This window comes from Diadema antillarum, unplaced genomic scaffold, assembly GCF_040938485.1.
Source record: "Diadema antillarum isolate AM-2024a unplaced genomic scaffold, OU_Dant_1.0 seq00000796_RagTag, whole genome shotgun sequence".
Lineage (NCBI taxonomy): Eukaryota > Metazoa > Echinodermata > Echinoidea > Diadematoida > Diadematidae > Diadema > Diadema antillarum.
In genome coordinates, this window is record NW_027271681.1 from 76,419 (window position 1) to 333,718 (window position 257,300).

General features: G+C 37.9%; 5 protein-coding genes across 7 annotated transcripts; 3 read left to right on the forward strand and 2 right to left on the reverse strand.

Moving 5' to 3' along the window:
- The first annotated feature begins 14,213 nt into the window (after positions 1 to 14,213).
- LOC139739331 (G protein-coupled receptor kinase 3-like) lies at positions 14,214 to 130,911 on the forward strand. Of its 3 annotated transcripts, none has more exons than XM_071649947.1 (21): positions 14,215 to 15,050; positions 15,834 to 15,910; positions 27,554 to 27,627; positions 68,199 to 68,300; positions 73,100 to 73,174; positions 90,189 to 90,250; positions 97,927 to 97,984; positions 99,327 to 99,418; positions 101,226 to 101,322; positions 103,470 to 103,551; positions 107,422 to 107,647; positions 111,049 to 111,156; positions 112,532 to 112,598; positions 116,128 to 116,228; positions 117,733 to 117,799; positions 118,516 to 118,611; positions 118,995 to 119,148; positions 120,226 to 120,371; positions 121,378 to 121,491; positions 122,153 to 122,252; positions 130,853 to 130,911. In XM_071649947.1, the coding sequence occupies exons 1-21, from the start codon at positions 14,938 to 14,940 to the stop codon at positions 130,897 to 130,899; spliced, it is 2,058 nt and encodes a 685-aa protein (XP_071506048.1). In that variant the 5' UTR covers positions 14,215 to 14,937; the 3' UTR covers positions 130,900 to 130,911. The 3 variants fall into 3 exon arrangements, with proteins under 3 accessions (XP_071506047.1, XP_071506048.1, XP_071506049.1); XM_071649948.1 differs by lacking the exon at positions 130,853 to 130,911 and adding an exon at positions 123,641 to 123,760; XM_071649946.1 differs by lacking the exon at positions 130,853 to 130,911 and having other exon boundaries at positions 14,214 to 15,050; positions 122,153 to 122,335.
- A 14,948-nt stretch (positions 130,912 to 145,859) lies between these two features.
- LOC139739333 (SEC14-like protein 2) lies at positions 145,860 to 194,729 on the reverse strand. Its single transcript, XM_071649949.1, has 12 exons — positions 194,661 to 194,729; positions 186,007 to 186,076; positions 185,286 to 185,329; positions 159,187 to 159,249; positions 155,976 to 156,069; positions 154,232 to 154,326; positions 153,165 to 153,260; positions 150,268 to 150,412; positions 148,925 to 149,028; positions 147,554 to 147,702; positions 146,791 to 146,942; positions 145,860 to 146,059 (listed from the first exon to the last, which is right to left on the reverse strand). The coding sequence occupies exons 1-12, from the start codon at positions 194,727 to 194,729 to the stop codon at positions 145,860 to 145,862; spliced, it is 1,281 nt and encodes a 426-aa protein (XP_071506050.1).
- A 1,301-nt stretch (positions 194,730 to 196,030) lies between these two features.
- On the forward strand, positions 196,031 to 215,447 carry LOC139739334 (SEC14-like protein 2). Its single transcript, XM_071649950.1, has 12 exons — positions 196,031 to 196,090; positions 196,967 to 197,036; positions 198,465 to 198,508; positions 199,064 to 199,126; positions 204,400 to 204,493; positions 206,249 to 206,343; positions 208,758 to 208,853; positions 210,281 to 210,425; positions 211,272 to 211,375; positions 212,109 to 212,257; positions 213,470 to 213,621; positions 215,269 to 215,447. The coding sequence occupies exons 1-12, from the start codon at positions 196,031 to 196,033 to the stop codon at positions 215,427 to 215,429; spliced, it is 1,233 nt and encodes a 410-aa protein (XP_071506051.1). The 3' UTR covers positions 215,430 to 215,447.
- A 10,579-nt stretch (positions 215,448 to 226,026) lies between these two features.
- On the forward strand, positions 226,027 to 236,190 carry LOC139739338 (ran-specific GTPase-activating protein-like). The gene is made up of 6 exons (XM_071649954.1): positions 226,027 to 226,099; positions 229,762 to 229,889; positions 230,765 to 230,928; positions 233,151 to 233,279; positions 233,616 to 233,681; positions 235,390 to 236,190. Exons 1-6 carry the CDS (start codon positions 226,088 to 226,090, stop codon positions 235,638 to 235,640), a joined length of 750 nt encoding a protein of 249 aa, XP_071506055.1. The 5' UTR covers positions 226,027 to 226,087; the 3' UTR covers positions 235,641 to 236,190.
- A 5,427-nt stretch (positions 236,191 to 241,617) lies between these two features.
- Positions 241,618 to 252,521, reverse strand: LOC139739339 (NADH-ubiquinone oxidoreductase subunit 8-like). Its single transcript, XM_071649955.1, has 6 exons — positions 252,478 to 252,521; positions 249,077 to 249,139; positions 248,280 to 248,369; positions 246,849 to 247,021; positions 245,539 to 245,667; positions 241,618 to 243,185 (listed from the first exon to the last, which is right to left on the reverse strand). The coding sequence occupies exons 1-6, from the start codon at positions 252,515 to 252,517 to the stop codon at positions 243,054 to 243,056; spliced, it is 627 nt and encodes a 208-aa protein (XP_071506056.1). The 5' UTR covers positions 252,518 to 252,521; the 3' UTR covers positions 241,618 to 243,053.
- Between the last annotated feature and the right edge of the window lie 4,779 nt (positions 252,522 to 257,300).

Genomic DNA, 257,300 nt, shown 5'->3' on the forward strand with positions numbered 1-257,300 from the left:
TCACTAACCTGGATAAGTTAGATATACCCTTTCATCCATCAAATTCTCAGGGTGGATATTTCAGTTCAAATTCTGTCCAGGGTTCCGCAAAGCCAGACTACGAGTTCTTGTCACTCAAAATATCACCCATTTTCCGTACACGTACCCAATGAAACATAGTCCCCTCAAATTCCACCAGAAAAGCTTTCATCTTCCAACCAAAATGCAATTTGTAGAGGAATTCATACTCAATATCTACAGCTATTAAGTTTTTTGCCAAACTACATCATTGATTTTTAATTAATTTTTTTTCTTCATTTATTTTGGTATCTTTGGTACGAATTTGTGAAGGGGTCTGGGATGGTCCATTGTATTTACGGGTGTGAGCCCTACAACAGTATCACAGAAGATAAGAACAATAAACAAACAAACGATATACATTCACATAATCATACATACAGGTAAACAATTGTCAATTTAAATTAAAAAGGTAGGTCTTGAGGTTCTTTTTAAAACCATCAATAGAAGATGCTTGTCGGAGAGATTTTTGCAGGCTATTCCAAAGTTTTGAGCCCATGTATGAAAAAGCATGATCCACCCAATTATGTTTGATTCGAGGTACCTGTAATTTTAGCGAGTTTGAAGAACGGAGATTTCGTGGCGGTTGGTGAAGATGAAGAGTATTTTGAAAGAAAGCAGGGGCAATTTGTGCAGTGTACGGTGAACAAGAAGAAGAATCTTGAAGTTAATACGTTTTTCTACAGGGAGCCAGTGTAGGGACCGAAGTATTGGGATAGTATGCACAGTTTTCTTCGTGAAAGTAAGTAATCTACCGGCACAATTCTGAAGACGTTGCAGTTTACTGAGTTCTTTTTGTGGAAGGCTGCAAAACAGAGAATTGCAGAAATCTAGACGATATATATTATACATATTATCTAATACAACAAATATTTGGTGTGTTTCATGTAGGGTTACAAGAAAATCTATTTTATGCTTTTTCTTTAAATTTATAAGAAAGTGTGGTGTTTTCCTATAACTCAAACGCCTCAGAGTGGCCTCTGTGTTCTTTCTGTGAGAGAATTAACCAAAGACTTTAGATCAGAACGAGTCACTATGAACTTCCAAATGGCGGTTACATTATTTGTAAAATCTATTACGGGACGTAAGTATTTTAATGGATAAAAGTTACCTTTTATCCATTAAGATTTAAATTTAGATGAGTCATAACCATACCCGACTTTGAAGCAAGATATTATGATTATGTTTTCATAAACTGTCACGTTTATTCATTGGATCAGTGGATGCTGTCAGTCGCATACGAAGTCATTGTGACGTCACTTCATTTCACACGTCATCTTTCATGCCTCTACCAGCAACACATTCATTGCATGCTTGTGTCGATACCGTACAGAATCAGTGGTGGATATTACTTTAAACTTAAAACAGTTGGTATATATGCCTCGCCATTTGACGGTTGTAGCTTCCTCGTTGGTCGTATATATAGCGGTTGTTGATTTCATGTTGTTGACACACAGAAAATACAGAAGCTGCTGTTTCGCTGTGAAATCAATTCTGTTCGATCCACACGAACACACGCACAAACTCACATAATTCTAGATTCTGCCACGTAACGTGGCGGCTGCAATGTCTGCGAAGAAAACAGCATAATGGTTGAGAATACGACACAAAAGAGTGTGATAAATCATTCATAGCACCAGTGAATAATCTGCCACAATGTGCACCTTGCTTGAAGAATTTGCGATGCAGATGATGTTTTCCACTTACGCTGCGGTTTGATTTGCAATTGAAATGTTTTTGATATGTGGCCATCGTATTCCAAAGTTCGTGTCCTGGTCAGCTAGATTTGAAAGCAAGACTTGACCGCATCCTCCACATTGTCGTTTCTGAACACCAAAAGAACGGAGACTAATCAGTGTTCCGTATCTTATACGACTTCGTTTTAAACATCGTTGTCGACATTCGTTTTCAGATGAATTCAATTCAATGAACTTCAAATCCGTACTGCAGAGGAGTAAAACTCGTGAACTGGTTGTGCAAACAACTCAGTTTAAAGATTAACTGAACGCCTAGTCTTGTCATTAAAGATGCGACATTGATATGTATTACTGATTCTTCGATGTTTGTGTATCGAATTTTTTTATACACACAAACACAAAAAAGTGCAACTTTGTATGCAGAAAAGATCGTCATCTAAAAAGCGAACGACATTCACTGTCATATTTCATTAAAGAAAAATGACGGACGTAATACTATAACCTGTCTCAAGTCACCCTTCTTCTACATGTTACATGATCATCAACACTTTACTTAATGCTTCCGCTTACACATGTGCCACATCATTTCTCACAATTTCTGTAGTGTCCTTGATTGATTAAATATTAACAACATTGTTTGATATCTGGCAGTGTCGGAATGCATCAGATGTAATATGACGGATGACGTAGTGAAATGTCTCGATCAACCCGCAGAGACCGGCGGAGACGTGACGGAGTGCAGGGTGCAGCCCGCATGGGACTAGAATGATGTATGGTCTATGCCAGCTTGGGCGTGATCATTTCAGGATGACGTCATATTACTGAATGACGTCACAACAAAAATGGGGAGAGAAGGAAATGAAGGAGGAGGGGAGGGGGAGGAGGATGAGACGGGAGAGAGGGAGGGGGAGGGTGGGAGGTATAGACAGGGACTGAAAGAGAGATGGGGTGGGGGATGAAAGAACGATAATCAGGAGCTCTCCACATTCCCTCGATCTTGCCTTTTTGCTCTCTCTCTCTGCTCTCTTGGCGCAGCCCAAGCCAGGCGACGGCAGACATAATATGGCCGTCTCTACACGTCCTCACTTCTCCAGATGACGAGCGAGCGGGACGAAAATGAAATTATCGCTGCCGAAAATCGATGAATGCGCATAATCAAAGGCACTGATTATTTCGTCAAAGCAGGGCCAAAAACTCTGCACCTGAAATATGTCCGTCTTCCAGCACGGAAGAGGTGGGGGGGGGGGGGGGATAGCAATAGCTGTATAACCGTCACAGCAAGGATATACAATCTGATGCTGTTAGTATGAAAGTGGAGGCGAAAATGTTGCAGGGCCGTGGTTCGTGTGGGCAGACATGAAGTACAAGGCCTAATGAAATTGTACAATAAATCATGTGATTCAGAGTTTGGGAGATCAGTCCATATACCACTAAACAATCTCAGACAATATTGTAAGCACCGCGCCTACACTTTCCCATATCACTGTATTAACCTTTTAAAGACCTCCTATTTCCTCTCAGTCTCACCCTGCGATGTCATTTACCGGATGAAGGAAGAGCGGGTTATAATCAAAGACTTGTCTTACTCTCGGATCCTTATCTTGTCCGCATTGTTCGAACAGAATTCAAATATTTTGTGAAAATATCTGTTTTCAAACGATTCGTCTTCCAAGCGAAGATGAGCCTTTATGACGTTCGAGCCACTCCCTCCAGGCTCATCCCACGAGCCCCACACCCACGAGTCATACGCCACATGAGCTCGACACTGCAACTGAGCCCATGAGTCCGACATTAGGCAGACAAGACCCACGAGTCCGACACTTTTATAGGCAAAAATGGCCAATGAGTCTGACACTACGTTTTGTATAGGCAAACAAGGCCTACGAGACCGAAACTTGCGTATAAGACTCGTGGGCCGCTTGTTTGCCTTAGTGTCGAGCTCGTGGGCTGTCTGATTCGTAGGCTGTATGACTCGTGGGCTGTATGACTCGTGGGCTGTATGACTCGTGGTGTCCTATACTCCTGACGTACACCCCTACCTCCTAACCCCATCTCATGATGTTGCAAGAAGCAGAAAGATACTCTACAGCGAGAACTCAAGACATTTTATTCACAGGGCTGCTCTGCATGGACCTGCACAACGACATACTATACATTCAATTAAATTCACTGCAAACTTTAATTCCATTTTTTTTTCTTCGACAGAACATACGAAGTAATAATGGACATGCATTTGAAGGATACACAGGAAGCCAAAATAACGATATGTTCATGTTTATGATCGATAAAAAAGAGACGTTAAGGACACACTTACATCTTCCGCGAAAACAAAAAATGGAGGTATACCCACTTAAAAGACTATGTTACTATGCAATAAGTGGGACCCTAAAAAAAAAGTGGAAAAGAGGGGGGGGGGGACTTATTTTCAAACATTGTCTGCTGGTCTCATTAACTTTTGATTTATCAGATTTTTTTTTCCTCAGCAATTTCAAATTATGGGTTTGACCGGATGGTTTTGTCTTTTTTTTTTTTTGGTTAACCATTTTGCCTGTTATTGTCTCTCTCTCTCTCTCTCTCTCTCTCTCTCTCTCTCTCTCTCTCTTGAAATTCATATTTCTAGGTATGATTTAGTAAATAATTACGATTCGTACTAATGATCATTACTTTTAAATATGTATTTCACTAAGTACAAAATAATCATTGCGTCACCAGTTCTGGCGATCCGTCGACTTAGACTTGAATATATCCCACAAGCCAACGCATATTCATTTCATTTTTATTGCTTCACAACTCATCCGAAATAAATGTGACATAATATAGATGCGAATAGATAAGTGTCTGTAAACCTTGCATGCACGGATCAGCATGCTGATGGGTGCACTGTTTGTCGGGAAAACTACACAAGTATACTAACACTCTGAAAACAACTATATAAATTAAGTTATGCATGCACCACACCCCCTCCAACGTGACAGTGGGATGTATTATTTAGTTGGGAAGTTGGAATTCTCGTTCTGCACAAAAACGGTGTCCTCTGCACGGTATTTGGTTTACAGAAAACCTAAATCGTTCGAAGGCATCTATTTCCCTTTCTATTTTAGCCAAGGTTCAGTCGTAACGCACACGCCAGTAACCGTCGACATGCTGTCAATCATTGAAGTGTTATATAGAAACAACAACAAAAACTTTTTTTAAAAAGGAAATATATTGTGGGTGGGGTGGGGTAGTGAAGAGGTGCCAAGTCGTAGGATATAATGTGTAAATAAAACCTTCATGTTCATGCCCGTATATCTGATTTGTATAGTTTCATTCCGGATCCAGAACCTCCATTATGTATATAAATGTTTGCGGTTAATTAATCGATATAACCACACGTCATAACTCTATTTTTATACAACACGTCATGTAAACACGTCTGTTATGTTACTTCTCATAAAACTTCATCAAATTTCCGACAATGCAGATAATTGTACTCAACACATAATTGCACACAATATACCAAACCCTATCAAGCATCTTTGCTTTAAACACAAATAAAAAGAAAACAATAGATTAAGAAACTTGGGATTTGTGTCAGGACGATTTTTAAGTGAAATACTTCTAACTATGCTGTTTGAGTTGACCGTGATGCGAAAAGTGCAGTCAAGCAGCGTGAATTTAAATTGGGTTATGTTAGACAGTTACTAAGATGTCTGTTCCAGTTTTCATACCTTATAAGAACAGTCTTCTGTAACTTTTAATGTGTAAAAGATGTTCACAAGGCCCGAAGCTTCTTCACACACTTGCTGAAAACATAATCATACATCAGCGGTAAATAAACGATAACTTTATTATACGGATTCAGTAACGACCATGACCGGTGACAACAACCTTGATTATAATTAGCCCCCTCTACTGGCAAATGTAAGACAAGTTGTTGATTTGGTTACGTATACACCGGTACGAAATGCTCTGCTTTTTGATGAATTTTATGTATATAGGCCCGTACTAGAATATTGTTACAGTTTTCGACCGTTTTTTTTTTGTCTTTGTTTTGTCCTTGTGTAAGTCTTTAAGTCTGCCTCAACTTCCGGGGGACAGTTCGAAAATATCTCGTTTCAAAGTGCATGCTAAATGTAATAATATGCACGTCTTTTATCATTTAATTTTAGTTTGCTTCTTTACCTTGAGGGGTGTGTCAGATGCTGTACTCGCAGTTAGCCTATTGACGCATTGATTCTTTGAGCAATGTTGGAACACACAACAGATATTGACAAACACTTTCAAACACACACACACACACATCAACTCTTGAACGTGTTTATATTTGCTGTACTTTCGAATCCATACTTCTTCTTTTTTCAAAGTGGAAAAATAGACAAATTCTTGCTCTCCCTCCTCCTCCTTTCATGTGACTGCAGTCTGAATAAAGTTTTCAGTTAGTGGCCATCGGTTTCTATGTTTCTGTTCTTTATGATTCTATTACCTGTTTGTTTCTTGTGGTTTGATTTAGAACCCGCCATACGTCATTCTTCTCAGCAGGGATTAAGAATCAATGGATGAGAAGGGATCATCGCATTTCTGATGAAATAAACACAGCAATATTCTCAAGGGAATTTCGTGATGTAACAAAAGCTGGCAACAAAATACTAACGCTAAAGATTCTAAATTTAACAAGTGATAAGAGCAGCAGTTCTTAGTATTACCATCAAGCTATATACATTGGATAAGCGTCACGTAAAAAAAAAAATGTCATTGGAAATTGAGGGGATTTTAATTTTAAAAAAGTTTCATAAATCACCTCGAAGCATCTGTGAAACTTTCATAATTTTCTCACAGGCACTGAAACTGAAACATTTCGAAAATTTCTCACAAAATATGAAAGTGACACTTTTAATATGGGGAGGTACTGTTCGAAAGTGAAAATTCAGCTAACATGGCGTTATTTTAGAATGTCGAAGCACCCTTTAAAGTGGTATTATGACGTTACCTGCACAGAAGTCTTTATTTCGTTTCTCCTTATCATTTCTTTAACAAAGTTATACTGTGTTTATTTTCGAATGACTTTTTTTGAATTTCATACTCATTTTAATCAACTCCCTTTCTTATATAGAAAGATTACTTGATCATGACAGAATGCCTCGTGAGCTGAATATGCTTAGAAAAGAATCGCATGACCTAAAAGAGAGATGTTTTTTCATAGGAAATTCAAAATAACATATAACATGGTGACACAGGATGCTTTTATATTATAGCAAACAACAACAACAACACACATTGATAATACCCTTCATTGTGTATAGAAAAGCTCCAAACCCCCTTTTAGAGTTTCTTTCAAAAGAAGAATTCAGCGGTACGTTTAGCCGCGAATAAGCTGATTGTGATGCTAAAATATTATCTTTTTTTTTTACCTTTATCTTTCGAGGAGGTTTCAGAGATTTAACGGGCCATTAAAACATTATCTTCCTGAATGGTGCCAACACACGTCACAAGCGTGGTTAGATATAAAAAAAAGAAAGATAAAGCTCTTACCATAGACAGACGTCATAAAAGAACTTTTTCAAAGGGCTTTATGTGCATTATGGCCACTCATGGTTAGCCCACGAGGCAACGTTTGAAAATATCAAAGATTTCGCTTTTCTCCCTTTTTTATTCCGGATTGCAAAACAGCATGCGCCCACAATACAGTACCTCCTCCAGATATAACCCCCCCCCCCTCCCCCCCCCCCAAAAAAAACAATAACAAACCACTATAGAATGAAACACTCACATCATAATTTATAACATACAAGCATATCAAAGTTTCACTGACAAACAAAACATGACTAACAGATATGATATTTTTTGTGTATGACTGCTCAATAAAGCATGATCTTGCTGATTATTCGGCTGTGTGCGGTCATGTATACACACATCATTATACATTATATATTCAAAATCGGCGAAAACAAACAGGAGAAAATTGTACTGATTGGTTGTGACGACTATTCTGTCGGTTTGGTGTGATTTAGGTATTTCCCTTAAGACAACTAATTGGAAACATTCAAATTAACAAATCTAAACACATGAACACCCCAACCCCCACCCCAACCCCGCCCACAGTTTAATTTCAATGATCACTAATAAACACAATTCGTCGTAGGAAAAAATACCTATACACACATACACACACGCAAATCTTGTATCCACTTCATAACACTTTTGATTATACATGTCATGGTGGCAACGTCACAGTATACACACAACGTACATGAAAATGGTGAAAAAGGCCTGTTAGATTGTCTTGATATACCTGGATATAATTTGATTATAGATTTCATCGGACATGCAGTATTATTTTCAAGACTCCTATAAAACCACCTTATCTCCTCGCTATTTCCCCTACTATATGCACGCTTACACGTCACTTTACTATGACGCATCTTCCAAACTGCATCCACGATATATCGTGGATGCAGTTTGCCTATATAGGCATACTATATGAGCATGCACAGTGATACAATGTATCTCCTTTGTATAATTATTTATGATATAATAATGTTATAACAAACTCACTCTGCCACTGCCATAAATGGTATACTCTCAACTGTCAAATTTGTTTGAATGTAGCAGTCCATATACATATTAACAATCCGCGTTTGTATATAGCATTCAATGGGTTAGCATCATTAATTTTGTCATTTTCAAACTTGCAATGCTTGCACCCGGTTTGTGGCACAACATTGAGACGTGCATGGTTATGAAACGAAAAAAAAAGAAAGAGTGAAATGTGGAAAATCGTTGATGGTTAAAAGGCAAAATAATGTGTAGGCGGACTCGCACTCAGATTCGGATTGCCAAGGTCACACCCATGCATATTAATTTATGTTTGACGTGTGTGTTGGAGAGGAAGATATAACTAACACATTATTTTTATGGGCAATTCTGTGTGAAATTTTGGAAAATAGTAATTCTCTGCATGTTTCGCTGTTGCTGCGGCTGACCTGAAAATTTTGTTTTATGATTATGATCACTTATTGCTGTGCTTTGAGTGCTCGCAGATTGTTGCGGGCATTGTTTCTATTTTAGTATAGGACCTTGCTGAAGGACCGTTCATGCTTATCAAGCTCTTTGACTATATTACAAACTATATTTTGTAATGATGTGTCGTTCATGAATGTATTAAGTGTGGAGCGATGTGGTTCATGAAGGATACATAAAAGATCCCAGATTCATGAAAAGGAGATTCCGGGTTTGAATATAATTATTTCCGAGGTGTATACGTCCTTGGACAAAAACATCCCATACCCGCTCCGTCCCTCTATTCAAAATTTAGGTCCAGGCTTGTAAAATTTTAATGGGTACATATGGCAATCTTAAAAGGATATTGATGGCCCCAAAATCCTCTGCACTGAAGGACAGTGTTTTTCATAAACTATACTCCGCGCATGCAGGTAACACTATTGCCTGCAAATTTTACAGTCACTCGCCTTTGTTCTGATAAGCCATCGCACTTGTAAGTTTTCCATCACTTGTGTTTCAATTAACCTTTACTGTATTTTGCCTATTTGTGCTATCGGGCTCTAAATTACAGCTTTGACCTTACGTTAAAATAAAATATATCAATGTAGTCACTCGTCTTTATCCAGATAAGCCATCGCACTTGTAAGTTTTCCATCACTTGTATTTCATTTAACTTTTATTTTGCCTATACACATTAAGTGCTATCGGGCTCTAAATTGCAGCCTTCACCTTACATTAAAATAAAATGTATCAATGTCAGAACATGCAGTGTCGGCACGCACGCGTATACAGAATCATTTCATGTATTTTGCCTATTTGTGCTATCGGGCTCTAAATTACAGCTTTGACCTTACGTTAAAATAAAATAGGCCTATATCAATGTAGTCACTCGTCTTTGTCCAGATAAGCCATCGCACTTGTAAGTTTTCCATCACTTGTATTTCATTTAACTTTTATTTTGCCTATACACATTAAGTGCTATCGGGCTCTAAATTGCAGCCTTCACCTTACATTAAAATAAAATGTATCAATGTCAGAACATGCAGTGTCGGCACGCACGCGTATACAGAATCATTTCATTCCCAAACACTATATACACTGTTATAATGATTATTGACCAGAGTCAATGCATTATAATGATATAGGCCTATGATTTAAAGCCTTGCTTCTCAACCAATATGCCGCGATGTCTTCCCAAAATAGATTTAAAAAGATTTGAATTCAAACTAGCTGGCCCAAAATAACAGCAGCAACAACACCACTACCAACAAGAACAACAAAACAAAACAAAACAAAACATAAACAAAAACAAAAACAAAATCTGTAGGAGTCAAAGTGGACTTCGGGTTTTAGAAAAGGGTTTGGAAGAGTAGGCTTATACATAAGATTATATTTTGCTATATAATATCTTGACGTATCGAGCTTTGACATAAATCAAATAAAACTGAAATGAAAATGATATTAATATATACACCAACGTTTTGTTTTTGTGAAACCATTGTAAATGTTTATATATCACATCCTCTAACGAATTGTTTGACATCATAACTGATTCAGTCGTAACCAGGATAAACTGACCATGGTTTGTAGTTCGGACAACAACAACGAGACAAAATATAACAAAGAGAGAATGATGGGAAAACAATTACGATATCAAGGATGATGATCGATCGATATTAGTCTATGAACGATCTATTATCGACAGAATGCTGTCGTCGCATATAATAACTGGTATCAGTGTCTGACGTGTGGTATTATACTAATGATGCACAGGATAGAGTGTGTTAGTGAAGGTGCGGCGCGCTCGAGAGTATTGACAATGGTGCGACATGCACGAGGCGCAGCCGAGTGCATGTTTGCAACCGTTGTCAATACTCGAGAGTGAGCCGCACCTTCACTAACGCCACGAAATAATCCTGTGCATCATTAGTTTTATAAAATGGGTCGAAAACTAACAGCATTATTCACGTACCTTTGTGGGTCAATACCAGTCAGCTACATGTAGCACTCGCTCAAAAGTCAAGATGTCCGAAGATGTTCGTCCCAAACATTTACGCACGTCGCACTCGGAAATCCCGCACACTAGATAAGTACTGTAGCTGTACGTACGTATAAGAGTATACGTACGCCACGTACTGTTATGCACAAGAAAGGCCGCCGGCTGTTGTGCGTGGCAGCCCGCGGCCCGAACTACAAGTTGTTTACAGGATTGACAGCGCGTATAGTAGCGCGTGACGCACTTGTAACAACTGATTGAGTGCGCACTGCTAGTGTAAAACATTGTGACGTACGGCAGGCCAGGGAGGTGGAAGAGACTCTTCTTAGTGCTTACCAGAAGAAAATAATGCACGCACACGTGACTCATTTCAGCGCTTCCAATTGGCTACATTCTTGAACCCATTTTATAAATAGTCTTGATTGCTAAACGAATGAAAGCATCTCACCAAAACATCGACATACACAGCACTCTCAGTGGGGACATTATTCCGCTTGTTGTCATGGCGACCACGAATCGAGCCACTCTCGGCAGATATGGCAACAACAACGACAACAAGTAAACGGACGGGCTGTTTAATCGACATGAATTAACTTTCCATTAACCTAATGAGGCATTTGACGAAATAGGAAATAGAACTGGGAAGAAACGAAGCCATGAAGTATGCTGGCTCGGGGATGAGAATCTAAATGACTTTAGGAAAATTAAGGCCATATGGATGCCTACACGAACGTACACTTTGGATCTGGATCACAATACGATGACAATGCAGATGAAAAAAGACACTATTCCTTGATATCCAAGGTTTTTTTTTTTTAAATGTGACGTTATGGAAGGTTTGCTTGTTTGTTTGTTTGTTTATCCTAGTTTTATGCTATCTCCAAAGACTGCGGGGCAAAGTATGTATTTAGGCCATAATGTCTGATAATGGTTTAGTGATAATATTGATGACATAAAAATAATATATAATAGTTGTATACAACGATAATAATTATAATGATAATGTCATCAATTCACACATTTTACATGAGTGAGGTAATGACATCATCAGCTCACTCATTTACGTATTCTTATTGACTGTTCAAGAACTGTTTTGCAAAAGTTAGCGGAACTTCATGCACAATTTTCATCAAATTTGGACCAAGTTTTCACCGTTGTACTTTTCATATATTTTACTCTTTCTTTCCAGACCAATTTGTTAGTGGCCTGGGATTCCCTTTTAAAAAACTAATTTACAAGGTAATTCAAAATATTGATATCGATCAAAGATTGCTTTTCCGGTTACACTTTAATGATAAGCATGGGAGGCCGTGGTGTAAGTGATCTATTAATGGTCTAGAGAGGTGGTTATGAGTTGTGTTCGAGCCTTGCATGTCTGGTGCACTGGTTACATGCAAAGACAGGAAAGACGCCCTCGTTTCGTGCATGTACTCGGCTGGTGTACGATTATTTTTAAGGAAATTTGCCTATGATAGTCTGGTTACTTTAGCAATTAGATATTCAGTTATTGTTCATGAGGAGACTGCAACCTATATCATACATGCTCTCCTTTTTAGCAGTCACCTCGCTCCATTTTCAGTCAACTTTTGAATTCGGTATTTGTCATAAAAGTCAAGACATTATTGAAAACAATGTTTTCCTTGATTACAATGCTGCATTGATTTTGCGTAACTATTATGCAAAATATAATGTTCATATGCAAATACTGTTTGTTGGAAGTAAAATGAATAACATGAAATTAAATGAACAACTATACACGATGACATACCTCTGCGATGACAATGTTGTGTGATGGGGCATAATCATTAAAATTGTGTGGATATATAGGTCCTATAAAATATACTACAAGCTGAGACACGGAATATAAAAGAGATTGTGCTGTTATTATCAGACAGACTTTCAAAACTACTTCAGGAAAGGGATATAGAACTCGGTTTATACTTCCTTTTCTATGACATCAACGATACAATTAATATACTGAGATGGACCCAAATGCGTGTATCCTTTATCATGATCCTAAGCCACATGATAATTATCATAGGGTACCTATGATATACCAATAGTCCTATCATCACATAAGGGAAATGAAACATTTACAATAGGCTCTAATTAGTATACAATGTCAGCGGTGTTTGCGTTATTGGTGTTCATCGTCTAGAATGTTTTACATGGCTGATCGTATCCTACATGCAACTTGTTATGATCAGGGAGCTCACCTCCCTGTTACGATGAAGTAGAAGTACTAGTAATCATAAAATTGATCTTCCGTGCATGTAGTTAAATGTATACGACCACGTTCATGGATTATAAGGAGAACAGTGAATATACATGGCGCCGATATATCGGATCACACGATGTATACTTACATTATTTACTCTGATATATACAATAATATTATGATATAAAAATTCATACATATCATGTGATACTATATTGATATGCTATGTCGTATATACTTTTCTAATGGCCGCCAGATACTGATTTTGAATTAAGGGAAATTCGAAGAGAAATGTTACCGGATGTCAAACGAGGTCATTAAAGGTTCACGGATGCACGGTGTAGAATATGAGAATGACGCCAGTATAGCCATGGTGAATGATGCTGTAATTTGTTGTCTATCCCATACTGTGGCAAACAATCACAATACCATTATCATAATTATATCGAATGCCGGATATACCCTTGTTAAATCATTATTGCGTACTTGAGAAACTATTGTATACTTTTGGGAGAAACCAAACAAAGTCATCAGTATCTGTGTGACCCCCCCCCCCCCCCGAGAGAGGGGAGAGAGAGAGAGAGAGAGAGAGAGGGGGGGGGTAGAAGGATACCCAGATAAGGATAAGGGCGGGGCGTAGATGGGGGAGGGGTTAAAGAGCGCGTGTCATCGGGAATAATAACAAGATGCTTATAGTACTAGTACGTTGGCTCGTCAACCAGCTTGGGAGCGGTTTATAGCGGGACATTGGCACGGATTCCGCGGTTTGATGAATATCATTGAGGCAGGGGTCATGTAAAGGTCTTTGCTTGTTAACATCAACATTAGAGAGTGAGCGTTGCAAGTAAAAGATAACAGAATGTGTCTACCTCAAGCGATACTAAATTCATCGCGAGGTTTATCATGACCAAAGACAGTGAGAGTCTTTGATTTAATGGCGGAATAAATTCATTATCCCCATGCTCAGCTAAATTGTGCTATGGCGATAACCTGCCTTGGTGTAGTGACTCGTGAACATAAATTCGCAGGCAGTGTGCCCTCCAAGTACAAGGATGTATCGGTAATTTGTCAATGATCTGTATTGGCAACAGATGGGATTTAGTTTATGATAAAATACACCCGACACCACCGTTCACCATCGCCGGTTTACGATGTGAACTCGTTGGTCGCCCATAGCAAAGTGCTGTTTGTCGGCAAGGCGAATTTACACTAATTATGCGATGTTTCCAGCACAAATTGGCAGCACACGGGTCGCGCGATTGACGTCACTAGCTGTTGGTAGCCGAGCCCCTTAGCGACACTGACTCGTTCGTCCCGCTCGCTCTGGCCTGCCCGCCCGCTTGTCGCTTGGCTAGATCGCCTCATATTACGAGTGTAACCTGTGTAAATAGCGTCCTCATAATGCAACCTACGTAGGCTGCTAGCAAAACGTCGAGAATACACATGCAGTGTGCGTAAACGGGAACTCTGCACATATGCGCACTATACAGGAATCCCGGCCTCCGCTACGATTTCCACGGGTATCACGGAGAGCGGACGAAGCCATTGATTCCGTAGTGCAAGCTGACAGTACATGTCGGCTATCTTACTGCCTTATTTGCCACAAGGAAGGAACAGACATAGCCATGGCGGTGTGATACAGCTCAATTCGAGATTTCTGCGGCCAACAGTGCACCTTTCCCGGCGTTTGGATCGTATTTTTGGAAATTTCTCACCCTCTTTGCGACCCGTCGGGCTGGCTTCGCAACGCTTGGTACACAACACCGGCTTTCACGTAGTGTGTATTGGAGTGTGTACTCGTTACTAACTTACACGGTATACAGACGGGGCCTTGGACCGTACGTGGGAATAAATTTTGCAGGCTGCGAATAATCGTGAAGATCGAGCAGAAAACCGTGTATTCCCAACATCTCCGACAGCCGTTTCTCCAGTGTTTGTGAATAAGTCTACGCCTTCTACGGAATCGTGCGATAAATTATTCTATCAAGATGGCGGATTTGGAAGCAGTGTTGGCAGATGTTAGCTACCTTATGGCGATGGAGAAGAGTAAATCAACTCCAGCTGCCAGAGCGAGCAAGAAACTCGTTCTTCCCGACCCAAGGTAAACAAATTGTATTCATCATAACACAAAATCAGTCATCGACAATAGGTCACTCCGCTACGGTTACGCGTTTAAAAAGTTCAGGCATTGGGGGAAATAATTTTACAAAAGTCAGTTGCACTACTTTTTGCAGTAATTGAACTCTATTCTAATGTTGATTATATTGAGGGCCGAGGGTCAATATGTCATGGTGTTTTCATTGATATACTGCTCCAGTTGGAAATTAAAGTTCATCTCATTTCATTTTATGAGCATGTCATGTTTGGCCAGCATTACAGCAGTAGACACATGAATATGTTGATGAAAACATATTGTCATTTATAGGCTATTTTCCGAGACAAGAGCTTGATTTGCAAAATTTACTTTTACCATTTCAACATATTAACCCAGTATGAAGTAAAGTAAAGTTTATCCCATGAAATTATTATTTTAGTACCACTATCTAACACTTAGTGAATAGCAAAATATGTTCATCCATGTATTTAACCTTTGATCAGGTTGGCACACCAGCATATTTTGAATAGGTAATTACATCAAGGAAGCTCAGACTCCTTTGGACTCCATTTTACATCAAGTTTTGTTTAAGGATTCTACAATGGAGAGCATTGATTTTAAAATTTTGAATGATATAGATCTACCTTCTGACCAGTCTGAGCTAAATAGCCAGTAGTAATTAGTAATTATTAAAACTTGAGCTCATGTATTCTGTCTCCACTCTCACAAGAACCAGCTCTTAATACCGCTATACTTTGAATCACTGTTTTGACTCTCTCTCTCTTACAGTGTAAGAACAGTGATGTACAAATACCTGGAAGAAAGGAAAGAAATCACATTCGACAAAGTCTTTGGACAAAAGCTTGGTGAGTGTTTAAATAATTTCAGTGAATGAATGTACTGTACACCTTGAAAAAACATACACAAAAAACAAACAAACAAACAAACACATGTATCATCTTCGCAGCACTATCTATACAACAACAACAACAACAACAACACAAATGGCATCCCGGACATGATTTGAATAAACTAATGCCTGGGAATATACTTGAGAATGTAGACGATGCATCCAAGACAAGATGCCATGCCAAATCCAGAGTTAGACTCTTGAATTCAGTTTATAAGTTTTGATTTCACTTCTGCAATACTACTTGCTCTACAAGGAAACATACTCATGTGTATACACCAGGAAGTGTTGATAAGGAATAGTTTTGCTTCAATACTCGGTATTCAAGCCACCAAGGCTATGTACACTTGAAATCACCTGTCTGGCTTGCTCCCTGTCATGCTGTGATTTGCTAGATACATAGCGCAGCTGAATTACTTATATCATCTGTTTTTAAATAAAGTCCTAATGAAAATTGACATAAAGTTTCCTACAAATTACTCTGAAGGAAAGCTGATAATAATGATAGGTGATATCAGTGTCAATTGTTTATTGATTTAAATAGTTGGTGTTTTTTGTTGGCGGACAAAATTAACAAAGAACAAAATCATTTCAAATACTTGTATACTGTCCAGAATATCTTCAGGAGCAGAGATTTAACTTTATATGTACACAGAGATTAAAAGCATTGAAAGTTTACTTGTATTGCATTGAATATTCCCAACATGAAATGCTGCTAAGGAATAAGGACAGTGTTGATACCTGTTCCTGCATAATGATACAAACAGACTGGAGAATGTTGAACTGTTCAATTTTTAATTCAATGGACATATACAGTATATGTCAGAATTGCTGTAAATGTTAGTCATGCCGGTGAAAATGTCTGAACTATACACGTATATTATACAGCTGTTAATAACACATAAGACGTAACAGCAAATATACATGTACATTACCTTGTGATGAACCAGCCATCTTGCAGATTGCTGTGTAATATTGGAGGGCCCTATCAGCAAGCAAAGGCAGTCATGCACTGCATGTACAGTGTGTAATATCAGATGACCCCTTTGCAGTCTTTTCAATATTTGAATTGCTGTTATGTTTGCCTCACATAAATGATGAGCATACACTTTATCTGATGTTGGAATTATTGGTATAATTGAATTGAGGCAATTGTGTATGGAATTGTAATTTTCTAGATATTCCTAGAGAAATGTTGAACTTTTGAACCTTATTGCAATAGTACACTGCACACTTGCCCACAATTATTAAAATGCTGTTTGTGTTTTCTGTAACAGGCCTCCTACTAAAGTTACTGCCCAGTGACTAGATAATGGCAGCTCTTCTAGGTCAATCCCAACATACTGTATGGTTTTGTCAAATGAAGTACCTACTGTATGACATTTTGTTGATAATATTAGTGTGTGTGTTTGTGTGTGTGTGCAACATACATTCAAGTGTGAAAGAATGGCTCATTTTGAAAGTTGATCTAATGCTGTCAAAAACTCCTCTGTGTGATAAGCATTACCACTTCATGCTGAGAAGATAGTGCATACGCATATTATTACCAGCTCAAATTCCACTAGCTACGTATCCTACAACATCACTAGGTTTAATATTCTGTGTAGGCACTACAGAGAATACATAATTTGTGTCACAGGACACCAACAAATCTGACACTTGTTGCCACCTTGGTGATGATGTTGTTCACAATGGTATTCAGCTGACAAACATGCAAAGTACATGTATGTGTATGACCAGGCAATGGTACCTGTAGTTTAGCCTTGTTCATAGACACATGTAGCTCAGTTCAGGTGCTCGGACAGATTGCATCCAAGTTAGCCTGCGATACTTACATTTGATATGTTATCAGATGCAGGCTTGTGCAACAATTCAATAATGGGGAGTCAATACATGCCCATTTTCATGGTTTAAATCTAAAACATGCTGCTTTGAATCATTACCCTTGTCAACCTGTCTGATTAACTTTCACGTTTTCAGAGAGATTTTTCGACAATTCTTTAGGAATGTTCTTTAAACTAATGATTTCAAGTAAAACTTGCTTTAAAATGTGTTTTCCTTTTCTTTATAATCGACATTTTTTACAGTGAGTTAAGTCATGCAAACTCATGATTCGTATCACTATTTAAAAAATATTATGAGATACAGTAATTTTACAGAATTGCTGTTATTTTCCTTGGCATTAGCAGTATTTCAAAACCAATCAGTAGACAGCATTAATTTCACTTATATATACAGTGAAAATCCATTGTATTTCATGGAAATATGCAATGTTCTGAAGTTTCAGTACTTGTTTTGGGGATTTAAGGGGACCAAATGGGTGTCAAATTCTGATCTAGTGTATGTCTTCTGTAAAGCTTAAAAGGATAAAACATATAATTTGTAAGATGCATGTAGAGAGTAGCAACTACAATTTCATGACTTGACATACAATTTATGGGTCCTATTCCTTCTGTCATGAATCAATGATTGATCAGTCTCAACCCAAAGATGTGCCTGTAGATTAACACTTTTCCCCTATATCATTGCTATATTCGACATTTAATACTGACAGTGAGCACTGAGATGACCACTGAATTACTACACTTCTACTTAGAACTTCCCTTGCGTCACACATAGCAACCACTTTACATTACAAGGAAAAGAAAGTGAAGTCAATACTGTGCTCCGGTAATGTGAGATTGGGATTGTATGCCGTCCTTGTTGTATTGTGTCATGTGGAAAGGCTGTTTTCAGTTCTTGTTCAATAAGCACAGGGTGAAAGGACGATACACTCTACAGTGTACAATGCACAGAGGTGGGGAAATTTAGGTCTTCTTCTGATGAAAAAAAAAAAACTACAAGTAAAGTGAACATAAGAGGTATGATCTAAATGATAGAGGTTTGTAACTTATGAACAATTACAGGCATAATACTTTGAGAGCCTGTTGGGTGTGGTGTGCTGTGAGTATGTTAGAGAGAGAGAGAGAAAGAAAGAAAGTCAGCTCCAGTATTTGTTGGTACATATTGTACCTTGTACTTAACCCTATGTTACAGCATGCACACCCTTGCTATTTGTATTTTTATGGTGTTAGATAGAAAGATGTCATTTCCTTGTTTGTTTACAGTGAGAAAGTAAAACGATTATTCACATTTCAAAGAAATTTCTTGCGACATTCAGTTTTCAAGTTATCGTCTCATATATCAATGGACTTCCAGAGCCATCTACAATGTAGCGAGTGTAATGAGAGTGAAAACTTCAATTCTGATTCTGTCAGATTCACGAAAACACATTTGTGCCGACCAGAACCAGTCTGATTAAAACATAAAGTACAAGTTGTAGTATCATTCAACCCCCCTCTGTGAATACATTACTCAAGGACAGTACAGGGACATTAGGACAGTTTTAAGATAATACATGGGGTTGGGAATGGATTCCAGAAGGGTGTGAGTAGAATTGATGTTCTGAGCATGATACCCAAGTGCAAGTATTTATGTGTAGGCTAGGGCAGGTTGCCAATGGACGTCACATAACGTCAAAGCTAGAGGATTTATTGAGTGTACATCCATGTATCCAGGCTCAATTTCTTTCTGAAGGGTGAGAAACTGTATTTGCCTAAAGAGAGGCATAATTATAATGTATTCAAAAGAAAAGCATTGCCTGATTTCCTCTTGGGCTTGATGTATGTACCAAACTAGAGATCACCAAATATAGTAAGTGGCTCTTCATTGCATGCTGTGTAACTCGGCTTCAAGTCAGTGCACTTTTCACCTACAGTGTATTTTTTTTCCTTTCTTTTTGGCAGTGTGGCTTACAAAAAAAAATTATCAGAATGTATTAAAGGTATTATCTTCTGATGGGTCAGTATCACTTATTGCATGCCAAGCAGGATGGTGAATTGGAAGGGAATTGAGTATGATATGGTGGTTGAAATGGACACCCAGTATTGCAAAATGGGTAAAGTTGATATTTGTGTGTGAAGATGTCTGCATGTAGGAATGGTTTTTAAGAGTTTTGATATGATTAATGCTGTCATATAATTTAATATCAAAACACACTTACGTGTAATGTTGATGTCAGATGATTGATTTTTGGGGGTCATCCTTTTATTACAATGCTAAAAAGATAATTACACATTAGATAATGTAATATGCACAGGAATTGCACAACACATTTATTGTGATGTATAAACAATCTATGCTCAGAGCTGTACATAATTGTGCTGTGAAGAAGCAAACCAAGGTCAATAGATAATTTTTTTTTTCTGCTATCTGTTGCATAAGGGAAGTCACTTTCACCTTTGGTATCAAGGCCACGAGCTTGAAATGACGTTAGTTTAGCTCTATCCCATGATAACAGTGACGATTGTAAACAAGAAGGAGGTCCTGTTAGTAAGGAAGTTGTATACAATAGAGATGGCAGTGATCTACCCATACCTATCCATGGAGTTCTCTCTTCCTTCCTTCCTACAGTGATATGTGGTGTTATTATTATTTTTTTTTTTTTAGCTCATCATTGAAATTCAGGATGAACTGTGCACACACTGTCCATTGTATGGCAGGTAAAGCATGATGTCAGTCCCAAACCAGCTCTACACCAAGGCTTGAATCTATCTGAAGTCCGCATAAGTCTATACTTGTCACGACATTGTTGACCATTTTGCCCAGAGCTGACAAAGATTAGAATGGACAGCTCAGGCCCCTATCAGTGGCGGATCCAGAGGGGGATGCAGTGGGTGCGCGCCCCCTCTTTATTTTTTGGTTAAAACAAAAGAAATAAAAAGAAAAATGGGGGGGGGAGGGGAGAGGGGGCACATGCACCCATTTTAATTTTGTAAAGGCACGTCCCCTTAACGGAATTCCTGGATCCGCCCCTACGTGTACCTATTGACTCCAAGTTTTACTCCTCTGGCTTTGCTGCTATTTACGCATGTAGTTACTGCAGCTTGCACAGTTTTGTACCTTTTCAGATGAAAAAAGAAAAAGGATTTCATTACTCACTCAGGCAACCTTGATGTCAAGGTTTGGAGGGATATGGAAGAACACATACTTTGTACATGATAAAATGAGAAGAGACCTGACTCAATGATTTAAGTGAAAATACATTGTATATCATCAAAGCAATGCACTGGTATTTTACCAAATGCAGAGCAAGTGCAGATCTATGCAGTTGCAACTAGGCAGCAGTACTGTAGTCGAGCTGTAGGGCAATGTATGCAGAATACATTTCAGTGACTACATGCACACACACTGCAATTACAAGCAAAAGTTTGGTTTTTTTTTCCATCGAAATAATGTTACAATTCACGTGATTAGATAATTGTTGTTAGAGATGAATATGAAATAAATAAGATGAATTCATGTTTCCCTGACTAGCATTATTATGGGATGGTAGATAATCGTTGACTATTCAGTCTCTATTATTTTGTATGACAAAGCAAAGCAGCATAATAATACAGTATATTTTATTCCCAAAACACCTCCTTACATTATCACAAACCTCCCATTGTTGATTGTTCTGTCATATCAGAGTCTGCTCTGAAATTTTCGGCCATGTTCTGTTAACCGCAAAAGCGTCATATTCGAAAGTGCTGTGTGTTCCGCTTTATACGTTATACAGTTTTGTATTGCAAGGTGTGAAAGGGCATTGAGTTACATGTTTGTTTGCACACCCCCAGATGGGCTGGAGAGAGAACGGGGCTAATTGCCATCCAGCGAGATGATGTCGCACGCTTACATGCCAGCAATGTGTCGCCGAGTAAAGTAGAATGCCATGATGTCAAACAGGATAGGTTTGTGGGATTTTTATGAGAAAAAAAGAAAGAAAGGAAGATGGAAGTCCTACTAGAGATTGTAATGGCAGATCACAAGAAATCTGACATTTTTGCCTAAATTTTGTAAGTGCAACGAGAATGTCAGTGACAAACATTTTATTCCGTTGTGATTTTGATAGTGTGACAGTCTGGCTGGAGACATGTAAAGTTTTGCCATGTCATTTGCTGCATTTTGTTTTGTTTTGTTTGTTTGTTTGTTTGTTTTTTGTGCTCTAGGATGAAAACAACTTGCATGTTGTGAGAGCTTCAGCTCCTGTGATTTTTTTTTTTCCAGATATCAAACAATACTTGCTTGTCGTCTCAAATTACATTAAAAATGTTGAATGTTGGTGTACTGTATATGTACATATGTTTGGTTTTTTTTTATGGTGAATGATATTTTGTGCTCCTGTTAATGTGGGACAGAATAGCTTCATGGAATCGGCATTTGGTAATCAAGTGCAAATCATAACAATAAATCAAATTAGGAGTCAAATTAGAGTCAATCATGTCTACTAAGGGATTACAAACGGTCGTACTTGCAAATATATACATTTTAGCTCTCAATATAATGTATCTATTTCTGACGTGCTCTTCAACATTCAACTCGAGTGCCCCATATTTGGATGCTGAGATTTTCATTTCCTCTCCGTACATGACAGAACTGGATAGCATGATATTAAATAATTCGTCACTCATCTCCTTGTTGTTGTTTTTTTCTTATATTTCTCTCTCTTTCTGTCTACAAGATGAATCCATAGGGCAATGAGAAGCTGTCATTCAAACCACTCAAGCGTGACGTGATGCGAGTTGTGCCCCCACTTCCTAATCATCCAGCATGCATTAGGCCTGATTGGTGGCCAAGGATAATAGTTACAGTCAGCAGAGCAAATTGATCATGCACAAATTACTACCTCGCAATGAAAACAAAGGAAAGGAAAGAAACTGAAAGAGACGAACAGAGAAAGAGAGCTAGAGAGAGAGATGGAGGGTGAGAAAGAGAGGGAGAAAAGTCATGACCACATACCATGCAACTACAAATATCAATGTTTCAAAACATACGGGCCTATCTATTTTCTCTCACAGAAGATTATTGATGATATATGAAAGGAATTATGAATGACACCCCTTCCACAATATTTACTCAAGTAGGACATGCTCTTTTACCCAGGGCAGCCAAAACTTGCTGATATGCAAATGAAATAGATTTTTCCACACCTTCCAATTCTGTGCCTTTTTAAACCCATTGAGGACGAGTCTTGAGTATACTTAGGCAAGTGTCTATGGGAATTGCATGTTGTAGCAAAATCAGCCTGTCCTTAACAGGTTAAATACACTTTAGCCACATTGAGCAAGATCATTGCAAAGCCAGAGATGTCCTGAAATTCAATATCTGATCATTATTTGAAAGATGTATAGTTGATCTTCATTTAGCCGTAATTTCCTATTTTAAAATATAGCATGGAGAGTCTTATCAAATGCATTTCTTTCTTCTTCTTTTTTCCAGTGATGGAGGATTTACACGCCATAAATGTGCTTAATATCACTGTAAAAGATAAAACCTGTATCCTGCATGCAACACAACCCTATGATACTCGAGTTACATTGTACAAGTGGTCTTTGAAATGTATGTTTTTCAGCCTCATCATTATGAAAGCTGATCAAGGAAAGATCATCTTGGCTGTTTTGCGGAGTGTGTAACTGGATATATCACTTTTTCTTTGATATTATACCTTGGTTGAGGGGTGATGAGGGCTGGGGGGGGGGGGGGAGTAGACAGAGAGTACAGAGGAGGGCGAGGTTATGGGAGGGAAAAGAAGACAGGAAGTGACAGAACTGTTGTTGTATGTCTGGTCATGTATGCTTCTGGTACAAATCAGGAAATGAAATTTCAAGTCGAATCAGAAAAATGTGTCTGTCTGTCTGTCTGTCTGTGTGTCAAGGATGACTAGGGCAGGTACCTATGCAAAGCCAGTAATATATGACCGTCTGCAAAGTTTGCGTAAGGTATGGCTCCGCACATAATTTCTGCGTCTGGCAGGAAGGCATGTTGGCTCTGAGGGTAAGACGATAAAACACGCTCGGCTTTCATTGTCGCAGTGTATGCCATGCCTGGCTGTGTTCCTCCGGCCACCCCAATCTGAAATGTTGCGGTAGTGCGGGGGTGGATGGCAGAGAATGCCTGGTGCCTCTAATGCATGTAATTTATGCCACTGTGTATACATACATCTCTGCCAGTTTGTATTTACAGTAGGGCTGCCTGCCGAAGCAGCTAGGTATAAATTATGATGCCCTATTAAAGGTTTCTAATTCTTCCCCCCTTTTTTTAGTACTGTCATTGTTTGAGCTGCATGGAAATATTATCTTTACTGAGTAACAAATTCCAATTTCATTTCTAAACTTCTCATATACCAGAGCTCTTTAATATGTAGGCAGTATACTGTACACAGTAAAGGTCATTATAATGGTATCTAGGTCATACCAGAAAACGAGCAATAGTTTGTAAATGTACTATAAAAAACTATTAAGGGTACAGTATCTCCATTTGTCATTGTGTTATCTTCAGCAGGTATGTGCATGCTGAAAGCAGCATTCTAAATGTCATAGATACTGTGAAGTGATGTACAGTGTATTTTTAACCTGGTAAATCATTATTTCAGTTTCCCATCTGTGGTCCTTTGATAGTTTCTTGGAAACGCGCACATGTCCACTTCAGTATGTGTTAATTGCTTTCATGTTAAACAGAGAGGGCGGGAGAGATGAATGTTCAAACCAAATATAGATCCAAGCTAATGAGATGTCATATATTTAGTAAGTTGAATTATTCGTGAACTAGGAGTTCCAGACAATTTTGCAAGTTGTTAAATTTGTGATTATAGAGTACAGTAATGAGAAATGTAAACAATAACATGCACCTCAAATTCATGTCAGGATCAGAGCTAATGTTTTTGCATGTTTTCAAATTAGCAAATAGCACCCAACTTGCGAAATTTGCAAAAATAAAACCTCATGAAATATTTGAGCTCCTCTCAATAGAATTGAAAGTATCTTGCAAAAAGTAAAAGCTGAATCCTCACCTCACCTCAACCAATACTATACCATCCCTTTTAAACAATAAGGTCATTCTTTATAGCTCTTGAGTATCTAGTTTGAACCTCTTTCACTGACATAAAGAGAGATGTGTACATTTGTCTTTTTGTAAACAGATATTATACTTTGTACCTAATTTCGATGTGCTCTAAATATTGTACTAATCAAGGGTGCACTTTTGATAGCCTGCAAAAGTGTGAGACAGTGGCATCACTTAAAAAGTAATTACATGTTTAAATGTTACTTCAGAGACAAGTAACTTGCTCTTTTCTATTGCATCATATTGGCTCTATTTGTCAATATTTGAATTGCCTTTTTCAAATGTTGACTCAGTGCTACATGTACACTGTACACTTTAGAGCTTGTGTACAGCATGTACCTTACTCCCTGCTGTCAACACATGGCTGTGCAATTGATTCCGAGCAATAAAGTAAACAAATGGGCTGGAAAGGAAATGGTGAAGTTGAATGCTGACGTATATTGTATATGGTTTCAGACCTTCTCACACCGCCCACGACAATTTCTTGTTTTCTTCTCATCATATGCCAGAAAGGATAGCCGAGATTTCAAATTAAAAATACATACTGTATCAAGGTCTATGAGCTATTTTCACCTTTTTGTCTGTACCATAATGATAAAGATAAATATTAACAATACTACCAATGATGATAATAATGATTATCATAATATAACATTAAGAAGGAAAAAACAATAATTATCTTTAGTATTTAATACACATATTTAGTATTACACATATTTAGTATTATACATAAGTGCAAATACTAAATATGTAAGCAATACTCTACTGTGCTCAATCGTGCATAATGTTATTGACCAATCATGAATGCTTTACATATAGGCTACACTCTAAAAAATGAAATGGTAAATTGAAATTCTAAATGTTGCTACTCTTCCAACCTTTTTGTGATATTAAATTTAACATTTAACACAAGGTTGGAAGAGTGACAACATTCAAAATGTTGATTTACAGTTTCATTTTTTAGAGTGTAGGCCCATATAATGCACCATTCTTCATTCATTATGAAGTATAAAAAGCTGTAGTGGAGTTCAGGATTATGATAAGAAGGTTGGTTGGTTGATTGGCCAATGTGTGTTCACCCCCTCCCCCTCCCCCCAAAGGGGGAAAAAAAAGGAAACGAAAGAAAAACAGTCTGCGATGAGGCCTAGGGTTACAGAAGTAGGTCACGGAGAGACAGGTCACTTGTGTGAAACTATGTTCAGTGGCTCAGCTACAGTTGTAGCTCTACCTCAGTTACAACTCATTAGGATGCCAGCATTCACTTTGTGCGCCCGTAACATGCACGAGGTGCGAAGTGTTGAGGTGCTCGGTCACAATATTCAGCTGATGTGCTTACATTTCTTACAATATCATGCTGGTATACAGTGCCTTTAAGAACAAGAAAACATGACTCTTGAACCACTTTGGTCTCACGCCCTCATGGTCCCAGCCCTCTTCCCACACCACTTCCTGTCTCTTCGGAAGCTGTTGATATTTTTCCAGCTATCTTGTTTTTTTTTTTTTTTTTCCACATCTCTCTTCATAGTCTAACTTTACCCCAAGTGTCCAATCATACTGTAATGCTTATCATGCCAGAAGAAGTACACCCTTATGGACTTTGTGTATATTATGCGATGCATGCTCGTGACTTTGGCATGTTGAGAGACCTTAATACAGTAGGCCTGCGACACAACTTATAGATATTCATACGTTAACAGCTAAAACTACCAAACTTGGTTAAACTGAGACAAGAGTAGATAGCAGTTTTATACCTTTGCTTGTATTTTGTCCATTTATGTGCATAGCATTGCTGAAAATCAGCTATTTAAGCTGCAAAAATGGCTTTTACCATGTTGCAATGAAAAAATTTGACATGTTTTTATTCTTTCTTGGTCAGAGAAAGACAAAAAATGGAATAAGTTTATTCATGGTTTCTTGTCGGGAGCAGTTTTACACTATTTAAACTGTGAGCGAGGCTGACCTTTTAATTTATAGAACTTTCACTATGTCCTCTGAGTCTCATACAGGCAGTGAGGGGAAATACACTGTATATTGTGTATCATCTGTTAGTCACGCAAGATATGAAGGACAAAAAAAAAAAAAAAAAAGACCAAAGATCCCCGTCCTGTGAATGTTCGTGTTTAAGATTGTGAAACTGATACAAACTAACGGATACTTATGTGGGTATGGCTGCATGTATCCAGAGCCTGTTAAGTTTGCATTTTGATTCTAGCTGTGATTTGATGTATGATTGATGATGATGTATATGTATGTTTGTTTTTTTTTTATTTTTTTCTGCTGTATTCAATGAAGCATACCTTCAAATTCAAATTGTGTTCATGGGTTCAAATGATAATTGCGTTTATGAGTTCAAATGATGATATTACATGTCCACTTGAAAAAAAAAAAAATGCATAAGGAAAAGCATGGCTTTAGGTACGTGTATCAGTCCATGTATCAAATTCCAACATTAAACTTTATGATTAATGCACAAAGGGACAGAACTTGCGTCAATCATATGTTATCAACCTTTGGCAAGCTATCACCATATCAAGTACAATATTCATAAAACATATATGGGAACATAAATTATTGAATTTGTGTTGAATTTGTGTCACATATTTGGCTTGTGCAATATGTTATTTATTCTTTGACTCTGTATTCAATCTCAATTTGTTTTCTATTTTCCAACACACAGGATACCTATTGTTCAAAGACTACTGTGAGAATTGTGCCGATGTTCAAGTACAGCAACTGCAGTTCTACGAAGCGGTAGGTTGCAAAATTATGAAGTCAGAATTCATGAATGTAGTTTTAGAGCTGGTTCATTGATTATGCATTTTCAAATGTGTAAAAATGTATAGATTTGACAAATAACTTGGGCCAACAGACATCCAGTTGGGAATGCACGCAAACATGTGCATGTGGAAGGTACCTGGTATGCTTATTTTGTACATGTTTTAGTCTGTGGACTAAATTTGTACCATGAATTTGATTTATAGTAGCTTTGTGACTTTGGACCTAAATGTATCTGCTTTCCGTGGTGATCATACCATGTCAAACATTTCTTTTATGTGTTGAACAGGATGTCGCATGATACGTCGCGTTGTGAAGGCACAGTGACATGTATACATGAAGGTTTAGTAATTTGTATCATGTCTACTCTTAAGTGTTGACCCCGCAGTGTCTTATTATTATGTTGGATACCGACGTTTGTGTTTGTTCTGTTTCTAGGAATATGACATAATTTTCAACTATGACTGCAAAAATTCCATTAGCACTGTCGCTTTCAAGGAGGCCATACAGTACAAATGAAGAGCATCATTCAGCACAAATCATGCCAGCTTCTTCTTCACACTTCTTTTCATGAAGAAGTTTGATTTTTTTTTAATTAGCAGAATATGGAGTACAAAGAAAGAAAATTATGTATTATTACATTTCATGGCTAACTTTGAGCAGTGCATTATAATTTATAAATACCACATAATTTTTGTGCAGAGAAAGTTATGACATACCTAACTCACATGTCAAAGATGGCATATTGGGTTATGACAAAATGGCTTATGTACAAGTATGTGTTACTGGGGATACAGTGACAATTGTTGGAAAATACCTTCAATAAAGATTTATAGAGAGCATACACCTATCAAGCTTGCTGGCTGCAGTGGGTGAAGGTAATAAGAGTTTGTTGAATGGTGAATTTAAATCTAGGCCGATTCTTTTGTAAGTTGATACAGAACATTTTTAACGATCTGCTGGTAGCCCAAATATACATCGTCTACGTCTGAAGTGCATTATTGCGCAATGCATATATGGCTGGATGATATCAGATTTTCTTGGACTATGTGTCTGCCATCCATGCCATCACTGGGCCCATTCACATCCTAACATTATCACTTTTGGGACCATGATGCAAAAATCAGTTTTATTTGCGATGGTTCACACAGCAGCAAAACATCAGTATGGTTTGGCTACAAGCAAAGCACCTCAAACCTTCTGATCTGTGGATGCCCAAACAGCCGGAGTTGTGCTTTTGTGTGCAGTTCGCATACACTGCACAAGTCAAATTGTCAGTGTATGTGTTAGGCCTACCTTAGATATCAAAATGGACTGATTTTTGCATCCCATTATAGATTATAAATGATATTTGTGTGCATGTCTGCATTGCAAGAATTGTCCGTTGTACTGTACGAGCTGAAATTTTCGTGGTGGTTTTATTTTCGCGAATTTCAGGAATCGCCTTTGAACTGCGAAAATAACAACATGCGAAAATAACAACACGCGAATAACTAAGTTCAGTTAGACCCTCGCAACAGTGAAATTAACAACACGCGAAAATGTCCTCCAAGTAGCAATTCGCGAAAATATCTGTACGTGAAAATTTCAGCTCGTACAGTATTTCACGCTGCCTCACAGAAATCATTATTATTGTGTTTGTGTGAACAGGCCTAATGTCTGGACCTTAGCAACTGACAGAGGAAGAACAAATACCACCAGCAATGTTTTTCCATCTTTGGCATGTCTTACCACTACTAGTGTGAATTAAGAGATGATATTCCTGATGTGCAAGTCTTGTTAATCTGACTGTTATGATTAATCCAGAGACAGCACTTGCTGTTGGATTTATAATTGGTCCATTTCAGTTGATGCCAATATCTTTGTTGTCTGTGCTGTCCTGATACCCCCACCCCCAGTCATTCCCAGATTTGTTTACACTGAGGGCAGTTTCAGCTGTCAAGGGCCAATTTGTCTACTCCAAATCCAGACTTTCTCTAGTTGGAATTTGACCTCACTTTGACCCCTCAAGAGGACAAGTATCTCCCAGCCGTGGCACACCAGGGGCTTTCACACTTACAAAGAACTTGTCAGTAGACAGGTTCTTTCTGAGCACAGTTCATGCTAATCCATTTATTTCTAATTAGTCTGAATTACTGTTCCCTCTTCTCCCAAAACAAAACAAAAGCAATGAAACATGCCTGCAGAGTTATGCTTGGCCAATGCAGTGGCGGTTTGGAGATGCTGCAGTCAAGTTTTGCTTGTGTCTAGGTATGCATTTGTAATCTGAAAAGTCTGACATTTAGCTTGTGATTGAGGAGGTTTCAGTAGTAGCTAGCTTGACCTTGTATTCACTTCCGTCATTGGAGTGTTTATGTACATTTGCACTCTTGATGTATTAAAAATGTATAGAGAGTGACATATTTGTTTGACAGACCATGAAATTGTGACAAGGCTGTTGTGTGGGAATTACTGGGATGTTATTTGTAGTTATTTTGGGATCAGCAAAACAACTCATTTCTGTGTCCAAGCATTAATTTCCAGTAAACACATCAATGACCAATAAATTTCAGAAATGTGAATTATAATTGAATGTGTCCTTTCAAAAGTGTGAAACCCTCATAGAGTGCAGATCAATGATGCTTCTCAGCATGTACCACCCCCCCCCCCCATTCAGTGAAGACATATCACTTCCAGATTCCTGTAGAAAATAGATTGATAAATGGGGGAAATGAAAACTGATTTAGGTCAGAGGAAAAGAACGACTAAAACCTGAAAGTTAAAGTGGCATGAGGTTCAGGTAGGGCCTGAAAATTTGTGTGTCAATCTGAGACATAAATTTCTACATTGCAAGATAGCGTGGATGTCTGTCAGTGATGTTTCCTGTTTCAAGTACAGGTATTGTCTAACCCATGTGGCATGAGAAATGTGGTGGAACGATGCAATGTTGTAAAAATGTTTGTTTGTTGGATTTCCATCTGAGAAGATGGCTCGATAGCACATATTCAGCTACACTAAGCTGGTCTTCCATGGGATCCAGTTGGATGTGAGGCGGGACCACTTCACCGGGTTTAACACCCTGCTCTTTGCGATGAATGAATGAATGAATGAATGAATGAAGCAGGATCTTTTACATGCATGAGTTGTGACTCTCTCATACATGGGACCTCCATTTTATGTCCTATCCGAGGGACAGAGTGTTTTGCCTGTTGCTAGAGGGAACAGTATGATTACACACAACATTGCTCAGTCCAGACTCGGGTATCGAACCCGGGTCGCTTGTGGATGGTGTGCCGTGACGCAAAAAGTTTCTGCAGACTGTGAAAAAAACCTCATGGTAGTTTTTGATAAAATGTACATGCACCATGGTAGTTCTTATAGTAAAGTTAGCTCTCTGGTGACTATATTCTGGCAAATTTGTTTCAAAGACTTTAGTAGGTAATGTGAAATCCTTGATATTTGCAGAACAGCTACATAATTATTATTCCTTAAATCATGAGCCTAGAAATTTATTGATTGTGCGTGTACAGTATGTATAACCCTTTTACAGAATCAGCAAATTGAAGCAAAAACTTGCAGGAGACTTTGGTGGCTGTCTGACAGCTTGCCTTGATCTGGGGGGCATTTCATGAAGCGTTTTGGTCGGATATTTTTCAGACAAACTGTTACAAGCTACTAAAATCCTTACATCTGAGGGGCATTTCATGAAGCGTTTTGGTCGGATATTTTTCTGACAAACTGTTACAAGCTCTCGAAATCCTTGCATCTGATTGGTTGAGAGCAAATTTGTCCGACAACTTTGTCGGACAAAATGCTTCATGAAATGCCCCCCTGGGGGGCGTTTCATCAACGAGTTCGTCGCAGGTTTTCACCGACAAATTTGCCATCAGCCAATCAGACGCAAGGATTTACACTGACAACTGTTAAAAGCTAATGAAATCCTTGCGTCTGATTGGCTGATAGCAAATTTGTCGGTGAAAACTCAGACGAACTCGTTGATGAAACGCCCCCCTGATTGGCTGAGAGCAAATTTGTCCGACAACTTTGTCGGACAAAATGCTTCATGAAATGCCCCCCAGCTCCTGCATAGTAAGATTTTGGAACACAATCATAACTCTGTAATAAATAAACTGTAAAATGCAAATTTCACTAAAAGTCATACTCAATCCTTGTTTTGACCAAGTATCTCCCAATCCTAATAGTTACATTATATACTGTATATAAACCTGAGAGGTTAGCCTCATGGATGTTATTGACAGGTAGGTTTAGCATGTACCTCGGTTAATCATGGGTTCTCTTCTAATAGCACAAATGTTTTAGTGTGCATATAAACATATAACAGTGGATGTGTATGATAGGAAGTTACTCTTGAAAGAGCAGTGTAGCTTTTCAGCAAAAGCCCCAGTGGTAGTTTTTGATAAAATACACATCACCATTTTTACTTGAAACTGATCTGACGGTGTTGTCTTTCATGTCATGTAAAACGGCGGCAGAGTACAAATGATTTTATATATCAGTGCACTTTGCAAGAACCTGGAAACCTCTCTTGCGGGTCTCTAAAGAGTGACTCAAGAAGATTAGAAACTCGTATCAACAAAATTATATTTGCTCTTCAGTTCTTCAGTACCTCTCTGAGATTGGTGTGCAAATCAGCAGAGTAAACAGATTGAGATCTTAATACTGCTCATGGTAGTCCCCATTTGTTAGAAATAAGTACATGTGTACATGCATGTACCCTTATGGTAGAATTTAAGTTTGCAAATAAAAAGACTCTTGTGTGTACAGGGGGGCACTGTGGCATATGAGACCCCCCCCCCCCCCCCCCCCCCCCCCCCCCCCCCACTCCCAATTGGAGAACCCAAGTTCGAGTCCAGCACAGTGCTTACGTCCTTAGACAATGTTTTTACCCATATCATCTCTCTCTTGATCCAGGTGTATAAATGGGTTCCTGGAAATGCTATAGGGTAATGATAATGGCAGGGCCCTCTAATAGAACAGTGTCCACGCTGAAGAGGCAACTCTGGCTAAAGAAGATGATATCATTATTATCACGTGAACATCATTTCATGCTTCTTGTGTAATGGCAACATGAAGAATTTTTCTTCACGAGAAATTTGAGAGACATTACTAACTCAAAGGATATCAAATTACCCTTTTTTCATTGGCTCAGTCCAGCCTCATACAGTGCTGGCTAAGCCCTAGGGAAACTTTCATTATTATGTTGAATCATGTAAATAGAGACTATGGAATATCACATTATGCTTTGTACATATACATACAGAAATATGTTTTGAGATGATGCAAAGATGTATCAAGTTACAGTTTCAGAGCATTGAGCTGTAGGACATGTGTTATGTCCATTGCAACTACAGGCATTGATATGCCGCTACATCATGGACTTGAATGCTTTTTGTTTGTTCATTTGTTTGTTTGTTTATATGTTTTGATTGGTTTTGTTTTGTTTTGTTTTGTTTTGTTTTGGGTTTTTTTTTTTTTTTTTTTGCTTCACTCAGCAGAAATGTCGGTTTGACTGAACCTTATCAAATAATTTTCTCTTTTATGATTGTATTCCTTTAATGTAAGCTGTAAAAACAAAGATTGTTACGAATCATGGCCTGTGAATCTTGCTTGTGAATAATGAGATTGAAAAAGTAACTGGTACCAGTTAAAAAACAAAGTTTCCTGTTAGTGCCATTCACTTGGATAGGAAACCAGCCAAATGAGCTGCATTTGAAGTGGCTCTGAGCACTTCAGTTTATTATCGTGCTATTTTCAAATTTCTTTCTCTCTTTTTTTAAAATTCCCTTTATGATGTACTCTTGAAAATGGCAGATTCCAAGATCTATTAGAGTCGCTGATATCTGCATTGTTAGTTCTCTGACTAGCTTCAGTTGAAAATTCATAGATTATGGGCTCCTTAACATTCTGTAGGCAAGCACTTGAAATTTAAAAAAAAGTGATTACATGCACAGTGTAAACAGATGTTAAAGGTATTGTTTACCATTGGAAGCGGTGATCTAAAAAATGTTTGAGTTATCACATTTGATGCACAGTGTAGGTCAGTTGTATCACAAAATATTCTACCATATAAATTTTTCACAATAAAGCCTAAAATATAAGGAGATGTCACTGTTTTTCTCAATAAACCATAACTGCAGACGGTTTATTCTAGAAACAATTTTATCATAACTATTGTTCGTTTAACGATACTTAACATTGAAAATACTGATAGTTTTTTTTTACATTGGTTGTTTCTATCCCTGCAACTCATATTTTAGAACTATTTTGAAGCACTAAAGCTGGGTTTTGGTTTTATCTGCAAATGGTAAATAATGCCTTTAACCATGTGCCCAGTGCAAACTGCAGAGATAAGCAGCGTCATCTATTTGCTGTGCAGATTGATGAAATCGTGCCGAATTTATTGCCCCGTTTGTGGTAATTTAGCTCCTGTATTGCTTGGGCAGATAAAGGCAGCCAGCCAGCCAGCCAAAACACCCAGTTTATCTTGAGCGTAAACTTTTGAAGGTCAAGTGTGAGAAATGAAATACAGCCAGTGATGGTGCCTGGCTATTGGCCAGCTAATCACCCGAGACCATGTGAACTTTTAAAGGCACTGATGATGCGAGGTAACTAGTGACATAATGTGCGTTGCACTGAGGTAGTTCCGTGGGAGATGTCTCTTCCACAATGTTTCAACAGAAACTATAGCCCTTTTTACACTTGTGTTTCTTAACCCCGGACTTTCTCTGACCCAGGACTATCGTTAGTCCCGTACCAATTTTTTCAGCTTTTTACACTGGCCAATTAGTCCCGTACTATCTCTTGTCCGGGGCTAAGGAGAAAACTGACGTTTTTACACTCGTATTTCTTAGCCCCGGACTTTCCAAACCACATGAATATTCATGATTACGCTGTGCACTGTACACGTACACGCACGCACCGGCAGCACTTGATTACCTCGTTTCTGATTGGTCAGTGGGGGTCGGACTTCGTCTCCGTCGCTTAGCCCCGGATTATTTTTTCGTTCTGTTTACACTCACTTGCTAGCACCGCAATTGCGGTGCTAACCCTGCTATTTTGCAGGGCCAGATAGTACCGGACTATCGGTGGGGCTAGCCCACTTTGGCAAAAACGAGTGTAAACAGAAAGTGGGCTAAGGATAGTCCCGTACCAACGGTGGGGCTAAGGCCCCCCCTTAGCCCCACCATTGGTACGGGACTAAGCAAAAATTTACAAGTGTAAAAAGCCCTTATGACTTTTCAAACATGTTAGTGCTGTCATAATCATATTGCAGAACATTTCACTGAGGTATGTTTCACTAATCAACTTCAACTGAAGTTGACACATGCATTTTACATTAACCCGTTAAGACTAGTCCCGAGTATACTTGGGCAGGTGTCTATGGGAAATGTGTGTTGTAGCAAAATCAGCCCATCCTCCAGGGGTTAATCTGTAATAATTACCTCTGCTCTATATGATACCATTAATGTACTTTTGTTGTTGTTGTCAGGATGGGGCTTATGACTGTAATGTGTATGTTGTCTGTACCTGTATCCTAAGTATCACTATGGTATCACTATTGTGATATTTTATGAAATCTCTGGCATCCTTTATTCACCATACCCTGCCCAGAGTCAGCCCAGGAGTTTGAGATGAAATGAAGTGTTTCCAAGGAACAATTGGTTTGAGATAGTGATCGAGTGCTCAGTCAAATTCATGTGGACAAGTATTGATTGATGAACAACTTGACATGAACTTCACATCCTGTGCAGTGAAGTTTGGTATGGAATGACCATTCACTGCTGACCTTATTGAACATTACTGTCATGAGTGGGGTGAAATAACACCTATCTTTGATGATGGTCTTGTCAGTCTGGTCATTCACCAGCCAAATCTTGTCTTTTTTTTTCTCCTTTCTCCACTGTTTAGAGGTATTGTTTACCATTGGGAACTGTGATTTAAATTTTTTTTGGAGTTATCACATTTGATGCATATATATGTAGGTCAGTTGTATCACAAAACATCCTACCATTAAAAAAAAAAACAACTTTTGCAACAAAGCCTAAAATACTAGGAGATATCATTATTTTTCTCACTAAACCATAACTGTAGTTGGTTTAGTCTAGACATAATTTTATTATAACTATTGTTCACATTATTAACATTTAAAATACTTAACATTGAATATACTGATTTACTTTTTTACACTGGTTGTTTCTATCCCTCGCTCACATTTCAGAACTATTCTGAAGCACTAAAGCTGGGTTTTTGTTTTGTCTACAAATGGTAAATTATGCCTTTAAGTCTGTTATCACTGCTTTGAAATGGTTAAGAGCTACATCTTTTTGCCCAAACTATATTTTGTATTATCAAAATGCCTATTGGTGTCTTCTCCCTTATAGAAAAAAAAAATCCACTAAAAGTGGATAGAGTCAGAGAAGAAAGTATATGGCTCTTCACTGAGATAATTGAAAGACTTGTCAGAGGAAATTGTAAATTCTAGAAGAGATTTGCATAAAACCCCTAAAAGGAATGGAATCTTTTTGAGTTTACCACCATGACTTATTTGGGAGATCTGAAATTGATGTTTTTTTTTCTTTCTTTTAAAAGTATTTATTCCTCCCCCAAAAGCTAGACCCTGCAGTATTATCAGAAAATAAGGAATTTTCTATTTGAATGGTGTGACGCACATGCTCTGCCAGCTCCAGCGTTGTCCCTAGCAGTACATGAAGGATTTTGTGCAATTTGAATAGTAGGATCAACGCGGATGACGCACGCGGGAGAGATTTGGAGATCTGGAAATATTTCAGATTTCCATTTCTCTGCCCCTGAATGGAGTTCCTTAACGTAAGGGATCGGCAGAAATAGACACCGGTGCAGGTCGAACAGATTGGGAGACTTCGGCGTGTAGAGAAATATATTAAGGAATTCCAGGCATGTGGGAGTTTCGTTACCTGATGAAGTAATATCAATTTGAGCCTAGTGGGTGCCTACTTCATACCATGCTGGTTTCTAAATTTTTGTTCTCTTTTGTTTTTTGTTGTTTTTTTTTTTCCCAGGCAGGGTTTGAAGGATTTTATTAACATCCTCTGGCCTGGGTGAAAAGGGGAAAGGTGGTACAAGGAAGAAGTTTAAGAAATAAAAGCCTCTTACATATTTTGTATTTGTGTTCTTGCCATTAGTTGAAGTTGATTGCAAGGTTTATACTCATGTAATGTTAATGTCTTCGCATGTTTTTTTAGGCAGTGTGACTCATGTGTTTGATGTGTATAAATCAGTAGAGACAGTTTTAAAAGTGCCCACAAAGTGCCAGCTTTTATTATGTAATACAGATGGATGTGATTTCAGCAATATGCTTGCAATTTTATTTTTCCACTCATCTAGTCATAGTGTTGGTGATAATTGTGTAATATGTTCAAATCATCGCAAATCCTATGAGATTTGCTGATGTACATTTACAGACTTCAGATAGTCACTTTGTTGTACTTGTCCTTGGGGGTTTATTCTCCTTTAGAAATTTGTTGTTTGAGCCATCAGAAGTATGGCTTTAGTTCAAAGTTGCAGTATATTAGGAAACCATGCAAGACAAGTCAGTGGAGCCACATACACTACTGTAAGTATTCCATCACATGATAAAGTTGTACAAGGACCAGTCATGTTGATACTTCCTATGTTTATGTACACCAGCATGATGCACTGCTCGCCTGGCAGAAGGGCCCTAAGGCCTGTGCACTCTAAGGCTTGCTAAGGCCCTTCTGACGGGTATTCTACGATTATTGAGCAGTCAGTTTACTATGAAATGTCTCTTTAATGCGCACTGTGTACTCTTCCTGCTTGTGAGGCAATCTGTGAAAAATGCTGAATCCAAAAGCTCTTTCTGTTATCAAACCAAGTCATCATAAGATATTGTCTTCTTTTGAACTGTCATTTAAATGACAAGGAAAGATTCTCAGAATATAAGGTAAAAACATCAGTCAACATTTGCACACAATTATATGATTCATACAGACTATAGTATTATACAGTGACTAAATTATACATGTGTGCATGTCATATGTATGCATATATCACAGTGTACCCGTACTGTACATGGGGTAGGGCCATGGTGGGGTGAGGAAATTTGTAGTAGATTTGATACTCCCCTTTTGCACATAAAGAATAAGCTTAATGTTATGACTCATGAGTGAAAATGAAAATCACAACCTCAATTTGTTCAATTGTCAGAATGGAATATTCACTGAAAAGCAAAACACTCTTGCTTGAAGGAGATAGAACCACTCAGCACTTAAAGAAACTTGTGACAATTTGGGGTTATCTGTATATAGTTCTGCCTCTCCTCATCATGTGTATGGCTTGATCTCAACTATATTTAATGTATTGTATGGTATCTTTTTCCAGTATTTTGTTATTCCAAATCAAAGACAAATTTCCAAGCCTTGAGAAATATGGCTTCGACATGATTAAAGTTGTAAGGAGATTCTAAACTATGTTTAGAATCCTCCATAGAAAGAAATGTGATTGGTTTGAAAGTTTTAGTCATAATTAAGGTTTTATATTAAAGTCTTTCATAAATGTACTGTTTACGTGACTATGTTGTCAGTAAATTTCTCATGCTTAGAATGAATACTGTTTCTTGACTTGCATATTGTTTGAATAACATTGCATTCTAAATCACATCAAAACAATAAGTGTGTTAGTTTGATCTTCTGTCCATGGTGGTATACCATCAAAAGTTGAAAACAACTGCTAAATTATTTGTCAGTGCTGCCAAAAAAGGGTGAATATAAAAGAACTGGGTTTGTAGCTTTATTGAAGCCTTTACCCACAAAGCCAACAATTGGCATCTTTGTCAAGTTTATTTGGTGTGTACATTTATTTGCCTTTGATATAGTGTTTACAAGTACGCAATTGTTTGCATGGCACAGTATTCAGAGGACGTGGACTGTATCAAAAAGAATTAAAATCAGCTGTTGTGGTCACATTCAGTATGTGCTGACATCAGATGATGACAATGTGGTTTCGTGGATGAATGCTCCTGCGTATTTTCATACGTCAAACATCTATCCATTGTGATCGTTTTGAAGACTGGGAGAAATGGAAGGGGGTGGGGGTGGGGAGGGTGGGAGGAGCAGAAGGTATATTGTCCTTCAGTCATTTCTACGCCAATGAGTTAAATGTGCTCAAATTTTACATCCATATCTATGGACACAAAATCAATGTGGCACGCAGAGGGGTAATGTGACATAGCAGAGCAGCTCTGCACATTATCTCTTCACACCCATAAACAATGCCTGTATTACACTCGGGCAAAGCCATAAAATTGGAGAATAGAACCAGAGTATCCAGGGAAAGAACAAGAATGTTTGAGCAGATCTCAAGCATATCATGGCAAACAAAATATGTATGTTCACACAGAAGGAGAAATAAAAAAACAAAAAACAAAACAAAAGCAAAAAAAACAAAAAACAAAAACAAAACCAAAAACAACACCAATCATGGCATAGCAGAATCAGCTTGTATTGTGAACTGGTAAGTGGTAGCAGGTTAAAAACATCATGTAGTGATTAGAATAATTAATTAGAATAATCTCCCATGGTTTTGAAGCTTGCACAGAATACTGTAGATATTATTTTGCTGCATTGCAAGAGCTCCTGATGTATTCAGTTTTACAAACTGTGAATGTCTACTCAAAAGATGTGATTTTAGTTGTAATTGGAAGATGTGTGAAAAAATTTTGAATTTCCTCTGTCTAGAGGTATACATCAATACATGATTTTTAAGAGCCCCTTGATGTTTAAAGATGCAATACAAGAATGAAATACAAGGGTTTATAAAGAAATGTTCTTGTAAGGCTCATGTTGAAGAAAAATGAAAGAATTCAAAAGATATTTTTGAAAGCTCATGTGTAGAGTCGGTCTACACATATTTGTCCATTTACAATGTATGTGCATGTCGACTATTTTGTGAGGGGCTGAGTGTGGGTAGCAAGTATAACATGTTGTTATCGCTGCACTGTATAAACATTGGCAGTTGCCAGGATGACAAATTGGGGAAAACTGTAGAGTGGGTTTTTAGGTAATTGATTGTACTAAAGAGGAGCTTCTTCACACGTCATTATATTTCATTAAAGGTCACCTATAGATATCGGGTACACTATCTAGCAACTCCAGATTTAGTAAAGTGTAGACTGATTACTAGAAGGTGCTAAGTCACATTTTTAGAATAAAATTTTTCTTTCTTTGATTGTGACTCTGATGAAAAATTGTCTATATTTTTACGGTTTGCATGTTTCACAATCAGGGAGTGAATGTATTGAGTTGGTTGATTAAATTTTCAATGTGTTTTTTGTCGCGCATCATGCACATTGCAACAGAATTTTGTTGTGCCAGAAAGACGTTACTTGAGAATGCGAGGAAGGGTATCAAAATCAAAAATGAAGTCCTCATAATCTGTATAGATAATTTGATAGCATTATTCTCAATGCAAGTATTGTCGATTTATATGATAGATTTTCTTTTGATAAAGCTCCATCCTTTATCGATTAATGGTTGTTGGATTGATGTGCTATGAGATGACTTACAGTGTTGCATGTTGTTGCTTAAATAGCATCTTTTCATCATTCTTGGAGATTAAATCCTTGAATTTTCAATTGATGCTTATGATGATTGCGAAATGAATGTTGTGACGTGCGCAAACATACTTGATAAGATTTTAGATCCTTTAATTTGAAGAGAAATCATGCTGATAGATAAGAAATATGTAAGGGTTGTGCATTCAATTTAGTAATAGGATTATTGGTTAAGATTCTGTGGTGAGCTCCCTTTTTATCAAATCTCTTTAAGCAGACCCATTCAGACCAAAGAATTCAGCGATGAGAAACTAGTGATACAACAATTTGAATTGCTGTTTGCGGATTTTGGTGTAATCACTGGTTACCTTGGTAGGGACAGATACCACGTCAGTCATTCCGTCACTGGAGTGTTTCCCCATTACAGCTGTTGACACAGAATCTCGGGGAGAGATAGTGCACGGCCTAGTGAGCAGTCAAACACAACCCAGGGACATTTTTAGAGTCCGGTTTCTGAAACGAACACAGGTGATTAGCCAAAATGCTTGCTTCCAGTGGCCTTTTAATGCCACAAGAAATGGCAAATCCAAAATTGTCTTTTAGATGCCAATCCATCACCCACTAGGGGAGGTGATGCATTGTGTAAAGGTGAATCAACAAGTGCAATATACATGTCTTCCACAATTATCTCCCATTATCTATCACCAAAAGATGATGTCTTCCTCATCATTGCTTTGTTAATATTGAATTAATTTTCTCAAGAAAACCACCAAATTGTTCACATTTAATGTAAGTCATATTTTTTACTTCAAATTAAAGTAATGTTTGACTGAAATCTATTTCTTTCACTATTCCGCAGACAATTGGTACTGTGATTGCTTGAGAACATAGAATTATGATTGTCATCAGATATTGCGCTGTTTATTTGTAGAAACAGTACATGTAGTTGATGCAGTCAGTTCATGATCATGATCTTGTACATCTTGTTTATAGCGATTCATAGGGAAGGATATTGTGCTGTTACGCATGCACACACATACACACACACAATACACAATCACACACACACACACACACACCACACAGAACAGACAAAGACACAGACACATGAATACATACACCCACAGGCTTACCCATAAGCATTAGTAATGGTGCACACACTCATGAAGTCATCGACAAGTCATCGACAAATTGTAAGTAAGAGTACATCAAGCCACCGTTCGACACCATGCCTACGTGCATCTACAGTGTTTATATTGTATTTAATTGGTCAGAGTGCCTGTCAGGGAGGCCACATATCTATTTTCAAATCCTGTCTGCCCATTCTACAGGCAGTTCTCTCTTGAGGTCTTCCCACAGAGGCAGAATGGAATGAGTCCGAAATTGAACAATCAATGCTGCGTTGCCAAGCAACGGAGAAGTATATTAGCCATCCCTGCAGCTACCTCGCTTTGAATGCGCGGCAGCATCGTTGACTCTGCCTCTGTGCGCAGTTATGACTATAATATATGGTTGTTGGAATCGTGCACCTTTTTGACACATTGTCCTTGCGTAATCTCCACTTCTTTTTAAGGAGGCAAAGAACGTGGCTGCTTGATGTTATATGGTGTAATTCCAGTATGATGTAACATACATGTGTGGGAGATATGATGAGCCTGCCCCAAATTTCTTTCTAATCTTTCAGTAGCACTTGTCAAATTCATTCCACTTTCTCGAGCTATTAAAGCATGTCGATAGATTTTCTGTCACATATCAATAATTAAATTCAAGCAGTTTTGACCCACAAATTTTCTGCTACAGGTCATTACCATCACGCTAGGAAAGTGACCCATTTCTTTGATGCATTTTGGAAAGATGCATAGCCATGCATGGGATTTGATTGCAGATATCTGTCTGTCATTCTTTTAAAGGGATCGTGTAGTTTTGGTTGAGACCTAATTTCAGGTTTCTAACATTTTTTGGTGAGATAATGAGAAACTTCTTATGAAATATGAAAGAGCATGTAATTCTATGAGGAATTCAACGTTTATTTGATGAAAATTGGTTTTGAAATGGCTGAGATATCCAAAAAAGAGCAATTCTGATAAAGTGTTGGACCCACACTTTATTACGATCGCTTTGTTTTACTTTGTTTTTGGATGTTTCAGACATTCCAAACCCGATTTTCATCAAATAAACTTTGAATTCCTCTTAAAATGTTATGCTCTGTACTATGTCATAAGTGTTTTCTTGGTATCTCGCAAAAAGTTAAAAGCCCAATTCTCATCTCCACCAATACTGTATCATCCCTTTAACCCTTTGCGTACCTGACCATAGGTATGTGTGTGTAAAATTTCTGCACATTTTGATTCACTGGCACAGAAAGGTTTATCTCTGATTTGTTTCATCTTATTCTTTTTTTTAATTCATCACACCTGGGAAGTATGATCAGACTGATTAAAGGCATAATTTACCATTTGCAGATGAAACAAAAACCCAGCATTAGTGCTTTAAAGTACTTCTAAAACATGAGTTTCAATAGGGATAGAAACAACCACTGTAAAAATTTGAATCGGTAAAATCGATGTTAAGTATTGTTAAACATACAAAATGTGAACAATAGTTATAATATATATGTTTCCAGACTACTCAGTAAACCGTCTACAGTTACGGTTTATTGAAAAAAATACAGATATCTCCTTATATTTAGGCTTTATCGCGAAAAATTTATATGGTAGGATGTTTTGTGGTACAACAGACCTACACATATATGCATTAAATGTCATATCTTGAAAAATTTTTAAATCAATTTTCCCAAAGGTAAACAGGACCTTTAAAATGACCCCCTCTAAGACTAACTCGTGAGGTACGCTTTCTCAACAGAGCACTCAAATGCTCCAAAACTGGCACATTACAGTTCGGTACGCTTTGGTTGGGTTCGCTTTGGTTCACTTTAGAGCGCTTGAATGCACCCTTAGTAACAATGTTAATCATTGCTCAGTGGAATATTGTTCCTGTAGTATCTTCATGATTGTAGTGTGGCATCTTATTACATAGTAGCACATCTCACAAGTGAGCCCACACTGGTAGTCTGGTTTATTGGTGTTGAAAAGGGCACAATATATGCCATGCCCACGGCCGTTAGTGTAAACATCACATAGTTGATGGTGTACCTGTAACCTTTTACCGTGCTGTCTTCAATGTGATTTAAGCTCATTTTCCAAGTACTCTCTCCTCAGATATGACATTCATCCTGTCCTCTTTCATTTCTCATCGCCTGATTTTGACTACATTCATTTCCTGTTCATCACTGTCTGAAGATATTTGCTGGTTTTTGTTTTTAATGTATATTTCTTTTTTTCTAAAACCCTCATAAATCTACTTTCTTCTCATGCCTTTGTCAATTTACCATTCCGGAGTCCAAAAAATATGTCATTTGCTGTATTTTCTTGATCTCTTTTGCGTTTGTTCATCATTTTTATGCCTCCGCCACGAAGTGGTGCCGGAGGCATTATGTTTTCGGGTTGTCCGTCCGTCCGTACGTCCGTCCGCATTCGTTTACGCGATAACTTGAGTAATATTGACTGGAATTTTACCAAACTTGGTCCAAGTATAAAGTATGATAGGGCAATTACTTGTCTAGATTTTGGGTGAAATCGGCCAAAGGTCAAAGGTCAAGGTCAAATCATGAAATTGTATCTGTTTATGCGATAACTCAAGACTGGATCAAGCAAATTTCACCAAACTTTGTCCAAGGATGATGTATGGTGGGACAATTACTTGATTAATTTTTGAGTGAAATCGGACAGAGGTCAAAGGTCAAAGATCAAGGTCAAATCCTAAAATTTATCTTTATTACGTGATAACTCAAAACTGGATGAAGCAGCTTTCACCAAACTTGGTCCAAGGATGATGTATGATACAGCAATTAGTTGAGTAGATTTTAGTGACATTGGCAAGAGGTCAAAGGTCAAAAGGTCAAGGTCAAATGCTAAAAATGTTGCTATTTCCCCATATCCATGCAATGCCCAAAGGTATTTTCTTGAAATTTAGTGTAGACATGTACTACTGCATAAAAATTTTCCAGCGAGAGTTTCATGTCATAAGGTCAAAGGTCAAAAGGTCAAAGATTAGGTGAAAATGTTACAATTTCACTTTTCTCACAAATGGTTCAATGTATCTTCATGGAACTTGGTACATATACATGTACTGACTGGCAAGGATTATCTAGGGAATTTAGGGGTCATGGGTCAATAGTCAGGGGGTCAAAGTTCAAGGTCAAGTCATCAAAATTTTACTATTTCCCTCATATACTAGTATATGCAATGCTTGCATTATTATTTTCAAAACTTAATATACATGTATTACCTAATGGAGATTCTCTTGGAAATTTCCTGCCAGAAGGTCAAAGGTCAAAGGTTAAGGGTCAAGGCCAGGTTTAAATGCAAAAAAAATCTATTTTATACTGTAATTACACTCTTTCTTTATACCTTAAAAATTACTCAATGCATAAACTTATAAAAGGGTCAGTCAGAAGTCAAGTAAAAATCCTCAATTCCCCAATATACATGTGCCTGCACTCTTTAATAGACAATTATAGCAAACGTAGTTCAAGGAAAGTGAACATTCAAGATATTTCTGACAAACCTGTCATTTCAATATTTTGCCAGTTATGTGAAACTTATCCCACATTGTGATGACATTATACTATACACCTATTGGGAGAATCATGCATTATGGCGGAGGCATCAGTCGCCATAGCGACATTTCTAGTTTTTCTTCTAATTTCTTGTTCAGATATGTCATATCCTGGTTATCCCTCTTTCTTCTATTTCCAGCTAGACTGTGCCATTATTCAGTTCTCACTATTGAAAGCAGTCTACGTACGATCTTTTCTGAAGACCTCACTCTAAATGCATGACTATGATTACATTATGTGGCTTGTGATATTTGTAAGATGACTTTTGCCTCTTCCTTATAACATTCTTCCATGATTCAACTTTCACCTGATTTCCTATCTCTTTCATTTCTCTGTCTCCATCTCCCTGTTCATCCTTTCATTAGAAAAAAAACATAATGTCAGACAATAAATATAAAGCCGTAATGCAGCTCTTCTTTTGCGTGCCCGATGTATACCTTTTCAGACCATTGGTTAACTTTCTCTTTTTATGTTTAAAAACAACAACTGTTGATATGTTCTATATGGCAAGCACCTGAAATTGGTCTCTGTAGTTTCTTTTTCCATCTTTGTGGCTACGTTTGCCTTTCAACCATCTCATCATGACATGTCTTAATGTGTGTGTGTGTGTGTGTGTGTGTGTGTGTGTGTGTATGTCTGTGTCTCTGTGTGTCTCTGTGTGTATGTGTGGGTGTGTGTGTGTATAATCTGACTTCGATTCTACATACCTCCGTTCTTTTGTCCTTTCTATCTGTAAAAAAAAAAAAAAAATTCTCAAGCACTATCTCATTCTCCATACCAAGGCTCTTCTGCAGTTATGCTACTGTCTATAATATAATTTTCCAGCTCTTCTCTGTTTTTTTTTTTCTCTTTTTTTTTTCAAATTTTGTTCTGTTGCTTTCTACCTTTCTCCCTTGCTATTCCCATGTCAGATCAGACAGATTCTTCTTTTTCTCCTTCAACCAATCAATCTGCCTCTCTCTATCTCTTTATATGTTCCCTGTGAAATTGCAGACTCCTGTGCGTTTCTCATTTCCTTGTTTTTTATCTCCAGGATGTGCTGTCAATTGCTGTAGCTATAGACAAAAAAAAAGAAAGAAATGCTCACAATACCATTAAATGACTGACTTTCATTTGACAAGTGAGGATTATGTGTGCTGCAAATCTCCTGCCCCACCCACAAGTTGTGTCAATCGTTTCCTGAAATGTCCTGAGACATGTGTCGATGGAATTGAGATGCTGTGCATGTGGGGTGGCGAATCAGTGAAGCAACTGAACGTTAAAGACATGCAGCTATTGCATGTTTTGTTTCAAATGATGCACTTTAAACCAGTAATACAGTCAACAGTAAAGTTTTTATCTTTAATGCAATATTCCAACACGTTGAAATCATTGTGTTATTTGTTGCTGTATCAGATAAGATTGAGTTTCCTTCCTTACTATGGAAGACATCTGAAACTGGACCTTCAATGAGAATCCTGAATTGGGCAAATAATGCCTCTAGTGAAAGGTGAGAACATTCAGATGATTCTGAACATCGAATGGAAAAATAAATAAAAGAGAATGTTATCCCTCATTCTCAGCACCCATACAAGAGTTTTTGTGGCTGAATAAAATTTGATGAAATGACAAGAGTAATAGTACATATTTTAACAGTACTCAGCCTCTATGATGCGTATACATGTGAATCGATGCTGCTGTACTGTCGTATCTATGTTGATTTCTCGAATTCAATGAAACCAAATTGCACCAAAATCACAGGAAATGCTGAATAGCTTATTTCCAAGTGCTCATGTAAATTTGAACCAAATTGGTTATGGGAATCTTGATATCAATAAGAATTGCATGTCATTGCTCAGTACAATTATCTCACTCCTTGTGAACTTTGTCAGAGTGTATTCTACAAGTGACATAATCATTTTTGCTGAATCTTGTTTATAATTTCATGCTCTGGATGATTATTAGTGAAAAAAAATGGAGATATTTGCACAAAATATGAAATTTCGTGTATAAACATACCAAATTTGGTAATTGTCATGACTGTAGTCTTATGCTTGATTACCAAACACATGATTGCAATTGCTATCAGATGAAGATATGGAATTGCAAGAGCAATGCATATCGCCATATATAACAAGTTTTGGGAGTTGGCCATCACTATAGATTTTTAGAGTTCAAGTTGTCATAGAAACGAGTGCATACTGTGTAATGATGATAATAAGCTTACGTGTATCTCAAATGTCCATTTGTGTTTTTTTTTTCTCTCCATTCCTTGCTTCTGCAATGTCATTTTCTGAACATCCGTTCTCTAGCATGCGAATAGTTTGCTTGCAAGAATAGAATGTGTAAATCGCATTCAATAGATGTCATGGCTGCTACATTCTTTTCAAACCAGTATTACTTGTTTCAATTTTGGCACACATTGAAAAGAAATGTTATGTGTGAGACTGTGTTTCAACTGCACTGGTTACTGTTATGGCATTAGCTATGTTTTTAAGGAATGTATCCTTATGTTGGCTACCCTGTAATGCAGCAATTTGAAACTGGAGAATGTCTAAAAATTGAACTCTGAAATATGGCAGGCCATTATAGAGACTGATTCAAGCTAACAAAATGAAGTGAAGACAAAATACATGCATACATGTACTTATACTGTACATGCTGATATTTTTGTGAATGGCAGTTGATTGGACATTTGTGGCGAGTTGTTGATTTTGTGCTTTGTGGTCTTCTCATATCACAGTAATTGCAAAACAAAAACAAAACAAAAATCAGAAATATTCAGACAAAAGTGGGACTTCTCACACAAACTGCTTTATTTAAAACATTGCTTGAAATGACATCAAATCTCTCAGAGAGAAAAAAAAAATACTTATAATCCCAGGATTTTATCAGGGGGCCTTATCGCGTGGCATAGAGGCGCTACTACTGTTAGTCACTTGATATGGCAACGCTAGCATGCTGGCCTGGAACAGTGCGTGCGAGGATGATTCAATTTTCATTCTTGTCATATTTCTGCAATCGCGAGTCAATTCGGGAAATTTGCGAAAACTTACAGTACCTTGTTTTCTACCAATGATGCTGACATCTGTATGTTTTCTAAAAGCTTTGATTCAAAGAATAAAGGGATAGAACTAGTAGGTTTTAGGGATGTTAAAGGGAAGTGATACAGAAATAGGATTTTTATCATCTAGTCCCACAGGAACAAAGTTTCTACTTATAATGTGTGTGTATGAATTGTGTGTTGTGTTTCTTATTACAAGACTAACAGTGTTTAGTGGTCAGTAATGACTTTCATGTGAGGCATTTGTGTTCAAGTAGCTCACAAGACCTCGTCCGGAAGGTAAACAAAAGCACAGCCCTGGCTTGCATAACTACAGCCTAATGAAGCACAAACATCCAGTAGGCAATTAAACTGCTAATTGGTGCACAGTTTTGGAGAGGATGGTACCACTGAGTAGAGGCTAAGTGTAAGGTCCTAGAACATGACTGACATCCCCTTCTTTTCACCTTCCTTTCTCCATCCCTATTCTCCTTCCTTGTTCTCTATTGTACTTGTCCCTCTGCCTTTTCCTCCATTTTCCCTTCCCTCTTTCCCTTTCCTTGCCCTCCTCCCTTGCCCTCCCCCTTCTCCCTTCCCTAGTCCTCCCCCCTCCACTTGTCCCTCCCTCTTCTATCTTCTCTTCCCCTTCTCTACCCCCTTTCCTGCCCCCTTGTTCCTCCCTTTTCTCTCTTCTCGTTCCTATTCCCCTTCCCCTTCCATGCACCCTTATCCATCCATCTTCTTTCTTCTTGTTCCCCAGGGCATTTGGGCACGGTCCTCATACTTTTGTTGCTAAGTTATTTTACTTGCCCAGTGGTGAATTTTAGTTGCCCCAGTATGGCAAGCACTCAAATGGCTTTGTGATACCCAGATTCACTTCCCCGCAGCCTCACGTCAAAGGGAACCTGTAGAAACTAAGAAAACAATGAATCTCTATGAGACAGCAGTTTTGAAGAGTTCTGCTTGAGAATGTCTTGTACTGTAAAAGTGGATATTTTCACACGAGTAATTTTTTTTTTTTTTATGCCTCCGCCACGAAGTGGTGCCGGAGGCATTATGTTTTCGGGTTGTCCGTCCGTCCGTACGTACGTCCGTACGTCCGTACGTCCGTACGTCCGTACGTCCGTACGTCCGTACGTCGGTACGTCCGTCTGCATTCGTTTACGCGATAACTTGAGTAATATTGACTGGAATTTTACCAAACTTGGTCCAAGTATAAAGTATGATAGGGCAATTAGTTGATTAGATTTTGGGTGAATTCGGCTAAAGGTCAAAGGTCAAAGGTCAAGGTCAAATCATGAAATTGTATCCGTTTACGCGATAACTCAAGACTGGATCAAGCAAATTTCACCAAACTTTGTCCAAAAGTGATGTATGATGGGACAATTGTTTGATTAGTTTTTGAGTGAAATTGGACAGAGGTCAAAGGTCAAAGATCAAGGTTAAAGCCTAAAATTTAACTGTTTACGTGATAACTCAAAACTGGATGAAGCAGCTTTCACCAAATTTGGTCCAAGGATGATGTATGATAGGGCAATTAGTTGAGTTGATTTTAGTGACATTGGCAAGAGGTCAAAGGTCAAAAGGTCAAGGTCAAATGCTAAAAATGTTATTTCCCCCATATCCATGCAATGTCCGAAGGTATTTTTTTTTCAAACTTATTGTAGACATGTACTACTGCGTAAAGATTCTCCAGAGAGTTTCATGTCATGAGGTCAAAAGTCAAAAGGTCAAAGGTTAGGTGAGAATGTTACAATTTCACTTTCTTGCAAATGGTTCAATGTATTTTTATGGAACTTGGTACATACGCATGTACTGACTGGCAGGGATTATCTAGGGAATGTAGGGGTCATGGGTCAATAGTCAGGGGTCAAAGGTCAAGGTCAACTCAAAATTTTACTATTTCCCTCATTAACTAGTATTATATGCAATGCTTGCATTATCATTTTCAAAACTTTATATATACATGTATTACCTAATGTAGATTCTCTCAAAGGTCAAAGGTTAAGGGTCAAAGGCCAGGTTTAAATGCAAAAAAAAAATATATTTTATACTGTAATTACACTCTTTCTTCATACCTTGAAAATTACTGAATGTATAAACTTACAAAAGGGTCGGTCAGAAGTCAAGTAAAAATCCTCACTTCCCCAAATGCGTGTACCTGCACTCTTAGATAATTATAGCAAACCTAGTTCAAGGAATGTGAACATTCAAGATATTTCTGACAAACATGACATTTCAATATTTTGTCAATCATCACACATTGTGAAGACATTGTACCATACACCTATTGGGAGAATCATGCATTATGGCGGAGGCATCAGTCGCCATAGCGACATTTCTAGTTTTTTTTGCGCTCAGCCAGGTAAGATGAGTTCACTTGTTTTTAATTGCGTGGAATTAAGACATCCACTACTGGAACATAGATAAATGGGAAGCAAAGATATGCGCATGCTTTTTATTTTCACGCTAGTTTCTGGTAGCGCGAAATGCGCGAACATTTTAACACTGCGAAAATTTCCACTTTCACAGTATATAAAGGTATACACTCATATAGATACTTTTTTATTACTAGTTAGAGGTTTAATTTTCTTTTCATTCCCTTTCAAAAAGAAGCGAGTGTTTTCTCTAGATATTCCTTGCTGTATTAATGCATTCGGTTTTATCATCGACAAGTTGCTTGTAAAATTGGTAAAGGTGATATGAAAATTGTGGAATTCAGTGCAGCTCATGAGGGAAAGAAAGCAAGCGAGAAGAGAGAAAGGAAGAAAAAATTGGTTTCAGATATCTCATTGATTGTATTTTAGACTGAAACCTCACACTCAACCTTACAGCATATATTCTGTGGGGTGGAAAAAAGGGCATTCACTTGCTATAATTTCCCACACATATATTTCTGTGTGGGTGGTTATAGCGGTACCAAGGAAACAAAGGTGTGTGAAATTATGGATACCCCAGATTGACGTCATGGCCTGCCTGAATTCTTTTCCCCCTTACATTCTCCAGTCTTTGGTGAGGCATTATTTTTTTTTTTTCACAGTGTGAATCCGAAAGGTTGATTCTGCTTTTTACGTGTTGCCATGGTTATCAGGCAGTCTATAATAGTCATATAAAATCACATGTGTATGTCATGTGGCTTGTACCTCGTGGATGGTTGGTTTGATTCTATGAGGAGAACATTTTGTTGGGAGCTCTGTTGACAGCTAACACATGCTTTAAATTACAACTAGGAGGCATTATTACAACTGTTATGAAACATGTGTTGCTAGAAGAAAAAAAAAATCTGTACAAATAACTAGCAACTGAAGTCACATCAACGTTACGGACCAACCGTAATCAGACAATTCCCACATCACTGTTGTTGATGTATTCCAAAAAGTACATGGTAGTTTCTATTACACACCTGACGTGCCTTTATGTATTTGAAATTGTTCATGCTGTAACTCATGGTAAGGATTGTGTGCATACTAGCTTCATAGTTTGAAAGATTTGCATTATAATGTATACAATGTGAGAAGAGGAAGGATGCCGTAGAAGCAGATGGACGTGGAAACCTAGCAATGTCCACGGCATCCTTCCTCTTTTTACTTTGTATGATAAAGGACGTACGCGGGAGCTATACGTGTACACTGGTGCTGTACATGGTTGAGACCCCTTCTCATACTCTCTCTCTATATATATAATGTATAGATATGTGAAGAATTGGAATGCATAAAACTGATAAACACCATTTTCAAAGTTTTTAAGTAAGATCATCATCAAGTAGAAAAATCCAATCTTTTATAATGATACTGCACTCATTACATAAGAAAAATATTCTGAAAAATATTATTAGAATTATTACATATGTTGCACCCATTTTCTTTGTTTTTCAGCAGATTCAGTCTCAAATATCTCAAGTTGATGAAAATGAATATATATCGGTTTTGGCATTTAAAGTCTTCATATGTATAAAAGAAATGTGTAAGAGATTCTTGCAGTGGCCCGCATATGGCGAGGGAAGAGGCCTTTTGACTCTTGTGGAGTTTAGAAGAGACTGTAGTGGACGACAAAGCCAGGTAGGTACGTTGTGACAGCTCGCGCCTTAACAAGAACGAAGTGTGCGGACACGCTGGGGATCATGATGTAAGGATGGCACCATGCATCAAATTTAGCCTCTGTGCGTCTGACATAGATACAGGGGACTCTCCACAGGATCCATTAGGGTTTCAAGTGCAGCATCTATTTGGGTGCAAACTTGTCGCTGATTTGCTCCGTGCCCTATTTTTAGGGGCTCGTTTGGGTGTCTCCCTCGCTTTTTCCCTCTCTCCCTCCTTTTCTCTCGAGCTTTTTCTCCTGGCTACCTCTTATACTCTGTCTCTCCCCTCTCTGCCTTCGTTCTATCTCTCCCCCCACCCCCCTCTCTCAATCTCTTCCTCCTCTCCCTATCTCATTCGTTCCCTCGTTCTTTCCTCTCCCGTCTCCCCCATTTGCCTCTTTTACTCCTCCCCCAAACCCTCCTTCTCTCGCTCTTCTTTTCATTTCTCTCTACCTATTTCTCTCCATCCCTCCCTCTCTACCCTCTGCGTATGTACCTCTACATTTTGTAGAAAAATGTATTACCTTTAAGATTGTTCTTCTTATCTACCATACATTGTACAGATTTGCCCCTGCCTATCTTCAAAATACTCTTTATCTTCGTCAATCATCACGAAATCTCCACTCATCTAACTTCACAAATTTTAGAGGTACCTTGGAACAAAAGTTGGGGGATTGTGCTTTCTCATACATGGGTTCAAAACTTTGGAAAAATCTTCCAATATCTCTACAACAAGCAGCTTCTATAGATACTTTCAAAATGAACCTCAAAACCTACCTTTTTAATTTGCATTGACAATTGTGCACGTGTGTGTATTTTTTGTTTGTTTTCTCATTGTTCGCTTGTTCCATCTTCTGTGATACTATTTTCTTTTCTATGAGTATGCTTTTAGGTAGAATGAGTGCTTTATAAAAGTCTATTATTAACAATATTATCTCTCCCTCTCTACATCTCTCTCTTTCCCCCTCTCCATCTTTCTCACTCTTGCTCTTGTATTCTTAAATTTCTTTAGTCCAGTGCCATTCACGAATTTAACAACATGCAAAAATATCAACTCTAATCCCAGCATGAATGTGATGTTGCACTCACATTTCTCTGTTCATTACTCTACTCCATGATCGTGAATTTTTACAACTTGTGAATTTACTGAGAAATCCCAATTTGTGAAAATTAGACTCACTAAATGAATGGTGTGAACAGTTTTGTGTGAAATAGCTACAGCGGAAGATTTTAGCAGTTTTGAGGCAATTGGAGAAATGGTATCAATACAGTAACAACTGCAAAAGTGAATATTTTTGCATGGGTAATTTTTCACCCTTGGCCGGATGAGATGAGTTTCACATGTTTTTAATTTCGCGGAATCAAGACATCAACTACTGGAACATTTATGGCAAGTAAAAATACTCATGTGCTTTTATTTTCGCACTAGTTTCTGGTCGTGCGAAATGTGCGAAAATTTCAACACCACAAAAACTTCCATATTTACACACTAGTCCTTTTATGTCTTGCACCCAACAAGCATTCTGACACTTTGAAATTATGCTATGTCATTGGTTGTATAAGTAATTTGCTGCCATACTGCTTACCGATCACATTTATGGCCTTGTGAACAGCCATTAAACGGAAATCACACAAGCAGTATTAGCCGAGTCCAGGGATTATGGAAATTTTTATTACATAAAGAAGTATGTGTCTATATTGACTGCACTTACACTGTGGATTTGATTTATGCCACCTTTATGAATATGGCCACTGTGTTCATGACTAAATTTCGTTCTTAATTTTGCACTGTCTAATTCCATATCTTATTTCATCAAGAAAGACATAGAGTTATGAAGGATCAACAGTTTAGGTGTTGGGCCAATTAATGGATAGAATTACATTTTATGAAGCAATGATGTGATCCTGCAGTTTCAGTCAGTACAATGTACCTCTAGTGTTATCAAAACTATTTAAAAGATAATATCCAGTGACTTGATACCAGGCTACAACACGTCAGATGTGAATAGCCTTGTAATTGAACTGGCCTTGTGTAATGGCAGGAAGCTGGACTGGAACTTCTTCCTTGTGGGAAGGAGGAGGAGTTCAAAAAGCAGCTATGGCATTAGCATCTCAGCCAAGATGCGTGGCTGCTGTGTGGCTCCCTTATCTGCTTGCCTCTACTGCAGGTCACAATCTCCAAGTGCTGGCTTGTGTGTATAAATCATACTAAAAACTAGTTAAAAAGACATTAACAACAACAGCAGCAGGAACAACATCAATAGAAATGTCATATCATTCATCTAGGGTTGTCAATTATGCAGCAGATATCATTGGGATGGTATAGTTTGGGTTGAGATATGAATTCAGGTTTTAACTTTTTGCAAGATACATGTAATTAGAAACCACTTACAGTATATGATATAATGCCTCTTAGAATTGAATGCTCTTTAGTATTTGATATAAGTGGTTTCTAATTATCTCACAATAAGTTAAAGCCTAAATTCCCATCTCAACAAAAACTGTATCATCGCTTTAATATGTGGAGCAGCTGGAAGTTAATGTGGGTTTTCTGAGCAAGATCATGAAGCAATAACCTTGAAATCCGGCTTCAATTAGATAGTGATTCAGTAGAAGATCTTTATACCATTATGAAATTCCTTGTTCGATGTTTGCTACATACGGTATAACCCTGACAACTGCATGTTTCTATGTGATGAGCTTACATTGCTGGTAAAGTTTCATATTAATGAAACTTCTTGTGAGAAATATGACCTAGTCATACCATGTTAGCACATGTACTCGAACTATTAATTGTAAAATTGTTCTTCAATTTCTTCGCCTCTGTAATTATGTTAGGGTTGAAATTTGCAACATTAGAATCATACTGAACATTTTTGGCTTGCCAGTAACTGACAAAATCATAAAAAATTATGATGTGTTGTAAATTATTATGAAATTACACTCACTTTCACCCAGTAATACTTTATTTGAACTGAAAGGGTGCTGACAGTAAATATACATAGATTGGTATATAGAGCTAATTGCTCTATTTTTTAATTCATCATAGATCTCATTCCAAAAATAAACTTTTTATTTTAAGCCAAAAGTCATTTGAATCAGTTTACAAGAGGATAGATATGAGTTAATTGTGTGCTGGGTCATTTGCTGAGAGCACATTTTGAGTGATTGCATACCTGATTTCTGTAAGTGCATGATTATTCTTCTCTCATATTCATGGTTGTGCTTTGTGATATATATATATATATATATATATATATATATATATATATATATATATATATATATATATATATATATATATATATATATTTCTCTCTCTCTCTCTTAGATCTCAGGCATACATATGAAATGGAAGAAAAACGTGACAAGTTTTAACAAAGAACTTTCATAGTCATTGTTTGTGGTGTAGTGAAGTACTAATTATGAGGTTGAAAATAGCATGACAAAGCATTTTTTTTTCACATTCACTGTTGTCTTAATGACAAGAAAAAAAAATCAGTGTGTCAATCATCAATCTAAAGAAGGATATAGGTAAGGTGTGCTAGATATCTCATTACTTCTCCTGGCTGTGACAGTGACTGACAATCCCCCCCCCCTTTTTTTTAACTTAAAGCTTTTGCATGAGCTCCAAACATATCAGCGAATCTCACTTACATCTGTGGTGTATACAACGTGATAGCCGCGGGATCCTGGACAAATCGGGCAACAGAACAGCAGTATTGTGCCGGAAATAGACGGAGGCGACTAAAATTAGCCGTGGCGGCATCAGTTTTTAGATTCCACTGGAATTTAAGGGTGTTAGGAGGACTTGCAGGACACGATGGGCCGGGGCGTTTACCACAGCACCGGAGAGAATGTCATATGTTTGGGGTTTGTGCAATCCAGATTGATTTATTCCTTGCCCGTGCTAAATTGGGAATGTAAATATGTGTATCTGATATTTGCACCACGTGTGGATATACAGTTGCAGTATTCATGGAACCTGATATTTAAAAATAAAAGCATCTCAGAAGCCAGTGCTGGAGTGAATGTAGAGGTAGATGCGTGTGACACAGCTGGCTGTCTTACAGGGCTGCCGTTTATAGAATGTTTACTTGTGAGTAGGTGGTACAAAAACCTAATGTAGAAAAGATATCTTCAATGTCAACCTACGCTTTCTTGAAATGTATGTGACGCAGAAGTGTCTCGTGATAATACGGCTGACTTCAGCACCTTATGACATCTTGTAAGATGTTGCAATTTTTTTTTCAATTTTTTACCACACTTATTTTAATACCATATGGAGACACATATGCCAAATGCAAATGACAAAGAGTGAAAGTTGTTGTTGTTTTTTTTTAATCCAAGAGAAGAAAAATACACAGTAGTTTCTGTTTTAATTCTTTGGTATATGGCAAATAAAAAAAGTCAATGTTACACAAGTGTACTCTTGCTCTATTAGTCCATATATTATGTTCCATATGTTGGATTTCATTTTGTTCATTGTAAATTTCATTTCCTTTTGCTTAAAAAAAAAAGTGGACCGTCCTTTAATCTGGAAATCACATCACACTATACGACCACTAAAAACACATGCCGACTGTGTGAAGTTTAAGGCAGTATCGCATTTATGTTCTCTATGTGTGTGATATTACACCAAGGTTCCTTGATATGATTGATAGATGAGTAAAATGATATTGCATGTATCACTCAGAGTGCACAGTATGCAGTGCTTGATTGGATGTGCTGTCTGACAGGAATGAATGGGCAATGTAATTTAAAGGACAAGTTCACCTTCATAGACATGTGTGTTGAGTGAATGCAGCAATATTAGTAGAACACATCAGTGAGAGTTTGAGCAAAATCGGACAATCCGTTAAAAAGTTATGAATTTTTGAAGTTTCTGCTCAGTTACGGCTGGATGAAAAGACTACTATAGCTGTGATGTCGCATGAGTACAAAGATATAAAGAAAGAATAAAGAAAATTCAACATATTACCATTTTTCTCGCATAACAAAAGAACACTCGACTTCTCTCTTTCAGAAGGCAGGGGGAATAATATTACCCGGGGGAATAATATTACCCTTAACATACGTCAGTAGCAAGTCGAATGAATGTGCACTTTATTCAAAAAGTAAAGTTTTGTGAAATTCTCTTTTTATTTTCCTTATATAGTTGTACGCATGTGACATCGTACAATGTAGCAGTCTTCTCTTCCAGCAGTGACTGCGCAGATACTTGAAATATTCGTAACTTTTGAACGGATTGTCCAATTTTCCTCAAACTTTCACTGATGTGTTCTACTAACATTGCTGCATTATCTCAATCCTTATGTATATGAAGGTGGACTTGTCCTTTATTAAGTACAAAAGGAATGGATGAATGAAGAATACACCCTGTACAGCTTTTGCTATGTTGTGTGTACAAGTTACAAGTCTTGATATTTTAGGTTGGGGAGGGGGGTGGGGGAAGCTAGGAATATGTGATATTGGAATTCACATATGAGATGATGCAAGAAATTTCCAGTTGGTTAGTTCCTGATCAGAAATTTGCGTTATTGACCCAAACTCTGCCCCTTGGAACAAAATTTATGAGTGTATTTTTGGTAAGGCAGTTCCACAGAAAGTCAATAGTGATGTCCTCGAAATAGAAAGTAATTTAGTGGTATGTCCGATATCACTGTTACACGATCAAAACGAAGCAAAAAAAAAATGCACAAAAAGAGGGGGTGAGGGGGAGAGGGTATATTAATAGAAAATCTGTAGTGATTGAAGTGCTTGAAGAACGCCCCCGCACAATGTTCCTTTCGCGCTTGTGCCCGTCTTTATTTTCTCCCACCCTGCCCAGCCCAGCGTGTGCGAGAGACCACATTGTGAGTGTGTGTGTGGGTTGCTATGTCTATTTGCCCATCCCTTTGAACACCGTAGCGTCATATGGAGCCAGCCACCTGATACCCTCACTCTCCATGCCATCTGAATATGCTACAAAAAAAAAAAAAAGAAGGGAAGAAAAAGATTAACGGTAGTGTCTTTCTGTGCAGCTCGTCCATATTTCCCGAATGCACATGTGCAAGGTAATCAATAGCTCGCCTATTACGTCCGTGCAGTGTTACTCTGCAAATGTTTAAGAAATTAAGAGTATTGATTCAGAGCGACATTTAGACCACCTGAAATTTTTCTCTCCATGAAGGGAATATAGAGCGGTTTGGATGCTTGTTATTGGAATGAATGTAATTTCTTTTTTTCATCGCATATTATAAGAATGCATCATCATATACCAAGAAAGTGGATCTTAATGAAGAGAAAATATAAGCAGGTGTTCAAAGTTTGTCATTTTCCATCCTCACTGTGTGTTATTCTAGTTACAAGGTGATATGATACAATGTATGTTACCTGTAACTCAACTTTTTGTAGATGCTGAAGTGTTTTGTTATTCAAGCATTTAACTGAAAGAAGAACAAGTCCTTGTTCAAAGCATTTAGCTCCATCACAAGACAGGATGTAATTATCTTTAATGCTCACGTGGCTGCTGTAATTTACCAAAAAAAAAAAGTGTGATCATCACCAGAAACAGAGATAATTGCGTAGATGAAGTCAGCAGCAAAGCTCTTATCTTTACATGGTTGATTTTATCAGTAACTAAAATCATGAAATTAAGATTTAGCGACATCCGCACAGGCACATGTCTTGTATGTTTTTGATGGAATGTTGCCATGAGCCATACTTTTTCGACATGATTTCCCCTGCTTCCCTTCAAAGTAAGTAACAAAATACATAGAGTTAAGAAAACTAGAAAAACTGAAAAAGAACACCTCATTAGGTAAGATGGGTAACCTCTCACATCTGTGAGGCCTTTGCATATTGTATACAAAAATCTGAAATCTTAGCCAAAGTGTGCAAACAGAAAATTTGATGTTTTCATTGAACTCCATGCTTGCCCTGCTGATAAAGTGATGTAGAATCATACACAAGACCCAAACTTGTTTGCTGTGATGCTAAGGGGGTGAATTTACATCCACTAGAGTGGTAACTGTACAACCCAATAGGGGAGGGGATGGGGTGGGGAGGCACTGTTTCGGCTGCTGGCCAGAGATTCTTGGCTATAGTTTTAGTCTTTCAGGCAGCTTTTTATGAGAAGAAAGACTTGTTGTTGGTTATGTAACCATTGATAGCAAAATTCTTTCTTATTGAGACTTGAGTTCTCTGCTTCTCCCAAAGCTGGTCTTTAAGTTTGAATGAATTGTAAAAACTGTAGCAGAAATTTTTGCATGCATGAAACTTTCGCGAATCTCATGAGTAGCCAAGATTTGCAAAAGTTTTTGTTTACACAATGGATTGAATGCCACCACCTGGTTTAACAGTAATGACTATTAACATACTGTAAAACACGATATTTTCGCGGCATGAAATTTTCGCGAATGGGAGCTGACGGCCTCATTCGCAGCATGAAATTTTCGTGTGTTGCCTCTAACATTCAATGCATATAGTGTAGACAAGATCTTTAGCGTGCATTTTAATTTTGCAAAACTCGGCTCTTGCAAAATTCGCAAAATTTGAATGCACACGAACATTCCTCGTTTTACAGTATACAATTTTTGTCCTGCAAACCCCCTCCCCCCAGGTTTGTAAGGTTACTGCATTCTAGAATTTAACACAAAATATTTGTGGCATGGAAGTTTTTTTTTTGTGAATTGGAGCCAAAGGCCTTTTTGCGGCATGAATTTTTTGCAAATTGTCGCTGGCATTCAATGCATAATGATGTAGACAAGTACTTTAGCGTGCATTTTAATCTAGAGAATCTGAACTCCTCACAAAATTTGCAAAAATTTCATGTTCATGAAATTTTCTGGTTTTGCAGTATTCATGCAATATCTGAGATCTGTATTGCATTGGATAATGCTGTGTCGCAATAGTTTGTGTAAATAACACCTCGCAAAGTAGCAAGGCATGTTGATTTGCCATGAACATGCACCCTTATTTCTTGTGTATTCCCGGTGATAAAATCTTCTGAGTCCAAGTGAAAAATGACGATCCATTCTTTTAGCAACTCATCATGTGCAAGCTGTAGTATCTTTAAATTTGCTGGGTGTAATTTTGATCTCATATTTGCAAATCACGATGTTTGGTTTTTTAGTACCTTTTGATTAATCGTGACTAGGATGCATTGCGTGCAAAAATATAGAATTCAAAGGAAAAGCAAACAAATTTGCAAGATTTTCAAGTGTGTATTTTTCAACATTACGTGGATGTGTGTAATAACTCTGAGGTAGCATTATCATTTGTCTGTGGGGATATTGTCCTACAAATCATGAGCCCCTGTCAAGCATTCTGCTCTGGCCTGTCTCTGCTTGTGTACACCTATTGTCACATCATTATTGTGTAATTAGTTTTATCACTTTCAGCCTAATTATAATGTCCTGCTGAATTATTGCGTTGTTACCACATCGCAGAGTGGCGTTCAATTAGCCAATTTGTGTTCATATCTACAGTGGATAGCTTCATCGCTTCTATACAGTGAGTGAGTTCAGGGTTTTAGTGTGCTAGACAAGATGCAAGGTGTGGATGCTGGCTTAGTGTCCTTTTTTGTGTGTGTAAGTATGTATATGGATTTCTCTGTGTGTGTGTGTGTGTGTGTGTGTGTCTTGGTTGTTTGTGTGTGTATGTATATTGTGCTAAAAATGTACATTATTGTACATGTATGCTTGTGTGTATGAACAGGTAGCAGAGTAAGAATAGAAGTCAAGGGATGAATGTTTAAAGCAGGATCAAACAGGTGTTCTTTTGTTTAATGTGTGTGTGTGTGTGTGTGTGTGTGTGTGTGTGTGTGTGTGTGTGTGTGTGTGAGTGTGTGTTTGTGAGTACTAATGTACAGTACTATATGTGTGTGTGTGTTTGTGTTTGTGTGTATGTAGCATAGTGAGAGTAGAAAAGGGCAAAGGATGATATGTTTGAAGGAGGACCAAACAGGTGTTCTTTTGTTTATTTGTGTGTGTGTGTTGTGTGTGTGTGTGTGTGTATGCTGATATATGTGTGTGCTTGTTCGTATGTGTGTGTATGTGTGTGCTGATATACCCTATGTGTGTGTTTGTGTGTATATGTGTGTGTGTTTGTGTGTGTGTGTGTGTGTGTGGGAGAGTAAAGACTGAGAGAAGCCGAGTGAGAGAAAGGCATGATATGTTTGAAGCAGTTGAAATAGGGCCAAACAGGTGTTCTTTTGTGTGTCTGTGTGTGTGTGTCCCTCTGTGCGTGTGTGCATCTGTCTGTACTTGTGCCCATAGATCTATCACTGCCTGAAAGTAGAGAGCAATTTAGGAATGCACACTTGCTGACTATGATCAATCAATAATTAAGGACACCCTTTGCTGTCGTCATTCATATTGCACAGCTAGTAGATTGCAGATGGACTAAAAGACCTTGCGAACCTGCTGAAGTCATTTTTTTTCTGCCAGTAAAGCTGATGATTTCTATTAACCCAACCCAGAAAAAAACTATCATAGGCATTTGCCGTGGAAGACTTAAAGGAACTTCATTACTATAACTGAAAGGGAAGGGGGGGGGGGGGGGGGGGGCAGGGTCCACGGAATGAATGTTCTAGTGTAGTAAAATGCCTGATGAAATTTGTCTTTTAGTAAATTTCAGGGATAAATGTCATGGTGTGTGTATCTGGGGGAGGGGAAGAGATATAATTTTGAGGCTAACGTGCTGACTTATTTCAAGTTAAGGATTATCACTCGGGCTATCATCGAGATTAATAGCAACAGCACTAGCACTGAATGAGAAATTGCACAGTGGGAGAAAAATGTGTACACACATTTTTAAGTCCTTGTTTAAAGTTTGACATTAATATATATATACTTTCTGACTTTTTGTTGTTGTACTTGTAAAGACATGTCACAATTACTGAAATCGCCATTGTTTACTTCCTTTTCTAAAATTCATGGATTTTCTTTGTCTTGTTGCTTGGTATTGCTTTTGTCCATTTTGATTTGGATTACTCTTTTTCACAGCCCTCTGCAACTTTCAGGCCAAGAGCCGTATTCTTATGCAAGTCTTATGGTTCAGGCTTCTATATTATAGGAAACAGTGCCGCAGTGCATAGACATACTGTAAAACATGATATATTCGCGGCATGAATTTTTCGCGAATTGGAGCCGACGGCCTATTTTGCAGCATGAAATTTTCGTGAACTGCCACTGGCATTCAATGCATATAGTGTAGACAAGAACTTTCGCGTGCATTTTGATTTCGCGAATCTTGGCGCTCGCGAAATACGCGAAATTAAAATGCATGCCAAAATTCCTCGTTTTACAGTACATGGCTACACTGTGTAATGTTCACAAGTCATACACTCATTAAGACACGTTTATGTACACTACATGACCAAGTTATATGATATTGCAACTGATTGACAAATTACCCTTCATCATCATAAATGATAACAGCGATTATGTAGTGTTTTGTAGTTGTACATGTAGCCATGATAAAAATCGTTAGCATACATACCCGGGTTGGACTCAAACCAATGATCTCCTGATTGCTAGACTGGCATTATAGCCACTGGACTACTGACCTTCTGTCAGAGCTAGTCCTGATCTCTTTAAATGGCAGTTGGTACTATGTATTTATCAAAATTAATGATTTTTGCAGCGAGTACTTTTTATTGCAACTGATTGACAAATTGACCTTCAGTAACGTAAATAACCACAGATTATTACCACTGCTGTATGTCATTAATATGATGTTTGTGTGTGTATACCGTGTATTATTTTTTTTTTTGTATATCCCCAGAGTTATGAAAGTCATACAACATGGACCATATTACAACAAACACTGATCAGTGTCCCCAGTTGCTGAATACTGTAAAACCATACATTTTTGCATGCAGTTTAATTTTGCGAATTTCACAAGAGCTAAGATTAGTGAACTTAGAATGCATGCAAAAGTTCCTGTCTACACTACATGCATTGAATGCCATTGGCAATTCGAAAAAAATTTAATGCAGCGAAAAGGACCGATGGCTCCAATTCACAAAAATTTCATGCTGTGAATATTTCTGGTTTTGCAGTAAGTGCTGGTGGGCACTTCGTGGATGTGAAATAAAACTTGAGATGATCAATTCTTCATACAGTATAAGGATTTCAGGGTGCATGCACAAATTGTGGTGTATATGTAGGTGCACAATCTGCTGTATACATAGAATGTCAAGCTCTTCAGGTTACCCATGATTAGAAAAGCCAGTGGAACACACAGGTCCTTCTGGAAGGGCCTTTACAAGTGTATGTATATTTGTATGTATGTATATATGTATGTATGTATGTATGAGATAGATTCTTCAAGATCTGATTTGTTAAATGTTGTTTGAAAGATACTACTGGAAACTAGTTAAATGACTAAATTAAATGACTTTTCACTCACTCCCTTGTTGCGAAACTGTGTTTGCTTGTGCACAGTCAGATGTGTGACCATTGATGTTGCATTTCATTCAAGAAAATATATAATATATGACATTTATTTATTAAAAGAAATATATAATATCTATGCAAGTGTATTTGATTCAGTCCATCTATTTGTATTTTAAGAGTATGATGCTGCCTTCAGATGTATGTGTATACAACTATATACATCCCCGTAAGCATCAATACTGGCCATGATGAATTATTCAGTTGATAGAAACATTTACAATCAATAATACAATACTTCGGCATCATGGTAAACTGACATTAACTTATTGATGCAAAAGCAGGAAGAAGAGCTCAATCCAGCATACATGCCAGTCTTTTGTCCAAGTAAATCAAAACAATGCATTTCTAGCATCTTCCTTGAGTTACATTCGACTGTTCCCATGGTTTCCTCTTGTTCAGTTTTGGCCAGCCCATTTCCCAGGTACTTATTTCTTTTCCTTTGTAATGAAAAAATATTAGACAAAATGGCACTGTGCCCAGAATCAAGCTTCATTTACGTGATCTTTAGAGGTACTGTCTCTGTGCTCACAGCCACAAAGACAAGAAAAGAGTGAGAAAAAGAAAAAAAGAAGAAGAAATCTTTCTTGCCATTCCCTAGATGGGCAAACGCAATTTACATGGCCGGAGACTCGGGCATGTTATTAGATTGAAGGAAAGAGTTGAAGGCTTGACACAGTGGGGAGTGCTACCATGTTCATTACCTAATGGCCTTCGGGTAGAATTATTCCGGAATGGAGGTTTGGAGGGCGTTTCCCAGGAGAAGGGTTTGCTAATTGTCATGCTCGTGTGACAGGGTCTGTTTTGTTTTGTTTTTTTGTTGTTGCATCCATGGTAAGAGAGTTGGAATCGCACAATGCGGAAAAACTATTTTTGGACTGTGCGCACCACCGAGCACATCTAAAATGAGCCACGCGGGTATTGGTGATTTATTTCAGATCGCCAGTCGTGTCTTAAGGAGAAATAAGGTGTGTGCATTGCGGTCCAAACTTGTTTGCCTCTTGCATAAGGTGGGGAGAGTCTATGGTGGCTGCAAACTTCAAACAACATGTGTTGGCCTGAGCACACACATAATATATGTGTAAACTTCAGCGGTGTGCTTCTAATTCAGATGAAGCTGGGTGGAAGCAACTGTGCCTGCGGCAATTGTTGACTTGACTTGTTGCACAGCTTTATCCAGGCAATTCACAAATGAAAACAGGACATTACTCAAATAACCCTAAAAGAGGAAAAAATCATGATGAGCTGAAGATGAAAGTTCTCTGTTCAGAGACTATACCTGACTTTGATGAAGAACTTGGATCATAATCTGCTACACATGCCCCAGTCCAAGAAAAGGAAGGATGGCTTATAATGTAAACCCGTTGAGGATGGTTTGATTTTGCTACCACACACATTTCTCATAGACACCTGTCAGAGTATACTCGGGACTCGTCTTCAACGGGTTAAGATATGGTTATATGCATGTATGACACATCAATATTTCATATTCTAATACAGCGCAGTCCCATTATAATGAATACAGGTATAACAAAATTTTGTTACAGCGCAGTAAAAATTCTGGACCGAAATTATGAAGTACTGGTACCTAATTTTGTATACCGTACTTTATTTGTTTAGCCGTAACAAAACTTTGATATAACAAAAGAAAACTGCCAGTCCCAAGGACTTCATTGTATGGGAGTCTCCTGTGTCAGGGTTTAGTAAATCACACCTTACTACTGCAAATTGGCAACACAGAATAATTGTATTCTGACACAGAGGTGCTGAATTCTTTAATAGTGAACGATGAAGCCAGATTGTTCTTCAAATAATTTCAGATTGTTTGCCACTGCAAAGGTATTTGTGTCAAAAGCAAAGTCAAACAACCTTCAGAAAAATATTTTAGAATTGTTTTCCAAATGTATACAATCATATAGTCCCAGAAACATGTACCGGTACTAGGAGGGGTAGATTGAGAAAAACATTGAAAATATTAGGAAAGGCAAGATCTGTATTCTATTTTATATTTGTGTTTGAAAACTTTTCCTTTCAACATTTTCAAAGAATAATGCAATATCAAACTTTCACTTTATGGTACATAATCATGATAAATTCAGACAGCGATGTTCAAAGTATGGATCTACATTATTCGATTCAGATATATATTAGGGTTAGTAAACAAATAATAATGATGAATGAAATTCATTTTAATCGATATGTTTCCATGACCATTAATCAGCATTTGAAGCTCACTGAATTGTTTCTTAGGCTATCACCAGAAAAATGAAGACAGTATGAGGTTGGCTTGAAACGTCTCGATGAAATTTGATACTGCCAGTCAATGGAAATGAGTTTAGATGGTTTGGAGGGGTAGGATGTGAGACTTAGCACAATGATGGCCTATATGGGAAGTTAATTAGGCCCAATCAAGCTCTATCAAACAATAGATCAAATGAAGAAAATCAAACCTCTTGAAAGTCTAACTGTTAATGTCATTTTAATAACCGGTAATGTTATAATATTGGCACTGTCATTAGCACTGCCTTAAATGTCACAATTTTGTTTTTAGTTGAGTTTTGAAAAGACTTCAGCCACTTTATCCTCCAAGATATTGGTCCTCGTGAGAATGATATTGTTTTCACTGTTAGTCTGCAGCACATTCTTTTTTTTTTAGAGTGTGAATTGTTACAAAATTATTGGGCTTGTAATGACATATTGCACTTACCAAGTGGTGTTTTACTATAGATTATAAATGGATGTCAGTTTCTCCCCTCCACCCAGGATGTAAGCTTATGAGGCAAATAAATACAACATAATTTCAACTCGAAAATCTGGGTGAGCACATAAGATTTAGCAACACTTTCATTGAGATGATTAAAGCAGTGAGCTAAATCTTGCCAATAGTTGTAGAAGGTTTAAATTGTGTGTGCCATCAATTCTGCCTGTCTATAAAGACATTTCTAACCTGTGTCCATTTTGAATTTCATTTGAGTTCAGTCTCAGTTTCCTGATTATTCAGAAAAATGCACTGAAGAGCTATACCTGACTACTGCCTAATGAATTAGTCCGACGTTTGGTGTCAAATGATAGGCCACACTATCTGTTTAGGAAAGTTCATTGTACTCTGTCACTTTCCATAGCATTCTATAAACTCAAACATCATGACAACTGGCAGTGTAGTTTGGTAGTACCACAGGGTTGTGCTGCGTGTCATGAATCTATCACAATTTTAGTGGCATAGCACCCATCTGCTTAATACATGACTGGCAAGAGATTCCTCATGTACATCTAGCTCAGAAATTCTGTATGAGTCACATGACTCGAGTGGCGAGGTGTACCATTGCAAACTCATCTACAATTCTTGCTCCTTTTTTTGTTTTGTTTTCTATGAAAATTATGTATATGAACCAACCTGACATGCAGGTCTATGAGGTGTGAGATGGCCTGGTAAGAGTGTAGGGTTGCCCAAACGGGAGAAGCGATATTCGCAAGTCATTAATGCTATTCATGGATTCTGTTCTTGAAATGTTGAACCACTGGAAGCCGTGACATATATCAGTAGTCTTGTCGTGGATTAATACATAATGCCACGTTTTGAGAGTCGAGACAACTCTTTCCATTCTGAAAGTGAATTCATTGATTAAGTCGAGATGACGCATCATGAGAAAGCAGTCATAGAAGTATCATAGAAGTGTTTTTTCTTTTCAGAGTAAATTCAAAATCTATCTCCAGTCTAATCTTATCAAGTTATTCTGGTTTATATAGTCCCATGCACATTGATATCTTTCTGCAGATTAAAATGTTGTACTTTATTTTTTTTGTTGTTGTTAAAAGCCAAAAAAAAAGATATATAATGTCTCTTATTCCAGTAACTATGGCAATCATATACCACCATGGTAGTACACTCAGTAGTAAGAGCACTGTACAGGGGGGTGTTTCATCAACGTTTGTCAGCACTGACAACTGTCAGCCGCTGACAATTTCAGCAAAATCCTTGGTTTTGATTGGCTGAGATGCTCTGGTCACTGACTGTTACTATGGTGATTCAAGTTGTCAGCGCTGACAAACGTTGATGAAACACCCCCCAGGTCTGTTGCTGTCAAAATACAAGTGTACATGTATGTCCCTGATAATGGTATCCAGTATCCCAGTTAATTCTTCATTGTAGCAAAGACACCATGTGTCTCCATCTGTCTTTGCTGTGGAATGTTTTCTTTTTTTCCAGCTGGATTCCTGCTGATGTCTCCCTTTTGTTCTCTGTTTCACTTTTAGAAATGAATTTGGTCAAATGACTCTTCTTGATCAATTTAAGCAAAGTATGCTTGAAATGTTAACTTTGAGAAAAATTGCATGACGAAACAAGGTGTGCACTCTCAGTTGTATGAGAGTTTGATGAAACTTTAACTTGACATTTCTGTACTTCATGAAGTATTAAAGTACTGTAAAATCTGAAATTTTCATGTGCATGGAACTTAATTTGCAAGGAGCCATGATTCACAAAAGTGAGATGGCTGCAAAAGGTTTTGTCTATGCAATACAGTGAATGCTTTAATACACCATAATGGTTGGCAATTTGTAAAAGTTTCATACCGCAAAAAAGCCCATCAGCTTTGATTCTCAAAAGTTTCATGCCGCGAGTGTTTCTGGTTTAACAGTATATGTCTGAGATGCCATGTTTACCGTACTATACTGTTGTATGCATATTTTGAACGTTGATGAATGAGTGACAAGATTGGTGATATTTCTATAAAAAAATCAGACACAAACTCATGGACTCTCATTTTCCCTCGTTCCTGCAGATCAAAGACTATGAAAAAAGGGACACCCTCGACGACAGACTAGAAGAGGCGAGGAGAATCTTCGATAACTACATCATGAAAGAGGTCCTATCATGTACACATGTGAGTATACAAAATCTCTACAAGATCTAGGATCTCCTCCAAGAAACAAACAAACTCACACACACACACACACATGCACACGCACACACAAATCGTATGAGGATTCAATGACTGTAGAGAGATGAGAGTAACATGTGATGATACTGTAGTTTGAGGAAAATCACACTATCTAGATGAAATTTATGAAGTTTTTGAAGCCTTCTGTAATGCCAAGTGTTGCACCCTTTGGAATATTGTAACAAATTATGTCAAAGTAACATAAGGATATAATGAATGAGAAGAATGTATCTATATGTATGAGAAGAATTGCACAAATCTTCATGTTTTTACTGGAATGTAAACATTCTCTTGAGCCATTACTGAAGTTTATTGAGGCAAATGTTATTCTCCATGCCTTTTTGATGAGAAAGGCTAAGTGCATTTTCAATGTCCAATAGAAAGGGAAAATTGTTCAATTTCTTTCATAGTTCTTCTTATCACTCAACTTTTGTCACATCATAAATTGTTGTGGAGGTTCTGTATTATGGTTGGCAAGTGGAATGAAACGAACCTGTAAAAATTCATAACTTTTTGACAGGTTGTCTGATTTTACTCAAACTTTCACTGAATGTTTCACAAATCTTTCTGCAATGTGCTGAATCCATACATGTACACCTGTAAGAATCTCTATTAACATTTAAGAATCTGTTTTGTCACTTTCTTCTCTGATTAAGTACAATCCTTGGTAAGCCTTCTCTTTATCTGTAAATTCCCTCCACTGGTGGCTGTGGCTGCAAATATATTTCATAATGAAGAAAACTTTTCAAGCATATGTGCTACGCTACTGTAAAAGTGGACATTTTTTGCAGTGAGGAAATTCACATTTGTGCATTTCATGTGACAGAAACTAGCCCCAAATTAAGGCATGCAATTTTTTTTTTTTTTTGCTGTATGTAAGACTATTTTATGATTTGATTCCATGCAAATAAAGGCATGCAAAAGTCATCTTACCTTGCCAAGTAAAAAAAAAAAAAAAAAAAAAAAAATATCACTTGTGCAAAATTTCCACTTTTACAGTATTCAGGTCTCATTCCCACTTTTACAGTATTCAGGTCTAATTCCTAATCAACTGTGATTGGCATCAGTGGAGGATTTTACTTCTTTTCAAACAAAATGTCTTGTTTGTAGACTTCATTTGGTCAGTGAAAAATAAGTAAATGAGTGAAAAGCTGTGATACTATAAAAGATTGAATACTGAAGTGTTGTATAATGCTTCTTGAAAAGGAAATCCACCCCAAAAAATAAATGAACTTCAAAATAAAGAGAAAAAATTTCCCTACAGAACTATACAAAAATCACACAAATCTTTCTTATTGGTTTCATATACAGAAATGACAAAAATCTCATATTTCAGCTTTATAGATATAAAATTTCTTGTAAAACCACCCAAAATAAACAACAAATGTTAACTCTGTTTATATCTTGGTATGGGAACGTGATTTTACTTGTATTGATAGCTAAAAATAACAATTTTTCAGAATTCCATGTATGACATACATGAAAAATTGGAGGGTATGACATCATCAACTCGCTCATTTGAATGTTCATATGGACTGGTCAAGAAATGTTTCCAAAAATATGTGAAATTTCAAAATGTCATATTTTCCTTTAATATTTCTTATCCGATTTTTGTCATTTTAATATTGGTCTACAGGGAATATCTTTATCTTTCTTTTGAAGTTTATTTGTGGGGTGGATTTCCTCTCTAAGGGGGAAGGTTAGATGGGGTAGAGGTCATCTGATGCCTGAGGAATATCATCACTACTTAGTGTAATGAGATGAAATGGAAGAATCAAGTGGTGATTTGTACATGGAGCTGGAAGGCAGAAAATGGTACCTGCATCACATTTCTGTAAACCTTGCACTTTTTGATGTCGCCAAGTTTACAGAAGGCATGTTGCATCCACTGTGGGTGTACATCATTTTGTGCCTTTAGAAGAAAAATAGACTTTAGTGGAAATGTCATATCTTCACTCACGTCACATTCAGCGCAACGTATGCACCACACCCAGGTGACAATGATGATCAGAGTCGTTCAGTTTTCATCTTCTTAGGTAGACAAATAAAAAGAGAGACAAGGATTGCAAACTTACCAATGGCTATTTGAAAGGACAGCCTTGCCCCGGCTTTCTGTTTGACGTCTTGTCTTCATAAAGCGTGTGTGTGGTGGTGTGTTTGTTTGTTTGGTTTTTTTTTTTTGTATTGCAGTTGAGACCAATTGACATTACGGGGAGAAATATATTTATCTATAGACAAATTTTAAATAATTTGGATTATAAATGCAAGACTTGTGAATTTTTGCATGATATTTGACATGTGTGATCTTCTATGTTTGTCTTACATGAATTTACCCCTCTCAAGTCTCTTCTTGTTTGTGTTTCTTTTTGATTTGCAATGTTTTAGTCAAATAAATTTTGACTCTGTACACACCTAGTAGCATGATAGCATAATTATGTGTATACCTAATATTTGTTGTGAGTTTATTATTGCAGATAAAGAAGATACATTTTCTGTTGAGGTTTGTTTTATAAAATTTTCCTGTGGTCCAAAAAGTTGGTCATACGCTGTAGTCTTGCAGCAACAGTTAATGTTATCAACTCCTATTTAATGTCCTCTTCTCACCTCTATGGAAGCAAGAGTTGATGAAGATTCTCAAAGGAAAAAGGGTGACTTTATAGTTTATAATTCATTTTTCTTTTTCTTCTAGGGGGAGGGGGTACAGGTGTGTTTTAAAGCCAGAGAATGGTGAAGTTTTGAGAATGCAGATTATGATGCAGGGGCTCTAATTTAGAGATTTTTTAATTTCTTTTTTGGACAGGGGTCCGAGATGAGTCATAGATGACATAAGTCTGTATTCATTTGTGCAAGAGAGCATTGAGAAACGCAGAGAATCCATCTTGTTACATTTATCTATGCATGCATATTGTAAAGACTTAATGGTGATGTGTTATTATTAGCTAGATGATGGTTAGTGTGCGGGTCTGTGGTAGCCAGTTAAGACCTGCAACGCCTTCAATCACAACTTCTAAGGAGCCTGCCCACCTTAAATTGCATCGTAGGTTGCATCATGAATGCCCCCGTCCCAACCCCAACCCCCCCCCACTTTCGCACTGTTACAAACCTCCTCACTTTCACACAGTTTACAAAAGTGTGCATCGACTCAACCCATCCACCGAGGTGCCAGTGCATCTTCACAGTGTCAGCCGTGTGAGAGGCCGATGAAAAAACACCTTGTGCATTTACCACTTGCCCCTCTCCCGCTTTCGCTACGTTCCCTATCAAGGCTGTCTTCCATATCCAGTGCGTTAGTGCAGTGACAGCTCTACACAGTGTAGCGCATTGCCATCGAGACGAAAGGGGCCATTTACAGGAACATAACAATGTGCCCACAAGAAAGATATCCCTGGTGCCACAAAGATTCTCTTTCGTACCTGAACGTTCAGGAGCGACTCTTGTGAAAGGGGTCTATTATATAGTACTATTAAATATTTGAGGTTTAGAGTCGTTAAAACGAGAAAGCGTACACTCTCGGTTCTGAAAAATTAATGCTACTCAGGACACAATTGAAGCAAAAAAGTCTGGGAAAAGGCTGAATTTATTATGAAGATGTTGATGGGCTGAAGAGTGGAGGGATGTTAATGGGTGCTAGCAAATGCATACAGCAAACTCCCATCTTACCCCTGGTAGGGTACAGTACATGCGTATAGAAACAAAAGCAATCACACACACACCTCTTTTTCAATCTGTCATATGTTGCCAATGTAGAGATTTGCTGTCATTCTTTTGCCCTGATATGCCACTATCTCTGGGTTGAGTTATACTTTAAACTTGGTGGAAAATGATGAGGGTATTCTCTGTCTGCAGAGGTGTAAAATTATGTTGGTTGAAATCCGAGGTATTTTATAGCCATGCGTTGTGAGAAACCATTTGCTTTTTCCCATGTAAGAGGGTGATTTGACCCCCCCCCCCCAAAAAAAAAAAAAAAAAAAAAAATACAGGGCCATCCTTTTATCTTGTATCGGTCAAAATTTCGGGATCGATAGTGGGTTTATAGAAATATCAGTTGCCTCAGGCTTCTAAAATACTTTAATCAGGTAACTTTCCTTGCCATATCTTCTCAGTTTCCAATAATTTTGTCTGGTGCTTACATTTGATGTTACAGTGTATTGTATATCAAGTGTGAAGTCAAGCTGTGTGAGAAGTCCACATCTTGTGAAGATCTGCATGCTTTCATTAAATGCTGAATGCATTTTCGAGCCACCTTTAAGCCTTAGTGCTGTCAACTGTTATGTTGTTATAATGAATTGTTATTTAAGGCTATGTTTCTGCTCTTAAAACATCCAAAGTATATATTTTATCATACACATATGAATAAAGCTCTTTGTCTCAAGTAGAAGATATTTACTCGTAGGCTCACATGTTGTTTTTCTTTACATGTGGCATTCAAGTATGAAATCAGGAAACTCTGAGGCTGCCACCTGATGATGTTTGGTGTACCGCTGCCAGTGAAATAATTCTTGAATTGGTGGAATCTGGGAGGCATTTCATGAAGGAACTTGTCGGATAAAATATCTGACAAGTCAGTTATATCCGACAAGTTTTGAGAAATTCTTTAGTCTGATTGGCTGATTTCTCTGAACTTGTCGGATATAATTGACTTGTCGGACATTTTATCCGACAAGTTCCTTCATGAAACGCCCCCCTGATCCTTCACATGAAAGATCACCCCCTTCTTCTGTCTTACTTACTTCCCTGTGCAGCAATTCTCCAAGGAGGCAGTAGAAAACGTGAGACAAAAGCTGACGAATCAAGAAGCCAAACCGGACCTCTTTAGCGTAAGTATCTCTGCACCCGACACTCCATGGATCTATGCTATATTCATTTTGTCTCACACATGTGACTGCGATGAAGGATAATCTCGACAGAGAGTTGAAAAAAAGGAAAGACAAAGTGAGACTTGAAATCAAATTGTTGCAAGTATTATTGCCGTTATCATTATTATTATTTTTCTTATTCTTATTTTTATATTTTTTTAACCAGCATTATATTTTTATCATCAGTATTTAGTTTATTGTTACTGGTTTTACTATCATTACCATATTTTTATTATGATCATCAGTATTGTTGTTTTTGTTATTATTGCTTTTTTTGTTGTCATGCGTGTTCAGGCATTTTTTGGGCATTTCCTCAGCTCTGCAGAAAATGTTGCATGTACAGTGAACACATTGGATATGACCACTCCTCTTCCATGGAGGACATGCCATGATAGAGCGTTTGGTTGTCATTTCCCCTGCATCCAATTTTGTTTTTTTGGGCACACTGAATACAGAAAAGCCGAAAAGAGCAAAGTGCATCGGATGGAATCCAGGGCCCCCCATGAATATCGCAACGATGCGCCGTCTCTTTAAAAAGTGAAATATTATACCCGGCATTGTGCTCTAGTTCAATCATCTGTATGTACCGTCAGACCACGGGAAAGCATGCAGCGTATGCTCGAGGAACACTCAACGGCAGACATACACATTTGTGCATATATGTGCATACAGACATACTACGTACACATATGATACGTACAAACAAACAGCTACTCTGGCGGACACACATGCAATATGAATGATTTAATATAAACATGCATAACCCATGCATACGCACTTGTACATGCAAACAGTCAGTCTGCACATCCATTATGAAAATGGAGAAAATTGCCATCATACTTCTAGTACATGTATAAAGACCCCACCCCCCCCCACCCCAAAAAAAAGAAAGGAAAGGAGAAAGCTGTAGACATTGAAGAAAGTCCTGTCACAAAATACACGTATTGACAGATGAATCTACTGAGAGACGGAATTTGATTGTGACGTGGATGAGTAGGGCATTGGTCAAGATAGGCAGGTGATCAGGAAGGGACTGTATTAATTTTGTGTGAGGAAGATTCAATGCGAGGACTGAATAGAGCGTAGACAGATGAAATAATCATCGTCGTCAAGAGTCAGAGATCAATCCTTACACGGATGAGGAGCACAATGCTTTAGATTGACAGGTGACGGGTGAAAACGCTGTATGTGAGTCAAGTAGGTTCAGTGTAGAAAGATTGGTCATAGCGTGTCTTGAAATGGAAGATGGATTGAGAACTGGAGGCATAGGAAGATGGAAGGGAGAAACATTGGGGGGGGGGGCAGGAGGGGGAAGGTAAGGGGGAGGGGGAGAAAGAGTATGCCAGGGGTGCATAAACCAAAATTATTGCATAATGCTCAGATTGTAAAATGATAGCTGCTTTACATACATGGACTATTGCGATTATCTGTATTTCTTATCACTAGCTTAACTCTTTAGTTTAACTCTTTCGATGGTGATGATAATAGTCTAGAATGATTGCTGTCATTATTCTTTCAAATCAGGTCTGTCAATGTTTTTATGCTTATCACTTCATTATCGTTATTGTTGTCTAATGCAAGTTGTGAGGCACTGTATTAAATAGCTAGAACAGCAACTTCTTCATGCTGTACTCTCAAAATCTGGAGTCTGTACTCTGTGAATAATTTGAAATATGGTATAGGAACCCATGTAATGAAGGAGGAAGGAAAAAAATACAAAAAAGGAGACCAGGGCCCTGTTTTATGAAGAGTTAAAATTGAACATATAATTGATTTCAACTGTAAGTTTATGGCAGCCTGTGTGTTAAGGAAATTTAAAATCGATTTTTATCTTTTGATAAAACGGGGTCCAAGTGTGATAACACAGTCATTGTAACGTGCTTGCACATTACTGAGAGCATGAATTCATTCCTACTGGGATGCTCTGACACACTGACATTAACACCCTTACACTAAAACACATTCACACACTCACACACACACAGACTCACACAGGCACATGCTGTCATGCACACATACATGTACAATCACACATACAGTCACACATACATCCGAATACAAACACACACACACACATACACACACATACAGACAGCAAGACAACTGAACATATATGCGTGAGACCTCTCTTCTCTCTCTCTATCCATCTCTCTCTCTCCTTTCTTCTCTCTCCCAACGTGAGAGAACGTCCGCCAAAGTTATTACGTGCATTTGCATAATGCATGCTCAGCTGTATCTCCCTCGCAAACGAAATGGCGTCCCGTGTCTCGAGCACACCCAGCACTGCACGCAGCCGGGAACGCTGAGGAAGCCTTGTGTATCGGGGGTCTAATGTTACATGTTACCCAGTGTCTTCAGCAGCTCCTCCGCTGCTACAGACGAAATACTGACAGTATGTTGCCAATTTGGACGGGGTACAACGAATGAGCAGTAGCCGGTGCACTGTTCCAATAAGCCGATGCACTCAGAAGTGCCGGCTGTGAAGACTTCGTGGCAGTTGGCAACGTTTAATTTCCGCAGTGGGATGGTGAAAGATTTACGGCCCAAATATTGCACGACTGACTGGAATTTTGATTTGCAGGAACAGCGCTAAATGTTATGTACTGTATTGAAAAAAAGTAAAAGAATAGGAGATATTCAATGCTTTTAATCATTATTAAGAACATGTGGGCTTACCATTAGGGAATACTATGAAGCTGAATAATCATAAAAGCTTTCGAAAGGTGCAATGTGCAATTATAAAAGGAAAAAAACAAACAAAGGCCAGGTTTATAGGGTGTGAATAAACATGATTTCTCAACTTAATAACTTTATTTTGATTCTCTGTCAAAAACACAAGCTTGAGAAGAGAGCTTCAGGCCTACACTGTATTTCCATTTCCGTGATGATGTATACTCACATGAGTATATTTGTCATATTCCTCACCATGCATATCAAGAAATATGTGTACCTCGCTTAAACTCAGACTGTAGGTTTGATTTCAAGGGAAGTTTGGCATGATTTTCTACGACTTAACATCTTCATTGTCATTAAAAAAATGTGATGTTAAAGCTATTGATATCCATCACATTAGAAAAAAGGGATGTGGTTGTTAAATCCACCGTTATTTGTAAAATATGGGTCTTGATTGCAGCACACTGATAATATTATTATTATTATTTTTTTTTTTTTTTTTGGGGGGGGGGAGGGGGAATTGACCCCTTAAAAGGGCATTGTACCGGTTTTTTATTTTTTTATATGTTGTTCTTTTAATTCTAAAAGACCCAGCGGTGCAAACAGAATCAAAATTTCATAACGATTTAGTCGTAATTTCATGTTGAAAATGGAAATTTTTTGGCGAGAATTATGCTAATGAGCTGACGAGCCCGGATGTCGTGATGTCACAGGTGCCAAATGTTTCACTGATTACAAGCCCTCGCATCGCGTGCGTTAAATCGTGCCGAGTAGCAGACGACGCTTAGGCCCAATTTAGCTAGCAGGCGGCACTTGTGTACTGTCCTATCCATGCAGCTGTCTCAAATTGCAGCTGAACCAAATCGCACCAAAATTACAGGATATACTTCTAAGCATATTTCAAAATACCGTATTATATTTGAACGAAATCGGTAATCGAGAAGTATCAATATTGACGCCGAATTTCAAGTTGTCACACTAAAAAAACCCTCACACTTCGCGAGAGATCTTGGTAAACGCGATATGCACAATCTAGAACTGAAGTTAGCCGACTAGTGCTGTGCGAACGGGGAATTTACGCGGGAACTAAATTTAAAAATGTCATGATTTTAGCGATTTGTGTGATTTACGAACTTTATTTTTCATTCAACTTAGCTCAAATAATTTATAAATTGATTTCTTGCTCCCGATTACTTGAAAGATTTGTCTCATGATATTAGATGGCTAACTTCAGTCTGTGCGTGCGCAGGCGCTAGGCAAGTAGGGCTAATACGCCGCGATCACTCTTGTTTATTCGTACAGAGCAGATTGTTTTTAGCGACGACAGGAAAGTCGACAACTTCACTTACGCTTCTCATCTTGCGATTTGGTTCCAATTAGCGTGAGCAAGTGGACATGAGTCATAAAATACTTCTTGTGATTTTGGTGCAATTTGGTTGGGTGAATTTTGAGATATCTACATGGATACGGAAGTACTCTAGCACTATGCGTACACCAGCGCTTGGATCGCGAGGCAGTGGCACTGTTTGTATCTACGTGGTCGGGTCGGGCCACTCTTCCGAGGTATGGGTCCTACTATTGTACTAAAACTAGATCTAAATTCTAAGTTAGTCCTTGGTGTTAATACGACCACCATGAGATTTATCTCGACCACAAAAACATTGAAAAGTCATAAAGCAGATACCTTACCTGCAAAATTCAGCACAGAAACAACAGGGCCTGCAGCACAAGGGCCTCTAGCGGCAACGCTTGACCTTGGAGTCTGGACTTTCGTCTGGACTTTCTTCAAGTTCTGGCAGCAGGCCATTCGGGGTATGTATTGCATACGAGACGTTTACGCTGTGCCTATTATTAGCGCTGTGCACGTACAGCTAGCTGTCGACGGAGCGGCGAGTAGAGTCTTCTCCTCGGTCCTTGACTGCTCACTAGTCCTAGTCCTAGTTCTAGTCTAGAGTCTATATGTACTGAGTGCCGTTTTCTTCTAACTAGGCGTAAACCGTGATTGCCGTTGACTATTTTTTGGATTTAGATTTTAAGAATCACTCAGTCCTCATCTTCGTTAGATAGTTTGAACTGTGATGTCGAACCATTGATCGCTCATCATCAATGCATAGTTAGTTCAACGTTACTTTTTTTACAAATAGTTTTCTATGGGCAGCACGTTCGGACAATGATGCCAATTTCATTTTGCATATCTGGAATATTCCCCACAAATTTGGTCTAAATAAAAAGCTTTTGAAGAGATTCCTTTTAAAAATTAATAAATATTGTTTTACATGTTTATTTCAGCTCCATATTGCAATTTTACTAAATAACAGTTTTTGCAGTACTTCGTGTGAGATTTCATCAGTAAATTGACATGTGTAGAACCTTTCTAGTTCGTTTTGCTAAATTCGGAGGTTGGCACCTGTGACGTATGCCAAATTGTGTGGATCGTTCCTTGGCTTGCTCGTTTTCATTTTTTTCAAAAAATCATTACAGGCTTATCCTGGGTTTTAGAATCCTCTCTTTCCAGTTGTAGGCATCAAAAAATGTAGATTAGAATTATCAGACAAGTAGAAAATGTCAGTACAGGTTTCTTTTAAGAAATGTCACTTGATAGTTCATTGTGTTGAAACAGTGCAGGAAAAACAGTGATATATGATTAAGGGAAACATAGGCCATCATGGTTAATGAAGCACATACCAATGAAAGTGAATGGTAAGGTAAAAGCATTATAAAAAAATGTGGTTTCATAAGCCATTATTTGTTCTTTAACTACCAGCTTCCATTATGTATCCTTGATCTACTGTATACGCTATAATTTTCGCGTACATAAATTTTCGCGAATTGCCGATGTCACACATTTTCGCGAGTGGTTAAATTCGCGATTGGGGGACCAGAAAAAAATATGAAGTGGCAAAGAAAGTGTGAATTTTCAACTTACTAGCATATAAGAATGATACTAGTTATACACTGCATGAAAAAGACTTGCTAAACTCTGCGAACTAGATCTAGTAAGTTAGAATTCAACATTTTTGAAGTGGTTAAGTCCATCGCGCTAGATTTCTGACGAGTGGTCCCCTTGCGATAATGGATTGGCTCTCTACAGTATTCGTAAGTAGACATGGACGTGCGTAAACAAGCTTAGCCAGTATGGTCTGTTCGGTAAGCCGTGACATGGTATTCTAGTACTGAAATGTTCGTATCATCAAGGCAAGGGATTCATTTTGGAAGGTAATATTTTCGCGTGTTGACTAAAACCTGACTTCAGTTATCATTCAACAGGTTTCCCTCACATTGTTTGTCATTGACAATTATTGATATGGAAATGTATTGTCATTAAATGAACCTGAGTACAGAAAATAGATTGATTACTATCATTCCATTGCAGTTTAAGCTACAAGAAAAAACAAATCAAAGATGGATTAGATGTGTTCTTTTAATGTATTACATTGCCAGATCATTCTTTAAAGATATCTCTATTTCAGACAAAAACCCAAAAGTCTGTCAGAATTAGAATTAATACTTTAGCACCATCATACAAGTTTACAACAAATTGGTTAGAAAGGCAGGAAGGCCCTAACATCCAACTGATCCCAAATTATGAAATGTTTTCATTTTTTTTTTGTAACTCATTACAGCATATCACTGAATAACAAATCCCCCCTCCTACAGAAAAAACAACAACAAATTTTACATTCTCCATGAAGACCATGCCAAGAAACAATGAATGCATTTGAAATAATGTGGATCGGTATGAGCAATGTAGAGCCATCCATAGTCGATGATATTTTCCATCGACAGAAGCTGTCCATCAAAGGTTGATTCAAAGACAGTGTGAAAAGAATTTTAATCATCACTCTTGTCAGTGGAATGTTATTGATTTCCAGCGATTGAGGACAGCATGAGACATGCCCAGGTGTTAAGGGAAGAATTCTGGTCAGCTGTCTCATGCCTAATTCGATTTCAATTAATGGCTCTGTCCTGCCCTACCTCTGACATTTTAGCTCGTTGCAATCCAAACCTCGGATAGCCTCGTTTGGCCATATTAGCTGGCGTGTAAAAAAGGTTGGATTTCTGCAGCTTTCATTATTTGAACAGCTGTCACAATGTGACCTAAATGTGGAACAACCATTGCAAAGCGGTTTACGCTGTGTTTAAAGGGATGTAATGATCTCATGAGTACGCACCTTGATATTGCATTCAAACAAATCAACCTGTTTAACGCGTAGCCTTTGTAGGGACCAGTTTTTAATACCTGTGTACTGGAAATATTTGATATAGAATCGGACATTTATTCCAGTTTGATGCACATTTCTTCACAAAGGATTCATAGCATTTTTAGCTATAAAGTTCATCTGAGGTTTGTCTCCGGCTTGCCAGACCTAGCAACATGTATTAATGCAAACAAACATCCAATAGTAGAAATAGATTGTGGAGTGGCAGATGATGTGAACAGCCTGGGCTTCTGAAGGCTTGTCACCGAAAATAATGACATACTTTTTATTAAGTGAAACAATCTACTGAACGGTTGCCAAAATTAATCTACTTTAATAATGCTCTCAGAATATTTGCAAAGCCCTATCTCATTATGTCATGAAAGCAAGCATTAATTTTACTTGCTACAAGTGTTACTTGTAGTATGCATAGAAATGATTTCTGGAACATCTATGCAGCATGAGTATCATTTCTTACAATTTCTTTTGGTATTTTTGTATTAGAATTTCATTTAATGTGTCTGCTTGGGAAGTAGTGACTGCATGTAAGCAAGCAACTATTAGACCAACAGCTTTAAAGGGACTGTACAGTACTGGTTGAGGTGAGGGTTCAGGTTTATAACATTTTTTTTTGGTGAGATAATGAGAAACCTCTTATGAAATATGAAAGAGGATTCAACGTTTATTTGATGAAAATTGGCCTTGAAATGACTGAGATATCCAAAAAATGCGATCCTAATAAAATTGACAGGCCACGACTTTTATTGGGATCTCTTTGTTTTTCCGTGTTTTTAGATATCTCAGTCATTTAAAAACCGATTTTCATCAAATAAACTTTCGATTCCCCTAAGAATTGTATGCTCTTTATCATTTCATAGAGTGGTTTCTAAATATCTCGCAAAACATTACAAGCTGAATCCTCACCTCAACCAGTACTGTACAGTCCCTTTAAACCCCCTTGAAAGAGCTAGATATATGTATCCTATACCCTGAAGAAGAGAAGCAAACATATAAACATGTATATGTCTCGAATACTGTAAAAGTGGATATTTTCGCACGACTAATTTTTCCTGTTCGGCCAGGCAAGAAGAGTTTTGCATGTTTTTAATTCCGCGAAATCAAGACATCCACTACTGGAACATGTGGCTCGCAAAAATGTTTGCGTGCTTTTATTTTTGCTTTAGTTTCTGGTTGCGTGAAATGTGTGAAAATTTCAACACTGCAAAAAATTCCCACTTGACGGTAGGCTTGTATAGCAAGTGTGGAATATGTGGAATTATGCCATATTCTTGATGTATTAGTGTGTAGTCAATTGACACTGAGCAAGGAGCTTGTTTTTCTTCAAGATTTTATTGCAAGCTGTAGTCATTGCGGTAACCATGGCAACAGCATGCCAAAAACGAGTCAGCTGCTTGACTTGAACTTGTTTCTGCAGCAACTGCGGATAACGAGACAGCTTGTGCAGAAAGTGGTCATATTACCTACCATTTATTGGTTTAGTCAGTTAATCATTTTTCTATAAAACAGTCTTGTTTCTTACCAAGAAAGACCTGCTCTATAAGAGCAAGGCAGTAATGGCAAACTTATTTTGAAGAACAGTAGTAACACTGATAGAAGCTGCCTTGGATAAAGATGATGTTAGTATCATCATAATTATGATGATAATGTTAATGATTATTGTCATCATCATCAATGTTGCTTTTTCATTATTATTGTTATTATCATTATAATCATAACTATTATTGTTGATATAATTATTGTTAGTAGTAGTAGTAGTAGTAGTAGTAGTAGTAGTAGTAGCAGTGGTAGTAGTGTTATTATCATTACTAATATTATTTTATTACAATTATTGTCACTATCATCATCATTATTATCTAGTCTAGACCATTTGAATTGCTTACAGAATACTCTAAAAGTGAAAATTTTCGCGGTGTTGAAATTTTCGTGCATTTCACGCAATCAGAAACTCGCGCGAAAATAAAAACACGCAAATATTTCTGCTTGCTATATGTTCCTGTAGTTGATGTCTTGATACTGCGGAATTAAAAACACGCAAAACTCTTCTTACCGTGCCGAGCGCGAAAAATTAGTTTTACAGTACTATAACATATGACCTTCTGCTGCTAAAATGAATGTAATATACTTTTTTTCTTTTCAAAACATATTTAAAGTCTTCTTCCAATCGTGTGCTTCTTCCTCCTATCTGTGCTTAGTCATGTGACAACTTTTTCCTCCGCAAGATGCTCGCCTCTGCCACCTTTCATTCGAACAAACAAATCCTACTGATGAAAACAAATTCATGTTTTCCAGCCCAGCTGATGATTTCTGAAGCCAAAAAAGAAGAAGATCTAAGTCACTCTGTCTCGTCTTACTCTCACAAAATACCAGCCCCCCCCCCCCCCCAACTGTTCTACTCAAAAAGGTCACAGGGGTCACACAATTCCCAGGGTAACCCAATTGCTGCAGCTGAGCATTGCAGGTCTTCCAGGGTCTCACACATACATCGATTTGCATGAACCTACACAGTCACACACACACAGCTCACATACACACATGCATGCATGTACACACAATGGACATGTGGCTAGTCATTAAGCAGCATTATAATTGCTTTCTGATTGAAACTTGTAACATCAGCAAATATTTAAAAAAAAGAAGAAGAAATAATCCTAATGAGCAATGTGAAAAGGTACGGGTAATATGGGCTGGATGAAAAAAAAAAAGAAATGCATTTAACAAATACAGAGAAGGAGGGAGGGGAAATTGCATCAAACAAAATATTGTTGCCCTTGGCAACAGAGTAGTAATTAATCTTTCATGCATGAGATGGATCCATCAGGGGCAAGACTGTATAATGCATCAAACTAATTCCTAGTCTGTTAGACCAGCACTCTCGTCCGATTGCTGAATTAGCATACCACTTCATATAGATCTGGTACCTGTGTAGCGATCTAAATATAGATTCTTCAAAAGACATGGTCATGGTCGGGGGGGGGGGGGGGGGGGGGGGGGGGGCAGGGCACCGTCCAATTTCTATGATGTCATATTTGTGCCGATTCAATGATGCAAGTTTGTGCAGGTACGGGAAAGGCAGACTGGTTGCAAATGCAGCTCTGCTGCTTGTAGTAGTAGTAGGGCACTTTAAGAGCATATATGTCCCATCGCAAAGCAGAGATGGATGAAAATCATACGACATTCATGTTGAATCGCTGTATCTCGTAGGCAACGGGCTCGAAGAATCACGTGCACAAGGCATCTTGTACTTGAGAAAAACACTCGTGTACATACATTGAGTGCATGTCAGCTGATTCCACTTTGCTAAATGTCCGTTATTCATCTTCATTGCTCCAATATATCGTGAGCCGTCAGATGTGTGTTCTCTCTCAATATGCCAAGATTCCAGTATTGAAATGCACAGTCATTCTTCAAAGGCATCTATTAAAAAAAAAGGTTTACTATGTACCTAGCAGTATTTATAATTTAATATCAGTTAAGAACAAAATTCCTTTGATGTAGCAATAAACACAAAGCCACTGATCTGACAGTTTTTTCAGAATCATTTTGTAAAAGGCATAAAGATATCCCATACTTGTGGTGCATGTACATGGTTGTATTTCTGTTATGATGATTAAGATTAAAATATGCCAAAAAAAAAAAAATCTGGGTTTATATTACTATGCATGGATTGATACCAACAATAATTTGTTTTATCATCAAACTTCATTGACAACTTTTTAGGCAGATCAACCATGCTGTTAAAAACATATTTGTGAGTTTGAGGATGTGCTTGTTCTTCAGATTTTCTTGACTGTGGAAGCATCCCATGATACAATTGATATTCAGAGTCGCAAGTTAATGTCTTCTGACCCAGATACATCGCTTACAATCCAATGAACGCGCCAGTGCATAATATATACATATATTGTATGTGTGTCTGTGCATATAGGTGTGTGACAGGACACATTACATTAATGCACAATGTAGCAAACCTGCCTCACGCTCATGTGCATGTGCGCAAGTAAATATTCAATTCCTGCTCACATTTGCGGCAGAAAAATTGAAGATGGCGGAAGCAGGCATGCTCAGACATCTCCATCTTCTAGTTAATTAAGCCATCCATTGGGGGTCTCCATTGATTTCCAATCCCGTTTGTCCCTCAATGCTCCAAAAATAATGTGAGTCTGCACTTGTGACTTACAGTGACTTTTGTTGCAATCCAGTGACCCAAAGACTATATTCTGTACCCACATAATCATTTGTGCATTGTGTGGAAATGTTTAATATTGAGAGATCTCTAGCTGTGCATTTCAAGATTTAGTCATATGATGTCATTTTTTAAAATAACATTATTTTTGAGAAAACACATCTGATTACTCTGTAGAGTATGTTATCATGCTCTTGTTTGAAATAGCATAATTTTTTTAGAAAGCAGTTCAGATTACCTTGTACGGTAATGAGTGAATATAGCTGCAAATTGATGCTTTGTATTGGACAGAATTCATGCTGTTTATGGGTCTCATGATCATAGTCTTTGAATTCTTTGCAGTGCAAGTCTTTCAAAGACACTGGTCTTATTGCAGGCATTCTAAGTGTCTCATACTGGCATGTTCAGAAAAACAGCTAAAACACATGTTCTCCCATAACAGTAGTATCGATATCATTTAATTTGATGGTCAGAAAGTTGGAATGCATCGTATTTAACTGAAATATTTGTGAGCTTGTAGCTGCTGAAGAACCCCCCCCCCCCCCACCTGATGAAAATAAAAGGAAAAGTCAAGGGCATCCTATTACCTTTTTCCAATACTTTATGTTCAGTTGTACATTGCCACTCACAAGTAAATTATTATAAAAGTGGTAATTTTCATGATGTGGAAATATTCATGCGTTTTGTGTGACATGAAACTGGTGCCGAAATGGAAACACATTTTTTAATTTGTTGTGTGTAATAGCATTGTATATTTTCATCCTCGGGAATTTAACACACGCAAAATTTGTGTGATACCTGACCTAGCATGTAAAATTACTCAAGCAAAGACATCCACTTTTGCGGTAAGTGGAAGTAAGGCAAAGCTCACAGGAAGGCGAGTCACTACCTCAACACTACCAGGACTCTGCAACTTCACAGATTTTGTTCCACCTTGTCCAACAAAGTAGCAAGTGCAGGACTCTGAAACTCCCCAGTTTGCATGGGCACCTTGTACCAGACAGGAGCTACTGGTATGCGGAACTCTGCAACTCCCCAGAGTCTAAGACCCCGTTTACAGTGCGAGGCTCGGCCGCGGCTCGGCCGCGGCCGAATGCCAAGGATGATCAAGCCCGGATTTGAACCAGTGACCTCCTTGTTGCCAGGCCCAGCGGCCTCCCTCCGTGACTCTCTTGATTGGGTCCCTTCCAACATTGTGGCTGGCTGCATGCATGGACTTCAAAGACAAGTTTCATGATTTTTTTTCCCCCTTAGAGATGACTGTTACTCTTCTTTCTTCCACATCCTGGTGCTGCCGAGGTAACTCCCCGCGCCCCTCAACCATGAAATATTGGATGAAGGAATCAATCACCATGAATCCATTAGGCGTATCTGTGACCCCGGCTGTAATATTTATGATGTCATCTTGATTACCCCCCCCCCCCCCCCCCCCAATCCTCTCCAATTTTCCTTTTCATTCAGGGTCTCTATCTCCACCCCTGCAATCCTCTCCAGTTATTGCCGGGCATTTGAAAATAAACACATGCATGACACGGACAGCTCTGCATTATAATTGCTGGGATTTGCGTGTAAACTGTGATAGTAGCATTGCAGGTTGTCTTCCTCACATGTCAGCTGAGTGGAGAAATTAGGGAGAGATATAGGGCGAGTGAGAACGAGGAACAATCCCCATAGTCAGACACAATGTCGAGATGACATGACGTTTGCCTTGTGTAGCTAGGTAGGCCTATGATACGATAAAGCAAGACATTTTTTTTTTTTTGTGAATTTGAGCCAAGGACCTTTTTCGCTTCATGAAATATTCACAAATTGCCACTGGCATTCAATGCATTAAGTATAGACATGAACATTCGTGTGCATTTAAATTTTGTGAAATGTGACTCCGCGAAATTTGTGAAGTTAAGTGCATGCAAACATTTTGGCTTTACAGTATAATCCAGAACTGTTTTTCATACATATCACCATCATCTTCCTATGATTATTCAAACATAGTATTGCTATTTGAAAGGGGACGGGAAGAGCAAGTTTTTTTTTGATGCATTCAGTAACCTCCCCATTCCTCATTTCCAAGCTGCATGTCTGGTTGCACTCAGTTGTCAAAAGCAATGTTCGGAGAGTATTTAACTGTTGGTTTTTTTTAAAGATATCTCTAAACCATGTGGTGATTGATAAGGAACACAAGTTATTCCCCATTCTGGACATCTTACCATGAATCTAACGAAGCAGGTCATGGAGACGACAACGTTCCTAAAACGAAAAACAGTAACGCCGAGAATGGTTCCAACTGGCACAAGTGCAGCCATCCTTTTTCTTGAAGGGCAGTATGACGTACATGTACTTGGTAACAAGGATACACCGACATACTTTTAACCACACAGTACATCAGTGAGCGGTTCACCTCGTTCCTTCACTTCAGTTACTGTGTTCTCCTTCATGTGACATATCATCAGCTCCGAGGATTTTGACACCTGCTTTCTCTCTCTCTCTCTCTCTCTCTCTCTCTCTCTCTCTCTCCCTCCCTATCTATCTATCTATCTATCTATCTATCTATCTATTTATCTATCTATGTATCTATCTATCTATCTATATCTATCTATCTCTGTATGTATGTATGTATGTATGTATGTATCTATCTATCTATATCTATCTATCTATCTACCTATCTATCTATCTATCTATCTATCTATCTATCTATCTATCTATCTTTCTATCTATTTATATATCTTTCTCATCTATCTATCGATCTATCTATCGATATATCGGTCTATCTACCTATCTATCTACCTATCTATCTACCTACCTGTCTACCTACCTGCCTATCTATCTATATATCTATCTATCTTTCTATTTATCTATCATTATATCTGTATATCTATGTATCTATCTCTATTTATCAATATATTATCTGCGACTGAGAACCAGAAGAGCATTATCACAATTTTGAGGGGTATGAGTTTGATATCACATTGTAGAGCTTGATCTCCTCTACATTATGGTGTCAATTTTAGGTTATTTTCATTTTTGGTAAAATGTTAAAAATCAAAACCACAAGGGCACTATTTTACCCAATATTTGGCCCAGTGCTTGTAAATCTACCCACTTTTGATTAATAATCTTTTTAGTTCATGAAAACTGATTGTTTGGTTTTTATTTATGCTCAAATCTTAGAATGTGATAGGACCCTTCTGGATCTCGGCTGATGATGTGTATCTATCTATATATATGTATCTATCTCTATCCTTCTTTCTCTATCTGTAACCATCACTGTAATGCTGAAGGAATTTCTACAGATAGATTCAGTTTTCTTTAAAACCAAAGATATGCCCTGATGCTGCTACTGCTGAAGTGCCAAGTGTGAACAGGGCTCTGACTTTCCTTCTTTCCTGCTCAGTTTGCCCTTAGTTGTGGTTAGGAGTGGTTCAACTGAGTTTAGCTAATAGATTGAGTTGGCTTTAGAACCAAAGATATCCCTGATGCTGCCCCTGCTCTTGTGCCAAGTGTGAACAGGGCTCTGACTTTCCTTCTTTCCTGCTCAGTTTGCCCTTAGTTGTAGTTAGGAGTGATTCAACTGAGTTAAGCCAATAGATTGAATTGGCTTTAGAACCAAAGATATCCCTGATGCTGCCCCTGCTCTTGTGCCAAGTGTGAACAGGGCTCTGACTTTCCTTCTTTCCTGCTCAGTTTGCCCTTAGTTGTAGTTAGGAGTGGTTCAACTGAGTTAAGCCAATAGATTGAATTGGCTTTAGAACCAAAGATATCCCTGATGCTGCCCCTGCTCTTGTGCCAAGTGTGAACAGGGCTCTGACTTTCCTTCTCAGTTTGCCATGATAGTTAGGAGTGATTTAACTGAGTTTTGCCAATATTTCTCTTGATTTTCAAGGAAGGAGATGAAATATCTTGTTGCTCTCTGCTGGTCATAGATCAGTCCCACTGAACTTGAATACAAATAGGATTATGGAATGACATGTTCCCCATGCAAGTCTTAGCATTATTTGGTGACTTGGCACTGGATTCTTTCACCCACCCGCATCCAACAGCATTGTGTGCGAGTGGACACTCGGATCTCAACTTGTCCACCCAAAATTTGGTGCTCCACCTGACAGTATTCTAGGAGCCACATCCATTTAACTCCTGTGTGTCAACATTTTGCCTGAAACTTTATTCACTGTGCTTAGCTTTATTCCCATATGACATGACCAGTCAGATAAGTACACGCGATGATCAAATTGCCTTGCAGCGTGACCTCGATTACCCTTCCGAGGGACGTGAGGTCAGGGAAATGTCTCCCAAATTCGGCAAGGTACATCCAATGTCAAGAGAATCCCAAATGGAAAGTCTATGGCCATCCAACAGCCAGCATCAACACTCACCTGCTAGAGGAGGTCACAGTTTAAAACAAATAAACAAACAACCGAACAAACAAACATGGGAATACTGTTAACAAGTCTGCCTGGATTATTACCTTGAAGATTCAATGAGATGTTATAAGGCTTCTCAAGTAAGCTGACCACTTTAAAAGTTTATTCCAGTTTTGACACTAGATTTAGTGTCAAGAATGAACTCTGCTTTGGTGTTGAAGTGGTTTCATTAGCACTCTGATGTTTTGAATACCATAACTAAGAGTCGGCAGTAGATGGTATCGATAGAATACAATGCTGACCGAACTGCTGTATATGCCGTACATTTCACAAAGTTGTACTTTTTGCAAATTTTTTGCGTGTTGGATGCTATTTGTGCATTTAACAACACATGAAATTACTAACTCTAACCTTGACACGAATGTGACATGTACATGTACATGTCTCCCTTCATTACTCCCCAAAATGTTTGGAAGTCCCAATTCACAAAAGATTACTGTAAAAGTGGAAATTTTTGCGGTGTTGAAATTTTTGAGCATTTCGTGCAACCAGAAAACTAGCGCAAAAATAAAAGCACGCGAAAATTTTTCGCTTGCCATATGCTCCTGTGCGTGATGTCTTGATTCCACGGATTTTAAAACACGCGAAACTCTTCTCACCCGGCCTAGTGCAAAAAAATTAGTCACGCGAATATATCTACTTTTACAGTAGACTCACTTAATATATGGTGTAAACAGTATATAATTCTGGATCAGAGTAATATGGCCATGTCAGATGGAGACAGAATAAGAATGAAAGAGTATTTGGTGAACAGCAAATACGGTACAGACACTGATTGCAAATTCAGAGATTTTCTAGCTGATGTGACGAAACTCCATTACCCACCATGCAAATTCCCTTCTGAGCCATTTTGACATTTTTTTTTTCTGATTGCTATTATATGTAAAACAACAAATTATGATTATGAAAATGTGGTATATATTCCATTTTGACAGTACTCTGACTGCTACATGTATAAGAACAAATTATGATTATGATAATGTGCTATAGTATGCCATTTCTATATTTTTCTGACTTTTGTATGGAAAATAACAAAATATGATTATGATGATATGGTAAATGGGCCATTTTGACATTTCTCAGACTGCTATAATTATGTAAAATTATGATTGTGATAATGTGATAACTAAACCATTTCAAAATGTCCCTGCTACATGTACAAGACAAATTACGATTGTGATAATGTAAGTGGGTCATTTTAAAAATTCTCTGTTACATGTGAAAAGCAATTTTTGATTTTGATAATGTGGTGAATAGACCATCATCCTTTAAATTTTGTGATTGCTACATGTAAATGGACAGATAATGGACAAATTAGATGGATGTCTGTTTATAGGTGCAAAAACCATACATCATTCGTGTGTATGTGTGTCAAAATGCATCATACACTGATACTGAAAACCCGTTCATTGAAATTGATCGTATACATCCTCACACCTGCTATCACGTTCTTTACCGTTGTCTGTTGTTTCTGCATGCAGGAATACATAACTGAAATCCTCAATTCACTGAAGGGAGAAATATTTCAGAAGTTTTTAGAAAGGTAAGTCGGAGACGGTCTACAGCATGCTGTGAAAGTGAGTGTTGTGTGTTTGTGTGTGTGTGTGTTCACATTAACACACATTGCTGTTGGAGTAAGAAAGGAGAAGCTTTATTATAGAAGCCGTGAGATTTTATTCACACCATGTAATAGCTGTAGCATTTTTTTAAAGGACAGTATTTTACATTTCAGACACAGACCACGAGCAAATTCTTCTGGTGGTTAACATTTATAGGAAGGAGGATGCTGTCCTTATATCGTGGCGGACTGAAATGCAGAATGAGTGACTTTTGGGTTGAAATGATCTGAAGCCATTTCTGTAGGCAGACTTGCAGTAGAAGTAATGGCTACAGCTGTGGTTAGGAGTGCATACACACACACATACACACAAATGCAAACCCATACACATGCACCTGCAGTTGGAGATGTACACAGAGAAGCCAAGGGATGAAAGTCTTGTGTGTATATGTGTGTGTGTGTGTGTGTGTGTGTGTGTGTGTGTGCATGTGTGTATGTGCCTTTGATGCTGATCACATCCTGCTACCATTGCAGAAGATGGGATAGGGTTAGCTATCTTCGGAAGACAGCCCCAGTGTGTGTTGCTGTATATTTATATGTCATGGGCTTGATCCATATGTGTGTGTGTGTGTGTGTGTGTGTGTGTGTGTGTGTGTGTGTGTGTGTGTGTGTGTATGTGTGTGTGAGTGTTATGTGTGTATGTGTGTTGTGTGTGTGACAGAGAGTGGCTGTGGCTATGTGTGGAGATCTGTGTGTTTGGAAAATGCACCCCAGCTGGCAATGCATGCAGAAAACCTTTTTGGAGCAAGGAGGCCGAGAGGAAGATAAATGCAAAGGAGGATGTAGCAATAGTGGGAAGAGAAGGAGACCGAGACAGGTTGATATAAAAGGAGCAGGTTGAAATGGCCTGCCATCTTCAGCCGAGAGTAAGCAGTGTACTACCTATGGTGTGTGAGCAATGTATATGTGCGTGAGTGTGTGTGTGTCTCTCTGGGCTCGGCATACATGTTGCCGGAGTGGAAAAGCCCAAACCATGCTGATCATAATATATTTACATGACCTGTATGGAATACCCATCTCTGGGGCTGCCTATTTGAGGAGCGTGAAATATACAGTGATTAATGCGGTAATTGTGCCAGTTGGTGTAGTGTGCCTTAAGGCATGCTTAGATATAGTAGACCCCCCCCCCCCCCCCATACACACAAATGAACAAGCAAAGTATGATATTTAAGAATAAGAAAATAGAATAGATGATCAGCAATGGTCAGTGTCATTGCGTTTTCAGACTAAGTGATTCAGCATTCAAATTTCACATGTACTTCTATGACATTATTCTATATGAATATTTCAAAAGTACGCAAAAGATTTCAGAAACCTTCTGACTCTCTTCTTATCTACACTTTCTCCGTGTAGAGTCTGGTGGTTGTGTCGAGCGCTGTGAAAATTGATGAATTTAAAGGCCTAAGTGCATTTAATGAAGTAGTGACAAGGTATAAAAAAGATGTTCTACTTTGTATTGCTTTGCTCTCTGACAAATTGTAAGAAGATATATTCCCTCTTGGGCAAATGCAGGTGCATAATGTTCACTGTTTAATGTGCTTCTTTTTTAGTCTGTTAGTGCTGAATTTGTTTTGTTTTGTTTTTTTACAAACCTGGAACTGATGCTTTTGATAGATTAATGGCCTTGATACTACCTTGTAATACACACTAATGAACAGAGTTTAGTTTCCTAAACAGAAAATCTGAACGTGGGTATATGGGAACCTAATATGTGCTCTTGAACTGTAATAGCGAAGATCACTCTTCAAGATTGCAGGCTTTTGAGTATAGATGTGACCTTCGTAGATGAATGTTAACACCTACACAAATGTTTATGATCCTATTTTTCACAGCTTTACTGTACTACTGCCCGTTTTGAGATTGATACTAATCTGTAAAACTCTGGGGGCGTAAGATATCAATTTATTGAGGCAAAGAGCAGTCAAAATCAGGTCATGGTTATTGAGTTAAGCTGAAACAAAAACTGGGCTGTATCAAGAGGTTTATCTATCACAAGTGTGTTTTTGTCTCCGACATCTTTGAGATATTTGTGGAGTGACCTGGTTTTGTGCTCATATTATGTCAACCTTTCCAACAGACTAGTAGGTCTTTTATGTGGACATTGGAACATGTAGCATGTCTTTCCCACTTCTTGTTATTTTGTGGGGGAGGATGGTTTCTAATAGGGCCTACAGGAAAAAGCCACACAAGTTCCTTCCCATATCAGTAGGAAGTATATGGAGGGTGGTTGTCATATATATAGCTGATCATCATACTATTGGTGCAGTCTTCTCAGAGTAGTTATGATGATTTACTTTTATGTGCTTTTTATATTCTTGTTTTCTAAATCCTAAACTTTTCTGATCTTGAGATGTAGGAAAAAATACCAGATTACTGAGGATTGTTACATGCGGCTAAACAGTCACAAATTGGCATGGATCGCTTTCAGTACGTGATTTTTAGTACAGTTTTTCAACCAGAAAATATGATCATATGAAGCATTTCCCATCGATGTGGGGTTTTCATTAAGTAGCTCACTCAAGTGTAATTCAATGCCACTGTGCAGGTAGGACAAATCTCAGTAAGTCTTTTCCCCCAGTGTTTTTTTTTTTTAACAGGTGCACAAATTATTATGCCACCACCAGTTGTAATTTAATTGATAACTTGTTACTGTAAATGCAGTTCTATATGGGTGAAATTGTTTGTTTGGTTTGGATTTATTTCTGCATTTTTCTTCATTTCGATTCAAGATAACATCATGAATAATATTGTTAAACATTTTCAATGCAAAATAACATCATCAATAGTATTTTTCAACATTACGGATGAAAGAATGAACAGTGCAAACATAACTTACAAATCCAATATCAACGATGATAATAACGGCAGATAAAAGGGAATGTTTATATTAGGTGAAGTTTGTAATGATGTCAAATAGTTGGCAGCGATGCATGATTACTAATTTAGAGAGCTGATTTCAGGCATAGAATGTGGCAACGTCAAAGTTCATTTACTAGTTATATTATTTGTTATATTGCTGTTTATCTTTACTTTGAAATCTGTTTCGTAACTTAACTTTCAGGCATAGAATGTGACAACCTCAAAGTTCATTTACTAGTTATATCATTTGTTATGTTACTGTTTGTCTTAAGTTTACTTTGAAATCTATTTCGTAACTTAACTTTCAGGCATAGAATGTGACAACCTCAAAGTTCATTTACTAGTCCTTGTGTCACTGCCATCAACAGAGCTTTTTATTTCCCTTCCAATGAAACTTGTAATGAAGACTAAAAATGATGTCTCTCTCAACAAAGAAAAAAAGAGAATGAAGAGAAATTGGACAGGTTTAAATGCATTATTGAATGCTATGGTATGAAAGAAAACTTGAGTCATACCATCTATTTTATGGTTGCCCAGCCCTGGCCAGCTCGTGGCTCTGTCCACCAGTAGAAGAGGGTATAGGCTGGGTAACTGGACTTACTGGTGTTGGAATTGATGTTTGTGAACCCGAGGAAAGTATAGCCTAGATAATCAGACCCTTTTTGGATGTGGACTGTATACATGACTGCAAGATATGACTCCTCTTATGTTGATACTGGCTGTACTACAGTTAAAAAAAAAGAAGAATTGATACAAGTCAAATTCATCACAATGATTAGCTCAATATTATATCTGTACATTTTGTGCATGGTTTGTGATGTGTCTGCTGTAAATCTAATCAATATCACTCTGATTTTTTTATTTTTTTTTTTACTTGACAAGTGTGTCCTGTAACTAGCATGTGGAAGTGCTGTAGATAACAAAATATCATGCTTAATAAAGTCTAAAAAGAAAAGAAGAAGAAATACTAGAAATAGAAAAACTGGAGTGAGTGGTACCAGTAGATATAGGCCGCGGTTACACCCGCAAAATATTCTGAAGTTTAACTTTGAAAACTCATTGCGAAGTTTGGTCATCCATTCACTCTAGTGGTCAAACTTCTGACAAGTTTCAGTTCTTGATAAGTTCTTGAAGTTTGAGTCACTGGTGCGCATGCGCAACAAAGAAGAAAGTGTGCACAATGTGACAGCTAACGATTGTGATGTAACGGTGCACACTCTTGTATCCCTATGAGCACATGCTTCGGAGGTACTGCCCGCAAACCGGTGGTGTCCTGGTCATGTGACCAACTTTGTGATGTTTCCGCTGCAAATGTTTAGACAGCTCAAACTTCAAGAAGATTTGTGGAGATTAAGGAAATTTCCCAATTTTTGAGCGGGAAGTTTTGTGAGAAGTCTCGTTTGAAGTTTTCAGGAGGTTTGCAGCCACAGTAGCTAAGCTTCAAGATCTTCAACTTTGAAAACTTTAACTTTGCTATGTTTTGCCAGTGTGACCATGGCTATTGGGGGAGGGGGGCTTCTGTATCCTATAGTTTTAACAATTTTGTATGCAATTTATTTTAGATTCTTCTGCTTCCAGAGTAGAGTGTTTTCCTTTGTTTGATCATGGTTTGTCGGCTACCTTTGCCATTTTGATGTTCCCGTTGACCATTAGTTGGCAATGCAAGGGTTTTTCCCTCACTAGGATAATGTGAATATTGTTTACAGATGTGACTTTCTACAGTATTCTGGCTGGAAATTCTTGTTTTGGCTCACAGGTGCAAAAACATTGCCAGCAGGGCTTGACCAAAGGAAATCAATGATTTGCAACTTTCTTTGTCGTTTTCTTGACTCATTTGCAGTTGAATTGTGTAATTTGAATTGATTGCAGGGAGGAAGGAAAAGAAATAGATATCAGGTTTGTGATGAACCAACATGACAAGAAGATATTTACAGGAACTTTCTTATATAAACCACCATCAAATTGTCTTCCTAAGGCATTTTCAAAGATTCATATAATGTAATAAGTCCAACTATTGCAAACAGAAGTCAATATTTGAGCATTACTTTTGTTTTCCTTGATGAGCAATAGCTTCTTGAGGGCTCATGTTTAGATTCGATCCACATTCTGTAGCAAAATAAGGAAAATTTTCAACCAGCTGAAGTTGCTGTAAAGAAAAAAAAAAAAGGTCTGGTAGTCTTGTCTAACACAGGAATGTATGTCGGTTCACTAGAAGTGAGGATTTTCGAGGAAAAGATTTCATTTTATCCACCACCATGACATATCAGAGGAAATCGATGAGAGAGAGAGCTGTTCTGAATCGACCTGGCAAAATAAAGGCACAAAACTTTACACTATATCATTTTGAATTTGATATCTGGAAGAAAACCAACCTCAGAAACGTTAGCCCAAGATAACAAGTGAATAAGTGGTGACATGCTACATGCTGATGGAATAAAAAATCTAGCAAAAACATCGGTACATGTGTTCTTACTGGGTGTTTTACAAGATATAAAAGGACTGAATAATGTGCTTCTGCTAATACATTGAAATGAGTCTGTGGAAACAGACTACACTATAATCCCGACAACTAGGACATGGCCATTTGACATTTTCAGCTGGATCAAACTTTCCACCCTACCCATGCCCTCTTGGTCTTTTGCCCATTTTCTTGTCTTTTTTCTATAACATTTATGTTTTTTAACCAGCTCCTTTTTCCCTTTCCCTCATTTCTTTGGTTCCTTCCTGCCCTTGTTTCTTTCCCTGTCAGTATTTTGGGCCACGGAGGGACGATAATAAGATGTTGGAAGGGAAGATTCAACCATATCGGGAACGTTTCCTGGAATGAAACTGGTGAAGGGGAACCGGAGAGATATGAAAAAGTCTTAATAGTGATGTGTGATGAGTGATAAAGAATGTCTTGACATTGCATGTGTCAGTTTGTAAGTTATATCAAACAGCATCTAGCATGAACCTTAATATAACTTGTCAATCTCAGACCATGTTATCCATTCTTCATCCCACTATACACCGCAAGTTACTTCTTACTGAGAGACCACGAGATATATTTTCCCAGACCTTGTTTATTAAATGGACTATACTTTGTTTTTTGTCAAGCAAGATGTATTTAATGATGTAACATCCTCAGAATATCTGGGGCAGAGTTAGAAAGAAAGTACCTGTCGAGACGTAAAATATGTGGCATTTCTGTGCATCATTGTGCGAGAATGATATGCAAATCATATAGCTGTCTTGTCATTTGGATGAGTTCGTACTGCATCAGATGCTGTCGTCGTACTGCAGGTCTCTCCTCTTGGTACATTCTCTCTCTCTCTCTCTCTCTCTCTCTCTCTCTCTCTCTCGATATGTTCAAATATAAGTGATATCGTGAGAGCTATCAGTCCTAGCCACCTGCTAATGGGAATATTGTGTTTCTCACTTCATTCCTTATCATAAGGCAGCACCTTCTATCCTTGTCCATTTAGAGTGATATATATATATATGTGTGTGTGTGTGTGTGTGTGTGTGTGTATGTATGTGTGTTTGTGTGTATGTGTGTGAATTTTTTTAATGAATACAGAAAAACCTTTCAAATAGAGTGAAGAGTGGTAGTCAGGAAAGGGTATATGGGTAGTGTGTATATGTGTGGGTGTGGTAGTGTGTTATGTGTGTAAATGTATGGCGTATTTATACACAAAATGATATTGTTGTTTTCGTTTCTCCCCTCCGAAAGATATTTTTATTGCTAAGTTATCCATATTCCCTTTGTCAAACTCTACCACCCCCCCCCAAAAGAAAAAGTCATGTTTCTTGTCTTAGAAAGCAGTTAGTTGAATCAGCCCATGTAACTGAAGTTATCCTGGCACATATCATCGGTTGAGAATGATAAGGGCGTTCAGTTGCCACAAACATTATCAGGGTGTTCAGACGCAAAAAATTATACTAGAATGGTATAGCTATACCAAAACGGTATGGCTATATTGATGATGAATTTATATGTCTGAACGCTGACTAATGAAATGATGTATAGCGAAACAATGGTCACAGCATCGTTTCGAACTAGATCTCGATAGCGAATCAGCAGTCCATCATGTCCATTGTGCGTCTGAACGTATGGCGACCATAGAACGGTATAACTGGGCATTTCTTTATCGAGTTTTGGTATAAAGTGACTTGCGTCTGAACAGAGGGTATGGCTTTAGTGGCAACTTAACACCTTATTGTTCTAAACTGATGATACGAGGAGGCCAAGAGGTGCCAAATTGTTGTGTATTACAGTCCCGAAATATGTCATCAGTGCAGTCTGTTTATCCAGAGCTAACAGTAATTTCCATTTGACCAAATCTCCCTCACTAGTTGCTCTTGGTGACTGAGCGACGAGAACAGACAGAAAAAAAGTCGCTGTTCTATTTGGTGACATTTTTATGAGCCATCGCAACTGAATGAATTGCATTCAACTTGACAAAATTGCTCTCTACTGTAATCACTGCCTCACCTCCATCTGTGCTGGTGACGTCAAAATGTCAAATGTTGTCGGTGCCAAAAATAATTTATTTTTCTTTCCCACCATCTTCTCCCCCCCCCCCCCACCCATCTCCTCCTTGCCCACAATCTTACCTGCTGTAATCTAATCTCTCCCCTCTGACTGATCTCTGTCTCCCTTCTCTTTCTATTCCTCATCTCTCTCTCTCCTATTCCTCTTCTTTTTCATTCTTCTCTTCCCCCTCTCCTTTCCCCCCATCTTCTTGTTTGTTTTCTTGCAGTGATAAGTTTACTAGGTTTTGCCAGTGGAAAAATGTAGAACTAAATATAAATGGCATGGTACGTATACACCTCCTTTCTTGTCTTTTCTTTTGATATCTCGGTTGATGTTTACAAAGGGTGCATGGTGGTCAAAGATGTGAAACTAATCACACTCTATAAACCATTCGTGAATTTGCAGTTGGCAGTGATGTACAAGCTTTGTGATATACTTTTGATGATGATTCATGACACAAGTTTATGGCCAGAATGACTGTAACTGAATATCTGGATTATTAGCATATCAACCTGTAACCTCTGAGCAATTGTGCCCTTTGCAAACAGTGTACATTCAAAATGTGGCACACCCAGCTCCTGAAGGGCAATGGGTTAATATTTGCAAAATGCTGTTATGTGTTTGTTGACCTATGACCTTACAAGGTAATACAAAAAGAAAATATATAAAATAAACCAAAAATACTCCTCATTTCATTTGATGATGCATTTGATCTCTAGACCAGGCACATGCCAACTTCAAGAACTTTCTCCAGGGCATCAGATGAGGAAACAGACACTGCGTTTCTTTCTCTCAAAATTAAGATAATGTGTATGACTAACTTCCACAAAGTTCAAAGGTCAGGAAAGTTATGCACTTTTGTATATCACATGCTTTGGGCTTGAGTAGGTTCCAGAGAAAAAAAGATACAATGTAAAAAAATTTTCAGTATTGCAATATTCAGTGGCAAGGAGAGCAAGCATTAATACTTATCAAATTATGTGTAATTGATGATTATTCTGTGAAGGATATCTAATCAGTTCATCAGAGGAATTCTGAAATATTATCTTTAATATTCATTATCTGTCATTCATTAAAGTAATTGTACTGAAACTGAAATGCAGAATGTGTTTTCCGATTGCAAAAGGTTCATGGAACTTCTGAAAGAATTTTTGACATTTGACAATGATAAATTAATGATGAATTTTGCAAAAGAGACAGTTGTCATGTATATGACATTGTATTTACATGTTAGTTATTTGTTTGTATCATCAAGTCTGAATGATTCTTTAATATCTCTACTTATATCAAATTCAGATTTGTTTGGATTTTGTTGATTTATGAATTTGTGAACAATATAATGATATAAATTATGAATTTTTGTTTTACCCAAGACTGAGAATTTATGAGCAATACATACAACTTAACCCGTTGAAGACGAGTCCTTAGTATACTTGGGCAGATGTCTATGGGAAATGCGCGTTGCTGCAAAATCAGCCCGTCCTAAACGGGTTAAAAGTGGAAAATTGCTGTCATTCTCGAGGAAGATTTCTGTTGTGACCCATAAAATGCTCTTGAAATGTTAACTCTTGTCTTACATTCTGTCATGTCAGTCTTACATAACCAGCCTCGCTTTTTGATTCACAGTTGTCAATGAACGACTTCAGTGTACACAGAATAATTGGCAGGGGAGGCTTCGGAGAAGTATACGGGTGCCGCAAGGCTGACACTGGCAAGATGTGAGTATTTGATAGTAGTGCGCTGCCATCACCCCTACCAGTCAAACAGGCTCATCTCTTGCATGTCTTTTTGCCCCCTTTAATGACAATAATAATAGCACCAGGTATTTAGATGCTCTATAGGCAGTTCAACTATATCACAGTGCTTGCAAGAGATATATGTACAAAAACAAATGAAATCATCATATTTTTACAACTGAGGAAGAAGATAAGTTTCAGCATCTTTTTTTTAAAAGTGTGCACTGAACCTCCAGATGTGATAAAGGTATGTATTTGTTCATGCATTTGTTGGGGTGTCTTTGATGCAGAAACATTTTCGAATGAATCCATACAAGGGCCGAAGGATCAGGTAGTTGGAAAGAGCTGATATGAAGGCCAGGAGAGCGTTAGTTGAAAAAGCACATGAATGACAGATCTTAGTAGCTGGTCCTTGGTCTTCCCTGTGTTTATCCTTTAGAAAATGGAGTTCCTTTAACCATCTTAAGACTATCAAAACAATATATCTATATTCACAGTATGTTTACAGGAAGCAAATGGTAGCACAAAGTTAATGAAATTGATGAATGTGTGGCGTACATCTCTTCACCAACCTTCTTTACTACTGCTTTCTCTTCTGGTGCGGCACAATGTTCCTGGTTGATCACATTTTCTGACTATGTACCACTATCACTGTGCTATAGTGATTGCGTCAAATTTTTCCCTCAAGTGCAGTGCACATTGCTCAGGGTAATGAGGTTCTATTTTCCTACCTCTGTGTATGGAAAAACTGCAATGATGTTAAAATATACACTGTAATTATTCAAAACTCTTCTACTGTAATTATTCAAAACTCTTCTGGAACTTTAAACCCTGCTTGTGATTTGTGAGCTACGTAGTTATATGAAATGCAAAGAAAAATGTCTTCACTGTCACTTTATTGGTTGGTGGAAAGGGCTCAAGTCTTGAATGGAAAGTCATGTAGTGCATATCATTATAGAAAATGAATATCTTGTATTTAAAGGACAAGTTCACCTTCATAAACATAAGGATTGAGAGAATGTAGCAATATTAGTAGAACACATCAGTGAAAGTTTGAGGAAAATCGGACAATTCGTTCAAAAGTTATGAATTTTTGAAGTTTTTGTGCAGTAACCGCTGGATGAGAAGACTACTGCAGTGTATGTATAACTTAGATGTCACATGCGTACAACAATATAAGGAAAATATAAAGAGAATTTCACAAAATTCCATCTTTTGAAAAAAGTACACATTCCCCTGACTCGTTACCGACAAATGTTATGGGTAATATTATTCCCCCTGCCTTTTGAAAGAGGCAGGTCAAGTGCTCTTTTATTCTGCGAAAAAAGTGAAAATATGTTGAATTTTCCTTTACATTTTCTTTATACTGTTGTACGCATATGACTCACAAGCTGTAGTAGTCTCCTCATCCAGCGGTTCCAACACAAAAATTTTAAAAATTCATAACTTTTGCATCGATTGTCCAATTTTCCTCAAACTTTCACTGATGTGTTCTACTAATATTGTTGCATTCTCTCAATCCTTATGTTTATGAAGGTGAACTTGTCCTTTAATGAGTATTTTAACCTATCTACAGATATTCTTGTTGACATTTGTTTGCAACTGAATGTAAAATGCTTTCATTTCCATGCATCTTTCTATAAGTATATAAGCATATAAGTATATATAAGTATATAAATGTATAAGTATATAAAATATAAGTATACAAGTATACGAATATATAAGTATATAAGAATGTAAGTATATAAGTATATAACTTAATAACTTGATTATCTGATTTGTGTGCAAGGTATGCAATGAAATGCCTGGACAAGAAGCGGATTAAGATGAAGTCAGGAGAGACGCTAGCCCTGAATGAGAGAATAATGCTCTCCCTCGTCAGTGAGGTGAGTCTGCCTTTTTTCTTTTAGGGTGCGTTTGAGCGCTCAAAAGCGATCCAAAGTGAACCAAGCCAAGGCGAACCGTATCGTGCTGTGCTATATTTGGAGCATTCAAGCACTGTGTTGAGATAGTGTATCCCATGATTTATTTATTTAATTTTTTTTTTTTTTTTGGGGGGGGGTCATGCATTTTGTAGCAAGAGGGTCATTCACCTGGCCCGCTTATACTACTTACAGATGTCCCGAACAAAGAGAATGACCTCTTTGCATTACGATGTATGTGCATGTTATGCGCATTCTTCACACATGAACTTTTGGTATGGTTTTGGTACCCTTTTGGAGCACATGGGGAGGTGGTACACTTTTTGCTTTGTTCAGTGCGGTACGGTACACTTTCAGGAGCGTTCGAGCACTCCTCTGGCGCAGGTATGGTACAGTACAGTTCGCTTTTAGTAGGAGAGCGAATGAATGATTAATTAAGTAATTGGCTTTAAAGGCATTAATAACTGAATAAACAGAGGCATTGTGACTCATATAAACTCTTTCTTTTGTTTTGTGTTCTCTCTCTTCTGTACCTCTCACAGAAGTAGAAAGAAGAGACATTCAATGTACTTTGTTTCCGTGAAGACAAGTAAGGATGTTTCTATCAACTGTCAGCTCCTAAACACTATTAAGCTAACATGATGCATGAATGCCATTTTGTTTGTCCACGGTAGCGTGAAATAGATTGTTTAAATGTGAAGTCAATTATACAAATTTATAACGGCAACAAGTGACAACTACCGAGAGGACAAATTTTAGAGCTTGTCGTGCACAGGTTGGTTGAACTTACATGCCAGTTCCTGCTTCCAAATCTGAATCAATGTGTGTGTGTGTGTGTGTGTGTGTGTGTGTGTGTGTGTGTGTGTATTTCTTTTTATTTTTTATTAGGGGCAAATGTTTCCTTTATTCTTTTCATAAGGACTTTTCATCATTTTCATAGTGCTGCCTGCTTTGACAGGTATAAACTTTCAGACATTTTTTGTTTGCTAAATTTATGTTCTTCGCAATTTCTGTCATAAATGTCATTACCATCTTTTCGAACTACAAAGTTCTGGTGTGACTTGTTTTTGCCTGTTCTTGTGCAAAGGGAAGTATGTATTTCCTTTGGTAAAAGATAACAGATTTATAGTTAAGTTTAATGATCTAATGAAACCTCTCCCTCCCCCATCCCCCACCCCTAATAAAAAGGGTAGAGAACATCGATATTACTGATTTTCTACCAATGCTTAAAATAGATGAGGAATTTATCAATGTACATCATTGGTTGCCATGGTAACTAACATGGTATTCTCCTCCAACCTGTTTTTCTTGTAGTCAGGTACATGTATTAAAGACTGTTGTAGTCTGCAGCCCACGTGAAGTTCAGCACACATGGCCAGATTTATTGATGAGAGCTGTATTCCAGAACACTGCAAATCCGTTTTCCCTTCAGCCGTTCCCTCTTTTGTCTCACTCTTCTACAGTCTCTCTGTCCTTTCCCACATCAAAAAAAAAAAAAACTCCCTGCCCACCCCCCCCCCCCCCCCCCGGAAAAAAAAGAGACCAAAAACTTGAAGGAATATAAAAACTTCCTCGTCATATTCTACTAGCAGGACATCCACAAAATCATGATCATAAATTCATGCCCCCCTTATCGACATGATTTAGAACTGCGAGAGATTTGGACGGAAAGGCACGGTCGTTTCTGGCCTCCCCTGCCGTGCCCACTTTGGATGACGTTTCTTTCCGTGGGCCTTCAAGTGGTGATTTGCGGGGAGAACTATCTGTTTATCTCGTAAGAATGTTAATGTCAGTTTTGACTCTTTCCTTCAAAGGAAGTGACACAAGCATTATCTCTCTTTGAAAACTTCTTCCCATCGTGCCTAAAAATGGATTCTTGGGCATCTGTCGTCTCCATGCTTTTTTCTTTTTCTTTTTTTTTGAGGGGGGGGGAGGGGGCTTTTCTGTGACACAAACAGACTCGTAAAACTTTCCTATGCTTTCTTTAGTGACTTTGTTTTGTGGCATGTGCATTACAGCTCAAAAACAGTGACTACAGAAACGCTTTCTTGTATCCATTGATTTAGAAAAAAAAAAGTATTTAATTGTACTAATTTTTCCCTTCTATGCAGACGGACTGCCCTTTCATCGTGTGCATGACGTATGCATTCCAGACCCCAGACAAACTGTGTTTCATTCTAGACCTCATGAATGGTAAGTACGCTACATCTTCATTGTAGGCGACGGTAAAAACGAGATACTGACCGTTGTTGTTGTTGTTAGTTTTTTTCAAACTAATGTGTAATTAGTATGTGCCCTGAGTAAAATTTGGGTTTAGCGTTAGGTTCAATGACCTTTATTTCCAGCAAACAATACATTATACATTAAAATATTATTGCGATCATTTTGAACATGCTGGGGCACATCTCTTAGTACAGAACTTGTGGCAAGTACACCCTTAACATGAATGAATATAAATCACAGAAATATACAGAATTATAAGAGATTAAGATACAGAAACAGAGCTTGGGACAAGGACAGAGCCAATTATACATACATATTTTCCCTTTCCGCAAATGAGAGAATGCAGTTTCCCACCTTTGAGCAGATATTCCAGGCTTATATTAGCATGTCATTACTATCTCAAATATCAGGAAGCTCTCAAATTTGTTGAAAATAAAGCAAACACAAAGTAGGATCTATGAAGTATTTTTGATGTGTCCAAGTTACCAAAACTTGTCCGAAGAATTTTGATTTTGATGTGAATATTTTGTTTATGACCTTTGTCGAATGGAATGAAGAAGTGAATTTCATTTGGGCAATTTACCAGCTCTCTTTCTGTATAAGGTCTTCACTGGTGTTTTGCAGTGAAGGGCCTTCTGACCTGCAATTTGATATTTAATAGTAATGCAACTTTTATCAGCAATTCTGTGACCCTTCATATCAGGGAAAGTTAGAATAGATGTTAAGTGGTGTGTATGAAATTGATTCTCTTTCATTGTGCTTGAACCAAGCCCAAAGATATCCGATGCATGGTTGATTTAACTGCAGTATCAGTCTCGGTTTCAAATGGACCACAACACTCTCAGCGACTTATAGGATGCACATTGCTCTGCGAGAAAGTCAAAGCAATTTGCGAAAAATCACTGCATTGTTGCGTAATATCAAGCCCATTGACCTGGATAGGACAATAGATGTATTGAGATTCTGAGCCTTGTGCCAAATTAATCACAAAATTGTTTGCCACAGGCCAGAATATGTTTGCGCAATGCTCTTCATGGCTGTGTCATTATAAGGACCTAAAGTGTCAGTCTGTTACCCCCCCCATGTTTCACTGGTCATGTATCTTTCTTGACCAGCTAGACTGACACTTGACCATGTCAGGTTTATGATAGCAAGGACCAAGCTGAGCAGTTGTTTGTCCACCTTCTTGTCCATTTGTCCTGAAAGTCCAAATATTGCCCTCGTGCACCTCCTCAAAAGTGAGCTGTGATGACAGGTTTAACTGACCTCTCAGACTTGACCACTGGCTTGACCACTAGCTGACAACACCTCTCATCATCAGTTGGTGCCATTACCCTTTAGCTTCCTCTTCCTTCAAGGTAGATCTTTGGCAGTGTGAGGTACATGTGAGTGCATTACCCATGACCCTTTAAAGGGCTGGGTGTAGCCATAGCACTTTGCTTGGTATTAGCTAATAACATAGGTTGGTGGGTACTTTAAAATCTGATCTTTTTATTGGCTGCTGTGACTGGGCAATATGTAGACGTCATGTCACTCTGACCCTAACTCCCATAAAATCATGTCAATTTATTTTTTTCTTAAACTTGTATTCATGAGTGAAGACTATGCTCAGAAGTATTAACTATCTGAACATTTTGTGCATGCCATGAAGTCGCATTGAGAACATAGGAAGGTAAAGATCTTAATTTTTCTAGATGCCAAAATGTAACTCCTCTTTCTATTTGCCCGTCTCACATATGAATGTAAATCTCATCTGGAGCGTTGATGATTGAGAATACAGGTTGTAGATGCCAATGTGTAACTTCTCGTACTATTAACCTATCTCACACACATAACTGTAAGTCTGGAATGCTAGTGGTCACGTATATCTACTCATATCGAAAAGAGAAATAACAATGCTACCAAGAATAGATTTGTAAAAGTACATTTTCCTGATTTGATATAAAACACTTTAAAGGGATATACTGTATGTTCATGTTACACAGAAATACAGAAATGTCAAAACACTGTAGTGTACTTTACGAATGAACATTGATGAAGTACCTGCCCTTTTTTCCTGGTGGAATGATGTGTTTTTGATTTGAAGAATATCTTATACATGCATCTCTTTGTGACACCTCGAATGAATCAGAGAACATGATTTTTTGGCCTCAAAAGAGAAGCCCATGAGAGATGTTGGAAGTAAAAACAAACCACAATAACGACAGATTGATGAGTATATGTGTTGAGAGGGACTCATACGGGTCCCAAAGCATATCCAGTAACGCTGGCCCCGCCCTCCCCTCCACCAGTTACAAGCCCGCCAAAACGGACGAGGAGGATTGTGGGGGCGTCAACATTTTGTTGGCGGCCGGACCTCTGGGAGGATTGGCGGTGTAGATGGGGAGTTTGATTTCAACATTGGCAGGGGCTAAACCAACGGGTACAAGTTTTTACCCCCGGGGGTAGCAGCGAATCGAAGAGATTCTTATCGCTGCTTCTTCTGAGTCAGGCTCGGCACAGTGGAAAACAATCCCCCACTAGGAGGTTGAGATGGGTCCTCTTGTTCTCCCGTCCTGCCTCCACGTTTTGTTTTGTAAGATGAGCTCTTCATTGTGGATGGATATTTGGAGAAGGACACAAAAAAATTTCCTTACAAACTTTTGAAAATTGTTGCACATGTGAGCGCTGTGTCTTGCGGCACTAGCCTTTGACTCGAGAGCGGTCCTGATAGCATCTGTGCAATTTTCAGCAGTTATGTGTCGCAGAAATGATTACAGTTCAAAAGGATTTTTGTCCAGGAGAGTTGTTCAACTCAAATCAATTTTTATATAGATTAAATGCTGACTTGTTCTCAACGTGTGCTTTGTACAAGTATTTTGCTGTCTTATTCAAATTTATGAAGTTCTTCTGTCAAGTTTTTTTTTTTTATTGCAACTGATTAGCAAATTGCCCTACATTGACGTAATAAGCACTTGAGTATCGAGTATGTATGCCCATGATTTCTTTTGTCATGGCTACTACTAGAACACTGATCAATTCAGTGCTTATTTACGTCGATGTAGGGCAATTTAATTATTTGCGATATCTCCCAGGGTGGCCTCCATACTTTTCTTCATACCACCATCTTCCATCATGTTTTGTATTTAAGACATAGGAGCCTGGTAGGTAGAGAAACCACTGTGTAGGAGTGACAGATCTGTTTTCTGTACAGCAGTTTTCGCTGCCACTACATTCATCAACCCTGTTTCTATCTTTAACCCTTGTAGAAGTTGTCCTTTAATGTTTATAAATAGATCTCTTCACATGTTTGGGAAAACTCATGTGGAAATGAAAGAAATATGGAGGGTCTATGCTTTTATTTTTTTTTTACCCTACATCACAGTTTCTCATAGGCACCACAGTGGTAGAGGTCTCATGGTCATTGTCGATGTGATGTCACAGCAATTAGAATGATCATCTTTGTATCATTGTCACTATCATCACCACCATCATCATCATCATCACCACCACCACCATCATCATCATTACCACTATCATCATCATCATAATCACTGTCATCATTATCATCATCACCATCATCATTATCATCGTCATCATCATCATTATCGTCATCAATGTCATCACTGTCATCACTGTCATCACTTTCAACCAGTCTACTAATATATCATTGGTGGCATCATCACTCGAACAAGCTCCTATGTACACAGATACAACCAATGCCATTGCTTTCGTCACTATCTACCTGGTACCATTACCATTATCATCACCATCAACACCAGCTGCAAGCAAACAGCAGCAATGAATCAGATGACACTAATGCACCTCCCCACCCCCACCCCATTCTCCCCTGTGCCTCAGGTGGCGACCTCCACTACCACTTGTCCCAGCACGGCGTATTCTCCGAGGAGGAGGTCGGCTTCTACGCCGCCGAGATCATCCTCGGCCTCGAGCACATGCACGTCCGCAACGTGGTCTACCGCGACCTCAAGCCTGCCAACATCCTCCTCGACGAGAACGGCCACGTTCGCATCTCGGATCTCGGGCTCGCCTGCGACTTCTCCGTCAAGAAGCCCCACGCCAGTGTGTAAGTATCAGTGCATTTAATAAAGATGTTTCCTTTACTGTCCTTCCTCGTAAGAACAGTAATAAACTCAATCTGTACAATGTCTGTAAAGGCACACATCATGCACGTGATCAAACTTACGGGAAGCAGCAGTAAAATATACAACTAGAAAAGCACTCTGAGAGTGCAGACCTCCACCAAGCAGCTACTTTCCACCGATGATCTTGCTCTTCCCAAAGAGATTTTTCTCCTCACCACCACTGGGGAAAAGCTCTTTGGGCTCTTCCATAGAGATCAGTGATTTCCACCCATAGGTAAACATGCCCAAAAATCGCCCAATTTCCCAATATAGAAGCCTTTGTTACGTCATAAACCCTCAGCTGCACGGCGCGCCTCGCCCCAGCAGAAACTAGAGCATGTACTTTAGTGCGTGTTTGAAAACCTCAAAATGCGCAGCTTGAACTCCCAAGTTCATTGACCCTACCTGTCAAAATATCAAAAATCCTCCATAAATTCCCAAAAAATTTTCGGATCACTACCAAAATTTAATCATTTGTTACTTGTGTCTTTCTCAACCTTTCCTGTAAGTTTCATCCAAATCCGTTAACTACTTTTTGAGTTATTTTGCACACGGACAAACAAACAAACCAACGGTAACGAAAACATGACCTCCTCCCTTGGCGGAGGTAAATATAAGTACTCTTTCTAGGCAAATAAGTTCTCTTCATTCTTTGATTGTGCTTGTCTGCTTGCTCACGCTTGAAGTATGTATTGCTACCGAACAGTAATTTCAAGAAAATGTGATTTTGCAGACAAATTCATGCTAGCACGCTCGACATATGCAGTCACTTTTTTCTTTCTTTTTTTTTTTTTGCGTTAGTGTGTTTTATGTTGCTTGAACAAAATTCTTGAATACAACACCACTCCACGATGTACTGTGGATAAAAGCTATATATGTGTGTCATAAACAACCAGTGGAGAGGCATGCCACCCTTGCTCTATGAGCAAAAATCCCAAGGCATTTACTAATAGTTCTGCCAGCACCACACCAAACAACATGAATATTATTGTGTGGATGTACAAAGACAAGCCATTATGTCCCTCGTACAACAGCTGCCGCTGTCTCTGTGTAGAATGTACCCACCTTTCACACACACAGCCATGTCAGTTCTGGCAAAGAGGCATCGGTAAATACGCACATACCACATATCTCGGGCGCAGACCGCTGCGGAGACTTTTTAATGTGATGGGTATGCAATGCTTTAATGGGAGGGCAGTAGGGTGTGAATTCTGTGAATTTGTCACACAGTCCGTGCCCCTGTGGTTCAAATTATTTCGCAAATTGCCGGTGCGGCAGTATCCTGAGCCAAAGCCACGCATCGCGGAGATGACATTTATGGCGGCGCTCCCTGGGCCGTTGCAGCCAGGCGAACGCACTCAGTGGTGCAATAAAATCGGGCATTTAAACTCCATATGACCTCAATATGGTGTTTGGTTTCTCTTTCTACCTTCCTTTATACGTCACATGTATGTCTCTCAGGCTGTTATAGTTCTTGCCACAAAGTAGATGCTCTCTCAGGTTGAAAATTCCAGGATAAATCTTTTTTCCTCCCTTTCTTCCATCCCTCTCCAAAAAGAGAAATAGAAAAAAAAGGATGTAAACGTAGATAGAGCATTTGATTACAGCATTACAGTGAGTAGACATCTGTATGTAGGTTTGTTTATATTTCCCTGCAGTCAGTCAGATGAGATCTTCATCATTAAATAGAAGAAAAAAAAAGTGATGATAGTCCGCATAAAGCTGTTTTTGTTGTTCTTTTTGTTTAGCTGGTAGATGGAACGTGACCAGTAGTGAATTGATGGATGTGGTAACATAAGTTTTGAACAGGTTGTGTGATTACTGTTTTACGACATACAACGATAGATCGTCATAACTGATCCTGTTAAACTTTCACTGGATGAAAGATTTTGTCATCCTCCAATGTTGTTGTTGTTTTTTTTGTCTGAAACATCGATCAAGAAATAGTCATCAGGGGGATCCAGGAATTCTATAAAGGGAGGGGCTGCAAAGCAGTTTATATTTCTGATGCCACTTCCCGGTTTAATCAGCTGACAAGCAAAAAAAAAAAAGCCTTATCAGGTATTTTCTCTTACCACTTCTGGGATTAATCAGCTTAGAAAAAAAAAAAGAAAAAAGGAAAAAGAAAGGCTTAAGCGCAAAAGAAAACAAAGTTAATGGGGGCGGGGGGGGCACGCCCAGTGCACCCCCCTTGGATCTGCCACTGGTAATAGAGACCTTTGTCTCCTCCTCATCAATTCGAGAGGGCAAAGTTCATAGTGTAAATGGCAATTTTCGTCTATCTGGAGATGATCTTCAGTTGATATTGGATGCTTCTACCATATTTGGAAATATTGTTTTTGAATTCTAGACAGAAGGGCAGTGGGAGGAGCTCAATGTTTGAAATTTCTGTCAAGTTTGTTTTCTAATTAATCTATATGTTGAACGTAACTGCAAAGTGTACTTAGATGTATTCTGGAAAGAGGGCAAGGCTAAATTTGTGAGTGCATCTTATTTTTTTTTTGTTCTTTCTTTCTTTGCTGTGGAATGCAAGAGCTCTTCTGAGAAGTAAACTCAGACTGAAATTAATCCGCCTCATCAGCAGTAAATGCCACTAACTCTGACGAGTTAATCTAAACCTCCGGTTCCGTTCCATCTCGCCGTGTTTACGTGAAAACAAACTTTGGGAAATTGTAAAATGCAGCAGTGTAGATTAGAAGCAAGGACTCGTTCACTGTGCCTGTGCTGACTGTCTGTCTCTATGCCTGCCACCAACACACTTCTTCTTTGTTTATTTCTTTTGTAATATTCTTTTTATAGACATTTGGTGTGACTAGTTTCCAAAGTTCAGTCATATCTGGTGTTCTGTAGATCATACACCAAGGATGTATCTTTCCCTTGCCATGTTATTGTTTGAGTCCAGTTTCTAGTGTAGTTTTAGGAAACGTATTGTAACTGTAGTTATTGAACTGTGAGGTATGTGTAAGTAATAGACATAGATTTGCATCATATTTGCTGTTATGAATTGTCTCTTAAACTCCAGCTTTCTTTAGCTTATATGTGGTTCTGTTTAATGAATTAACCAGCAATTTTTTTGCATACCTTTATGATTGAGTTTGTTCCTAATGAGGGTGAATCTTGCCCAAACTTGCCTCTCGGGCAATGACAAATGTCTGCAATCTTGATCTGAAGGATGGAAATACATTTAGCAGGATCAGGTAAATGGAATGGCATAGTTCAAGATCCTTGAGGAAAATTGTACATAAGATTTGAAAACATGAATATGTATTTGAATATGCATTTGAATATGCATTTGAATATACTTTGAATATTTGAATATGCATTGTCTGTTGCCCGCCCACAGAGGGACCCACGGCTACATGGCACCGGAAGTACTGTCAAAAGGAACTGCCTACGACTCCAGCGCCGACTGGTTCTCATTAGGATGCATGCTGTTCAAACTTCTCCATGGGTAAGAAGAATCAGAGGGCAGCGGCGAGATTTGAGCATGGGTGGGATCCATTGTGGCTGTAATGACACAAAGACATTCTTAAAAGAGAATGAAACCCAAATATGTATATGTATATATGTGTCTGTTGAGTAAATGCAGCAACATTAGTAGCATACGTCATTGAAAGTTTGAGGAAAATTGAACAATCTGTTCAAAATTTTGAATTTCTAACCCGTTGAGGACAGGCTGATTTTGCTACAACACGCATTACCCATAAACACTTGCCGGAGTATACTTGGGACTCCTCCTCATCGGGTTAAAGTTGTCATCATTATATGTGAAAGAAACCAAAAGAAAAAAGAATCAAGCAGAATTTGATGAGCATTTTTGATGTGACACCTCCAATTTGGAATATTACAGAATTGTAATTTGTTCTTTATTTACCTGCGTGCAGTCAATTGCCATGTGCCTGTTTGGCAAGGTATTAAAACTTGAAGTGAGAGTAAATGAATACTGTGACCATCATATGATCATCAGGTTCTGATTTCTTTCCCTCCCCTCACGTTCTCTCTATCTATCTGTCTGTCTGTCTATCTATCTATCTATCTATCTATCTATCTATCTATCTATCTATCTATCTTTGAGTGTTACACAAAGTTTGATATTGGGTTTTGATTCTCTCTCTCCCTCTAGGTGTTTATCTTGCATAGTTTGTTTATCTATCTATCTATCTCTCTGTGTATTTATCTCTCTCTCTCTCTATCTATATATATATATATATATATATATATATATATATATATATATATATATATATATATATATATATATATATATATATATATATATATATACATACACATATCTCTTTGTCTTGTCTCTGATATGAAATTGTCTTTGAGTATTACACAAAGTTTGATATTGGGTTTTGATTCTCTCTCTCCCTCTAGGTATTTATCTTGCATAGTCTGTTTATCTATCTAACTCTCTGTCTATCTAGCTATTTATCTATCCATCTATCTATTTATCTATCCATCTATCTATCTCTTTAGCTTTCTCTTTCTAGTCATCTATCTATCTATCTATCTATCTATCTCTTTATCTCTCTCTCTCTATCTATCTAGTCATCTATCTATCTATCTATCTATCTATCTATCTATCTCTTTATCTCTCTCTCTCTATCTATCTAGTCATCTATCTATCTATCTATCTATCTATCTCTTTATCTCTCTCTCTCTCTCTATCAAGTCATCTATCTATCTATCTATCTGTCTCTTTATCTGTATCTTTCTCCCCCCCCCCCCCCCCCCCTCCATCCCACCTATGAATTTGTCTTGTAGCACATTGGGCAAACTTGTAATATTTGGTTTTGATCTACTCATCTCATGTTGTGCAGGCACAGTCCATTCAGGCAGCACAAAACGAAGGACAAGCATGAAATCGACAGAATGACCTTAACTATGGTAAGCAAACTGCAGAATTTTTCTTTCTTTCTTTCTCATGGAGACAAGATCTGCGCTCATTTCTCTTTCGTAGCCGGAGCTGCCACTTGCGTTTCGTATATGTGGCAGTGTTGTGTAAGAAGAGAAACATTCGTGGCATGACCTTTTTGCAAAATGGAGCTGGCAGCCTTTTTCGCGGCATGAAACGTACGTGAATTGGCGACTGGCAGTCAATGCATTGTGTAGACAAATTTTTTGTAGGCATGCAACTTTTGTGAGGAGCTAAGATTCACAAATATTAAATGAATGTGAATGTTTTTGTTTGCTTCTGTTCCGCTGTCTTCTCAGATACAAAATGAAACCACATATGCAAATTAAACTTACAACTTACAAGTCTCCCATTGACGTATACAAAAATTTTCATTCATTACACTTGTTAAGAAAGTTTTACATGAAATCACAGAGTACAACTTCCTTACTCCCCATTAAATTTGTGTTATGGTGCAGTAATCCAGCAAGAATGATTATTAGTGAAAAAGGCTTATAGTTGCTAAATCCAATGCTGCACACTTACACTGGTCCGACGGTCCCTGACCAGTAAGAATCACTATCGGAACCAGCAACTTTTTCAGGAAGGAACCAATAAAAGATGGAAAAACTGGACACCTACACTGGTCAGGCAGACAGGTTGGACCAGTAGAAAAAATTGGTTAGTGTGCTAAATCATGATATAAAATGATGATCTTTATTACATCTTTGTACACAAACTGAAGAAGATTTGTGAGTTATTGACATAGTCACCTCAATCAGCTAAATTGTATATTTCCTATGACCAGTATAACTATTTGGTTTCAATTGATTGATTGAGAGCATAGAACTCTCCTTTATTTCTTTCAACATTTACAATATATACAGTTAATGTGGGTGAAACCTTCAAATTTCCAAACTATCTTATTTTCTGTCTACTTTTGACAGACCTGTTTATCAATTTGATTTTACTCTATTATTAAAACTCGACACAAGCTTGACAGGGAGTCATATTTGAACTCTCCTGTTACCATGGTAACTTGTTTGTGTACAATGTCGATGAGAGTTTTAGAGGGGTAAAGAAATGCCACTCACCAGGATGAAATAAAGTGAGGACTGGAATCACTGTGTCTTTAAAGTGGTGTCTTATGTCGGTAACATATCGTTGCTGGGGCGACAAGACCTTGTATCTACAAAATGTCAAATGTTCAGGAGAGCCAAAAAACATGGCGGCCATAGCACTGTGGCGAATGGGATGGCCTTTCCTTTGACATGCCATTGTGGCTTCATTTTTGGAGTAAGACAACTGGGATTTGGACAGAACATCACTTAACCCATTATTTGACCATTAATCCAAAAAACTCATTTTCACCAAAATTGCAGATACAAGGTCTTGTCACCCCAGCGATGATATAACTCCCTCTTATTACATCCCTCTGTGCCTCAGAATGGGTCCCTGAAATGATGTCATGCCACAAATGCTGTAGTTCTTTTGAACAAATTACTACTCCATCATGTTTTCACCATTTTTATGACGAATCGTCGGTCAGCGGTAACTAACCTGCCCAGCTCTCAAGTCACTTCATTAGTGAGACCCCGAAACAAAATGGGAATTCCGTGATCTTGGGTTTCTGCCATGACCTTTCGAATGGCACACACTGGGAAAACCCCTTCATTTTCTCCACTCCAGTACTGCCTGATATTGAACCCTTGAGAAAAAGCAGTTTGCCCACGAGCAATGCCTTTGTCGTGAATCAGGGCTTGAAAGAGATATCTCCCGGTCGTGTGATCAGGATGTAGGCGATGAAACCATCACGCTAGTTTAATCTCTAAGTTTTAGATTACGCTAGAAATGACTTTTGTCCTCCTTCTGGCAAATGACTCCTTTGATTGTATCGAGCTGTAAGGAGAAATTGCGTGGTGCAGTTATGTAACTCATGAGCAGCTACCCAGAGGGTTACTGGCTACAGAGGAGAGGGCACTCCACAGGGGTTAAAGGGGAAATCCACCCCAAAAATAAATAACCTTCAAAAGAAAGAGAAAAATATTTCCAACAGAAGGAGAAATAAGTAAGATATGACATGTTAAAATTTCACCTTTTTTCGGAAAACATTTCTTGACCAGTCCTTATGAATATTCAAATGAGCCAGTTGACGATGTCATGCTCTCACAATATCTTGTTCATTTCATTTATGGAAATAAAAAAATATCATATTTCAGCTGTATGAATATAAAACTTGCCTTAAAACCACCCAAAACAAAAAAGGACAAATGTTAACTCTGATATATCTTGGTATGACAACATGTATTTATTCATATTAGTTAAAAATAACAATTTTTCTGAATTTCATGTATAATATACATGAAAAATTGTGAGGGTATGACATTATCAACTTACTCATTTGAATATTCATATGGCCCTGTCACAAAATGTTTTCCAAACAAATGTGAAATTTCGAAATATCATATCTTCCTTATTTCTTATCCAATTTTTGTCACTTTTTGTATCATTCTGTAGGGCACGTTTTTCTCTTTATTTTGAAGTTTATTTATTTTAGGGTTGGATTACCTCTTCAAGGGGGAAGGTTAGACAAGTTAGAGGCGATCTGATCCCCGAGGAATATCATCGCTGCTTCTAGGGGTTCAGCTGACCTCGGTTGGGCACAGATCCGCAGTCGCTAAGGTCAAAAGTCGCGCTTTGACGGATGTGTAGAGATAGCAAACAAATCAATCATGAATACGCCCACCCATAGGTCGTCAAAATGTCGCCAAGCGTAATAAAACACAGAAGCACACATATACACACACTGACAGACAGACAGACAGACAGATGCACACACACACACACACACACACACACACACACTCACACACGAGGCAAGAGGATATCAAAATCTGTCATCATTAAAGGTGATGGTTAGCAAATGGGAACAAAATTCCTCATGTCTCAAAACTAAATGCCAGCTGTGTTATGGTATTGGCAACATACATTGGCAATGTATGCCTAGATAGAGCAATTGCATTTTGTCATCTCATCAAAGTTTTGTGAAGAAAACTGGAGATGAATTATCTGTTACTGCTATCTTTTGAGAGGCAAGTGTGTAGAATAAATCAACTGTGGACTGGTACACTTTAATATCTTATTTCACATTGAAATGAAATCCTTTCAGCTACTGTATACAGCGAATATTTCACGGGGTTTTTATTTTCGCGAATTTCGCGAGCCAACTGCTATTCGCGGAATTACAAACACGCGAAAATATTGACTCTGATCCTGATATGAATATGACGTACGCGTACACATTTCTCTGTTCAGTAGAGGACTCCACGATCGCGAATTTGACCACTCGCGAAATCGTCGGGAAGTCTCGATTTGCGAAAATTTAGACTCGCGAAATATATGGCGTATACAGTATATTTTGCTATTGCTCTATAAACACACGTTATCATTACTGATTTAAATGAGTGTAGAAAGTGTGTTCATGGTTTTTGGACTCTGTGTATTTCTTCTTCTTTTCTCCAGGATGTTGAGTTCCCTGACAAGATGACCGAGGAGATGCGATCATTACTACAAGGCCTGCTCCAGAGGGAGGTATCCAGTAGACTAGGCTGCCAAGGCAGGGGGTATGTCCTGTATTTACTACTCTCTCTCTCCCCCTCCCATTTGACTGTGTGACCTGGCATCACAAGATGCTGTTCTGCCCTTTTCTCATCACCCCCTTCATCTCTTCCATGTCATAGTTACTGAAGATAAAAAAAAAGAGTCTGTGCTGAACAAAGGGATGATAGCATGTGAAATTAGAATACGTAAACGAAGCAGTCTGTATGAGTGTCCTTTATACCCATCAATTTCTTACAGTTCTGTGCCTTTCTTTCAGTAGTTCCCTTAGAGGGATGGTATAGTATTGGTTGAGGTGAGGACTCAGCTTTTAACTTTTTGCAAGATACTTAGAAATCTCTTTATGAAATGTTAAAAAGCATGCAATTCTAGGAGGAATTTAAAGTTTATTTGATGAAAATCGGTTTTGAAATGGCAATAATGTTAAAAAGCATGCAATTCTAGGAGGAATTTAAAGTTTATTTGATGAAAATCGGTTTTGAAATGGCTGAGATATCCAAACACAAAGTAAAACAAAACAATCCTACTAAATGATTGGTCCCACCTTTTATTAGGATTGCTTTATTTTGGATATCTCAGCCACTTCAAAACCAATTTTCATCAAATAAACTTCAAATTTCTCTTAGAATTGTATGCTCTTCCATAGTTCTTTAGAGATTTCTCATTATCTCAAAAAGATGTTCTGTAAATGTCATGTGTAACATTTAATGAGATTCAGTCCACTTCCATGTTGGATTACACTCTCACATAGAAAAAAAAAAACAACCGAACAAATATCTTTTACTTGCCGACACTTGGTCCCAACATATAGATTTACATCATTTTTGTTTCATAGGTTAGATGTTTTAGTGCTGTCCAAGGTCTTGTGCTACAGTCAAAGGTCATGAAGGGTCAAATGTTTAAACTAGTTTAAACTTCAATGAAATGTGGTGATGATAGAAATGAAATAAACTGAAATGTTGTTTACAGGAAATGTTGCATCTTCTGACCTTCAGGAGAGGATGTGGGGGATGACACTTGTACTCTTCTACTGTAATGTCAGAGAACCAAGTGATGAAATGTTGTTGTGTACTTACCTCTTACTTATTAAATTTCGGTAAGCATTAATTGATGTCATAGTGTCACGAGTGTTTCTCACTTCAAACCTCTTGACCTATTTACGGAGACGGGTCATGCGATAAGAGTCGATCGAGTTGTTTGTGAGAAGATGTGAAGGAAGTAAACAAGCAGCAAGATGCAGAGGCATGGGAGGACCTTGAAACACTTGTCTGAAGACGTCAAGATTAGGATGCAGATTAGAGCTGGGAGATTACAATACAAGCACATGCCCACAAGGTTTCCTGTCTTCTCAAGCTCCAGTTGCGTTATGTAATCATTTTATCGATGGAGTGACAAAACCAACAAAGAGCAAGAATGTCAAATACTTTCCATAGTGAAAAGTTAAATACAAATGTTTGATCCTTGCTTGACCTTTTTCTTCTTTCTTTCTTTCTATTTGATTCACCACAGGGCATTAGAAGTTCGAGAGCATCCCTTCTTCAAGACCACAGACTGGAACCAAGTCTACTACCAGAAGGTAAGGTTGAGTGTATCCCAGAACATCAATGCTGATTGGATGACAGCATGTCTCTCGTCACACCATTGTCACTTCCCATGAGGAAAGAAGAAGTGATTTTGTTCTCTCATCTGCTCACCACAGCCTTCAAAGTTTTCCTGGTTTCGTAGGAGACTCTCTAAACCTTTATGATCTCTTTGCATGTCTTGGCAAGATGATACCGTATTCATCATGTATTTTCCAAATTTGGACTTATACGGCAATTTCGCGAGTGGTTGAATTTGGGATCAAGAACCGCACCAATGGTTGTGATAGTGGTAGTAGTGGTGGTGGTGATGAAGACGATAATTGTAAGATGATAATGAAAATGATGGTCTTTGTGAAGATTAGGGTCATGTTATCTTTGATGGTGATGATGATGGTGGTGATGGTGATGGTAGTGGTGATGGTGATGATGGTGGTGATGGTGATAGATGGTGATGATGATGTTGATGATGGTGATGGAAATTGTGATAGTGATGGTGGTGGTGGTGGTGGTGGTGATGATGATGGTGATGATGATGTTGGTGGTGATGGTGATAGATGGTGATGATGATGGTGATTGTAATGGTGATGGTGATGATGCTAGTGATGGTGATGGTGATGGTGATGTGGATGGTGATGATGATGTTGATTGCCATGGTAACTGTGATAATATCAATGCTAATCACAAAGAATGTCAAATCTACCCCCATCAGGTCCAACCACCTCTCATCCCACCGCGAGGAGAGGTCAACGCTGCTGATGCCTTTGATATCGGATCCTTTGACGAGGATGACGTAAAAGGAATCAAGGTATGGATCTCAGAGTCCATGACACAAATGGAGAGTCAAATAGATCCCATTACAAATCTGTTTCTTTGCAAACAAATTGAGCTAAAGTTTGTCTTTGCAAGCATCTCTCACATTTCCTTATGGTTTTGGTTAGCTTCATGTTATGTAAGAATGCAAGGTGCATCGGTGTCCTAGTTTTATCTGATGTTTACTGGGGCTGTGCTACAAAATTTGAGTGGTTGACATGCATACCAGTCAGAACTTATTATATCAAAGTGTAAAAGATGAGTCAAAGTTTGCTATTCTCAAATTTCATACCTTACCTCATGACTCATTAGTCCTCTATAGAGAGAGAAGCACACAAATAAATGAATGTTTTTTTGACAACCTTGAACTTTGTCCAGCTGTCGGAGGCAGACCAGGAGCTGTACAAGAATTTCCCGGTGACCATCTCAGAGAGGTGGCAGCAGGAGATTGCTGAGACGATATTTGAGACGGTCAACCAGGAGCACGACAAGGTGGAGATGAAGCGGAAGGCCAAGAAGATGGACGAAGGAAGTAAGCCAGCTGAGAGTGTGTATCACTAGCTGCAGTCATGCTGACAAAACCCAAAAGTCCTTGAAGTGTTAAGTATTGTTTACCAGTGGGAGCAGTGATTTAATAAAATGTCGGAGTTATTACATTTGATGCATATGTGTAGGTCAGCTGTATCACAAAACATCCTACCATGTAAAGATTTTGCAATAAAGCCTAAAATATGAGGAGATATCACTATTTTTCTCACTAAAACATAACTGTAGACAGTTTAGTCTAGAAACAGTTTTATTATAACTATTGTTTACATTTTTTAAATTTAACATGATATAGATTACACTGGTAAACTTTTTTGCACTAGTTGTTTCTATCCCTAACTCACATTTTAGTGCTATTTTGAAGCACTAAACCTGGGCTTTTATATCATCTGCAAATGGTAAACAATGCTTCTAACTTTGAGAACTCTTCACTACGTTTGCTCATCCTTTACACTGGCAGCCAAACTTCTCGAAATTTCAGTTCTCAGAGTTGGAATGAAACCTGTCTTGGAGCTTTGATTACCTGAGAAGATTATCATGGAGACTTTACAAGTTACAAATTATCTATGTCTTTATGCATATATGCTAGTTTTGAGGCTGTGCTTTCGTGAAAGCACCGGCAAAGAACATCACTGAATACGCCATATTGTGGGTTTTTATTTTCGTGAATGTCGAGAGTCGGGCGCTATTCACGAAATTAAAGACATGTGAAAGTATTAACTCAGATCCCAACATGAATGCGACATGCACATTTACAGTTCCTTGTTTATTGCTGTACTCTGTGATTGTGTATTTAACCAGTCGCAAAATTATTGAAGTCTCAGTACGGAAAAATTTAGACTTGCTGAATATGGCGTATACAGTATGTAGTGTCTGAATCACTGCACTTTATCAATGCAGCATTGTAAAGAGGGAATCATTAAAAGGGATCAGTGATTTCCTGTGAGTGATATGATGATGATTTTTAAGTCCTTGAATGCTGTAGTCAATTTCAATTGAATGCAATATTCACCGTGGCCTCAATTTCAAGCCATATTGTGTGCTTCTGTCTCCCTGCCCCCAGTCTACGCCTTAGGCAAGGACTGCATCATGCACGGCATCCTACACAGGCTGGGGGGCCCCTTCCTCAACACCTGGCAGAAACGCTACTTCTACCTGTTTCCCAACCGCCTGGAGTGGTCCGGCGATAGCGACAGGGGTCCAAGTCAGGTGGGTTCTCCCCCCTCCCCCCTCCACCCTCCGCCATCCTTGTTTTTAAACTGTTAAACATGACGAATGCAGCTGATGTTTGCCCCAACAATCTGCAATATGGTACAAATGTCTTGATCATGTTAGTTTCGCCATGGATAGGTCATGTTATTATCATGTGACCATATCATCATGTGATTGTGCGGTAGATGGAAATCACAATGTGAGAGTGTCTCGTAAGAAACATGAAAACTGGTGTGGAAGAGCACAAAGTAGGAGGATGTCAGACTTTGATGCATTAACCCTTTGAGGACGGTGTGATTTTGCTACAACACGCAATTCCCATAGACACCTGCCCGAGTATACTTGGGACTCGTCCTCACGGGTTAATGCATGGTGCTGAGCAGTTTTAAGTTTTGAGAGGTGTAGTTGATATCAGATACTTTTACTAAAGAAAATACTCTGTAGCCTCAGTTCAGGAATAGATTGTTTTCTCAGTAGGGTGCATTGGAAGAGAAATATTAAAGACCATATCCACAGTAAAGAACCCCTTCACACGAAAAAAAAATAAATAAATAAATGCAAAACTCTGCCATTCTTTCCTGCTCATCCAAATGACATCATACAAAACCATGCAAGCTCTGTTGAGGCTGGTACGTTGCTGAAAATCAAAAAAAGTTTTGCAATCACCACCTGGCATTGCAACTCTTTGGCCTGAATTCACAAAGGTGGTTTAAACTAAGATCATTGTACAGATTTAGACCGTGGCCTAAAATAGATGTACCTTTGACATGCGCGCATCAATGCACGTCTGTTACTGGACATCTATTGGCATATGCGATCTGACAATCATATTTATGGAGAAGAAATTTGCATAAACCACGGTGTAGATTCAAACTACCTTCGTGAATTCAGGCCTTTCTGTCTCTGTATGTCGATGTGCACCTGACAAAATCTCTCTCATTTTCTGTATGTGTATGTGTGTGTGTGTGTGTGTGTCTGTCTGTCTGTCTGTTTGTGCCAGCAGCAGAATGTGATAGCCCTGGAGGACGTCATGTCAGTGGAGGAGTCGACGATCAAGGGATACAAGAGCATCACTCTGAAGATGAAGGCTGGCAAATCCTGCATTCTCAGGGCAGAGGTGAGAGAGTATTGGAGTGTGACATCATAGCCATTTGTTGCCATGGAAACTGGTTTCTAAGCAACCTCATGCAACCCAAATATCCGCCAACACAACTGTTGCTAAAAGTGCCATTTCCATTCATTCATTCATTTATTTTTCCATCTCCAACAGAACTTGTAAATACATTTTTTTTTCACATAAAATGTTAGTACATATATATGTCAACATTAGAAAATATGATAAATGAAATTTATGGATATGCAAATGATAGGGTGAAAAAGAAAAAGAAAAAGCACAAAGAATATTTGGAAGTTTAGAAAATGTAGGAGATGGGGAGGAATGCTGAAGAAGCAATGCTTGTAGGGTGCATTCCCCCCAAACATAGTAAAACAATTATACATATACTATCATTAATCTTCTACTTTGTACATGAAACTAAATTTACAAAATGAATTACATGAACTACCTGGTTCCAACCCACTGCTCAAAGCCTATATGTAAGGTTATTTTGTATCATATCATATATTGATTTTTATCATCTTTTTATCTACCCACCTGTTAAGTGATCCTGACATAAGTTCGGTCAACCATTTCATCTGTCGAACGATCAATCGATCTATTTATGTCTTGTCTATGTAAACGTCCTCTCTCTCTTTCTTCCCTCCCATTTCTGGTACAGTCCGAGCCAGAGTACGTGCAGTGGTTCAAAGACATTCGTGGCACCTTCGACGAGGCCCAGCGCATGCTGCGGAAGGGCCCCAAGATGTTTGCGACCCAAGGTTCGTCCACTGATATCATGCGACACCACCCCCCACTAGGCCAGCGCAACAGCAATGGCCCACACTAACAACCTCCTCTACCCCCCTCCCCCAAACAGACCATTCCTACCGCCCAGCCCTCCCAGATTCTGACCCCGATCACCCCAATCGAATCATGCATTTGTAATGACTTAACAACTCTTTTTTTTAATCTTTTTTTTTTTCTATTCAAATTTATTTTCGTTATCCCTAGCGAGTATGCATATATGCAATGGCTTAGATGTATTAGCTTAACAAACTGCTGGTGTCTATTTTGGGCACATTTTCTTTTTTTTAAATGCCCAGTTTTACCTTGATCAAGGAGTTGTTCAGGTCTGCTAGTAATGTGGAATATCAAAAGCTTTTAAACTATTTCCAGCTGCTTGTGCTGGTCCAACAATATATTTATATAGATATACATCCCCTGCATGATGGATGAAAGAAGAACTTATCGGTGCCATCTTCTTGACAATAGAAGTACCTCGAGTGTATCAAGTTCAGATTCCAAGAAAATTTGCATGTAAAAAGCAGATTTTGGCCCCAAATTTTTCCCATTAGGCGTTTCCCTTTCCTTTCTCCCACATCCCCATGACATGACCCGCGTTCATCCAGGAAAGCAGGTCAAACCAACCCAAGTGTATAAACCAAAATGGCTTCTTCAGCAGTGACAATTGTTCAAAAAAAGCAAGTAAAAGAACGAAAAAAAAAAAGCGTTCAGTACTGCCGACCCATAAATGGATGCCCTCATAGCATGTATCATGGCAGCTCATTTGACAATGATGTAAAACGGAATTAGAGGAAGTGCAAATCTTGTTTGTGCATATTTTAATGGATTTTTAGTATTTGATTGTAATCAGCTTGTGTTAGGGAAAAAAAAAAACCAGGCAAACAAGGAAATACAGTAGCAAATTGTAAAAAATTTTAAATCAAAGAATATCAGCAAATTTGCATAAAGAAAAAAAAAAAGAAGGTAAAAATCGTCAACCCGGTCTGTTGTTTGATCCAAATCCCTACTCACTCAGTTTATCTGCTGTATAGTAAATTGGAAACTTTCTATACTTGGCTAGAGTGAAATCTTGACAAGATCCTTTCACAAGATAGGGCTGAAGGAAGAAAAAAGACTTATATAATATAATTCTAATAAACTATATAGTGCTGGGCATTAAAGCAATAGCATTGGAAAGGTGGTGCTATATGTACAATGTATGTGTGGTGTGGGCTTTTCAATGCTGCCCTCGGTGTCACTAACTCACATGATACGTCGTATAACCTCCCCCCGAAGTCATTTGGTCGCCGTTTCGTGCCCAGCAAAGGCTCGGGCAAGCTTGAGGTTTATTTTCACAATGACATCTCTCTTTCTTCTTCACCAGACTAACCCACATGAATGCCAGGTGATTGATCTAACATATCCAGCGATAACTCAGCAGGCCAACAGTCCCACCCCTTGACTTTTTTGTATCCACATCATTTCTAAACCTTGAAAACCTAACAGCATTTTGCTCACAAAAAAAAATTTGTAGTGTATGTTATTTTTTTTTTTCGGTTCTATTTTTTTAAATAGAGAAAATGACTCAAAAAATTGAGAAATCACATTTTTGCTGCAAGCGTTTTTGAGAGTACATGTATTTCAAATGTGAATGAACCATCATGTGGCTATTCAGCTTAAATATGTTTTACCTGTGGAATTGAATTTTCCGTATGAACAATAATTTTCACACATGTTTATGATTTATGCAGCCATGGCATTTTGCCTGGTAGAGGGAAAGTAACTGTATACTTAAACCATTTTGACTGTGAGGAAAGAGTTGATCGTGTAGCAAGGTCTCACGACAGCTGAGACTCAAACTTTGATATATCAAGGATGGGCAATTGAATATTTTGATCTGTGTTGTGATCAAAGTCGTAGCACCAACTCTGACTCTTACGAAGTTGGGCTGCTTTATCTCCAGGCAAACGCTATTTATATCTCTGTCTAGAATGACAAACTGAGTATGTTCAAAGATATATGTATGTTTGTACCGACAACATGACTCGTGGAGTGCGAAAACGAACTTTTTACCACAGTACTGCGACTGTATACACTACCTGACTATTAAACATGATGAAACGCTGTCTGTTAGACTTTAGAATCTGAGTAGTAATGGGTAGAGGGTGATATTGTGTTTTTGTATCCATTGAATAGGACCTATTTGTTTCTGATTTTGACATCTGTTCGGACACACAATACGTATGAGGCATGACTTCAGCCCTGAGTTTGATATCATCAAAGCGACGATTCGTCTCAATACATGACCATGTACCCTGGTGTACCAATGTGACACAGAACGCGAAGTGCTAGTTTGCCATATAGCACCTGTTTGCACAGAAAAGACAAAATATACGCTAAGACTCTGACAGAACAAGTCCTAGTGTACCTATATTTATGATTAATATTATTATTATATACCAGTAGTATTTATAGAGCAGAACACACAACTTATCTGATCACTCCAGAAATTTTAGAGAGACTGCCAAATTGTTGTAGGCACACAAGTATATGTACACAGGTTTTTTACGTACCTTGCGCTGCTGTATTGTGAAATTCTCAAGGGTGAATGTCACGTAGCAGCAAGGGGAGATGCGCTATAAAACAGTTGAGATGACCTATGAGCATGTGATGTGTCGGTCTTCAATGGCCAAAGATATAAAACAAACAATGAGGCAGCGTTCCTAGCTTTGACAGATTCCGTTGTACTCTCGTGCTATACATTGAACACATACAAAATCTGCCAGAACTCTTTTAGCGAGTTTTAAGATTTCTTCATATAGGATAGTAGCCATCACTTTGTGAGTTAACTGAACACACTCAAGAGGAGTTATATTATACACTGCTATACTTCATATTTTCATTATGTTTTACAGTGAGTAGCCTTCGGTTTATTTCACTGATTGAATATTAGAACAATGTCAGAGAGAAAAAAAAAAAGACAGAAAAAAGACAAAAAAAAGTGTTTTGTTTCATTTACGAATGTGTTATCAAATTTTCTTGTTTTGTATTAAACTAACCAGTATACAATTGTTAAATTGAAAACATTTACGTCTTTTGTGTGAAATGTAAGCGAGAAAAAAAAATTATTCATTATGGGGAAAAGAATCCTTTTTTGTATTTTTTTAGTCCTGTGCTCTAGATCTGCTTAGTGTGTGTTAAAGGAAGACAGTATGATATATCAACAACCTTTGTACATGCAAAAAACTATTGTAAGTGTGCTACAAATGATTAAAAACAAATAAAAATGATGTGAATGTATGAATTTGAAAAAAAAAAAAAGACAGGTCGACGCAGGTAGTCAATAAAATTATGGAGTTTATTTGCTTTTAAAATGAAAATGGTGACTTGTGCTGTGCACTACGAGCACTCCAATACCTGACTCCATTTGAGTCCAGAGGTTCATGTGAGTAGAGACGAATTTCAGATGTGCATGGCTATGTAGTCTATGTTCTATAATCTTACACAAATCTCACAGCTATGAGGAAATTGTTTTCGATATTGGACATCTGTTTAGAAATTGCACCGTTCAAACTTTTGCTCGTCAGAGCAGCATCAAAGCTGTGGCAGTGTTTTCGTTTTTCAGAAACATCTTCATGATTTTTTTTTTTCTGTTTAGAAACATAGCTGATTAACTGGAGATATTATTCAATTGACATGCTAACAATCAGATTGTATGTTTTTATAGAGAAATGATTAATATCATGTGCATATATTTTTTTCTCCTTTGTTTACATCATTGAACATCAATTCAAGGTTTAAATTGATGGGTTCTAGCGAGAAAAAAAAGAGAAAAGAAGTAGGTATCGTGTGCATTCTTGTAGTCTGTTTGTTTTATGCCATGACCGATTTGCACTATCCAAAACGTTTTTTGGAAATGTATAATGAGAGCACACAGCTTTGAATAATTCCGCAACAGCTGTGTGTGTGTGTATGGGTGTGTGTGTGTAGCTTTTAATGTACAGACAAAAATCAACTAGAGAATTGAATGAAATGTTGTTTATGAAATCATTCACTTGTACATGTATATCAGCAATCGGCACTCTGTCCCGCTTTGTCTTTTAGGCACATTTCTTACCTGAGTAGCCCGCCAGACAATGGGTGGATGTAGTATGCGAAATATGTATCAAAAACACAAGCAAGAAAACAATTTTCCCCTCTCTATCATACCTGTAAACGCTGCTTTGAATTGACATGTGACATATGTGGGGAGAAGAAAACGAAAGCAGCAACAACAACAACAGTGCATATGAAGCAGATGATCTCATATTTTGAAAGGAAAAAATAGTTTGACTGTCTAACTGGAATGCCCGCTTTGAAAACACAACTCATGATTTGGTGTTCACGAAACGGCCATTTTTGTAGGTCTTTGGTTTTGTCACGTCTCATTCTATCCCCCTCTTCTTCTATTATCATTCACTTTAATAGATTCTTGAAAATCCTAAACAATTTGTAGCGGAAACATGGAAGTGTTGTCTTGAAAATTGTGCGTAATTGATGTAACTTTAAGTACTGAAAAAATGCAAATTGTAAAGTCTAACTCTTTCCTATGACTGAAGTATAACAACTATTCTCTAAATGCTAGTAGTTCCATAATTCTTTTTTTTTTCAAAGATATGTATACTATCAGATTGATTAAGGCTTTTCGTTGTTTGTGTACAATGCGTTTACTGTGTGTATGTGAATGAGCAGCTTAGACAATATTACAAATGACATAACTTGTGTAATATCTTTGATTGTTTTTTTATTGGATTGTGATTCTTTTTTTTTTTTAATGACGTTTTCTATGATTTCTAACCAAAGCAATGTGTACCCACAAAGTAAGCAGTATGGGCGAAGTCACGAATATTGCAGTCGATTCAAAATACCTACGGCCGCTTGCGAAGAGCCGACTTGTGAATTACACTCAAAGAAACAGTGAAACAATATTTGAATAGGCTGAGGCTCTGTCCCCCCGTTTTGTGTCGGTATTCACTTTTCAGCACTCCTTCATAGATATCTGTCCAATTTCATAGTTACTTTTTCGTCTTAGCGTAGCCAATGTGTAGACACTGGTTAGCGTGTGAAAAGAGCTCACACACTATTTGAGAAATCTTTATTACGATACCACGTGACGGTGAGTCTGTGAGAGGCAGGGAAACTCACCACAAACCATGATATTTTCTGTGAACACTCACTCTGCAAACACCTCATTGATGCTCTGACACATTTGCTGGTACTCTCTCTCACCCACAAGTCGAGTCTAATATGTGTTGCAAAGTTTTATATCTCTCCGCTGCAAGCCCCCAAAGCCCACAAACGATCCATAAAACCGGGAGCATCCCTCCCCGCCGTGTCCGAGAGGCGCCGTGTACAGCGTTGCATTCTGGGTAAACTGTTGCTGTCAATAATAGTCACATGACTCTTTGTTCGTCTATCTTTTTTTTTCTTTTTTAAATGTGTGTGTGTATGTGCGTGATGCAGTCGATCTTTGATATTCTTTCTTCCTTCATGTTTTCAGTGTGATCTGGATGTATAAAATTGGTAAAATTTCAGTTTCTTTCACCCCCTTAGGCTACCCTTTGCTCCTTTGAACGGTTCATGCTCCCCGCCCCGCCCCCTGTAGTCCACCAGATTGCAAAATTAATTCTATGTATGTATGTATGTAAATGTTTATCGTATATCAGCATAATATAAAGTTTTATGTGTAAGTCTCCCCCAGTCCCTGCATTTTTTTTCCCTGGGCTAAACTAAACATTAGGCTCAGTTATACCCAGTTGCTTCACTCTCCTGTAATCTTGAAGTGAATGCTCTTTGCTGTATATCAACTCCTTTTTTTCCCCCCTATCAATTGTGTAATGCTTCCTTGATGATATTTATTTGTACTCTATCTATTGTTGGTCATTCTATGTTTTGTTTTATGTTGTTTTGTTTTGGTTATTTTTGTTTTGTTTTGTTTTGGGTTTTTTTTTTTTGGCCAAATTTCCTATCTCAAGTTATTGTACGTACATCTCAGTGCTATGAACAACAAATGATATATCAGGCCATCCTATGCAGTGTATTACTGCCAAAAGTCAGTAGTGCAAGCACCCCAACTAATAAAAAAATAAAAAGAAGGAAAATTAAGCAGTCAAAAGTTGAGATTTGATTCCATAGTACTGAAATTGGGAATAGATGGTCATGCCGAGAGATCTATTCAAAAACCTGTGATTGTGGTTTGATTTGCTTAATTGGTTAACATTCCAGTGGGAAAAAAAAAGAATTACAGCCAAAATGTCAAATACAGAGTATAACACAAAACTAGGTCAATATAAAAGCTCTGACATCAAGTTGGACTTTAAACCATGAAACATAATTAGTTCCTGCCCTACACATATCGACACATCCAAAGATGTCAGTCGTTTCGATCCAGTTACATGCCTTCACCCTAATGCTTTTATCTACCCTTATAAATCATACCTTTGGAGGTCCATGTACAGCACAATATGCCAGCAAAATATTGTTGTTGTCTTTTTCACCTGCATGAATGTGTCCCAAGATAATCTCACAAAAATGTTGGTACTCGATGTCTTTCTATATTCTCCAATGCATGAAACAAAGTGCAGCAAAATGCCCCTGTGCCATTTACTTAAAGATTCTTTTTTTTTTTAATGGCATCTCAAAAAATTGTACCTCAGACCTTGTGTTTTGTTTTAATGCTTCATCTCTATCCTTGTGATTACAATCAGTATACAGTCAGTATTCATTTTTCCTTTTTGGTTGTGCTTTTTTTTTGGACAAAAATTAGCATGCAGACTATCTTTAGGCATTATTTATTTATTTGAAGGACAATGTTTTTATTACATATTATAATTTGTTTTAAGAAAGAAAATTATGGCTTATGCTATGAATCCTTGTTTCTTCTCACCAAGGATAAGGCCTTATTTGTAGCACAGTAATATTTTAACCAGAAGATAAGTTAAAATGTGGAAAATGAGTTTAGTAACGTTCTGTAGGAACAGAGAGAGTGCGCTGATTCCAAATTTAACAACAACAACAACAACAACCACAACAACAAAGAAAGAGAGGTACTGCTGATCTGTGTGTTGTGTCTGCTTGAGTGCTGTGCTAGCTAGCTGAGGTCTCAAACCACATGCACCATGTTTCAGACATGGCTGGGAAATCCATTTTTTTTTTAAATCTTAAAGAAAGATGTGATTTCAGCACTCTTGGTTATATTTTGTGAGTGAAACTAATTTATTATTATTTTTTTTTTTTTGTGACCATTCACCTTTTTTTTTCAGTATTATGTGTATGGCCAGTAATGATTCCTTTGTAAATTTTTGTTGTGATGCTGTTCTTTAGTCTTTGCATGCAGTCGTGGAAAAGTGATTTGTAGCATGATTATATACTCACAGTCCAAGTGATTTGTGTGCACATGTTTTACAAAGAGCAAAATAGGAGTAATGCCCTACATGTACATGCTCCATGATATTACTCAGTTGTATGCAAGGTTGTTTAAGTTGTGGGATGTTGTTAGACAGATGTCATATAAAAGCATTACTTCATGATATTCCATGATATGAAGTGGCATTCTCTGCCAATTTATCAATCTCGAGACGTAGAATGAGATTGGGCTGAAAGGAATTAATTTCAAAGTTTAGGACAGTGTGCTCACAGTGACTAGTATAGATGTTAGATAAGCATTGATCTAGGTACAATTGTAGATAAAGCAATATTCTTGGGATACCATGTCTCTCCTGATATCTATTTCTCAAGTTGAAGTGCAAAAGCTTGATAATTTGTGACTCTATGGGGGGGGGGGGGGATTAAAAATCCAATTTTAGACAGCTTAAAACTTTGTTCCCTACTGGGATAACATTGAAAACAATAAATGTTTGGATCAAGACAGTATATTTCTAATGAATAGAAGCAATGGATAATGCCTAAATTTGTGATGATACATCGCAGAATTAATTTGAGAATGCCTGAGGAATGATTCGGCCTCTCCGTCCACCAATTATCAAAGGGGAGTTGAGAGAGAATCTTACCTCTAATCCAGACAGTACCTTCAGCAACCTGTTTCTACACATTGTCAATGGCATTATAAGATGGTAGGCCTGAGGGGGTTAAATGCTGAGAACTTCCACCCCCCCCAAAAAAAAATAAATAAATAAATAAATTAAAAAAAAAAAAAAATATATATATATATATATGTATATATATGTATATGTATATATATATATATATATATATATATATATATATATATATATATATATATATATATATATATATATATATATATATATGTATTGTGAATACTTTAAAATGGGCTGCAAGAAATCTGCAGCAATGATACTTGACAAGCCATCTCCTCACTCAATTTCCTTTTTAATTTGTCCCATCTAAAACAATTTAGTATTTTTTTCTAATTACTAATAATTCAGTGCTGTAGAATTGATGTAATGAGACTGCCTCAATATCATCAAATGTACATTAGGAATTGATGTAGATTTGTTGATCTGTGTATTCTCCAGGTATCTAACTACAGTTTTGCTCTCTCTCTTTATTCTCCCCGTTTCTCTTCCTCCTGCAGCTAGTGGTATGTATTACAAAGGACGAGGAGTAGCCCAGGAGAGCTAGCACTACACCCAGACATTCTACCAATGCCCCGCCCTTCCCCTTTCCCCGCTTCGTTCAAACCTCAACTCCCCATTGGGCATTTTCCAGCCACCCCCGTGCGACCAACATTATATGTCCCGGCCTCGTGAAAGAGAGACCTTTGAAACGCTAACCCCCATCCCCCTCCCCACGCCGAAAGACTTGACACGCCCGAATGGCAGCTCCTGTTGCCATGGCGACACCACTCTGCTTAGTGGGGACTTCTTGTGGGCAGGCAGGAGGAGGATGGAGAACTTGGAGACGGTGATGATGATGATGATGATGCGATTAGAAAAGGACGCAGGGGAGAGTTTGGCAAATAGAGATGGACGCAGCTTCTAGAGAGCAGTGAACTACGCAACAAAGTAACTTGCATCATATGCGAAACGGATGAGTGAGGCTTGGATGACAATAAAAAGATTGAAGCTGAATTCAACCTGCTGGAAACCCGGCAGCTCTATGAGAGAGATATGGGCTCAGCCTCCAAAGGGTCTTAATCTCCCCATACCATACTGATGATTTTTCTAGTTCCTCACCAAGCCGGCATCAACATCTCCCTGCATGGAAGCATCTCATAGTCTTGAGTCGCAGACCTCATTTTCAGCCTAGTTCACCATTTCTGTGTGGACGTACCTAGCCTACACTCATGAGGCAGTGTACAGACTTTGCTAGAATTGATTATCATATACCGTTCTGCATGGTACAAGATTGACAGATACAATTTTTGTTTCTTGCTTTTATTGGCATGTGCATTTCTTTGGTTTCGTAAGTCAGAGTATTATACAAAGAAGAAAACATGGCACCTTTTGTGGAGAAACCCTTTTCAGGTACAAAACCTTGATGCAACATAGAATGTAGAGCTTAAGATTATGTCGAACAGTCCCAGAGGTTTATTTTTTTTCTTTGTTCAACTAGCTCCGTACTACTGTTCAAGAAGGACCGATCCATAGTGTTAGTTCAATATGAAGATGATGACGACAATGATGGTGATGATGATGATGATGATGATGATGGTGATGACGATGATGATGGTGATGATAGAAAGAGGCTAATGCCGAGGATGATGCTGTGTACGACACACAGAGTGATGATAATGATGTTGCCCCGCGATGATGATGATGATTACGATGACATCGCTGCTGCTGCTGATGATGATGATGATGTTGATGAAACGCCATACACTGGAAACAACTGGCAACGAAGACAGTGACAATGTTGATTTCCAAGCCATGCAGGGAACAAATTGCGAAAAGCAGGATCTCAATACTATGCAGAAGCACGCTGTTTTTTGGGCGCTGGCGCCTCTCACCAGTTCAGCTTTATTCTATTTTATTTCGCCTTCGTAGTATTCCTCAAAGTCGAGCCCAAAGATGTAAACTTTCTCTTGTCCAGGCAAACATTTTGGCATGGACTTTGCACCGAAATGACAGTTCTGTTTCATCATGTATTAAAATGAACGAATAGCTTTTCAAAAAAAAAGAAAAAGAAAGAGGGGATGTATGAATAGGTGCAAAGCAATGCTAATATCTGTGCAGTCAAATACATTTTCTCCAATGTTCACTGTTCAATTCTGCACAAAAATGCAATCAGTTGTCAGACATGGTGTAGGAATAATTCAGAATTAAGCAAAGTCAATTCCTGTTATCAGGCTGATGGTGGAGAAATGATGTTTATTAGACTTTTTTTTAAATATTTTTTTTTGAAATACAGAATTAGGCAAAGCATAGTCCAGGCAAGTTTGCTACTTTTTTTGGTCTGATACATACAACCCAGTTAGCCATTCAGGAAGACAACAGCACAATGAATAAGCTGCTGAAATTGAAATAACCCTATCCCTGCATAAACGAGAAAACCTCAAGACAAAGGGAGCATGGATGCTTTGGGTGACCACTACAAAGATTCCAGACATAAAGTTGTCGGACAGATTGCTCTTCTCCGCCACCAGATCATACAACTGGCAACAAGCAAAGATAAAAACCATTACACTTTATTAGCTTTTTCTCAAAATTTATCAATCATGCAGTAGACTCTAGCAGCAGAGATAGATTCAACGTGCATAGCGGAGATGGAATGAAAAGAATGAAAATGTCAGAGAGTCCTCTTCACTTTAACCGTTTGGATGAATCATGTTCCCGTCAAATTTGATTGATTGGCAAGGTGCACCAGGGTGGTGTTATTCCCGTGCAACTTGAATTGGCTTGTTGCCAGTTTTTGCGATAATGTAAATAAAATTACTATCAATCCATTTGTCTGAATGAAATATAATGGAATTTGAAATTAAGGATGGGAGTGAGAGAAAGAGAGAGAGAGGTAGAAAGAGAGGGAGAAAAAGAGAGATGGAGAGAGAGAGAGAGACAGAGGGCAAAAAAAAAAAAATATTAAGATATAATAAGACCAAATTTTTGATTTGGTGTTGCTGCAAATTGTGGTGGGACTTTATCTGTGTTATACTATGGCTTACATTCATTAAACATTTTTGTATGTACACATACAAGTAAGTACTGCACATGAAACATATGTCTTATTAACGCATTTTGATGTAATCAGAAAAAGACCGAAAAAAAAAACAAACCCTAAAATTAGCCTCAAAATATTGATGTGATACAAACAGTGTCGGTATCTATGTGTTTATTAATAACTGTATCCAGGCATTGGAGATTGTACAACAAAATTCAAGTTATAGAGAATAGAGGTCAAATACTAGTAACTGTCTCTTTTCAGTGTCATTCTGTACAATAATGTAATTATTTGAGGCTAGGTGAAGACTTGGGGGAAAAAAGAAGCCCAGATCATTTCAAGGAATTAGAAGTTACAGTTGATTTTTCAGAGAAAATTATCTGAAGTATGATGTATTTAAGCAAGAACAATACCTTAACATCCAAAATTCTCATAATCACAAGATTATCAGCTTTAGCAAATGAAATCAAAGGAAACAATATAAAGAAGTGAACATTCATATTCTCATGCAGACGTTGTCAAGTAAATTTTGGGTATGAATGAATCTGTCAAGACTTATTGTCAACATAATCACAGTTTATATGATAGCATGGATATTTACAATTCATATTTGTTTCTCCTTGACATGATTTTGAAAGAAATCCCCCATTCTGTTTCTTCATTGAGTAATATTTGCTGTATGCAAACAATTGTAACGACAACATCGTTGGTTGAATCATATATTGGTGACTAAATTTGAACAACAAATGATAACATACAAAATGATGATTACAAACTCGCCTTGCTACCTAACCGTTGAGGTTACTTTTCTCACTAGAAAATTCAAAACTTTGTCCAGTTTTTATGTTTTTTCCCATACCATAACCTTGCCTGCAGTATACATGTCATCATTTGTAGTGTGCTCGGTTGTTCTTATAGATTTTTTTTTTTGGTATTTTTTTTTAAATCAAAGACTTCAAACTCTGGAGGATAGAATGATGCTGCGTGTGGATGTTGGCAAAATACATTCATCCTCATAGAAACACTAAAATAAAGTTTCTTCAATAAGTGTATTCTGTTAGGGAGTGTGTGTGTATGTGTGTGTTTGTGTGGGTTTGTGTGTATGTGAGAGACTACAGTATGTGTGTCAGTGTGTGTGGGTGTAAGGTTGTATGTATAGTTTTGCATGTTCGTGGAAGGTTGAAGATTATTAGATCTTCAAATGAAACTTTTATGATAGGAGATATTGTCAAATTTTGTTTTGGGTAGAATTGCAAACTAATTTTTTGTCCAATGGCTTACTGGTGGTGTCTTATTTTAAACTCGTAACTGTCAAGGGAAAAAAAAAGTAAAACACCTGCAAAATCATATTTGATGTGAAATCACCTTGTGCTACTAGTGAATTCATCAATTAATTATGACAAATAACTGATATATTTTCCCCTTATATTTTTGTTTTAGCTGATTGAGCGAATTGTTGCATCATGATTTTAGTCGTCGCGATAGTATTTAGTTGTATTGGGTTTGTTGTCGTTTTTTTCTTTCTTTCTTTCTGTTTTTTTTTTTTTATCCAAAAAGCGTAAATTGATACCAAAGAAAGGGAGATGTTGTGTACAATCACATGAGTTTGTGTATAGCAGTATTTACATTGTCCTGCTTTGCATGTGCCACATAAAAGCCCGAATGGTGACATATCTTGGTCTGCCTGGCATAGATGGGTACGTGACTGCAGCTGTAACTGCCAAACCTCGTATAGACTTTGGGGCACGAACCCAGACAACGAGAAGAAGAATGGTGAAATTCATAGGGCTTTTTGTGGATTATTTGTATGATTGCATGATATTGAAGGTGCCATGTTTTAAACGATTCAAAGCAAGACCAAATTTTCTTACCCGTTTTGTTTCCTTTTCTTTCTTTTTCCCCCTCTGTTTTCAGTATTTTGCTTTTAACTTTTCTTGTGCAGCTATGATTAGAAACGTGTTCTGTTGGTATTTGTTGTTTGGGATTACTTAAATAATTAACAAGTGGTCTAGTTTTCTGATAAGTGATGTACCGTTGAGATTAGCACTCTGACTTGTGGGGGCTGATAGACGCGGACATGGAAAACAGTGGATACTGTGATTATCATATGATATGCCATTGACTTTTAGGGGAATCTGTTTATGTAAATGTCCATTTCTCTCTGTACGGCAAAGAAAGATTTTTTGTTTTGGGGGAAGGTTGCTCCAAGAAGTGGAAAAAAAGGTTACCGTTAATGGAACCCGCTTTGATTTGACGCACCTGCGAATGCAAGCAAACCATTATCAGTACTGTCCCATGCCCAGCAGTCCCTCCCCAAGGGACGATCAAATTGTAGCGCGAGAAATTGTAGTCAAAGCGGAATATTAAAAGGAAACAGGTAGAAGCGTGATCACCTTTAACGCACGGCTGACTCTGGACCGTAAAACCAAGTTTGTATCATACGAAAAACTCTTGTATTTGATATAGTACTTTTTAAAATCCCATATCTGTCTCAATATCTATAGATACTGAGAGAGAGCGAGAAAAAAAAAATTATTTGTACGTGTCTGTGTATAGAATATTTTATAGTAGATTTTTAAAGATACAGATCAAATTATGAGTTCAGGGTGAGAGAGAATCTGAGAGACGGCGAGAGAAAGATTGTGTGGTGATTATTTGTATTTTTCATTTTGGAGGATCAGCAAGCTATATAAGAGAATTGTATATTTTGTTAGAGTTATCTTTTATTTGACATGTGGTAGTTGTTAGCGTCCACTTGCCTCTGATGTACTATTTTATTCGTTCGAATGCACCGAGTGCCATATGTGTTTATATAACTATATATATATATACATATATCTCTCTCATGGAAGTGTATTCCCTGGCAAAGAAAAAAGAAGGAATTAACGGGGGGGGGGGGGGGGGGGGGGGACCCAGCTCAAAATCCACAAGTTGTAGACAGCCTTTTCACAATGGAAAGTCCCTTTTGAAAAAAAAAAAAAACTGCTCATGTTGCATATCAAAAACTGACTCAATATGATTGGTATGCTTTAATAGGTATATACACACATGGGGAGCCCTGCTGTCATATGTTTTACAGGGTGACGTGTGGATAACTTGTGATGTTTCACCCTCAGTCAATATAAGTGAATGTTGCCCAGCAGTGGCTGGTCAATGCAGTGCTAAGAGGATGGTTGAGTACTGGTAGGTGGGTTGTGACGGATGTTGGTTGTACGAGCACTATGGGGGGAAAAAAAAGATTACTCCCAGCTTAAGTCTAGCAGTCTGTGTAGTGCAGGTTTAGCATAAGTAGTGACGATAAATCTTGCCACTTAGCATATTCTCCAGTGCCCAATCCTTCGATTACCGCTAAAGATAGATGGATATTCAGAGGCAATTCAGGAACACTAGAATGTCATTTGGCATTTTGTCAGTTGGATTTTCTGTTAGACAGTGTGTGACACACTGAACATAAGTGGCAGTCGAGTTAATGTTGGTCCATTCATTTACAGGGAATTTCATGAGATACATGGTACAAAGTATGTGTCAGCCGCAGAATTCTCATAAGTTATATTACCTTGGGGTAAGAACTTGGTCTGTGTATGTGTATATTTCTCTCGGTGACTCAATTTGGTTGTTTTTTATATACTTTCTTTTCCTTTTATTTATGCAAATGACTTCTCCTTGTGTGCTATGTCATTGGGGACATACAAACATGCATGTTTTGCTGATAGTGGAGGGGTGGGAAGGGGGATTCTTCTGTTTAGAAAATAGCATCAATGCATCACAATTGGACAAAATATTTTGCTGACGTGTTATTTCCCTGGAGGAATTATTACATCTCGAATGAATTACGGGCATCTTCACACATATTACCGCCCCTTGTACAAAAGCCAGTTATATAAGTTATAGTCAGGTGAGAGGCAGAGTGGTGTTTACACCTTGTCAAATCTTTATGGAGTTACCACCCTCTGCACCTCAGCTGATGACAAATCAGGGTGTAGACGCACTGTAATCATTCTTTAAAGTATTGGTGTCGAGTTCTGAATATGGTACTCGTGACCTTATTGCCATTATATAGCTACTTTCCTCAGCAACTTTCCTTAGAGCAGTCTTTACACCATGTTAAATCGTATGGAGTTGATACCCTCTGCATCTCAAAGTGATGACAAATCAGGCGTAGATGCACTGTAATCATTCGTCTAGTGTCGGTGTAGAGTTCCAAAGATGATACTCATGACCTTATTGCCAATATTTTTCAATTTTCCTTGGAGTCGCGCGATTTATTATTATTTTTTTATAATGTATCATTTGCACAGGAATTCCAAGAAATCCATTTATCAGAACAGAATTTTGCTTTTTTGGCAGGGAAATGAAATGGTATTGCTAATTTCTGGGTAGTTATAGAAACTAATAAAAGCAAAAGAGAAGAAGGCAAAAATGAATGCCCCCATAATGTATCAGGTATTGCAAGGAAGAGAATTCTGGTGCCCTTGTTTATATATAAAAGGTCTTTAACCTTCCAGAAGGTATTCTCTTAGGATCACACCAGTGAGTGAGTGAGAGTGTGTGTGTGTGTGTGTGTGTGTGTGTGTGTGTGTGTGTGTGTGTGTGTGTGTGTGTGCTTGCGTGCGTGCGTGTGTGTGCGTGTGTATGTTTGTGTGTGTGTGAATACATGTGTGTCAATCTGTAAAGCATATAATTTATGTGGTGATGTTCTACTGTACATACGTGGCATTGTAAAGGAATATAACTGGGAATTTGGCACTGATATGTGGAGAAACAAAAGCAGGTGTGGTTGTCAAAGCTGGTGGACGCAGTATGTGTATGTATGCACTTGTAGAGAAATGCGCATGAATTCATTGTGGATATGCTGTAAAAATCCCGCCTTTGGTGAGAGTTTCTGGGCAGGAAATTTAAAAAAAAAATGATAATTTGAAGCCTGATGTTGCGTGATGTCCGCAGAAGGCTGTGTGTGTTGTACATACATGATGAGTCCAAGCCTATGCAGCGAAAAACAAAACGCCCTCCGTGGATCGACTGCCGTAAAGTAGTCCCGTTTCAATTGTTTCATTAGGAGTTCCGGGAGTATGCCCACCACGACAAGAAGATGCACACTTTGTGTCAATGTTGTCGTGAAGTCATGCTTCATGGAAGAATTATGATGCATCTTTCCACTAATCGAGTCGAGATATGAGGAAAGATGTGTGTGCAGGTTGACTCGTTTCATCCCCCCAACCGCAATCCTAATCGTAGGTAGTAAACTCAAATAACGTGGGTGCACATTGCTTTTGATTTTAATTCACAACGATGCCGCATCATACAGTCGTATGACAGTCACACACACTATTGATTTATATTCATAATTTTTCTCTTTCTTTCTTATGTCAATTTTTTGTTTTTTTATTGTCTGAAGATGATATCCCTTATTTCTTTGATGTAGAAGGTATTTGTGGCACTCTATTAATTGTATCAAAAATAAAAAGATGGGAGTAACTTTCAGCTTCACGCAGTATGTCTCCTGAGGTAAACAAAAAAAAAAAAAACAGATCCTGTGTCCAGTTGAGTCCTTATTTGGTGTGAAACTTGTATGTATTGACCGATTCGGGTTCGTTGAGGGCAGCAGACAATTTGTGGCACTGGGCGCAGCCATGAGCTCATTTTGCGGTGTCTTAGCCGACCCCCCCCCTCCTCTCCCCCACCCCCCGGGCAACATGTTTATCGCTCACTTGTAACAAAGGTTCGCGCACTAATCAAGCGTTCGTGCACTCAGTACGACACGCCCATTGGCTAAAACAACCATGCATCGGTTTTTCATTCCGTGCGCTGAAGGGGGTGGGGGAGAGGGGAGGGGGGGTCGGCTAAGACACCGCGTAATGGCGCTGCCCATGCCAAAAATAAACATAGCGCGTCACAGAATCGGTCAATACGCAGAATGTAAAGAATGAATGAAAGAAATGCAGTGAATCTGTAGTATCACAAAGTATATACATACATACATACATACATTCATGTTTGCAAAGTTGTTTGATAACAAGACCCTGAGATTTACATTGTGTTTGCAGTAAAAAAAAAAGGCAGAAAAAAGGGGAAAAAAGACCAGACACACTTCTTTCATGGTTATCAGTACATGTAAGCCCTAAATTGTGCAGTGGCCACATCTATCTTTTAAGTGACAATACACTTCATGAATGAGTGATCACAGAAAAACTGAATCCTCGAATATATGAATGGCCCAAATCCAATTTTAGTCATCACCTTTAGAGATCCCTGCCAATATAGACAATCATTCAATTCACTGTTTAACATTTCAGTTTGAATACCTAACATTTCCATAACTGAAAGTTAAAAAATATATGTAAATATATATATTAGGATGTGATATCATTTTTTTTTCTCTAGTGGTCTTGGGTCTTTCTTACACTGCGGTATTTAAAATACAAATGTAGCACTTGTTAAACACATCTTTCATGGTCATTAAAGGGATGGTACAGTAATTGGTTGAGAAGGGGATTCAGGTTTTTAACTTTTTCCGATGCAAAATAATTATGAACCACTTATATGAAATATTAAAGAGCATATAATTCTACTTGGAATTAAGTTTATTTGATGAAAATTGGTCTTGAAATGGCCGCGATAAAAAAAGCAAAACAAAATGGTCCTAATAGAAGGTGGGTCACACCTTTTATTAGGAACTCTTTTTTTTCGGGTACCTCAGCCATTTCAAAACCAATTTCATCAAACAAACATTTAATTCCTCTTAGAATTATATGTTGTCTAGTATTTGATTTTAATGGTTTCTGATTATTTTGCAAAAAGTTACAACCTAAATTCCCATCTTATCCAAAACTATACCAACACTTTAAATTTGTGTGGCAGTTGGATCATATGACTGTGCAATGTTAAACATGACTGACCAGTTGAATGAATGAAAGAGGCAAGTAGTTGCAGGTAAGACCTGCACGCATCATACACCAATCCATTCCCATTAAAAGTCTAGGATGACAGAAAAAACAATGCAGAAGTACATGGTACCAGGTATTTGTTTATGTGCTGGTTGTAGGTTATCTGTTCGCTATTCTTTCCATTTTTCCACTCTTGTTTCTCCATGTCTAGCTCTCTTCTCTTCTTTTTTTGGTCTCAGACAAACATATCCATTATCTACAGGCATGAAAATCTGTAAAACATGAATAATGACAGCTTCTACGGACATCTTTACCAAAATGCTCAGCCTTTTAATATGTCAATTACATGTTAGAACATGTACACTGTTATTGACAAAATTGGTTAGTACTGACAATAAAGAATAAAAGTCCATCCAGTTACTCTCAAAAAAATATCCTCTCTGTAAAATATCCTCTTTGTACAAATCACAACATTCAAAATTCAGTGGGATACTTTCTCTGCAGTATCCCATCCACAGTGTTTATGTATAATTTGATCTTGCTATTAAACAAGACACTTTTAAACATTTCCACTTGGACCTACATAAATACACCCTGTTATCAAACAGCACTGATAGCTGGACCCAAATCTAGGTTGCAGCACACACTTATGTCACATTGCCGTACAAGCAGCCGAAAATAAGATTTGCATATGATACCCATATCATTACATGTATTTCTGACTATTATGAACTATCCTAAGAAACAAAGAGAGGAATGCTCTACCCTATCAAGTTTGGCCAATGCTGCACAGGCAAAATTTGAATGAATCTTAGTAGCCAAAGCAAAAGGAGAGTTCCATCAATTAATCTGCCAGATTCTCGACCTTTTTGAGTTTCAAGAACATCCCCCTCCCCTTTTATATCAGCAATTCAATTTGCTTGAATTCATGATAGCACATTATCACACAAATTATGCAGCATGACTAGGAAACTCAACAGAACAAGGTTACAGCAAGTTACACAAATATTGTTAAAATCTTACAGTATCAAAATATATCGAAAAAATTTTGCGCTCTCTTTCACTCCACTTCTTTCTTTCTGCTGTCCATGAATTTTTATACGGGCTTACTTTGTTGGCCTACAGTTTAACCATTCCTAGGACCTAGCCCATTGTCACCTCGCTGTAACATAATTATGAGCTTTAACTTGCCTTATCCACATATCCACACTTCTCGTGTGCATCAAGCCTACCACTAAAATGGGGCAGACAAATTCCATACAGTTGAGTATGTGTATTATCCTATTCTTTTCTCATCGAAAACTTTTTTTTATTTTTGGTAGGGTTTTACAGTGAAATACTATCATCAGCGTATACCCAAGTTAAATATTTCTTTCAAGTTTTGTCATTCTGTGTTTTGTACATGTCCATTCCCCCCAGCAGATTTCCCTCATGGTCAAATTTTCATGGTCAGAGGGGTAATTGGATTGCCCCAAACCCTCAAAGCTTTGTGCTTCTACCTAGTATATGGATAAAAGGTACACAGAAGTTGTGGTTGCGCTTTTCAGAGCACCACTAGCACGGCCATTTATGCTTTGATATGTACGTCTTGTACACTAAAATACATTTGTCGTACACGTGGACCAAAAAGGACAGAAAATTACCACTGAACCTGAATCTTTATACAGTAATAAAAACAAATTTCATACGAACTTTAATCTCTGATTTTAAGAAAATTTAACATGGAATTATGATCTTTGGTCATAATCATTTGGTTTCTCACCTGTTGATGTGTACGTGACAGTAAGTGATAAGTACAAGCAACTGTATGAAAATTATATTCAAATCCTCAGCCATCTATAACTGCTGTACACATGAACATACTTCAGTGAGCTCCTTTAAGAAACCACAACATTGCGGGATCAGGCGTGCAGACATTTTTAAATTTGAAAGATTATCTAAAATGGCAAAATGTATAATACACCATTTTGCCAAAGGAATTACAATATTTTCCTATGAGCATATGATTCAGATATTCAGAGTTGTGACACAAAACCGGGAATCCAGATGAATAGAAGTCCATTTCATTTCAGTAAAACATACTGATTATTTATGAATAAATTATCTTTTATCTGTCTCAAAATACAAGCTTACAAGTTAATCCGCACCGGCAAACTTTGTCTGCTTAATCATTTTCAATTTTTGTAGCTTTAAATTATGCAGTAAAAAAAAAGAGAAGAATCTAACAGACTAATTCATTATAAAAAGGGCCTTCCACGGTATAAAAACCCCACTCTAAATACAGGCAAGTCAAATGTCACATTTACCAGATTTCAGATAATATACATAAAATATGACTAAATGTCTTCCCATGTGTTGCACACAAAAACAAAAACAAAAACAAAAACAAAAAGCAACAATTCATCAAAAGAAAAGAAAAGTGGGGTTGTTTTTGTTTTTGTATTTTTCCTCAGGCAAGTTATATACTTTTTCCCCCGTATAAATATACCATGCAAATATTTTGGAAATGGATAAAAAAATTACATCATCATCGGCAGAAACTTACGTAATGACCCCCCCCCCCCCCCCCCCAATCACAGCAAAGAACTCAGAACAAGTATTCCTGCATTTGCATATTGCAGTAGAAAAGGAAAGAAAAAACTCAAGGACTAGTGGAAGAAAATACAATGTCCAGCCATTTGTCAAAATGTTATTACGATCAATTTACAAGATCATTGCTTGGCTATACTACTCACTTGGGAGATGACCTTGGGAATAATAAAGCAAACCTCAATGCATTGTTGCTATTTAGATATATATATACAGTGTATATATATATATATATATATATGTCAGTAAAAGAGAGATTAAAATATACATCATCACTTTCAGCACTAGTATGAATACAAGATTAATATACCCACAACCATCAAACCATAGTTTTACAAAGCAACAACAACAAAAAAGAAAAAAAAAAGTTATAAATACCCAATTCCCCACAAACAACCCTGTGCAGTGTGTTTACATGTGAATACATAATGTGCTATCTTGCTAAAATATACAGATAATATTAACTGACTCTGACAGATAAATTTACTGATACAATTTTATACTGAGTTTCATGAACATGGACATTGCATAGGCAATGAGAGCAGAGATGATCAATTTCCACTGGCCGTTATGTCAGATGGACATAAAATTCAAGCAAATTGCCGAAAACTGAAAAATCAGAGAAGATGAAAAGATGATCAATGAAAATAAAAACCAAATAACGAAAGAACATGCGACTAAATCTACACCCTGTATTTTGGCCTCCGAGGCCCCCCTCGACATTCCGCGCGATGTATCGCTAACGCGAAAAGCTATCGCCGCGACGCTTTGTGACTTTTTTTCTTTCGAGTCTCCCGCATCTTTTGACATCAAATTTGCGATGCCCGGGCGCGTGGTTCTGAAGTTGGGCATGAATATGTACGCGCATGTCAGACCAAAAATTGCTCAAAAACGTGAATTCGTGTACAATTTCAATGCAAACTGTGCTTACAGGCAAATTTCATAAAAGCACGATTATTTTGGGGTTTTATTGATTAAAATCAAGTAATAACATATTTTCTTGTTTGGAACAATGTCGTGGACAAGTTTCATCGAAAAAACAATGAAAAACATAAAGTCGAAAAAACAAAGAAATAAATAAGAAATTCAAAAAAACAATAAAATACTTCAGAAATTTCTTCTGATGGCACAATTTTTTCCTCTTACATTTGCTCAGGACACCAAAAAGAATATTTACATAAAAAATGTGCCCATTTTGAGCTTTATTTGGTGATTTATACCAAATTGTCTGATTTCATGCATCATTCTGCATAAATTAGCATAATTTACGTCATAGACAATGTGTGTGCCAATTTTCGTCGCGATCGTGCGGTCGATGGCCGAGATCTGGAGGGGGGCCTGGGAGGCCCCCTTCCGGCTCTATGATCTACCTAAATAGCCCGGCCTAGTTAGGGTTAAAATAAGATGCAGCATATCAAGTTGAATGCGCAGTGTTTAAATCGTTTTTTGCTCAAACTGTTACAGGAAGCAAGCACTTTTTTTTTCTTTCTTGGCAAACAGAGATGAGAAGATTTAAAGGGAAAGACATGCACCACCGTTTGATCAGACTGACTAAGGGAGTCGCACCTTTGTCATGATCAGGTGACTTTCCAGATTAAAAGAGATCAGAAATTGTGTCGTCTGTATTCTACATGAAGTTCAATACGTGGGCCTACACAAAATGGCTTGCACAAACTTACTAAGATATCATAACAAAGCTGAGACTGTACAATGTGCCTGTATACGTATATTCACTGAAGACATGTTCTTACATCACTGCTCATTGTAAATGTTAACACATAAATGATGATTAATATTCATAAATATGAATAACGGCATATTTGCTTGAGGAGGTAGACTGAGCTCAGTATGCCAGTGAACTAAATATGATGCCTTGTTCAGTAATAAATCTTATGCTACAGTAGAATACTTCTTCACAGGATCAGTTACCATGAAAGCTGAAAGGTAATACCCTAGGCTATATTATTGACATACTAAATATATACTGAATTTTCTTCCTTCAGAAGGGTAGGTCTTTTACAAACTTTCTATTTTGTATGAATACCTGACAAAACATATCTCTCATACAACCCAAGTCTCGTCCCATTTTAAAAGTGATAAAAATGGAGTGTGTTGAGAATGTTACCATGTTCTTGCCTTTCAAAGCAGTGTACTCTTTTATCCCAGTCCCACTTTAATGGCAACAAGACCCCATATCTAAAATATCATGGATTTTCCATGAGAGCGACGACTTTTGTATTTTTGCAACATTTAAAAGAATATATATATCATCATTGTCGACACCAATGACCAAGAAACATTTACATATTACAATGATATGAAACTATGTTTCAAAACTCAAATCAGTATTTTCCATATTCAAAGTATACTAAGGAGATTTCTGAATTTAGGCTATTTCAGATATGAGGTCTTGTCAACCCAGCACTCTATGGAGCTGTAAAATGATACACAACTATTGTCATACTATCATGGAGAAGGAGTGGAATGTACCAGGCATTGAATTTTTTAAAAATGTACATGACGCTTATTGTATGTCTATACATATCAATATAGATACTGTCAACTTGGAAAGACAATTTGGTGATTTTTATGTTTTTCATACCATTCTTATCAATTTGTGGTTTTCAAAAAAGGAATGCAAGAAATTGTTGAGGTGAAAAATACCAATTTCAGTTCCATTATTTTGTATCTTAATGCAAAATCTAAAATGGTAGTCTTTGATTGACAGCTCCTTTCTGGGACATATGAATACAGCATGACATCTTTTCCTGAAATTCGTTCAGAAATTTGTCGTGACTCATCGGGATGAGATAGATTGTAAATATATTCCCGGAAAAAGTTAAGTGATGGAAATGATAAATAGAATTTTTAGAACAACCATTTACATATATGCAAAGACGGTAAATGTCATATCCACCAATACTCTTGGTAGCAAAATAAAGTAAAAAAAAGAAATAAAAATGCAAAATCCGTGATGACAATTGGTTAATGCGATGGCCCATCAGAGGAGGCTCATTCGCTCAGCAAATTCTCGTTGGCTTGGACAAAGTCTCCATCTTCCTCGTCGCCTGCCACACCCTCGGGTGGTTCCTCGCTCTTCGCGGCTTGCACCTCCGCCTCCCCGTCCTCCGACTCCGGCTCGAGCAGCTCGATCCAGTAGCTGAGCTTCTTGCTGCGCGTCCAGCTGTAGCCATTGTCAAACTTGACCACATCTGCTCGTTTGTCCGTCCGTCCAGTTTGTGGCCGTAAGGCGTTGAAGGAGGTTGAAGGAGAAAACGAAAAGGTAAAAATTAGCTCCCAAGAAACAAACAACAGACAAATAGAGCAGAGTAATGCAATATCAGTTTAGTCAAACAGAACAGTTGACATACACATAACAGAGCTTGTATTACAGTTCAATTCTGTAAAGGTAAAAATTTTTGCAGCGTTGAAATTTCTGCGCATTTCGCGCAGCCAGAAACTAGCACGAACATAAATGCATGCAAATATTTTTGCTTGCCGTAATGTTTCTGTGTATGATGTCTTGATTCCGCGGAACTAAAAACACGCGAAACTCTTCTTACCCGGCCAAGCGCGAAAAAATTAGTCGCGCAAAAATATCCACTTTTACAGTATTACTTGTTGCATCGAAAAAATTAGATCTATATGTAATCATACATATATTCTTTTTTTATGTTTGCCTATAAAAAGAGTACATAGTATTATACATGTGTGTGCATATTTGTGCATTTACACACATAAACATATACACACATACATACATTTAAATATATATAGAGAAAGAGAGACAGACAGACAGACAGACAGACAGACAGATGGCGGAAGGGGGTTGGAGAGAAAGAGGTATACATTCAATGATAGATTCATATTTTCAAGTGAAGACCATGACCGCTTGGCTGGCCTTTCTAAATTGAAGTAGAAGCAGAGAACAATTGATTCTTACATGTTCCCGGTTCTTGCAGGTCAATCTGGCCCGTCTCTGGCACCATGTGGCAGTTGTAGTGCTGGGGTTTCATGACGACGATCTTGTTGCCCCCGATGTCGATCCTGTGCACGCCAAACCCGAGGTCGTGGTCCTGGGTGCGGAATTCATAGCTGGCAGGATAGAAGAAGCCACATGGTATTAAATTTTGGTTAAAGAATGTGATGAGATTAGATATGAGCTAGTCTTCGTTCAATGTTCTGAATTTAAAAAAAGTAGTATGATAAATCAAATCCTTAATTTAAATTTAGTTTGTGGACTAAAGCAAGTGCGAAATGGGCACACCTTCCACATGCACATTTCAGAGTCCATTTAATATTAGATGTACATGTATCTTGGTGTATACAAAATGCCATTTGCATTTACACAGTCAAAATTTGCATAATCTATGGACTAGATTTAAACTGGAACCTCACTGGAACCTCGTCCATGGCAAGAAAAATATGACAATGCATCTCATATACAAAATTGTCCTGCTTTTGGAAACTGGTGCACCTGGTTACAGTAAGGTGAAACAGTACCATGTGAAACAATACAATTTTCCATACATATGTTCTTCCCTACCTTATTCTTAATTTTAGCTTGATTCAAGAAAAAACCTTCATATATGTCTGTCTGTGTTTTGAATGTTTGTTGTTGTTGTTGTGTGGTTTTACTGTATTCATCAAGCTTCCTTGAACACTGAGAAGGAATGTTGTTACAGTGATGGAGACATTTCACTTACTTGATGATGCTGTTCTTCTTGGTGACCTGATACGTCAGGTCCAGGGAACCGCCCCTCGAAATCTCCTTCTTCGTCATCTGAGAATTGTCGATGAGAAGGTCGCGACCCGTCAGGTAGAGCTCCTTGGGAACCTTGCCGCCTTGTCTGACCTGTTTGGGGATAAAAAAACAAAAAACAAAACAAAACATGTGATCATTCTTTCCTGTTACTACAAGTAGAGAGAGGGGAAAGTAATCGATGACTACTGATATGCAAGCATTTCTACAATGTTTCATTCATAATCCTTTCAGAAAAATGACCCTTGGGTCTTAATGTCGATAATTTCTTAAAATCTTCACCAGACTGAAACAGTCATTACATTTCATCCAGCCCTTTAATCCATTGATTCCTCATTTATCATTGTACATTACATTAAAATAAGCAGCATGCCACTGCCACATTTCGGAATCTACACCACTGCCATTAACCTATTACTCTCAGTATTGAGGATGATATCTATAAAAATGGAAAGGTAAACTTCTACTTCTGCTATTACCTATTAAATACAACCTCCTACTACAAACACAAATAAATGATGAAGATAACAGTGTAGCAAACAGACAACAGTCACAACTAATAACTACTAAATCTACTACTTCTAAATCTGCTACTAAGTTACTACTACTACTACTACTACTACTACTACTACTACTACTACTACTACTACTACTACTACTACTACTACTACTACTACTTCCACTGATCTTATGACTACAACAACTAATAACAACTCCAAGTTCAGCTACTACTGCTAATGGCAATGACAACAATAACTATAACAATCACTTACACTGTCATTACAATGGTAATCATGATCATTGTCACGCAAAGTACAACAATATACAGGGTGGCCCAGAAAGAACGGAACACCTAAGAACTTTATTTTCACCAATATTGTTGCAAATATGTCATTATTTCGCGTACTATTGGAAAGACCATTCTTTTTCAAACACAGTGACACCAAGTTCTTTAATTTTGGTTACTGTGTTATGATTTTAGGACCATTTTTGTCAACCCTTGCAATTTCCAAAATGTCATCATTTTGCACTCTCAGAGATACCGAAACCAGCGACAATTCGGCTTGTCATAGAACCAGTAGCGTTCACAGTGTGTGGAATGTGGGGCAGACGCACAGAACTCTACTGTGTGTAGAGTTCTGTGGGCGGACGGTAATTGTCACTGAAATTAAAGATCTTGGGTGTTCCATTCTTTCTGGGCCACCCTGTATAACATTTGAAGAGATGATCAATGTTTCTATCAAAGAAGAAAGAGAGACAAAGAGAAGACACAGAGAAGGTTGTGATTGAACATTATTCTCTCTCTCTCACGCACCAGACTCGGACATTTTGGGTCTCCGTCCTCTTCCCTGGTCCCACCCCAGTACCTCGGCAGGACTTCTGGGTCTATCTGCTTCAGCAGCTCGTCAGCAAAGTTGTCTAGCAAGGAATGGATGGAAGAGGGAAAGAATATGTATACAACGGATCTTCATTAAAACTGGATGCATTCATAATCATTCATACTGTATATTTCTGATTTGAAGGACATGTGATAGCACACTAATAGCAGCCATTTAAAGGGGAAAAGGACTTGAAAATTCTCAGGCAAGAATGGATCAAACAGTGTTTCCACACTTTTGACACTATCTACTATCTTAAATGCAAATTGGACGATGCAGTTTGTCAATAATCACTCTAGAACAGGGCAATATGGGCATTTAATCTTAGCCTTTCTACAGGGAAGGTGGGGGATTGATATTGAGTAGGAATAGACTTATCTGGAAGCTTTCAATTTCACTTGATCTAGTGAGCATAAGGAATAGCAACTTATGGGTTACAGCAAAACATGTACACACACAAGCACACACAAACACACACACAGACACAAACACACACCTGTTGAAAGAATTAATGCAGCACTCACAGGCAAAAATGTTGAAATCAGTGAATAGTTGATCAGAAAAGATAAAGCACAATTGTACAAGCACAATATTGAAAACTTGATCAAAATCAGTAAAAAATAGGGAACGTATGTTTTTGTGAAGTTTTGCTATTTTTCTTTTCTCCACAAAGCAATTCTTGGACAGTCAATAAGGATATGCAAATGGGTGAGTTGATGATGTGATATCCTAACAACGTGCTATTTGGTGTGCACATAAAATCTTGAAATTTCCAGTCTGTTTGTTCAAATGCAATTATGCCCAGTCTCAAATTCTAGCGTATATGACTGATCATTATTTTGAAGTTATTCAGCCAGGAAGAATATTATGTTTTACACTTGTACAGCACCAAAATTCTTTTTTTTTTTTTTTAGTGCATGGTCAATGGAAATTGTGATGTGATACCATCATCAACTCATTCATGTGCATATTCATATCAACTGTTTGAGAACTGTTTTGCAAAAATTAGAGAATCTTTAAAATATCATAACTTCCTAAGTCTTCATCAAATTTTGTGATCAAATTTTCACTGTTGTGCTTGTTATATCTTACTCTTTCTTCTCAGATAAAGTTTGCACTGGTCTGGTATTACCCTTTAAAAATCTGTTTAAAAAAATTAAAGAAATGGCTACTTTGACTACTCAACAGCAAAGCGTGTTCACAATCAACTCCACTACTTAAGGGAGAGGAGCTGCCCTGAAAACAAAGTGTTTGTTTTTTGCTGCAAAAGATTTTTCACCTTTACAGAAGACCGTTCTGTTTTTCGTGTGCTCCCCAAGGAAAGGCTTGATGAGAGAATAGAGGAGCGGAAAGAGGCGTGGCGCCCTCACGATGTAGATGCGGTACAGGAGCTCGGGAAAGTGGTGTTCACACATATTCACAATCTGTGCCACAGAAAATTTCAGATGAAAAAAAAAAAAAAGACATGCCATACTTGATGAAGTTTTGGACAGAAACCACCATCATAATGATCTGAAGGAACAGCATTGATCACACACATTGACAAATATCTTACATTGTGGCTATCCATGTACTCAGTAGCCCATTTCAGCATAGCCTTTTGTCAAGGCCCTCTCGCTGTATGATGGCTATAACCGGCAAGTGAAGCGAGCCCAGCTGAGCACGACAGCGCAAAGGCCTTTTGAGATCTGCTTCACACATTATCATTCCTGACACATGAACCCTACTGAATAGTCATATTAATGGGCTCCAGTTGACCAATGGAATGGAGCGCTCCCCACATCCTCCATCTTGGCATTGTCTGCCCCTTCATATGCATCACTGACCACTCGTAGACGTCTGTGGCATGCATTCTCTGTATGCAAATCAGGCTAGGGTAGACAGACACGGAGATTGGTCGACTTTTGCTCCCCAATTTGGGGAGCAAAACTCAGTAACTCAAAGGGCTAACATAAGGATGCGAATCAGATCTCAAAAGGCCCTCCCGCAGTCCACCTCAGCTGAGCTCGCTCCGTCGCCCCATTCACTCACCACCATACAGCACGAGGGTCTTGGGAAAAGGCTAATTTCAGCAGGGAATTTCCTTCCCACCTTTGACACGAATTTAATTCAAACAAGTGTAATGAATATAAAATCAGATGCTAATCCTACAGAAATTACTGAATTGTGTGGGCTCTAATGGTGCAGAAATTAAGTTTGAATGAATGAAATATAAGATACGTAAAGTTAAATAACTGGTGTACATTATACATATTTGGAATGAATGGTATAATGAAAGAATACTTTTGAAGGAGCAGTATCAAAAATTAAAAAGTTTTACTGGTACATTGATATCAAAAAAAAAAAAAAAAAGAAATTCAGCAAAGAAATGCCTGAGAGTTCCTGTACATGGCAGCAAATTCAGAACTAAGGGAGATTTGATACTTTCAAAATTATAAGTTTCTGCTTTAATACTGCTATACCTCCTGTGTGGAATGTTGTCTACAACTTCTACTTTTCTCTGTCTTTTTTTATGTAACAATACTCATTCATAACAATTATTCTTATTTGTTTTTTATTTGTGTTTCTTTCTTTTTATTTCCATTTATTGACTTTTTGAAGAGAAATGCAACTATGATTCATGAACAACAAGGAAAAGTAGAAATTACGCGGTGCGTAATATATGTCCCCGCCGGAAGTAGCATTTTGTAGCAAAATGTGCAATATAGGTAAAAAATCAAGGTCAAAGGTCAAAGAAGTCAAAGGTCAAAATTCTGTGTAAAAGTTTTGAAGCCCTCACCTAGTGCCATCACATAAAGCAAACGGAATCGAAATCGGGTTAGAAATGGCGAAGGAGTAGCATTTTATAGCCAATGTACAATACAGGTCAAAAATCAAGGTCAAAGGTCAAAGAAGGCAAAGGTCAAAATTCTGTGTAAAGTTTTGAAGCCTCACCTAGTGCCATCACATAAAGCAAACGGAATCGAAATCGGGTTACAAATGGCGAAGGAGTAGCATTTTGTAGCCAATGTACAATACAGGTCAAAAATCAAGGTCAAAGGTCAAAGAAGGCAAAGGTCAAAATTCTGTGTAGCAGTTTTGAAGCCCTCACCTAGTGCCATCACATAAAGCAAACGGAATCGAAATCGGGTTAGAAATGGCGAAGGAGTAGCATTTTGTAGCAAAATGTACAATATAGGTCAAAAATCAAGGTCAAAGGTCAAAGAAGGCAAAGGTCAAAATTCTGTGTAGAAGTTTTGAAGCCCTCACCTAGTGCCATCACATAAAGCAAACGGAATCGAAATCGGGTTAGAAATGGCGAAGGAGTAGCATTTTGTAGCAAAATGTACAATATAGGTCAAAAATCAAGGTCAAAGGTCAAAGAAGGCAAAGGTCAAAATTCTGTGTAGAAGTTTTGAAGCCCTCACCTAGTGCCATCACATAAAGCAAACGGAATCGAAATCGGGTTAGAAATGGCGAAGGAGTAGCATTTTGTAGCAAAATGTACAATATAGGTCAAAAATCAAGGTCAAAGGTTAAAGAAGTCAAAGGTCAAAATTCTGTGTACAAGTTTTGAAGCCCTCACCTAGTGCCATCATATAAAGCAAACGGAATCGAAATCGGGTTAGAAATGGCGAAGGAGTAGCATTTTGTAGCAAAATGTACAATATAGGTCAAAGGTCAAGGTCAAAGGTCACAACTGAAATTCTGTGTAGAAGTTTCAAAGCTCCCATGTAGTGCTATCATATAAAGCAATCAGAATCAAAATTGGCTCATAAATGACAGAGAAGTAGCAAATTGAAGATTTTGATCACACACGGACGGACACACGAACACACGGACGGACGGACGGACGGACACACACACGTACGGAGCCCGTTTCATAGTCCCCTGCTCGAACTCGTTCGGCGGGGACAATTATGTTGTATTCATGTCCACCCTGTATTAAAACAGTCGTGCATTATTCCAAGGACTTGGTGTATTTTTGGTGGAAAAACAGTATCTTTACCTTTCCTACAAGTGTACTCATTCCATTCAACTTGAGACACAAAGTATTTTCTATGAAATCTGCATTACTTTCGGCAAAAAAAAATTAAAATTCTGCCATAAAGTAACTGATAGTGTCTGTGATTTTACCGTAACAAAATACTATATGTAAAAATCAAATCCAATCAAAATCTCCTCTTGATGACTTACAGAAATCTGCAGCTGGGTGGCAGGTTTGGACAGATGCTGACGGCCTAGATGCTCAAAATCCATGATGAAGTGAATTCCTTCTACTTTCCTATCCAGCTATTCAAGAACAAAAAAAAAAATATATCATGTATATATAAATCAGAGAAAAACATAAGAAGTAAGGTCCAAGCTCGTAAATGAAAAAAAGAAAACAATTCCATTAGCCTGAATTCCAATATGAACGTAATGCGCTGCATTTTGTGAGACGAAGGCGCAATATAAAAGTCAATGTTCATGAAAATGGTATTTTAACCCGTTGAGGACGGGCTGATTTTGCTTCAACACACATTTCCCATAGACACTTACCCAAGTATACTTGGGACTGGTCCTCAATGGGTTAAAGAAAAATATTGATAAATGACAAGTCTTACATTAGGGATATATATTTGTCCAGTTTGGTGACCAAACAAAACTGGTATATGCATATTTCAATCTAGATGCATGTAAAGCTCTGGACGCTATGCTTTTCCAGAATATTTTGTATTTTCACAAAGTCTTCCTCTTCATCTTCTTGAATGGCATGGTTGGCCTGCTTGTTACGGATTGCAGACTAATAATTGTCACCTGGGGTGAACCAAGCTGGATAGGCTTCTCTGACCTGTGTTTTTACTCATAGTCAAAGCACAGCTATAGCCACTGCAAGAGGTCAAGTTATGTGTATCTGAGTACCTGTTACAGTTTTGAGTCTTTCAGTGTTTTTGCTGTGAAAAGAGCATTTTACTGTCACCGTACAGGACACTTGACATTTCTCTGCCATTCCATGTATATATTTCATCAAGGACAATAAGATTCAATGAAGAAAGAAATATATGAATATATCACAAATATACTAAAAAAATGTATTCATGTACATGTATGTATACATATATATCAAACAACAGTAGGAAATACCCAATACTCTCTCTCTCTCTCTCTCTCTCAGCAATAATTGTTAATCTTATATTCCTCGTAATACTGGATACACATGATCTACAGAACCTCTGCAAAAGACATGATATGTGAGATTTGACTTGGTTTTGTGGTCGTACCTTTTCTGACTGATCCAACATGAGTTGGTAGAGACCTCCAAAGCGCTTGATGTAGAACTTCATCATGTCTGTATTCGTGACTGAATGCAGGAGGCCTAGGAACAAACACGAGTGGAGACAGAATGGCAGATTACGGATTAAAATTTACATTTATTTAATTTCATTTTATATTCATATTTATTTTCAACAAAGTATGTATACAAAATTTATCATGCCAAAAAAGCAACATACATATTTTATATATATTGAAATATGATATAAACACAATATGCTTAGTTAGTCCTGTCAAATAGTTGATCAGTATATATTGTACTCTATAATGCATCAAGTCCTGGGGAAAATTATCATTTTGGCATCATTCTATTGGTGTGACTAAATTTTACAGCATATTGGTGAAGACAAATAGATAGATCTGGTTTAAAGGAACAGCCCACATGATTTATATGATTTTACATTACAAAGTACACAAACTGATTGTGCCACATATACATTTGTGGAATTTATTGCGATCCTTGAGCAGATAAAGTAATACTCTGAAAAGCCCTAAGCATATTACACTGGACAAGGATGATGACGCAGGAGGCCCACATATTCCAGTAATGCTGCAATGTTATTCCCATTACAATACCATTTTGTTAATAAGTTTATCTGTGCATAATTAATGCATGCTTCCTTCACTTGTTTTGCTTCAATGAGCACCCAATCATGCATTCTTAGGTGATGCTACTATGTCATCATCTTTGTTCAATGTGATTTGTTATGAATTTTGCTGAGAAGCAATAGAGCAGTTAATTTCATGTTTGAGCATACATGTGAAAATGTGCTGTGTACAACGATCCATTACGATTAAGACACTGTGTGACTTTGTGTGCCCAATATGAAATGTGAGCCTCTGCTGTAATTGTTGATTAAAATGCCCTGAAAACAATCTTAGTTGATCATCAATACCAACGACCATTAGTAAAGTCATCATCGCATGATACATGCATATCAATGTACGACCATTTTTTTTTCTTCATTTACCTCAAGTCTATTTTTTTTCTTCATTTACCTCAAGTCTACAGAACACTATATACAAACCCACAAGGCACCACTTCATAATGTAATATGTTCTGTTCTATAGAATGGTACTGCAAGTTATCGTACCATGAAAATTAGGCACTTCACACAACAATGTCTTTCTTGGAATTCCATGGACGGAATGGATGTTTCAGTGGTTCACATGAAGTGAGCATGTTGATTACAATGAAGTACTTATCAGATATTCTACACAATGGTAGCAATTTCATGATTTTTAAAAGAAGTACCTGCTTAAAAAGAGAGGGAAAAAAAACATAACAATCACAAAGCCTAACTGTACTATACCACATTAATGAGTTAAGATTAACCTGTTTTATATGGGAACCTGGTGGCCTGTGTATTAAGTCTATGGGCATTTCAGAATTCAGTATGGAACAGTAGGGACAGGTTAATTGCAGCTAGCTTTCCCTATTTTGGCCATACGGCATTCAAAATACAGACAAAGTCAACTGAAAGGACTGAACACCATTGTAAGGTTTAGTTTGTCACAAAAAAAAAAGGAAAGAGAAAACCCTCCATACTTTATCAGAGTCATTTTCTGAGCTTGGGTGTACTGTTCTCATTCTGTCTGGAAAAAAAAAAATAAAACACAGACAGAATATTGTGCAAGTGAAAGAAAACCGAGAGGATATGCAACCCTTCAACCAGCTTAGAGCGTGGTTACCTTTGAAATCGATGAGGCCAAACGGATCAAGAAAGATTGGTCTGCCGTCCTTGCCGAAGCCTATTGTCCCTCCTATTCTGTACTTCTCTAAGACCTGGTGATGTAACAGATGAGAAAACAATGACATAACGGGAGAAAAAAACAACAACCTGTCCCCATTGCATCTGGACCGTGTATCTGGTCTATCAGTGAGTATTAGAGGAAGTTTTTAAACCACTTGTGCTATTTCTGTTTTCTCCAAGGAGCCACAGAAAATGGTTCCACAGCCCATTATGGCCCCGTAATACGGGCATTCTCAGAGTAAAGTGAATACCAGTAGCTACTTGCAGACATACTAGTACATGAAAACACAAGCACAAATGCCTAAGGTCTTCTTACCTCCCTGCTCAAAGCTAGCAGTAGTGGATGTTGTTTATATCACTTCATTTAACAGAAATTACTCCATGTGTGTGTGTGTGTGTGTGTTCACATGCTTTTGTGCATTTGCAACATTTGAAAAACTACACCTAATAAAACATTCTTGAATGAAAAACATTAACAGGCTGGTGAACACTAGAGTGGAATTAAAAGGTAGCAATAACGTTATAATTGTATCATTAAATGTCAGTACTGAAACAAAAGAAAGCTGACAATGGGCATTTAGCAATACTGACATGTGACCTGGATATCACACACTTAAAGGTCCAGTCTACCTTTGGGAGCAGTGATTGGAAAAATGTTCAAGATATCGCCTTTCATACATAATGTGTATCTTCTGTTGTACTACAAAACATCCTTCCATATAAAATTTTTGCAATAAAGCCTAAAATATAAGGAGATGTCAGCATTTTTCTCAATAAACCGTAACAGTAGACTGTTTAGTCTGGAAACATTTTTTATTATAACTATAGTTGACATTTTGCGTATCAAAAATGCTTAACATCGATTTCACTGATTCAAATTTTCAGTGGTTGTTTCTATCCTTAACCCACATTTCAGAACTATTTTAAAGCACTAATGCTGGGTTTTGTTTCAGCTGCAAATGGTATATAATGCCTTTAACACTTCATATTTTCTTGGCAAAAATGGCAAAATGCTATTTCAGTTATTGAGTACCCACAAAATATTCCTTCCTCCTTATGAGAATCAGAAAAGAAGAGGACTGTCTAAAACTAGTAAACATAACATAAAGAGCCATGGCTTCCTATGTGGTAAGAATTTTTCTGTTTTTCTAGTTGTGACAATTTTATTTCCTTTTAGATTCACTTGAAATATATGCCTGAACAAACTGTTTCTGATCACCATCTTTTATTAAAAGCAACTTTCTGTTTGAACAGCATTTCTCCCCCAGAGAGATTTACTTTTAAGCAAGTAATGTAAAAAAAAAAGAAACCAAATGATAGATTTGATATGTACTGCACTGTCGATCAAGCTTTGATATCTTTATTTACCATCATACATAAAAATGAGTAGCTTTTGTTTAACTACAATGCCTCATAGTTTTCAAGGTAAGACACTCAAATGGGGCACCAAATCGGGACATACTATCACAATGTTTGTGTTAATGATTTTTATCAGCTTGGGCTTCACAGGGAATGGAACACTAGTCAAGATTCATCTTGAAGTTTGATGATGAAATATGCAACTGAGAATCATTTCCCTGATTGACAACCGATTGTTAAGTGTGTGAAGTTGAAGCAGCAAGTGAAGAGGAAAAAGAAAAGGAAGGCATGTTTGGTAGCAATGGTAGCTCTTCAGTGAAGATTTCTATGGTATCTTTAAAATGTCAGAGACCCGTTCAAATGCTGCACGACAGAAGGGGCATTCGTTTTATCATTAAGTGTAGGTCTTGATCAAAAGGATTTGGCACCAAATCAAAATTCCTCTTGACCAGAAATGGATAATTATCTCACCTTGACCCAAACTGGACGATCTAGAGTGAATTGACTTTATTGTGACATCACAAAAAAACAAAACTAAATAACTGACCAAACTCTACCACCTGGTTTCCTGTTAGTTCACAATAGTATTACAACAACAACAACAACAAGTATGTTATGGCTATCTAACTTCTGCTCAGATAATGCTAGTTTCCTTTGGGCAATTCTGATTCAATAACATCAGATTTTACAAAGTATCCATGGGCTCTTTAAATTCCTGAAATAACTTCACACCTACATGAATGTCAATTAAAAAACAAAACTCTCTAGATATTAGACCACCTGTAGAGTCACTGCAATATGCCATGTGCAGGAAAAATATCTCTTCTATACATAGAATGCTTAAAATAAGAACAACCATTTTCATTGGCTTTTTACAAAATCCTCACCTCATCCAGTGGTTTCTATGACGACCAATGCACAAGCATGACTCTACTAGTCTACATTCAAGCCTGACCACGTCACAAGATTACTTTAATGTGGAAGTATACTCCCCATATGCAGGTCACTCGGAGGGAGCAGAAGATGCACCCATTAAAAGCCAGGCTGACATTTGCACGACTTTTGGCCACGATTTTGTCGTGGCAAGTCGTGACCAAAATTTTGAACAATTCAAAATTCTCATCCGGACATGGCACGCAGGTCACGACGGGTCTACGCACAGTTCACGCTAGTTTACGACTAGTTTGCGCACTGGCACGACTTGAGTCGTGCCAATGCGTGCCACAGAATCGTGCAAGTGTCAGCCTGGCTTTAATCTATTATGGAAAGCTAAATGTACATCTCGTGGCTTATCAGCCAAGGCAAATTGAGGATCATAGCAGATAGACAAAGTATCCATGAAAAAAAAACAAAGGTATATACATGTAGATGAGCACACAGACATATGGATAGATTAATAGATGGTTATAAATAGGAACACCTTCATGTTCATTACCACATAGACATTTTCAGTCTTGCCCATCACTCTCATTGACCAAGAGTAAAGAAGGCATATGTTATGATTGTTACAGGACAACTACAACCTACACTTTAAAAACGCATCTGACATTGAAAGGACAGCATATATGCTTACTATGCTGGTTGGTTTATACTCCTATAATGTTTTGAAGAAAAAGTCAAACATAATGGAATGTTTTCACATTCACCTGTCAAAGCAGACTTTTACAGTTGTGCATATATTTTTTTTTTTTTTTTTGGTAAGACTAATGAAGTTGTATTGTATTGGTTTACTTGAGAGAGAGCAGAAGAAACAGATAAATCGGGGCATGAAATTGCTCCCGAACGCTTACCTCTGGTGTCTTGAAATCTGACATGATCTGATCCACTTTGTTTTCTGCTCTCCAAATGACATCCTGCATTAAGATGAAAGAAAGGATCGAGTCCTCATGAAGCATTCAAAATCAGTTACCTGTCACTGCAATGATGCTTTAGAAATTACTCATACAATGTCGGCATAAATCTGAATATTTTTACATGATTGTATTCTACCTACTGTAAAGGCCATATATTCAGCTAGTCTAATTTTTCGCGAATCAGGATTTTCTGACAATTTCGCGAGCGGTTAGAATAGAGTACAGCGATGAAGTGAGAAAAGTATGTATTCAAGTCCCAATCATATCAAAGATTAGAGTTAATAATTTGGTGTGTTGTTAAATTTGTGAATGGCACCCAAGTTGCAAAATTCCTGAAAAAAAAAAATCTCGCAAACATGGCATATACAGTGATTTGTACCTCTTGTGATTTCACACATCATTCCAAAGTTTGGCAGCCCATAATGAATTTGGTAAAGCTCCATTTGCAGATTTTTGTTGTTGTTAAGTTTCTCACAGAATTGAACTAGAAATGTCCCTATGGGGACTGATGCCTCCGCCATAATGCATGATTCTCCCAATAGGTGTATAGTACAATGTCTTCACAATGTGTGATGACAGTTTCACATAACTGGCAAAATATTGAAATTACAGGTTTGTCAGAAATATCTTGAATGTTCACTTTCCTTGAACTGGGTTTGCTATAATTGTCTAAGAGTGCAGGTACACATATTTGGGGAATTGAGGATTTTTACTTCACTTCTAACTGACCCTTTTATAAGTTTATACATTGAGTAATTTTCAAGGTATGAAGAAAGAGTGTAATTACAGTACAAAATAGATTTTTTTTTTGCATTTAAACCTGACCTTTGACCCTTAACCTTTGACCTTTGACCTTCGGGCTGGAAATTTCCCGAAGAATCTCCAGTAGGTAATACATGTATATATTCAGTTTTAAAACTAATAATGCAAGCATTGCATATACTACTATATGAGGGAAAGTAAAATTTTGAGGAGTTGACTTTGACCTTTGACCCCTTGACTATTGACCCATGACCCCTAAGTTACCTAGATAATCCCTGTCAGTCAGTACATGCATATGTACCAAGTTCCTTGAAAATACATTGAACCATTTGCGAGAAAAGTGAAATTGTAACATTTTCACCTAACCTTTGACCTTTTGACCTTTGACCTTATGACATGAAACTCTCTCTGGAGAATCTTTACGCAGTAGTACATGTCTACACTAAGTTTCAAGAAAATACCTTCGGGCATTGCATAGATATGGGGGAAATAGCAACATTTTTAGCATTTGACCATGACCTTTTGACCTTTGACCTCTTGCCAAAGTCACTAAAATCTACTCAACTAATTGCCCCATCATACATCATCCTTGGACCAATTTTGGTGAAAGCTGCTTCATCCACTTTTGAGTTATCACGTAAACAGATAAATTTTAGGATTTGACCTTGATCTTTGACCTTTGACCTCTGTCCAATTTCACTAAAAGATTAATCAAGTCATTGTCCCATCATACATCATCCTCGGATGAAGTTTGGTGAAATTGGCTTGATCCAGTCTTGAGTTATCGTGTAAACAAATACAATTTCATGATTTGGCCTTGACCTTTGACCTTTGGCCTTTGCCCAATTTCACCCAAAATCTAATCAAGTAATTGCCCCATCATACTTTATACTTGGACCAAGTTTGGTAAAATTCCAGTCAATATAACTCAAGTTATCGCGTAAACGAATGCGGACGGACGTATGGACGGACGGACGGACAACCCGAAAATATAATGCCTCCGGCACCACTCCGTGGCAGAGGCATAAAAATAAGACTGCTGGTGACATCACAAGCTGTAGTAATCTTCTCATCCAGCGATGACTGAAACTTCAAAAATTCATAACTTATGAACGGATCATCGGATTTTCCTCAAACTTTCTTTGATACGTTCTACTAAAATTGTTGCATTCTCTCAATTCATGTGTGAATTTGTCCTTTAAAGAAACAAACAGTCAAGCCTGCCTAAGTTTACCTAACACAAGCAGGGATCTCGCCAGCGTATATCACCCTTGTCGGCCCCGACAAGTGTGCGGTTTGAAGAAGCAATTGCCGACAAGGGTAAAACTTGCCGACAAGGGTAACACCACGCGTGAACTTGCCGACAAGGGTAACTTGCTTGACGAGCTAAGTTCGGACCAATTTCTCGCCTTTTTCAGTCTTTATTATCTGGCTAGAAAAGAAGCTAGATGTTGAAAGCAGCAGCAGTTTACATAACTTATACAAGTGCAAAAATTTACCCACGCAGTCATCGCACCTATCACAACAACGCGGCTCAACAGAGCGACGTACTAGCTGATACCAGGGAGGTCTCACCTCCCTGCTGATACACACCACATCACACACTTGCTCACTCACATGCACTCTGATTTGGGATCCACACACACATGCACAAGCACCCAGCCGGCCACTTACAGCCGCCTGTGCGTGTACAACGATACAGTGTATTGTGAGAGGGAGAGAGAGGACGGAAAGAGAGGGTTGGAGGCCGAAGGAGGCTGAGGAAGGCTGACACGTGCTCGCTTGTTGTCACGCTTGTTGTCGGGTTACGCAAAAACAAACGATATGAAATGCATGCCCCCCTCCGCCAAAGGTTGTATTTTTTTTTTTTTTTTGGCTGCTTTGGTTTGTTTGTTAGTTTGTCTGCCTGTCTGTCTCTTTTTTCGCAAAATAAGTCAAAATTTGGGAACAGATTAGGATGAAATTTTCAGGAACAGTTGGTTGGTAAAATGGCGCAATGAACAGATGATTAAATTTTGATAGTGAGCAGGATTTATAATACCACCGAAATTCACCGCCAGGATCCAGGATCTTTAGACTTTGTTTCGTATATTTGAAAGGATTCGTATCAATTCTTTAGGAAGCTGGCCATCGGCAATGACGCAAAATTAGATGCGTTCAAAGCATTGCCGCAGAGAGAAAATTAACTCCATTTTTCGTTAAAAAAAGAAAAGAAAAAAGAACTTGCGATGGAGTAAGCAAATGCAAATTGTTATTTAGGTTTTGGTAGTTTCAGTGGGTTATTTTTTTTTCAATCTAAAAAGCCATGCGTTCCATTTTAGCCTTTTCAATTTCTATGGATTTGTAAACGTCATTCGTGAATATTCCATTTTCCTTCTCCGGGCCGAAATTTATAGTAATTCTGTCATGATGGTCTTTCAAGTTCAACGTATACGTAATGCTCCACGTGCTTCTGGCTTGGGTTTGTTAAAAGGTGGGTTAGGGGGCCTTCACGGGCAGAAAATAAATGATGATCATTCATCAATGTTCCCAGTTGGTTTACATGCTATGTACACGCTGTTTACGACCACTGAAGCAAGGTGGCAGTACGCGCGTCATTCTTTATCTGACACCTGGCTTTCGTGGAAATTTCATGGAAATTTCCACAAGCCATGATATCAAGTTTCCCCACTGCTTGAGGTCGTGCTTTTTTTTTTATTCTTCATTACGAACATCAATTTGTTCAACTTGAAAAGTGTAGATAATTTGCTTTGAGGACGTGTTTCTTTCTTCTTCTTCTTTTTTTCATTGCAGCATCGGTAACATTTTGTTTTGTTCATCGTCCCTGCATGGCAGGGGTTCATGGGAGGAGAACGATAGGAATGACTGGGGAGAAAATAAACTGAAAGAAGGAAGCATCTTTTGAGCGAGCTGTCTTTGTTTTTCTCTACACCAGCATCAGTTATCGCCACCAAGATTCATTTTTTTTTTCGTTACTCCGACAGATTAATGATAAAATGATGCTAGATTCTTTATTCTGAAGGTTCGTTAATCCAAAAATGATTAAGAAAAAATGTCCGTTCATTTCACGACGAAATCAGTTTTGTTATTTCGAACGTTCTGCCAGTGAAATTTCGGAATAAAACGACGGCACAAAACAGCGTGTTTTCGTACTCTAAGGGTCTGTTATTCCGACAGAAGTAGTAATGATGAAATAATAAATTGTAGATTCTTTATTCTGAAGGTTCGTTAACCGAAAATTGAATAAAGAAAAATGTCCGTAAATTTCAAAACGAAATCAATACGTCATTTCAAACGTTTTGCCAGTGAAATTTGGGAATAAAACGACTGCCCCAAAACACTCAGTTGCAGTTTTCTTACTCTGAGGGTTCGTTACTCCGACAGATTAACGATAAAATAATGCTAGATTCCCTATTCTGAAGGTTCGTTAATCCAAAAAATGATTAAGGAAAAATGTCCGTTCATTTCACAACGAAATCAGTTTTGTTATTTCGAACGTTTCTGTCAGTGAAATTTCGGAATAAAACGACGGCACAAAACAGCGTGTTTTCGTACTCTATAAGGGTCTGTTATTCCGACAGAAGTAGTAATGATGAAATAATAATAGATTCTTTATTCTGAAGGTTCGTTAACCGAAAATTGAATAAAGAAAAATGTCCGTAAATTTCAAAACGAAATCAGTACGTCATTTCAAACGTTTTGCCAGTGAAATTTGGAATAAAACTGCCCAAAAAACAGTTGCACTTTTCTTACTCTTAGGGTTCGTTACTCCGACAGATAAATGAAAAAATAATGCTATATTCCTTATTCTGAAGGTTCGTTAATCCAAAAATGATTTTAAAAAATGTCCGTTCATTTCACAACGAAATCAGTTTTGTTATTTCGAACGTTTCCGTCAGTGAAATTTCAGAATAAACGACGGCCCCAAAACGGTTACAGTTTTCTTTTACTCTGAAGGTTCGTTACAGCGAAAGAATAACGATATAATACTTTAGATTCTTAATTCTGAACGATCGTTAATCGGAAAACGATAAAGAAGAAATGAAAACGGTTACAGTTTTCTTACCCTCAGGGTTCGTTACTCCGAAAGAATAATGGCAAAATAATACTCTACATTCTTAATTCTGAATGACCGTTAATAGAAAAATTATAAAGGAGAAAATATTCGTTTATATCCAAATGAAATCAGTTTTGTTATTTCGAATGTTCTGCCAGTATAATTTCGGAATACAACAACGGCCCCAAAAGGGTGTTTTCTTATTCTGAAGCAATCACGATGATAGATGATAGATTCCTTTCTGAAGGTTCGTTGATCGGAAAATAAAAAATAAAAAATGTTTGTTAATCTTCGAACGAAATCAGTTTTATTTTGAACATTCATCTGTAGTACCGACCTTTGGTGTTGTTGTTGTTTTCGATTACAAACCCTCGAAGTACTCATGAATCGTTTCATTTTATGATTAAACAAACCTTCGGAATAATGACCATCATTACATTTTTGTATGATATCTCTTTGATGTCACGGCCAAACTACCGCAGTATACCCAGAAAGGAAAGTGCAACCATGTCCCGAAAGTTCTCGATCGCTTCTCGCGCATCTGCATGCAATAGGCCTACCACGTGGTCGAGCAGACGGCGAGAAAGCAACACGGCGCGCGTAGTTGCGATGCAGAGACGGCTAATTATTGCAACAGTGAAACAGGAAAGGCCTAAAAGAAATCGGAACCTCCACCATCGGCACCTACTTCTCTTTCATTTATTATTTAGAAACTGCCGCTAACAAAATGTATGGAGTTTCTGCATTGTGTCTGTGAGAATATGCCCCTCACAACGTTCATTACATCTCCATGAAAATGTCGCATTTAGTGGCATTTTAGCGGCGATTCATCTGTGTTGTATTGAGCATTAGCGAAGGCTTCCGCGCTTCGCGAGGGAGGGGGAACCCCCCTCCCGTACCCACCCCCAGAACAGCGCGCATAAATGCCGACAAGCGTGAAGAAATTCCTGGCGAGAACCCTGACAAGGCCAAAAATTAGTAAAGTCAAAGAAAAAGATTCATAATGGATGGATGTAAAGCATGTGATAATTCTATTGATTATGACAAAATTCATATAAGTGGAAGGATTTTTTTTTGCCAGTCCCTTTGCATTTGACTTGAACCCTGCTTTAACCTGTTGAGGACAAGTCCCAAGTACACTCGGGCAGGTGTCTATGGGAAATGCATGTTGTAGCAAAATCAGCCCGTCCTCAACGGGTTAAAGTTGAGGTTGACTGTGGCGCACATTCCCGCTTTCAACCAGGGCATTTAGTATTGTATTAGAGCTGAATAGGAAACCCTCTCTTTTGTGTTATGGGAATACAACTGTACCTCCTTCCTCTCTTTGTCAGTCCAAGTCTAGCATTTCTTCTTCTTCTCCGGTTCACTGCTGCTTGAAATCAACAACCTCAGCCATTGATAGAATGAAGGCCGGGTGGTGTCTCACAAAGAATTTAAGTTGATCTTTAGATTTTAGATCGAATCAAAAATTATGGCATGCTGCTGTGTGTGTCTTCAATAATATTCCAACTTCCTAATGAAAATGAACATTTTGGAGACTTTTCCATGCGGTCTTTCATATACAAAATAAAAAAATTGACAAAGAATTTTTTTTCAAAGGTTTGATAGTAATTTGAAATTAATTCTGAAAGGGTGATAAAACTAACCTGGGCCCTGTTAATCAAAAGATATAATCGATTTTAAATTTCCTTAACACACAGGCTGCCATAGACTTATGATAGAAATCAACTTTATAATAAATTTTAACTCTTCATAAAACATGGCCCAGGGAAACCAGTGACACACTATAATTAAGATGATCTTAATTTTAACGATCGACTTAAATTCTATGTGAAACACCCTGGTGTAACACTCATGGTTAGAACATGGGGGGGGGGGGGGAAACCAAGGTACAGTTTGGGCAAGATGTCTTTGTGTTTTGCCTCTCAATGTGTTCTCCCCTAACCCCGTCGCGGGGCGCTGTAACACAGTAACAGCGCCCCGAAGCAACCCATGCAATTTTAGGAAGCACTCAAATGCACTGCAACACGTAAACAACTCACCGCTCAAAAGGACACTTGGATTCGCAACGAAAAGCCACATGATATAAAACCATTATTGTTGAACAATAGAAACGACTATGTATTTCTCACCATTACCTCCGAAAACAAGATAAATAGTCATCTTTGAGACCGTCTAGTCGAGATACTGTCCGTTCGCCGTTTTGAACGTATCACGCAAATATACTGATCTGCGCATGCGCAAATGAATATTCATATTTTACGTCATCTGCCATATGTACAATGTTGCTCGTATTTGGTTCTCGGTCTCATTTAATAAAGGACACTTGTACCAATACGATAGGTATCATGGAGTTCAAAGATGCTCTAAGTGAAGTAGAGGAGGATGCAAAAAGAATTAAGTTCAAAGTGGAGCAAATAGAAATTATCAAGAACGCAGTGAAACAGAATGACACCTTCCTAATGTTGCCAACTGAGTTTGGGAAGAGTGCTTGCTTTGGTTTCATCACCAAATCTTGGAAGTTGGATAAAGCAGGGCTGCACACTAACCCATTTTTTTTTTTTTTTTTTTCTGCCGGTCCAACCTGTCTCTGTCGGATCAGTAAATATCCATTTTTCCTCCCCATTTTTGTACTGGTCGGAACAGAAAATTTACTGGTCAACAACAACCTGAAAAGGCATTAACTGGCTTGCAAATTTATTTTCATGTTTTTGTCGACAATAATATTACCTCCCCCCCCCCCAAAAAAAATACATTTTGCAAATAAACATATTGTAAACTCAAGTGCCTTGTTTACGGATCATTTTCTTGAGAAGGAACAAAAAGGAATCATTTGTGAATTGATTTGTTGATACGAAAAGGAAGTAAAAAAAAAGAAAAAAAGAAGGGACTGAAATGCGGCTTTTAACTTTCCCCCGAAAATTTCTTCCCGTATCTTGGCGTTCTTGAAAGTACACTGCAGGGTCGAATTTGTAATGCTTTGTACTCCTATCTCTTCTTCGTGTATAGAACCATTTTAAAAGAATTGAATGTTTGTGAATCAAAGTGTTAAATGATTATGAACAAAATCAGATTGTATAAAATGCGTTTGTGACTTTTTGTCAACATCGGCGCACGTAGAGTAACACGCGTTACTTAAGTTCTGCGCTTTTCACACTTTTGGTGCTCAGCTGGATTGTAATGATTATATGAATTATTTTTGCTGTATAGTATTTTCTGATGCACGTGCCAGAAGGGGTTCTTTATTTTTCTCCCGATAATCTTTTCGCATTTGTGCATGCGCTCTTGAAAGGTATATACGGCAGCATACGGCATCAGGGTCAAATTCACGATTCTTTTTGCGCTTATTTCTAACTCAAATATCAGCGGGATTGTGACGATTTCATGAACTTTACTTCGGATCACTGTACGGATGTAATCTGTTGTGATGAACACACCAGAATTGTTGACAATGCACCCTTTATTTTGCTCCGGTAATCTTTTCGCATTTCGTAAATGCGTCCTCTCGGATTAGAAGAAATGATACGGCCGAATTCATGATTCTTTTTGCACCTCTTGTTCTCCTCAAACTTCAACGGGATTGTGATGATTTCATGAATCATTTCGGCTGTAATTTTTATAATGCACGCGCCAAAAGAGGTTTAAAATGTGTCTTATTTTTCTCCCGAATTTGTGCATGCGGTATGCGTTTTTGAAAGATACACAGCATGCAGGGCCAAATTCACGATCCTTTTTGCGCCTATTGTTTCCTCAAATTTCAACGGGATTGCCATGATTTCATGGATTATTATTCGGCTATAATCTTAATGATTCACGTGCCAAGAGGGGTTGAAAATGTGTTCTTTATTTTTCCCCGATAAAATCTTCGAATTTCGTAAATGCGTTCTTGAAAGATCATAACACGGCCGAATTCATGATCCTGTTTGGGCCTATCAATTTAATATCAGCGGGATTGTGACGATTTCATGAATTCCTACGGCTGTAATCTTTTACTTTGCACACACCAAAAGGGGTTGAAAATGTGTCCTTTTATACTTTTTACCGATATTCTCTCCCACATTTCGTAAATGCGCGTCCTCTCGGATTAGAAGGTATTCACGGCCGAATTTATGATTTGTTTTGCGCCTATATTGTCTCCTCAAACTTTAACGGCATCGCGGTGATTTTATGAATTATTTCGGCTCTAATCTTTTGTGATGCACACACCAGAAGGGTTGAAAAAACATTCTTTATTTTTCTCCCGAAAATCTCTTCGGAATTATTCATGCGTTTTTTGAAAGACAGTATTCAGGGCCGAATTCGATATCCTTCTTGCGCCTATCGTTTCCTCAAATTTCAACGGGATTGCCATGATTTGATATTCGGCTGTAATCTTTATGATGCACCACCAGAAGGGGTTGAAAATGTGTCTTTTATTTTTCCCCCAATAATCTCTTCGCACTATTCGAATATCACGATTTTTTTGCGCCTATTTCTATACCTCAGATATCAGCAGGATTGCGATGATTTCGTGAATTCTTTCGGCTGTAATCTGTTGTGATGCACGCACAAGAAGGATTGAAAGTACATAGTTTTTTTCCCGATAATTTCTTCGCATTTGTGCATGCGTTTTTGATAACCAACATGGCATGCAGGACCGAATTCAAGATCCTTTTCGCGCCTACTGTTTCCGCAAATTTCAACGGGACTGCGATGATTTTATGATTTTATGATTTTTTATTTTTTATTTTTTTCTCGTCACATTTTGTGCATGCGTTCTTGAAAGGTAAACAACAGGACAAATTTTGTTATCCCTTTTGTGCCTATCTTCATTATGAGACCATTCTGAAGGAATGAAATGAAAACAAACGCAATCAGATCTTTATACTGCTGTAATTTTTTCAATTTTTCTAAAAATCTGCACAAGTAAACTCGTTCTATCATGTCATCTGCCACGCTGCTGCAAAGCCGGGATCGGATCATGGGTTAAAAAAAGGCACGAGTGAAATGACCACAGAAATGCGTGCGCCTCTACGAATACATACTCCTTGTCTGATGGCATGACCGCCGATCGCAAGCAAACGAACGATGTAAACGCGTTGGGGAATACCGGCATGCATTTCAGCAGTATTGTACATACACGTATGTATAAGGCTTAAAAGGGTATTGATCAAGCAAGACAACATTAAAAAAAAAAAAAAGCCATGGGGAGCAATGGAATACAATCCCAATGACCATGTGGATGGATCTGAAAGGGTTAATTTCTAGTTTTTCATTAACCAATCCATTATGCCTTTAAGATGAAAGCCAATCTAAAATTTTATCAATTTCACGACAATGATAAAAAAAATCCAGCAGAACAGTGCAAGAATGATAAAAATCGGATAAAAATAAGGAAGTTATGACATTTGAAATTTCAAAAATTTTCAGAAGACACTTCTTGTCCCATTGCTATGAATGAATGAATGAATGAAAATGAATGAATACTCAAGAGTCAATTTTATTTATCTGTATGTCACAGTACATAGAAATTTAGCTTCCAGTTCTTCCAACTTGTTACACACAATAATTATGAAACACACACGCACGCGGACACACACACACACATACACACAATCAAACAGAAAGTGACAAGCCTGACAGAAAAAGAAAGACAGGAAGGATCTCCTCTCATGCGATAGAAGTCTTGGGGGGGGGGAAGGTCTCTCAATAAATAATCAAACAATTCTCAACTATTGGAAATAAACAAAACATGTATGTAACAGAAGTGTATTCAATTCAAATCACAGTAGAAAATGAACATGAAGCAAAAATGAATATGAGTCCCCAAGAAGCAGAGCTTGTGAGTGGAGCCCATTGTGAATGTACAACATTTAATAAAACTATAATGTACAGTGTGAAAGGAAACTTGATCTACATAGATGAGACATCCGGGGCATTTCCTCTGCAGACTGGGGAAAAAAATAAAAAAACAAAACAAAACATACCCTCTATCATGAAAATCACCTATTATTTTCTTAATCCTTCACATCTCCAGATGTTCATTATGTGTGCACTTCCTTTATTGCAAATAAATAATGAACCACACATTCGAAATGCGCTTTAAAAACGAAATAAATAAGTGCCGGTAGGCCCGATAGTAAATCATCGCCCAGCATGCATTCTATTTGTTACGTCTCATGAATATTCATTTCAGTTCTCAGCGAGCCGTCCGGTTTTTTTCCACACGCATACATTGCGTATTACAGTATGTGCTACGTTTTATCCATATTAGCGCATGCGCTGTGTAAGTCATACTACAATACGAAATGCGGTAGGACTATAAAAACCTCGGATAAACTCTTTCACAGGGCTCTCAAAACAGATCATATTGTAAATCGACTTCGCCTGCCGTGATTGTAAGTATCTTATCTAAGAGTAAGGCCACTAATTTCGGTATAAAACCCTCTATTTTGGTCTCTGGTCACGTAAATGCTTAGCCATATCAGGTGCTTCCGTGACAGGATAGGTTTGCTGTGCGACCCCTTTACGGTACGTATTTGTCCGTATGGGGTCGCTGCTGCGGTTAGTTCTCCCCATGTGTCCCAATATGTCCCTTTGTGTCAAGGTGTGTTGTCCCATGCCCAGTGTGATTTGTCAATGTATTCCATGTTGTCCCAGCTGCGTCTCAGCATGTCATCCAGATGTATTCAAAGTTTAATCTTGAGTTCTCCTCCTCCTTACAGTAGCTGCATTCAGACGAAGGCAGTTTTGGTCGGAGTAACTTCGGAGGAAGGGTCGGAGGAAGCTTGGTAGGAGGAAGGTTGGAGGAAAGGTCGGAGGGTGGTCAGAGGAAAGGTCGGAGGAAAGGTCGGAGTAGTGCCCGTCTGAACAAGGTCATGGTAACTTCCTCCGGTCGGGGAACTTACCACGACCTCTTCCTCCGACCAAGATACTCCTGAGTTTTTTTCAGGAGTATCTCGCTACCATGACTAGCCGGTCGGAGTAAATTGCCCGTGCGGACAAGCCCTCAGAGTTTCTATGACCTTACATACCTTACGACCTAAGTAAAACTTCTGAGGGCAAATCACAATGTTAACATTTTACGAGTAGGGCCTACACGTGCGTATGCAGTACAATTCTAACCTAGCCGATCGCGACGAAGAAGCTAGCACTCAGAAATTCTCATCAACAAGAATGGAGAAGACAAATGCCGCTGGTAAAAAACAATCGTATGCTCGTATGCGCTGGCGCTACCACTTCCGGAAGTTACAGCGACCCTCCACGGTGATCCCCACGAAGGCCGTGGTAAATCGGTCGGAGTTTCTTCCCACGACCGTCGTGTGGACACAGGGTCATGGTAAGACTAGAAATACGTCTGAACATGGCTAATGTATGTGTTTTGGTTGGGTATGTTTGATGCAATGAGTGAAAGATACTGCACAGGTTCTGCAATGTGGACAGTATTGTAAAACCAGAAACATTCACAGCATGAAATTTTCACGAAATGGAGCTGACAGCCTTTTTCGCTGCATGAAACTTTCTGCAAATTGTCACTAGCATTCAATGCATTGTGTAGACAAAACCTTTTGCATGCCTTTTACTTTTGCCAATCTTGGCTCCTTGCAAAATTTGCAACAGTTTCATGCTCACATAAATTTTGGGCTTTGCGGTACTGTAAAAGTGGATATTTTTGCGCAACTAATTTTTCGCGTTCGGCCGGCAAAGAAGAGTTTCGCCTGTTTTTAATTCCGCGGAATCAAGACATCAACTACTGGAACACATGGCAAGCAAACATTTTCGCGTGTTTTTTATTTTCGCCCCAGTTTCTGGTTGCGCAAAATGTGCGAAAATTTCAACACCGTAAAGCCACTTTTACAGTATGTTCTTGTGCGATAAGCATGTATACATATGTATGTGCCCTCGCTTGTCAAAAAAAAAACAACAACAACATGATAATGTATTCAAAGTTCAATGTATTTAAAGTATTCAAATATGTCGTTATGATTGTAGATGCATAACCTATGTTTAGCCTGTGTCCTCTGAACAACCATTAACCCATATCAGTATATTGTTGAATTACTTACCGGGAACATATCTTTCCTTGTTCTTCAACTTTTATACGTACAACTACATGTATACAATGTGTGTAATTCTCTTTATATATCCCTCTGCGCCTCAGAATAGGCCAATAGATCGATGGCACATTACAAATGCTGTACTTATCATTATCATAATTTATCATTATCATTATTATTATTGTTATTATTATTATTACTATTATTATCATTATTATTATTATTATTATTATTATCAGTATTATTTTCACTATGAGTGTGAATGTGTAGTAAGCTCACAGAGCATTGCATGGCAGAATGAAGTGATTTGAAAAACTGACGTGTCTGTCTACATTCTCAGTCATAGCATTCAACGGAGGCACAATCTAGTGCACAATGATTTACAAAGAATAAGAGGACATAACAAACATTGTGGCTATTACTGTAGGCCTATGCGCCATATATTTAGCGAGTCTACATATTTGCGAATCAGGACTTCAAGAGGATTTTTCGAGTGGTTGAATTCGTGATCTTGGAGTACAGTATACTGAATGGAGGAATGTACAGTCAAACTCGGATACCTCGAATTCGTCGGGACTGAAGAAAATGGTTCGACGTACGCGAATTTCGAGGTACGCGTACGTCGAATTTTCTTCGACTTATCCGATGTTTATCGATGTTCGACGTTTATTGATGTTCAACATGGTGTCTGTTATAGTGCCTACTGATTGTTTGCATGCTTGTCAACTTGAATTGAATCAACTTTTATATGAATGAATTGAGTGAAAATCGGAAATGAAATCAAAATTTCAGAAATAAAGATTTTGGTGGCCCGATCGCGCCACCAAAAAAAAAAAAAAAAAAAATCAGATGTTTGCCTTTACTTTTGAAAATGAACAGCGGTAACAATCGGCTACGTAAGATGCTAAAATAAATGTCAGGGGTTTGCGTTTAATTGTGGAAATGAATGACGGTAATATTCGACTCGGTATGATACTAAAATAAATGTCGGATGTTTGCTCATACTTTTGGAAATGAATAACGATAAAACTCAGCTCCGTATGGTGCTAAAACTAATGTTAGATATTTGATTTTGCATTCGGAAATGAATAAGGATAACATTCGGCTCCGGATGACGCTGAAATGAATGTCGAATTTTTGCTATGACGTTCGGAAATGAAAAACAATAACATTCAACTCCGTACGATGGTTAAATAAATGTCGGATGTTTCCTTATACTTTCGAAAGTAAATAGGAACAGCATTCGGCTCCGGAAGATGCTAAAATAGATGTCAGATGATCGTTTTTATGTTCGGAAGAAAATAGCAGTAATATTCTGCTCCATCATGTCCATATGATGCTAAAATAACTGTCTGATGTTTGCTTTTAAATTTCGAAATGAATAACAGTAACATTCAGCTGCGTTTAATGGTAAAATTAATGTTTGATGTTTGCTTTGACGTTCGGAAAAGAGTAACAATAATATTCAACTCCTGACAATGATGAAATAAATGCTGGATGTTTGCTTTTACGTTTGAAAGTAAATTGCAATAACATTTAGCTCCGGAAGATGCTAAAATAAATGTCGAATGTTTGCTTTGATGTTCTGAAGTGAATAACAATAATATTCAACTCCGTACGCTGATAAAATAAATGCCGGATGTGTGCTTTTACGTTCGAAAGTAATGTCAATAGCATTCAGCTCCGGAAGATGCTAAAATACGTATGTTGAATGATTGCTTTTACGTTTGGCATGTTTGGAAGTGAACAGCAGTAACATTCTGCCCCATACGATGATAAAAAAAATATTGGATATTTGCTACGGTACATTTCGAAATAAATATCAGTAACATTCAGCTATACGTTTCATGGTCCAAAATGTCTGATGTCTGCCTTGACGTTCAAAAATGAAAAACAGTAACATTCGGCTCCGTGCGATGATAAAATAATTGTCAGATGATTCATTTTACTTTCGGAAGTGGACAGCAGTAACATTCGGCTCCGTTCGATAATGAAATAAATGTCGGATGTTTGAAATGAATAACGGTAATATTCTGCTCCGTACGATGCAAAAATAAATAACAGATTGTTGCTTTAACATTTGGAAATGATTAATGGTATTAATCCGCTCAGTTAGATGCTAAAACAAATAGCGGATGCTTGCTTTCACGTTTGGAAATGGATTAGGATAGTATTCAGCTCCGTAAGATTCTAAAATGAATGTCGGTTGTTTGCTTTTACATTTAAAAATGAATAACGGTAACTTTCGGCTTTTTACAATGCTAAAACAAATGTCGGATGCTAACAAATGTCAGCAAATGCTCCCATTTTCTCATTTCAAACGTAAGTTTTGACCTCAATATAATGGGCATCAACTTTTTAAATAATCTCTACGCCTATTTGTCAAATCTTTAAACACAGAGTAAGATGATTGAATTTTCTATTCATTTGTTTTAGACATGGGAATCTGTATCACTTCAATAATGCTTGATATTAATTTGTCTATGTTTAGTAGGACCGATTTAGTTTTTCTAATGTTTTTCCTGATTTTTTTTTTTTTGTTACCAGATTTTACTTTCGACCACCAGAAAATAAAAATCAATGATATTGGTGGCCCGATAAAACTTAGTGCGGAGCCCTGTGTATTCTATTCTTCATTGTGATATACTACCAGATTTTCATAATCGCATTGCTGGAAAAAAAAAAGTTTCAGTGCTTGCGTTCTCGGGGAAGTAAACTTCGTGAAAGGCAAAAAAAAAATAGTTTAAAAAAAGGCACTACGAGGGAGATTGATGTTTTGACAGTGGAGCGTGATTAATGGCAAAGATATAACTGTCAACGTAAGCAGGTGCGCCCCGACGGCTGAGAAATCTACGCGCACGGTATGACTGTCTCGATCAAAAATCAAAACACAGTGGTTAAAGAAAAGCAAATGATGGGGCAGCGCGTAGTGCTATCGTAAAGCACTCCATTGGCACGGGTGCTATGTGCATACCATGTACGTGTGTTGGTAGGTGTTGGGGATTTTCCTTGTCAGCTGTGTATCGGGTATTTCTTCTTGGGCGCGCGATTGTTCTGGTCTCAGAATATTTACAATCGAGTGTGAAAACATTTGTGACATGTCTTCGCTGTCCACGCGCGCTTAATCGGAGATGCTGAGTGATGTTTGCAATTTCGATTCGAGCAACATGCTGGGAAAAACAATAAGTTAATTAAGATCGGGACATTAGATTTCCCTTCAAGGTAATCGAACTTCGAGTTATCTTTTTTCGAGCTACGCGAATTTTAATACACGGAAACTCCATCGGAACAATCGGGACTTTCATTTTGCCCCCGAGGTAAGTGATATTCGGCTTATCCGACGTCGAGGTATCCGAGTTTGACTGTATGTGTGCACGTCACATTCATGTCGGGATCAGAGTCAATATTCTTGTGTGTCTTTAAATTTGCGAATAGCACCTGACTCGCGAAATTCGCAAAAAACAAAAACCTCGCAAAATATTTGGCATATACAGTACCCTGTACCTCAGTCGATAGCGCTTCATGCAAACTATCCCGCCCACAGAGCTGGCAGTGAGCAGGCTTTTTACAGCAGAAGAATGCAAACTATTTGAGACCATACTGTCCATGGCACATTGTTGGCATCATGACAGATCTGTATGAATCTCTCTCTTCTTTTGTTCTTTTCGCTTCCATAATCATGAATGCAAATATTACATTTCATGCCATGCCACTTCACCACAAAATTCCAATACATGGATATGCAACAATGGGCATTGTGCTATTCATCAATTATAGGTATTTTGTGTTGTTTTGTTTTTCACTCAGTAAGCCCTTTTTCTGTATTATACAAATACAATTCATATAATGTGGAGGCAGGGAGTGGCTTAGAAAGGGACGTGACATTACAAAATATGTGATGTTATATTGCCTACTAATTATGTCATATAACAGAAGGGTGTGTGTATCTTGGAATACCATCAAACGTGACATTTCCCAGCCGGTAAGATACAAACACGCCATCCCCATTACATGAAGTGATTATATACCGGTAGTCAATTCTTGATGAGTACAACATCACGACCAATTCCAGCGAGCTGATGTTGTCAAGATATCATCTAATTTATGAATGAGTCGGTGTCTTATGGTCCATGAATTAAAGGCCATTTGCGTCATCGGCTTTTACGTTCCTACACTTTTTACTGCGTGATCTAATTTTCCCCCGCACTGGATTTTTTTAGCTCAGCGATAGAAGCCTGTAGCAAATCTTGAGCAGATTTCTGAGTTGCCATGGCAATACTATCATAACGGAACAATACAACTACAACAGCAACAATAGATTCACATTCTAGGCTCCTACATCACAAAGCTGCTGAATCCCGAAAGCCTCTGTTAAAACTGTATCATCAAACCATCATGCAAATGATAGGAGAAGATCCTGTGTTCCACTTTGAACTGGTGACTGAAATTTGAAGCTGGAGAATGAAAAGAAGAGAAAGAAGTTTCTTATCCCACAATGCGAGAGTTTTGCCATTTTTTAAACAGTGAGACTTCATGTCCTTAGCACTGGCTAGTGACAAAGGAATTCAATATTAACTTTTGAATGAAGTCTTAGACATGTGAGGATATTGTTTACCCCACATATTTCACAAGTATATTTTCCTAATTGGGATTAGTACGACAACTTTTAAGTAGATAAGAACTACATTGCATGAAATGAGAAAGAAGAATTATCACTTTTTTTAGTTTTTTAGAGTTTCCATGTTTGAAGGCAATTATAGCCCATATTTAACCAGGAGATGTGCTAGTCATGTGATCATTTATACTGCAATTCTGAGCTGCCTGGATGGTGTCAAAACTGCTCAAATTTCTGTGTGATCTTCCCAATCATACATGTATGTTTATGATATGCAATTTTGCTCATATGAAAAACTCAGTCACTACACCTGTGCTGCTATAGTGGGAAAGTTATAGTGATTTCCCACCTTGGAGACAGCACAAAATGCATGCCCTTGTTTTATAGGAAGCAGTATATCTTCATTAGGAGTTAATTTTGTGAATATTTATAATATCAGTCTTGAAAGGAAATGCTATGACCAGAAAAGGGAAGAGCATGCAAGTATCAAGTCGAAAAGAAATGACAACTCTTCTCAAATAGAATTTACCACCATAACAGTCTACCCTCCCCCCCCCCCCCCAAAAAAAAAGAAGAAATAGTCCTCGGTTAGGACTGCTTAGCAGTCTCTGACTTATTTACTATCTACAGATTGAATATTCAATAGCGCGACAGCATGGAACAAGTTTGTACTGTGCATACTAATGCCTACTAAGAGCGCATGTATCACTATCCTTGTACAGTACTCACAAAGCAATGCTTGTTTTGTTATGTTGGATTAGTCTATGGATGAATGCAGCCATTGTCATAATGTGGTTGTAGTTGGCAATGACTGGCACGCCTGCTTATTCAGGGTAAACACATCAAATCTGGGGTATACCATGAAATCTCTGGTTTGCATATGTCACATAAATCAACAATACCGCTGGGGCACATAGAAAGAATGAGCTATTTAATAGCCAGAACAAGGACAAAAATTCCCTAGATGAGCAGCTCACTTCTTGAATGGTTTTCTTCAACAAGCAACTCAGTGTTTTACTATCAACATAAGAAAGAAAAAAACAACCATTTAAAGAAATTATTTTTCTCAAGCGTTTCAATTTTCGGAAACATTTTCATATTTTTCAGTATCTACCACTATAAATGAAATTCTTTGTTGATTCAGGTCTTTTCCTTGCCAATAACTGAATAGAGTGAGTCAAGTGTGAAATTCATGTTTTTATGATAGTCCCCCCCCCCCCCCAAAAAAAAAAAAAAAAAAAAAAAAAATACACCGAAGAATAGGTATACCCTGATCTTACAAGGTATGGGCCAAAATTAACAATATGCAGGAAGGCTGCTTCATGTTAGTCAGCAAATTGGTTACTACTTTAACAGAGTGTGGACAAGTGAGTTCTGAACACACTGGAGAATTGAAAAGAAAATGCCAAATTGCACCCTTGAAAATTACAATAAATGGCAACACAGGAGGCAGTTATTTGATTGATGGCTGAAGCCATTTCTAAACATTGAATTTAGGCACCAAAGAGAAGGAGAAATCTGTGTTTTGTTGGCTCAAATTAACTAAACAAGAAACAAACAAACAAAATCCCTCTTTGCTGAAGAAGCAGTATCACCATGAGTATAAAAAAAGAACAATGGCTGTTCTGCGCACCTCAGTGCTCTGAAGCACTGTAATACATAATCACAGACGTGCTTGAAAGACACCCTGGTATTACAATCCCTTCTGAAAATCGCAAATGCTGGCCTTCCCATTAAATCACATTCACACATCTATTTCCAGCCATTATCACTCTCAGCGCACAAGGTTTTGTCATTCTTAGCTTAACAACAACAAACGAATGGTAACTATCATGACTTAATAATCATGTTTGAGCTTTCTATCCACATTGCAACTATTTGTCACCTTGTTTTACTATCCGCTCGATGTTTTGGTTTTGTTTTTTTAATGGCTGTACCCTATTTTGAGGGTGCAGAATCCAAATCTGGATTGCATATTGATAGAAAAGCTATAGCCGCACAGGTGCAGTGACCAAGTTTTTTTTTCTCTTTTTATATTAGCAAAATTACACATCATAAGGTTATGACTGGGAAGATCACACAGAAATTTTAACAGTTTTGACACCATCCAGGTAGCTCAGAATTGCAGTATAAATGATCACATGACTAGCACATCTCCTGCTTAAATATCCCTCACTGCCTTGAAACACTGGAATTCTAAAATACTTTGAGATTTTTTCTTTTATTTGGACAACAACAAAAAAAACTACTTCTCCCCTCAGACACTACTGGATACTGTATCAGATGATAATGTCGAATGAAAGACAAAATGTTTTCTTCCAGAAAATGCACCCTCAGTGATTGCTTGGACAGAACACATGTAGGCATACATCACCACCTTGGTCACATGATCAAGGCATGAACATGAGTTGCTATTGATAGTGACACCAACACCAATTGCTCTTCAATGAAGACCAATGTATCGAGCAAAGTCACTATCAATTGTAGCAATTTCCAGTACAATGCCCCAAACAGATCTTTTGCTCTTCCCAAAGGGTTCAACGAAAGTACTGTTCCGACACTGATTTAGTCAAAGCAATCCCAATTTACTTTATTTCGCTGTGCATTTTACCATTCTGTCGCTCCTGAGCTGCTGTTTTTACTACGTTAAATTGTCTCTCTTGGAATAAATTTTCTCCTTGAATAGCACAATAATCACATTCCTGCTCTCCAAGGACTACATTTGAATACTGAATCCAGGCATAAATGGTATTAATACAATCGACACGTCAACATTTTCAGTCACTTAGACTTTGAATGCATAACACATAAAAGGTATATCAATATCGCCTCTAACTCTTTCCCAATTCTTCGTTTTTTTCTTTGTGAGTCAAAATGAAGGAGAAAAATTCTTGTAAGCTCAGATAGTATTACCTTCCTTTAGAAAATAATAATAATTTAATCTTTTAAGCCTTCAATGTACATTACATGAACTCCTAACAGGTGCCACATTTCAACCATCACTGATTGAGAACTTGTAAGTCAATGAAATGGAGAGAGTTTCAATGGTCCTTGAAAAGTTTTCTTTAGCCCGTTGAGGACGAGTAAAGAGTATACTCAGACAGGTGTGTATGGGAAATGCGTGTTGTTGCAAAATCAGTCCATCCCTAACGAGTTAAACTAAAAAAATACTGAATATTGTATGGTGTTATGTGTTCTCATTAAAACAGTAATATTAGTCGCAACTGCACAACGCAAATCTGGGGGGTGTTTCATCACGTTAGTCAGTGCTGACAAGTTGTCAGTCTCTGACAATCACCATGGTAACAGTCAGTGACCAGAGCATCTCAGCCAATCAAAACCAAGGATTTTGCTGAAATTGCCAGTGACTGACAACTTGTCAGTGCTGACTAAATTGATGAAACACCCCCCTGAGAAGGTGAGGATGTCATTGTCTCACATGTATGATGAAAATTTATCAGCTACAAGGTATTACGTTGCTACTGGATCTTGTTTTACCAAGAACTTCATTACTAAAATTAGATACTTCTGCATCAATGTCTATCAATTCCTGTCTAAGCATTTGCTATCAAAGTTACTGCTGAACAATAACCATCCCTCAACAAACATAAACTGTATACGCCATATATTTCGGGAGTCTAAATTTTCGCAAACCGGGAATTCCAGATGATTTCGCGAGTCGTTAAATTTGCGATCGTAGAGTCCTGTACTGAACGGAGAAATGTACACGTGTATGTAACATTCACATCGGGATTAGAGTCATATTTTTGCATGCCTTTGATTTTGCGAATAACACCAGACTCGCAAAATTTGTGAAAATAAAAACCTCACAAAATATTCGGCATATCCAGTATCCTAACAGGTGTGTTTGTCATGGAAGACATGCGCAACAAAGTCTTTCGTCCTATTTCACACATTAACAGGGATGTTTATGTCCACTGAAATCCTCTCTCCACCCTCCCCACCACAGACAATGTACAAATGTACATCCATGGAGCTTGTACATTTGTAGCTCAATGGTACACCAAAGCAACTAGAATCGGTCTATGGGTGGAAGAAAATAACAGGATTTTACTCCACAGGCTCATTCAATTTTGTGGTGACGAGTCTGAATTCAGGACTGCAGGCTAATATTTTTGTTTTCTTTCTTTTTTTCTTTCTTCCTTTCCATCTGGTTCATTTCCCTTCCATTCAAGTTTGCCAGGCCAGATTTCAGTTTGGCTCTGTGCCAGGTTGTTGGTTCAACGAAAGAGTTGTCCCATCATGTGGCAAGGGAACTTGGCATCGCAAATACAATAGTACTTTATGCGGTTGAAATGGATAAATATGTGCTCTCACGTTAATTGAATTTCACCTGTTTGTAGCAAAGGAGTGAGAGGGGAGAAAAAAAAAAGGTGCACTTATCGTGCAACTCACTCCTAGTACAGAATTAAGGTTTCCAAACAACTTCCATAAGCGTGGCAGTTGATACACTAAAAGCTGTTTTGATTATGTGGTTAGAAATGTGTTTCTGAAATGCCAAAAGAAAAGTGTGATTGCAAATGCATTTGAACCAAAATGGCATATTTGTAGAGTTGATAAATGCAAAGTCATTTTGAAATGCATCAGATAGCTCTCGGACCAGCCTACACCAACCATGGCCAACTACATTGTACACAGCTGCTCCATGGGTCAAACTGTGCAATGGAAGTGCACAGTGACAAGGTCTTCCAATGGACTGATGAAAGAGTTGATAAACATTACACCTCGAGAAACGAGATCTGAGCGACATTTGCAAACACCTTTTGATAGTGGGTGTTAAATTTTTATGCATTTCAAACATGGAAAAGTTGATAAACACATCCATAGACAACAGTGTTCTAAGGAGAGGGGGTGACAAATGGTAATTTAAATCAATGCCCACTTGAAGTGTGCATTTATGACACTGATATTTCTCCCTCAATCACAACCTTTTCATTTTTTATTTACTAAAGATGTTCTCGATGAAGTTTAGACCTTCCTGTAATGATGTCAGACCCTTTGAATCAAAATGTAACTAAAATGTACAATAGAGGTCAAGGTTCATCACATAGGTAAACTAGATGAGATAATCTTCTTTAATCACTCTCCTCATTTTTATGCACTTTTCTCCCGCTGTGTTCCCAGAACATACATTGTATGCCTTATAATGTGCTCAACATTTAACAATTGACTACTACAAATTATTCTGACGTTCAAAATGGAGGAGTTTTCCACATATACTTTCGTAAATACATTTGTAGTTCATATTTGCACTGGAATTATATCAACATTGAAAGATAAAAGTTGATTACAGTATCATCATAGCATAAATGCTACATTATTTATCCGCAGTTTTCATGATCACCATACTCAATATTCCCATCAATGTTCACATTTACATTTGTACAGGAATGTGCTCTGAAAAGATGATGAAAACAAACTGCACTTTCCATGTCGATAGATCTATTTCAAATATGAAATGAAAATAGGTAACAGGCATGAAGAAAGAATTAGAGGAAAAAAAATTAAAACAGAGAGAGGGAGGGATGGAGGCAAAAAAAAAAATTATGTAGATGGAGACACAGATGTACATGTATGTATGTACATGAATATAGATAGATAGATAGATAGATATATAGATAGTCAGACAGATAGATAGATAGATAGATAGAGACAGATAGATAGTCAGACAGATAGATAGATAGATAGTATAGATAGATAGACAGATAAATAGATAGACAAACAGAAAGATAGATAGATAGATAGATAGATAGACAGACAGATAGATAAATGGATAGGGAGAGAGAAACTGAGCGAAGCTTGTGTAACATTACCCTAATCAAGTAAGCCTTTGGCTGTGTGGGTATTTCTTTCTCTTTTTTTCTTTTCTTCCTTTTTTTTTTTTTTTTTTGATTTGCTACCATAATACTCAACAATCCTCCATGCCCCAATAATTCCAGACCATGGCTTTGTCCAAGGAGGAAATGAAAGCTATGAGTAGGGGTGAAGGGAGGAAAAAAAAAAGTCTTGTCAGATATCACAACTGTGTGACACAAAGACTACAAAACAAGTGTTATGTACAAGGCAGCTTGCCTATTGCTCAACATGATGTGAAGTTCAGTCTGGACAAATGTGAACAGACCCCCTGGTTTCCTGCAGGCTAAACTGTCCCATTATATAAGAACATTCTGTGACAATGAATAGACTACCAGAACTTCAGGTTTTTTGTTGTTGTTGTTGTTGTTGTTGTTGTTGTTGTTGTTGTTGGCAATATAATGACGTCGGATTTGCACTATCAAATCGTCAAATGGTAGCAGAAGGCTGTTTTGACACTGAAGTAATACAGCCTACAATGTTTGGCAAAATTTCCATTTATACATGTAGTTTAATTCTTGACTCTCTCACACTTCACAACCTAAAAAAAAAAAAAAAAAAAAGTTTTCTGGCTTCTTATTCCTTTTTTTTTCTTCTTAAACCAGAAAATGGTACACCAGAAATACATTGTAAAACCAGAAATATTCCCATGCATTTCAATTTCATGAATTTTTCAAGAGCCAAGATTAGCAAAATTAAAATGCATGCAAAAGTTCTTGTCTACATTTTATGAATTGAATGCCAATAGCAATTTGAAGAAAATGTCATGTTGCAAAAATATCTTGCTTTACAGCATATGTACTTGTTTTAATGCAAAGTGTGATTATGCCAATGCAAATGGGCCTCGTATCTATGCTGTCTCTAGAAAAGTATGCTTGATTGAACCAACTCTCACTACATTTGTTTTAAAACATCTCATTTTTAATACCCAAGCACTGTAACATTACATCAGCTACAAATGTGTATCTCTGAAATACCCTAGCCATCTCTCGTTTGTAAATATTTTCATTTGTTAAAGGGTGTGTACAGTTCTGGTCGAGGTGAAGATTTAGCTTTTAACGTTTTGTGAGATATTCAGAAACCACTCTATGAGATGTCAAAGAGCATGCGGTTCTAGGGGTATCAAAAGTTTATTTGATGAAAATCGGTTTTGAAATGGCCGAGATATCCAAAAACAAGGTGAAACAAAGAGATACTAATAAAGTTGGGGCATGTCGCCTTTTATTATTAGCACTTTTTTGGATATCTCAGCCATTTGAAAATGACCAATTTTCATCAAATAAATGTTGAATCCTTCTTGAAATCACATGCTCTTTCATATTTCATAAGAGGCTTTTCATTATCTCACTTAGGAATATTCAAAACATGAATCCCTACCTCAACCAGTACTGTACGGTCCCTTTAAGTTCTGTCTGTTGTCATAAGTTTTGGATAGAAAGCAACTGACAAACAGATTCATCCCAATGCATGTCAACTACTACCATCTATTTTCAACAACGATGTTCTAAAAAAATAGTGAAAATGGCAGCACAGCTCTGACATCGTGCCCAGCATTTTTCAAACTTTATTAAACAGGATTTTTCAACTCCACTGTGACAATGTGTTTTTCAGTGTCCATGCTCAAAACACCTTTCACCATGGATTATTATTTTTTTCTGCATGTGAATATCTCTTTGGCCCGACCGATGCTTTCAAACATTATGCAGTACCCTGGCAAACAATAATGGGGGGGGGGGGGGGGGGGTGGACAGTGAGCCTCATGCTCACCTGAGCATTACTGTCTTACTGTAAACAACCACGGCAGTACACAGATATTATTGTAAATAGCAGACAAGTGGGGTACCAAGCTGAATTCAGTGAACCGAGCTGGAACAGCTATGGTACCATTCATATATAAAATAATTTACTCTTGTCATATCCCATACATCTCTCAAGAAAAATATTTCATTGTTCTCAAAAATCTGTAACTGATAACTCTGTACATAACAACCACAGGATGTACATGCAAAAAAAAAAAAAAAAAAAAAAAAAGGTATCATCAAATTTTAAAACCAAGGTCAGTAAAGCTGAATTTGTGTTGAATACAGATGACAATATTTTGGCATGTTGTCAAATTGGCAAATTATCAGACTACCTACAAATTTCTTCAAAATACAACAACTGCAAAGTAAATGAAATATGAGATAAAGTGCACCACACACTTAGCTCTGGCTGCCATTCTATTGTGTTGCCAAAGAATTCTAAAAACGAGTTAGTTATGGACCCTTTGGGCTTTGCCCCCTGCCAAGGTTAAGTAGGGCTAGCATGAACCTAAATACTCTCTTTCCTATGTGGAAGATTCTTTCCAGATTTTAACCAAGATGAATAACATCTGCATTTTTTTCTGAATGAAGATGAAAATATGAAAATATATATGCCATGATGATCAGCAGTGTGCAACTGAAATCTAAAGCATGTGAACTTTTCTTTTTTCTTTTAAAAATAAAGAAGGAAAACTATTATTTGCAATCCAGTCATTTACATTTTTTTTTTACTAGAGGACATACAAGTTTATGTCGCTTGTCACTTTTACACAAAACACTTACACAATGTATATTCATGCAAACCTGAACTTACGTTAGAAGAGATTTCAAGTTGTATACTTGCTTTTGGATTACACATGTAGTACTATGAATGTGGACAGAACACTTACTTTTCTGAAGAGTCCCTCAGCTTTCTTGATGTCAAACCTTTTGGCTGATGACAGAAAATAATAAAGAAAGAGGAAACATTCGCTCATTATAAAGATTAATGCACCATACAGTATAATAAACAAAATATCATCATTACTAGGGCACTACAGCAAATTGGAAGAAAGTTCTGACTGTCACAATGATGTTGGATAATGTTAAAGGTACCTGAAGATATGCAAACAGGATGAAAAATTTAATCATGGTATAAATTCAGCTAAAACGAATACAAGTTACAAAGAACAAATCTTTTATCATTTTCAGATTTTTTATCAATCTTTCAAGGGGAGACAGTTGCTTGATCGTTCATAATTATAAACTTTTTTATCACTCTTCATGAAGTCACTGTCTACAAAATAGGTGAAAGACAATGTGACCTAAGAAAAAGGCAGGAGTTTACGAATTCAAAATAAAAGGAACATATAATTCATTAAATATTCTTTTTTTATATTATAAAATCTATGATATCAAGGAACATTACTCAACGATTTAAACAGCCCAAACACTCTTTTAAGTCTATTGTACATTGCTTAATTACTCATATGAAAGTTTTCATATGACATATTCTTGCTTTGTACACTCATGTATTTCTATACCTTAATAGTTTTTGTAATTCTTTTAAATATTGTTCAATAAATAATGACATAAAGAATACAAAATAGTTAATCTTCTAGGAAAACATACCTCTGAGAAACCTGCGTAACCAAAAGTCATCGTGGTATGGCTGTATGACATCCGACACTCGCTCCTTAAACTGTCAAACAGAGACATGTGACATAAAAATTAGGCAAATTTAGTGCTTTTCAACCTGTCAATTTCAATTGTCCAGCAATGAAATTTAAAAAGAAGTCCTGACTTTATTCAGCTTTTCTAAATATTATTGGCAGAATTTAAGTGTCAGCACACAACTCAACACTTGGCTCAACTATCATATTCTGCTATCAATTTCGCATACAAATATTTAATCACTGACTTTTATCCCTACTGCCAATTTGAACGGGTGTCATTGTATCACCTTAAACAAGTTTACCAAGCAAAGCTTGTTATCTCTACTTGTTTGCTCCTGGGAAACAATTTACTGCCAGGTTTTACCTCTTCAGAAAAGATAGTATAGCACTGTGGGTTGAATAAAATTGAATTTATATGATCCTGCTGTTGTCACTACACAATTAATTTCATTTCGACCTTGACATAAACATGATCGAGATGTTAAGAATTGTGTGTTAAAAGAGGAAGGGTGGGACCATGATATAAAGGCTACCCGCACGTATACATTCAAAAACAAACACGTAAAGGAACAAAAAAAGAGGATTCTAAATGTGCGACGTTCAGGCTGAATAGACCTGTTTCATAAGCAGCATTAAAGGGGTGATATAGTTTTGGTTGAGATTGGGGGATTCAGATGTCAACTTTTTGCAAGATAATTAGAAACCACTTATGAAATGTGATAAAACATACAATTCTAAGGGGAATTCAAATTTCATTTGATAGAAATTGGAGTGAAAAGTAAAACAAACTGGTCCTACTAAACGGTGGGTCCCACCTTTCATTAACCTCTTTGTTTTTTGGATAAAATTATCTCAGGAGGAAATTTTTAGTTGGCATGAATCTTTCGCAAACAACCAAGATTCATGACAGTAAAACACACACACACACAAATGTTTGTCTACACAATGCACTGAATGCCAGTACACTGTTGCATCACACCATCTTGAATGCCAATTTGCGAAAGTTTCATGCCAAAAAAAAAGGACGTCAGCTCAAATGTGCTTAAATTTCATATCATGAACCTTTCTGGTTGTAGCTCAGACACAATCAAGCATGCAAACATGAAATACTATGGTATCATTGTCACCTCACGCGTGTCCAATCCACACGCAAACCAATGAATGGGCATACATAATGAGAGTTGTCATTTGAATAGAACTACATGTATCACTGAGCACTATCATCATAGATCCATTATTGTGCATCCATTGGACATGGATGTTCGAGACAAACGACATTTCATATGCAGAATTCTGATTCAGTATCCACTTCAGGGTCAAGCTGGAACTTAACATGAATACTGATTACTTTATGGTGTAATAACTTCCAGGAAAGGACATTCTGATTAGTTTTTTTCATTAATTGGGTTGGAGGTACAGCTACCAAAACCCAGCCGAGTTTGTACACTACACCCATAGAGATGAATAATGGCATATGGATATCATGCAATTTACAAGATATAATGTAAAACCAGACATTTAAAGAGGCATGAAACTTCTGGGCATTGAAGCTGACAGTCTTTTACACACATGAAATTTTCATGAATCACTGACTATTACAAAATTACAAGAGTAGCATATGTACCAGTACTCGTTTGTGAAAACAAAAACTTTCGCATGCATTTTACTTTCATGAATCGCGGCTCCTTGCAAAATGATACAGTTGTATGTGAAAGCTTTGTGCATCCAAAGGTTTCCTGTTTTGCAGTAACCCTCACAGGATCCCTAGTTCAATATATTTCAATGCTATTGCACACACAAAAGTGACTATGGGTTTAAAAGATATAAGTTCAAACACAATACAGCATTACAGATGGCTACTCCCTTTGCAAGATACTGGAAAGTAAGATATTTTCGTGGTGGCTTCTTTTCCCCGCATGCAATTTCATGAATTGCTGAGCACTGTAATTCAATAGATACAGTGAAAACAAGAACTTTCACATGCGTTAGAATTTTGCAAATCGTGGCTCTCACAAAATTTGTGAAATTGAAATACATGCAAACACGTTTGGTATTACAGTAGTGTAGAAAATTTGCTTGAATGTGAAAAAAGTGGGGGAAAAAATCTCGACATGTGGGATGACTTGTCGAAGACTATCTAGCAATGTATCACTTGCGTAAATAATCAATTCTGAGTGATACACACCATTAAAACCAAAACAACAAATTATTTCCTTGTCAACAAGGACATGACTAGGAGAGCAAACATCCATCCGTACACACACACACACACACACACACAAACACAGACAAATATGAAACAGAAGTATTAAAGACCCATTTGCCCTTACAAATGAACTTTGACAATGGTATTGCACCTGAAAGCAATGCAGGGCACTCTGATTTACCTCAGGCAGTTTTTGTCTGCTTCGACAAGAACAGGAATAAAAGAAATCTAACAGAATGGACTGCATTCACATAGAAGACAAAATTTCACAAGGCATACCATCTATTCAATTACCATGATGTGTTGGTGTGTTGTAGAGATGGGGGAGGGGCGGAGAAAAGGTCAATATATTTCTGGGGCAATTATATTCACCAAGTGAGCAGCTCAGTTCGGTCAAAGCCTCGCACTACTTCCAAACTTTAACCCGTTGAGGACGGACTGATTTTGCTACAACACGCATTTCCCATAGGCACCTGCCCGAGTATACTCGGGACTTGTCTTCAATGGGTTAATATGTGTGCTCAACCATGGAAATTTCAACACTGCTCAAAAAAAAGAAGAAGATGAAAATAACCACATTCACATGCACAAGATAGCAGGATGACGATCTCACTCCAAATCTCAAGATTTTTTACATGAGTTCACATCACAGTCAGAAATAGTGAGAATGACAATCACGCTCCAAATCTCAAGATTTTTTTGCAAGCATTCACATGGACAGAAAAGCCCATTAATTGTCAATCAATAAATCAATTATCTATTCTTCTTGCGCCTCAAAGTAGCACAGTGATCACGCTTACATAATACTTTTTTAAACATAATTTGTCATTTGTTAGAACGTATGAATTTCTAGCTGTGGTAACATTGGGCAAAGACTTGTCAAAAATTGTCAGATACACCATTCATAAAACACGCTTCTAAATCACAATTATTTCATCTGATATACACTTTGTATTCCTAGCTTTACTAGATACATAGATCATACAATTTATCCGATGATTTTGAAGCAATGAACATGTAACAAACATTGTTAAAGTGCACAAAATAGACAAAAGCTGCCCTAAAAAAGTTATGCACTGGATAGACACCACTGTAAACAACATTGATAATACTTACAGGTTCTCTTCACAAGAAATCATAACCAATTGATATTTCATTGACACATTTTGTGTTGCAAAATCAGACAAAATACGTCTTTCTTTGTCCTACAAGTTCTTTTAAGTCAAACGATAAAAGCTTGACTTTAGAAAAAGAATTAAATGAACATGAAAAATATAATGCGTAATCTATTTACATCCCCGTCATAGGTATGGGATGAATTGAAACATCCTAATTCCCTCTCCTCCCCTTCACCACTCTCTTCCCATTATTTTCCTCCCCTCTCTCTTCCAATTCTTTTCTTCCTCTCTCCCCTTATCCTTTGCTCTCCTTCAATACTTTTCGTCCACTTTCCTACAATTTTTTTTTCCTCTCTTCTCTTTCTACCCTACTCCTACCCTCTCTCCCCTACCCTCCTCCTCCATTGCCCTCCTATCCTTCACTCTCATCATTGTATCTTCCTCCATTCTTTTTCCATCCTCTTCTTGCCCTTTCTCCCATCCTTTACTCTCCTCCAACCCTTCACCTCCACTCTGCTCCCATCCTTTTTCGCCCCTCTCTTCCTCCTACTCCTCCCCTCTTTTCTATCTTCTTCATTCCCTCTCTTCCTTCTCTTCCTCTCCATGTCCTTCACATTATTTTTTCCCTTCTCTTTCCATCCTATTCCTTCATTCTTTCCATCCTCTTCCTCCCCTCTCCTCCCATCCTTTTCTCTCTTCCAACTGTTCACCTCCACTCTGCTCTCATTCTTTTTGTCCATTCTCTTCTCATTCTATCCTCCACTCTTTCCATCCTCCTCACCCCTCTCCTCTTTCTTTCCTCCTCCATGTCCTTCACATTATTTTTCTTTTTCTTCCCATCCTACTCTTTCATTCTCTTTCCAGTATCCTTCACTCTCCTTCTCTTCTCCCCAGCATCCTTCCTATTTTCTGTCTCGCTTCTGTCTTTCCATCCTGCTGACTGCAATCTCTTAGCTTCCATTCTCTTCTCTTCATCATTTTCGTCCTCCACTCTCCCACCCTTAGCCATTCCTTATCATCCCAAGTTCCTCATCTCGATACACACAAGAACATAATAAAAAGAAAATACACAAGTCATAATCACACAGAAAACACACACATTAATTTGCTTTACAGAAGAAACAGAAAAAAAATGCAGATATTTTTGTCTTCTTCTTTCATATTCTCTTCATTCTATTCATTCATAAACATGGCATTAAAAGGTATCAACTTCATTTCACATGAAAATTCATATCTTTAATTAACCCATAGGACGAGTCCCTTTAGTATACTCGGGCCAGTGTCTATTAAAAGGGAAATGCAGGTTGTAGCAAAATCAGTTCACTGGCAACGGATTAAAGGAGACCTCCATATGATATTTTGAACAAAAATTGGTCATACTTGGCAGAACAGAGTTCCAAAATTCATAGTGATAGGGATGAGCAATCAGAATGTTGGCAAGATTTATAAAACAAATCACAGTGAACAAGGACGATGACATAGCAGCTTAACATTGATGAGAATGCTTGAATGGGTGCCCAAGCAAGAGAACAAAAGAAGAAAGCATGCATAAATTCTACACCTATAGGTGAATTTGTTAAGCAAGTGGTACTGTAACAGAACTATAATTGTTACATTACTGGAATGTTTAAAGGGACTGTACAGTACTGGTTGAGGTGGGGATTCATCTTTTGAACATTCCTAAGTGAGATAATGAGAAACCTCTTGTGAAATATGAAAGAGCATGTAATTTTAAGAAGGATTTAACGTTTATTTGATGAAAATTGGTTTTCGAATGGCTGAGATATCCAAAAAAGTGATAATAATAAAAGGCGACAGGCCACGCCTTTTATTAGGATCTCTTTGTTTCACCTTGACTTGTTTTTGGATATCTCAGCCATTTCAAAACCGATTTTCTTCAAATAAACTTTCGATACCCCTTAGAATTGCATGCTCTTTGACATCTCATAGAGTGGTTTCTGAATATCTCGCAAAACGTTAATTTAAGCTAAATCCTCACCTCGACCAGAACTGTGCACACCCTTTAAAGGGACTGTACAGTACTGGTTGAGGTGGGGATTCATGTTTTGAACATTCCTAAGTGAGATAATGAGAAATCTCTTATGAAATATGAAAGAGCATGCAATTTTACGAAGGATTCAACATTTATTTGATGAAAAGTGGTTTTCAAATGGCCCACATATCCAAAAAAGTGATAATAATAAAAGGCGACAGGCCACGCCTTTTATTAGGATCTCTTTGTTTCACCTTGTTTTTGGATATCTCAGCCATTTCAAAACCGATTTTCATCAAATACTTTTGATACCGCTTAGAATTGCATGCTCTTATAGAGTCTCATAGAGACATCTCATAGAGTGGTTTCTGAATATCTAGCAAAATGTTAAAAGCTAAATCCTCACCTCAACCAGAACTGTACATACCCTTTAAGCCTCATATATGTCATCAACCTTGTTCAGTATATGTTTTGGGTTTTACAGAGTACAGCTGAACAATTTGTATTGGTTATCCTGCTCAAAGACCATACTAAATTCCACAGATCTGTACATGAAACAATTGATTAATGTACACACAGTTCTGTACATGTATTACCAAATCTGAAATTATATAAGTATTCTGGAAGCCCCTTTAATGTGAAACCATGAGGTAAGTATAGTATAAATGTAGTACAGAGAGGAGCTCTTTGTGATCCATACTTTACAGTGTGGCATAATTGGGGGGGGGGGATTTCTTTTGTTTAATGCAAGAATGGCCAAGAAAGGGATTAGGTACTGAAATGCCAGGAATGCCACAAAGTCTCTCCTTTTTCCACTAGTTAAATTTTCGGTCACAGATCTGCAACTCTTTTGAATAGCAAACATTATTTGATTTTACAGTCCAGTATCCACAGTATTATGTCTGCATAAAATCGCTCCCTTGCACCACACTGAACATTTCACAATATCATGTACTGTAGTACATCTCTTCAACCTTTTTTTCTTGCATGTTCATACAAAACCAGGGGCGGATCCAGGAATTTCATAAAATGGAGGCACCTTTATAAAATTAATGAGGGGCACAAGTGCCCCCTCCCCATTTTTTTGTTTTTATTTCTTTTGTATTAACACAAAATAAAGAGGGGAGCACACCTGATGCACCCCCCCCCCTTCCCCCCGATCAGCCACTGCACAACAGACTTTTCTGAAAATCTGTTTAGAAATAAATGCAAGGGACCTTGGTGGCTATAGGTCTACATTGCATTAATTTCCCTCAATTTGCTCAACAAGATCACAGAATAAAATGTTACCAGACACATTCACATCTAGCCTCACATTTACTTGTACTCTGTCCTACACTTCATTGCAACATTATGCCCTTACAAAATGGCACAAAGGGTCAAAGGTCACATGTTCTTCTTCCAATCATTTCAATCCATGATTTTCCATTTCAAGAAAAGCAGCCTTCAAATCTGCAGACATCTGAAATTTTGCATCAGTGCAAAGAAAATGATTTTGTAGACTTGCTACTTTCAAAAAATAAAAATCTAAACATTTTTTGCAGTTATTTCAAATCTGAAATAATTTCCTTATTCAACCCTTCAATCCATTTACAGTGTATCTTCCATTGATATCAAATGATGGGGTTCTTCTCAATCAAATAACAAGTACCCTGGTAAGTATGTCAATATCATTTGCAGCACATATCTCACATTGCTTAATGTTTAAACATCACTCCATGTTCAAGTTGAATGAATCAAGAATTCACAAAACAGAGAGGCTTGATCAAAATCACACACATACATAAAGGTTTCCTATGAAGCAGTGATTTTTGTTGCAATCACCCAAAAATGCAAGGTGATGATAACAGCAGACTGTATCTTACAAGCCCCAACCCCCCCCCCAACAGTCGTACTCACAAATGTTGCTCTGATTCTTCTCTTTCATTTACAAACAATGAATATTTAATAACCAGCATTTTCACATCAAATTAAATGTCAATGATGATTTATCTGGATGAGTGTTCATGGCTAAATTGCCAACCAAAATCACGATTTTAGAACACCCTTTAGATACAAACTGGTGACTTAGCAGTTGGGATTTTTTTTAACCTGAAAGCCATACACTTACATACGGTAATTTGATTATATATGGTATGCAGTTGTGAGCATTCTCAATACTTAGCGCAACTGTGAAGGCCAGTGACCGTTAAGTATATTCGTCACCTTCATGTTTATTTTGATTAATAGCTCTCTAGATTTCAATCTATTCAATTTTCCTGTTTGTTAAACTTTCACATCAAGAAAATAAATAAAAATAAAGTTTCTCTGTACATATAAAGATGTCAGGAGTTGTGTGTGAGATTGCAAAATCAATGACAACGCAACGTGCAGTCTCAAACAAGATTTTATCAAGTCTGTCGGTCAATAATCAAGAGGTACAGATTTTAACAACTAATCAACAAGAAGGTCTAAGCAAATGTTGATCGTAATTACTCTGACTAGTAATCAATTCCATTCGAAAAGTCTTCAGCACTCATGCACACAAACAGGGAAGGGTTAAAAAAAGTTTCAAAGCTGAGCTGAGTCTGCACTGTGTGGTAAATTTACACTGTATTGGCATAGCCTAGTGAATGCAGACTATTACAGTAATCAAATTTTAGAAATCCAACTTTACTCGTTAAAGGACAAGTTCACCTTCATAAACATAAGGATTGAGAGAATGCAACAATATTAATAGAACACATCAGTGAAAGTTTGAGGAAAATTGGACAATCGATGCAAAAGTTATGAATTTTTAAAATTTTTGTGTTGGAACCGCTGGATGAGGAGACTACTACAGCTTGTGAGTCATATGCGTACAACAGTATAAAGAAAATGTAAAAGAAAATTCAACATATTTTCACTTTTTTCGCATAATAAAAGAGCTCTTGACTTGCCTCTTTCTAAAGGCAGGGGGAATAATATTGCCCATAACATTTGTCGGTAACGAGTCAGGGGAATGTGCACTTTTTTCAAAAGATGGAATTTTGTGAAATTCTCTTTATATTTTCCTTATATTGTTGTACGCAAGTTATTCATACACAGCAGTAGTCTTCTCATCCAGCGGTTGCTGCACAAAAATTTTAAAAATTCATAACTTTTGAACGGATTGTCTGATTTTCCTCAAACTTTCAATGATGTGTTCTACTAATATTGCTACATTCTCTCAATCCTTATGTTTATAAAGGTGAACTTGTCCTTTAAATAGTATCGCCTTGAGTATCTAATGATCTATGCCAGACGAACGACTGCTGCAAAACCCATGACCATACCTTCAAAAATTGCTCATATTGCTTTGATGTAATTCCAAGCTGTTCCGCTGAAACTGTTGGTGAACTCATGATCGTATGTGCCTCTTATACTTCTGAGTCGGGAAGTCGGGCGTTGAATCAGTCTGCAAGAATCTTCAGTCTATTGAAGGAGGCAGACTTAATCAGAAGAAGAAGAAGAGTGTGGGGGCAAGCTTGAGCAGAATACTGCACTGGCACAGCACAGTGCACAAAACACGGCACGGTGTCTGCAGTGATGTAATCGCGAAGGACTCACTGAGCACCTTTACCCCTGCACGTTACGTCCGTACCTGGGCGTGGGAACAACAGTGATGTGAGTTTTCCTTGCAATAGAGGCACTCAGGCTCAGCCTTTTACTTAGGTTCCAGTCTCATCGGTCCTCGGCACGAACTGATTACACACGTCTATTGATTAACTCCGTACCATAAGATCCATAGACAGTTTCCAAACCTCGGTAATCGGGTTGAATACCAACGGTTACGAGAACAATTGTCCTTGTGCATGTGGAGGAATACGCAACGAGAGAGAGGGAGCGGGCTGATCCTGTCCGAAAAATGATGTGTACGTACCGACCGACCGTAGCAGAGGACGTCGAGACCTGCGTGTTCTCTATCATATCGCAGCCAGTGCCGTATCGCAGCTAGCCCACCGCAGATCATCGAAGCGTGAGACGTATTTACAACTAATTGTCTCAATGTAGTCGTTTTGTTGCTTTCTTCAAAATCCATCCCGCACCGTAGCGTGCGTAATCGCCATTTTCCCGGGAAAAAATACTTGTAAGTCCCTGCGAAACCACTAAGTCCATCGTGTTTACAATGAAGGGAGAGAGTGAAGGCAAGAAGGTATTCAACGCAGTGCAGTGTACACTGATGATATGAGTAGCAATGTGAACGGAGCTAGTTACAGGTCATTCATACAGACAGTGGGAATGAATGGGAATCGCTACTGGATGTGTCTCATAACGTCCGAGGACGACTCCTAATCCTTGTGATATTGTCACTCTTGTCTCTCTAGACCTTCTACTTCGTTAAGAAACTAGACGCTAACTTTCTGATGCCAGAGTGACGTCGCTCTCTAAAATTTAGTGGATGCTACGACATACGTATTATTTCGCTTCGTTGCCCAAGTTAAATTGAACATCATTCTTCGCGCCGCGATTCACAGCAAGCAGTGCAGTTGTTAGAAAGATCCGTCTGTCCGGAGGACTCTTTAATATTTTGCCATTGACGCTGTCCTCCGTGAGGGGATCCGTGAAGCCAGACGCAGTCTCCGCGGAACATTCCCCGACGGACAGATACAGACCGATCTTTCGGTCAATGCAGTTGTGGACAATCAGTGACAGTGGGATGGCCATGGCTAACTGCAGTCACGAGCTTGTATTGTCGGCAAAACACCGGGATCTGCTACTCAAGGTGAAATAGCTTTCTGTCACGAAGTATCTTGACGAAGTAATATAGCGAGTGATGAAGTTAGAGATATGTAATATTTATGTACTGATTCTTGTCAATCTCAACACTGCATCAGCATCAATATCATACAGACCGATCTTTCGGTCAACATCAGCATCAATATAGTCTAGAATACACCATTTTCTCTTTTGAATGGCATAATCTTTGTTGTTAATGCTAGACAGTAATATCCGTCTGTCCGGAGGAGTCTTTAATTTTTCTGACATTATCACTCTCCTCCGTGAAGCCCATTAGGCCAGACGCAGTCTCCGCGGAACATATCACCGCCCCGATGACCAGATATAGACCGATCTTTTGGTCAAAATCTTTGTTACTTTTAGACAATAAAATGAGATGGAGAAACAAAGACTGCAATGGGTTAAGCAAGCCATTCGAAACTGAATGTGTAGCAATTTACAGATGGAGGCATGTATTTACATTACCTGCATGGCTCAGTTTATACCATAAATTGTAGACATCATATTCGGGCAATTGTATTCTGGAATACCAATGCTCTTTAATTTTTCCGGGATCGTGTCATGTTTCTTGTGCTTTGTGTGTCCAAATGTAGACATATTTCAGTCTAACCTGTACCAGGATAACATCCTTTTTGTATACTCTCAAATCAGTACATATGTTTTCATTTCTTTTCCATATGTGACAAATTCTAATACATTCCTCGGATGTGCCTACCCCCCCCCCCTTCCAAATTAATATTCATGGATTTTAGTACTTTGTCTTGATTTCCCTCTCTTAATTACTAGTACCCAACATTATTCAGGCATATGTTATACGTGTAGTTATATTTTTAAACAAATATATGTCTTTTGACTCTTTAAGTTTCGAGAAAGACTCCAGGACGTCCTCCAACCTGAGCACAATGACTACTGGCTCCTCCGATTTCTTCGAGGTAATATTACATTTGTCAATTTTCTCTTGGTTTCAATTTATCTGTGTGTTTGTATGTGTGTGCGTGTGCTCACACACTTGCCAATGGTGGAAAACGAGGACATACACAAGAACTTTACATTTAAACCGAGGACACCCAGCGAACCAAAGACATCCTCGGTTCACAGACCATTCCAGACGGTCTGCTTTTGCATTGAGGGGTACATGTTGTAGGTCCTCAATTAACATTACTGTAATAAGTCCTCGGTTGTATGGTAATATACGAATGAGTCCTTGCTTGACCAGATTTCTACTTACACACAGGTCCTCGGTTATATGGTAAAATTCTTGTTGGTAAAATATGTCCTCGATTTCCACCATAGACGCGTACATGTATGTGTGCATGTGCGCGCGTGTGTGTGTATGTGTTTCATGGGAAATTTCTGCATGCAGTATAAAACACAGGCCAGCAGTAGCATTTGTCAAAATGTACATGTTGGTGGCCTCATGGTAACTGGTAAGGAGCACAGAAAGAGGTACCTAGTTACCTCTATTTCTTTTTTCTTCTTCTTTTTCATTCTTTTATGCTACCCTTGAGCATTTTGTAGTTTTGCAAAGAGGTTTGCAATTAACCCCTTCTTTACTGGAACCTGGTAATACATTATATAGTACCAAGGTCTACCATGTTCCCAAAAATGTAAACAAAACTGTCTGCATTCCTGGCCTAAATTCATGTAAATTTGTGTTATGCTGCCCAGAAAAATGGCTTTGATAAAACAATTAGAGTTTTCTCTACCAATATCTGCTCTCTTCCTATTTGAAAACTGTATGTACATGTATCATTGCCTGATTTACCTTTTTCTAATGAAACGAAGATGTACATATACATATTCAAAGCAATCAAGGCTTACATGTAGCTCAGTAGAGTCTGATTTTCGCTGACCCCATTCAGGTGCCTCTTTCGTGCATAAAAAAAAAAGAGGTTGTGAGCCCATCAGAGCACGCTCTTTTCATACCTTGCACCCAATTGATATTTTCATTGTTCAATAGCACAGGTATTTAGTTGACCGTGGAAAGGGGATGCATGTACAATGTCGGCCTACCTCTTGTGTGCTTTCGCACAGGTGGATTACCAGCCTGTCCACTTGCAAAAAGAATCTCATTTGGGGGCATTGATGGATCTCAGAGAATTGCAGAAGGAATGGGTTAATATGTCACACTAAGTGCTGTCACTCTGAGAGGAGCCAGGAAAAGAAAAGGCTGTCAATTATGAATGTTTCAGTTGTTGCTGCAGTGAATGGAGTTGTGGCTCTACATGGTGATGATTGCTTACATTAGTATAACATGGGCCTCCGATCTACATAGTGTATGTGAATTTGTCTCAATTTTCAGTTTCTTTCTCCCTCTCTATCTATCTATCTATCTATCTATCTGTCTATTTATCTCTCAGCAAGGAACTTCAACTTAAAGAAGTCAGAGAGCATGTTTAGGAAGGTAAGTGGGCTCATGAGCTTTAGAATTGTGCCTTTGTGTCAAAGTTACACGACTAGAACTCATCAGTTTAATTTTTGCATGTTTTTCTTTTTTATGTTGACTTATAAATCCATTTTTCTGCTTATATATATGCCAGTGAACCAGGTTAATTTGATATGCAGACTTTTTTCCTGTTACTTGAAAATAGGCACCGTTTCGATATGCCTGGGGGAAAAAAAATAGTCTACCAGTGTAGATGTCGTCAATAAAACAAGATTGCCATTATCTGTCTGGAATATTATGAAGGATTTTTACGTAAAGTTGATGCAAGCACCAAAGTATTTGCTATGGCAGTGGATTTCTATGAGTTTTGTTGTTGGTTTTTAACATTTACTTTGAATGCAGTGAATAACCTTCAGTGATTTTGCTAAATACTGTCAAACAGATATGCATGTACTTTGCAACTGTCAAAGGACAGTAAGTCAATACTGCATTGAAATATTCAACATTTTGTACCTTTTTTTTTTTGGTAACACTTCAACCCTTCTTATTATCTTCACCAATGTGTTTTGTCAGAATGTACAGTGGAGAGCAGAGAATAAAGTCACTTCAATAGAGCAAGACTTTGAAGAGCCAGAGGTAAGACCTGTATGTGTGCACTGAGGTGGGGACGAGCATTATTTGGTACATACTGTATGCACCATATATTTCGCAAGTCTAAATTTTCGTGAATCGGGAATTCCCGACGATTTCGCGAGTGATTAAATTCGTGATCGTGGAGTCCTGTACTGAACGGGAAACTGTACACACGTACGTCACATTCACATTGGGATCAGAGTCAATATTTTCACGTGCCTTTAATTTTGCGAATAGCATGTGACTCGCAAACTTTGCAAAAATAAAAACCTCGCGAAATATTCGGCGTATACAATATTTGGTACTACATATGTGACTGTGCATCACAAAACCCACAAAAAGTTGCATGATCCAATTTTACGCGAGGACTCAAAATAGGTGATACGGGTCAACCTAGTCAATCTTTGGTTTTTCATATTTTCTTAAAGAGCAATTCTTCTGCTTAATTCTAAAATTTGGGATTATAAATCACATGGGAAATAATGTTTTTGCAGTTTTGTAGAACATTTGTGTAGAATAGTGTGAAAAGGTATGTCTGACCTGAAAGCCGCTTTTATATTTTTTCAAAACCTTTTACACACTCTTTGCTTTCAACTCTAATAATTTGTGAAAGGATAGTGTCACTGAATTGAAAGTTAGTATAAGTCATAAATGGAATGTGCTGATAAAGTGTGCAAAATTTTTGGCTTACATTGAGATGATCTCTTCATTGTGGTTGCTAAGGAGTTTTACATCTTTTTTTAAATCCCAGTCATTGCACAGAGCACAGCATGGTGAGATTGAGCCTTTAAATAGTCCCTAACCTTCAAAGCCTCTGTTCACAATAAACACTTTGTCAGCGTGTCCTTTCTTGTCATTATTTAGATAGGTTAAGGAAGCCTGCTTGTATTGAAACTTAAGAGTCTGCTCTTTCAGAGTCTGCTATAACTAAAATTTCCTGCCTGCTGACTTTTGGTGGTTTTGTGATGCAGGGTTGCATATGTGGTATTATGCTGAAAAAAAAAAAGATGGTATATAAACCAGTAATGTAATGTGACTCACATCTCATGTGATACAGCTCTATTTAAACTAAATGGGCTTGCAAACTTGAAGACTTTGTTCTCTCTGCAGCACGCTGAGACAAGAACGTCTGGATGATATGCTCTTCTCCTTTTCAACTCTTCCAAGATTGCATTGAATCAACTCCTTTCCCCCCCCCCCCCCACCCCCTCCTCCTCGCCTTCCATATTTTGCATACTGATTCCCATAACTCTCCAGATTTCAAGATTCTCCCATGATTAGGACTTTGTACCATTCAAATCTTACACAGGGTTAGATATCAACTTTACTCTGAAATCACCCTAACCCATTACAACTATATTAAGTGCAATCATTCCACACCCTTGATGATACATAGGCTTTAGCAATATATTCATGTTTTCATTATCATATTTTTTCTGCATGAGAGATTATTAGCAAAATATTTGGTTATTAAGGCGTTGCACCTTGCAGGATCCTGCAGGATCCTGATTTTTTGCAGGATCCTAAATGTGAGTTCTAACATCGACGCTAGGTTAAGAGTCTCACAAGAATGATCAAGATACATATGTACCGTAAAGTTCCGTGTATAAGACGCACCCGTGTATAAGACGCACCCCTAATTTCGGACCTAGAATTAAAAAAAAAAAAAAAACACGAAAATGTCCACGCAAATATTGCGTATGTCATACATATTATTTCAGCTCAAAATTTCCCTAGAATGCAGCATGTATTTGCTCTATTTTTCGTTTCCTTTTATATTTTCTTTTAACGGTATTCATCGGACATCAACAAAATATGGAAGACGCAAAATGCGAGACTTGTCTCGGTACTCACTTGCTATTGTTTCGCCTTTCAATCGTGGTACATGTGTCATGCATATCGTACTCATGAGTGTACGGTACGATCTTTGCTGTCATACATAGCAGAGGGTGTCTCGCATATTGACACATGTCAGACTGGAAGGTTCATTACGAAAAATAAGAAAAACATCAACAAGTGTAGCAGAGGGATCATACGGCAAGACGTACGGTGCGTACGGTAATTACACTCATGCACTGTTACCAGTAACATGTGTCTCTTGTACCATGCTTGTATGCACAGTGCTAGCCTTTTGCAAAAGGCAGCTCGCTATAATTTCAGCACACGCACACAGAGAGCAATGGACTTGCACACACAGCGCGCAACGGGCAAGCGCGCTTCGATCCGATCGCTGTGTGCACGCGAGTCCATTGCAAAAGCCTCTCTGCAGCTGCTGCCTTTGCCAAAGGCTTGCTAGCTAGCTACTAGCTACAGTGTACAATTTTGTAGCTATGCTATCCTAGCTGGCCTCGCACTCGTGAAATGAAGAGCAAATGAACGACATGGATATGCATGCATGCTTCACACATCGTTCATATATTTACGGTGACATAGTGTCGATCCTACTCCGTATTTTACAGCTTTTGTCTATGGCCATATTGATACTAGTACATTGATAAGTTTTACGGTATCGGTAATTTAGTAATGATACCTGTACATCGCGTATTCCAGCTACTAGGTTGGCTGTTGGTGGCTTGGTAGACTGACATCGGTAGCATACAGCAGTGCTGTTACAGCTGTTGTCTATGGCCAGATTGATACATCGTTACTGCACAAGGACGATGTAAGTTTATCTCGTATTTGCAGCTTTTGTGTGCGTCCAGATTGAAAGATCGCTCTTTTATCCATAAGTTTTAGTGACTGCTTACCTTCCAAACGTCGATGGGCATACATGGCCCCAAGTTGGCCTTATAAAATTGGGTGTACATGATGGATTTTTTTCCGTGATTCGACTGTACCCGTGTATACGACGCACCCCCGATTTTCAACGTTTTCCGACGAAAAAATAGTGCGTCCTATACACGGAACTTTACGGTACCTACTTAAAAGTGTAACAAACAACGCAGAAATTTTGTATTTATATGGTCTTTGTGACGGGCATCTAATTATTCAGACATCTTGTTAAGATGTGAATTGATTATGACCAGTGACTGCAGCTGCAATAATCATATTGAGCGCTATTATTATTTTTTCACTGATGTACTTTCAGAGGCTTCTTTTTGTCCCCGCCGAACGAGTTCGAGCAGGGACTATGAAACGGGCTCCGTACGTGTGTGTGTCTGTGCGTCCATCCGTGCGTCCGTGTGTGATCAAAATGTTCAATTTGCTACTTCTCTGTCATTTATGAGCCAATTTTGATTCTGTTTGCTTTATATGATAGCACTACATGGGAGCTTTAAAACTTCTACACAGAATTTCAGTTGTGACCTTTGACCTTGACCTTTGACCTATATTGTACATTTTGCTACAAAATGCTACTCCTTCGCCATTTCTAACCCGATTTCGATTCCGTTTGCTTTATGTGATGGCACTAGGTGAGGGCTTCAAAACTTCTACACAGAATTTTGACCTTTGACTTCTTTGACCTTTGACCTTGATTTTTGACCTATATTGTACATTTTGCTACAAAATGCTACTCCTTCGCCATTTCTAACCCGATTTCGATTCCGTTTGCTTTATATGATGGCACTAGTTGAGGGCTTCAAAACTTCTATACAGAATTTTGACCCTTGACTTCTTTGACCTTTGACCTTGATTTTTGACCTATATTGTGCATTTTGCTACAAAATGCTACTCCTTCGCCATTTCTAACCCGATTTTGATTCCGTTTGCTTTATGTGATGGCACTAGGTGAGGGCTTCAAAACTTCTACACAGAATTTTGACCTTTGACTTCTTTGACCTTTGACCTTGATTTTTTACCTATATTGCACATTTTGTTACAAAATGCTACTTCCGGCGGAGACATATATTACGCACCGCGTAATTTCTACTTTTCCTTGTTATTCAATGATTTCATAAAAAAGAATAAAGCATTGATGTAGCTACCTTGTATGTGAGAAATAAGGCAGGATTCCTGGTATTCCATGATACATTTTGCTAAACTATTGACACTCTTGCAAAATAGATTCTTCTATGAGCTGGTTGTAAGCTACAGTCTGTATTTAATGCATTTAATGTGATGTTAGCTTTCAGTCTTTGTATTCCTGATCTGGTAATAAGTGTTCTTCACAGTATTGCCATATATATGCCTGTATATATTTATTCATTTAATTATATTTATTCTATGTCTATTCTCTACATTTCACCATTTTGAACAAGAATTTCACAGATTATCAGATGTAGACCATTATATGATGCTCTCCTTGGCTTGTAAAATTGAATGTCAAAGTTAATCATAGGCACCGCCTGTTAAATCAATCTCATTTGTTATCATAATTACAATGGAGAGATATATATGCAAAGAGCGCATCCCTGCAAAGGATCTTTGCCAGTAGGCGATATGCATAGCATAGTGCATCTGGTAGATGGACCATGAATTTTACAGTTCATTGATTTGATTGAAATCGGGGGATCAAAGGCCAATTTCATTAATTGATAGTCAGTGTACAGCGGAAGTTATTAAAGAATAAAAAAAAAAAAAAACCACACCAAATAATCTACTCCCGTGAAGATAATAATTTTAATTCTATTAAAAGGTATCATACAGTCTTTGTTATCAGATTTCATTTAAAGCTTACTTTTACATATGGTAAAGCTCAGGAAAATTATCAGAGAAATGGGAATGGAATTCCCTGTCTTTGTCATGAGAGAGCTTTTTCACTTTTATCAATTATGTTTGTAGGGGGCCCTTGGTAAACACATTTGGAAGGCAGTTTGATAAATTTTACCTGAGTCTGCTATTTAGGTTTAAAGTTCAATAATTGAATTCGTGGACTGTCATTCTGCCTAACATTAAATAATTGCTAGTATTGTAAACATATTGGTTTCCTAGTATCTGCATCCTTTAACCATTTCATTCAGAAAAATACTAGTGTAAGTCTCTCTGAGGGTTTTAATCTTTGATAGCTTATGTTAATATTGTTTTGTTTTTTAAATAAATAACCGAATACTTTGGGCTGGCTTGTCAGAACTAAAAAGAAAAGATAATCCCTTTGGCATGATGATCCCATTTTGCTTTGATCCTCCATTGTATTGTGTATGCATTATACTCTATTGTAACTTTGTGTAATTCAGTCACCGACTGCAATACGATTGAAATAAAACCATTATTGAATTGATTTCATTTCAATTCAATTCAATTCAATTCAATTCAATTCAATTCAATGCAATGCAATGCAATGCAATTCAATTGAAAGTCACACTGGCTCTGACAGAATGTCTGTTGCATCTATCCAGGTGCTAAAGAAGTATGGAGTCGGAGGATATCTAGGCCCAGCCAAAGATGGCCGTCCTGCATTCCTGGATCCTACAGGAAATGTGGATTTCAAAGGTGAGTGTGAGCAATATTCATCACACATTGTGATGTCGTACCAGGCTCTATTTCTACTAGTCAGTAGTACACTGTTTGGCCCTATTTATGTGTGTAGGATGATCCTCTATGAATATATTTCATAGTCGGTGTAGCGTGAAGATTGAATTCAGTTTGGAATGCCAAACAGTGAATGAAATTACAATCAATATTGTGTTGGTTGTTGGTCAACCTTGAGGGAACGATAGTCATAATTCTTGCATTTGCACTTTTTGCATATATTGATGTTTGGATCATATCTCTTGGTCTATAAGACTACTGAGCTCCCATCATCTCATGGTAATGGTATACATTGGACTGGGCACTTTGCCAAGTATAGTTGGCAATCTTCCGGCCATCTGCATTTAGAAGCAAAGAAAAGAGAGGTGTAAAACTTTATCTCTATCTTTTTTTTTTTTTATGTTCTTCACTGCTCTTGGTTTTGTAATAACACAAAAAATTTCCTCTGAATTTCTTATACTGTTCTATTAGGTAGATACGTGTGTCAATTTCATTATGTCTGTAGTATATGAATGTGTATTAACCGGTTTATTGTTTCATTATGGCTAATAAGCTAAAGTGATATGTTTTAGTCTCTTTGGAGTCAAGTACAATTTTAGGGCATAGCAGTACAAACCTCTGTTATGTACAATCCCTGGTGCCTTTGCTTTAGTGGTTGTGTTTGTATGTTTGTTTGTTTGTTTTTAAGAAAATCATATCATTCTTATCCCTGGTACAACAAGTTTGAAAAGATTACGATGACAATCAAACACATTTTCTGCGTGAAACAATATATATTTTTTGGTAGAGGTAACCATACTCGGTACTTGTTGTCTTTTTTTGTAAACAAGACATTTTTACCACACCTTTCCTGGTGTATAGATGGGAAGAGACTCCAACTCTCCATGTTTGAGGCCATTTTGGCAAAACTTCCCGCTCTCCCACTTGAGGCCTAATTTCTCCCTTTCTAGCTTTGTGTTTACCATTTAAAATTTAGCTTTTTACTCATCCAAGTTTGGTTTTGTCATTTATGTTAAATAATGAGGCTAAGATAGCACCAGAGAGCATCTTTATCCATAGAACTGGACCCCAGCTGCAATGGCCATTGAGCTTCGAGCTTGTGATGTGCCCTACATACACATAATATTGTGCCCATATTCGCACAATCAGTCTCCAGATTGATGGGGGTCCAGGCAGGTGAATCTCTCAAGTTGATGAGATGCTTGGGGGTTGGAGTCTCTGAATGAGTAACTGGTTGGAAGCTGAAAGCTATTGTGTTTGAATTTAGTAGCTCACTGTGGTAGCCTTAACGGAATGCTCCCATTGGAAATGGGAGTGAGAGTACTGCATGCGATGGTTTGAGTAAAATTACCAGGATAGCGTGATGTTGGAAAGTGCTTTGAGTGCCACGATGCAGTGGAAAAGTGATGGAAGAAGAAAACCTGTTATTATCATCATTCTTTAAGACTCAGTCCTTGCTACTTTGCAACCTGTTATAACATGCAATTCTAATGGCATTTTTAAGTGGTGGATGTGAGGGGATCAGAGGGTGAAAAATATGGTATGTCAAATGTGTATCAAGCTCAGTTGTCATATGTTCAAGCTTAGTTTTCAGGAGTGAGATCCAGAGGCAGTGGAACAAGTGATGTTGTGAAACCTGAATACCATTTGTTCATGTTTTCTAACCCTCCCACTTCCCCTCCTCCTCCTTTATCGCCACCGTGCCCCAATCATCAGGTCTGCTTCATTCCGTCCCAACGTCCGACATGGTCAAGCTGTACATCAAGACACTGGAGAGGCTTCAGAATGCTGTCATACAGCAGACGGAAAAGGTGAGGTGCTGGTGGAACAGATCCTCTACTGGGGAGTTGGAACTCCATTAAAGGAGATCTCTGGGCTCTGTTTAATGAAGAGTTACAATTGATTATATGTGTAGTTGGTTTCTGTCATAAGTCTATGGCAGCCTGTGCGGTAAGGGAATTTATAATTGACTATACACTTGTATCTGTTGATAAAACGGGGCCCTCGATGATTTTCAGACTTTCATGATTAAACAACTATAAATCAGTTACTGTATCCGCCGAATATTTCGTGAGGTTTCTATTTTCGCGAATTTTGCAAGTCAGGTGCTATTCGCGAAATTAAAGACACGTGAAAATATTGACTCTGATCCCGATGTGAATGTGACGTACGCATTTACACTTCCTCCATTCAGTACAGGACTCCACGATCGCGAATTTAACCACTCGCAAAATCATCGGGAATATATACTGGGTACAGAGTTTCAAAATTCATTTTGAGTGGGATAAAGAATAACAATGTCTTCAAAATTTATAACAAATCACAATGAACAAAGTTGATGACATGGCAGATTCACCATAAGAATACATGCATCAATTCTACACAGGTGAAGTTGTAAAGCAAGCGGTATTGTAATGGAATTATATTGCTACATTTCTGAAATACATGATGTATGTGAGCCTCCCATGTCATCATCCTTGTTCTGTGTGATTTGTTTGGGGTTTTTCATAGTATTGGTTTCGCTGCTCAAGGACTACAATAAATTCCACAAATCTATACATGGAGCTGTCGATTCATGTACTACATGATACGCAATTATGAAAATTGTCTGGACTTCTCCTTTAGCATCAGAAATATGTGGTTCCACCCCCTCCCCTCCACCATCTTGTCTTGATCCAAGGGTCAAGTGGGATGTAGATTTTGCCCACCATAGTCTGATGGATGGTCTCTAGGCTGTGGGTCATCTAATCGTCTGTCTCCCTACTGTAATCATTTCACATCAACAAGCTTGAATAGGAGAGGATATGTGCACAACCACTCTACCAAATCGAGGTCTAAAGTGCATAATTGTAGAGCAAAGAAAACATGCACAGAGACACACACACATATCCGCATGTCAGCAAGTGCTGTCATGTTGCTCTCTTTCTTTCATCCACTTTCCATATGGCATCATTTATACTTGAAGAAATGGATATGAAAGCAGAGTTTAATTCTTTGAGGACAAGTTCACCTTAATATACATGTATATGTGTAGGTTGAGTGAATGCAACAATATTGGTAGAACACATTGGTGAAGTTTGAGGGAAATCGGACAATCGATGCAAAAGTTGCATTTACACTCAGTCCACAAAATTTATATTCACCCATTGAGGACGGGCTGATACTGCTATGACACACATTTTCCATAAACACCTGCCCGAGTATACTCGGGACTCGTCTTCAACAGGTTAAGGTGAACTTGTCATTTAAAAGTGTCAGAGACGGAGAGACAGAAATAAGACAAAAGAGGAAAGAGGCGAAAAGTACATATTGAGAGTGCCCTAAACATCCAAGTGCGCGTATTTGTTATGTATGCTCATCCTAAACAGTCGGTAGTTGTAAAGAATCTACTTTTGTAGTTTGCTGTGATGTTAATTTATCTTGATACTCTCATAGAGTTGTAGTTTGTATCATTTCGTAGCTGAGTGATATGCCCAGTTTGCACAGAGCTCTCTTCCACTAGAATCAAAATCACCTCATATTCTTGTTATTTCCTTAACCTGTTGAGGACGAGCTGATTTTGCTACAACACATACTTCCCATAGGCACCTGCCCAAGTATACTTGGGACTAGTCTTCAACAGGTTAGAGTCACTGGCTCTGACAGTAATCTATGAAGGAAAATTTTGATTTTCTTGTTTGGGTAAACTATGGTTTACTGTAAAAGGAGGAATTTTTGCATATTTGAGGCAACATGAAAGTAGCACAACCTGAAAGCTAGTGATTTTTTTGGCTTGTGGCATTTAATAGTAGTTAATTTTTTGATTCCATGGAATTAAAAACATGCAAAATTCATCGTTACCCAGCTGAGCGTGAAAAGTTAAGCATGAGAAAATTTCCCTTGTAATGTCATCACTTAAAAAAACTTACATTCTAAATGACAGCTATCATGTTGTATTCTTGACTGTGTATATGCCTATCAAATCAATGGTTTCTTATTCCACCAACATACTTTTTACTGCCCGAGGTGTGTAACAATATCTTATCCAGGACATAAGAAAGTGCTATTGTTAATTTCCTAAATTGGCATTGTCAGAGGATATACATTTAAAGAAGACAGCACCACTTGTTCTTGTGTGCACTAATGGTTGTTACTGAAATTAAAAACCTTTGAACATGCATCCAAAAAATGAAGTTACACTCTCTCTCTCTTTTTTCTTTTTTTTTTTTTTGGTGCCTTTCTGCAGCTGAACAGACAAATTGATGGAATCTACTACATTGTTGATCTGGAGAACCTGGGCCAACACCACCTATGGAAACCTGGAGTGCACCTCTTTACCAGTGTGAGTTTATGGATGGAAAATTGTATCATGGTTCTTTTTGTGTGTGTGTTTATCTTAGATCTTCACTCATTCTAGTTGAGAGGAGAAATGCAATTATTTTGACCATGGACAAAGTTGTATGAGGAGGTCATGCGCATGTGAAAGGGTCAATGTATCTGTGATGGTCACTTCTAATTTATGAGGTATTTGGACCCAAAATTGTGGGATCATGATTTGATTTGAGACCAGACGTTACTTGATATCTTTGAGTTCAGTAAGCCTTGCCTATTTCAGCTGCCCCTGCCCAGCTACCCACCCCCCACCTTGGGCTTTCTTAAAAGCTGAGAGTTAACCTGGTTGAGCCTGGCTTCACTTTAAGCTGCAGGTGCTCCAGAGAAAGCCCTGCCTAGTATAAGGGGCGTGCCTACTATCATTGATGCATTCCCTGTGGAGGGGTACAGGCTACAGATAGGAGAGCAAAATGAGAACAATTCGTATTTCAATGACCCTGACAAACTCTAATGTATCCAGACATATTTTTCTAGCAGTGCATGTTAACTGACTAATCAAAAGATTGAGTGTTCCCTCATTCTATTCTCCTCACCATCTTCAAGTCAATAGTTTCTAGGGCATCTTAGTCATGTCACAATACTGTATGAACTGACAGGAAATGTAACCAGCTCTTCAGCATGAGTATAGATAGCCTTTCTGACACGGATGAGTTCAAAAGAGTTTCTTCAATGCAGGGAGCTGATATTTCTTTAACATCCTCTGACTACTCCTTACTTCTTTTGCACTTCAGGTAGACTGTTGAACATTCAGTTCAGTTCAATGCAATTCAGATTTTATTTCCAGTATCACATAAATTCTTTCAAATCCAATACTGTATACGCCAAATATTTCGCGAGGTTTTTATTTTCGCGAATTTCGCGAGTCAGGTGCTATTCGCGAAATTAAAGACACGCGAAAATATTGACTCTGATCCTGATGTGAATGTGACATACGCGTGTACATTTCTTCGTTCAGTACAGGACTCCATGATCACGAATTTGACCACTAGCGAAATCGTCGGGAATTCCCGATTCACGAAAATTTAGACTCGCGAAATATATGGCTTATACAGTAATTACCAGAAGTCGATGCAATAAAGATATTTGAACATGCATTTGAAAGCAGAAAAGAAAGATAAGCAAGTGCATTACATATATTACACCATTTGATAAAACCATTATGTTATTGGAAAAGAGAGACCCACGTAGGAGGCAAGCTTGTAGAGATATGGGCCACTTACTACAGAACTATTGTAGGATGGTAGTTGTGCTGCCTTTCTATTTCTTGCCTGTCCTTTACCCAAACTTAAACAAAGGTAATAACAGTACATTGTTGGATTGATGCAACAATTTTGAATGAGACAAGATTAATATCTAAAACTTTGTTATAATCTGCAGGTGACACAACTGTGTGAGCAGCACTACCCTGAGCTTCTCCATAGAATCATCGTCGTCAGAGCTCCCCGGTTATTTCCTCTGGCGTACTCGATAGTCAGGCCCTTCCTCAGTGAGGAGACACGGAACAAGATTACCGTCCTCAAGAGTAGGTCATTTTGATTACCGACAGTTTGTCATTTTCAGTTGCAGGTTGATACCACATCATTGGTGAAGAAAGGAATTTTGAATTCTTCATCATTATAATAGTTGTAATGATAATAATATGGTCTTGTTTACGTAGTATAGCCTCTTCAGTTCTTTCCTAGAGCCCTGCCATTGTTATTAGTATTATTATTCCAGCATCGCCAGGTACCCATTTTTATACCTGGGTAACACTTCGCGTAAAAATGTCTTGCCTGAGGAAGTAAGCACTTGGCAGGACCTAAACTCGGGACCTCCATTCCTGAGTTATGAGTCGTATTCACATACCAGTAATGATCATGCTATTTGAAGGGCACACATTAAATACATGCCTTTCTTGGTTCTTATTATAAAGGGAATAGTAATGTTTTATCTGGCACTCTGAATCCACCAAGATTTTTTTTTCACTTATTTCATCCCATAATTTGACAGTTCTGTCTGCTTGAGGCTTATATCTTGTCCTCAAATTAAGTATAGAGTGCCATACAGTTGTAAAAAGTAGAAATAATTTTGACTAGATATATTCATAAAGTTAATTGCTGTCAGATATCGTCAGTGAGTGGATCAGATTTCTTATCCAGCAGGATTTAGTTTTACTTTCTTCTTGCCATTACATAAAGGGATATTACAGCCATTTTTTGCAAAGAAGTCTCACAGTGCACACCGATAATCTATTGAGCAATGTATATTCATGTTTTTTCTCACTTATTTCTCTTATTTATTTATGATACCTTTTGCCAGACTTTTTTTTTAATGCCAGCAGAATCCAAGCCAAATCATTCAAAGAAAATATTGTTGCACCTGTTAACAGATAACTTTGCTGATGAGCTTCTGAAGGTCATTGATGCTGACATGCTGCCCAAGTATTGGGGCGGGAACATGATCGAAGATGGGGACCCTATGTGCCCAGGAACTGTGAGTTGCTTTCTGTGTGCCCGTATATGTGCATGTATTGGTGTACACACACATATTTGTATTAATATTTTGGATAAAAAATGTATCCGTTAGTGATTGGTTGAAAGAGCATCATGTGATTGTATGTATTTCCAACTGTTTCAGAATGTTGGCGTATTGTGTGACACTCCATGGCATACTATTTGGAAAATGATTATATGCCTTTTTTGTGACAACATTTTTCCAAATAGTACACTATTTGTGAAATGATGTCACAGCTATACTTGTGAAAAGCAATCAATCCCCTCCCCCCAAATCAGCAGCTGCAAATTGAATGCCTGCTGATCGAAAATTTGAATGCCTGCCATGAGCAACTCATGCGGGGTCACAGCTGCTATGTTTTCCAATTTCCAATCACTGGCTTTTTGGGCAGAAGAGCACCAGCTTTCGATAGGACATAAATCTGTAAACAAATTCAGTTGTCTGCGTGATAGGAAGACATTGACGTCCATTAATAGGCAATTTGGTCACACACTCAAACCCAAACAAATCAAATATGGGAATTGTATTTCCTGAGTCAAATAGTTCCATCTTCAACTCGGGCAATACAATTCTAGTTCAGGCAATAAATGTTGTATCCCCCTCAAGGCCAGTTTTTATTACCGATATATTATCACAGTCTACAATATCATCCAGTACATGCCAACTGCACGTACTGATATCACTAAATGATGATATATATATCTGCCTTTAGATAAAACTTGGAGGAAAAGTGCCAAAGGAGTACTACTCAACAGGTCGCCATCTTTCCATCGACGCATCACAGATGACGACTAAAGAGATAGCGCGAGGAGGAACGCTACAACTCTCATACAGGACCACACAGTGCAATAGTGTTCTCAGGTATGCTTGGAGAAGAGATCGTCTCTAAGATTTATGAATAGATAGAATGAACGGTTGACAGCAAATTGAGTGAATATTGGTTCTCAGGGGGGGGGGGGGGTCTGTCACAACTGCTTAAATGTGATGCAATTTGAATTGCTTGTGATTGAGCCACTCTACGCATAATCTGTTTCAGGCTTTGAAGTTCTGCTATTTTATGTATAAAAGGTGGAAGAGCCATTTTGAATCAATGCTTGACCAAATTCATTGTCAGGAATCATACTGAACTTCAGATTGCTTGTTAGTATTTACTGATTTAATTTGTTGATGACACTCTTGGATTGTCTGAAATTAAAAGATGATTTTAAAGGGTGTGTACAGTTCTGGTTGAGGTGAGGATTTAGCTTTTAACGTTTTGCAAGATATTCAGAAACCACTCTATGAGATGTCAAAGAGCATGCAATTCTAGGGGGTATCAAAAGTTCATTTGATGAAAATCGGTTTTGAAATGGCTGAGATATCCAAAAACAAAGTGAAACAAAGAGATCCTAATAAAAGGCGTGGATTGTCGCCTTTTATTATTATCACTTTTTTGGATATCTCAGCCATTTGAAAATCAATTCTCATCAAATAAATGTTGAATCCTTCTTAAAATTACATGCTCTTTCATATTTCATAAGAGGTTTCTCATTATCTCAATTAGGAATGTTCAAAACATGAATCCCCACCTCAACCATTACTGTACAGTCCCTTTAATGGCAACAAAGGGATGAGTTTAACAAATGCTCAATAGGTTGACGCATTGTAGTATTTGTACTCTGATATTAGGACTTCAGGATCATTTTTTTTTTTAATTCAGGTTAAGCCTTGCTTCAAATCTTATAAGATTTATAGATGTTCATGTAAATTATTACAAGCATCATTACTATGTATGAATTTGACACTTTCTTTAAAATGTTCGGTTAGCTAGGCTGTAATGGGTGATACACTGAATACCAGTAGCTATTTTAATGGAATGAGATTCTCATTTCCCCTCTCATGCCCAACAGTGTTATGTTAGTTTGCTGTGGTCATCTTTCTTTCACATATTCTTCCATGAATCAATATGTTCAGATGCATCTGCTCCTTGTTGCCTGATTTGCAGGTGTTTAGTGCTCCATCTTATTTTTTTTTAACTCCTTCTCTTTCTATCTCTCTCTATCTCTCTCTCTCTCCCGAAAATCTTCCCCAAAGGTATGAATTTCGAACGGAGCATCATGATCTGGCGTTTGGGGTGAAGAGAGTTGGGGAAGATGGGAGCAAAGCAGCCATCGTGAAGACGCAGCGGTACAGCTGCCATCTCGTCCCGGAGACGGGAGAGCTCATTTTGGAGGAGCCTGGCACATGTGAGTGAGGGGGAAACCTCTAATGCTTTGGTGTGATGGCTTTGGTTGGGGGGCGGGGGATTCTCCCTATCCCATATAGCTCTCCAAATCTGAACACGTGTGGCACTCTAATTTTTTTACTTTTCATTCTTGGGACATAAACTTCTGGTTATGAATGCGCGATGTGTAAATGTACACTTTTATGCACATTGAACGCCAAATTACTAGCTAGTATTCATAGATCATATCAAATTCTGTCTTATAATCTCGCAAATAATAGAGTTATTTTCTAATCTGTAACTTTACATTTGATAAATGAGATTCTTCTGAGAAGCGGCCCAATGCTGGGCCGATGATGCCAAATGATGAAATCATGGAAAATATCCATAGATGAAGGACGTGACGTGGGTGAAGTTCCCAACAGACAAAGTTCAGCGGAGAACGTGGAAAAATCTGCTTCGCAGGAAAGACCACTTTGACCTTAAGTCAAACTCAGGTATTTGTTCGAGACATTTCCAGAAAGGAATGTATGATCAAAAATCCTACACTACGTAAGATCTTTGGCACGATTTTTCAGAACCACAAATCCGGAAGTATACGTCCCAAAAGATCAGATATCGGTATCGCGAGGTGATATCGCTACATAGCGGCCATATGCGATAGGGAGAATTCAAGGAGGAGAGAGACCTAAAATTTATGTCATTGCTGCTGATGTCAAAAGCAGTGATGGCACACATCATAAGAAACTTTAAAAAGTTGATATGTTCCATATGATTATTATTATATGGTAATGACAATGTTTTTATGATACTTTCAAAATGTATACTGTAGTATGTTGAGTAAGCTTGTTGACAACTTTGACAAATATTTTGATTTAACAATCGTTGCTATATTGTAACTGAAAAACAGAGTGAGCAAAGTGACAGAAAAGTAATGGTGATGAATATGTTTGGCAGTGATGGCTGTCATGCTATCATTGCACCAAAAAGCAGGTTGTTTTCATCATTATTTAAGTTCTATGCAACACAAATATAGTTTGATGGTTTTAGATGGAAAACAGAAATCAGGCAAAAAAAAAGAGAGAAAATGTGTCCACATCACCCTACAGGAATAATCCCCTCTCTTCCTCACCCAAAGGAAGGCACAACATGTCACATTATAACTTCCATTTTAAAAGAGTGAATAGATTAGGATGTGATATCAAGTTGTGGTTTTAAAATTCCCCCATGAAATGGCAGTCAAGTTTAGAGAAAATCAGACAATCCATTCAAAAGTTATGAATTGTTGAAGTATCTGTGCAGTCACTGCTGGATGAGAAGAATACTACATTGTATGATGTCACATGCATAGAACCATGAAAAGAAAATATAAAGAGCAATTCACAAAATTTTCCTTTTTGAAAAAAAAGTACACATTTATTCGACTCGTTAGTGATGTATGTTAAGGGTAATATTATTCCCCCTGCCTTCTGAAAGAGAGAAGTCAAGTGCTCTTATATTATGCGAGAAAAGTGAAAATATGTTGAATATTCTTTATATTGTTTTTATATCCTTGTACACATGTGACACTGATGTGTTCCACTAATATTGCTGCATTCTCTAAATCCATATGTCTATTAAGGTGTACTGGTCCTTTAAGCCTGAGATTTGTTGTTTCTCTTTTTTGCAGATGTGGTCAAGATGGACAACAGCTACAGCTGGGCACGCAGCAAGAAGCTGAGCTACTGGATCGAGCTGATGGAGCCTGATGTCGAGGGAGGGAACCAGGGGGACAACGATGAGGAGGATGACGATGAAGAAGACGAATTTGTGGCTGCATCGGAGGGATGAACTATTTCACCTTTGCTATTAAAGGGAAGGTAAACCCAAAGAGCAATGTGGATTGAGTGAAAGCAGCAACATTAGTAGAACACATCAGTGAAAGTTTGAGGAAAATCGGACAATCGATGCAAAAGTTATGAATTTTTAAAGTTTTGGTGTTGGAACCGCTGGATGAGGAGACTACTAGAGGATATGACATATGAGTGGACAACAATACAAAGAAAATATAAAGGAAATTCAACAAAAATTCACTTTTCTAGAATTATGAAAGAGCAGTGGACCAACCGCTTTCAGAAAGCAGGGGGAATAATTGCTACCCTTAACATATGTCAATATCAAGTTGATGGAATTTGTAATTTTCATGAAAAATGGATTTTTGTAGTATTTTCTTTATATTTTCTTGGTATTGTTGTCCACTCATACGTCATAACCTCTAGTAGTCTCCTCATCCAGCGGTTCCAACACCAAAACTTTAAAAATTCATAACTTATGCATCGATTGTCCGATTTTCTTCAAACTTTCACTGATGTGTTCTACTAATGTTGCTGCTTTCACTCAATCCACATTGTTCTTGGGGTTTATCTTCCCTTTAAAGAAGACCTCTGTAACGATTTCAGGGAAAATGAATTCAAGTAAGAACAGTTGGTGCTCTTGGTCTCTGATGACATTCTATTCAAAGCCTGCTGGATTTATCTTCTTTGAAAAGATTCTGTTTATAAGCTGGATTGATATATAGATACAAATCAAACTAAAAGATGGGTAATGTGTGCTCAAGAGGTACAAGTTTTACAAGTTTTACGAATTGAAATTGAATGGAAGAGGTAGACTCGAGTGTGCTTTTAAAGTGTGTGTACAGTGGACTCCCATTATAACCAAGTCCTCGGGACCAGCAGTTTTCTTTCATCATATCGAAATTTCGTTGTAACCGAACAAATAAACAATAAAAATACATGGAGTGGATAATGTTGTGGCGTGAATTTTTTACTTAGTTGTTACCGGAATGTTGGTATAACATGTTTGTTATAATGGGAGTGCACTGTACTGACTTTTTATTCTAGAGAAGTTAGTATTGTGTGTCTTGATGGGATAATCTCTAGCAGAATGATTCTAATATACATTTTCAATAAGCAGCATTATTCAAGCAAGTATCTTTCATCGTGCATTGTTTTCTTTAGTGTTGGGTATATTTTGTTTCTGAAATATTAACCCACTGATGACTAATCCTTAGCATACTTGGGCATGTGTCTTTGGGAAGTGTGTGTCATGATAAAGTCTGCTTGTCCTCAACGGGTTAATGGCGTGATGTTCTAAAATGTCATGGAATGTCTTACATGCTATGCGCAAAACATCTGTGTTTGTAACTAATGTGAACAATCAATTAATTTATTATGTTTTTACGCTTACTTCCTAGAGGTTTCCGGAGGCAATATGTTTGTAAGTTGTCAATCAGTCTGTCCGTCCGTTGTAAATTTCGTAAGCATGATCCAAGAAAAATCACCAAAAAGATTTTCCTTGTGTCTTGTCCAGATATGCTACATGATATGTAGGTTTTGGTGTTTCCTTTTTTTTTAATTCCCTGAAGGTCAAAGGTCTCAGAACTTTGCTGAAAAAATGGTGTTCTTCAGCTGTAACTTCTTTCAAGAAGTCTGTTGGTGGTAAAACTTTTGAAGGAGTGGTAGAAATAAAGACAATTCGTCCCATGTCATAATAGTTTTGAAAAGTCATGGTCAAACATCATTCTGGTTTTGCAATAGAGAAAAAAGCTGTAATTTCAAGTGTTGGTTTTACTTAGCAATCTCCAGTGGTGATGTACGGTTGACAGATAATAGTAGTAATATTGACAATTGTTCACATGAATGTCATAGTTGTGATAGGACAAAATTTGTGGTCAAAGATCATATATAAACGTTATTCTATCACCCTGAATTCAGCTAGGATTGTCCAGTGGCAATATACTATGGGAGGAAGGATAGAGATTATGAATGAATTGCCTGAAATGATGCATGATAGTGAATGGTCAAGGTTTAGAGGTCACCAAAAAAGTGATTTGCTGGCTGGTCCAGTTGTCACTTGTCTAATTACTGTAAAAGTGGAAATTTTCGCGGTGTTTAAATTTTCGCGCATTTCGCGCAACCAGAAACTAGCGCGAAAATAAAAGCACACGAATATTTTTGCTTGCCAAATGTGCCTGTTCGTGATGTCTTCATTCCGCGGAATTAAAAACACGCGAAACTCTTCCGACCCGGCCAAGCGCGAAAAATTAGTCACGCGAAAATATCCACTTTTACAGTATGCTATCAAATTGAATTTGGTGAACGCATGGGCGCAAAATCCTATTGCACTTGCTGTGCATCCTAATTATGCAATCTCCACATTATTTTGAATGGATTTAAAGTTTTTTGATGTAAATGTCCTTTTTTTTAAAGAGCCCATGTGCAATGTCTATATATTCCCCTAGATGTATACTGGGGTGCATTCATGTATGGATGCACTATGTACATGTACGTGTGTGCTTATCGTTTTTCTTTCGTGCTCTTTCTGCATTATCTCTGGGTATACAACTAAGACAGTGTTCATGTTTTTCAGTGAATGAGAAAAGTGCCTCATTGTTTTGTCCGGCAATATACGTAGATAATGTCCATATTTGGATTTTTTTTCTTCCTTTTTTTAAAAAGAAAAATAGAATTCATGTTTTGTAGTCCAGGCTTGACACCAGTAAGGACTTTGTCAAAGAAAAAAAAAATGATAAAGTTCTTGTGTTCTCACAAGTGCTAAGCACAAAATTTTATACATCACCTAATACCTTCATTGTTTGTCTGTTTATTTCAGTGTATTTATGTGTATTTTTTTTCTTATGTATGTATTGATCCAACAAAATACACTGTATATCCAACATCCATTTTAATGTTGCCTTGAATATTTCATGCCATACTACTTCTGCATCTTCTTAAAAGAGTAATACTGAATGTCTCGTGATTATAAAAATATATTGGATTGTTCAGGTAAATGAGAATCATACAATGTCCTGTTGTTATATTGATCATGGTTGTAATGAAATTTCGATTCAGTGAAGTAAAAATGCAGGACCCAAAATTATTATCTATTTATTTTTATGTATTTCATTTGTTTATCTATCGTGAAATTTTAATATAATGGGGGAAAAAATACTGGTTTGGAGGATTTTGTTATACATCTATGTGAGTCACCTGTACTTGGTTTATTATATTGATGTAAAAAAAAAAAATGTATTTCCATTTTTTCTCTCTCTTCGCATTGATTGGAGGTGAAAGGTGAATTATGACATAGAAAAAAGAAAGAAAGAAGGATATTTATGTTTTTGATTTGCAGTTCCAAAGTTTTGCTATCTTAAAGGTGATTTACAATATGTTTGCCCTTCTGGCAGTCATTATCATAGAGGTAGTCAGTGAATTGCTGTACCTGGAGGCTGTGATAAGAGCTTCTGTGTTTCTATGGTAATATGCCTCTATGGATTATCAGTGGCAGCCCAAATGAGAGATCGATGTACTGTATATGCCATATATTTTGCAGGGTTCTTATTTTCAAGAATTTTGTGATGTGGGTGCTATTTGCGAATTCTACAACATGCAAAAATGTTAACTTTGATCTGGACATGAATGCAACATTTATGTGTACTGTTCTCTGTCCATTACTGTATTTTATGATCACAAAATCAACCGCTCACAAAATTGTGGAAAATTATTCTTGCTGAGTATATGGCATATTATATACAGTATCCCATTTGTCATCTTACCCCACTGAGAGATAGAAGTATGGGAAGCCAAATGGTTAAAGGGTAATGTGAAAAGACAATTGCATTAAGATTTCAAAGATGGCTAAGGGGGTGTTGCAAGAAAGTCGAGTTGCAATCTATTGCAGGGTTTGCAGTAGATTTTGGGGAGTTGCATTTAATTGCAACTTTCTTGCAACTCCCCCTAAGACTTCACACACATGTGAACATAAGCCAAAGAAAATCTTTCTGAATGTCAATTTAGAACCATCAGATGGGTATTGCAACAACAACAACAACAACAACAGAATAAAAAAGAAATAATTATCCTTCTTAAATGGATACGTTGGAAATAAATGAGTCATTTTCTCAGAGATCTATTCATCTTTCAATCCCAGGACCACCATAATGGGTCAGTTGTAAAGACAGCGTAGTGTTATACTCATTGCAGTTCATGAAAGAGCATTGTATAGGACTACTGTGAATGTGACATATTTCTCTGAGGATTTTTTTTTTTCATTTCATCCCATACAGGCCTTATAAAATAGAAGATCAGTAAAATATAAAATAAAGGCAAATATTAGGGAGATACTACTAAATTATGAATGTAAAGATATATCATTTGTCACATTATGAACTGCCAAAGTCCACTGAAATTCACCCTGCAAAAAAGAAAAAAAAATCATAGTGTGCAGGTTTTCAGTGTTACCGATTTGAATTATACTCTACATGATTATGCTCAAACCGATATTTCTCTATGACGGGCATCTGCTAAAAAAGCGGTGTTTTGAAGCATCATGAAAGTAATGAATACAAACTCAAACTCTTCTTGTAGTTATCAGCTCAGCTGCATAGATGCCTGTTGTCATGGTGACCAGAAGTGATCCAACATCCAATCAGCTTTCAGCTTATCTATTCTATGCCTTGATTAGTGTTGGTTGATAGTACATCCATATTATGCAATGGTGCCTGAATTAGTAGGTGTAAACTACCATAGGCTTATTTTGTACCATTTAGTTGCAATATGTCTGAATCTTTTTGCTACTACAGATGTTTTACATTCACGTGTGTGAATCATTGTACTGCCTCACTCTGTCATAAAAGCTGATGTATCGGCATGTTTTACGGGAAGACCTTTATTTAACTTACTGTTTTTGCAAATTGCAAAGCAATTGACACACCTTACTATGCTTCTGTCTTCATGAAATGAAAGAATGGAATTTGATTGGATACTGCCAGTCGAAATAAGTAGGATTTGTGTATTCAAGTGATCAATTTTTATTGTATACATATATGCAGAATTTTATCAATGTGTTACCTTTCTGTAGGTAAAAGTGAACTTTTGTTTGATCATTGCATGTAAGATGTTAAAGACTAGATGTTAAAGGACAAGTTCACCTTCATAAACATAAGGATTGAGAGAATGTAGCAATATTAGTAGAACACATCATTGAAAGTTTGAGGAAAATCAGACAATCCGTTCAAAAGTTATGAATTTTTGAAGTTTTTTTTGCAGTACCCGCTGGATGAGAAGACTACTGCAGTGTATGAATAACTTAGATGTCACATGCGTACAACAATATAAGGAAAATATAAAGAGAATTTCACAAAATTCCATCTTTTGAAAAAAGTACACATTCCCCTGACTCGTTACCGATAAATGTTATGGGTAATATTATTCCCCCTGCCTTTAGAAAGAGGCAAGTCAATTGCTCTTTTATTATGCGAAAAAAGTGAAAATATGTTGAATTTTCTTTTATAGTTTCTTTATACTGTTGTACGCATATGACTCACAAGCTGTAGTAGTCTCCTCATCCAGCGGTTCCAACACAAAAATTTAAAAAATTCATAACTTTTGCATCGATTGTCCAATTTTCCTCAAACTTTCACTGATGTGTTCTACTAATATTGTTGCATTTTCTCAATCCTTATGTTTATGAAGGTGAACTTGTCCTTTAAAGATTTCAGTGCAATGCCAATGCACTACACTAGCACTGTGTTGATTTTTATCTGTTCATTTGTCTTATTATGTTGTATCAACAATGTCCATATTGCTTTTACTGTTGTATGTCAGTTGATTGGTTATCCTCTCCTTTGAAAGAAATTATGAATGAATTGTTGCATTATGTAAGATGACTGAATGGTGTATTTAATTTGACGAGATTTTGCCGCGACTCGTGTGAGACCAAAAATGGCTTGCTCTCTCACCAAGGAGGCGACTCCATGGTGACTTCAGAGACGTTTCCAGATAAAATTTTTAAGTATTCATCTGGAACTCACAGAGATGTCGTCACGACATCTCCAAGATGTCCCCTATTGGCCTCTGCAAAATTTACGGAGATGTCTTTGAGACCTCGTGAATGAAATTAGTCTCCATGCCTTGGCCAAAACGTTGACGTTGTGGAGACGTCTCCGCAGCCAACTGGAGACCCGAAAGAGTCTCCGAAAAGTTGAACATGATTGACTTTCTTGCGACTCCCCAGGGACTCGGCTACATTGCAGGAAACATCACGGAGACGTCTCTGCAACTAGGGAGACTCAAGTCACCACCAGGTCACCAACTAGTCTCCAGTCCAATGAGATACCTACTTTTAATACTGATATTCAAGACTGTGTCTGTCAGATGCCCTCTTTCCTATGAATTTTCTCCAGTCTCTTCTTTAACTTCACTTTATCCACTAGGCGTTCCCTTGATTTCATTCTCCTTTGAGAAAATAAAATATTGTACATAGTAGCAGACCTCCCAACTATTCTGAATTTAGAGGAAAGACTCTGAATTTTGACCATTTCCAGTTCTTGTTTCAGAAGGAGTTTCCTATTTTCTTGATAATTGTACTACACACTCGTATGGAAACTGCTCTTTACTTTTGAGCCAACATCCCTATTTTTCAGTTAGAAAGGTTGGGAGGTCTGTAGTAGTGATGATGGCAATGTGTTTGTTATGATTTATCTTACAGAATAATTATTATTTTCGTTGTATATTTCAAATGAGAATCACGTCTGTCAAAAATATTTTGTGTTAGACCTAACTTAAATAACTACATGATCAGTGAAGCAATTGAAGATGTACTTACTTATCACAAACACATTCTTTGTTGTGGTTATGTTTATCCAACACTTAATTCTGATGTTTGTGGAAGAAGTTCATTTTGCATCATTATTAGAATGATTTTTTGTTAATGATAGTCTGTTGGCAAAAAAAAAAAAAAAGATATGCATGTAATGAAGTCTTTAGAAATGGTTTGAGTGATCTTCAAAAAGAAGGAAAAAAAGAGATGTGTCTAGCGAATTTTGAGTGAGATATCTGTCCAATTTTCTATGTATTGAAGCTGTCAGTGTGCCATACCTTTTGTCTTTCAAGTTGTTGTATGTACTGAGAATCTCTGTGTCTATTAGCTACATTGCCTGGAATGCGCATCAATAAAGATTGACAATTGCCATGCCAAAGGTTAACATGAGTTTTAGTTGGTTTTTGTTTTTGTTTTTGTTTTTGTTTTGTTTTTTTGTTGGGCTTTTTAAAGTTATAATTGTACTCCCTGATAACATTGTTTCTCCAATAGTGATTTGATCAAAAGAAGTGATTGTGGTATGTTGTGGTATGGTGACGGTAAATAGAGATATGAGTGTAATCACCAGTAATGGTTAAAGTCATTGCAAGAGCTGTATTTTAGGTATTTTATATTTTTTTAAAACTCTTCTTCTTTTTTTTATTCAGATGTTGAGAAGGAAGAGCTATCGTGGGACATTCTAACAATATTGGTCGGTGGGGTGACAAGAACTTATATCTCAAATTATGGTGAAAATTAAATCACTTTCTTGCATGTTACTTGTCATATAATGTGGTTAAATGATGTCCTAACCAATGTCCTACTTGTAGTTGTCTTTCCCCCAATATGAAGCCACCATGGCATGTCAAAGACAAAGACAATCCCATTCATTATAATGCTTTGGTTGCCATTTTTTTCATTCTCTGAAAATTTGATATCTGTTAGATACAAAGTTGTGTTGCTCCACCAGCAAATTATGCTACATCATGGCACAAGATAACACTGGCAAACTGATTCTGAGAAGTTAGAATCTGATGGTGAGTCATTACACATGCAGCACCGTCATTCAGTGATGCATTCATATCAAAATTTAAAGCACCTCTCTCCCTCTCTCTCTCTTGAAAGCCGATTTATTGTGTTTATTTGCATTTGAGCCTACATAAGCAGCAATATGTTGTATAACTTTTCTTGCATAATGCACAGTAGAGCTATGAATTATAGATGATACCTTCACAATCTAAGATAATAACTAGAAAAGCACTCCGAGAGCGCAGACCTCCGCCAAGCAGTTACTTTCCATCGATAATCTTGCTCTTCCATATGGAGATCAGTGATTCCCAACCACTGGAAAATATTATTGCCCGAGATCCCCAATATAGAAGCCTTTGTTATGTCATAAACCCTCAGATGTGCGGCGCGCCTCACCCTAGCGGAAACTAGGGCACGCACTTTAGTGCGCACATGCAAACCTCAATACACCCAGCCTGAACTCCCAAGTTCATTGACCCTACCTGCCAAAATATCAAAAATCCTTCATAAATTTCCCCAAAATTCTTGGATCATTACCAAAAGTTAATCGTTTGGTACTTGTGTCATTCTCAACCTTTCCTGCAAGTTTCATCCCAATCCGTTCAATACTTTTTGAGTTATTTTGCGCACAGACGAACGAACGAACGAACGAACGAACGAACAAACCAACGGTAACGAAAACATAACCTCCCCCCTTGGCGGAGGTAATAATAATAATAATAATAATAATAATAATGATAATAATGATAATAATAATGATAATAATAGTAATATAATGTTAATAATAATAATAATAATAATAATATAATAATGATAATAATAATAATAATAATAATAATAATATAATAATAATAATAATAATCATAATCCTGGGAGCTTTGCAGAAAACATAAAATACCATGTGAGAGCAAATGGTATATGCACGAACCACAGAAAGTTTCTGAAAATATCCAAGTTAAAATCCTGTGGGATTTCGATGTTCAAACTGACAATGTCATCCACCATAGGCGTCCAGATATCGTCGTAGGAAGGGCTCGACAGATGTGCACGATCATCAATGTCGCGGTACCGGGAGACAGCAGAGTAGCCGAGAAGGAGAAGGAAAAGATAGAAAAGTACCAGGACCTTGCCAGAGAACTTCGCCGCCTGTGGAATATGAAAACAAAGGTGATCCCTATTGTCGTTGGAGCGCCAAAGCAGCTGCGACGGCACTTAGACGATGTGGGTGTGCCCCATCGAGTGCAAACGCTCCAAAAAGCAGCATTGCTGGGGACGGCGCGAATCCTGAGAAAAGTACTAGAAGTCTAAGGTTCCAGGATGGAACTTGACGTGATCTCCAAGAGATATCTTGTGAAGATAGAGATAATAATAATTGAAAGAGGTATAATCATACTCCTACTACTGCTACTACTACTACTACTACTACTACTACTACTACTACTAATAATAATAATAATAATAATAATAATAATAATAATAATAACAATGATAATAATTATATTATTATTATTATTATTATTATTATTATTATTATTATTATTATTATCATTATTATTATTATTATTATTATTATTAAATTATTATTATTATTATTGTAACAATGATAAATAAATATTTAGTGCTTAATACTGGCATTTCTAAGTGCATTGATACAGAAATATATTCTATTATTACTATTATTAGATTCTTTTACTATTACTGTTGTGACCAAGAGGCTTATTTTCTTGATCATCATCCCCTACCGCAAGAGTTTCTGTCAATTAAGTCAGACCTTGAAACTTTCATGCAAGTCTCATCCCTCATACTCACATCTCAGGGACCTTTCTCACAATCATACACCTGTCAAGCTCAATCTTTCTCACCCCTCACAAAGTAATTCCCAACCCCCCCCCCCAAAAAAAGCAAGCAAATAATAAAAAAATAATCAACAAATACACACACACACACAAACACACACACACACACACACACACACACACACACACACACACGAATGTATATAGAATTGCAATCACCAAGAGTCTATATACATGTTAAGTGTATATTTTTGGCCTCGACATCTCTGTTGAAATAGAATTTCAATGACTGGAGTAGGCTGTAATAGTAATGTTATAATGCAAACCTTATGGGCAGATTTATGTGTTGTCTTTACAAATCATGTATATACAACTAATATCAGTCATCCAGTTAAACTCAGGAGAAGGAGATCAAACACATTTTTTTTCTTCTTCTTGACGATGAGATATATATATATATATATCAATCATGATGTACCCACCGCATATATTTGCACTTTTGCTTTATTTCATTCTCTTTCTCTTTCCTCTTCAATTACCCCTCTCATGGTGAAACCCACGTGCTAAGAGTTGCAAATGCACTTTTTCTTGTTTGTTTATCTAAGGGGGAAAGACTGGCTGAGACTGGCTGCATTCTTCACAGCTTTTAGCTTGTCTGGAAGGTAGCAACACGACCGGAGCTTGAAGAAGAAATAAAACAATTACTCTGTATGCTCTTGTAACACACTGCAGACTGTACTCTTGCTCTCCTTTAGCTAGCTCTACATAATAAATAATAAACGGTTGATATAAAGTAGACAGCAATCACGTAACTGGCAGGTTTCTTCACACTTAGTGTACTTCCCCCCTCGTTCGGTTCGCGTTTGGCGCCCGAGCTGAACCCCTGTGTTGATTGGCCGCCTTGGCCAGAGCGCCAGCGTGAGAGTCACGAATTACGGTCTACTATCTACGTTCCCTTTACGTATGATCACACTGAGATTACTACGTCATTTCATTCATTCACGACCACAAGAAATACATCTCAAAATCCGAAGTTATCTGTCCAACATGATGGCTGACGTAAGTTAAAATCAATGTATAATATGCACATGTATGTGAGTGTTGATAATGTTTCGAGATTTTTCATTTAGTGCTTTTATCAGACCTATATTAGAAAAAATCATAGGAGCTTGTCAGATTTTAGCGATACCCGATCGGCCATTGCCGATGCTGCGTGGTGTGTGGGGGAACTCAGCGCTTCATAGCCGATTCCCCGCGAAGTATGTAGTTGCGAGAACAACGTAAATGAATGAATGATAAAAATACTGTGGTAGATCTGTAATATAATAATAATAAGGAAATAAAGTGTGTGACTAATGATGCCGGTACACATAGACACTTAAAGACACGCCTGAAGACGTTGATAGACTCGTGCCAACAACTGACAAGATAACACGACGCGACTTGGATCTATCTTGTAGACTTTGGCTTCTGTTGCAAGTTGCACTTCTTTCTAGCGTGTCGTGAATATCGAGCGTCGCGTCTGTGCATATTTTACATAGAATGGCAGGCTGTGCCGTGGCTATGCAAACTGTACATGGGCCATATAAATTTGCGTTTAATTTGGCTTCCCTGCCTTGAAATTACGAATAGTGTGTTGTTTATATTCTATACGAAATGAATGTTGTTTATGTAATTGTATTGTATAAATTTATTTTTTTGTTTTGTAAAAAGCATGTGAACAAAACAAATGTCTATGCACACTAAAAACTCCCCCGTTGAAAGCTGTGAAATGATAGCCAGGCCGCTGATTGGCTGATCGCCCGGCCGTCCTCTTCCCTGCACAGCGCAGTGTGCGAGATTCACTACTCCATGGATCGGTGTGGTGTACACAATGCCTTGCACTCAACATGCGTGCTTGCCTTCGTGTTACGTAGCGGTTATGGCGGTGACCTCGCTGAAGAGCTCCCGTCAGTACACAACGCTACACAAACCATACAATCTGGCAACCAATTTGCATTGTGGTGTTGAGCTTCTTATGTGTGTCGCTCCACACCCGTACATGTTGCTACCATACATATCGCATGTATTGATACACACACACCAACGAACACATCGAACAACTTCACAAATTCACACCTTGAAATCATGTAAAAATATGACTTATCGAATCTCAAACATAACGATAGCTTCACTGAATACATGGTTACACCGAAGGAGGAAAATATTTTGCCAAAAATCGAAAATTGATGTAAATATGCCGAGTTTGGTATCAAACTGTTCGGCCGATCGCGCTGGAAATCGTCGCACACATATGTTATAACGTTGTGGGAAAATATGTAAATGACGGGGGTAAAGAGCCAATGATGATGCAGCTTCGGTGTAGCTCCCGATTCATGAATGAAAAATGACGTCATTGTGATGCGTGCGAGGGCAGAAGCGAATTGCGCATGCGCGGAGTTCAGGGCACAAGCCATGGTGCTATGTCATGGACAAGAAATGACTGAAATGAATGAATAAAATATCTCTGAGGATGATAGAACTAGCTAACCGTTAGTTCTAACTAACCGTTACACTCCAGCAAGGAGATGATAAAGGGACAAATTAGAAAATGATAAAGGGATAAGTAAATCGCATTGCACGACAAAAGTAAATTTATATATTAGCTCTATAGGTTGAATTTACCATCTTTCACTCGAAATGAAAACTCTCAAGTATCAGTCACGTCTGCTGTTAATTGACAACTGTATATTATATTGTGAGGTAGTCAGATGGGAGTGATGAAGACAGGACACTACAAAATGTCAATACCCTTTGTAAGTGGGTGTAAAAGTTGATATTTTTTGCAGTGTTGAAATTTTCGTGCATTTCACGCAACCAGAAACTAGAGTAAGTGTTCCGGTTTGCGGCTGCATAAGGGTTTTTCCACTCTGAAACGCATACTACTTGCAAATTGCTTTAACCCGGGTTATATCATAGAGGTTGACCACTTACCAATTTACATTGTTGTCACCATCGCAAGACCAATGTCCATCGCGATAGTAAAAAAAGACCACGGCCACGATCCGGTACAGCGTCCGCCGGTTCACGACCGTGATAGTTCGGTTCCAGCCTCGTGTACAATTCCTATGCGATACGTGCGTGCTCCACGATTTTCTGCTGAACGCCTTCATTTGGCTCACAAACATTGCGTAAGCGCCAAGTCCCATTGCGAAAGCACATGAAAAAGGCTGGCGCGCGTGCACTGACCACGAATAGGGATTGCAGTTGTGGCGGTGTTACTGTTGTCTTCTGTTTTTTGTATTTTAACGATCGTAACATCCACTTCCGGGAAAAAATGGCAGCCCACATCGGCTTGCGAAAGTTCTATTTCTATGTGAGGACATGTATTCAAAATCAATGAACATCAGGAAAATGACAAAAATCCAGTTTCTTAGACCCCTTGTTCCTTAACTGTGATGTTCAGAAGTACCGGTACCGAAAATGAAATTTTGGATGCGAGATGTTGTCATTTTGGTGAGAATATTTCTCTTTGTTTGGAGATTTTGCCCATGTCATTGGTTGATTTTTGTAGATTAGCACTGTGTTAGTGAATGTGTGGTATACACGTTTATAGAATGGGTAGCGAGAATCCTGCGATCTCATTGGTTGAGAGCTATGTGTTGATTTTTACTGGCCGCACGCTGAGTCACAGTGGTAAACATGTTATCGCACACTTGTAGCAAGAGTACGCGTACTTGTAACAAAGGTTCGCGCACTTAGCAAGCGTTCGCGCACTCAGTACGAGACGCCCATTGGCTAAAACAACCATGCATCAGTATTTACTGATGCATGGCTGGCCGTGCGTCCTATGCCAAGCCAAAAGGAAATGCATCCAGTAATTTTGTCATCGGGTAACACAATAGAAAAATGGGTTTTTGGCAAGAAAATTATCCATTCTATAAATCAGATGAGGCACATGTCTTTTCGTGCGTCAGTCGGAATATAGTGTGCATGCGGTAACTATGAAATTTAGCCTAAACCCACTCGGCTTCGCCTCGTGGGTTAAGCATTCCATAGTTACCTTATGCAGGGCTGCACACTAACCCATTTTTTCTACTGGTCCAATCTGTCTTTCGGACCAGTAGGTACCCAGATTTTTGACGTTTTACTGGTCCAATCCTGAAAAAGTTAGTGGTCCGACAGTCATTTTTACTGGTCAGGGACCATCAGACCAGTACCAGTGTGCAGCATTGCCTTATACACACAATTCCGACTGACGCACTCAGACCTGTGCGTCATTTATATATTGTATAGAGTGTGTCGCTGTGTTCAGCGTTATATTACCAAATATGCTGTAGTGGCCGCGAACCGGCGCCTGGCCGCGAACCGGCGCCTGGCCGCGAACTGGGACATTTACTCGAGAGCGAAAATAAAAGCACACAAATATTTTTGCTTGCCATATGTTCCAGTAGCTGATGTCTTGATTGTCTTGGTGAGCATGCCTGTACAGTGGCAGGGCGATCGTTAACGGCCCTGTTAACTGTACAGGCATGCTAACCTGGAAACATTAGATTGCATATTACTTGAATATGAGACCATTCTGAAGCAAATAATTTTCACACAACAATAGATATATAATGTACTCTTAAATGAATCCCACAAGGATTGGAACAATCATCCCCCAGCATTCCCACTGATTCCCACTGATCAGTTACTAGCCATCCCCTTTAATGTTTCGGTATCTGTCCATTTTCTTTCAGCAACCACAACAGCAACCACAACAAGTGGAGGAGACGCCAAGTCCCGAGATTTACTTCGAGCCCATTGTGAAGCTGAAGCCAGTGGAAGTGAAAACCCTAGAAGAAGATGAGGAGGAGCTGTTTAAAATGTGAGCATCTAATAGTTATAAAAGTCTCTCTTTCTTTGGCGGAGGGGAGGGTTGTGGCTTCAATGTGTATCAGACAGTGTACAAATCACTATCACCAGGCATGGTCACATTGACACAAGGAATCTCAATTTCGTTGGGGGCACTATTTCAAGTTTATATTTCAGTTGTTTTCCAGATATTATAGCAAATGATGGATCAGAAATACAGACTACAAAAAGGCGAAATCAGATCATTTGGGTTGGGGGGGGGGGGGGTAATACATGCCAACTGCTGATGACTCACATTGGAGCAATAAATTTTGCTGGGGGTAACAGCAATCTCTGGAATTTCAAGGCAAAACGGGGAGAAAGGGGGGTGAATTAGTCCTGAAGGAGAAAAGAGTAGACTCACCTATCCAATTGACTGGATATTGAGACCAGCACTTAGCAGAAATCTCTTGAATACTAATGTGTGATTGCAAAAGTCATAATATCTTTGGCCTTGTGTGACCTTGTCACTATACTTTTGACTACAGCACACTAAATGCATTACCTAGCTATGTGTACTAGACCTTGCAAGTAGGAAAGCCAACTATATTTTACTTGCTTGACAGAGAGCTTTTGGGGGGCTTGGCAATAGGAAAATTGTTTGTTGGCTGTTATTGTCTTCTTGTTGTTTTTTTTAGGGGGGTTTAGTGCCTATAATGATCACTCATCTGTTTGTAATATCAAATCACATGTTAATTTTGGTGCATGTGAAAAGTCACGTGCATATTGTTTTGCTACAAATTTTACCGAACACAAATTCAGTGTTAAACTCTATTGAGATGTAGCACACCAAGGCTGCTTCATTTTTTTAAAATGGTTGTCATTTTTCTACCTCTCTTTTTGCTGCAGGAGAGCCAAATTGTACCGTTATGCCAACGAGGAGAGCCCCGCAGAGTGGAAGGAGAGAGGGACCGGGGAGATCAAACTACTGAAGAGGAAGGACGACACGGAGGGCAAAGTGAGGATACTCATGAGGCGAGACAAGACGTTCAAGATCTGTGCCAACCATTACAGTAAGTCTTGACGACGCTCGCCTGTGAGGGCGATAGTTGAACTCCGATTGCGTGGAGTATGGAGATTTTGATTGTGTACTGTATAAGCTGTTATTTTTGTGAGGGTTTACATTTTCGGGAATTTCGCAAGTCACAGTTGGACTGCGGATTTGACATGTGAAAATGTCATCATGGGCTAAGGTAATAGTGCGCTTATGATGGCCTCCATGTCAAAGCACGAAAATGTCTGTTCCCCCATTCGTGAAAATATCTGTATGCGAAAATAACAGCATGTACAGTAAATGGTGCGTGACATATGTAGAACACCAGATGTGCAATACTGAACACATTCGGACACATGCATGTTGAAGGTGTGCCTTCTTTGGGTCGATTTAGTTCAGGGACTACATCTAAACCATGAATTTAATTTATGTTACCTAAGCTGTGAATATGGGGCTAAGATAAATATGCCTGTCTTTATTTGCTTTGGAAGGAAGATGTGTGAATGTTTATGCCTGTGTGGAATAGCTTGGCAGTCATAGACCTGTGACTCCTTCCTTGTTTTAGCACTAAGAATGGCCACATACATTTTATGTCAAATTTTAATTTCTTTTCCATTTGCATTTATATGTATGAGAGTCTTTCTGTCATCTTGGGGATTATCAGCTGTTGATTTGACAAGCAATTTTGGGGTCCTTTATATTTCATTTCATTTATTCATTTCCAACAATGCAGAACATTAACATACATAAAATAACACAATGTCAATACAATGTAGTACAGTGGACTCCCGTTATAACGAAGTCCTCGGGACCGGCAGTTTTCTTTCGTTATAACCGAATGAATAAACAATAAAAATACATAGAGTTGATAATGTTGCGGCCCCAAATTTTATTTCGTTGTAACCGGAATTTTGTTATAACCGTGTTCGTTATAACGGGAGTGCACTGTAATGAAAAAAAAATAAGACAATGACAAGAAAAGAAAAGGTTGGTCACTATGTGGTATTCATGTCGCATAAGTGCATTGATGGTAAACGTGCAAAATTCACATGGTAGTATATTGATTGATGAGGTCGATCTGTTCAGAGAGAGGTTACTGAAAACTCCCTAAGCACTCAAACAAGTGAAAGGGAGATATCAAAAGTGATTGATGTCTCATGCATTGCAAAGATCGTCTATAGTTAGGACTAAAATGAAAAAGAAAAGATTGATTTGAAGTGGTATACTAGGGTGTGCAAATGCAAGCCACTTTCTGGGAGGTGAAGTTGTGACTTTCTCACATTGATGGTCCATCATGACTAATTATCTATGTATGGCTCATTGTCTTGTGTTTGTCGTTACTCTATGAGTCACAAATTAAAGGCACCATAAGCAAATTGTTCTTATCTGGGAATCCCCACCATGCTGGGTGTTACAATATGAGAGTTCTTCCAGTTGCTCTAATGGGCCTTTTGGATAAAAGCACCATACTTTCAATAGGAAACATCCAGTCATATCACTCGCCCCACAGTTGAGTCGTAGTTGCCCTTGGTAATTTCATTGCCACAACCTGCCATGATTAGATTTTTGTCAGGCACTCCTACCTTTCAGATGATATTAAATTCATGACTTTTACTAGAATTTGAGACAATGACTTGCAAACATCAAAGTAGATTATATAGTTTCCGACAGGTATTACTCAAAAAAAGGGGGGAGGGGCTTTCTAGTTGCAAGTCAGTTCTATTTACAGGAGACTGAAGCATTAAATCAGCAAAATATGTTAGCACGGCACAAGTGACTTGGCCGGCCGTGAAGTATAGTACACCTAGATTTCGTAATATGTTTAGCACATTAAAAGGAAACTTGTCCATAAACATTTGGAAGATTATAATAGATGTTCTGCTCATTTATGATTGATTGGTGCTTTTAAAAAGTTTTAACTCGGCTAGCAACAGTAAGATTGTTTGTGCATGTGATGAAAATATTAAAGGGTAATTTGAATGGCACCTGCAGAGATAATCTGGGAATGGAGAATGTATGTCATTTTTAGGCAATATAAGTGCTCTTATTTCATCTAAGAAGATACTGGATACTATCGGGTAGTTCCTATCTTAATCGTGAACTGTAAAAACAGTTGTTATGCTCCTTGTCTTGTAAATGTCAGTGAGCGAACACAGAGAGAAGAAAATGTCAGGGTTATGATTACAACTTCTTCTGCAATATTCAACATCTTCTCCCCCCACCCCTTCTCCCCCTGCTCAGTTTCCCTGAAAATGGACTTGAAGCCCAACTGCGGTAGCGACAAGGCCTTTGTCTGGCACACACAGGCAGACTTCGCAGATGAGAAGCCCAAGCCGGAGACGCTAGCCATCAAGTTTGCAAATGCGGAAAGTGAGTGTACTGAAACTGTTTTATTTGGAAGCTGACTCGCTAACAGCATGTAGGAGAGCTGGAAATTATAGATTCTTTTAACATACTTCTGCATACTGGACTGGATGTTTACCAGTACAAGAGTTAAATTACTCACTAATTCTGTCGAAATAACAAGGATTTAAGGCAAACTTTGTACTTCCGCTTTTTTACATGGGTTCAATAACTTGCATAAGTATTGCATAAGATCTTTTTCCCCAACAAAAAAGAAAGGAAAAATGTTTTGTTGGATTTGAATCTATCAGTGACAGCCGATAAGATGTCTTTGATTGATTTGTTTGTCTCTCTTTTGATCAGATGCAAAGAAATTCAAAGAGAAGGTAGATGAATGCCAGGAAGAACTGCGCAAGTACAACGAATCAGGTAAGGATGATCTACGTGATTCACTGATTGATGACTTCTGTGATAACATGGGAGTTCTTTTTAATGTTAGTTTGGAATTTATGTGTAATCTATTCTTGAAGTGATTTCGATTTTGTATCCTTCTGACTGTTCTTTGGTAATGATGCACTGAAAATACTGGCAAACCTCTTCATAATAAATATGAGATTTCATTATTGCAAAAGATTTTCCTGGTATAGATTTTTCAACGTGCATGTCTATGACACAATTTGCTTGCTATGCTGAGCCGATATCGTAAACACATTTTTGAAGACTTTGTTTAAGTTTGAGAGGATTTCATCAGTGAAACCGTCATCACTTCCTTTAATTATGCTTCTTCACGACAAGATTGAAAGTATTGGGGGAAAATTTGACATCTAAACATGCTTTGAGAACTCTCGACCAGGCACACACCTTGTACGCATTTGGTAACACATCCACAAACGGGAGGTGCGTTTTTTTCACCTCATCACACACAAAGTAGGGAGGCAACACTCGCTTTGCAGTGTCTGGAAGTTTTGAGACTATAGCATGCAGTATACAGCATGCTATCTTCTCATGTTATGCCCATAGTTGTAGGAGAGACTGACTCTGTTTCTTTAGCTATGATGAAGGACGTTCCACTCCCACATGGATACTGTAAAACATGATATATTCGTGGCATGAATTTTTTGCGGATTGGAGCCGACGGCTTTTTTTGAAATTTTCGCGAAATGCCACTGGCATTCAATGCATTGTGTAGGCAAGAATTTTTGTGTGCATTTTGATTTCGCGAATCTTGGCGCTCGCGAAATTCGCGAAATTCAAATGCATGCGAACATTCCTCGTTTTACAGTAGTAAGAATCCATAGAAAGTTTGTCATTGGAAACAAGTAGAACATATCCACGCCCATCTCCCTATCTCTCTCTCTCTCTCTCTCGTTCTCTCTTCCCCCTACCCCTTCCACAAGATGTTACAGTCGTAGACCCACAGATAAACTTGATATTTATACTTAATAGGCGGGCATTTTCACTATGATTATACAAATAAACATGTTTACAAATTTACTCTTCAAAATATCATTTATTTGAGAGAAGCATATGCTAACAGGATGTCTCTCTCAAATGCAACTGGGGCTTGATATTATCACGATTGTTTTTGGTCCTATGTGTGTATTAATGTAGCACCAGATGGGCATCTGTTTGAATGAGAAAATTGGTGCGGTCGCGAGTATCTCGTAACAAGGTTTACCTTAATGTGCTCTGCTGAAACTAAAAGTGATTCTATTAATGACCATGTCGGAAGCTATGTTGATATTGCCAGTGTTTTGTATTCTGACAAGTACAGGCCTGATGTTCAGATTAATCTTTTCGATGTATCTTGCCAGTAGGAGCACTGATTTACGTGACATGTCCACACATATTCAAATGTAACCAGATGTGCTGGCCACTGTCCATATCAAGAAGACAAGCAATAATGTCATGATTTTGATCTTCCATATCAAAGAAAATGACAGTGCCTTTTCAACGGCCAATAACTTATGAAAAATTTGAAGATTACCTGTAGAACAGCAGTGTACTGTGCTAATAATTTTTCTGCACAGTTTGCTTTTCCCATAATGAATCCATTTGCCAAGTAGTGATATATGTACATCTATATATTGTACTACGTACACACTTACCAGACTAGGAAATCTTTTTGGCCCACCAGATGACGAAAAGGAGGACGACATGCCAGAGAATGCATCCAAGGAGACGGACAAGTCCAAACAGGAAGCTGACGACGTCGCCGAGAAGCTGGGCGGCATGACGGTCAACGACGCAGACAAGAAGGACGGGTCCGAGAAGAAGGACGAGGCGAAAGAGGGCGCGGAGAAGGAAAAGGAGAAGAAGGAGGAGAGCACGGCGGATCCTGCCAAGGCTGGCTCGGAAGGAAAAGGAGATGCCAAGGAGGAATCTTGAGGATGGCTTTCTAGTTATCACTGGGGTGATTGTAGGGACGTCCTTCAAAAAAAAATTTTATCATCAGAGCAGTTTATTAGGGGAAACAAAAAACGACACGGAGACTCTGTGGTGGAGAGCGTTCTGGAAGGAGAGGAGATGTCTTCACCGGTCACTGGGCGGCTGTGTGGCAGGGACAACGCAAAAAAAATTAATTATGCAAGGTTGATTCCTATTTATTTCTTCTTTGTGGCTGGCTCTCATCCCAGAGAAAAGTCGGTGGTGGGTGGCCGAGGAGGGGGAGTGAACGTCATGGAAGTGTCTGACGTACGTCCCATGCTGATCCCCAGACTGTTTGCAGTGAGAGTACCCTTGCAGTCAAATGAACTATCTGAAGCCTTGTCGTTGTGATAGTATATAATGCCTCCACTAACATCAACATGTCATCCTCTTAAATGGACTTAGGCTTGTTTGCAGAAAACAAAATGTAGTATTTGTATCTGTCGTCCGACGCAGAAACTGGAAACAAACTTGAAATTTTGATATAATCCGATCCAAAGTCTCATTGCCACAGATACTGATACATCAGGATTAATGTGAGGTTTAATACTAATAAGATTGAAAGAGAAATTGTCTGAGAATATGTGTTGTAAACTTTAAAATTATAGAAAAGTTGCATTGAACCAAGAATGAGCAAAGTTAATTCTTTTCTATGTTGTATGATGAGACAAATGTGAGGACAATTGAATTCATCGTGAGATGCAATTTGGTCTTGGGGGATAGGATACACCTGCCTCTGTGTGGGATCTAGATGAAAGGGAATACCACAGCTATTCACTTATCGCTGTGAGCATAAAAGTTTGCAGTAAGCTGTTTTCGTCATGATATCTGTAAAAAAACAAACAACAACATATTTATCTTGTTTTTCTTCCTTGCTTCTTGTAAAGGCATTTCATGTGGCTCTGTAATTGTTGCAGTATGTTGCACATTACACTATACCATGGTATGATGAATGAGCGCACTTCTGTTTCTGTGAGCCCATTGTCGCCTCTCGCAGATGATGCCACGGGCAATTTTGCATTTGCTGAAGCAGCTGAGCTTCATCTGTATCTTGCTCATTGGTAGATTGTTCTGCATTATTTGTGAAGAATGTTTTTTTTTTGGAAAAAAAGATGATCTTGTTGTATTCCTCAGGGTATAAATTGTGTAAAGGTCATTGGACAATTTGCCACAAATAACTTTGTGACTGTAGTAAATGCAGAGCACCTCTTTTTTTACCCGTGGCAGATGATGAGTATTAACATGCATTGTAGGATGACAGGTATATAGTTGTAAGGATAAAACTATAATTAAGGTGAAGAAGATACCAAGCTACTTTGCGAACAGAAAAATAGAAAGTGCAACCCTTGATAGAAAAAATAAGATAAATGCTGCATGAAGAATAGCTGGGAGTTAGTCGGTGATATTGATTGACGTCTTTGGTGTGTGTCAGAATTTATGACCTTTTCTTACTAAACTTTCTTGATTCAGCCTCATTAGAATTTATCAAATTGACATCACCTTCTTATGGTATTGCCTTGAATGGGCAATGATGATAAAGTATAAAATGATTGTTTGTTTTCTCTGGGCATTGACAGTGAGATTGTTCCTCCATATCATTTGAAGATCGTAGAACCATTCAGTAGTGTGAATCTTTGCAGGATTGAATACGGATTGACTCGTTTGCATGTATGGATTGTGCATGTCTCTTCTCTTTTTTTTTAAGGACCGGACTGCTCGTAAAGTCATTCCAGGCTGTTTTGTCTTTCACCCCATTCAGCGGTATTTCGGTTTCAAGGGAAAATTTGAGTGTGTGTGAACAGAATGAAATTAAATCTGTACGAGGAGCTCTTAACTACTAGTCCTTCACTGTATAACCTGTCCTACAAATTTCTTAGAGCCATACGCACCCTTCCAAGAAGTGGGTGAGGCATGCAGTCAGTGCACTCAGAATTTGTTGGCAAGAAACTGGAGAAGATCTTGCTGGGGTGTAAAAATCGTCGGTGAATGGTGGAAGTCCCGATTCACTTTTTAAGCAGCAGGCAAACCACTCCCAACAGAAATTAATTTATGCTTGAATCAATTTCCAATTTTTTTTTCTTATCCTTTCAGATAATCTTTTTATTACATTGCCTGTTTCTGAAAATGGGAGCAAGGAATATTGAAGAAAAAAAGAAACAAACAGAGAGGCGGGATGGGGATTGTCAACTTTGCGTTGTTTCTCAGTCCTGTGTAGGAAGTGGGTAATGTTTACATCCAGTGTTTATTTACTGCTGTTGGGGTTGTTGATACGACAGACACACTGATGACATGACAATCTTGCTCGATTTTGACTAGATGTGATATGTTTTTGAACATTTTAGTTGAGATGATAAAACCCATGCTTGTATAACAGAAAACTGCATTGCACATATCCTAAATTCGAAGGGTTGAAGAAACTGCCTTCCTCTGTCATGTTGTTGTTGTTTTTTTTAACCAGATGCTGTTCTGGTATGGTGTAGGCAGAAAAGTTGCATTGCATTTTTAAGTTACTGTTGTACTGTTATTAACATGATATGAAATAAGTTTTGTTAATGTTTACTTATAAAGGCTGCCATCTACAAAACCAAATAACGAGAAAGAATAACATATTTGTGATTTGCTGCAGTAAACTCACTTTTGGGAACAATGCTGACAATTTTTTTCCCCCTTCTGCTTTGAAGCTATGCTCTATTTTTTCTATGCAACCTAGATGCAACAAGTAATACATTTCAGATATTAAATGTTCATAGTTATAAAGAGTTTAGACTCCCAGATTTCACCATGATACAAAGTTGATACAAGGTCACAAAGTTACATGTGGTGGTGTTCCCTGTCGACTGTAAACAAGGAGTGATTTTCTCTCACCCATAACCAGATCTGTGCAGTTGTCTAAACGAACAGCTAATTCTCGTAATATTTTAGTGGAGTCTTGAAAGTAATGTACCTGGTAGACGTCTGTGGCAAATGTTTTAGTCCGAAGGGAAGGGAAGGGACAGTAAACCAGTGCCTACGAAGAAGCAATTGCCGTTTTCGCTTCTGCTCCTGCTTGTGCCCCCCTTCGCATACCCACAGCAAATTTGAATCTCAGGGGCTGTTAGAATGCCAGGAAAACTGACAACATAGTTTCTTTTGACAATGTCACCAAGTGGTTACCAGTATAGTACTATAATTATTTGACTCGAGATAAAAGGTATTTTTATCTTTGAGATGAGGGCTCTGATCGTCAAATTTGAGCAGCTATTTTAATTTGTAAAATGTTACTGTTGTTGCAAGTGTTATTTGTGTCAATGCAAAGGAATAGGAATCATAATTGTCAAGTTTACGAGCCATATAGGTGGAGCAAGATTGAAATTTCCCCTTGCAAGTTTTGTTGTCCCTCTTCTTCAGCGACCTTGCACTCCCGAGCTTGTAGGGATTCCGTGAACTTGTGTTTTAATGTCAGTAGATGTTTTCTATCCATGATCTTACACTGTTGTGACCATTCCATCCATTGCGTTTTAAAGCAGGTAAAGACGAATGTCTCAAGTATCAAATGCAGGTTTCATAGTAAATTAGGGAGCCACACTTTGTCCATCTGATGGAATACATTGAGTTACTTCCATGAAAGTATTTGTCTCTTTTCTATGCCTCCGCCTGAAGGGTGGCGGAGGCATTATTTTGTCTGTTTAATTGTAATGCACAGAATTGTTAAGCACCAGTATCTCCTGTGTTTCAAAAATTTTCAGCCGATACCATTAACAAGCCATCTTGAAGCTGGCATGAGTAATATTAATGCAATTACATGCAAGACATGCTTACTGTCCTCATTCAAATATGATTTTTTTTTTCTTCTGTTACTTGTCAAGTTTTGATTTAAAGTGCAAGACATTCTTATCATTAAAATAACAATATTCCAGTAAGGTGTTCATGGCTGTACTTGTATACACAGTGTATGAGTTTGTGGGATGTGTGGAATGGTTACAGAGAAGCTCAAACACACCATTAGAATTTCATTAAATTATATTACATGTGGTATGGAACCTATTGAGTACAGCAGTGTGACATCATAGCCATTCATTGCCATGGGAACTGGTCGTAAGTAACCTCATCATGTACCCTAAAAATGTCTGCGAACACAAAAGGTGCCGTCAGTGCTCATATTGATTCCAACCCACTGCTCAAAGCCTTGTGTCAGGATATCTTGTTTAGAACCAGCACTAATGTTCTAACAACTTAAAGGGTGTGTACAGTTCTGGTTGAGGTGAGGATTTAGCTTTGAATGTTTTGCAAGATATTCAGAAACCACTCTATGAGATGTCAAAGAGCATGCAATTCCATGGGGTATCAAAAGTTTATTTGATGAAAATCGCTTTTGAAATGGCTGCGATATCCAAAAACAAGGTGAAACAAAGAGATCCTAATAAAGTTGTGGCATGTCGCTTTTTATTACTATCACTTTTTTTTTGATATCTCAGCCATTTGAAAGCCAGGTTTCATCAAATAAACGTTTAACCCGTCTTAAAACTACATGCTCTTTCATATTTCATAAGAGGATTCTCATTATCTCACTTAGGTATGTGCAAAACATGAATCCCCACCTCAACCAGTACTGTACAGTCCCTTTAAGGGGGCTGTGACATCATCACTTTGATAACTCTATAAAGGTTCCTGTGTTCATAAAAGAGTAGAATTAGTACAACTATTTGTCGTAATCTCATATTCACATTTTATGAGGTGATGTCATAGCCTTCGTTAGTCTTCGATGGACTACGAGTTTTCTAACATATTCAAATTTTATGTCTGCGTCTCTGAATATGGTTCTTCTTAATAACCTGAAAGCTTGCCCAAGGTTTGCTCAATGTAGTAATGACTAATGTATGGAAACTGGATCCCAAGTATTGAAAAATGTTTTTGAGGTACAAGTTAATTGAATAGCTTGTTACATATACTACGTCAGGACGGAAGAAACATCCATAAATTTCAATATGTTAGTAAACTGGCCTTTTGACTTAGACATAAATTTTCACTAAAACTCCTGATTTGAATAAATCATATGAAACTAGGACCTGAGCCCTCTGCCCCATAGATATTCTTAGAATAGTATGACCCCCAAAGACAGATTTTTTTCTTCAATGTTCAAAATGATGAACTTTTAGCCATGGGTTTGCCCGTCAATTATGTAATGAAATAGATGTTGAAACAAAAAATAAATGTCCATACAACAAGAATCATACAGATTGGGAATGTGCATCAGACATTAAAAGGGACCCCCCCCCCCCACACACACACACACACTCACACACAATTACAATGTGGGTTCAGTGACTGCAGACAGATGAGTTAAAAACCTGGTAAAGTTTGAGGAAAAACAATTTGTTCAAAAGTAATTTAGAATTGGTCCACTCCATTTGCCATCTTACCTAGATGAGAATAATTTGTTATCAGAATTGTGATTAAATAGGAGTACACTGTAAAAATACAATGTCACCTCATCAAGTTTACTTCATATGAAGTAAACATGAATAATTATACAAATGCCCAAACAAAATGTGTATTATTTGTTTTATAAAACGAAGCACGCTTTATATTTCACAGCAGCCATTTTCGCAGGTGTAAGTAAAAACATGAAATCTCGCTCGGTCACCAACGTGAAATGAAACTGCTACATGTATTAGTGCTAATGACCTGTCACTGTACAATGTCTACTGTATACGTATGATCAGTCATGAGCAAAATTATGTGTCGGGCAAATGAATGCTTGGTCACTTGTATGTTCTCAATCAAAAAATCTAATTACACTACTATCTGTTTCATCATTCTATACTCTATAAGACAATCCACATACACATGGACTAGAATTTCAGTGAAAGCTAATGATTCACAGCACACAGACAGCACTTGTGGATAAAACAATTCACTGGACTTGACAAATATTTAATAGTCAATATTTATTCTCCGACCAACCATCACCAAGCTCTCACATTTTTTAATTCTTTTGTTTCCAGGTGCATATTTCACACCTTAGAATACCCTCGTGAGTTTCTCCCCAAAACAAGTGCAGCAATACAATACATGTACTGCCCTATCAAACAATTTCTTGTGACTCTCAAAGCTTTCCTCATACTTCATGTAAAGCAAAATGAAACAATCTGACCTTGTTAGTCTGAAAAGTCGGGGGCATCTCTGATGCAAGCATCACAATGAAAATACACACACAGTAGTCTCTAGTAATCTTTCACGCCAAACTTATGAGCGGAGTGTTCAACTCTTATATTGCAGGGACTGATATAAGCACTGTAACATGTCAAATGTATGCAAATAGAATTTGATGAGCATCCAGACTTTAATTCTGTTGGCAGGGGGGAATCTCCTCATAATTAGGACCTAAATACCATGACATTTACCTTGCTACATCAGGATACAAAAATAAGGAAATACATGTACATGTATAAAGAGGAAATATATGTATAAAGAGTTGGGATCTGCAAAATCGCCTTGCTATGAGTTTTGTCAAATCTGACCTCTTTATAATGAGGTTCCACTGTACCACAAGCAATCTGTTGGCTCACAGAGGGCCACTTGGGGTCATTGTCCTGAGGGGTTCATCACACTCTAGCTTTCCTTGTTCTTACCTTTGTGTAACAGCTGAAAGCTAAGTGATGCTGACGTATAACTGCTAACCTTACACAGCTTACACAAACGACTGCAAAGCTGGGCAACTCGATGCCCTTTTTAAGTGCTAAATTTGTGCGACAGACATTTTTCATGAACATCTGGATTAAAGCCATGTATGGAGAGCAAAGGTCAGCATTTCAGAAGGAATTTTGTAGAATTTAGTTGCAAAATGAAACACATTATTTCTGATCGACATCTTGACACAACTAATAATGTTACATTTTCCCACTGACTGTGGATGCAATTAAATCCATCATGTTTCTTGCATATCAAATGTTGACAAAGCAAACCAAAGGAAACCAAACTCTATGTGACAAATGTAGTCCACTTTTTAAAAATTGCACAGATTTAATGATGTACAAGTGTAGAATATGGGTCTCACTACAACAACTGATGAATGAATATGAATTTTTCTCCAGAAACATACATGTGCAATATTGGGTTTTCTGGTAGAAAACACTTGAAACAAGTAAATGTAAGTCCAACATTTTCTTATGATGTCCTCACTCATTTTCATATAACTGACTGCAATCACAGTAGAACAATATTTCTCTCAGGCTTTCTGCCTTTTCACAAGACAAAAGAAAGTGAGTATATATTGGCGATATTATGTGACGTGACTTTGCTTTATAATGTATAGATAAAAGCTCTTGTTATTTGAAGTTTTTCTTTTCTTTTCTCAAAAAACAAAATGACAGAAGTCATCCTTTGGCCATCCTCCTATCTGTAGAGATGATCGGCCTGGATGTTGGCAGCAATCTCCGCCTCCCACTTGTCTCCGTTGTTTAGGAGCTTCTCCTTGTTGTACAGCAGCTCCTCATGGGTCTCTGTGGAGAACTCAAAGTTGGGGCCCTGTATGTTTGAGAGGCGACGGGGGGTGGAAAAGGGAAACACAACATTACAGTATGTCCAAAAAAAAAATTACAGTCAGATTTTCGCATTGATAACACCCAATATGATTAAACCTTCTAAATGCTACTTCAGGGTTTTAAAATATAACATCTTAGCTCTATTTTGCAGAAAACCCCATTCAATTTGGTTATGCGGTCACAGGGAAATGTGGATTGTTGTAAAGCATGTCACGAGTCTGATTCTTCCAAGTTTGGCACTTGGATGCTCTTGGAACTGCATGTTAATGTGTAAACACAATAGACAGAACTTGGAGGAAAGAGATTCCTGACATGCTCTACAAAATTCCTCATTTCTCCTTGACCACTGAAGCAAATCAAATGGGGTTTTCTGTAAGATGTGGGCAATGAGTTATAGTTTCATACCTTAAAATTGTATTTGGATTGATTCACTATTTTTAAAGTTATCTTTGCGGAGGGTACCGTTGTAATTTTTTTTTTTTTTTTTGGGGGGGGGGACATAAGATACATATCAATTATTTCAGGATGCTCTACGGCTGGAAGGCCAGTTGCAAGTTTAAAGTGCTATAATAGTTGGACCTCCTCCTTCAGTTTAAAAAATTTGCTGCTGCCATGGCAACGCATTATGCGATACTAATGAAAAAAGGTGTCTTGCACATCTACCTCTGATAGCGGACACACGTGCCAAATTTGGGGTCAATTGCTCATAAAATGAGCGAGTAGTTCGATCCACAAGATTTGCAACGGACCGCCCAGCCATCCGACCTCAGAGTGATTCCTATATACCCCATACACACCATGTGTAGATGGGGGTGTAAAAAAGGATGTTATCTACAAGCTGATAATTCAAAATACATAGATTATGTGACCCAAATTCAGCAACAGTCACCACGATCACCTGCGTGCAAGTACAGGTCTGCTTTGTACATTGAAACTAGGGCCAGTATTCTAGAAATCAGACCAAGCTTAGTCTCCATACAAACCATAAATTTGAGGGAAGCTCCTCCATTGCCATATTACACAACAAAGGAGCATGCATTGTTTAAGCAATGAAATGTCACTAGGCGTTTTCACATCAGCCCGATGTTTCGAAATAGCGCGCTATTTTCTGACTTGGGAAATTTTCCCGATAGCGAAATATCGCGCTATTTGATAATGTGAACACAAATTAACGCGCTAATTGTGTCGCTCTGATCGAGAAAATTTCTCGAGTCCAACTCGGGAAATTTCTGAAATAGCAGGATAGTAGCGCGCTATTTGATAATGTGAAAACGACTCGAGAAATTAGCGCGATGTATCCATTATGCCTAGTGTGTGTGACCCGATCGATCGAGGCAAACCGTACACAAATCATGAGGAATTTTTGAGAGGGCACACACATTACTTATGCTATTTGCACATACTCAGCTGTCGAATTAGCTTGAAAAATTCGGGCTAAGTCTCTTCGGGCTGATGTGAATAAGAAATGAAATAGCGCGCTAGTTCGCAATCGCGAAAATATTTCGAGCTTGGATTTTTATCAGTCTGATGTGAAAACGCCGAGTGACATCATATCACTAGCTGACCACAATTTAAAGATTCCTTCATTATAGCCAAACAGTATACAAATAATGACTGCTATGAGGGGCACAGTTAATATTATGGGCCCGAGGTGATGTGAAAACCGTAACCATGCCCGAAGCGAAGCTGAGGGCATGGTTATGGTTTTCACATCACTGAGGGCCTACATAATCTTAACTGTGCCCCGAATATCAAGCAGTCATTATTTGTTTTATATACCGAAAATATAGATTCCGAAATATAGATACCGAAAATATAGATTCTAGTCTCTTTTACAGCACTTGTAAGTTGTAATCAATGCTGATCAACAGCGCGGCGGTCGTACGTACATGTATCATTGGTGTGTACATGTGATCATCTATGTGTACACAGTGTATGTACGTTGCGAGTTGCGACTGTCTCCAAACCAGTCCGCTAGTCTCTTTTACAGCACGCTGATCGAATGCGCAGCGGTCGTATCATTGGTGCGTACATATGAGCGATCTATGTGTATGGGGTCGTGACTGTCTCTAAAACCTATTTACTAACCGTGCCCGGGCCCCGGTCACACTAACTCAAAAATAGGGCACAGCTATTTTCATGACTCCCCTTTTAACCAATCAGATGAGAGGATTCTAGAAATGAGGTATATAATAAAGTATATGATATAATGTAGATGATACTTTTGGGACCTGAATTTCTACTTCAGGGATTTTGTTAAAACTGTGTTCGTTATAGCAGGAGTGCACAGTATAAGATAAGCACATACTCGTTATCTGTACACATCGCCCTCTCACCTCAACAATGGCATCCACGGGACACGCCTCCTGGCAGAACCCGCAGTAGATGCACTTTGTCATGTCGATGTCGTAGCGAGTCGTCCGCCTGCTTCCGTCTGCCCTGGGCTCTGCCTCGATGGTGATTGCCTGTCAGGAAGCGAAAGACCACAAATGTCAAACTCTTATATTGCTATGACTCACTCTTCGCACAATACCACTGACAGATTTCAATCCTTCACTCAGTCTGCTCACAGCAAGTCTTAAAGGGGAATGAAACCCAAATACACATGTTATGGTATGTATATGTGAACGAGTGAATGCGGCAATATCAGTAGAATACATCAGTGAAAGTTCAAGGAAAATCAGATAATCCGTTGCAAAGTTATGAATTGTTAAAGTTTGGCGCCACCACTGCTTGATGAGAAGACTGCAACTCTTTGTGATGTCACGTATGGAAAACAATGTATGAAAATGTAAAGAACCTTCCACAAAATTCATTTTTTTAAGTACACATTTCTTTGACTTGATACTCACATATGCTAAGGGTAATATCATTCTCCCCTGCTTTCTGAAGGAGGTAAGTTAAGAATTCTTTTATCATGCTAGAAAAGTGAAAATATGCTGAATTTTCTATTTATCATCTTTCATATGATGTCATGATATCTCACACTGCTCTTACATCCTTGTACATCTGTCTATGGTGTCCATAAGCTGTTTTGGGTAATCTTGACTGCAAAATTCAAAACGGAATAGCCTATGGGATACCAGTAATGCTCTTCTACCATCATCTTTAAAACAACAAAATGACAAAACAAAACAAAAACAAAATATAGTGCAATGAGTGCACAAATATGCAAATAAAAAAAAATAAATAAATAAAATCAAGTACAGCATAACCAGAGAAATAATTTCAAAAGTGAATAACTTCTTGACTCTCTGGAAGGCTGATACACAGACAGCAAGAAAAACATGGGACTAAATGTGGTCTCAAGAAAGTAAGACTTGTACACACATGATGTCAAGCATAAGAACTCTCCTTCAAGATGCCCCCCCCCCCATAAAACAAACAACTAAACTAAACTAAACTAAACTAAACTAAACTAAACTAAACTAAACTAAACTAAACTAAACTATACTACACCAAACCAAACCAAACCAAACCAAACCAAACCAAACCAAACCAAACCAAACCAAACCAAACCAAACCAAACTAAACAAAACAAAACAAAACAAAACAAAATCCATCCCAGAATCAAACAAACAAACCCTCAGAATGGCCAGACACAGGATTAAAAAAACAACCACAAACAAACAGCTCCAATACTAACCTGTGCTGGGCAGACAGCCTCACAGAGCTTGCAGGCAATGCAGCGCTCCTCACCAGAGGGATACCTGCGGAGGGCATGCTCTCCCCGGAACCTGGGGCTGAGGGGTCCCTTCTCAAACGGATAGTTGATGGTGGCTGGCTCCCGGAAGAGGTAACTCAGTGTCATGCCCAGACCTTTCAGTGGTGTGTAAGAAGAATACATGTATAAGGTTAAAGATGACAATTAAAATGAGTTGAATATTGCATTGTCCACTAGTAAAACTGTGGAAATAGGCTTTGGAACAATTATTCACAGAACAGAATACATTCCATGTTACAGAGAACATCTAAATATCTTTTACTTTGATTGTTACAGAAAATTATGAATAATAAAAAAATTATGCTATTCATGATGCATCTTGCATTTTTAACATGATTCAGTAAAATATATAAATGACATTATCAGATTACATAAGTGAGTAGATTCAGGGAATAATTTTACAACTGAAATTTGGTTAGCACTTTCAGCGGATGAACAATATTTCAAATGGTATCCAGTACACTTCTATGAAAGAAAACTGCTACACAAAAGTTAGTTTTTGAAGTAGTGGTGTAAAAATGCATAGCAAAATTGCGATGCGATACCAGGAAAAATTATTCCCCGAGATTTCATAATCATAATAATATCATAACTTAAATTCAACATTTGACAATACCAATCCAACTACTTGCAGTTATCAGTGCATCAGTGGCCTCCCAATCTCACTTCATGCGGAACATGCACAATTTGACAATGACTATTCTCATAAGAAGCAGTTTGTTTTTTGTTTTTGTTTTTTCTTTTAGGTACCCAAATACAGTACCATGTGACTGGCAAAAGTAGTATAGTACACCTGTATTGCTTCTACTGCTGACATGCAGCCACATCATGGACAATGATTGTTTCTGTAACTCCCTTCATGTTCTCATTTGCGAATGCTTATCTATATCAGAAGAAAAACATCTTCACATTTTACAGGGAACAAGATAAAACGAAAGTCACGGTTTGATCCATGGAACAGTACAAGAAGCAGCACAGAAACACTAGACAAGTTATATCTGGTAATCACCATGGTGCAGTTACTGTCATCTACACTTTCTCTGAAACCATGCAATATACAGGCATATCTTCCTCATTTTGTTCCCTTTTCTTTTTTTTTAAACATTAGGTGTCACAAAGTGACTACATTGTGCTCTATGTCAAAGTATTGTCTCTTTTCATCTTACCTAGTTTCCTCTTCTCTTGCTGTCTTGTCTAATTTCATTTTTTTTTCTTCCATTGATATGCTTAGAGACATTGATTTATTTTCTCTCTTTTGTTGTGATATACACTAGATATAAAAATGGTCATTGTTATCATTATTATGAGAACTAGTAAGCTGGCAGCCACTGAACGCGGTGAGGGCTGTGTTACCTCTGATCAGCTCGGTGAAGAAAAGTGTTGAGGCGGCCCGGTCTGTGATGTCCCTCATGGTGTCTCCCGGCTCTGTGGCATTCACATACTCTGCAAGATGATACATATATGATGAGCATTGTCAAGCAGTACAACCATAAAACACAAGTTTCTGCTGGTTTAGAATGCACTCTCCTTAATAAACATACATGTATGCCCCTTTGTCTGATATCAATAATAATAATGATAATGATAATAACAACAACAACATGGTCTTCTTTATCCAGGGTAGCCTCTTCAGTGTTGACACTATTCTCCAAGAGGGCCCTGCCATTACTATCACCCTAGCATTAACAGGTACCCATTTATACACCAAGGTCATGATTAAAGAATTCCTACCTGAGAACAGAAGTTACATGTTGAGTTATCAGTTCATACTGTCCATTAAAACTCATTCGGAGAGGAAATGTATACATGGTGTTTCCAATTCAAATCAACAAAGTTTTCATATCAACAAATAATTGGACCAGAAATTGATCCTGTTGCAAAAGAATGCATACATGTAAATATGATGTGAAAAATATCCCAACAGTCCTCATTAAATGGGCAAAAGTTAGATATTGATTAAACAACGATTAGTTTTGAATGCAATTAAGTTCAATGTATTGTAGGTACTTCTCTGGGAAATGTTGACTTAAGATACTTCATGTTCTTAATGTACAAAAAAACAACAACAACAACAACAAGCACCTATGTAAAACTTGACTCAAGCAAAATCACAAAAACATTATCCCCAAAACATGAGTAATTGCACTTACTATAACATGTTCTTGCCGATGCATATGTCACTGGTTTCAGTGAATTGTACAGCAGAGCAGTCCCTGCACAAAATGAAATAACAGAATTACTACTTTACACTGTTGTTTGTTTCTACTACTGTAATGCAGTAACAATGATTCTTGTTTGGATATCATGTATACAGTACTTCAGAAATGAATCACATTGTAAGTTATATATTGATAATAAAAGGTTTCCCTTGGCATGGGTAATTTGATGATGATAACTCAAAATTAATAATAGTCATCATCATTGTTTAGTCATCATCATTGTTATCACAATGGACAACAGAAGTTCATAGTTTATCATAAAAATGCCAGAAATTTGGCATTTGCAGACACAAGACTTTAAATAACACTAAGTGAACAAGAATGTCATTAGCTGTGCATTTCCCATAGAACCCATGATATTTTCCCCTGATAAATAATGCTGACAACAGAGACTCCAACCCAAAGCACCTTCTGATCTGGAGATTCTCCCGCCTGAAACCCCTAGCAAACGGGAGACTCCAAGTTGATGTGTGTGAAGTGCGAAGTTCCCAGGGTTCTAGATGCTCTCTGGTGCTATATAAGGCTTATTTTTTGCAACATACAATAGCAATAAGTAAGAAATCCTTTCGAACGGGAGACACAGAGCCAGGGCGGGAGAAATCAAATCTCAAACGGGAGAACGGGAGATTTTTCAAAAATGGGTTTTCGGCGGGAGATCTCCCGTCGAAAACGGGAGAGTTGGAGTCTCTGTGACAAAAGTGGGTCAAAAGTAAAATTTAAAACTCCCTGTAACGTTAGTCGTGAGTATAGATCTACTAGAAATACAGCTATATGCAGATCGCAGAATGATAATGTACTAGCTTTCCCTCATCAGTCAACTTAGTACTTAGAGATCTGTGTCTACTCCCATTGGTCCCAGACTCGACTCAACTCAAAATGAGTCAAATCATGGCCACAATCATAATACTTAAAAATAGAAATGTAATATCTAACGTTACTTAGAGTAACTGCGGCAGTACGCGGCTGTGCAGCCGTTCGCGGCAGGTACAACATACTCGGTAATATACCGCTAAACACAGCATTGCACTGTTACATGCACACTACACATATACTAACACACTACCAATCAACAAAAACCAACCGATAAAATGGGCACGATCTCTGATGAAAGTGAAATTTTCTCACCTAAATGACAACATATCGCATCCCAAAAAAAAATTTCGGTACTTCTTTACATAACAATTAAGAAATAATGGTCCAAGAAACTTGATTTTATCTTGAAACTTGATTTATATCCTCACATAAAATAGAACTTTCGTGAGCCGATACCATTTCTTTTTTGGAAAGTGGATGTTACCATCGAAAAAATTCAGAAAAACACGAGAAAGACATCAACAACACCGCCAGAATTGTGATCTTGTTTGCGGCCAATGCATGTGCGCCCGCTATTTTCACGTGCTTTCGCAATGGGAATTGGCGCTTACGCAATGTTCGCGAGACATGTGAAGGCGTTCAGCTGAAGATCGCGGAGCACGCGCGTATTGCATAGGGATTGTACATCATGCCGCAAGCAGAACTACTACGTCGCATATCGCCCTTATCGGCGAAAATTATGCCGGGTTTTGCCCTGGTAAATCATGAAAACTGCGTTTGTCAATGGTAAATTTCTTTTATGAAAACAATTGCATTAATGAATAATCTTGTCTATGATATATGAAATGGTTGAAAATACTTTGCCTGATTTGTTTACAAGTTGGAAAAACCCTTAATAATGCTTAAACTGCTGCAAACGGGATATTTTACTCTAACGTTAGTCTGATCCAACTACGCTACAACTAAACAAGTCGTAGACTTAATCTTTTCATTGACAATGTCAATAGACGGCTATCCTGGGTTTTAGGGGTCTAAATTATTTTGGGCTGCTAACTTCAGCACAGGCATAGATACGGACTATGGAAAGCCAAAATGGTTTCACCATAACCCTAACCCTAACCCTATAGTATAACCCTAACCCTAATCCTATTTGGCTTTCCATAGTCCGTATCTATGCCTGTGCTGAAGTTAGAAGCCCAAAATAATTTAGACCCCTAAAACCCAGGATAGCCCAATACTAATAGACATAGAGTAACTGCGTCAGTAAGCGGCCGTGCAGCCGTTCGCGGCAGGTACAACATACACGGTAATATACCGCTAAACACTGCATTGCACTGTTACATGCACACTACACATATACTAACACACTAGCAATCAACAAAAACCAACCGATAAAATGGGCACGATCTCTGACGAAAGTGAAATTTTCTCACCTAAATGACAACATATCGCATCCAAAATCAAATTTTCGGTACTTCTTAAGATAACAGTTAAGAAACAATGGTCCAAGAAACTTGATTTTTTGTCGTTTTCTCGATGTTCATGGATTTTGAAAACATATCCTCACGTAAAATAGAACTTTCGCGAGCCGATGTGGGTCGCCATTTTTTTCGGAAAGTGGATGTTACCATCGAAAAAAAATGAGAAAAACACGAGAAAGACATCAACAACACCGCCAGAATTGCGATCTTGTTTGCGGCCAATGCATGTGCGCCCGCTATTTTCACGTGCTTTCGCAATGGGAATTAGCGCTTACGCAATGTTCGCGAGACATGTGAAGGCGTTCAGCTAAAGATCGCGGAGCAAGCGCGTATTGCATAGGGATTGTACATCGTGCCGCAAGCAGAAATACTACGTCGCATATCGCCCTTATCGGCGAAAATTGTGACGGGTTTTGCCCTGGTAAATCATGAAAACTGCGTTGGTCAATGGTAAATTTCTTTTATGAAAACAATTGCGTTAATGAATAATCTTGTCTATGATATATGAAATGGTTGAAAATAATTTGCCTGATTTGTTTACAAGTTGGAAAAACCCTTAACAATGCTTAAACTGCCGCAAACGGGATATTTTACTCTAGTCTAACATGCCGTACATGTTAGACATCGTTAAAATATTCCAGTAAAACAATGGTAACAAAAACAAAACCCACTTTCTAAATTGCAATTCAATGAAAACATGCTATTATGTTGCCACTAATAACAGTACAACTGAAGCCTAACTTACTTCTAGTAGATTTCTAGCTAGTATAGATCTAACGTTAGATCTAGTAGAATCTAGTTAGTATTGCCGTAATTACACGTGACGTAGGCCTACAGGTTACAGAATTTTGACCACACGGGACTATAACTCCTGTTTTAGTCTTGTCCATCCTATATGTTTTGCTTATATTTTGCGCAAATATGATTTCTGTAATAATTCATAGTCCAATATCGGCCTAACATCAAGTCAATCACAACTGTAAGGAACGACTTCAGCTAATTCAAGTATGATTACAAATACGAGTAGGGCCTACTTACCCGATTTTGAGGCAAGCGACAGATGCCGTAGAGTCGCCATGATGGATCTGTAAAGTCGACGGTTACCAAATCCCAAACATCTCGAGCTCTTCGATAGTCACTTGGTCACTTAGCATGTGCGCCATCAACGGCGAGGCACTGTTGTTTTAGTATTCTGTATACCTGTGTGAAACAAGTTTTTATTATTTTGATATCAATAAAAGATATTATTAGGATGGTGGTCCTGACAGGAATTTATTCCTTCTCCTACCTCATTTTTTTTGCATGCTTTTGTCTGATGGTGTTTCCCCATCTTTTCTTAGGAACACTTTGCTTTGCTTTATTTCTGGATATCTGAGGAATTTCAAAGCCTATTTTCATCAAATAATTCATCTTAAAATTGTATGCCCTTTGATATTTCATATACCGTACATGGTTTCTGATTATCTTGAAGAAAAAAACAACAACTTAAAACCTGAATCCCCATCTCAACCAAAAACTATATCATCCCTGTAAGATATCATGTGGTGATTATAGTCTATTAATTCTTCTGAAGTATTATCGAGAGACACTTATTCAGAATAAGACTCATTGTAGAAGAGGGTTGACGTTATGTAAGAGCAACTCTTCCATAACTCTTCCAGAATCTGATATTCTCCTTAATAAATCCTCAACGAACTTATGTTTGGAATCTCCTCCCTCTTAAAGACTCCCAAACTCATTGGTATAATAGGATTTTTACCTTCTATGTCCCCCTTCATCCCTCCTTCTCCCACTTTCCATCCAATGTTGTGCTGAATATGCTATTTACAGGGGCGGATCCAGGCGGATCCCGCCCCCCCCCCCCCCCCCCTTTACGGAATTCCTGGATTCGCCCCTGTGGTATATGCAACGCATACCCTATTTGCTACTTTATCATGTTTAAACATGTCAGGCATAATGAATGTAGATATGTTCACCTGTCTGCAAAGTTATTCATACCCTGATTCTTTTGTGTGTGTGTGTGTCAATCAAGCCAGTTTCGATAAAATAACAGATTTCAGTGACACTCGGGCATCTGTTCAATGCCTTGTAGGTCATTATTAGAAATCATTACATTTCAAGATTCATCTCATCTGCAAAAGAAATGTAAGATTATTCCTTTTAAAAAGCTTTACATCCCAACATTATTAAAAGTCATCAGTATTGATCGCAAGCCATTGTTTGTCATGAAAAGCATTCAATGCACTGATTACACCATGTTTCCAGCGAGAATTCCTTCATTCAAACAAGTTAATCAAAATCGATGAGGACAGCCAAAAATCCTGAAATCTCAACGTTCATTGCTATTCAAAATGAAGTCAAATCCAAAATTAATTTACTTTACTTTGTATATAGATGACCAGTAAAATACATCAAAATCATTTTGAATACGATCATTCCATCATTCACTTATCAGAAGAAAAAAAAAACCCCGCTAATGTTAAATAGTAAAAATAACTTTGCAGACAATTATTCAGTCCCTACTTGGGTTGATGAGCGCTGCTGTCATACAAGAGTGTGTGTGCTTGATATTCCACGTCAAGTCAATAGACTCCCGTTGGATGTGAGATGCCAGGATTATTTCAGTGCGTCTCTGTTCAGCACCCATGTTTGAAAAATGTGAGCGGAATTCAGCCTCGAAGCTAAAACGGATTGAGGAAGGTTATTCAAACGGGATGAGGCGGACCAGACAGGACTTGCAGATAGAATAGTCTCTAACTGTCATTTTTTTTAGGATGATCGAGATTAATTGGTGTGGTGATATTGGAAAGGAGACGAGGAAAGTAAGTGAAGCATGTACATGTACGTACAGTATATCTGTGATCAGCTGACAGAAAACAATTAGATGCTGTGCGGTTACATGCCTATGCTTCTAAAAGAATATGATAAAGTTTAGTTGTGAATGTTAAATTATTGTGTTGTTATTTTTTATTTGCTTTCCACGTTTTAGTTGTTTGTTTGTTTGTTTTAATTTGTCTTTGCCTACCAAACTCAAACAAGCTCATCGGGGATGGGTGATAATGAAAATAATAATTCTCCGCTCTTTCTGCAATAGCGCCCCCTACAATTTATCTTTTTTTTTTCTTTCATCTGAGATTTGCACTTTTTTTCTACATTATTCACTCGTTATCATTCTATCATTATCACTCATATATATATATATATATATATATATATATATATATATATATATATTTATATGTATAGACAGAAGTATTGGAACAATCATCATTGCCTGATGATTGCGCCTCATGGAGGTGACATGAAACTCCGAGTAGCAATAAATATATACGGATGAACCTGCTGTCAACCGAGTGAACTTGTTCCAATACTTCTGTCTAAAGCTCTTCCTTTGAGGATATTGAGCACTCTTCATAGAAGGATAGAATCACCAAGTGTATATATATATATATATATATATATATATATATATATATATATGATTTCATGCGACAAAGCAGCACTTGCTGGAATTTCTTCCGTGAGAGCATTGTTCATATAATACAGCAAACACTGAGCCAATAATGCTTTGAGCAGGGAAGTGAGACTAAAATTCTCACCTTTCTGGTTTGAGTGATCATTACAATGTCAATTTAAAAAAATGTGGGTCTTAATTTCCTCGAGGTTGTTGATTTGTGGGTATAGATATGTAGATTATAAGTTTAAGCTTGTACGTTTCAGGGATTAGTTAGTTAGTTAGTTAGTTAGTGTGTGTGTGTGTGTGTGTGTGTGTGTGTGTGTGTGTGTGTGTGTGTGTGTGTGTGAGTGTTATAGGGGGATGTCTGACTTATATATATTTTTGACAATGTGGAATGTAATTGTATTCAAAACTCATGGTACATCTAGGGCGTACTACAAGGCTTTAAAACTGTGAAGAGATTATTTAATTCAATATTTTATTTCGATTCAACATAGTTATAGATTAATACATGTAGACATGAAAGAATTACATACCAAAGTATAGATATAAGACAATGAAAACATTGACGAAACAAGGCGAGATTATGACAGAGGTGAACTTCAAAATAAAGTTGAATGTCCTTTGAAATGAGTTGCACAGTGATCGAGGTATCGAGAGAGTACAGTAATCATACCAGTCAAATTAATCGTGTCATGGATATTCTGCTCTGGACGGATGTAAAACATAACGGGGTTTTAAAATGATAAGAGAACATTGCACTTTCATAAGATAGGAAGTTTATACAAGCGGTGTCCTCGTTTGCTGTTTTTTTTTTTTTTGTTATATCAATGGTACGAGGTCCTTATCTTTGCCCGTATATGTCTACATAATACTCACGAGTTTAAGGATATAAAATACCCGTATAATAATGAGCATAAAGTAATACCGTTGCCTCAAACTGTTGCATTGGAGTGGAAACTCGGTATATACCTTGACCGCATAGCATTAGATGTATGGGCATGTAAAACATGCCCCCTGCTTTTTTTTCTCTCTCCTTTTTTATTTGCGGGTATACAGGTGAAAATTTGTAGTCAACAACAGGGGTTTCAAATTCCGATGCCCCCGATGTTGCTGGTATACTATAAGTATATACAGTATATACACAGCATATATTGTTCAACTCTGTCATTACCAATGAGACCGGTCTGTGTACACCATTCAGTGTAAAACCTATATGTTTTTTTTTAATGCGGATTGGCACAGAAACCTCGTAATAATAATAATGATAATAATAATAAAAAGATGTTGTCATTCAAAGTGATCTATATTTCATCAAAATGCCGTTGTGATTGCTTGTTACTAGACCGATGATACGAGCTTAATCATTGCTATATAAGACCCGTCGCGTTTGCCAGTATCATAATGCTATCGTGATGCTTTGCAGTTCAGGGCAAACGGGGCAGTCCTTAGAATTCAGATTTTAAAAAGTTGTGATATTAAAAGTGGAATTCCAAGGATCATCAAGAATACAGATATAAATCCTTTGGTGAAAACCAAAATCGGTTTTCTATTTACAACCCGAGGTCACGATGCTCCATTTATCTTGCTATCAATAATAATAAAAAACAACAATATTATTGTACTATAGCTAATGAAATGACATCCTCGTATAATGAGGATCACCGAAGCAGGCATGTTTTGAAAACTCCCTGAGATAAAAGATATCGAGGCTATATATCCAGGGTTATCTCATGATAGCTACGGGTCACTAAATCTAGACGTATAGAACAGACACAGGATGCACAATCGGTACTGATATAGTTACCCTCAAATAAACGAGTATTATTACTTAGACCCGATTTGCTTCTTTTATAAAAACAAGAATTGAATAAGATATGAAGTGAACTTTCTTGAAATGTCTCAATGAAAACTTGCTAGAAAATATATAAAAACAGGGGCAAAACAAATACACTGAGGTGTGAGTTTTCTTCGATTTGTCTCCCTCTCTAAATGTAATTTGTATAAGCATAGATCAGCAGTTGCGATCTTACAAATTTCATTTGTAGAGGGAGGCAGAATTGCAGAAAATTCACACCTCAACCTTCATCCCTCTGCTTAATAATCTCTTGCTTTCAACAAATATTCTTGAACTTAAGTTACTAAAATTATCTTTTTAAAGAAAGTTGTAACTATAGTGATCTATAAACGGCAGTAGGCAACTTTTACGCGATGTATTACACGTGAAAATCGTGCGGTATGATGTCGTTCGTCGCATGGCATACTGGCGTACAGCACAATTTGCGACAGGATCAAAGGATTAATACCAAGGTAGCCTACTTCTCCACCACTCTTCACATTCCTTCTCTTTCTCTTTTTGTTTTTCTTTCTGTGATTTTTGCTTGCAATCTTGAATCATGACTGA

Excerpts from the sequence above, each read along its gene's own strand:
- LOC139739331 (XM_071649946.1), top strand. The coding sequence starts at position 14,938 with ATGGCGGATTTGGAAGCAGTGTTGGCAGATGTTAGCTACCTTATGGCG. Across the intron at positions 112,599-116,127 it reads ACAGAATGACCTTAACTATG|GATGTTGAGTTCCCTGACAA; the intron begins GTAAGCAAACTG and ends TCTTTTCTCCAG. Across the intron at positions 117,800-118,515 it reads ACCAAGTCTACTACCAGAAG|GTCCAACCACCTCTCATCCC; the intron begins GTAAGGTTGAGT and ends TACCCCCATCAG.
- LOC139739333 (XM_071649949.1), bottom strand. The coding sequence starts at position 194,729 with ATGAGTTCACCAACAGTTTCAGCGGAACAGCTTGGAATTACATCAAAG. Across the intron at positions 186,077-194,660 it reads AATATGAGCAATTTTTGAAG|TTTAAGGAGCGAGTGTCGGA; the intron begins GTATGGTCATGG and ends TCTGTTTGACAG. Across the intron at positions 146,943-147,553 it reads AAGAAGAACAGCATCATCAA|CTATGAATTCCGCACCCAGG; the intron begins GTAAGTGAAATG and ends CTATCCTGCCAG.
- LOC139739334 (XM_071649950.1), top strand. The coding sequence starts at position 196,031 with ATGGCTAACTGCAGTCACGAGCTTGTATTGTCGGCAAAACACCGGGAT. Across the intron at positions 206,344-208,757 it reads TCATACAGCAGACGGAAAAG|CTGAACAGACAAATTGATGG; the intron begins GTGAGGTGCTGG and ends GCCTTTCTGCAG. Across the intron at positions 211,376-212,108 it reads ACCCTATGTGCCCAGGAACT|ATAAAACTTGGAGGAAAAGT; the intron begins GTGAGTTGCTTT and ends ATCTGCCTTTAG.
- LOC139739338 (XM_071649954.1), top strand. Across the intron at positions 229,890-230,764 it reads GAGGAGGAGCTGTTTAAAAT|GAGAGCCAAATTGTACCGTT; the intron begins GTGAGCATCTAA and ends TTTTTGCTGCAG. Across the intron at positions 233,682-235,389 it reads GCGCAAGTACAACGAATCAG|ATGACGAAAAGGAGGACGAC; the intron begins GTAAGGATGATC and ends TTGGCCCACCAG.
- LOC139739339 (XM_071649955.1), bottom strand. The coding sequence starts at position 252,517 with ATGGCGACTCTACGGCATCTGTCGCTTGCCTCAAAATCGG. Across the intron at positions 247,022-248,279 it reads CTTCACCGAGCTGATCAGAG|GTCTGGGCATGACACTGAGT; the intron begins GTAACACAGCCC and ends CACCACTGAAAG. Across the intron at positions 243,186-245,538 it reads CCGTGGATGCCATTGTTGAG|GGCCCCAACTTTGAGTTCTC; the intron begins GTGAGAGGGCGA and ends TCAAACATACAG.